Source organism: Chanodichthys erythropterus, chromosome 19, assembly GCF_024489055.1.
Source record: "Chanodichthys erythropterus isolate Z2021 chromosome 19, ASM2448905v1, whole genome shotgun sequence".
In the NCBI taxonomy this organism is placed as follows: domain Eukaryota; kingdom Metazoa; phylum Chordata; class Actinopteri; order Cypriniformes; family Xenocyprididae; genus Chanodichthys; species Chanodichthys erythropterus.
The window spans coordinates 27,978,272-28,266,629 of record NC_090239.1 but is presented as its reverse complement, the minus strand read 5'-3'; the positions used below and the strand labels follow the sequence as shown (position 1 = coordinate 28,266,629).

At 37.8% G+C, this 288,358-nt stretch overlaps 5 protein-coding genes across 14 annotated transcripts in view; 2 read left to right on the top strand and 3 right to left on the bottom strand.

The window, feature by feature from the left end:
* Nucleotides 1–46,547: 46,547 nt before the first annotated feature.
* dkk1b (dickkopf WNT signaling pathway inhibitor 1b) lies at nt 46,548–51,967 on the bottom strand. Of its 3 annotated transcripts, XM_067368837.1 has the most exons (7): nt 51,832–51,960; nt 51,382–51,431; nt 50,822–50,960; nt 48,226–48,556; nt 47,997–48,141; nt 47,748–47,888; nt 46,552–47,396 (listed from the first exon to the last, which is right to left on the bottom strand). In XM_067368837.1, exons 4-7 carry the CDS (start codon nt 48,427–48,429, stop codon nt 47,146–47,148), a joined length of 741 nt encoding a protein of 246 aa, XP_067224938.1. In that variant the 5' UTR covers nt 48,430–48,556; nt 50,822–50,960; nt 51,382–51,431; nt 51,832–51,960; the 3' UTR covers nt 46,552–47,145. The 3 variants fall into 3 exon arrangements, with proteins under 3 accessions (XP_067224940.1, XP_067224938.1, XP_067224937.1); XM_067368839.1 differs by having other exon boundaries at nt 46,548–47,396; nt 47,997–48,138; nt 48,226–50,960; nt 51,832–51,967; XM_067368836.1 differs by having other exon boundaries at nt 48,226–50,960.
* A 222-nt stretch (nt 51,968–52,189) lies between these two features.
* Nucleotides 52,190–246,207, bottom strand: prkg1b (protein kinase cGMP-dependent 1b). Of its 4 annotated transcripts, none has more exons than XM_067368833.1 (18): nt 245,819–246,207; nt 222,170–222,336; nt 182,931–183,044; nt 109,582–109,687; nt 104,931–104,994; nt 90,694–90,771; nt 88,608–88,702; nt 79,160–79,225; nt 72,452–72,526; nt 58,061–58,157; nt 56,793–56,932; nt 56,598–56,687; nt 56,365–56,506; nt 56,032–56,195; nt 55,775–55,897; nt 55,456–55,518; nt 55,157–55,223; nt 52,190–54,619 (listed from the first exon to the last, which is right to left on the bottom strand). In XM_067368833.1, exons 1-18 carry the CDS (start codon nt 246,058–246,060, stop codon nt 54,521–54,523), a joined length of 1,992 nt encoding a protein of 663 aa, XP_067224934.1. In that variant the 5' UTR covers nt 246,061–246,207; the 3' UTR covers nt 52,190–54,520. The 4 variants fall into 4 exon arrangements, with proteins under 4 accessions (XP_067224934.1, XP_067224933.1, XP_067224936.1 ...); XM_067368832.1 differs by lacking the exon at nt 245,819–246,207 and adding an exon at nt 239,059–239,704; XM_067368835.1 differs by lacking the exons at nt 72,452–72,526; nt 79,160–79,225; nt 88,608–88,702; ... (4 more) ...; nt 222,170–222,336; nt 245,819–246,207 and adding an exon at nt 58,286–58,937.
* Nucleotides 246,208–262,348: 16,141 nt separating this feature from the next.
* On the top strand, nt 262,349–273,594 carry a1cf (apobec1 complementation factor). Of its 3 annotated transcripts, none has more exons than XM_067369593.1 (12): nt 262,349–262,463; nt 265,833–265,976; nt 266,396–266,530; nt 266,860–266,990; nt 267,093–267,331; nt 267,619–267,783; nt 268,474–268,571; nt 268,652–268,931; nt 269,855–270,072; nt 270,171–270,307; nt 271,691–271,833; nt 272,073–273,594. In XM_067369593.1, the coding sequence occupies exons 2-12, from the start codon at nt 265,878–265,880 to the stop codon at nt 272,210–272,212; spliced, it is 1,785 nt and encodes a 594-aa protein (XP_067225694.1). In that variant the 5' UTR covers nt 262,349–262,463; nt 265,833–265,877; the 3' UTR covers nt 272,213–273,594. The 3 variants fall into 3 exon arrangements, with proteins under 3 accessions (XP_067225694.1, XP_067225695.1, XP_067225696.1); XM_067369594.1 differs by having other exon boundaries at nt 269,879–270,072; nt 272,073–273,592; XM_067369595.1 differs by having other exon boundaries at nt 271,691–271,842; nt 272,073–272,198.
* On the top strand, nt 273,089–273,480 carry rltgr (RAMP-like triterpene glycoside receptor). Its single transcript, XM_067369596.1, is given in 2 exon segments — nt 273,089–273,252; nt 273,333–273,480. Coding segments are annotated over 2 exon segments (312 nt in total).
* A 2,158-nt stretch (nt 273,595–275,752) lies between the features above and the next one.
* The window catches only part of asah2 (N-acylsphingosine amidohydrolase 2), a 17,851-nt gene continuing 5,245 nt past the window's right edge, over nt 275,753–288,358 (bottom strand). For 2 of the 3 annotated variants that reach the window (XM_067369240.1, XM_067369241.1), the window contains exons 6-21: nt 288,270–288,358; nt 285,704–285,781; nt 285,432–285,552; nt 285,005–285,130; nt 284,660–284,746; nt 284,470–284,574; nt 282,650–282,731; nt 282,417–282,532; nt 282,138–282,232; nt 281,994–282,033; nt 281,270–281,368; nt 281,032–281,127; nt 280,783–280,935; nt 278,782–278,838; nt 278,596–278,684; nt 275,753–278,081 (exon numbers count right to left, since the gene is read on the bottom strand). The exon at nt 288,270–288,358 is cut by the window's right edge and continues 39 nt beyond it. In XM_067369240.1, the coding sequence (XP_067225341.1) occupies nt 277,883–278,081; nt 278,596–278,684; nt 278,782–278,838; nt 280,783–280,935; nt 281,032–281,127; nt 281,270–281,368; nt 281,994–282,033; nt 282,138–282,232; nt 282,417–282,532; nt 282,650–282,731; nt 284,470–284,574; nt 284,660–284,746; nt 285,005–285,130; nt 285,432–285,552; nt 285,704–285,781; nt 288,270–288,358 (1,632 nt within the window). In that variant the 3' untranslated portion in view covers nt 275,753–277,882. The remainder of the gene's footprint in view (nt 278,082–278,595; nt 278,685–278,781; nt 278,839–280,782; nt 280,936–281,031; nt 281,128–281,269; nt 281,369–281,993; nt 282,034–282,137; nt 282,233–282,416; nt 282,533–282,649; nt 282,732–284,469; nt 284,575–284,659; nt 284,747–285,004; nt 285,131–285,431; nt 285,553–285,703; nt 285,782–288,269) is intronic. The other variant, XM_067369242.1, reaches the window with a different exon arrangement.

Here is a 288,358-nt window from a genome sequence, read left to right as displayed (position 1 = left end):
GGTTTACTTAAAAAAAAAAAAAAAAAATTTATATATATATATATATATATATATATATATATATATATATATATATATATATATATATATATATATATATATACAATAACGAACCCAGCATTTTTTAGAGTGCAGTATGGACAAAAACACTATGGAAGCATAGCCTTTACCTTTAAGCAGCAAAAAAAACTCCTCATGTTTCAGAGCACGTGCTGTTCTCATTTTCGCCACTAGTTGGCATAAGTGTCCATTTGTTGCAAATCAAACGAGTATTTAATGGCCTCTGTTGCAGGCATAGGCTTCTCCACTAGGTGTCACGAGACTCTTATATTTGTGCTACTAAATCTTCTGACATTGATAGGCTATATACATCTATGTGTGTTAGTAATTTTAAACTATTGTCTTTGACTCAAGAAACACGTTCAAACCTGTCTGAACTAACTCACTAACACCCTTATGTAACATCATAGGCCTGAAAACTCATCAAACCAAAAGTCATGAATAGAGATATGGACCTCTTTTCTCTTCCAATAAACAGCCCTTAGGGAACACACTAACCTAACATATGAATCATACTATTGAAAATGCCAAAAGCAAGGGGGAAAAACACGATTATCCTGGGCGTGGTGAAGTAATTACACTTTAAATGATTATCCTTGCCTGATGAGCGCATGTTAATAACGTCCTCAGCACTTTGATCTAAAGATCACGATACCAGCAGTGCATTATTTCAAACAAACATCCGAAAAGTAAATAAAGTCAATAATTACAAGCTGGCATATATGTTATTACGGGTACCTGCCCACGCGTCATGGATATTTAAAATTCTATAATTAACCATCAGATGAGAGACAGAGAGAGCGTTTCAAAGTATCAAACTGCACATCCTGGAGCCAATGTAAAGTGTCAGGGTGTGTGAGCGTGTCTTTAAAAAGGACTAAATACATAAACACACTTTTTTTTTTTCTTTTTTTTTTTACCTTCACTCCACTGGCTGCCATCCAAAAGCTCCCAGCCGCCAGTTTGGCCTCAGTGGTTAATGGGTTTGTGGTCATGTTTTAAATGCACTGCATATTAAGAACACACCTTACACAATCAGTGTCAAGATGAAGATTCCTTTGGTTGTGGTAATTAAGTTTTGCTGTCTTTGTTGTCAGGAAGACATGAGCAACAAATGTATTACCTCATCATTTGAATGTATTTTAATGATGAGGCAAATTTCCACAAAGTTATTACATTAATATAACTGTATATCTAATCATGTTGGATGTAACCAAACTGGCTCTATCGGAACTATCACAATCATTGCAGCAATGTGATTTTCCTCAGACCTAATCTTGACTAGGTCTAAATAACACTGCCCTTATAATCAAACTTAGCTATATTATATTAAACCAATTTATTTTCCCTGAAAGTCAAACTTAGTTGTGTTACATTGACTTTTTGCAATGACATTAACATATCTTCACAAATATGGAGTTACATTATGTACAGTATGCCGTCCTATACGTACTGTATATGACTCTTTCTTCAGATGAACACAAACAAAGATTTGTACTGGCCTAAAGGCCTAGTGTAGCAGGCTAATTCATGAGACCTGCAATGTGAAACCAGACATAGCAACTATTTTTGTGAGCTGTGTATATTTGGAGCAATTTTTTGGCTAGATTTTGGTTTCCTAAACTATATGCTAAGTGTTCCTTTTCCTGTGTAATTTATATCCATACAGAGAAAGTTAGTATTTGAAAGATGTTTGTGATCATCCTGGCTAAAAAAAAAAAAAAAAAAAAAAAAATCACACACACACACTGCTGCACTTGCGAATACGGCGCATACTCTAGGAGAGGGAAAAAAAATTTGATGGCATCCCACCCAAGCATTTTATTATTTCTGAAAGGCAGGGCATATAGAAAAATATAAGTTTGGCAGTCTGGCTCGCGTAATGAAGGGGTTGATCAGGCACGGCTCCAGTGCAGACATTTGAAGATATGCCTTGGCCATCATGCCACCGTAACCAGTAATATAGCATGTCACAGGAATATAGAAATGGTCCTTCATTTGCCGTCATGCGTGCTGTTTGTACCTGCACGCTTGTCAGAACTCCCGTTTTGTCTCGCATTTGAGTGGAGCTGACATGCCGTAAACAAACCCACACTTGTATTTCATGCACTTTTTCTTCTTAAAATGGTACAAATACATATATATATATATATATATATATATATATATATATATATATATATATATATATATATATATATATATATATATATATATATATATATATATATATATATATATATATATATATATATATATATATATATATATATATATATATATATATATATATATATATATATATATATATATATATATTATATATATAGGTTATGTACATGTAACCCAGTTCCCCAAGAGGGGAACGTGACGCTGTGTCATGATGTTGAAGGTATGGAAACACCTCTGCGTGAGCCGTGTCTGAAGCACGAGTCTAAACGCAGCAATTTGATTGGCTGTAGTGGCACCAAGTCCATAAATAGTCACCAGAAATGCATATTGAAAGATTCAGTTGTATGAAAAAGACGCTCAGACATAGCAGGTGCGTGGTCCTTGTTCTGGACCCAAGAATTCACAGAGCTAGCTCACAGAACGGGGTCCTCTAAGTCGGTGAATGTGATTTCACCAAGTACGACGTGTTCCTGGATCAACATTCTGGATCAACCAGGGTTAGGTTTTTCTAAATCAGTGTTATTCACATATCTTTCCCCTCTGATTTTAGGGATAAGTTATGGGTAGGATTAGGTTTAGGGATAGGAATAGGGTTAAGACTAAATTTTCAGACAGAAATGTTGTTCCAGGATCAACAAAATATGTTGATCCAGGAACATGTCTTACTTTGCAAAATCACGATAGGAAATTATCCATCCCAAAATCTCTATCTACTAACTCAACCTGCGAGCCGCATGACCATAGTCGCCCCCCGAACCACGAGGTGCAGGCGCTTGAATTTCATCCTTCGAGAAGAGAGCCAAGTGGGATCAGAGCTCATGCAAACGCTAAATTTTTCGCAGTGCTGACAGTCAGCCCCCTCAAGGACTGACCTAGCATGCTCCTCTCCCATACACATCACACACATCTGGTGAGAGTCATCAGATGTGATATAAAGAGAACAGGGAGTCACACACATTGTAAATCTCGTCACTGACATGATGGCAGCTAAGCTCCTGACTTAGATACACAAACACAAAAGACAAGCGCTCAACAAACATACGGCTTCTGAAGATGCAGGCTGCATCCCAATTCAGAGGCTGCATTCTTCCAAGGCCGCATTTGAAGGCTGATTGTGTCACCACAACCGACGAAGACTGTCCCAGTTCGAAGGCTCTTCCAAATGTGTGCTTCGTTTCCCATGTACTGAAGAATACAACAGATGGATCCTTCACGGTCTTGCCTACCCCAGAATTCATTGCACAACGGTGACGACAGAATTTGTTTTTGTTTTTTTTTTGAGAGAGAGAAATTGGCGAATTACACTTTTAAAGGCAAGTATTGGGTTTCAACCAGTGTTGGGTGTAACACGTTACTAATTTACAATTTAATTCTAAAATACAATTTATTAATTTGAGATTATTGCCTTTATTATGATAGGATAGTATAGAGTGGACAGGAAGCGAGAGAGGGGGGCGGGAAGAGGAAAGGTCCGAGACTTGATCTCGGGTCACCCGAAGCGCAATGGCATTATATGCCAGCGCGCTGCCCACGAGGCTATCACCGCCGACATATGATGGATTTATATGACAATCTTTAACTATTTTTTGTATTGCATTTATATTAGTTAATATTGAAAAATGGGCTGGATGTCGCATTTTGTTGCAGGAGACTACATTTGGCCAACAGTGTATAGAGCAAGGTTTAAGCATGTTTGACATGTAAACCAAAAATGTGATAAAACAATATTTATTTCACTCTCTGAAATAAAAAACAGGGTATCAAGCATTAAACATGCTTATTACACAGTACATAAAACTTTGTAGATGCACTTCAAATGCATCAATTCATCATGCAGCCCGTTCCTGTTTTATTTAGATTCATTTTGGCTGAGTACAGCTGACAGGGCCAAATATCACAGAAATGACATGAGTGTATGCCTTTTTTCTGTTACTTATGGTTTTGTCATAGTACAAAAGCTGCAGATCTAATTTCTGGAGTGACGCCCCATCTCTCCAGTGTGCTTTAGCTACTGGGTGTTCTCTGCAATGAATCAGCCATGGAGCTCGACACAGCGGTGCTTGGCCAGCGGCCTGCGAGTATTAATGTGCACTGTGGCATCAGCGGGGCCTCTAGTTAAAGAGAAATGAGATGAGAGGAGTTAGGAGCTCTGCGGTACAAGCGCCTGCTGGACTGAGGTTAAACGCAGATCTTGAAATGAGAATTTGACTATCTGCTCTCATAAAAGCCTCAGTGAGGGCCGAGTGCGAGAGAGAAACCGCGGCGTCTCTTTCGCTGCTTGCTCGCTGAAAGCAAACAGAAGTGCTGTGTGTTCGCCAGGCCTCTGTGGGTGTTGATTTGCCTCTCTGTGTTTTTTCTTGCTTACCCGAACAGAATTTAGTTGTATGTCATCAAGTAGTTACCCCATTTGTCCTTCACCACTACCACCTCAATTTTCAGAGTGGCAATGAGACAAATAAGGCATTAAACCTATATTCCCTGCAAGTTTACTTTAATTTACACTGTAAAAAAAAAAGAGGTAACCTGCAATTTTAAACTTAAACAGCTGTTTCTACCTGATTTAATCCATAAAAATAGTTTTGTTGGCTTGAATATACCCAATTAATTTAGATGTTACCATTTTTTTCAATGCTAGTTATTCAAGCCAATGCACAAAAGTAAAATAAAAAAACTAAAAATCTCATTTCTTTTCATTATAGAGAAATATGGTGAATGTGTAGAAACTAAGACAGACATACCATGATTGAAGGTTAGTATATGATAGTATATGCTTCTGTAGAAAAACAATTTTTTATATTTGTCAAAGTCTAAAAAATGTTGGGTTAAAAACAAGCCAAGTTGGGTTGAAAGACATACCCAGCGATTGGGTTGTTTTAATCCAGCGGTTGGGTTAAATGTTTGCCTAATGTGCTGGGCAGTTTTAATTAACCCAACTATTGTTTAAACATCACTATATGGCTGACTTAAAATAAACCCAAAATAATATTAAAATAATAAAAATCAGACACATAATTATTAGAGGCAACAATAATAATCTAAAGGTGAACATTTATTAATAAGCAATTTAATAAATGTTTATTGTTTAATTCTTATTCATGAAACTTATTAATAAGTGTTCATTTATTAAACATTTTCATAAATATTAATTTCCAACACATTTTAGGCTCATTTTAAGTGAGCAATACAGTAATTATTAAACAATAGTTGAGTTAAATAAAACTACCCAGCAGGCTGGGCAAACATTTAACCCAACCACTGGGTTAAGACCATTTCCATTTTCAACCCAATTTGAGTTGTTTTAACCCAACATTTTTTAGAGTGTTGGTTAAATGCCCACAATCCTGAAGTGAAATCTACCAATCAGAGAAAAAGGACAGCAGAATCATGTCAATCTGAATCAATAAAGCACTGCCAAGATATTTAGAAAAAATATTTCTAATGTTGCCAATGTTGTTTTGTTTTGAACCTCAAAATATACAAAAATAAGCTTATTTTAATTTCAGCGAATTGCCAAGGTGACATTTCTCATTTTGTTTAGTTTAACTTGAAGTACTAAAATAACTCAAATTAAATAAACAAAAACTTATAACAATAATAAAAAGACAAGAATAAAAATAACAAAAACCCACAATGTTACTAAAATTTGAAAATTAATGTGATAACAGTGAAAAATAAAATCGAATTTAAAATATATATATTAAAAAAAAACTATAATAGTATATTCATCATACTAAAATAACACTGATATGGACAAACAATTTATCAGTTCTTCAAAAGATCTTTTGTGTTCCACAGAATAACATTTTGGAAAAACATGAAGGTGAGTAAATGATAACAGAATTTTCATTTTGAATTGAACTATCTCTTTAAAGGGTTACTTCACCCAAAAATGTCATTAATTACTCACCCTCATGTTGTTCTACACCCGTAAGGCCTTCGTTCATCTTCCGAACACAAATTAAGATATTTTGATTAAATCCGATGGCTCAGTGAGGCCTCACAGCAATGACACTTCCTCTCTTAAGATCCATAGAGGTATTAAAAACACATTTAAAAGAGTTCATGTGACTAAAGTGGTTCTACCTTAATATTATAAAGCGACAAGAATAATTTTTGTGCACCAAAAACCCCCAAAATAACGACTTTTCAACAATATAGTGATGGCCGATTTCAAAACACCGCTTCGGAGCTTTGCGAATCGAATCAGTGATTCGGAGCGCCAAAGTCATGTGATTTCAGCAGTTTAGCAGTTTGATAGGAGATCCGAATCACTGATTCGATTCTTAAAGCTCCAAAGCAGTGTTTTGAAATTGGCCCATCACTAGATATTGTTGAATAAAGTCGTTATTTTGTTTTTTTGGCGCACAAAAAATATTCTCGCCGCTTTATAATATTAAGGTAGAACCACTGAACTCGGATGAACTGATTTAAATATGTTTTTAGTACAATTATGGATCTCGAGAGAGGAAGTGTCAATGCTGTGAATGCAGGCCTCACTGAGCCATCGGATTTAATCAAAATATATTAATTTGTGTTCCGAAGATGAACAAAGGTCTTACGGGTGTAGAACGACATGAGGGGGAGTAATAAATGGCATTATTTTCATTTTTGGGTGAACTAACCCTTTACTTTTTTTTTTTTTTTGTCTGGTTTTCATATTTAATTTTTTTTTTTATTATTATTATTATTATTTGCTTAAAATATTTTTTTTAATGAGATGACAATTTATTTTCCAGTCTTTTTTGAAACATTTTTGAAAAGCCTTTGGAGAAAATGAAAGGAAAGATAAAAGGCAGTTTAAAAAGTTGACTGGTTTCTGGTCAGTTAAATTGGCATTTAATGAGCAATAATGTTTTGCAATTCTAGATTATGTAACCTGATGAACCATGAATCATAAACGGCTCACACCGAGACCCTGACCTTTAACCCTCCGTCAGCTGACGTTGCCACTTGCCTCATGAACCCCACTCGACAGTTTTACTAGAGCTGAGCTTCAGTTAATCGCTAGAGTTTGAGTTTGTTGTTTTATGGAGTCATTTTATCTGATGCCACAGGAAAACAGTCTTTGGACAGTGAAGGGCAGCGCTTGCCAGCTCAGTGCGGTGATCCTGAACTATGCAACACCAGTTAAACACTGAGTGCTCAGAGCTGCGGTCGACTGCGGCGGGTTTCAGAGCATGTGTCCCGCTGCAGCTCTACGCTTTATTCTCCGTTTATCATGGCAATGCGGAGCCTGGCGCCGCTGCCGCCTTTTAAAATGACATTGGTTGAATGACGTTAACATCCCGGTTCTGAGGTTTGAACTCTAGTTTTGGGCGGCTGACTTGTTTGTGTCTGTAACATACGATCAAAGCAAAAAGATTTGTACTGAGATTTCTTACCATGAGAAACGTCACACGTCCAATTGATTCGTCCTATGATGTGTTAGCCTCTGTCTTTATAGGGGTGTTTGGAAAGCGTTGTGCTTGTTATGGGTTCTTTATACTGGAAATGAGAAGGCTTGATACGAGTGGTTTATTGAATTATCTCAAGAGTACTTAAGACCCACTTAATGTCTAAATGTCATCAGACCCTCTGTATGGCATTAGAAGGGAGTGACCACGTCATTTTTTGCAGTGACATTCATACAGTTTTAAAGGCACAGTTGAAAATTCTGTCAAAATTTAACCCTCATGCTGTTCCAAACAAGTCTTTCTTCTGCAGAACACGGTGGAAGAACGTTGTAAAAACAGATTGTTTATGTAGCTATTGTACAAATTAAAAAGACATTTCTCAAAATATCTTCTTTTATGTTCCACAGAAGAAAGTCATACAAGTTTGAAAGACTTGAGGGTGGGTAAATGACAACTTAATTACAAGAATTTTCATTTTAGGTGAACTTTCCTTTTAAGTGTGGTTTAAATGCCTAAATATCTTTTGTTCTCTTTTTTTTTTTTTTTGCTTGCAGTCAAAAGGCAATGTGCTTCTGACACACAAAAAGTGTCTAACACTTTACCGCATGCTGGCCTACAATCAGCAGAAAGTGTTTCACATCCTCAGGCAGCACTGCTCCCATCCATCAGTGCAGTGATAGGAAAACAATAGTGGGTTGTTCTGTCCGTCATTGGGTCTGTTTTGATCTCTCTGTAATGCTAATGAGGCTATCAGTCAGTACGGCCAAACCCACTCTCCCCAGTACATATTTAAGCACCTCGAACATCATTCCCTAGTCTCAAATGACTCAACAGATGGGCTCCTGGTGAGCATCTGTCATCTTTAAATGTTGGGTACTGATTGTTGTTCTGTAGCTTACTGTACACTTGCAAAGTAGCCGGGTAACATTATTAGACTTGCCAATACAACATACAAACATTCAAGCACAAGATATATGATTTATTAGCAACAATTCTGTCAATCAAACTTCCTCAGGTTTAGCCTTTTCAATTGACCGCAACAATGCGAATGAAATTTCGTAATGAAGCAAGTTTGTTGCGCCTACAAGACATAACTGTTGAAAATTAAAGGTATAGTTCACCCAAAAACAAAAATTCTGTCATCACTCAACCTAGTGTCGCTCCAAACCCACAAGACTTCCATCTTTGAAACACAAATTAAATATTTTTAATTAAACCTGGGAGATTTCTGTCCCTCCTTTAAAAGTTAATTCTTTCATGTGTCAAAATTTTGGTGGAATGGACTTTCAGTGGAGGGACAGAAAATTCTCAGGTTTCATTAAAACATCTTAATTGGTGTTTCAAGGATAAATAAAAGTTTTACTGGTTTGAAACTAAGGGTACGTTTACACGACAATGATGTACTAAAAACTAAAAGATTTTCCTTTAGATTTTTCGTGTACAAATGACAACTTTGTCAAAACAATCCCTAATCACAGGGATCAGTGAAAACTATTAAAAACACCGTATTATGCACAGCTGGCCAGTAGTTGGCGATATCACTTTTTAAAGAAACACTACGTGCCTATAGACTGAACAAGTAATACACATGCACAACATCACCGTTTTCACATATTTGCATTTTTGTAGTTTACATGGAGACAATAACAGTATTGTTTTGAAACCATTTTCAAAAGTTTGCATTTTCAGGCCCCCAAAACGCTGTTGTTGTGTAAATTTATTTATTTACGCCATGTCGGTAACAAGGCTATTTTCATGGCGAAAACGGAATAAAATTCATACAATTAACAAAAAAAAAACCTATATAAGATATTTCATATGAATACAAGATAGAAATTGTAAAATACATTCAGGTGATACTTTCTTAAATCAGTTGAACACATCTCGGAATAAAACCTTTGTCTATTTACATTAAAAAAAACAGTAAAATATGTTTAATAGTCATTGTAGTTTGACACGGAAGGCTTGATGGTGGTTCTTCTAAATAACCATGTGTAAGTCTTGTATGACTCAAACTGCATCTAGTAAAAACAACTTAATCATACCTAGATTTGAAATTTGTAAAAAAAAAAAAAACATTCTTCTTATACTAGGACTTACTTTGTGTAACTTATTTCCTTTGCATTTATCCCATTCCATCTGCCAAATACTATTAATATAGGAGTTTATTACGAGTCTGAGATCAGAGTTTGGAATTTGACATTCTGAAATATTCAAGTTGAGAGCCTCCTTTGCAGCAATGTCTGCTTTCTCATTAACAGATAAACCAAAATGACCTGGAATCAAGCAAAAAAAAAAATAAATAAAAAAAAATAAAAGATTTACTTTAGCTAATATATTTATAATTATGGAATGATCAGTCTTTACAGATTCCAGATTTTGAGTCTGTGAAGATTAAGAAATTTCATTCTAGTCCATTTTCTATATTTTCCAAAGCCAGTAGTAAAGCACGAGCTTCAGTTGTAAAGATAGATCTTTGTTGTGTAAATGAATGGCCAAACACATAAAAAGTTGAAAACTAAATGATGCTGACTGAGTAAATGATCGCAAAATTTTAATTTTAGGGGGGAAACCAACCCTTTAACTCAAGTATTGTGACCATTTGTGGTTGTCAAACATTAGGCCCTGTCCACACGAACACAGGTATTTTCAAAACCGCAGCTTTTTTAATAAAATGCTTATGACAATGCTGTTAGCCTACCAGACCAGGTAATAAAGCGTTTTAGCGTTTTCATGTGGACTGAGATTTTTTTCAATCGTGCTTGTGTGGACGCAATTTTTAATTTTTTTTAAAAATGAAGGAGGAAAAACTCTAGTCTGTGTACTAGGCTTTAGTGGGTCATGTTGATAGTTAATGTGATAAACTACACCTGTATGAACTTGAGTAGAACTGACTTTATAAATGAGGGGAAAGCTCTAACATCTTTTAAGAGAAGATGACTTTGATATTTTATTTTTATTGCAGTGACATTGATATATTTACAAATGTGGCTTAAATGCTTTATGGGTCAATTGTACAAGGAATTTCAATCGATTAGGCAATTATATAGACACCTATTAGAAGTAATGTTAATTATGTTTATTATGAATGTTAGGATAATAATACCATTTAGCATTATGAATGATAAAATAGAGGCTAAGCATTGTTGACTCTTACTCTCTCTGGAGTCATTAGTGGTCAAAGAGAAGAGTTTGTGGCGCCAGTGCTGTACGAGACTCTTTGATTTGTGACCTTTCCCAGGTTAATTATAAAGAAGCAGCCCATTAGAGTTAAGGGTGCTGGTTTTCGTCTCAGTCTTACATTTACCGTAGTGCTTTATCTCTGAGGCCTCTATTAATAGCTAAAATGTTTAATTATATATTTTGCTCATTTTGAATGACACAATAGCAGACTGCAGTGCTTGTGAGGTTTTCTAATGCTGAAGGATGCACTCTCTTAATAAAGGTTGAACAGTCATTACCTGGCAATTTTCTGCTTACTTTTACCTTTTGGTGGTCAGTCTTCATTTGTGACAGGTTAACTGATCCAGTACTTTCATCTTGTGAGAAGAACGACCTGTGAAAGGGTTGACTTTATGTTAGCAGCATATCTCATAACATTTATGCCTAACACGGACTTACAAAGTAATACAAACTCAATACAATGGAAACTATTTTTTTATTATTATAAAGGCTAAAAAACTTCATGTTAGTTAAGAATTCATGCACATGTTGTTGATGATGGCATACAATACAAACCTAGTTTGCTTCCAATATCCATAGAAAAGAAAAGCACAAATATCTCCTTTATATCTCAGTTGTTTCTGTTTTTCAGATTGTGCTCATAGTTTGCTCAGAATAAGCTCTATTTTTCTTATTACAGTATGTCAACAATTATAACATTTCTTCTTAGAATTTTATCTGAAATATAGTTGATACTTTCATAAAACAAATGAGAAAACCATTGTGTATTTTCTTTTGGGCATATGAAATATAAACACTTCTTATATGGTCTGTGATTCAGAGTAACCCCAAGATAAAAGTAACCCCAGACAAACCCCCAAACAACAGCTTCTGTGTGGTAATTGAAATACTGGTTCAAATGTGTAGCATTGATTTATTTTCTGTTTTTTTTTTTTTTATGAATTACCCATGGCATTTGTCAAAGTTTTGTTATCCTCCTTTACATCATGCTTTGGGTTTGAATTAGTCTGTAGCTTCAAAAGCCTCTCTAATGATATGTTTGGTCTGTTATTGTATCAACTTCACCACATTTTCTGCCGTAAAGCCTCGCTTCAATAACACAATCATGATATTGTCATCTCAGCCCTCCAAGTAAACACTCCTCATTTCCGTCATGAGCTTTTGACAGACAGTGTGTGTGGATGGAGACTGCAGCAATAGGATGTTTGTGGCATTTCCTCCTGCATAAGCACAGCTGTGTTTGGTATGCTGGTCGTTCGAGCTCCAGTCACTTACGCTGACGCCTGCTCGCTCTTGCAAAACACGCAGGCGGCACTACCGGGAGACATGACTCGGCTGTAGAAAGATAACAACGGTTTGTGTAAACTATTCAAATGATGACTGTGCTTGAAACGCCATCATTTATTCAGATAATTGGCCAACCCACATTTCTTTATGGGCCTTGAAAGCTCAAGTGAATGCCAGACATTTTAAACATAGTTTTGGGAGCATGCTGTTATGCTTGTGGTTTGAGACACCAGAAATGTGTAAATTGAAGTGTACCTCACAACTACGCGCCCCTCATTCTTTTCCTTTTGACACGCATGAAAACACAAGGTATGGATTGCTTTTAATGCCAGTGTAATTTTTAGATTTAGTGGTAGGACTTGAGGACCGATGGCCGGACGCCAGTGGGAGAGCGTTTCTGGAAAGTTGCGTTATTCCTTTCTAACATGGGTGATGTTTTGTCAGAATTGTGAGAATAACTTTTAGACAGTATCAAACAAATCTGTAAAATCTGCATTGTATGCAATCATTTAACAACAAAACTTTGTTCATGGATTCATAGGTTTCAGGAAGATATAGTTGTATAATTTGCAGATATTTTTAGTAAAATTAAAACTAATAAATGTGTGTGCTGTGGTATCTGGCACCAAGATGTTAGCAGCAGATCCTTTAAGTCCTTTAAGTTGCGAGGTGGGGCCTCCATGGATCTGACTTGTTTGTTCAACACGTCCCACAGATGCTCGATTGGATTGACATCTGGGGAATTTGGAGGAAAAAGTCAACATCTCAAACTTACTGTTCTGCTCCTCAAACCATTCCTGAACCATTTTTGCTTTGTGGCAGGGCGCATTATCCTGCTGAAAGAGGCCACAGGGGATACTATTTCCATGAAAGACCGTACATTTTCTGCAACAATGCTTAGGTAGGCGATACATGTCAAAGTAACATCCACATGGATGGCAGGACCCAAGGTTTCTTAGAAGAACATTGCCCAAAGCATCACACTGCCTCCACCGACTTCCCTTTTTCCCATAGTGCATCGTGGTGCCATTTGTTCCCCAGGTAAGTGATGCACACGCACCCGGCCATCCATGTGATATAAAAGAAACCATGATTCATCAGACCATGCCACCTTCTTCCATTGCTCCGTGGTCCAGTTCTGATGCTCATGTGCCCACTGTTGGTGCTTTTGGCGGTGGACAGAGGCACCCTGACTGGTCTGCGGCTATGCAGCCCCATGCACAACAAACTGTGATGCACTGTGTATTCTGACACCTTTCTATCAGGACCAGCATTACCTTCTAGAGCAGTTTGTGTAGTTTACAGTAGCTCGTCTGTTGGATCGAACCACATGGGCCAGCCTTCGGTCCCCTCATGCATCAATGAGCCTTGGTCGCCCATGACCCTGTCGCCGGTTCAACACTGTTCCTTCCTTGGACCACTTTTGATAGATACTGACCACTGCAGACCGAGAACACCCCACAAGAGCTGCAGTTTTGGAGATGCTCTGACCCAGTCGTCTAGCCATCACAATTTGGCCCTTCTCAAACTTGCTCAAATCCTTATGCTTGCTACATCAACACATCAACTTTGAGGACAAAATGTTAACTTCCTGCCTACTATATCCCACCCAGGTGCTGTGATGAAGAGATAATCAGTGTTAATCACTATATATATACAGGGAAAATGGAAACAAAATTAACTAATCAGTAAGTACACTGTAAAAAAAAAATGTTTGTTTACCTTAAAAAAGTAAGCTACCTGGTTGCCTTAAAATGTTGAGTTCATTGAAATAACAAATTAGTTAGTTAATACAATGAAGGTGATAGGTTTAATCAACAAAAACTCAAAATATTATGTTATCTGAACTGCATTATTTAAGTTGAAATACTTTTTCACAGTGAACAAATTTAGGACTGAGACTGTTCCTTATTAGGTAATCAATAATTACTGAATGAGAATGGCCACATTAAGAACTAATGACTATGACAAATTATAAAGAATTACCAATTAATTGCTAATCACAACATTAACGTGTGTCTGACATGCGAGCAATTGTCTTTTTTTACCATTTCAACATGAGTAAATAGTGATACATTTTATAACCAAATGTTACCTACCTAGTCATTCTTCAAGAGCTACTAGTGATCTGGACTGTTATTTTAATGTGAAATAAATGTTGTTGTTTTTTGTTTTTTTTCAATATTTTAATATAAAATAAAATGTATTTTATTTTATTTCACTATTTTCCCAAAAACTAGATGTTCCCAAGATCATCTTAGAAGCAAGAACATCTGATGTTCTGTGCAAAGAGTTTACATGATCAATCCCACAAATGTAATGAATTTATTAAGAAAATATCCCAAATCCAGTATTGTAAATCAATTTCATTGGGGTCTCAGATGTGTTGACCAACTGTATATCATATTCTATTTAAAATAAATAAAAAAATAAACTATATGTACAAATTAAAAAACTTAAAAGCTTTAACACTTCCAACTTTAGCTTTAAACTTTTGAGTCATTTTCAAGATCATGAAGGAGTTAATCTCATACAAGAGTTGAACAGTGTTTTGGTCCAGTGAGATATACAGTAAAGAAGAGACAGGGTTTAGTCAAGGGTTCTGGCTCTGAAAGGGACTCTACAGCAAATAAATGATATGTCTGAGAGTAAGGAGTGGTGCGGAAAGAGGGATGACTGCTTTCCTATTACTGTCAAAATGTGATAAACAAGCTACTAAAGTCCTGCCGGAGATGCCTTGGTCCTGCCCCGCTCTGGTTCTCATCAAGTCAGACCGGTACAGATCACTGTTCTGAGATGCTCTGGGCCAGGTTGGGAAACAAATTGGGTTTTTATGCAAACGTTATGTGTCTTATATGGGTGCAGTCACGTTTATCATTGCTCTACGAAATTTCACAGACAAAATCCAGTCATTCCAAAAGGAATTTGAGTGATCGGGAGTTTTTTCGCGAGTTCACTTCGCAGATTTCACTTATTTTCAAATTGGCACGTGAATTCGCTGACCAAAAGAAAGCTGCTTGGTTTGAAAGTGACTTCTGAATGAAGATTGTTTTGAGTTCTGGAGTTTGAAACAGCTTGCCAAAGCGAACTTTCTGGAAAATTTTGCTCCAACTGGTGAACACCTTCGAGCTACCATTGGTCCATGGTGATTACTTAACAGGTAGGTGTTGTCAGGGGCTTCACCTTCTTTGACATGAAATCTTCTCTGGTTAATTTCTTCTGTTTATTCCGCTGAGGTCAGTCACGAGCAAAAATATTAACACACTGGAGAGCTAATTTATAGTAGAAATCAGTTTTTTTCATGTTTAACACTGTAAAGCAGCTTGCTTTAAAGGAATCTATTGTATGAAGTGCAGTATAAAAAAGCGTGGCTTGACATTACTGGAGTGCAAAATTGTTGAGCTTCTGCAAACATATCCAACATTGCAATGATCAGATGCTTTCTTTACTGTCATCATTCACTTTCTTTACTGCCGTCATATTTTTGTATGTTAAATTTGTTATTGAGAGGAAAGCACACAGCGCATATTTACATATTCATTTAGACGCTACTCTTAGCAGCGCAGGAAGTGTCAGGAATTATTTTATGGTATTTTAAGCTTTGGTATTATTTTATTTTTACCCCTGAGAGGAGAATAAAAAAAGTTGAGTATATCAGGGCCTTTACGTTGCATTTAAAGGGTTAGTTCACCCAAAAATGAAAATAAGGTAATTAATTACTCACCCTCATGTTGTCCCACACCCGTAAGACCTTTGTTCATCTTCAGAACACAAATTAAGAAATTTTTGTAAAATCAGTTAAACCAATGAAATTTCGAAACACTTCTGACGTAACGAAGCCTCGTTTACTGAAATCACATGACTTTGGCAGTTTGATACACATTCCAAACCACCGATTCGAAACAAAAGATTCGTAAAGCTTCAGAGCTTCATGAAGCAGTGTTTTGAAATCGCCCATCCCTAGATATTGTTGAATAAAGTCGTTATTTTGATTCTTTGGCGCATAAAAAGTATTCTCGTCGCAACATTAAGGTTGAACCACTGTAGTCACATGGACTGTTTTAAATATGTCTTTAGTTTAGTTTTCTGGGCGTTTGAAAGTGTAAATTAACTTGCTGTCAATGCAGGCCTCACTGAGCCATCAGATTTGATCAAAAATATCTTAATTTGTGTTCCGAAGATGAACAAAGGTCTTATGGGTGTGGAACAACATGAGGGTGAGTAATTAATTAGAATTTTCATTTTTGGGTGAACTAACCCTTTAAAGGTATACATTCTACCAGCACATGCATTCACTGGGAATCAAACCCATGACCTTGCCTTTGCTAGCATCATGAACTACCGGTTGAGTAGCTCTGCTGATTCTCATCTACAGTTAGAAAGCAAAATTGACAATTTTCCAACTGTCTATGTTGTATTAATGTGTGTGCATATTGTTGGGCCAACCCTGATGAAAACAGATCAGCTTAAATCAGGCTAAGCTTGTTTGTTGGTTTTAGCAGGTTTAAGATGTTTTCCCAGCCTGGGCAAGCTGATGCTTAACTGGTTTAGCTGAGTGTTCAGCTAGTCTCCCATCTGAAAGCTGCCCAAAACCTTTTTAAAAGCATGCTGAGAGAGCAGCTAAGACTAGCTTTATTTACCGGTGAAGACTGCAGTCAGGCTGTTCCCAGACCTGATGGTCAGGCTAAACCAAACAGCGCAACTCAGATCACCCAGAAATTGGCCTCCCACTGCAGCAGCAGCACCAGCTCCCGACTGCCTATCGCCACAGACAGACGGGCAGGCCTGGCGACAGGGGTGCAGCGGCAGACCGCGGCTGTTTGTCTTTCATGTTCTCAGAGCGCGCCTCTGCACCCGCTCCCCCCTTCAGGCAGCGACAGTTTGCCGTGTCGCTGCGGCTTTTCCCAGGCTACAGACAGCTGAGAAAGAGAGAGAGAGAAGGAGGGAGGGTGTCTCCCAGATCAAACAGGAACTCCCTGACAGTGATGAGAAGCTTGGGAAATTAGGAGCAAGCCAGGCAAACGTATTATGCAGAGTGGCAGAGACAGCATGCTAAGAGTCAGCAGCAATAACAACAACAGAAGAAGAGGACTGTGGTTTTCAACTGTGCCAACTAGTGGAGAACAGTTCTCTTCTAGGGATAAAACTGAGTTGAGCATTTATCCGTGCTCCACTATAAAAGAAATGAGCCGAATTATCTTGAATGATGGCGTTTCAAGCTTTGATCTCCTTAATACAGGAGTCAACAATAAGGATGGCCCACAGTCTGAGAGACTTTGAAGAACTGCCATGTATGTATGTATAAAGTATTACACCATTACACCAACAGGGGGACTGTGATGACATTGCACTCTAAATACATAGACAGTGATATGGAGTTGGTGTCCCCCTCTGCAGCCGTAACAGATTCCACTCTTCTGGGAAGGCTTTCAGAGCGTTTCTGTGGGAGTTTTTGCCCATTCATCAAGTAGAGTATTTGTGAGGTCAGACACTGTTGTTGGATGCGAAGGCCTGGCTCAAAATCTCCATTCTAGTTTACCCCAAAGGTGTTCAGTGGGGTTGAGGTCAGGGCTCTGAGTGGGCCAAGTTCCTCACACCAAACTCATAGTCTTTATACTTTGTGCACTGGGGCAGTGTCATGCTGGAATAGAAAAGGGCCTTCCCCAAACTGCTCCCACAAATTTGGAAGCATAGTATTGTCCAAAATGTCTTGGTATGCTGAAGCATTAAGAATTAAGAAGGGGGCTATCCCAACCCCTAAAAAATAGCAAGATTTTTGGCAAGATACCCGCTCTGTGATCTTATCAGAGTTTTCCCTGCACTGAAAATATTTTGGTGGCCGCCAAAATGAATTTTTGTCCCACCAAAGCTGTATTTGTTAATCAAATGTGATATCTGCGATAACTGCTATATGTGATGGCGGCATGGCAAGCTTTATTAAGGTGATTAAAACAGTGTGAATAAAAATGCTTTGCATTAGTATCAAATGCCCTTCTAAAGAAGAAACATTCCAGTGATCTTAGGTGATTTATCGCTGCTGGTACATACGGGCTAGCTAGCATCTTAGCATAGCGTCAAAAGACAACAATTTATAACAATATTATCTTGTTTTTATTCCAAACCCACTATATAACATCAGTCAAATGTTTAAAATAACTACCTTCTGTGATCTGATGTGGCATCTTACAGAATGATGAAAAAATATATTAATTTATAACATTCTATACAATAATAAAGTCTATGCCGATTATACACAGTTTATTCTTATGAAAATATCTTAGATAGCTTGAAGAATACAAAATTTACCATATACTGTCGCAACTGTGGGTTAATTGTCACGCTTATTCAGTCAAAACGTTTCTATCAGCATGTTTTTCAGCTTCACTGCACACACCCAGAGCAGTGGGCAGCCATTTTTGCTGTGGTGCCTGGGGAGTGATTGGGGCTTAGGTCCCTTGCTCAAAAGCACCTGAGTTGTGGGTAATGAGAGTGGAAGAGAGTGCTGTTTATTCACTCTCCTCACCAACATTTCCTGCCGGTACTTTTATGACCTTCGGGTTACAAGTCCGACCCTCTAACCATTAGTCCACAACTGCCCAACTAGCCACTTCATGCTCTATAATGGGTATAATGGGTATTTTTTTATATTTGGGTAAAAATATAAAATAATAATAATACTGAAACAAATTTAAAATGAGCACAGTTATGGACTAAAAACCCTGGTGTACAGAGTTTAGTAAGGAACTCTGATGAGAAGTGTACAGGAGTTTTTCCCCCAGTGGATGCATTAGAGGCTCATATTTAATGTGCATGGACATGGAGTTTTTGATTTTGCATAGCTCGTGACAAAATTTTTGAATTTACTGTCACTATAAGATATTTAATATAAGATAAAATGGAATCTTTGACCTTTTTAATGATGTGTAGTCTGTCAAGATTAAATAAAGACTTATAAAACCCTGTGGTCTTCCACTTTGTGGCCGAGTTGCTGCTGTTCCAAAAAGCTTCCGCTTTCCAATAATACCACTTAAATTTGACCACGGAATATCTAACAGGAATGAAATTTCACAAACTGACTTATTGCAAAGGTGGCATCCTATTACAGTACCACACTTCAGCATGACCCTTTTTTTCTTCTTTTTTTCTCTGCTAAAACATTGTCTACTACAGTCTACTAATACTCTAAAGAGAGTTAGTTGACAAGTAGTTGCAAAGTTACTTATAGTTAGTAGAATGTCTAAAGTGGAGCGAAACTGGGTGATGCTAACTTCTGGGTTGACCTACAAAAATATGTGATCATGGCTCTATACAAAATTCATGTTCTATTTAATTTTTAGTGTTTTTAGTATCTAATATGAAATTGTCATCTCGTTAGATTGTTGTTCTGCTTTTTTCACAAGAGACTAATAAAACCATGCATGAAATCATACCATCCTCCCCAAACCTAAAAAAAAAAAAAAAAAAAAAAAAATTAATTGAAAAGGCCTTTTCTTACACTGCAGGAAATGCAGGAAGTGTTTTGGCTAATAATCCACAGACATACAGCAGCCATTTTGGTTTATTAAAAGTGATTTTAGATCAGAACTTGCAACCGCTCACACTCGGTGAAACTAACTTTGACTAACATCAAAAAGGATAGTTCCCTAAAGTTGCTCTAGGGCCCTGTTTACACATGGTATTAAAGGGGTAGTTCACCCAAAAATGAAAATTTGATGTTTATCTGCTTACGGAAGTGATGTCTCGCACTCGTTGCAGCAAAGCGCGAGCGATCATCATCAGAATGCATTGTCAGACCTCACCAACAGGATGCGCAAGGCAGTTGGACATAGTGGTGTTTTGGATGTTAAAAATGATTTAAATACTGTTCCGTTTCTCACACAAACCAATCGTTTCGTGTCTTAGGACATCAGTGTGTCGTCACGAACCGCAGGGTTTAATTTGGATTTGTCTGTGCATGTTTTTTTTTTACTTTTATAGATGGAGTTCCTATTGACATGCATTATACGGCTGACAGACTGCAACGGTTGGAGTTAAAAATCATCATTTGTGTTCTACTGAAGTCACCTACATCTTGGATGCCCTGGGGGTAAGCAGATAAACATCAAATTTTCTTTTTTGGGTTGACTATCCCTTTAAGATGCATTTTGGTCGATCGGATCGCAAGTGGACGATGCTAAATACATGTGTATACACATTACTTTCGTAATGTGTTCAAACAGCCGCAAAAGACCGCCTACTGACCAAACGCATAAACATTATGGGAAGCACGCTAGCCATTTAAACTTTGTTGCCTGGAGACCCAAGTCTGGGTTGAAGACGGAAAACATACCAAGCACAATGTTCGCTCACCATTCCTGATTTCTAGCATGTGCACACACACACACACACACACACACACACACACACACCATTCGGCGTAGTCCTGTGGCTGTCAGAGCCTGTGGCTCCATATTTTTATGTCATCTCCAGGTGTGTTCATATGTAAATTGCGCAAGCTTATTTTGTCCATTAGATCACAAGATCTGAAAAAACCCATACATTTACCCACCCATAGACCCTCCCCTTGAAGAAATCAGGACAGAAGTGGCTGAAAGTGGACAAAAAAAGACTATTAAAATATTAAAATACCAGGTGTAAACAGGTATTTGTCTCCAATGTCTGCTTGTGACCCGATCAACCAAAGCGCATCTTAAAGCAGAACTCAGTAAGATTTGCGAAGCTCCCCCTACAGGTTCCTTCAGTGAATCACACTTTCGTAAATACTCCAAGCGCAGTTCTGGACTACAACGACTACAACACTCACCAGTGCAGTAGTTTTGCAAATACAGTACAAGAAATCTCGATGGAGGTGGATAATTTTCGAAATTGTCTCTCGCGTGAACATGCACTCAAAAAAATGATTCTCGCTGCTTGCTCAATTTATTTAAATAAAATAAGCTGAACCAACACAAATCTTTAGTTTTTTACTTAATTGGCATTTGCACTCAATTGTATTATGTTAAATGAAATTAAATTTGCAAAATGTTAGGTTAACCTAAACCATTTGTGTTGGGACTACACAAATTATTTAAGTTGCATTGATTGAAACTGGGCAGTGGATTTCTATTTCCCAGCATGCTTTGCGTAGGGATAGCTTGGGACAGTAAATGTTGAAATTAAGTGCTGTTTAATGTTTTTTTTTTTTTTAGGAAAGGGAAATACCTTTTAAAGTTTGATGTTCAGTTATATTTGACATTTAAAAGAGTTTAAGAGGTTACCATTATGCTGAAGTGTAGACCTTGTGGTTAGGCTATGGGTGGCTACATGAAATAAATCTATGTTGTTCTCAACAAGCTTTAACTGTGCTAAAGCCAGTGATGAGAAGTTCTTAACCTGATCATTACTTGCATGCTACAAATGTTTTCCCAGAAAACTTAAGCAACTCTGCACAGTCTGAATTGAAATAGCACTGGTTGGATCAACAAGAGTGAATTATGTTCAGGAAACATTCACAGAATATGTCAAATGAAACTAGTGTAATCTCATTCAATTAGGATGAATTTTACTCATCTGTACAATTAACCTAGCTTAAGTGTGGAAATAGGTGTCATAATTGAATTAAGTTAGACCAACAAGTTATTTTTTTGAGTGTGAACATGAGGCGAGATTGTGCAGCTCAACTTGCAAGTGCTGTTTTCTGCCGTAGAGGTGCCAGAGGGGGTTAGTGCACGCCTCAAACACACCACTACAAGTCAATTAACCAGCGTAAGGACTTAGAAAACTATTTATGAAGGTAAAAAAGTTACTTAGTTCTGCTTTAATACCAGGTGTAAACAGGGCCAAGGATCATTCACTTTCCTGTCCTGTCTCTGTCTGTCTCTTTCACTCCGTCTCCCTCTTTCCACTCCCCTTTATCTTACTCATCTCTGCTCTCTCTGCTTTGAAGAAATCATGCAACTAATGAAAGAGTCATTTAGCTTTGGACTTTGATGTATCATTCATCATACTCTCTTCGGTCGCCTCACGTTTCCTTTTATTTGCTAGCGCTGTGTCCGAGACGTCTTTTGGTTGTTGTTGTCTAATTAAATGTAATTGCTTATTTTTGTGGTTGTTGTGCCCTGTCTAGCCTTGTAATAAGAGAAATTGCACGGATGGTCCACAGAGGAGCGACGCCACTGACAAGACGCTCCTGCTGTCACTCCTGGGCACGGCCTGTACATCTGCCGCAGGAAACCTTATCATTACCCTCCTCTGACACAAACACACACATTCACACCCGCAGAGACCTGCTGAAGTCACTCGCCTTACGGGAAAGAACTCTGACTCTACGCTGTCACTCAAAAAGGTTGCATAATTGTTTTTGTTTTGCATGTTAGAGACTTTGCTATGCCATTTATACTCTGGTAGACTGCTTGACTTTCCCCCCCAGAGTATTATTTTTAAGTTTCTAGAACGTGCCAGCATTTTTGATCATTTTCATTCATTTTTCATGGCCCTCAAAATGTTTTGTTGTATTAATATGTTAACAGTGAATATATGAATATATATCTTTTTTTCTTCTTTTTTCTTCTTTCGTTTTTATTCTAGCTTCAAGTTTCTGAAGCAACAATGCAAATAAATGCATTTAAAAAAAAAGAAGTCAACTGGTGCAAGTCTGATGTTCAAGCTATTTTATATGATTGTTCAAATATCAGCTATTGTGTATTTTTACTGATATCATTAAGATTTTTGTTAACTATTATTTTATTAGTTAACTAATGTTTCATAATATAATTTATTAATAATATTACAATATTTATTTTGCATTCTAAATATTGTATTTGAACACGCTTTATATGACTAGAATTTAGAAATTGTAACTGAACTATAATTTGTATGTTTTGTGGATTTGGGGGAGTTTTAAAATTAGATAGATAGATAGATAGATAGATAGATAGATAGATAGATAGATAGATAGATAGATAGATAGATAGATAGATAGATAGATAGATAGATAGATAGATAGATAGATAGATAGATAGATAGATAGATAGATAGATAGATAGATAGATAGACCACCCCAATTAATCTTTTTTTTTTTTTTTTTACTCCAATGAAGTCAATATTTTAAAGTATGACAAACACACAGCAGGACAGACCCATAAATCTCCGCTAGCGTCCTTCTAAAGGTATCCCAAAAATTCTGTCCGAATACCATTCATGGCAGAGACACCTACAGGTTTGTCTGGAGGTTCTCTGACGGCATTTGACGGAGAAGACAGTAAATTACAAGCCAAGCAGCGATATAATGAGGACCAGGGAGATTGTCGACCCTAACAGGCACTCGACTGAAGGTGTGTCTCTCCCGAGCTGGATAATTAATCACGGCACTGATCTGGAGTCAGCTCCTCTAATGACAGGCCTTCCCTGCAGCACTGTGCATTCGGGCCCTCTCTGCTCTGGTGCCAGGAGGTCTGCCACCGAGTGCACGCTGGCTCCGGATCAGGTTTCAACCCCGTATGAGAAAGTCTGGCCTGGGTAACATGAGTCTGGACCATCTACAATGATCAATATGAATCTCATTTCCTGCAGTGTAAGAAAAGGCCTTTTCAATTAATTTTTTTTTTTTTTTTTTTTTAGGTTTGGGGAGGATGGTATGATTTCATGCATGGTTTTATTAGTCTCTTGTGAAAAAAGCAGAACAACAAGCTAACGAGATGACAATTTCATATTAGATACTAAAAACACTAAAATTTCAATAGACTACTATTTAATAATACTATATGTTACTGTATTTGTATGATACTTCATTACTATTTTATTAACATTTTTGCTGTAATAACTATTATTTTTATTGTTTTTGCAATAATTTCTTCTAGATACTAAAAACATCAGATACTAAAAACACTAAAAACCTAAATAGACTACTATTTAATAGTACTATATGTTACTGTACTTATGTTACTCCATTACTTCTACTTATATCAGTAAGATTTTAACTTTTTTGCTGTAATAAATATTTTTATTATTTTTGCAATAATTTCTTCTCATTTCATATTATTATTTGTTAATAATATTATATTTTTTTTATTCTAAATTGTGTTGTATTTGAACATGCTATATATTATTATAATTATGAAATTGTAACAACTATAAATTTTATGTTTTGTTGACTTTACGGAGTTTAAAATTAATAATATCATATATATATATTTATATATTTTTATTTTTATTTTTTTTTTTTTTTCATGGTATTATATATGAATATATTTATATATAGATCATTTAAAGTAGAATCTTTAATATTTCTCTTGATTGTGTTTTAATATAAAAATGTTTTGATATTTGAAAAATTTAATTAAAATTGTTTTACTTTTATTATTGTTATTAATATAATATTATAATAATTGTTATCATTTTGCAATGCCTTCAAAAATGTGTTTTCCCCCTCTATGTTGATGCATTTTGGACAGGCTCTAATTCTCTTGACTTGGACCATGTCATTATTTATCCATGAATCTCAATCTTGTCTCCTTCAACACTTTATAATGTCTCCCTGGCTCCGCACTGCCTTGTTCCCCACTGAGCATGTTCAGAGTGAGTTATAGATCAACAAATGACTCAACAGAGGACATCTAAGTGCACGGCCAGTCTTTTGATGTTGAAGAACTCTTTTCCGGAAGCCCTTTTCCGCATGCATTGTCTTCGAGCCCCCTCTCAGACATCGACAGTCACCTTTTGGCATGCTGACAAGATCTGTCAAACTCTGTTATTACTACATTAGAGAAACTCAGGTTTACTTCGTTCCAGTGCTACAGCGGTGAGTCAGGCTGATTAGGAATCATATGAGGGTGTGGACTGGAGCCAGGCATGAGACACTGAGAGGATTAAAGGAGGACCACGCCTTGCATTTCTCCAATTAATTCACTCACACTCCTCTTGACCCCTCAATGGGCTCCTCTAAGGAGATCCAGGGCTCCATGAGCCCTCCCAACCCCAATGGTTTATGTCACCACTAATCCTCCTGAAACTTCATTAATGCCCAGTCCATTCACCATAATCCCCCATTTATCACAATGCTTTCATGATTCAACCTACAAATTAGATGAAGGCACCAAGGCGGAAGGAAAGTGGGAGACTTGAGGACAGGACACAGATATCTGGCTTTCCTCTTTAAGCTTCTGTCTCTGGGAAGAGCATGGAGAACATGTGACATCAATTATCATTAGCATTGCGGTCTGTGTGTCGGGAACTTCACTGCAGAGCTGCCCATTATCATCCTGCTTCAATGTCTTTTAAGTAAGGCAGATTGTCCAGGCTATCGGGCATTCTCTGTGTTATCTTTCAAACAAGGTTTTTTATATACAATTAGTGAATCCAGTTGTCTCTCGCCAGCAGAATCCAGGAAGAACATCAGACATTCCAAATCATCAAAGAATGTCCAGTTGAAAGGGAATTAAATGTATTCTGAGAAGAGTGCTCTTCAGATCAACTCATGCTATATTTAGCTAATAATATGTTGCATCATCTCAAAATAGCTTGCCTTGTTTTCTTTGATGCTTATTTATACTGAATGATCATTTTCAAATGGCTCTTGGCTGACAAACACCAGGTAGTTATTCTAAAATAATTGCCCTCCTCAAATTCTGTGTTTGTCCTCTGCTCCTTTCCTTACATGGCTTTGCTGTCAAATTAAATGGCTGTCAAAGTTTTAAGTGTGAAATTGGGGATTTGACTCTAGTGGCAGTGCTTCTTAGTCAGCAAAGCCTGAAAAGAAAGCTACGTATGTCTTTCAGGGCTTCATGTTCATGTTAAAAACGTCCTATTATGCTTTTTTTAAATTTTCAAGTTTCTTTAGTGCGTAATATTGCTTTTAGATAATGAAAAAGGTCTGTAAAGTTACAAAGCATAAAGTCACTCCAAATGGAGTTATTCTCTATACCGGAGTCATGAGTTTTCTCCCGGGAATGTACATGTCACAATATTTCTCATTTAATTAATTCCCGCCAACAGCATAGGCAAAATAAGGGATGTAAGGTCTGTATAAGGCGAGTTAGTGTGTTGTTGCTTTGTCCAAGAGACAGTTTTTTTTTTTTTTTTTTTTTTTCCCCTCCGTGGATCTAACACGGTTATGGTAAGGGGCATGACATTTCCGAAACACGCTTGAAGCGGTTGACCAATCAAAACGCACTGTTCCAACCAACCAATCAGAACACATTGCGCTTTCGTAAGGAGGGGCTTCATAAAGATAGGAACTAAACGGAGCAGAATAGGAAGAGAGGTGCTGCAACAAGTATAATATGTTAAAAATATAAGGTGGTTTTTGAACATTCAAGCATGAAAACTTGGATATATGTAACCCACCCAATTAATTGAGGTTGTTCCTATGTATTTTTTTTATGTATTTTTTTTCTCTTTCCTAATGCATAAAATGTTCAGACATTTTTTTTTATTTTACTTTTTAAAATTATTTTTATAATTATTAATTTGTTTTCGTGACGGACGAAAATAATTAAAAGAAACGCGTCGATGGGTGCTGACGTCACATGCGCGCCAGCTCGTTGAAGAGAGAGATGTGAGCCACATGTGCGGCTATTATTAATCTTGCCCATCTTCATCATTATTTTTCTAAATTGATGTCTGAACTGTTTTATTGCATTAGCGATTGGATGTTGCACCACAAAGTTTGAGGAGATTGGACTGTCTCAAGGTTTGGTGGTCGTGTTGGAGTCGCGCAGTGAGGGAGATCCGCGCTGGATTTGCACTACAGAATAATTGCGTCATCGGAGGACTCCGCTTGTTTTCTTCATCGTTTCTTCATCGTTTCTTCATCGTATCTTCATCGTATCTTCATCGTTTCTTCCTGCAAAGACTGTAGGCATTTACACACACACACAAACTGAACTGAGACATATTCACATAAATGGAACTGAGTCATTTATATTCCTCTTGGACTTAAGTATACACTCAAGTACACATACTGATTTTTTCTTTATTTTTTTTATTTTCTTTGTTGTTGATGAACAATATACTTTGTATTCAATTGGTGATTTGTGAAGGGCAAAGAATGTTTTCATGAGATGTGTGCAGTGTTTAAGTGCATACTGAAAAAGAATCGAAAAAAAAAAGAGAATTCAGAGAATACAGTTACAGTTCATTGAAGCTAATTAATGTGTTTCATTCAATTATAATTCATTTTACTATTATTATTTTTTTTATTCATTCTGTTAGTATTGTACATGACTTAAGTTATACAAGTGCAGACACACATATTTAAAACAAAGTTGTAATCATCATTTTGATTCAGTGCATGGTGTGAGACCCCGAACCCAGGACTCCAAATACTAGCATAAATAGGAATTAATTGTATTTGGTGAGCTCAGACCCAAGTAGATATTTTTCTTCCTTTTCTTTGATCTGGATTTTATAAACGGGTTACATATACAAGTATGTCCAACTTTATCCGCATACATACAGTATACTTCAGTAGGGTGTTTATATGCTATATGCAAATCTCAAAAGCTTATCATTGCAAAATGTAGACTAGACCTTACTAGACACCATTATGAATTTAACACAGATGAAAACAAGGCTGTGAGGAATAGATGTACAGACTTTACAATGACATGCACTGTATAAAGGTTCTAGATCATGTAGTTTTCACAACTCATAACTTTTAAAATTGTTTTTTGGCGTTTTTGTCTTCTGATTTTTTTTTTTTTTTTTTTTTTTTTTTTTTTGGAAAGGCGTTTCATCAGCTGAATAATCAGATTGTTTTTTAACAACAGACCACAATTCATTGAATGCACTGTATTCACAGCCTCATTTTCATTACTGTCCAAAATTAAACATGCTATGACTAGAGTGCTCAGCGTAAATGAGTACACCCCCTTTGAAAAGTAACATTTTAAACAATATCTCAATGAACACAAAAACTATTTCCAAAAAGCTAACAAGACTAAGTTTTATATAACATCTGTTTCACTTATAACATGAAAGTAAGGTTAATAATATAACTTGGAGAACAAAATTTTCAGTTTTACTCAAATTAGGGTGATGCAAAAATGAGTACACCCCACTGAAAGTCTTTGGAGCAAAGCAAAATTTTAGACTACAATGTCTAATTTAACAAGAATTCAACCACTTATTTATTACACAGGTGTCCAGCAGACAGTTGACTATAAAAGGGTGTTAAAACCCCTTCCCATTTCATGCTGTCAGCAATGGCACCACATGGAAGAGAAATGTCACAAGACCTGAGAAAGAAAATATTTTTTTACAACAGAAAGGTGAAGCTACAAGAAGATCAGCAAAGCTTTACTTATCAGTCAAAATACTGTGGCAAAAGTGGTACAAAATTTTAAAAAAGATGGAATTGCAACCATCTCACCGAGGCATCCAGGTCATCCATGGAAGTTAACACCTCGACAGGAGCGTCTTCTGATGAAAAGGGTTGAAGAAAATCGGCATGCAAGTTCACTGCAGTTAACTAAGGAAGTAGAAAGTCAAACTGGCGTGACTATTTCCCGTGACACAATACGGCGTACACTGCAGAGGAATGGCATGCATGGGTGCCGTCCACGAAAGAAGCCTTTCCTAAAGCCCAGGCACAAAAAAGCCCACCTATAGTTTGCCAGGGCCCATGCTGACAAAGATGAAGACTACTGGGCTCTATACTCTGGAGTGATGAGACCAAGATAAATGTTTTTGGAACTGATGGCTTCAAAACTGTATGGCGTCGCAAAGGTGAGGAATACAAAGAAAAAGCATGGTGCCTACAGTGAAACCTGGTGGTGTCAGTGTCCTTATGTCTGATGAATTCATGAATATGCATCATGAATTCACAGATGTACTGCTCTATACTGAAAGAGATGATGCTACCATCACTCCGTGCCCTTGATCGTCATGCACTTTTCCAACATGACAATGATCCTAAACACACGTCTTAGGCCACTGTTGGATTTCTGAAGAAGAACAGGGTGAAAGTGATCCAGTGGCTCCTGATCTGAACCCAATCGAACACCTATGGGGAATTCTGAAGAGACAAGTTGAGCATCACTCTCCATTCAGCATCCAGTCTCTAAAAGAGGTCATTCTTGAAGAATTGAAAAAGATAAATGTTGCAAAATTTTGCCAACTTGTTCATTCCATGCCTAAAAGACTTGGTGCTGTCATTAAAAATCATGGAGGCCATACAAAGTACTAGATGTAGTAGTTTTTGATGTGGGGTGTACTCATTTTTGCATCACCCTAATTTGAGTAAAACTGAAAAGTGTTACTCTAAGTTATATTATTAACCGTACTTTCATGTTATACGTTAAACAGATCTTATATTAAACTTAGTCTTGTCAACATTTTGCAAATTGTTTTTTGTGTTCATTAAGATATTTTTTAAAATGTTTCTTTTTGAGCACTGTAAAAGACATAAAGGTATTACGAATTTACAGACATTAACATCTTGATTTTCTGTAAAACTGCTTTAAAACAATGAGTACTGTGAAAAGAGCTATATTCATACATTTGACCTGACTGACTTGGTGCATGCCGACCTTGATGAAAGGAATTTTTAGGTTAAAATTTCAAAATGAAGATTCAAAAGAACAAAAATAGAAACACTGCCATGCTTATGGTTTAACTGGTGTGCGATGACATGGTTATGGTTTATGATGGCTCTTGTGTCCTCTCTTATTACAGATGATTGTATTTATATTGCACTTCACATCTTTAATTTAGAAGATTAGGCTTCTTGTCTTCATCTAAACAGCACAGTTACTAACTGCTTCAAACGGTAACCCCAAGTGTAGGTCTGAAATATCTCCACACAGGAGTATACGTAACAGGTCAGGACCACAGCTGCTTATTATGCTACAATGTTATTTTGGCCCTGAGAGCCCCATTAAAGCCTGTCGGTGTCCAACAGGCCTCTGGAAAGAAAGAAAACACTGCTTGAGAAATATACTTAGTCACCACCACCTGTACATAAGAATTTGACAACATACTCAAATTTGATTATTGATTACATGTAGCCAATAAGCAAATTTGATTATGTTGTCATGTGTTAAGTATGAAAGGCTGCAGACAGACTTTCATGTAAAAACGTCAGCAAATTCCACCTGAAATTATGCAACTATAGAGAAATTATCATCAACGAATTTTATATACACCAATCAGGCATAACATTATTACCATCTTCCTAATACTGTGCTGGTCCCCCTTTTGCTGCTAAAACAGCCCTGACCCGTCGAGGCATGGACTCCAATAGACCCCTGAAGGTGTGCTGTGGTATCTGGCACCAAGATGTTAGCAGCAGATCCTTTAAGTCCTGTGAGTTGCCAGGTGGAGCCTCCATGGATCGGACCTGTTTGTTCAGCACATCCCACAGATGATCAATTGGATTGACATCTGGGGAATTTGGAGGCCAAGTCAACACCTCAAACTCATTGTTGTGCTCCTCAAACTATCCCTGAACCATTTTTGCTTTGTGGTCGTGCGCATTATCCTGCTGAAAGAGGCCAAAGCCACCAGGGAATACCATTTCCATGAAAGGGCGTACATGATCTGCAACAATGCTTAGGTAGGTGGTGCATGTCAAAGTAACATCCACATGGATGGCAGGACCCAAGGTTTCCTAGCAGAACATTGCCCAAAGCATCACGCAGCCTCCGCCGGCTTGCCTTCTTCCCATAGTGCATCCTGGTGTCATGTGTTCCCCAGGTAAGCAACGCACACGCATCCGACTATTCACGTGATGTAAAAGAAAACGTGATTCATCAGACCAGGCCACCCTCTTCCAATGCTCCATGGTCCAGTTCTGACACTCAGGTTTCTGCGGTGGACAGGGGTCAGCATGGGCACCCTGACTGGTCTGCGGCTATGCAGCCCCATACACAACAAACAGCAATGCACTGTGTATTCTGACACCTTTCTATCAGGACCAGTAGCTTGTCTGTTGGAATGGACCACACAGCCTTCACTCCCAACATGCATCAATGAGCCTTGACCACCTATGACCCTGTCACCGGTTCACCACTGTTCCTTCCTTGGAGCACTTTTCTAGATACTGACCACTGCAGACCGAGAACACCCCACAAGAGCTGCAGTTTTGGAGTTGCTCTGACGCAGTCGTCTAGCTATCACAATCTAGCCATCACTTGCTCAAATCCGTACACTTGGCCATTTTTCCTGCTTCTAACACATCAACTTTAAGAGCAAAACGTTCTCTTGCTGCCTAATATATCCCAACCACTAACAGGTGCTGTGATAAAAAGATAATCAGTGTTATTCACTTCACCTGTCAGTGGTCATTATGTTATGCCTGATCAATAGAGAGACGTTCTACACTACGCCATGACGTACAATGCGTAGTTAACGCTTTTTGGAAGTACATCGCGCCGGAAACTCTTCATTTTACTTTATAAAGTTTTAAATAAGGATACTAGTCTTAAATAAATGCATTGATTCACTTCAGAAGACCTTTATTAACCACCTGGAGTCATATGGATTCATTTTTTTTTTATGGATGGATTCTTTTTTTTTTTGTCTTCAGAATTTGGGCAGCCATTCACAACCATTATAAACCTTGGAGGACTAAGATTATTTTAAAATATATCTCCGATTGTGTTCGTCTGAAAGAAGATAGTCATATACAGTAAATCATGGGATAATTTTTGAGTGAACTATTCTAGATGAGAAACACCAGTAGAGACTACATTGAACTGCAGCCAGGTCTTGATTTAACTACTTTGGGGACTGGAGCGACTATGTGGCATGTTGACGGTCTCTGCACTGTGGTCTTGGCAATTATCCCTTGCCACCCTCTCGAAATGCTCAAACATCTTGATTACCCTCTAATTGGCTCTTAAGTAGTTTGTCATTCTAGTCTAGTGGCCTGTCCAGTCTACAGCCTATGAGGTGACGATGAGGCGGTGTGGTTGCGGCTGAGACTTTGGAGAATGTACAATGTGTGATCAGCTGATGGAAACTTTAAGTAGCTAAACCTCATCATAAATCAAATTCATAATGACCCATTACCAGTCTGTGGCATGCAAGCTGTTAAAGACATGCTTTCAGGTGGCACTAGTGCCACATTCAGAGCCTACAACACATAGTCTCTCACAAAATATGGAAAAAAAACTGTCTGAATTCATGCTTTACTATGGCTCACTGCTTTAGTCACAGTGTTGACAAAAGAGCAGGGTTTCAAAATGTGTTTTTTAGCAGATTATAGGATAAAACTCTGAAAGTGATCAAATAAGTTCGGTGTCATTATAAATAAGGATTATTAAGTATAACGCTGCATTCTGGTGCAAACAAATTTCAAGTGTTTTACACTATGAAGAAGTCATTTATAATGTTGTTCAACATCAGACTGCCTATGATCCTGCCTGGGAAATAAACTTGCTGATGAAAATATTAATGGCAACCTCAACACCAAGATGTCTCTAAATGGTTAGCAGGGTGTTTAGAGAAGTTTTTAGCACATTGCTCTGCGATTGCTAAAGCTAACTGGGAACATTCTCAGAACTTGGCTTCTGGCAAGGTTCTCTCCAATTTTTCCCAGTATCATTTATAGAATGTTCGGAATTATATATATTTAAAGATGTTCTCAAAACGTTAGCACAAAAATAATCAATAATGAAATGACCTAATGATTTACAATGACCCATGTTAGAGAACTACATATGGCAATGTATCGGTTCAATAAAATAACTTTCTCACCTGTTAAGAAATAATGCCATCATCTCCGCGTCGCTTTTACAGAATTTTTAAATCCCTCAGTTCTTGCTATCTCCGAAAAGGCAAGCCCAAGTTGATTCTCGTTTTATTACGAGCTCTGTCGCGTTCTTTTGCCAGCACGGTCCGTTTTTTTGAACAGGTGATTATAGGCGCTTTTGAAACAGGCTTTGTGAAGCTTCAAAAGCTTTGCGAAACATTTTTTTTTTTTAAAAAAAACAGTGGATAGGAGCACATGTCAAACTGCCAAAGTCACCTTATATCAGTAAACACGGCTTTTTTATGTCATAACTGTTTCAAAATGTCTCGAAATTTTAAGAGTTTGCCGCTAGGGGGCGATGATCTCTGTGAACCCATGAACCGGTGTCTGTATTTCTTTGTATTTTTTTTTTTTTTTTTTTTTTTAATTAAGAACTTATAAACAATGCAAAAAACAGGCAACAAAGACAATGCTCCAAAGATAAATGAAAGAAAAAAGAGAAAAAAAGGGGGAGGGGGTGGGAAGGGTTTAAGACTTGTATAGTAACAGTAGAATTACCTTTTACATTTTTCACAAGTTTAAGAGACTTAATTAAAAGAAAACCTTGTATAAAGGAGGAGATTAGGATAATCGATATTTATGAATAAAGAATTTGCCATTCAAGATAATGAAGTTTGCAAGATTGACAATATTTTTATCTTCATGCTCATAATAACAAATAATTGCTTTAACATTCAAAGTTATCATTAATCTAACTTTGGCAGTGAAAGTGTAAAAACAATCTTCCCAAAATATCTGTACATTTTGACAATCATAAAACAAATGGCATAGAGACTCCTCAGTACAAATACAAAAAGAACATTCTTTCCCAACATCCATAAACTTAGAGAGTAAAATATTAGTTGGATATATTTTATGTAAAATCTTTTTTGAAATGCAAAATGTACCATGCCTTTCTCCAATTAGCTTCTTTTAGAAAGGAATTCCAATACAGTTTTTCTCTTTGAATAACTTTCTTTTTTTTCCTAAAAGACTTTCTTTGTTAGTGCATTCTGCCATTTACAAAGAACTCACAGTCTTTATTATCTACATTATGATAAGACAAATGGCTGCTCAGCAAATTATCAGATCTGGGATCAAATATATACATTTGTAGACATTTGACGTCACATTTGTATAATAAAAAGGAAGAGTTGTGGCTAAAAGTCTCTTTTTGGTCTGATTCACCAAGCTCTCCATAAAACAAATCAAACAATCCCTACAATTTGATAAAATAAAACATATTATAAAGGCACTAAATATTTAATGTTATTAGATGATTTGTTAACTGCAATTAATAGATTACACCTTGAACTGAGTTTTCGTTGTTATTTTAAAGGAATTAAATAAGTAAAGAATTACATGGATTTAAGGGAATATGGAAAAAGAAATAAAAATGGTAACATAAGTTAAAAAAAAAAAAAAACAATGTGTGAAATTTAATACTAGCAGTTTTGCTCAAATATAAATAGTGATGCTGCCATTATTTCTCAATTTTGGGTCCAATATATGTTTATTTATTGTTTAATTATTTACTGCTGAGTGCAGATTAGACTGTGCACATTGTACATAATATCATTGTATATCAATTTACATTAGCTTGTCAAGTTTGTTAAATCTGTGCTAAGTTATTTTTACCACCTCAGTCTATGTTTAGAATGGATTTACGTTCAGCTTTAAGGCAATTGTTGTTTTTAAGTCTCCACTTACTCTAAACACATTTGTTTGGATGGGAAACACCTGTTCTTCTAGATGAGATTAGGAGCATCTCTCAGCATGGAGTACTCTGTTTGACTGATAATAAGATTCTCTGAAGTCTGTTTCAAAGACAGTCTCAAGCAATGACAGTGTAGTTGGAATAGTTCACCCCAAAAAGTTCTGTCATCATTCACCTTCATGTTGTTCCAAATCTGTATTATTTTCCATCTTCAGTGAAACAGAAATTATAGTGTTTCTTACTGCTCTTTTCCATACACTAAAATAAATGGGTGCTGTTGAGTTGGTTTGAAAAAAAAATGTAATAGGTCTAATAGGACACCTGTGGGAATTTGAGGAGAACTGACTTCATCTAAGGGGCCATTTACCCAACGCGGCTTTTAACTAAAAGCTAAAAACGTTTTATATGTTTTGGCTGTTCATTTACATGACAAACAGCATTTTGGAGGCCTGAAAATTATCGTTATCGTCTCCATGTAAACTACAAAAATGCGAATTTGTGAAAACCGTGACGTCATGTGCATGTGTATTATATGCTCAATATAGGAATGTAGTGTTTAATCAGTATAAGGTAGTGTAAAATCCATAATTATTAAATCATATTTTCAAGTATGGCTTCATATATGCTTGAATTCCAATTTTATGTCTTTACATCTTACTGGGACTTAAAGGAAAAAAAAAAGAGAAAGAAACAATCCATTTGGGATTGAGCCAAACCCATTTCCTGTGAAAACAGAGGCAGTCTTGCAGATGCCATAATCAATACAGGATCAGAGATTAGAATAACAACAGGAGAAACAACTGTGAATTGAACTGTAAAACTCTTTTCCCTACAGATGATAATCTTTTCTGTTCCATTAATGCAGTCAGTGAATGAAACCTTTGATGCCTATAAGAAGAGAGGATGCAGTTATAAAGAAAATCTGAAGTAAATGCATATCTGAACTGTGCATGACAAAAATTACTTGTAAAGGATATTTTACTTTAGTTAACTCTTACAGATGTGCCTGTGGGGGTAAAGATAAAATAAAACATTTGGAAGCTCTAATCAAACATACGACTGAAAATATATAATGCAAGAAAATAGTCTCAGCCTCAGACGTCACGGACAATTGGCAGAACGTCTGATGCATATGGCACACTTATTTTGAAACACTTCGTTTCAAAGTTGTCATCTGGTTGGTTGAATACTACAGGAATTACAGAAGACGTGTGTGTCGCATTCTTTAACGTTCCTGGAAACAAATGCTGTGACGCCAAAGTCCCTTGTGGAAGAAGAATGCCGTCGTGTTTACAACTATGACAACGAGCGCTTATCAGGATCAAATAAACGATGGAATTTCAAAAGTATGTGATGTCCGCAGCTCCATTGTTGCAGTAAACTTGCACAAAATTCTTTAATTAATATTTTATTAGATGCACGCCGGTCTGTTATCATAGAGACATTGACTTTACATTTTCACGCCCCTAAACATGATGCGGAACAAAACGAACTGTGACTGGTTGTGTTACATGTCAGTCAAACTTCCTCTTGGCCAATAAAAGCTGCGATAGAGTCCAGACCTTCTGCCATCAGTCTGAAGGTCTGGCTACGCGAGACTAAAGAAAATGTGACGTCAGCGACAACCAAGTTATGTTACTGCAGTGAATTGCACTCATGCTCTTAAAGGATTAGTTCACTTCAGAATTTAAATTTCTTGATAATTTACCAATGTCATCCAAGACGTTTATGTCTTTCTTTCTTCAGTCGAAAAGAAATGAAGGTTTTTGAGGAAAACATTCCAGGATTGTTCCCCATATAATGGAGTTCAACAGTTACCAATGTGTTGAAGGTCCAAATATCAGTTTTTAAGTGCAGCTTCAAAAGACTCTACATCATCCCAGCCGAGGAATAAGGGTCTTATCTAACGAAACGATCGGCCATTTTCTAAAAAAAACACAAATGCTCGTCTTGCACTAGCTCTGCGAGGTGCCACGCATTATGTAATCACGTTAGGAAGGTAATGCGAGATGTAGGCCGAAGTAACGAGCAAGTGTTTACAAAGGGAACGTGCAAAGACTACGTTTTTTATCCTACCGCAGTACTTCTGCCTAACATCACACGTGACCTTTCCAACTTGATTACGTAATGCGTGGCGCATCGCAGAGCAGTGCAAGATGAGCATTTGTGGTTAAAAAGTATATAAATGGCTGAATGTTTCACTAATTAAGACCCTTATTCCTCGGCTGGGATCATGTAGAACCCTTTGAAGCTACACTGAAACTGCAATTTGGACCTTAAATCCATTGGTACCTGTTGAAGTCTACTATACGGAGAAATCATGGAATGTTTTCCTTTTTTTTTGACTGAAGAAAGAAAGACATAAACATCTTGGATGACATGGGGGTGAATAAATTATCAGGAAATTGCGATTCTGAAGTGAACAAATCCTTTAAGTTTCTAATGTGTGTCTCGCCATAAATGTCACCGTCTGTCATCTTGAAATGACGTGAGATAAAAAGTCTTTACGAGTCAAATAAAGTAATATCGGTTAGCTTATTTTCCTTTTATGTGAGGTCACTCTGTTGTTTTTATGATATAATTGATGATACTTAGCCTTTGTGCCGGTGTGTATTTTCTCACGAGGCAGCCAACTGTAAAATGGGAGGTTAATTGACACAGCCCACGGGGGTGACGCGAGGTCACCGCCGTCGTCTCGGAAATATCCTCTCCGTCAGTTTCAAGTTCTCCGGGATCTGTTTGGACCCCCTCCCTTTTTTTTATTTTGGAGGAAACTGTTAAGTGTCCCTCGGGTAATGCTGAGTGATGTAGCCCCAAGTCTGCACACATGAATAAGCACCTTGAAAATAAGCACACTGCCTGGGCTCTATGGGGGAAGAGAGCGAGCCTTTGAAGTCATGTAATGTACACCTACCCCTCCCTCCTTCTCTTTGACTTATTTATGGTATTTGTTTCAAGTGTAGTTGAGAAGAAAAACTTTTCCCCCATCCTTGCATTCATATTTAGAGTGAGGGCTGGTGAATGGGCCTGGGTAGCACGGTTGCTCCTCTGAGGAGATGGATGGTGTGCTCTTTTGTGTGTGGAGGAAGTGTATTTGAAAAGGTCATTGATGGAGACCCAAGGATGCCCCTCTTTCATGTGGATCCGAGCAGCTTGTTTGTCATTAGCACTAGGCGCTGAGGTGCTAAATGTTGTTTGCCTTTCGACAGCAGCCAAAGCTGCTCTTTTTGAAGTGGCCCCTCCAAATTAAGCCTGCCCGCTGGTCCTCTCGGATGACACAGATAAACTTGACGGACTCACTGCATCTGTCCACCCATCGACACATATTCTTTTCTCCTAAACCCTTGTGCAAATGAGCAAACACGCAGACAGTAATGTGCGGGTAATAGCTCGAATTAGGGGCTGCATTGTTTCGGTCAGCGCCTCACGCTGCCACACAACGGCCTGCGGTCCGAGCAAAGCCAACACATTTGCACCTCACTGAGATCAAAGATTCGAGCCTTTATTGTGGATGCAATCACTTAGGCAAATGAGATTCTGTGTAACCACCTCTTTGTGTAGTTTAAGTTGGGCTTTTGTGTAGAACAAATGGGGGCATTATGGGTTTGGCGGAGGAAGAGGTAATATCAAAGGGAAGCGGCCTGCCCTATTAAGCCCCAGTAAACTGTATGCAGTACAAAGGAGACAATTGAGGAACATTAAATTGGCTTTGGCTACTTCCCTTCAGAGCAGGGAGAGGAGAAGTGAATGTGACATAATTGTCTTTAATGATGAAGATCAGCGGTCTGAGCGCTCCTGTGGAATGACATTGTCTCTTTTCAGAGGGAGACAGGAGATATGCCTTTCTTTTCCAAAGCGATTGTGTAAATCTCTGTTGAGGTTTGCAGTGTTATCTGTCTTTAACTCTGGGTGAACTGCAAACCTCAAAGAGGAAGACGCCTCCAGCGTTTGCGCTTCGGGGAATCGCAGATCCAGCCTTACGAGGAAGGGCATCACATGCGGAGCACCTTAAAATGTTTAGTCGGCTATATTTAGCTGCTGTCTTAAAGGGATGGTTTACACTAAACTGAGAAGTCTGTCATTGTTTGCACATGCTCATGCCATTCCAAATCTGTGTGCTGTTTTTTGTTTTTTGTAAGAAGAGAAATTCTGAAGAATCAAAACATCTGTCAAGCTTCATAAATTACAAAAACAGATACAAAATTATTAACAAAACATATTTTCAATAATAACAACAATAAAATTCTGAATCTGAAGGCTTGAAATGCAGGGTGCAAGTTCTGTATTACTTTATGGTGTTGAATTTTTATTTCTGGGTGAACTATTTCTTTTAGAACACAGTGGAGTCCTTTGCCCCTCTGCTAATGCATTGATACTCAATAGAGACTTTTTATGAGTGTGTGTGGAAACTTTGGACTAATTAGACACTTAAACGATGATGACACCCAGCACCATGGTGACAGCAAAGAAGCTGCCTCTGTCCTCCACATGACACAACCATATGCAGCCACATCATCAGCTCAGTACAGCAATAGGATACTTAACAGTACATTACAGTACATCTAATTCAGTGTCACACTTTTGCAAGCTTCTCTGCAAATTTATTCTCATTTAATGGTTGACATAATACGTGTTTCTACACCAGTTCTCTACAGTGCAAAAAGTCAAGTGTATAAATCTTCTTTTGGTTCTATGTATAGGCTATATGTTCCTTGTGTGTAACTATATCTCCAATAGTGATTGATTTTAATAATTGTAAAAAACAGCTGATATTCTATTGGGTACTGATATATCATGCATCTATGATTTATTCCAGAGAAAAAAAACACCCTAGTGATCTCATGTCATTTGGTTACATTGTCAGTATTTGCAACACATGTATTGTCAAACTGATGAAGATGCTTTTTTTTAATTTGCTGGTGTTTTCTTCAGTTGCAGAACATTGAGCTTTGTGAGTATTTGCAGCACATTTCTGTATTTGGCTGCACTGTGAGTATTTGCAGTGTGTTTCTGTGAGACTGTCCTCCAAAAAAAAAAAAAAAACGACCCTGTAGGTAATTTTTTAAAGCACCTTATTACGACCTATATTTATGTTTTAAAGTCATGCGCCCTCTAGCTGTCATAAAAATAATGACAGTGTCCTGTTACATCTGTCATCATGAAATGACGTATGACTGTCATTACCAATCAAAATGCATGTTCATTTAAATGCAATGTGTGGACTTTTTACACTATTTCTCCTATTTCCATTTACCAAAACTAATTTGTATTAACGGCTACACCCACCCTACCCCTTAACCTAACCTTAATGATTTATAGTGCATTTACACTTTATGAGCACATGCGTTCTCTGGGATCGAACCCACGATCACATGATCACATATTGTTATTGCAATGCTCTGCCAATTGAGCTACGCGAAACCCAAAATATGACGCAGATAAAAGGGAAGAATGCATTAAAATGAAAGTGTCCTGTTGTCAATAGGGGCGCAACTTTATAAAATGCTTCTATGGGTCATATTTCATGAATTAAAATGAAAGTGTCCTGTTGTCGATAGGGGTGCCACTTTAGTAAACGCTCCAATGGGAGCGTATTTCAGGGAAGTGACAAACAACCTGTATGGTCATATTGGTTGGAGAACATGTTGGTTTCTGTATTTGGTTGTGTTGTGAGTATTTGCAGCGTGTTTCTGTATTTGGTTGTGTTGTAAGCATTTGCAGCATGTTTCTGTATTTGGTTGCATTGTGAGTATTTGCAGCGTGTTTCTGTATTTGGTGGCATTGTAAGTATTTGCAGCATGTTTCTGTGTTTGGTTGTGTTGTAAGTATTTGCAGCATGTTTCTGTATTTGGTTGCATTGTGAGTATTTGCAGCGTGTTTCTGTATTTGGTTGCATTGTGAGTATTTGCAGGGTGTTTCTGTATTTGGTTGCATTGTAAGTATTTGCAGCGTATTTCTGTATTTGGTGGCATTGTAAGTATTTGCAGCATGTTTCTGTATTTGGTTGTGTTGTAAGTATTTGCAGCATGTTTCTGTATTTGGTTGTGTTGTGAGTATTTGCAGTGTGTTTCTGTATTTGGTTGCATTGTGAGGATTTGCAGTGTGTTTCTGTATTTGGTGGCATTGTAAGTATTTGCAGCGTGTTTCTGTATTTGGTTGTGTTGTGAGTATTTGCAGCGTGTTTCTGTATTTGGTGGCATTGTAAGTATTTGCAGCGTGTTTCTGTATTTGGTTGTGTTGTAAGTATTTGCAGCATGTTTCTGTATTTGGTTGTGTTGTGAGTATTTGCAGCGTGTTTCTGTATTTGGTTGCATTGTGAGTATTTGCAGCATGTTTCTGTATTTGGTTGTGTTGTGAGTATTTGCAGCGTGTCTCTGTATTTGGCTGTGTTGTGAGTATTTGCAGCGTGTTTCTGTATTTGGTTGCATTGTGAGTATTTGCAGCATGTTTCTGTATTTGGTTGTGTTGTGAGTATTTGCAGCGTGTTTCTGTATTTGGTTGCATTGTGAGTATTTGCAGCATGTTTCTGTATTTGGTTGTGTTGTGAGTATTTGCAGCGTGTTTCTGTATTTGGTTGTGTTGTGAGTATTTGCAGCGTGTTTCTGTATTTGGTTGTGTTGTAAGTATTTGCAGCATGTTTCTGTATTTGGTTGTGTTGTGAGTATTTGCAGCATGTTTCTGTATTTGGTTGTGTTGTGAGTATTTGCAGCGTGTTTCTGTATTTGGTTGTGTTGTAAGTATTTGCAGCATGTTTCTGTATTTGGTTGTGTTGTGAGTATTTGCAGCGTGTTTCTGTATTTGGTTGTGTTGTAAGTATTTGCAGCATGTTTCTGTATTTGGTTGTGTTGTGAGTATTTGCAGCATGTTTCTGTATTTGGTTGCATTGTGAGTATTTGCAGCATGTTTCTGTATTTGGTTGTGTTGTGAGTATTTGCAGTGTGTTTCTGTATTTGGTTGTGTTGTGAGTATTTGCAGCGTGTTTCTGTATTTGGTTGTGTTGTGAGTATTTGCAGCGTGTTTCTGTATTTGGTTGCATTGTGAGTATTTGCAGCATGTTTCTGTATTTGGTTGCATTGTGAGTATTTGCAGCATGTTTCTGTATTTGGTTGTGTTGTGAGTATTTGCAGCGTGTTTCTGTATTTGGTTGTGTTGTGAGTATTTGCACCGTGTTTCTGTATTTGGTTGTGTTGTAAGTATTTGCAGCATGTTTCTGTATTTGGTTGTGTTGTGAGTATTTGCAGCATGTTTCTGTATTTGGTTGTGTTGTAAGTATTTGCAGCATGTTTCTGTATTTGGTTGCATTGTGGGTATTTGCAGCATGTTTCTGTATTTGGTTGCATTGTGAGTATTTGCAGCATGTTTCTGTATTTGGTTGTGTTGTGAGTATTTGCAGCGTGTTTCTGTATTTGGTTGCATTGTGAGTATTTGCAGAGCGTTTGTGTATTTGGTTGTGTTGTGAGTATTTGCAGCGTGTTTCTGTATTTGGTTGCATTGTGAGTATTTGCAGCATGTTTCTGTATTTGGTTGTGTTGTGAGTATTTGCAGCGTGTTTCTGTATTTGGTTGTGTTGTGAGTATTTGCAGCGTGTTTCTGTATTTGGTTGCATTGTGGGTATTTGCAGCATGTTTCTGTATTTGGTTGCATTGTGAGTATTTGCAGAGCGTTTGTGTATTTGGTTGTGTTGTGAGTATTTGCAGCGTGTTTCTGTATTTGGTTGCATTGTGAGTATTTGCAGCGTGTTTCTGTATTTGGTTGCATTGTGGGTATTTGCAGCGTGTTTCTGTATTTGGTTGTGTTGTGAGTATTTGCAGCGTGTTTCTGTATTTGGTTGTGTTGTGAGTATTTGCAGCGTGTTTCTGTATTTGGTTGCATTGTGAGTATTTGCAGCGTGTTTCTGTATTTGGTTGTGTTGTGAGTATTTGCAGCGTGTTTCTGTATTTGGTTGCATTGTGAGTATTTGCAGCGTGTTTCTGTATTTGGTTGCATTGTGAGTATTTGCAGCGTGTTTCTGTATTTGGTTGCATTGTGAGTATTTGCAGCATGTTTCTGTATTTGGTTGTGTTGTGAGTATTTGCAGCGTGTTTCTGTATTTGGTTGTGTTGTGAGTATTTGCAGCGTGTTTCTGTATTTGGTTGCATTGTGAGTATTTGCAGCGTGTTTCTGTATTTGGTTGCATTGTGAGTATTTGCAGAGCGTTTGTGTATTTGGTTGTGTTGTGAGTATTTGCAGCGTGTTTCTGTATTTGGTTGCATTGTGAGTATTTGCAGCATGTTTCTGTATTTGGTTGTGTTGTGAGTATTTGCAGCGTGTTTCTGTATTTGGTTGTGTTGTGAGTATTTGCAGCGTGTTTCTGTATTTGGTTGCATTGTGGGTATTTGCAGCGTGTTTCTGTATTTGGTTGCATTGTGAGTATTTGCAGTGTGTTTCTGTATTTGGTTGCATTGTGGGTATTTGCAGCGTGTTTCTGTATTTGGTTGCATTGTGAGTATTTGCAGAGCGTTTGTGATTTTGGTTGTGTTGTGAGTATTTACAGAGCATTTCTGTATTTGGTTGCATTGTGAGTATTTGCAGAACGTTTGTGTATTTGGTTGTGTTGTGAGTATTTACAGAGCGTTTGTGTATTTGGTTGTGTTGTGAGTATTTGCAGCATGTTTCTGTATTTGGTTGCATTGTGAGTATTTGCAGCACATATTGTGCCACAGTTAGTAACAAAACATTGTTGCAAACTATGAGAAGTATTCTGAAGGTTATTGTGTTACTGAAGATGCAATGTCTGAAAAACATGACAGGTGCACAAGTGATGTTTGCCATAAAACTTCATATAGCCATTCCAGAATGTTACTTGAGTGAAGGATGAGAGGCTGTTTGTCCTTTTCTCACATCATATTCTCCACCAGTGTTTTGCAACCAGTCATAATACTGAACCAGGCATTTGTCATCACAAACGAAAATCACTTTTCCACAAGACATCAAAACATGCAAAATATTTATCATGTAATTTTGGTAATTATGCCGACAGGCCTTAGCGACCAAGATGTCCATAAATCACATCGTAAAGCTGCGTGGAACAAGAGCGAGCATTCAGACCATTCTCAGATGTTCCATGACATAGCATGCCCTTTTTAGTTTAATGATGATATAAACAGTCAGATAATGTGTCAAAATTATGTCTTAGAAAACCAACACATTGAACACCATTTAACTAAACCAAGTGTTGCATTAATTTCATGCCAAGAATCCAAACCAAAGCATCGCTTTTACACATGTGGCTGTGGTTTATTTAAAACACTTAAAACATCTCATCTAGAGTTTCAAAAGAGATCTCAACAATGATTTAAACTGATTGGATTTGATTATCCAAGATCTCATTATGAATTTCAACAGTTCTCATCAAAGTTATCTGAGCTATACAACCATTAGTCATTTTAGAGTTCTATACTCTTACTGTATGTCAACAATGATGGATTTTAGAAGAAACATCTAAGACAAGGTTGATTCAGGCCCAAAAATTTCAAAAGCATTAAAAAAGAAGGCCATTTTAAGTTGTTTGTTTGTGAATTGTGTCCGTTTGTCATCTTGAGATACCTCATGATGGTACCTCAGTTATGAAAGCCAACAATTCAGAATAATGCTATATTATAAAATTCACCTATAGCTGTTGACATTGATAACTTTTTTGCCCCCTTGACTTGAGATAAACAGAGCCATTCTGTTCTCTAACTCTGTGTTTGGACTCTGTCAGGCTGCTGTCTGCTGCTGCAAACCATGCATCTTAAAGAGCTCATATCTGTGACGCCTGCCATCATTACAGTCGGATCTCGCTGTCTGTAATTTGCAAGCATGGCAGTCAGTCAGCTAGTAAAACAGCACAGGGTCATTCCAAGCCATTCTACAGCCAACACTGACCCACAAACCTCTACTCTGTGTGACACAGACGAGACATCTCTGTATTTATGCACAATGCTTAAACTTGGGTATATAATTCCTCAAACGCTAACTGTGCGAGTCAATTGAATAAAATACTGTAAAACAGTTCAAAATGCAAATTATCCTTCCACAAATTGAAAAGGTAATGCTGCTTAATTATTTTCATAATATTCCATGATCTGCTGATTTAATCACCACATCAGTATTTTCACCCCTTTGATGAAAACATCTAACCATGACTCTAAGGCAAGGTCATACTAGTAATTACGCACAACCTTTAAATTAAAGACAACCACGCAAATGTCATTCATTTATGCAGTGCATCTGCCATTATAATACAGAGGTGTGAAAAACATCTTTTACCACACGAAATGTTCAAAATGTTTACTTAATTGTATCTTCTCATCTCACTTCCACCTGCTTAAGGCTAATTAACATTAAGAGATCTAAGCTTTAACCACAATGAAAGCTTAACCTCTTTTGGAAGCTTTATTTTAATATGGCAGTGTCAAATATAAACAGTATGTATCTATCACTTTATTTCTTGTTTGCTTCTTTAATTTCTCAACTTAAATGAACTTAAACTGTCAAAGAGATTGATAAGCAAAAATGAAATTGGATAAAATATTATGACACATGCAGCCATGTGTCTCATTCATCTTGCCAAATGTCATTGAAACAGCCAGACTACCTTCACCGGCACATACTTTCGAGCGTAAATGCTCAATTCACGCTAATGTGTTTGGGTTCTTTTTAAGTAACTCTGCGTGTGAGTCCCAGTTACTTAACTATTTGTTGAAAAATAGTATGTGCCGTGAAGTGTTGACTGATCTCAACTTCAAAGTGAACCAAGCTTTAGGGGCAGTTCGCAAACATTCACACTGCTATGTTCAGAAGCCCCAGTATTGCTTCTTTATTGTACCTAGTTTGAAAAAAGAAGGAAATCCACCTTTTCACACTCATGTTTGCAGATTATTTCTGCCCGAACACTAGAAACATCCTTTATGGACTCTTGATTCCTCTTAGTGAAGCAGATCAAATGGCCTTGACCTGTTGCAGAACTCTTTTGCCATCAAAGACTTAACTGCTTTACTGTATGCAGACTGCGGAGGTTTGGGTTTCTTTGCACCATTGTGCAGCTCAGGATTCCATCCACAGATGTTTGTGGTCTTCAAGCTGTTGACGGTATTGACAAAAGCTGGGAGAAAGCCTCTCCAATGCCAGCTGAAGCACATGGATGGGAAAGGGACTATTGCAAACTGTATATCCTGTGCTTTGAAATGCTTACCCCACTGCTTTGTCTCTCTTGACAGCTCCAGGTAAAAGACTTAAAGTTTCCAATTACAGCTGGGAGAAATGCAAGAGGAAGCAATACCCGCAAAAGAACTTTCTGAATGAGGGCGTGTTTTGAGAAGAAACTCTTTTGCAGCATTATGTTCTGTTTGAATATGCTATTGTGTTAAAACGACCAATATTAAAACATAAAAGAGGTTAATAATAATCATTTAACTGTGTATAAAACCAATAAATTAATTTAAGTCTGATATATGTGCTGTAATGATTTACTGGAAGGTTTGAAATGTAGCTCCCAAGCTCTGGCTATGAGCAGACAGGGCCATTAAACGCTGCCACTATCAGTGAGCATCCTTGAACTTTAAAGAGAAGGTGACTATAGTCAGTCTCCACGTGCTAGACCATATTAAAGCCTCTCACCTTCAAAGAGAGAGACAGACAGAATTCACAAGCAGACCTCAAACAGATGCTTGTTTGTAATGTGTGACCTGTCTATATAAATGCTTTTGAAAGCATCGGATCAATCAGACATGGTGGCTTTTAATCTCCGTTTCAAGATGGGTTAGTTTACATTACTGCTATTTTGTTTACTTTATTGTTGTTACATTGGTCTTTCATGTTGTGCTTGTAGCTTTTCATATCATATGCTTCAAAAAAGTGCTTTTTAGATCATTTTCTGATCATTTTGATCTCCTTGTTATCTTTCGTATATTTGTTTCAACATGTATAACACAAAATGACTTCAAAGTAATGAAAACTAAAAATAGCCTTCCTGATGCAATTAAATACAGACTATGAATTAATTTTTTTCCCCCCCAGTGGTGGAAAGATCTCTTATGGCTTATTAAATATAGACACACCTTATTAAATGCCTTAATTAAAGTTCTAGAGGGGAATACATAAAACCTGCTCAGCTCTGACCGCACCTAACTTAACATTCGGTGAATCCTTTGCATGCAGCATGAGAAACTCTCTCTTAATTCTCTTAATGCAAACATGATTTAAAACACTGTATGCTGAATATCATCTTTACACTCTTTATTTAGAATAAAATAGACATTTAAATCAGCTCTATATGACTGTAAAAACCAGAAGTATACACATTTAAGATAGACTAGCAAAAGACTGAAGCACCTTCTTTCAAAACATTGTTGACAAAAATATCTGAATTAAGTGCCAACTGCCTCATATTATTTACAGTATAATACAGTAATTTACTGCAATATTTAAGTTCCGTTGAGAAACAATTATATCTACTCTGCAATGTTGACACAAGAAAATGGAGGAAACCAGTTGAAAAACAGAGTATCCCATTCCAAGTCCTGCTTCCCTCAACCGCTCGTCGCTCAAGTCTGTTTTTCGCTTCTCTCAGAGCTTGTGAAAGAAATTCCATGAATGTTCATTCAGTGTCTCTGGCAGGTGTGCAGACTCCGTGATGACTTGCTGCCTTCTCCTCTTTGCGTTCTGCAGGACAGACCTTCCCCGCAATCGCAACGCTGGAATATCTCTAAGCCATGGGTGCCTTTCCTCTTGTGCTTGGTGCAGACCTGGCCTTCTTTTAGGACGGGCTTGCAGATTTTGGACCAAAAGTGACGAGCGCAGCAGAGTCCCTCAGCACAATCTGATGATCTCAGACAGTTTTCTCCCTCCAGTCCTATATTAACAAAATAACATCCATGAATATCACGCACAACTGACATGTTCTTTTTGGGGTATCAAAAAAATGTCACATTGATGATTAGGTTGATACTTCATGATGTGTTACTTTATAAGAATGTCTTAGTCTTAAAACTGGATTATAAAGCATCTCAACATGCTCCAAAAGGACTACATGTCTTTTGCTTTTACATCTTAATACCACTCACATTCCTGAAAAGTTCATGCCTACTTTGTGATACACCAGAGGGTTAAAATATCTGCATACTGAGTTATTCTACACATAGACACACAACCAATAAAGTCAACATAACATAGTGGTTAATTAGTTATTTGAATCATTATTTACCTTTCAGCATTTGGTTTTGTGGTAAACCTTGTGTTGCAACTTTTGGTGGCACCACAACAGTAGAGTTCTCCTGGGAGATGGAAACAAACTCTTCCATTCCAATTTGATGAATCATGTCAGGATCATTTGGAAGACAAACTCCTAATAGGAAGAGGTTCATTGTTAGCCAACATTTCTTGTTAATCATTTAGGTTATATAACGATTAAACATTTCTACGCCTCGTTTTTCTTTTATAAGTCTGATCTTACCATTGCTGCAATGGTTGCCAGGGCAGCACATCGCATCCCGGATGCAGCGCTTCCTGCGCTTCTTGCACTGGAGACAGACTCCGCGAGACAGGAAGCAGAACTCCTCGCCACCGCATTCCTCATCACTCTCGCAGATTAAAGGCTGCTGGAGTTTAGAAATACACAATTAGTCAAACGACCACGAAGTAAAAGCAGCTTTCTGAAATAACGTGCTCATTTATATTCTTACCTGCGGTGTATCAATGGCGAAGTTCAGACTGCCGCTGTCCGCAGGTGACTCATCCGGACTCGGGCTGACCGGGAGACCGGGACTCGACACACCTAAACCGACCTTAATAGAATTCGAGTTGAGCACCACAGAACCAGCGGATGCCACTTTGATGTAGCCCACAAGAATGAGGCATGCGGTAGAGAACATTGCAATGTGCAGCATTGTCAGGTCTGCTATTCCTTGGATGGAGGATGTATTCCCGAGGTGAGCAGAGCTCTTCTGTGGTTCCTCAAGAGCGCAAGACGCTTCATTTATACGCGCGCGGGGTTGTTTGCGCTCCCGCCCCTCCCTGAGAGTAACAAAGAGCTGGATGAAATTTCAAAGCGCTGTGTCGTGACTCATGAGCTGTCTGTCTATCAGTGTGTTTGTATGCACGTCTTCATGAGCTCCCATCAAACAGCCACCTCAATAATACTGCTTATTTAATTCACATTAATGGGGAAAGCAGTCATTAGCTCAGAGAAATAATTAAGTTTAATGAAAAATTACTGTATTATATGGCCCTACTGTGTAATATTGTAGACACATTTACCAATTTACAAAACTTTAACTGCTTATGTAAAATCAAAGTGATGCAAAGTTCAAACACTTTGAATTTAACTGCTATTAAAGAAAACCGAGAAACATTTTTACAGTAGACGATCGGTTTGAATCAGTATTTTTACTAATGTATTTAGGCCTGTCATTTTAGAACTGGAATATTATTTCAATAATAATAAAATAAAATTTTATCATTTGCAAATTTTATTACAATTTCTTATTGTATGCAGTCTGGTTATTTCACTATTCAAAAAGCAGAAATGGATGTCTGGATGTCAGTCATTGGACATTGCACAGCTATACGCCTGAATATCCAGATTTTATTTTCCTATAGTTTCACAGTTTTTCACAGTGAGTTTGTAGGCTATATTTCATGTTAGAAATGCAGTAGTTTGACAGATTTAGCAGAAATTGAGTTATATACCGTGATGGGGGCTCTTTGAAATGCGTTTGATTAAACAAGTGCAAAAGATCAAAGTTAATATGCAAATAAGAAGAAGTGAGAAGTTTACCGAATTAATTATCATTCAGTCTGTGCTTTTAAACAAATAGTGCGTGATTAGCAATCTGAGATAAGAATGTGACGCACTTAGGTGCCGTGGTTCATCCATTGATCTCTCTGATTATAAAGATTTGAGCTCTAAATTTTAGAACAGAATAAAGCAATTAATCTCGCTTGTGAATCAATTAATAAAACAATTAATCACCCATGTGAATCTTTATCAAAATATTGTATTTCTAAATATAGGTTACAGTCGCTGTCTAAAATGAGATCTGTTGCAGCATGAATAGATTGCTCTTAAATTATAGTAGGCTAACCATTAATAATAATTACATCTTTGCAATATGACACTTTGGTGGGTATAAACTGCGCAAATGATTTAACAATATCAAAGTGTCTGGCTGCCCAATACTCCGGGATAACTCCCAAATCAATGTCTTTGATGTCGTTGACAGGGCCGGGTCACTTCTAATAGACGACTACAGGACAAACGCTCAATACACTTCATTAAACTTGAATTGGCAGGGTTCATCCCCATCCCTTTGTCTATTGGCTTTGTTTTAATTGTACATCCAAAGCCTACAGTGGTGTAAAATGAAGCTTGTGTAAAGGACCCTTTGATGAGCTCAGATCAAAAAGGACTGAAGCCCGTGTCTTAATCAGACTTCAACAGCGACGGCATTTTCGCAAACAGTCCATTTGCTCGGCTTTTAGCGGCTTTTTGTAGACATTGTACTTAGCAAATTCATTTAGTGGGATGCCAGGTAATCCTGTTTTAAAATTCCTGATGACAGCTCATTGAGGCCAGGGCTCCCGATTGACCCTGATTATTATTCAGCGATAAAAAAAAAGCAATTAAAAAATATTGTAACGCGCAGTAAACGTTGTAACACTTTTTGCTTTAGCATCTGTGAATTCACTGGATTTTTGAGCTAAAGTGCAACTTAATTTGGCACGAATATTATGCGTGCTTTTTCAATGTATTGCAATGTCTTTGAATAGTTTCGATTCTTTTAAATAGGTTCAAATCAGCGAATTCGTTTACGATGTAACGATGAGGCATGTTCTAACATGTTCGAATACTAAGACGCGTGTTGTTTAAGTTTTTTTTTTATTTTTAATTAGCCTATGTTTTATTAGGCTAATACGATTTCTACTGTGCCCCAGTTGAGTTCATTTAGTTGCAGCCATGATTTAGGTTATGAAAACATTACCATGCTGTGCATTTATATCATTTAGCTACCAAGTCCATTTACAACTCTTGAAGTTTTTGTTTAAATAAAATTCTATTAAAACCAAATCTATAAGCTCAGATTTGAGAGTCGAAACTTGTATTACCGACTCTCGGATAAAATATTACAACCGCCCGTCACCAAGATTAAAGGCGCTGTTCCATTGACATCTGGAAGTGTTAATTAGATTTTCAAATTTTCAAATGATCGTGCGGGAGTCAGACATTCCCTCTTGTGGTAATGGTGTGTTATTCATTCTACAGATGGAATGCAAAGGTACGTCGTTTATTTGTGTAAGTTGCTGTCCTGTCCTCCTTTGGTGTGCCAGTATCTAAGCGGGGGGTGATGCGTGTCCTCTGATGACTCTCCAAAACAAACTTGTTTCTTTGTTGATGCTTTGTTGGACTTCATGTTTGAAGCTGGGTAAAGAATTTACTGTAAGTAAATGCCCCAGAACTGTAGTAATATGTTTAGAAACATAAAAAAAATAGTAAAAATAGATGTCTTCACACTAAGAAAAAAATCTCTCCCGCTTATTCTTATAGTCCCATTTAGATCTAAATGTCCATAACCCAATGTTATAGGCATATTCATTTAATGTTTTCATGACTTTTGTAAGATTGTTGTGTCTCTTTATATAGTTTGTGACAAATATATAAATATTAAAAGCTTTATAGGGTAAAATTATTAGTAGATGGGTCATTCAGATGTGTCATTCCTATAACAATACTGAATATTTTACATAAAATGTTAATCAACTTTAATGCCACGTAGTTTTCCAAGATATACTAACAAATTTAGTAGTACCTAAGAATAAATAAATAAATAAATAAATCTTACCATCTTACACCCCTCAAACTTCAGTCCACGTTACATTGGTGCGATTTGCCCTTTAAAAAATAAACTTTTTCCTTATTTTCCTCATTTTAGGTCACTTATAGTGTAAAACACATCCACCCTGTTGTGTCAGTTTGTACTGGGCATGATTTATTTTTTTATTTTTTTTAATTCTACCTAAACTTTAGTCTTCTGCTATAGCATGTTGTTCTTTCATAGCTAGTAATGGGCTTTATTGGTGTAAAACGTCCACCCTGTTACATATTGTATTGTAAATATGTCATGTAACAGAGTGGACAAATGCAAAGAATGTGAATGTGAATTTTAAAATAGTTGTTCAGAATTATTTGGTTATACTAGCCTGAGCTTGAACAGGGTGCGTATTATGATAGACGTCTTCTCCCTCTGACAACACTGAAAACATAATTGAATTTAAAGATGTTTTCAACAAACCTGCTCTGTCCAAAATCCACCAAACTGTAGAAATGACCCAGATATGCCATTGACTGATGGCTTTAGCTGTGAACTGCAGGTCAAAGATGTATTTTCTACCCCCTGGGTTTATATCTTTTGATGTCTATGGGCCACAGTGCTGGCAATGAAAAGTTACCATGCTCATGTGTTATCTGTTGGGAAGAGGGGAGGGCAGATGTTTACAGAGCATTATCACCAGCTGATATGAGTCAGACCCTTCATAATACTAACACCTCAGGCTAAATCTTGTTTGTAGGACAAGATAGCAAATCTTGTTTGTAGGACATTCTGAACTTCTGAACATAACATGCAAATGAAAACAGCAGCTTTATGTGGAAGTATTACTTTGAAAGATGCTTTTATTGTAAGAAAAAGGGATATAAATCTCTGTACCTTTAAAAAAAAAAGCCACAACTGATTAAGAAGAACATTTGAGGTGTCTGACCTAGCCGTGCAGCATCAAAACAAGCAGGGTGAATTCTGAATGCCATTGTTTTAAGGCACTTTCAATAATGCCAAAAGCTATATGGTGAGCACAGAATATCCATCCTGAAAATTGAAGATAACAGAGGACAACTAAAACAGCTAAAAACATCCTAAGCAATAGGACTGGTTTTACTCTGACAATAAATCTCTACAAATATCACAAAAATATTACCACTGTATATATGTATATATACATAAATATTTACCCCTGGTCCTACAATAAATAAGATTACGTAATTGGTTTTCCAGCACAGCACTTTGTGTTCAAGCTATTATAGATCACAGGCAGTCTTCTCATCATTGTTTAAATGAGTCAGGTAGAGTCATGAATATGATTGGTGAAAATGATGGAAGAAATGTATGTCTGGTATCAACAATAGAGCTGATTATGTAACTTCATAAAAAATCTCGATCTTACCCACATTTTATCTGGGAAGCTGTGACTTGACAGCCCTTCCACTAAAGAAGTACAGTGTGTATTTTAGTAAAAAGCCTGCCCTCTAGTGGTACACAAACTGTATTGAGTCTGATTCAATATTTGAGTAGATTTAAACAACATTAGAATACTGTTCCATCGTTAATCAATATCTACACAGAAACAAATGAGTAGCACAATAATAGCATTCTTGTAACTAACAAAAAACTCTAAGTAACGAATTAGTAACAGTGCTCGGTTGAATGAGGTAGTTCACTATTAGCTAATCAGTAACTAATATTTTTCATACCTCCAAGAGGACTACTAAGAACTTCAGATTCATAATTAATGTGAATAATGCATAATGTATAATTAATTCTAAAGTGAAGATCATGGTAACCCACTAGTAATGACTCAAGTGTTACTACATCCTTATAAAGATATTACTAATTATTTGGAACAGTATTCTAAATTGAAGAGCATGATAACTCTCTTGTAATGACTGAAGTCATTTGAGCTTTTGAGGTTTTTGTAAGGTTTTGGATAGTAATTCCTTCTGATTGATTTGTCAACATCAATAGTGGGTCATCAATAGTGGGTTACCATGATCTTTACCTTAGAATAGGCTACTGATCCGAATGGCCAGTAATTCCTTTAGAAGGATATAGAAACACTTGAGTTATTACCATCCAAAACCTTATAAAAACCTAGAGAGTTACTAGAAAGTTAGCATGCTTTTCACTTTATATACTGTTCCAAATTAGTAATTCCTTTAGAGTGATGTAGTAACACTTCTGTTACTCATTGTTTCTGTGTTTTTATTCATTAATGATGAAAGTGTTACCCAAAATAACATTCAGAACCTTCAAAAACATTCATCTACAAATAAAAAATAACCAGTCAAGAAACCCTTTAGAAGAAGATTCTGAATAAATTTTAAATAGATAGTCCACCCAAAAATAAAAATTCTGTCATTATTTATTGACTTTCTTTATGACTTAGTATGACTTTCTTTTTTTCTGTGAAAGTCAAAAGAAGATATTTCGAAGGATGTTGGTTTTCATTCCCTTTGATTTCCAGTGTATTTTTTTTTTCCATATAATGGAAGCCAATGGGAACTGAAACTGTTTTGTTACCAACATTCTTCAAAATATCTTCTTCTGTGTTCTGCAGAAAACAGGTTTGGAATTATATAAGTCTGACAGAGGTTTTATTTTTGGGTGGATTATCCCTTTAAAAGGAGTATACATAAAAAAAGTATGTGACATTGATGTGCTTCTGTTCCAAATGTATTTTACACACAAATATGTCACAATAAAAAATAGTAACCTCAAACTAAAATCCTTCTTAATATGCATCTTAGAAACATTATCAATACTCAGCCAAGATCACAGTCATGTCTCAACTGATTCTATTTTAAGAACCCAGACACATAACCTGCAAATGCTGCTTGTGCAATCAGTCAAACATAAAACAGCACAGAAAAAAATATGAAGGGCTCATTTATGAAACACTTGTGCCAGAACGGGTCCATATCTGAGGCCAAATATGAACTCCAGTCTTTATTATCAGGACAGTTATGGGAGTCATGGGTGCGGCGGGGGTGCTGGGACGCCCTTAGTGGTACCGCAGGACAGAAGCATGGGCGAAGGCAACTTGGTGTCAAAGAGCTGGGCTAGACGTCTTCCATTCTCCTCTTCAATCGCACCCTCAGGCTGACAAACCATACAGGACACTCCAGGGCGGGGCATGTAACAAGTTTCAGTTTTAGAAATCAGTGTCCCAGCCGGAATTGTCATCTGGGGGAGGGTCCTCGTTGTCCTCAGGAAAGCTATCAAAGTTACTGGTGTCAGTCGGGCTTGCAACCTAATAGGTGCGTGAGCAGAGGAAATGGGATGTTAGACACACAAATATTGAGCAGTAATGTGAATGTCATAAACACAACTGTAAAAGAGCTCAATATTAATGTGTACCTACATTGTTTATGCATTATTCAGTGTCTAAAGTATCAAGCGATATACATTAGTATTTAATTCATATATATTAATTAATCAATTATTATAGTAATTTTACAGCTTTACAGTACAATACAATTATTATTATTATTATTATATGTTTCTTAAATACTTAAAAAAGTGAAATTATAATAGTAATATTATTCTTATATTTTTTTTATAATAATAATAATAATAATAATAATTGATGGTTGTATAAATTCTGACAGTATTTAACAAAATTAACAACATTTTTGTCGCAAAAGTTTTGGGTGACTGTTGAATCTATTTGAATTGCAATTCTCTTAATTCCTCTTCCTGACAATTAAATTCAAATTTACACTTATGAATTAAAAAGGAACTTTTAATTCTGATTTTGCCCAACCCTCTGGAGATGTGGAATACTCACATCAGGAATAATTGGAGGTGTGAGAGTTCCTTTGCGCAGACCTTCCCAGTTAAAGCCTTCAAACCATCTATGATGGGGAAATAGAATTAAGATCAGAATAAAGATCCTGCGTAGGGTGGTATTTCCAGAAGTAAAGATTCAAATTTAATAGAATAGATTTAGATTTAAATGTCAAAATATGTTGACCTCATGCATATATATATATATAGAGTTCCTTGACTTTAATGTTAATGTTTCCAAACCTTCCAAAAAAACACAATTTTAAAATTGCCAAATAATAGGGGTATTATAGTACTCACTTGTGCTTTTGGATATCTTTGACTCCATTTTTCAAGTTTCCTAACCTCTCAGATGGATTGTCCCTGGGGGAAACAATACATTTGGGAAAAAAGAGATTCATTTATGGATCTGATTTTGTCGAACATCACCTTTGCCAAACCCAGATCCACTATATTTCCCACTAAGGATTTGTTTTAACCTTGAGGTATAATGTGTGCTAAAGGTTAACAGCTTTGGAACAGCAGAACATTTTAAGTTAATTGAAAACTTAACTGAAAGAGAGTGTCAAAAATTGTTGATAAATCAGACTGAACCTCAGGGGTTTTCAAATGTACCCACCTGCATAGTTTTTTAATTAGATTGCCTGCATTTTTGGTGATCTTCTTTGGAAATTCTATCATGTCGATGCCTCTTAAAATGATATTATATGTCTTCATTGGATCTGGTCCTGAGAATGGTGGGCTGAACAAGAAACAAACATCAGACTTTATAAAACTAGAAGGCGTAACCTTAACAAATCCAGAAGCTGAAAACATTTTAGCTTAGCTTGTAAAGACAAATAAGTTTTAAAACACAATGACAGGAAACATGATTACCTTCCAGTCAAGAGTTCATACATTAGAATTCCCAATGACCAGTAGTCTGCTGAGATGTCATGGCCTTTATTAAGAATGATCTCTGGGGCTACATACTCTGGCGTTCCACAGAAAGTCCATGTTTTTTTCCCAAATCCAATCTTTTTAGCAAAGCCAAAGTCCACCTACAAGAGACAAACAGACTCTTCATATTAAAAGTAGACCTAAACCAAAATTTGTTGTCCAATCAGTCCCTCCCCTCTGATACCACTTGACACTAACAGCAGTCTTTAAATTCACCAGCCTCAGAATGTGTCATCTCATATTAAAAAGCCTCTTGAGATGTATACTCACAAGCTTAGCATATCCTCTGTGATCCAGAATGAGATTTTCTGGCTTTAAATCACGGTAGATTATTCCCTTGGAATGCAGGTAAGCGAATGCTTCGACCACACAGGCTGTATAAAACCGTGTAGTGGAGTCTTCAAATGATCCTCTATGAATATAGATATAAAAAAAACCTCATGATTTACTGTTTTTTTTTTTTTATTATTTAGATTGATTAGCTTCCACCACCATTTGGCTACCTGTCTCTAAGAATGGTCCAAAGCTCTCCTCCTAGACAGGCTTCCATCAACATGTACAGATATTTGCTGTCTTTGAAAGTCCTGTACAACCTGATGGAACACAACCACACATTTTTTGTCCATCAATTTTTATTTTTGCCTTGATGTTGTAGGATATGACCTCCAATGATGCTCTAAGGAGGATTTAGCACCTACCTTACAATGAAATCAGAATGAGCCTCCTGCATGATATGTTTCTCAGAGCGGATGTGCTCCTGTTGCCGTGTATCCACGATGTGACGCTTTTTCAGAATCTTCATTGCAAATGTTTTGGTCTCTTCACTCTTGAGCTGTACCTGTGGACACCAAAGGCACACACACACACAAAAACAAATTAGCACAGAACATTTTCTAATAAGCTAATTTCCTATGGAAACTAACTATAAAAACAAGTGCTAGGGCTCCTTAATATAGCACTTGAGTCATGGTCTATTAATGTGTTAAGGGTCCTCGAAATAGATTGACTGAGGGAAGGAATTCTTAACATTGCGTCTCTATGAAGGCATTTGCATGTTCATTTGATCCTGTAGCTATCTAGCAAACGGATAGCACTACCAGCATATATCACTGTCCGGCGAAAGGCCACTTGTTTTTATTATGTTGCCGCATTGCCAGAAATAGGCAAGTGGAAAGGGGAATCCTCTTCCAGGACCTCTGGGCTTTCCTTTACAACAGAATCTGATCCGCAATGCGGATTTCTTCCCTCCTCTTTATGTCAAAGTTACCGTCATTCTCCTCCCCCAACATAAATGGTCATGCAGAAAACACATCAATGATTTTAAGAGGAACATTTATCTATATCTATCTATTGTTTGATCAATCCTACCTCCATTCATCCATCTATAATTAATGTGGTTCAGATAACATAATATTTTGAGTTTCTGTTGATTAAACTAATCGCCTTCATTGTATTAACTCAATTTTTTTAATTCCAATGAACTCAAAATTTTAAGGCAACCAGGTAACGTACTTTAAGTTAAACTAAGTTAAACATTAATTCTTTTTTTGTTGTTTTTACAGTGTAACTACCTACTAGTACTACCTACTACCTAACTAGTCTTCTTGAACTTTGTGTGGCAGTAAATCAAATGTCTGCCCTATTAGCTCTGTTGTGGAAAGTTACCCTGAATAGAGTTAGAGCATTCCCAGACCTGATCTGTCCTTTAGCACCGTAAAGCATATGAAAGCTGCTCATATTCCCTGATAAGTACATTAGTAAAATGCATTTTTATTATTGGTTAAGCTTTTGATTTTGGGGGTGTTGCATAACACAAGCTGAATAATATAAGGCAACTACATATGCATTCACTGCTCTCTTGCTGCAGTCACCTTGTAGTGCTTTATTATAGGAACTGATGATTTTTTTTTTTACTTTTTTATTTACATTAAAACAAGAAATGCACACATACAGAAGGCGGACCTACCAGTTCAACTCTTCCAAATCCTCCAACTCCCAAGGTGTCGATGATGTTGAAGTCCACCAGCTTCAGGTTGGAGAAGAAGGCATTCTCCGCCTCGTATCTGCATTTTTTGAAGTGGAAAAAGGGAAACTTCTTAGAGGTTTGGATAGAGTATGTAATAGGGAATGTTGGAGCAGGAATTGGGGCAGGAATGCTGTTTATTCGCTCCCTCTCCTTCCTCTCCTTTACCGGGATAGGAAGTAGCTCACGCATTCTGGCCTTCTTGTGGTTTGACCAAATCAAATACTGTGAAAGAGTTAAATGTACAATTCTCAAAATGACCAGCAATATTGCAAAGATGATCTTGCAGTATCTGGCTTGCAAAATGAAGTACAGTCCTCGCCTCAAGAGCACGTATTGCAGAATAATAACAACAGTCTTTGTTCAAAAGTGGAGTTAAGGCGCCATTTCCAGGTTACATTTCGAGCTTTGGGATGCAGTGCAGATCGAGTGTGGCAAAGGATAAAGCAATCCAGATTGGTGGAGTCTCTCCACATCAATATCGGTCTGTGAAAGCTCTTCTGGACACAAAGTTTCGATGCAGAAATACCCAAAGTTGTAACTGTCACCAGCAGAGACAGTACTAAAAGTTGAGCAGCAATTCGCTGATTTGCTGAAAATCTCACAAAGCAAGAGAATCTGTCCTTGCAGGAGGAGGAGTGCTTGCCCAGGGACAGTACACTTGACTGGAGAGACTAGTGCTGTCCTTGTGACTAAGTCTCAGTCCCTGTGCCAAAACTGAGCTTGACTGTGTTCTCTCAGTGCCAGTCTCAACTAATGCTGCCTTGCCTGATCCAGCTTTATTTTTAGCATGTGAACTTGGCTTATGGTTCACCTAGTCAGAAAAGGTTTCCCCACTCTGCCCTCACACCACCACATCTCTATTTAAAGTTTTAAATTTAAAGTTCAAATTTAACTTGAGAAGGACATTGGTTCTGCATAATTAGAGCCCATTTGCATGCTTTAGCACTGACAGAATGTGAACCTTTCAATTAACACATATAATAACAAAATTAGCTCATCTTGGAAATAAGGGATAGCTAGGTCCTGTGACGGGAAGAATCTGGAAGACTGGATGAAAAGTAACTTTCCATGTTGATGTTGCCAATTGTGGAGATTCATATGAGATCAAAATCAGGAATCGTTTGTAACTGTACTTCACTACCAGTGTCTAGTACTACTAGATTTTTGGTATTGTGACATCCCTATTTGTTACAAAAAAAAATATTATTTTTTAAAGTATTATAAAGTAAATAAAAGTATTATAGTGTATGTTTTAATGAAGTTAAAATGTTTTAAAAAGCTATAAAAGGCTAAACTATTCCATGTTTGACTCATATTTCAATTATTAAAAGAGTTTCCTTTCTATTGTCTATCCAGTCAAGGTCTATAGGGATTTCAAGAAGTTATTAGAAATAAGATATTTATTGAGTAATTAAATTACTTTCATTTTTACTTAGTAATTAGAAAAGCATCTTAAATACAACATTGATGATGTAATTAGTAATTAATTACTTTTTTGAAGTAACTTATACCCAACACTGTTCACCACTTAAGTATTGTTTTGAGAAATTTACCTGAGTAAATTTTTTTAAGCTGAATACTAGTAATCCTACTCAATTCCAAGGGAAAAATCTTTTCTTTTTTTACCCCTTAAAATCGTAAAACAGTTACATATTTTACAACATAACAATTCATGCTTGGGTTACAGTCCCTGACCTAAAGAAATATGTTTTTTTACCAAGTTTGACATGGAACCCATACTTTAAATGAAAATTGTTTTACTCATGACGCTCCAAACCTGTATGACTTTCTTTCTTTTTTCTATGGAACACAAAAGTATTTGAAGAATGTTTTGGTCCATAGTATCTAGCTAAAACCTGATAGTTCACACAAAAATTAATTTTGGGTTACACTTTATTTTAAGGTGATATAGTTACATTGTACTTATGCAAATAAGTACATTATTAATAATATTAATTAATTACTATAGAGTTACGGTTATGGTTAGGGTTACTTCTAATTATGCATAATTTACTGGTATTACTATAGTAAGTACATGAAGTAACGTGTAACTATGTCACCTTAAAATAAAGTATTACCGAATTTTGGTCCAAATAGTTAAAACCAATGGGATCCCCATGGGATTAACTTTCATTAGAACAAAACATTTTTCAAAAAAAATCTTCTTTTGTGTTCCAAAAAAGAAAGTCATACAGGTTTGGATTGACACGAGGGTGAGTAAAATAATATAATTTCGCTATACTTTTCACAAATCTAGATGATAAAATGATAAAAGTCTCAAGTTCAAAGTCTCAGTACAAGCACAGAATCCCTCATGTCACTTTAGAAGCTGGAAAACACCCTTGAGGACCACCACTGTTATTTGACACGGCAAGGACACAGTATCTGCAGTAAGTTTCCACATTTAACTAAGACTCCATGGCCAGTGGGACAGCTGCCCTCTACAACCTCTCCAGGCAACAAGAGAACTCAGACCACGGCAGTTGTCTGCATAAGACGAACATGCCACATAGCGACTTGGCTGTTTCTGCCAAAATCGAGAGTCATCCTTCTGGAAAGTTTTGGTACATTGTCCCATCCACATCAACAAAGAATGCACGTAAATCATCCAGTTCCAGCATTTGGGGAAAAATAATGATAATTTAAAATAGAAAATTCCCAGCCCTACATAAACTGCAATTCAAGTCTGGGACAATGAGTTCTTTGATAAATGAAACCATATCGTTCATGGCTGTTTACGAGGGCACAAGCTACTACAGGTAATTGATATAATCAGCAGCTCTGATGTTAATAGGATAGTTCACCCATAAAAGAAAATTGAGTTACACTTTATTTGAAGGGTTCTTTGTTACAGTGTAATTATATATTTAAGTACTGAGTAATATTAAGTAACTACATGTACATACTATAGGGTTAGGTTTAGGGTTTGGTTTAGTTTAAGGTTAGTTGCATGTAATTAAGCATCATTTATAGTTATTACTATCATAACTACATGTAATATATGTAACAATGACACTGTAAAATAAAGTGTTACCAACAATACTCATAAGACTTTTGTTCACATCTCTGGAACACAAATGATACATGGAAACAACCTCATTGATTCTCGCAATTCACACACATACATTGGTTATATGTGAATGAAAGCCTAAATCTAAATTTGTTGGAAGACATGGATTAAACTTCTCGCTTCATATGGATTCATTTTAAAATGTCTTTATGTACTTTTTGAATATATAGGCTGTCAATGGATGGACAAAAATTATGAAAGAAATGCTTCAATAAAAAAAAAAAAAAAAAAAATTTAAAAAAATGTATTTCGAAGATGAACCAAAAGTCTTGAGAGTGATGACAGAAATATAATTATATGTTACATGTATGAGAACACACTGGTTCAACAGAATCACTAGGCAACAAAAGAGGACACAGTGGTGTGTGGTGGGCGTTCTGGTGCGACATGGCTGCCGTCGCATCATCCAGGGGGATGCTGCACATTGGTGGTTGTTGAGGAGATTCTCCCCTTCAATATGTAAAGCGCTTTGAATGCCCAGAAAAGCGCTATATAAATGTAAGGAATTATTATTATTATTATTATTATTATTCAAATAAATTAAACTAATTAGTGAAATCAGTCAAGTGACTATTAATTGTAATTAGCCTTTTTACATACATCATCTAATTTTACTCTTCAAATCAAACATGTGTCTCCAACCTAAGGTTGTTTTCCATTGTTATGGTTACAAGTGTAACCCCTCAAGTGTTTGAGCTCCATAAGTGGGCAGAGGGGAGTGGGCTGGATTTCACATAAGCTGTTGACAGGTGATATGTTAGGTGTGAGCTCTGAGAAGAGCTATTGATGATGACTGACGTCATACAGTCAACTAGAGTGATTTTCCACTGCCCTAGCTTAGAGCATGGGTTACAGCTTGTTATGAAAACCCATATGTACTCGTACTCATATACCCATATGTATAACCTGTTTATGGGACAGTAAACAAGTCCAGGGTACTGACTGAGAGGCTTTGATAAGAACTATCCAGAGCTGGTTTACAGTACTTGTGTTCTAAACCTCCACTTGAAGAAAACATTTTATATAAGCACCGTTTCAAACTTAGTGTGCTGCTTTATGGTCTACTGCTAAGGGCATCATCATAACTGAAACAGATTTGACTGATTTTGAATGCACTACATTGGCAACCTTGTGTGTCGAGCTACTGATTTCAATTAAGTTAATAACACAATAGTTTAAAGGATTAGTTCATTTCAGAATTAAAATTTCCTGATAATTTACTCATCTCCATGTCATCTAAGATGTTCATGTCTTTCTTTCTTCAGTCGAAAAGAAATTAAGGAATTTGAGGAAAATATTCCAGGATTTTTCTCCATATAGTGGACTTCAGTGGGTTCAACTGGTTGAAGGTCCAAATTGCAGTTTCAATGCAGTTTAAAAGGGATCTGCATGATCCCAGCTGAGGAAAAAGGGTCTTATCTAGTGAAACAATCAGTCATTTTCTAAAAAATATATATATACTTTTTTAACCACAAATGCTCGCTTTGCACTAGCATCCATGACTTCACGCATTACGTAAGCACACTGGAAAGGTCATGCGTGATAGGTGGTACCGACCTAGTGTTTACAAAGCAAACGTGTAAAGACTAAGTCTTTATAAAAAAAAAAAAAAAAAAGGCAAAACAATGATGTTGGATGATTTTGAAGTTGGAGGAGAAAATAAGTTTTTTTTTTTTGTACTTACCTTTCCACCTACCTTTCCAATGTGATTATGTAATGCGTGAAGTCTAGTGCAAGATGAGCATTTGTGGTTAAAAAGTAAATACATTCTTTTTTTTTAAAAAAATGACCAATTGTTTCACTAGATAAGACCCTTACTCCTCAGCTGGGATCATGTAGAGCCCTTTGAAGCTGCACTGAAACTGCAATTTGGACCTTTAATCCGTTGTACCCCGCTGAAGTCCACTGTATGGAGAAAATCCTGGAATGTTTTCCTCAAAAACCTTAATTTCGTTTCGACTGAAGAAAGAAAGACATGAACATCTTGGATGGCATGGGGGTGAGTAAATTATCAGGAAAATTTAATTCTGAAGTGAACTAATCCTATAAGCCAACCAACCAACCAACCAATAAATACATAGAAAGAAAGAAAGAAAGAAAGAAAGAAAAAGAAAGAGAAAGAAAGAAAGAAAGAAAGAAAGAAAGAAAGAAAGAAAGAAAGAAAGAAAGAAAGAAAGAAAGAAAGAAAGAAAGAAAGAAAGAAAGAAAGAAAGAAAGAAAGAAAGAAAGAAAGAAAGAAAGAAAGAAAGAAAGAAAGAGTTTGCTTTGAGGCAGGACCTATAGAAAAAGAAGATATTTCTACCTAAAAGACGATATTTTGCATATCAGTGGAGAACAAACAACATTAGACCTCACTGACTTTCAGTGTACAAAGAACACATTTTTCAAACTATCTTCTTTTGTTTTTCACAGAGGAAACAAAATGATGGTGAGTAAACGTAGACAGAATTGCATCATTTTAAAATGCTGCCTATCTAGCACGAACCCCAGAGTTTTTTGGAAGAATGTTCTTAGACCTTGACTGGCCTCCATTCTCTCGTAAAAAGCTGAAGACCAGTCACATTCCTCCATGCAGAAACGGCAGCCTTTCAATATATCCACTTCTGCTGTTACAGCTGTGAAAATAAGCCCTAAGTCCGAACTCTAGTCGGACCGCGGGCAGTTTCCTCAGGGGTCAGTGGTTAGCTAAGAATGGCTGGGTGCTGGGGTTTGACCTCATACCCAACAAAGAAAAGATGGATGAAATGACAGAAAACAGCGTGCTGCGGGCGGCCTGCCCAGGTGTTCTCCACAATGCAGCATTTGACTGCATTACATCCCCTTGACTTAAGATGACCTTTTTAAGTCTAGGTCAGCCCCTGTTGACTTGGTTCTTGTCACATTATATTTTACTCATTTAAGTTTGCACGTGTCTTACATGTCCTATTTGACCACATTGGGACTTTGAATAACGTTAAAATCATTCTTCAATACACAGGCCATGTAAAATGGACAGATCTCTCTAGAGCAACTAACAAAAAATTATTTAATGACAGAAGCAAGCTAAATCCAGTACATGCATGTGACCATTCCACATACATGTGAAATCTGATGCACAGTACAGCCACCAATGTAACAACACTCAACTTTTTCCCATGCTATACCTTTTTTGGTCTTTTGGTGCTTTTCCACTGCATGGTACAGTTCGGTACGCATCGGAACGGATCACTTTTTGGTGCTTTTCCACTGCCTGAGACGGCTTGGTACGGAACGGTATGGCTCGCTTAAATAGTACCACCTCGGTTGAGGTTCCAAGCGAGCCGAACCGATATTAAATGTGACGTGTATACATTGCAGATCACTGATTGGTCAGAGAGAACCATCACTAGAGGGTCATTGGATTTGAAACACGAGACACCAAACATGCTAGATTTAAATAGTCAGTTACAGCCACCGCAGTATCATTTGTTCGCGCAAATTTTTTTCGTTACACGACCTCCGCATGAACTTGAAAAAAGAAATGGCTGTAACTGTGGTCAGTAGATGAGGTGCAGACTCGTTGGTAGCTGAGCAGCGGATCCACGGCAGTAATGGCGGCGCAACTATAACAATCGGTCGATAATCCCACCCACTTTGAAGCGGTACTAAACTGCAGTGCAAAAGCAACCCGAAAGTAAAGCGAACCGAGCCGTGCCGTGCCAGAAACCCAGTGGTTGGGTTAAATGTTTGGGTTAAAACATTTAACCCAACCGCTGGGTTAAAACAATCTAATTGCTGGATTTGTCCACTTTCAAACCAACTTAGGTTGTTTTTAACCCACCATTTTTTAGAGTGTACAATGTAAAATTTGACTCCAGAAGTAAAACGCAAACATCAGGGTGCAAAGCTTGTCAGCTTATGCAACAACCATTCCCGTCGGCTCAAGTATCATTCGTATAATGGCCTGTTTTTTCTTCAGCTGTTTTTAGATCTACGTGCGAGGTCTCAGTCACATGAATCCTAACAGCAGTACTGACCTCACACCAATCTCAGCTTTGTTCCTTCAACACCCTCTTCTGATGCCACAGATAACATCTGTCATTATGATGTACGGGTGGCCTTTCTCCAAACTAGAGCAGGACAGTAATAGCACATGACAGAAGAATGGCTTGGCACTTCAACCGATTGTATAATTATTTCTCAGAGTTAATTAAAAATAATTATTATTATGTAATACAGCTGTTTATAATCACTAGGAACCATTACTCAATGCTTATATCACTTATTCAAAACTCTTCACACAGTGAGCACAACAGCAGTCTATGGGGGCCAAACAGTGGCTCTTTTTTCTATTGCTTTGGCACAAAATGCATTCACTAGCTGTTTCCATTTACCTATTTTTATGCGCATTTTAGGATATCGCATTAAAAAATACTAGATAGAAATGCCAAGATGTACATAAATTCTAAAAATGTGCATAAAAAACACATGCGCTCAATTGAGTTGGACAAAATTTGGTTTGATCATTTTGAAATGCCTGAGCTAAAGTCTGTCATAAAGAGATTTGGTTTTATTCCCTCCCAGAAGTGTCTCACATTTTTATTACAGATATTTTGCCCCAATTTCCCAGGAAGTGACGATTTTGCTCTTTTGAATGGAAACGCTGCTTTATTCGCAAATATTTTATGCGAAATTCATATTTTGGTTTATTTTTCTTTCTGTGATATAAACGAAATGCCATTGGCTATTTAAAAAAGTGGAGGAGCTGTTCAATATGTCCCGCTCTATCTTCCTGTTTCAGTGGAAATTGCGTCAACACATTGAATAACGCTAGTTGTTTCAAGGCACTTCAGTGAGACTATAAAGGGCTAATCACATTTAATATATTTTTAGCAGTTAAAAATGTGAGACACAGGACAGAGGAAAGAAAGAAAAGAAATCACAGAAACGAAGAAGAAGAAGAAGAAGAAGAAGAAGAAGAAGAAGAAGAAGAAGAAGAAGAAGAAGAAGAAGAAGAAGAAGAAGAAGAAGAAGAAGAAGAAGAAGAAGAAGAAGAAGAAGAAGAAGAAGAAGAAAGAGAGCTTTTGCTGGTTAAAGATTTTGGTAACATCTGAATAAAGATTGAAATATAGGCACTTTTCTTGAATTAATCTTTTCTTGGTCTTGAAAAAATCTGATAAAAACACTTGTTACATGTCATTATATTGGTCTGTAGCCAATCACTATTCAGCAATATGTGTCTCATAATCAGCTGTGATACATTTTGCAGGTCTCCTCTGCTTCTCTATATAGAGGCTGTTTATGTTAGGCAATTCCCGAGAAAAACAACATGCTAGCATGAGGGACAAGAGACAGCTGCCCGCTGCATGTCCAGCCCTAACACAGTCAGCACAGTCAACACACATGATATGTACTTATGGAGTATAGCTAAGAAAGAGAAATAAAGGAAATCCCTAAAGGCCCCAATATACTTTAAGCAACTGTTGTGCCATCATTTTTTAACAAAATTAGGCCAAAATGGAGTTCTTGCCAAAAGCTTGCCAAAGCAAAATTTCTGGAAAATAAGTTTGTTCCGGCTGGTAAACACCTTTGAACTAATTATAAATCTGCTTGTGTTAAAGGGGTCCTTGATTATGATTTCACTTTTCTTAACTTTAGTTAATGTATAATATTGCTCTTTGGGCATAAACAACATCTGCAAGTTACGACGCCCAAAGTTCAATGCAAAGGGAGATATTTTCTTTTGCAGAAATTGCTTTTTAAGGACTACAACAAACAGCTGGTGGGGACTACAATGAGCTTCTTCCTGGGTTGGTGACATCACAAACCCCAACATTTACATAAACGAGAACACCGATACTGACAATCCACATTTTGGCCGCGTGAGATTCTTCAGCTTTGCTGTTGTTGATATAACCGAAGAGCGAGCTGTTAAAGCGCTGCCCTCTTCTGGAAAGGGGGCCGCGAACAGCAGCTCATTTGCATTTAAAGGGACACACACAAAAACGCCGTGTTTTTGCTCATACCCAAATAGGGGGAAATTTGACAAGCTATAATAAATGATCTGTGGGGTATTTTGAGCTGAAACTTCACAGACACATTCTGGGGACAATAGAGACTTATATTACATCTTGTGAAAAGTGGCATAATAGATCCCCTTTAAAACAATCCATTGTATAACGTTATATTAATAAACATGTCATGATGTGACTGGAGTGCTAAATTGCAGAGCTCATGCAATCATATACACGTCACTATGATCAGATGCTTTCTTAACAGCTGTTTTCTCACCGCTGTCATTTTTGTTGTGTTTATTTTGTTATTGAAAGGAAAATGTTAAGCAGATATTTACATATTCATCTAAACGCCACTTCCAGCAGTATGAACGAAAAAAAAAAAAAAAAAAAAAAAAAAAACCTTTGTTGTGAGTATATCAGGGCCTTAAGTATTTGTTGACTGATGGCAAAAGGTCGATGTGTCTGCCCTATTGCAGAGGACAGAACATAGTGTACTCATTTTTCTGTTCCAACATAGTGTGAAATGTCATCTGCCTTATCAGTGTGCTCAGCATGGCAGCCAAACCAACATGGAGCAACTTTTGGGGTAACCTCAGATCCAACCGTCAAATTATTTGCCAGACATTCTGCCAAGTTTTTGAGTCCAAGTCTGAAGTCTGCTGTCACCAGTCCAAGTCAGTAACAATTTTACATGCTGCAGATTAGTCAGGGGTCTGAATGCCTGGGGTCTGAATGATTTTTATTTATTTATTTATTTTATTATTATTATTATCATGTTTTTTATGTTTTAGAAAATAGTATGTTATGTTCACCAAGGTTGCATTTATTTGATCAGAGATAGAATAAAACAGTAATGTGAAATAGTATTACAATTTACAACTATTGTCTATTTGAATATATTTTAAAATGTAATTTATTCTTGTGATGCAAAGCTGAATTTTCAGCATCATTACTCCAGTCTTCAGAGTCACATGATCCATCAGAAATCATTCTAATATGATTTATTGCTAATACACACACACAAACCCGATTCCAAAAAAGTTGGGACACTGTACAAATTGTGAATAAAAAAGGAATGCAATAATTTACAAATCTCATAAACTTATATTTTATTCACAATAGAATATGGATAGCATATCAAATGTTGAAAGCGTGACATTTTGAAATGTCATGCCAAATATTGGCTAAGTTTCTCAGAGAAAAATTGCAAAGAGTTTGAAGTTATCATTATCTACAGTGCATAATATCATCCAAAGATTCAGAGAATCTGGAACAATCTCTGTGCATAAGGGTCAAGGGCGGAAAACCATACTGGATGCCCGTGATCTTCGGGCCCTTAGACGGCACTGCATCACATACAGGAATGCTACTGTAATGGAAATCACAACATTGGCTCACGAATATATTGTCGGTGAACACAATCCACCGTGCCATTTGCTGTTGCTGGCTAAAACTCTATAGGTCAAAAAAGAAGCCATATCTAAACATGATCCAGAAGCGCAGGCGTTTTCTCTGGGCCAAGGCTCATTTAAAATGGACTGTGGCAAAGTGGAAAACTGTTCTGTGGTCAGAAAATTTGAAGTTCTTTTTGGAAAACTGTGACGTCATGTCATCCAGACTAAAGAGGACAAGGACAACCCAAGTTGTTATCAGCGCTCAGTTCAGAAGCCTGCATCTCTGATGGTATGGGGTTGCATGAGTGCGTATGGCATGGGCAGCTTACACATCTGGAAAGGCACCATCAATGCTGAAAGGTATATCCAAGTTCTAGAACAACATATGCTCCCACCCAGACGTCGTCTCTTTCAGGGAAGACCTTGCATTTTCCAACATGACAATGCCAGACCACATACTGCATCAATTACAATATCATGGCTGTGTAGAAGAAGGATCCGGGTACTGAAATGGCCAGCCTGCAGTCCAGATCTTTCACTCATAGAAAACATTTGGCAAATCATAAAGAGGAAGATGCGACAAAGAAGACCTAAGACAGTTGAGCAACTAGAAGCCTGTATTAGACAAGAATGGGACAACATTCCTATTCCTAAACTTGAGCAACTTGTCTCCTCAGTCCCCAAACGTTTGCAGACTGTTATAAAAAGAAGAGAGGATGCCACACAGTGGTAAACATGGCCTTGTCCCAACTTTTTTGAGATGTGTTGATGCCATGAAATTTAAAATCAACTTATTTAAAATGATACATTTTCTCAGTTTAAACATTTGATATGTCATCTATGTTGTATTCTGAATAAAATATTGAAATTTGAAACTTCTACATCATTGCATTCTGTTTTTATTCACAGGTCCCAACTTTTTTGGAATTGGGTTTGTATATGCACAACAATGTAAAAGTCTTTACTGTCACCTTTGATCAATTTAATGCATCATTGCTCAGTAAAAGTATTGATTAACTTTTGAACAGGATTTTTTTGTTTTAATGTGAAGTATTACAATAATTACTATTATATGACATGACTACTTAGAAAAAAAAATCAGTATGACAGTGTATTATGAGCTTGTGCTTGATTATTTTACATAGCTAACAAATTTGGCTCTGAAATATCAATACAATGTTGAGATAAATATTAGCGATACAACAAGTAATAAAGATTCTGCACTGCACTACTAAGCCCTATCAAATGCAAGACAAAAAATCACTATTTCTGAAATATCCAAATGTACAAATTGCAAAAGAGAACAGTCTATATGTATAAAGCACACTTGCACATATGCATATCAAGCCAAAGACCAGTATCCTAGTAACTAATGAATGTAACATAATTCTCTCAGGTGATAGAGGTTGTTTAGACACTTGCTATTGTGTGGACAGTGCATTTCATTAACACAACTTCATAATACTCTGTGTATTCACCACTTGAGACTCCTGATGCTCTAATGAGAACAGAGGTGCTGAATACACATGCCGCCATGGCAACAAGACCACCATACAGTGCATGCTCATCAACGCATGTGACCATAGAAGAAGTTTATGACAGTTGCAGTTATGACAGTTAGAGATGTTGGTGTCACTGCAGGTGCCATTCTTCCTTTAAGCTGACTGCTTGTTCACTGACCTAAATAACCTTGGATTTCAACATCAGACCACTGTCTAATGTCAGTGTTTGGACTGTGCAGTTTGGAGAACTATAATATGAGTCCCATTTTTAACACTATAGGCCTTGTGCAAGGGCAAATCCTCTTTAATAAAGAAAATTAGGGATAAAAAGACGTGGACTGTTATTTTTGCAGCTGACCTTATTTCGTATGCATTTGTAGGAGTAATTTCAGACGTAAAATTTATGGGAAGAGAGTTTTTAAATAAAACATGATTTACTAAGATTTGCAGTAGTTAATTGACTGGTATCTGCATCATTAATTAATGCCCCCAAAATGCATGTCTTAACCCATTTTGGATTCCGTTGCTCATAATGGAAATGAGCTGCGTCTGTGTTCTTTAATTTGCGTATAGTCAGTAAATCACCTGCAGAACTTTCCACTACCATCTGTGTTTTTATGGGATTGTGGTCTCACGCTAATTTGCCCTGTTTAGTAAATCTAAAAAGCTCCAATCTCCTCCCGAAAATCATGAAAAAAAGTCAGCTGGTGCCTCAGTGACACTCAGAGAAGCTGTCAATCACAGCTGTCAATCATGACGTCATGCCCCCATTTTTATAGCATCAAATAACTAACTAAAACAAACTTATTTAAAAAAAAACAAAACAAAACAAAAAAAAAACACTTGAACTTAAATCAGTGTAAAAAAAAACTACAAAAAATGACTGAAACCATTTTTGGAAAAAAAATATTTGAAGTGAAATTTAATTGCTAAGTTTGTCTGATGTCCCATTAAATTACATAGAGAGGGTGGGGTTTAAGACCTATACAGGGACCAACCACCTGGGGGTGATCAAGGTGCTTTGATTTCACTTTTCAGGACTTGTGCGTCACCATTTTTTTTTTTTTTTTTTTTTTTTTTTCAGATATTACATTTTGCACATTTAATTGATGCAGAAATGAGTATGCATAGTTTATAAAACAATGCAACTGCTTTTTATCACTTAATTAGAAGCACCACAATTAAATTGTTACATATATGGACTACCAAACAGATGAAGTTTATTTTAAAGTGCAAAATATTGACAATTAACATTGGGTAATCAAAACTTCTTTTTCGACTTCTTTTTGATTACCACACTTGCGGTCTTCATGTCCACTTGAACACTTGGGTCAAATCCAGGAAATACGTCATGTAAGTAGACAAGACGGTCAAGTGCATAGACTTCAAGTGTGGGTATTTGGACAGGCCCAATAGTGAGGAACACTACAACATAATCAAATCTGACTCAACCTGTTTTAATGTAACATGTCTTAATTTCACTTTCTGTGTATCATGGAAGAAAGTCATACAGGTTTGGAACAAGATTAGGGGATTAAAGGATGACAGATTTTTAGTCTCAATCTCAACTCGTCCACATGTCATGCACTCTCTTCATTTAACACACATCTAATACAGCATCTATTTACAGCTAGAGCTCATCAACAATATGCAGCTATATAATTTTATGCATATTGAAACCACCCCTTCATATTTTGCACAAGTTACCTGCATGTAATATAGTTTAATATACTATAGAGTTTTGCACAGGCAAAAGGCACCTTATAAAAATGTTACACTAATTAATTATGATCAGATATAACACATTGCATGCATTGTTGAACTGTTTTTAGACTGCACAGTAACTTAAAAACAACGAGTATATAATCAAAATCAAATGGTATTTTACAACTGACAAGATTCTAATTGGCCTACAATTTGTTTACCACTGGATATAGTATGTCTAGGTATGTCCACATGAGGGCGCTCTTAGATCACTTAGTTAGTGTAGACCACATGAACTATAATGTATTTGGTCATATTGGGTTACTCATTCCTGAAAACCTGTCCAGCTCAGATAATTATAGCCACAAGGAGGTCAGGGCCGCAGCCAGACATGCAAATCAAATGAAAGACACAAACCAATTAGTTTCTGCCTTGTATGGACCTGCATCATACACCACATGGTCGAACTCATTATAGATGAGATTTAATTATCACAGACAAAGGTGTTTTATAAAGGGAGTGTGTTGTCTTATCTTTTGCCATTATGGAGCATTTCAAGACATTTAGAGCACTTTAGCATAAGGCTGACTTTCTGAATGCAATATCCTTGACTGAATCACAATTTAGTGTACAGAACTTCTTATAGTCTAATTACATTATCAGAAGATGTTGAGTGTCAGACTTACTTTGCTTTGGTACCAGCATCATCATAGCCTTTGTTTGAGACATCGTCCAGGCCTCCAATCAAGTGTTTGAAGGAGCTGCAAACATGAACACAATATCAAATGATTACTTTCATATATACATTATATATATATATATATATATATATATATATATATATATATATATATATATATATATATATATATATATATATATATATATATATATATATATATATATATATATATATATATATATATATAGGAAATAACACACACAGGTTTGTTTTGCTATCAAAGTGAGGACATTCCATAGGCGTAATGGTTTTTATACTGTAAAAACTGTACATTCTATCCCTCTACCCCTATTCCTAAACCTACCCATCACAGAAAACATTCTGCAGTTTTACACTTTTAATAAAACATTGTTTAATATGTTTTTAAAGCTATTTTAAATATGAGGACTCATGAAATGCCCTCATATTTCATGTTTACATCGTAATACCAGTGTAATACCCATGTCATTATACAAATATCCTCATAAAACACAAAAACGCGCGCGCACACACACAGACAGTCAAGTCACCTTGACTTTTATAGTGCATTATAATGCAGATCTTTTCAAAACAGCTTTAAAGTGATCAGCAGGAAAATAATGATTCAGTGGTGGTGCTAACAGAATTCAATATGGCTGTAAAGCAACTCTAAAGAGAAAAAAAGTGTCATTGATCTGTCAGTTCAGTGTTGATTCAGTTCCATTGTAAACAGTGCTTGACATTAACTTTTTTGTTCACCAGTCACTACGGATAGTGGTTTTCCAAAGTTACTAGCCACTCAAAATTTTCACTGGCCACAATTTTGACATTGATATCATGGGGGAAAACTGCCATATAGATATTTTTATTATCTCATAATTTCTGTATTTGGTTGTTTTAGCTGCATGTTGAGTATTTGCTGCATGTTTCTGTTGTCACTTTAAGACCTGACACACCTTTCTACTGTTTACGTTAACTTAAAGGGTTAGTTCACCCAAAAATAAACATAATGTCATTTATTACTCACCCTCATGCCGTTCCACACCTGTAAGACCTTCGTTAATCTTCGTAATGCAAATTAAGATATTTTTGTTGAAATCTGATGGCTCAGTGAGGCCTGCATAGCCAGCAATTACATTTCCTCTCTCAAGAAGAAGCTTTGGAGCGTTATGAATCTTTTGTGTCGAATCATGATTCATGATCATGATCGCGTGTCAAACTGCCAAACTGCTGAAATCACGTGACTTTGGCACTCCGAACCACTGATTCGACAGCAGTGTTTTGAAATCGGCCATCACTATATAAGTCGTTATTTTGTTTTTTGGCGCACCAAAAATATTCTTGTCACTTTATAACATTAATATTGAACCAATGTACTCACATGAACTGATTTAGATGTGTTTTTAGAACATCAATGGATCTTGAGAGAGGAAATGTTAATGCTCCCTATGCAGGCCTCACGGAGCCATCAGATCAACAAAAATATGTTAATTTGCATTACGAAGATTAACGAAGGTCTTACAGGTGTGGAACGGTGAGTAATAAATTACATTATTTTCATTTTTGGGTGAACTAACCCTTTAAAACAACTAACTCACCAAGACCGGCATTTTGACATTATTTTGTGTTTATTTGACTGTTTAAGTGCAAATAAGCAATGAAAAATAACTCAATTTAGTACTGAGAGGTGCGCACTCTTTGTGTGTGAGAACAAAATCTGCAGGAATGAGTAAAACTATGCACAATATAGGCAATCCCAAGCCGAAATTCATATGCAGTATATTTTTGACAACACTACATCGATATTTTTGACAACACTACTTTGCACTTGTTTATTATTTCAGATTTCAGATAGGACTGACTGCGTTCCACGCCACTGCTGAAATCTACCCACATTTGGTGGGTTGCTGGATATCAATGTCAAGCCCTGGTTTTAAAGATCATCAGTTATTAAATTAGTTCAATTCAGCTATAAAGCAGCTCTGCAGAAAAGGGTGCTGTAAGTTCATCTCACATCAAAATAGTCAGTGCAGTCAGACCTTGTTGAATATTAAGTGTACTCAACTAAGAAAGCCAGAGGCGACAGTGGCAAGGAACCCAAACAATAAATCAGGTGACAGAATGGAGAAAGTCCATTCTGGGGGACCAGTCGAGAATGAATGAATGACAATTTGTATAATTGGCAACACTGACAAAAAAACTACTGAAAGAAAAAAATGTTGTTGGAAAGCTGATTGTATCTGATAAAAAAAAGAGGCTGATTTATGTCATTTGCAATGCTTTAAACATATGTTGGGGGTCTGCGAATGATAAGGTTTATAAGGCATCTATGGTTTCCAAAAAGGTTTGAGAAACTCTGCAATGGTGAATTTTTAGGGAAATGTTAGATTAAACACCTTAGTGAAATAAAATGTGTCATGTTAGAACCTATGGTACTGGATAAACAAACAATTATCATTTAGGAACAAACACAGTACATCCCAAATGCGTTTCATCCCATTAACCTTCCAGTCATCCATCATCATTTGAAGGAAAGCATCTGTGGCTTGGTGTGTAAGGCAGAATGTGTCTGAGTTCACACACACAGAGCAGCTGGTTTTGCTTCTAAGGTCTGGGTCTGGGACAAGGAAGGATATATTAAAATATCTACACAAAAGGCATTTCAATAGTAGTAGGGGTATACAAAGGTTACCAAGACAGTATAATGTGATTTTCATACAACAATGAGGAGAAATGTTGAAATGTGTTGATTTTAATAAAAATCAACCCCTTTATGCCATGAGGCTGGGAGACGTTACAGCAGGGAGTTCCTTGAAAAAACAAAGTTACAGTGCTCAGTGTAAATGAGTACACCCCCTTTGAAAAGTAACATTTTAAACAATATCTCAATGAACACAAAACCTATTTCCAAAATGTTGGCAAGACTAAGTTTAATATAACATCTGTTTAACTTATAACATGAAAGTAAGGTTAATAATATAACTTAGATTACACATTTTTCAAATTTACTCAAATTAGGGTGATGCAAAAATGAGTACACCCCACAACAAAAACTGCTACATCTAGTACTTTTTTTTGGCCTCCATGATCTTTAATGACAGCACCAAGTCTTCTAGGCATGGAATGAACAAGTTGGCAACATCTATCTTTTTCCATTCTTCAAGAATGAGATCTTTTAGAGACTGGATGCTGGATGGAGAGTGATGCTCAACTTCAGAATTCCCCATAGGTGTTCGATTGGGTTCAGATCAGGAGCCACTGAATCACTTTCACCCTGTTCTTCTTCAGAAATCCAACAGTGGCCTTAGATGTTGAAAATGTGCATGACAATCAAGGGCACGGAGTGAAGGTAGCATCTTCCCTTTCAGTATAGAGCAGTAGATCTGTGAATTCATGATGCCATCAATGAAATGCAGCTCCCCGACACCAGCAGCACTCGTGCAGCTACACAGAAGGACACTGACACCACCAGGTTTCACTGTATAGGCACCATGCATTCTTCTTTGTTTTCCCCTGCGACGCCATACAGTTTTGAAGCCATCAGTTCCAGAGTATAGAGCCCAGTAGTCTTCATCTTTGTCAGCATGGGCCCTGGCAAACTATAGGTGGGCTTTTTTGTGCCTGGGCTTTAGGAAAGGCTTCTTTCGTGGACGGCACCCATGCATGCCATTCCTCTGCAGTGTACGCCGTATTGTGTCACGGGAAATAGTCAGCCCAGTTTGGCTTTCTACTTCTTTAGATAACTGCAGTGAACCTGCATGCCGATTTTCTTCAACTCTTCTCTTCAGAAGACTCTCCTATTGAGGTGTTAACTTCCGTGGACGACCTGGACTTCTCTGTGAGATGGTTGCAGTTCCATCTTTTTAAACTTTTTGTACCATTTTTGCTACAGTATTCTGACTGATAAGTAAAGCTTTGCTGATCTTCTTGTAGCTTCACCTTTCTGGTGTAAAGAAATTATTTTCTTTCTCATAGTCAGCTGTCTGCTGGACACCTGTGTAATGAATAATTAGACTCACGTGTGGTTGAATTCTTGTTAAATTAGACATTTGTAGTCTAAAATTTAGCTTTGCTCCAAAGACTTTCATTAGGGTGAACTCATTTTTGCATCACCCTAATTTGAGTAAAACTGAAAACTTTGTTCTCTAAGTTATATTATTAGCCTTTCTTTCATGTTAAAAGTTAGACATATGTTATATAAAACTTAGTCTTGTCAGCTTTTTGGAAATAGTTTTTGTGTTCATTGAGATATTGTTTAAAATGTTACTTTTCAAAGGGGGTGTACTCCTTTACGCTAAGCACTGTATATGATTTCAAACACATGGAAATTTCATTATGAACAATTATGTTGTCTATATTCTGAAAAAAAGAAAAGCTTTCAAATAAATATTTTCTAAAACAATAATTATAAAAGCAAACTTTTGCCAAGGATGTTAAGCCTATAATCTCTGCCAAACAGACATGCTGGTTTATTTGGTCCACCAAGTCATACTCAGTGGAAAAACAAAGTATATAAGTATTTACTTGAATCAAACTATATTTTCTTTTTTTATAATGTCTTTTACTTTTAATAGTTTATTCATCACACTATAAAATCGAACAGTGGAATTAATGAAATGAAATGAGTTTGTTTCACTCAAATAATAATGAAAGTTCACTATACTTAATAGAAAAATGTTGCGTGAACTTGAAATTTCATTGTAGTAAGCTGAACTTAATATGACTGAGTTGAGTTGCAGCAGATTTCTAATTACCAGCATTCTTTGTGTCAGACTGAATAAATAAATGTTGAAATTATGTATTATTTTGTGTTTTTTACAGATTAATATAGGGAGACATAAGTTAGTGTTTAATGTTGTGTTATGTTGGGTTCTGTTATGTTAGTTTTCTAGGGTAGGGTTTTGTAATGACGGTCTCTTTGATAGTTATAATAGCATGTGTTATGTGCTATCTAACATTTAACCAAGATCTGAATGTGATGTTTATGTAAATGAACTATGTAATTAACATTAAGATTGGGGGCGAAGCTGAGAACTGTGGGAGCGAAGGGATGCCGATGATGTGATTGTTAATGAGAGACATCTGTGCACCACACTGGCCTTGATCCGCTTCTACTGCTCTCAGCCCCACCCCACTTGTCACAAAAAAGTTTGACTAACTTAAAAAAAAAAATTAGTTAGTTTACTTAAATGTTTTGAGGTAATATGTTTCTTCAAATGTTTTGAGTATTCTGAACTTATTGAGTTTTACAGTGCATACGGACATCTAATGTCATAGCTCGCCAGTGGTTAAAATATGTCACCCCTTAGCACCATGCAAAAAAAGTACTTTTTTTCCCCTGTCCTCTTATTAAATTAGAGATTGCCTAGGTTGCTACAGGATAAGAGATTTAGACATGAGAGGGAACCAGTAATAGTGTTCATTACTATAGCTGCTGGGCTTCAGGATGTGACTCATCCACCAGAGAATTCTCACATTATCTCATATTTTTGTTAGAACTCTGATGAAACATTGAAACTAAAAGGGGAAAAATTATTTTATGATTCAGAGCTGAAATATAGGATTAATCACAAGCTTTAAATCCTAATGGCATTGTTTCGTTTGATGTTACCATGATTTATGCAGTCTTTTAAGTCTTGGCAGCTGAGGTCAGGCAGGACACCAGTAACCTGAGCCATAATAATGTTTTGATGGACATTTAAAGTGTGAATGACTTTATATCACCGAACTGCTGACCTATTTCATGATGCAGGCTATTCTTAGCACAGTCCCCAGTGAAGTCCCAGAATTATAGCAGAAATGTTCTGGGGGTGTGAACCCATGAATGTCACTCACATATACTTATATTTCTGCCATTAAAACACTATTTCACTGAGATGTACTCTATTTAAAGTCGATCATTTTTGTTTCAGTCAGAGAACCAAATGACACAATGACATGATGTACTATGTGTTATAGAGTAGGACATAGCGTAGTACATCATGGCATAGTGTAGAACCGCATGGCATTGTGCACTACGTTGCGGAACTTAACGCTTTTTGGACGTACGTTGAATGCATATGGCTGTCATGCTGGAAGCTCGTTATTTTACTTTATAAAGTTTTGCAGGAAATGCATGATTCGCTTCAGAAAGCATCACTGTTTCACTATAATCCTACAGAGAATCAGCTGCATGAAACTGTGGTTAAAATCCCCCACTGATCACAGGTCAGCTAGCACACAATATAAAGAGTCTCTAAATGAGCATTACCATAAACCCTCTGATTGATGATAGGACTGAGATAATGGGTGATTTCCTGCAGTGAGAGTGAAAGTCATTCTGCATGAGGGGTTGCTTATTTTATCGCTTCCTCAGACTGAAGGAAAATCAAAGTCTCTGGAGTATGATGTCTATAGGGACGAGAGGAGGTTTTGCGAGCCCTGCTGTGCAGCAAGGCATTGTGTCCCCACTGTTCTATCACATGCTGTGCTACTCAAATGAGGACATAGTTTGTTTCCTGACAGTCTGCTGTCTAAGGATGGCAAACGAGAAGATTTCTTTCCCCGAAGTTAACTGGCGTAAACTACCCCGACTTGCCGCAGTGAAAGTCGTGAGAGGTCATTAGAAATTAGCAGCAGTAATTTAGTGAGCACACAGTGGAACAGATGAAAGACTAATCAAATTTCACAGCATCAGTACACACACAAAACTCACTCTCTGTCGATGACGAGGCAGGTGACAGCTTCAGCCGCGATGACATTAGCTGTTCTGATGTCTTCTCTGTGGGGACACAAAGAATTTATTTCAATCATACACAGCCAAAATTACTGAACAGCATGATATCATTTACAATTTTTCTCCATCGCTGTGGCACATTCTTTGAAACAGTCATAACATTCTCTAAACTGTAAGTTAAATTGTGACAACTGTTTGCTGGAACTTCAGAACTCTATTGCATGTTGGCAAAAGGTATTAACTCACCCAAAACATTTAATTCATGCTTCAGAACCTAGTTATTGCGTCAGTAAATTGGCCAATGCTATGGTGGTCGAAAGAGAGCTCAAAGCGTTGCAACTGAAGAAAACTTAAAAATTAAGAAAGCATCTTCATTAGTTTGACATCACATGTGCTACAAATGCTCACAATGCAACCAAAAACAGAAAAGTACTGCAAATACTCACAACGCAACTAAATACAGAAATGCTCTGCATATACTCACAATGCAACCAAATACAGAAACGCTCTGCAAATTCTCACAATGCAACCAGATACAGAAACGCTCTGAAAATACTCACAATGCAAATACAGAAACACCCTGCAAATACTCACAATGCAACCAAATACACAAACGCTCTGCAAATACTCACAATGCAAACAAATACACAAACGCTCTGCAAATACTCACAATGCAAACAAATACACAAACGCTCTGCAAATACTCACAATGCAAACAAATACACAAACGCTCTGCAAATACTCACAATGCAAACAAATACACAAACGCTCTGCAAATACTCACAATGCAAACAAATACACAAACACCCTGCAAATACTCACAATGCAAACAAATACACAAATGCTCTGTAAATACTCACAATGCAACCAAATACACAAACGCTCTGCAAATACTCACAATGCAACTAAATACAGAAATGCTCTGTAAATACTCACAATGCAACCAAATACACAAATGCTCTGCAAATTCTCACAATGCAACCAGATACAGAAATGCTCTGAAAATACTCACAATGCAAATACAGAAACACCCTGCAAATACTCACAATGCAACCAAATACACAAACGCTCTGCAAATACTCACAATGCAACCAGATACAGAAAATTACTGCAAATGCTCACAGTGCAACTAAATACAGAATTGCTCTGTAAATACTCACAATGCAACCAAATACAGAAACGCCCTGCAAATTGCACAGACCACAACAGGAATGTTTCAAGGGGACCCCAACAAACAACAAACCTTGCTGTGACCACTTATTGTTCAGTGTTCAGCTTTTTAGATACAGATTTAAACAGTAGGTAAAAATGTTCTGGAAAAATCAATACTGTAGTATATAAAAAAACATTTTAATTATACAGTACATTTATGTTTGTAGAAATGTTACATGTAAACTAAAAATTCACAGGTGCTTGTTCATTTTTACAAACTCTATTATATCTTCCTCTAATACCACCACACATTCTTACATATCATCCTATTGCTCTTCCATGACAAGCAAGCTATGCATTTTCAGTTTACATGTAACACATTTCTACAAAAATAAATTTACTGTATAAAAATGTATTTATACAGTACTGCTATAGCTGCTGCACTTTATGTTTGTGACATTCCTCCATGCTCAAAATGGTATTATTGTGCCGTGGGCAAACTCCATATACATGCTTCCAAACTTAATTGGTTGATTGGTAAGATTGTGATTACTATTTCATTACAATGAAATGCACTGTTTATAACTGATCATGTAAATGCACCTAATAAAAGAGAAACAATCAAGATCTATTATACTGTTTCAGAAAAATTAGCATCCACAGAACACCGATTCTTCCTAATCAGTGTCAAATGAAACAATGTTAATCATCAGCAATTATTATTACACATTTTTCACCGCATGGCACAGCATAACCCAAACATTTGTCGCTGTAAGGTTTCTCAGAACGCAAGCACACATGGCACACAACAGTTTCTGAGGCACTACTCAGCAGGATTGCCCTCTGTGTCACTAGAGTCTTCTTCCCTGCAGTCTGACAAACATTCACAGGAAGTCAAGTTTATAGCCCCTTTCACATATACTGGTAAGAGATAATGTGTGAACAGGACCTTTTCAAAAATACCGGTAAATTGGTTCTGGCAATTTACCAGTAAGGGAAGTTATAAAGATAGATAGATATGGGTAAATTACCAGTATGACGCTGTGCGTGAACGCAGAATGAAGATTACCGGTATGAGCATGTAACACGCAGACGTAAGAAGACTACTTTGGGCTAATCAAAAAGTTCTCATGGAGATGATGTGATTACTCCACCCTGATTACAGTAATCTCCGCTGCTTTTTAATAAATTTTCTATGTAAATATTCGCTAGACTGACATCTTGACTGTGGCGCCATGTCTTGCAGCTTTTTCAGTGTGTAGAGCTCAAGACCCAGCCTTCAGCGCTGTGGATCTGCAGTTGGAAACTATTATGTGTGTCTCATGTTTTTAAGAATAAAAACCCGTTCTGTTTAATCATCCCCTTATGGCTGTCACTCAGACATCAAAAATATTTGTTAAATTGTACCGATAGTGAAACTCATGTGCGCAAATGTACAAAACGGCTAAACTTTAAAGATCTGGTCTCTTACCGGTAAAAAGCCAGAAGGCCTTGCTTGTGTGAACAGCATATTTGAGTATTTACAAAATCATTCTGGTAATTTACCGGAAATGCTGGGTGAAAGGTGCTCATGTCTACAAGAGGGATGATGGCATAGATTCTCCTCTTAGTGACCCTCTGTGTGTGTGTGTGTGTGTGTGTGTTCTTGTTTATATTACATCGTGGGGACCACAATGTAATAAAAACCTGAGATCACCTACGTTGTGGGGTCCAGCCAGCGGTCCCCACGAGGGAAATGGATTAATAAACATACTAAAAGATGTTTTTTTGAAAATGTAAAAATGCAGAATGTTTCCTGTGATGGTTAGGTTTAGGGATATGGGTAGGGTAGGGGGATAGGAAGTATGGTTTGTAGAATAAAACCATTACGCCTATGGAGAGACCCCACTAAGATAGGTGCGCCTGTTTGTGTGTGTGTGTGCCTGTGTGCGCATGCGTGTGTGTGTTATGAATGGTGTAAACCAGAATTCTGGATGACAGCTCCAGGCAGCTGCACAAAGCCAATTCACAATGACCAGGTGGGAATGCTGATTGCCCACACAAACAGGAAGTGCCTCTTAACTCTCAATCCAAGCTCACTGGAAAAACATTCCTGTGGTGACATTTCTGCAAAATGATATTTACCTCTTGCATGTTTCGTGCCACTTTCAAAGTGAAATGTCCAGTGAGTGGCACTAAAAGCAGGTTCAGTTTTATCCGAAACGTAAATGGGGGAGTGATTTGTTACATTGGTTGTTGTACGTATCACGATAATTCAGAAATGAAAAGTCTGGTGAGTGAAGCTAAAAGGTTAATACTGTGTTTGAAAATGACAAACCACCTACACAAAACCCTACCCTAAAAAAACACATTACTGAAACTACCATGCCATTTTAGCTTGCATCTACAAAATTTTGACATATTTTATTGTTATTCATACCTGAGTGCTCCACATCACAAGTACAGGGCTGTAACAGGTAAGCTACCAAGCAAGTTTACTATGTTAAAAAATACATACATATGGAGCTGATTATGTGCAAATGTCAAAATGAATTAGTTTGTAAATCATGCACTATGGTAAAAGTGTTTTAAGCCCAAAACATAGTATTGTTCAAGGAACCTTGCAAAAAAAGTCTTTATTAAACGATAATTTGCTCCTGTAATCACAATTAATGTAAAAAGGAATTAATGTTGTTAGTGTTTTACTGCCACTAGTGTTCATTTCAGCAGGAAACTGAAGTAAAATTTTTGTACACTTGTGGCGTTCTGCAAAAATGTAGGCAGAAGCACATTTTTTTGTCCATCGAGCCTAGGTTGCTTAATATTATCATAAATCAAACAAGTCTCTGAAAACCTTCCCTGTAGTGCAATATCATATTCATTAACTTATGTTTTTTTATATTTTTATGACTTATGACTGATTAAATATAATACAAGATACAGTTGTCAAAAGTACCGACTTCGGTACCAATCGGTACTGAGATTTTAAAAATGTGATGCTTTGAGTGATGTTGAGTGGATTCGTAAACACCTCTGATTGGTTGTTGTGTTGACGCGCTATTCGGATATGTCTGTGATTGGCTACAATGATCAACGCACGGGAGGATTTGAAAGCACGCGGAAGTGTTTGAATTTGAAAGCGTTTTGAAAGTGGGAGCAAGAGCATTTGAAAGCAGGCATCTGTCAGCGGACTGATCCGTGATAGACGGCTGCTTTCAAACACGTGTGTGTCTAAGCGCTCGGTGAAGAGCATAATTGATGACTATTTACCAGCCCAGGCTCATTAGAAAAACATCCCTGTGTCAAGAGTTTTGCAAAATGCAAAATACGTTGTCTCGTGAACGTTTCGCGACAGTTTCAAAGTGAAATGTCCAGTGAGTGGCGCTAAAAGCGTGTTTCGTTTTTTTTCCGGAACAGATTAATGTGAATATGGCAACGTTTTATTACGTTGGAGTTTGAACGTATCACAGCAGTTCTGAATTTAAATAAAGGCATGTGCGATAATGACAAAAGCATTTTCGAAGCGTTGATCATTGAAGCCAATCACAGACATATCTGATGAGCCGTGAACACAATGGCCAATCAGAGGTGTTTACAAATCCTCTCAACAATGCTCAAAGCATCACATTTTTAAAATTTCAGTTAAATGTTATGATGCAGCTCACCCTATTTGTGCTAAGGACATAAATAATACCTCAAATTGTGTGGCTTTTAAACTCCATAGCAACTGCAACACATAAAAAACCACTCAGAGCACCTGTGACTGCATAACAATTCCTTGACAGCCCCTTACATTGTGGCAGTGAGTTTTAAACAGGCAAGCACCACTAAAACAAACTACAAAAATCTTGTTGCATCTTTACAATTACATTGATTGTTCTTTAAATAACTGATTTGTTTAGCAACATTACAAGGATATCAACAAAACCAGCTGCAGACAGTACACCACTTATGCACAATTACCATAAATAGCCTGTAAATTGCCTGCCACATCCACACAGTCATGGCGTGTTACAAAAGTACACACTTTTAAATATATAATTAACATTTGTGTGATTTTTTTTATATTTTAAGACTAAAACTCTTGGTATGGGACAAGGCTTTTAAGCATTTGAAAAGTAGAATAAATAAATTATAAAAAGGTAAAATGTTTCCAGTTTTAATGTGACCTTTATATAACAAAAACTTGGGCAACAAAATCAATCCCTGTGACATGCCACCCTCATCCTCAACTTTGACATATGGGTCTCCAATTAGCACCATGCTGTTGTGAATATTCACTTTCCAGTGGACAAGTCTATGTTTAGGGTGTCATTAGTGTCTGCTGTCTAGAGACCCATCTGCATAAAATTCAAATGCCTCAAACTCGTTCTCATTAGATACGATATTTCCCAGTACAACTGGGAAAAAGATAACTCCCATTGAGACAGAACATATTGGAGGTGCCGCAGCTTGCGAATGAGGTCCAATGATATCACCTAAAGTGATTATTACACCAGTCTTATGCTATTCACATCACAGCTACTCTTATCACATCAATCGCACATGAGGATTAAAACTGCCACTGAGAAAGTCCAGCACAGGGAAACATCCTTCAATTACCACGACACACTTCAGAGGCAGAGGGATGTCTTTGAATGCTGTGACAGCATTAGGTGAGGTTCGAGTCAAACAAAGACAGAGGGAGGTTAAGACCAGCCAGTGCAAACATGTTTCACCTGTCAGTCAAAGTCTGGATGTAGTGAGCACACATCACAGCAAGTATGGAGTAAGGTTTATGAGGGAAAGGTCAGAGCCGTCAATCAAAGTGGGAGAATAACAGGACAAAGACAAGGTATCACAAGGAGGTTCTCCAAGAAACTGAAACCAAGTTTAACGTGCCGGTTGTGAAGCATGACCGGTCTTCAATGTAACATTGTAATAATAGTGTAAGCTCAACCAAAAATACATTTATGGTAGTCCTTTCAAATATGGAAAAGAGGTTTAACAATACAATGGCAAGTATATAGCAATGCTTTTAAATTTCTGTGAGATTTATATTTTCATATATGTCTTTTCACATGCATTCTTGCTGTACCAAATGAACTTTCAATAAAGTCACTTTGTATTGTGTAAATGAAAATTATTCACCTATACAAGTAGCTAATGATACAAGACATGGAACAAGATAACTAATACAATCACAAACAGATTTTTTTTGGATTGTGACATGTTTTTATGGAATTCAGTTAAACCCTCCATCCCCAATTTTCATTAACAATGCAAAAGAGAAAAAATATTTAAAATGTCAAGTATTTATACGTCATGGTTGTATACAATTTTAGACCATTTTCAAGAAATGTACACTAATGATAATCGATAACATTACAATAAGGTCTCATTTGTTAACATTAGTTAATGCATTAACTAACAGTGATGAAACAGAATTACAACTTAGCAGCATTTTACAGCATTTATTAATCTTTTTTTGGTCACACTTTAAATTTAGGTCCAGTTCTCACTATTAACTAACTATTAACTGCAACTTAATGAGATCTGCTTGGTTGCAAACATTCCTCCAAATATCAACATTCTACCAAATATCTTCCAAATATCTTCCTTGGTGTACAGCAGAACAAAGAAATTAATAGAATTTTCATTTACTATCCCTTTAACAAATCAAACCTTAATGTAAAGTGTTACAGAGAATCTCACTTTTGAGAATAATAGCAGAAAATTAAAAAGTAATGCTATGATGAAATGGGGAAATGTGTTTAATTGTCATGAAAACAATGTCACATTACAAAAAAGCTTAATGGTCTTAAAATAGGCCTAAATTTAATTGATAATTGTGTTTTCATTAGATTCACCCATAAAGTGCTCCTTGATCTGAATGTGTTCTGTATACTTTCCTTCCAGTGTGTAAATTTCAGATGAAGACAATTATCCTAAGCTCTGATCAACATCTCCTTAACTGGAAGCAAATTAATTATTTTGCCTCAACAAGGTGTTTTGCTTAAGCGGGACATGAAAGTTTACTTAGCATACAAGCTGTTGCACATCAAAGCAGTGGGCAGCCTTTAATCCACAAGACCACAGCTATTGTTATGGCTGTTACTTAGTCAAATCCCCGGCAGCTCCCATATCACACAAACATGACTCATAACGTGTAAAAAAAAATATTGTTTAAGATGAAAGACTGACTTGATCCACTTCAGTAGAGTGCTGATTGATTTGCTAAACATACTACCACTTAAAAAAAGAAACTAAACAAACAACGACCAAAACAAAAATGCAAAACTCTGTTCTAATTGAAGCTGAGAGTGAGAGGTGACATCAAAGACATGAAGATCAAGAACACACATTTGTAGGAGTAAAACCTCTTCAGGCAAAAACTAATACACTACACATCATATTACAAGTCCTCATCAACTTGGTCGTCCTTGGGCACAGATCAAAGCAAGAGCCATCTAACTAGGTGGCTTTGTGAATAGAAGAAAAGTAACAATTGATCAATAGATCACACAGTGTATAACTATAAACATCTGTGTATAAATAGCTGATATCATTTGTAACAAACAATTACCATAATAATCACCATATGTGCAGCAAAAACAAAGTGCTTGCTTGGTGTTTGAGATATTGAACATTATTACTGATTGATTGATTGATTGATTGATTGATTGATTGATTGATTGATTGATTGATTGATTGATTGATTGATTGATTGATTGATTGATTGATTGATTGATGTAAATTACTGGCTGCAGAGAGAATGAAACCATTGAAATTCAAGAGACATTTAGAAAACAAACACTCAATCTAAAAATTAAACTACACAACAACAAAGTCTAGATTATTTTCTCAGCTCTAGGTAGCTAAGGTTTCATTCACTCATTCACAATTTTGGGGTTCAAAATAAAATATAACAATTAAAAAAAAAAAAAAAAAAAATCAAGTCGAGTCCTGTGGCCACAATATATCCTACTATTTCTCATTCAAGTTAATTCTATCAAATATAAATTTTCCCAGCACGGACCTTATATTTCATGTGCAATCTGCAGGCTCTTTATTCCGGTCCATTAGCAGCTTGCCCCTTTTTCAGGGTCAATATCGCAACACAACTGTGCAAAACCAGTCAAGTGCACTGATGCAAGCATGTCAAATAGAAAAAGAAAAAAATACAAACCTAGAAAATAGAAACCCTTTACTACGTATACCACTAATAACTAGGGCAATTGTCCAACAACAACAATAAAATGGATTGTTATTTGTCACAACCACACTTCCTCTGATCTCCACTAGGGGTCCTCGCTGTATATGTTCTGTCTGCATTCTTTGCAACAGCAAAAGTTTAAAATCTAAAACCATCATGTGAAAATAAATGTGTAAATTACACCTGAAAAGCATCTCCTTGCTTAGCAGGAATAACTTTCACTTGAAACACAACTCGATAGCCGTAATGGAAGCTGAGTGAAGCTGCCTGCAGTTGGCCTCTATTGAATCTGCAGCTGTGGAAATAGTGCAGGAATATGGAAATAAGGCAGAGAATGATGTTCATAACCGACCGACCCTGTGAGAAATATGAGATGGGGAGGATCTGATGTGCATCTGACTGTTCAGACACAACCAGTCTCATCTTCTCCTCAAATTAGCTCTACTCCCTAAGCGCTGTATACTCCCGGGTCCACCTTGCAAATAAAAAAGTCTCAAATAAGACAGGCATTTTCATATAAGCCCACTTCAAATCAGGTTAAAAGTCAAATGAAATGCCATTTGCGGCTCACTTTACTTCACTAATATGAAATATTTTTGAGTTAAACAGGAGAAAGAAAATATAGAGAAAGACTTTCTTTGGTGAAAAATCCCTCTTACTAAAAGAAAGTTGTTTCAGAGGCAGAGAAAGTTATTGCATTTATATATATATATATATATATATATATATACATATATACATATATATATATATATATATATATATATATATATATATATATATATATATATATATTTTTTTTTTTTTTTTTTTTTTTTTTTTGAAAAAAACAGGAATAAGGAATGTGCATTAAATTTAAGTTGACTTTAAATGCTTTCTACTTCCATTCAAAAAGTATTCATGAAGCAAGTTGAACAACTCGAAACAGATGCTTTGTTTGGATGTGCATTTGATTTTTCTCAGTTAACAGCCCATTAGGCATGTCCCTGTAGCAAGCGATCCATCGAGCACATAATTGATGTCAGCGCTTGCCTTCGTAAACATGGACAGCGGCCAGCTGTGATTTCAGCACTGTATAAGTAGCTTCAAGGAAGTTCTTACCCTTGAAGGGCTTTTTCTCCAAACCAGTCTCCTTTCCCTAATGCTCGCAGATAGACAGGGGTCCCATTGGGTTGATCTTCTCGAGTCACGTTCACCTGCAATTACAGATTATTGATCATTAAAAGACTGAAGTATCCTCTGATTTGTTCCTAAAATATAAATTATTTACCTTTCACATGTGTTATAAGTCAGCATTCATCACACTAATGATATGACTCAATAATAGAGCAACAATAGAGAGAGTATTAGGATGAAGGTTTCTTTGAAATGTATTCAGATTTATAGTTCACCAGAAATGGCAAAAATTAAGTTGTTCTAAACCTGTATGAATTTCTTCTGCTGAAAACAATAGAAGATACATTGACTTCCATAGTATTTTTTTGTCCATACTAAGGAAATCAATGGGGTCCATCAACTGTTTGGTTGCCCATATTCTCCAAAATATATATTTTTGGTGTTCAGCAGAAGAAAAAAAATTAAACAGGTTTGGGTGAGTGAATGATGACGAGGGAAAGTTCATGCAAAAATGAAAATTTTGAAAGAACAAAAAGCTCTTTCCATACAATATTTCATAGTGACCACATCTGTCAAGCTAAACATCGAACAATAAAACTCCATGACACTATCATAAAAAGTCTATATGACTTGTATTCCAAGTCGTCTGAACTAAGTCAATAGCTTTGTGTAAGGAACAGACTGGAAATTATGTAGTTATTATTCACTGAACATCTTCACTTTCACTGTAGCTCTCAAATCCAAAAGGCTCATGGGAAAAAAACGTGTCTCTACCTATATTTTTGGAAATAATAAAAACACTTACTTCTTTAGTCAAAAGCAGTGAGTAATTTCCTCTGTTACTTTTGTTCTTTGATTATCTTCAATGACAGACACCATCAGCTGCTGTCTTAAGATCTCACACACGTCCCACTTTCTCTCAGCTCTTTACTTTCGTTTATGGCTTTATTTAACTCATTCAAGAATGCTCTTGTGAGGATATGGCGTAAAAATATTTAACGCATTAAACTGAAAAAAAAAAAATAATAATAATAATCGCATGTGTTAATGTGTTAAAGGTACAATTTGTGATATTTTTTTTCCGCTAGAGGTCGCTAGAAGCCTATTCAAAACAAAGGCGTAGTTTGATGACGCCAAGTTTTAGAGCGGAAACTTGGGACATGTGGTCTCCATCTCAACGGACGGTGCAAAAGAATAGGGATTGGAGTCTGGAAGAACTCATGTTCGTGGATGCGATTATTACCGTTACTGTAGAATGAAGCAGAGCAGGACCGAGTGTTGCGGGAGCTGAACGAGGAGCTGGAGCGATTGATCAACACACGCCTCACGAGCAGCGGGACTTTTATTATGACACAGCCGCCGGCGCCACTTCCGCTTTTCCGGTCATGAGTTTACGGGAGCTGTCCTTGTCGACAGAACCAGCGGCAGATGGTAAACAGTAATTATGTTCCATAAATAAGTAACACAATCCACCATAAAACGTGCAAGAAGTAAATAAGGAACTGCTTGAAGCAAGCTAGTGGTTTGCTGGACGCTAGACACTACTTCCGCATTTGTCCACGGCACTGTTGTCATGTGGTTTCTACGTCAGTAAAGGCGGTAACAAAGGTAACTGACGTCATTGACAGGCAAATACACTGCCCCGTGTCACTGTTTAGAATGGGAATAGTTGAAAACATTAGAGATATTGTTAGTAATCAGCTGGACAAAATATATAACACTAGCCTAGTGGTTTTTGGATATTTTACTGCAAAAATTTTACATATTGTACCTTTAACGTTGACAGCACTAATTATAACTCATATGGACTACTTTTTTGATACTTTTTATACTGCGTTCTGTCCTTTTAGGAGCTTGACAGATATTGTATGGAAAAGAGCTGCATGAAGACCCTCCAAAACTTTTGAAAATCCTTCAAATCCTTCCTTCCTTTTGACTTCCAAGTAAAAAAGCTGCATAACGGTTTGGAACGACATGAGGGTGAGTAAATGATGACAGGATTTTCATTCTGGGGTGAATTCGTGCATGCAACCTCTGTGGTGTTCTGTCTTCGTGGCAGAAAAGATCTTACCTTTCCTTTGCTAATGATAAAGAACGTGTCCCCTCTGGCACCTTGTCTAATAATGTACTCTCCATCACTGTAGTGAGTCTGAGAAACAAGATAAAAAGGGAGAGGCAAAGAGAGAATTACTAAGGTGTCATTTATTTCCTTCTGGTCCAATTTTCACAGTGTTGTTCCATCACAATCATCCTCAAGTCATCTAAAAAAAAGTGCCTCAATCATGCAACAGCCCACTTCAGGCTTACAATACAAAAACAAGAACAAAAGTCCTCTTAGCAGTAATCCATGCTACTGGCAACCCACAGCAGCCCCCACTGCAAAAGTAAGTTTACAGAACTCTGAGAAACTTTGGCTGAAATCTCAGTGTTTAGACTACTGATACTTAGGGATCTATACAAAAGCATTGACCTTGTCCAGTTTCTTCTACGATTATGAAAGATACTTCAAACTGTGTGGCTTGATGAGTAGAGGTGTGTTGATACTTTTCTAAGCACTTGGACTTCAGATTATAGAGAGCACCATATCACAGATGTTTGAGGATGTAATCTATTGACTTTAGCCAATAAATAACCACCTAGAATCACCTAGAAGACCCTAGGAGCTGCATAGCAATGTGATGAAATCTCTTGGAACACCATAGCAACCGCATAAGCAATGCCCTGGAAACCACCCAGAACATCCATGGCAACTTTTCAAGCACCACTTGCATTTCCTTCAGCAAAATATTTTTGTTCCAAAATGTGTTTTATGCAATTCATAACAACACAAGTAGACTATCTTAGACTAGCCAGTTTTCTCTATCACATCAAGAACTTTCATCTTGTACCAAAAGTGTGAAAATAATCTTGAATATACAAAAATTTCTGATTCTTACAATTAATGACCTGGTGCAATGCGTCGCACCTGGCGACGCATTGCACCTGGCGACGCATTGCACCAGGTGTATGATAGGGCCCACTATGTCAGCAAAAAGTGTTTTTTGCTAGTTTCTCGCCCCAACGCAGTTATTTTCACGTCCAGCGCCCACGTTGTTTAAATAGCAAATGCATTTGTACCCATTTGTGCGCCCATGGGCATGCTCTTCTGAAAACGAGCTGTGTTCAGGTGCATTGTTGGCACGTTGCTATTTTGAGGCAACTGAAACAGACTGCGCCATTGACCAACTGAAACCTGATCTAAAGTCAGTGCCGCAGTATTTGTTTTGTTATATAAAGAGCGCGTTAGTAATAGTAGCACCTATAAGCGTGCATACACTTTGCTTATTACACACACACAGGGATGCAAAGCAGCACACAAACATGCCAAATTTTAAAAGAATCACATTGTAAAAGATTATTATTGTGTGCATAAAGATAAAAATGCTTGTCCTGTAGACGGTCTGCTCACACACTTTAACCTCGCACACCAGCAGATCCGTCTCCTGGCAAGAGAAGCATTTTTTCCTCTTGCAGATCCTGCCATTTAAATAGTGAATTCACCATGCTGCCAGCGCAACTGGCTTTTAAAGGTAATGGGGGATGAGACTCTGATTGGTTTATTGTACGTTACGCCCCAAAAAACACCCATGACTCATTAAGAGAATAGGAATAACCCTTTTAGACCATGCACCAGGCAAGCCGACCATTTTTCCCGTCGTTAAACTAGCAAAAGTGGATTCAGACACGCCCTAAGTGCACCTGTGGTGTGCGCTTCACCGCCCATAGTGTTATGTTTAATGACTATAGTGTTAATAATTGACTACAGTGTTGTGTTTTAATGTTTAATATTTGAAACAACCCAATCATTTCATTAAACATCTTAACTTTGGGGATTTAAGACAGGTTGGAGGTTATCCTAACTTATTTACAATGATATTTAAGAACATTCTTTCAAGCATATGAATACTTGTTTTTTGTTTGTTTGTTTTGAGAACAATCTTAAGAAAAAAGATAAGAACATTTTTTTTGGGAATACAAAGTATTGTCTTTAAGTTAGAAAATAAGAAGAAAACAGCAGTTGAGAAGAATTTTATTCTTAAGAATGTTCTATGAATCCTGCCCCTTGGACATCAAGACCAAACAGATTTATCATTTCAGAGATCAAGTCCAGTCCCTGAAGTCCTGAAACCATGAGAAAACCCGAAAGATCTGATTTGAGATCTGAAGAAGCTAACGTTCCTCAGTTTATAGCCAAAGACTGAACTGTCTGCTCCTACAGCAATGTAGAGTTATATGATTATCGCTGAGCTCACCTTGAGGAAGTAATATTGTTGAGGTTCAGGATTCAATTTGACTCTTTTGTACTGTTAGGATGTAGCCTACTGTTAAATACCACCTCTACATCTCTCTATGACATTTGTGCTTTGAAAATAATTCTGACTCATCCAGCAGTTTTTTTGAAGCACAAATAAAAAACACATTTATAGTACCGTGCATACAATGGATGTTAACATGGCAAGACATTCCAGATGGTTTAAAAGCAGAAATGTGAAATTCTTACATAAAGAAGAATTTATTCATTTTTCTAAAATGTGAATATAATTATCTCTGTAACATTTATTTGCAGAATTTTAATTTAAAATGTCCTTGTCCATAAATTGTCCTACTTTTCTTAGTAAAAGAATTCTGAATATAAAATTCCTGTCTGTGGAGTTTTCCTAAAATATGCCAATGCCAGAACAGCATACTACCACACTACTTTTACTTTTGCTCCAGTATACACTGTGCACAGTATAATGCATTAAATAAAAGGATGACCTAAAATTTGCCAAAATAAGTAGTATATAGCAGAGGTGACTGTGTGGAATACATTATCCCACATGTTCAATGCACTCAACGTGACATGAAACGCACATTGGAAGTAAAATCAGCTGTGATTTTTAACATTGTGTTCTTGACATTATCCATTTGGACTGCCAAACATTCAGACATGTTAAAACAAACTTGGATTAAAAATGTGAAATAACTATTTTGTCAATAACTAGATACCTCTTCAACACAAAAACATGTACTGTGGTTGACAATAATGTTGTAATAATACAATTTATTGTCTCATAATTCCTACTGATTTACTACTTTAACTTTGATTCTTTTCCAGAAATCCCCCCTTTTTCCACTCTTTGCCCTACATTCTTTTATTCTTACCATAAGACCTTACACATCTGATGGAAAAATCTGACTTTCTGACCCATGTTACTCCAAGTAGAACAGTGCAGTGTGGGAATGTCTGCCAATTCCAGCACTTCACAAGTATGTCTGGGATAAAGCCCAGGCATAGCTAGTTGTCGTAGACAAAGGGCAATAAAGTGTAATAAGGACCGCCAACTTTTTGAACAGCCTTGGTTTCAGAAGTGCTTTTTCCTTTTCATTTTCTTAATAAGCATTTAAAAAATAAAGAGTTCTAAACCATGAACCAAAGATTTGAAATGAAAAAAGGGTGTGAAAATCAGACTAAAAGCAGAAGGTGATGTAATTAATGTTTTTGATGTGAAAATTAGCTACTCATCCCATGAAATTGCATAACCAAATCAGAATCAATGCTATATAAACAGTTTCTTATAAGTCCTTATTTATAAGTACATACCATATGTTTGATGTTTATAGTAAATATATTCAAATATATGTTGTTTAAGAGTGTAGGGAGTCTTAAAGGTGCAGTACGTAATATTGACAGCTAGTGGTTGAAATGGGTACTGCAGTCCAAATTCAAAATATTGGTTGTTTCTCCTACCCCCTCCTGCTCAAGCTAGGTCGGCACGAGCTTGAAGGTGCGCAAAATAAAAATGAATAATAATCAAATAATCAATAATCAAATCAGAAAATTTGCTTCCGCTCTGGAATGGCATTCCTTTTCTGATGACATCAGTTTGACGGTCTGGGTCGAATATACTTAACCACTCCCCTCCAACCATCAGACTGCTATGAGCAAGGGATGGGGAGGAGGTTTGCTAAAATAAAACCCCGCCCTCTATTCAATATTCCGCTTCTCTTGAAAATACTTTTACACCGGAAAACTTCACTGTGAATATTTTGTGTCTAGTTTTTCAACTTCCCCATCATCTCTGAAACACTGTGCTTTATTTGTTGAAAAGATCATTAATTGGAGTTCTGAATGCCTCTTTTCTGGCATTTTTAGTCTGTGCAGGTATTTCCGAGCAACTACAGATAAAGACGTGGTTTGGTTAAAAGATATTAGATGCTATAGGAAAAACTAATGACTATTTGCACTAAGCACTAAAGTTCACATTCAAGTCTTTAAAAACTTTAGAATAAATAGCCTCTCTGAAGGTGATCAAGCTGAGACAGACATTGTTAGTGATACTAAAATGTCTTTGAAAAACTATTTATCTGAAATATCTTCATCCTCACAAAGACATATTTTCTAAACAATATTTTGATGTTTTAGGGCCTTGATTGTTTTCTTAATGATTATCGCGTGGAACGAGAGCCTTTTCGATAACCATTTTGAGAAAAAAGTTACACTGAAAAGTGGATCTCTTATTTTAATTTCACCTCGTCTTTGTCCTTGTGTTCCCCTGGAGGACATTATCATCAAGCATCCATTTGGTTTCATTTTTTAAAAAAATGAAAAGCTATTTGCTGTAATTTCCGTCCTCAAATTGGTTTCAGGAGAGTAATCAATTAAAGAGCCATAGATCTTTAAACTGGAACATCATGCGGAGCGATTCTCTGTGATGACCATCTCCACACTGAACTGCAAAATATGATACCACAAGTTTGTTTCATCATCAGGCTTGCAGAGTATGAAAAGATATTCAACGTGCCAAGAAATCTGGCAGTGCAGCACATCCCACATATTCACTTGCTTGGTTCAGAAGGTCTTGGCGAGGAGACAGTAACTAATACTGTGGCTATATTACTGTACTAACTACACACATCTTTGCATACATAAGTTGAGACATCTGCGTCTAAACATAGTTCAATCATGACAACTCTATAGTTTAAGCATGTTATTGAATATGGCAATGTTAAAGTATTTGGTCTTGGCAGACTAAATCTGCTATGCTACTGCTGCAGAGCAAGTACGGACTTGCTACTGCTGATAGATGCACAGAAATGCTGTTGTGAGCATGTAAGGTATGCTGCTGCTGCATAAATAGACACACATAAGTCCCGTAGCAGATCTTGGCAGGTGGAGCTGGGGAGGTGGAGGGTTTCAGAGGAACTCTGATAGGGCACTGCAGGACTAGCTTACAGCAAATAATGAACCAAACTATTTAAATGTTGAGCAAACAATCTCATTGGATGCAGGATCAGCAGAGGCCAATCAGCTTGTGCCATGCAGTAATGATGCTTGCAGATTGCATGTACAAGGCTAATCAGCCTCACGCCCTCCAGAGTTTCATGACTGAACTAGATATTTGTTTAGGGCTGATCTCGACTAAAGGTTTTTCTAATCGACTAGTAGTCATTCATTTAAGCGATTAGTTGGCTAACTGCGAGTTAATATTAATAAGAACAGCATTACTTTAATGTATAATAATGAGTCTTTAATCGCCTATATATAATAAATAGCCTAATCAGCATAAAGCTTTCAGCAGTGCACCAGCAAACGTAATGATTATCAATGTGACTTGAAAAAACAGAAGGAGACTGTCTGAACATTTTAATAATTTATTGATAAACTAGTGTTTTGTGTGTTTTCGGCTGCAGAGATGAAGTCGACGATGCTGACTTGTCATCTCTGCAGTAGTCGACGCGCCAATATGCACGGTTCATATGGATTACATAATCTAAGAATATTTGTTTTATATTTGAATCAATTCATTTAAAAGTAGACATTTCAAGGTTTCCATAGATATATTTCTAACGTCTGAGGCAAGTATATGCTGAGTTTCGGTTCGGGTTTTTTTGATGCGTTCAAATTCACTTGAGACCGAGACGGCAGAAAGCACATCCTGTTTGTTTCCATTATTATTTTTCAATGATTTGTGGTTAATGTGAGTTTACAGAAATAAAAGCAAACCATTTACAGTTTCAAATGTTGGAATATTCTCATCAATATGACCAGAAATTAGTATTTTTAGTTAAATTCAAGTGATCGCGCCGGCACCTCCATGTCCTGCAGAAAGCGCGATCTTCACACAAACACTTGGATATGCATCAAATAATAGCACACAATTATCTAGGATAACATTAGAGTGAACAGACTTGTAAAATTGCTACTACTTACTTGTTTCTAGTGATAAGCCATATTTGAGTTCGATGAACGATAGGCGAATGTTTGGATTGCCTGCCATTAACAATCTGTTCCTCACGGACTGCGTGATTTCGCCAATTCCCGTGGAGGTTTTTTTTTCTGCGACTAACTGAATAATACCCATTTTGGTCGACTAAGCCTATTCTCTTTGACTAATGACTATTAGGGGGCAGCCCTATATTTGTTATTATAAAAAGTTGTTGCTCTTAGTCTATGAACATCAGGTCTGTAGTTTTCAGGGGATGCAAAGGAATCAGATGAAAAGTTGAGAGAAAATTTTTAAAAATATATATATATATAATAATAATAATGTACAATTTACAGAATGGATTTATTTACTTTTGTAAAATTAATAGAATGTCACTATTTTCAGATAATATTTTACATGCTTTTAGTTGTGATAGTATAACAGGGTCTTTATGCATTTAACTCTCTGGAGTCGGGTAACGCGCCGGCACGTTTTGCAGGATATTTTTCACATTGCAGCACTTAGACTTAAAATACTCCGTCATTTCTTTTTGTCATAGAGACATAAGTCATATATCAATTGAAACTATAGAATATATTCTTTTATTTGTGTACACTCAGAGTAAAAACAAAATGTTGTGCTTTTTGCAAAATAAAGAAAACTAACAAGATGCGTGATCTCTCGTCTCCCTCTGAACGAAGTCCAATCTGATAGTTCTTAGAAAATGAACTGTAACTTAGTGAATACTAATGACACACAAAAAAATTGAAATGTCAGGTTTTAAATTGTGTAAGTCAAATCAAAAACAAATATTCTCTGTTTATGTAATCTGTACGAAAAGAGACACATGTCAGACCTCCGTGATTCAGCTCATTATCCGCTAATGCGGCCATGCCCACGGAGCCAGCATTATTCAGACGCAAATTCTGAGGCAATACATTTATGTATCGTCTTAATCGTGTATTTATTGTCTTCAAAAGTGTTGTGAATAGCCTTAATTAGCGATCTCTGGAAGCCTGTTAGTTCCTGGATAGTCACATGGCCTATTCTTCTTTAGATTAATTTGTGGACTAAAGGTGTACAGATCGCCCTCCAGCTGCAAGTATGAATTGAAAACACAGTATCCAGCGCTCACAGTGATGACAATAAATATTGAATAAATATTACTCTGCATAGAAAATTGACATAAACATGAGAATCCATCAATATTTTTCCAAATGTGCATGCTTTTAAGCTAAAAGCTAATATGAAATGCCAGAGAGGTAACATAATTATTCAGACACTTTGCATCACAGAAATACATTATATTTCAAAGTATATAATAGAATACCATTATTTGAAATTGTAATAATATTTCACAGTATTGCTGTTTTTTCTGTTTGTTTGATATACACCATGATGAGCTTGAGACATGATCACAGAGGGTTTTTTTCACAGCCTACTTGACTGGCCTATGTTTAAAGGCCTTATTAATATGCAGCTCATTAGAGGTTCTTTATGCGATTCTTTTGTCTCCTCAGGTGTAAATCACCCATTATTCATGAGGATTCACACCTCAATCAATATATTGTTATAAATTAACAAGTAGGCAGGATAATTTTTTTACATAATTTTGAAGCAAAAACTCTAGTCTACAATCTCCAATACCCAGAAGTCTTGTGAACACATATATAATATTATTTTTGGCCTTATTTCAGTGACTTAAAGGGATAGTTCACCCAAAAATGAAAATTTGATGTTTATCTGCTTACCCCCAGGGCATCCAAGATGTAGATGACTTTTTTTCTTCAGTCGAACGCAAATTATGATTTTTAACTGCAACCGCTGCCGTCTGTCAGTCAAATAATAGCAGTGATTGGGAACTTGAACAATAAGAGTCGAAAAAACTTCCATAGACAAATCAAAATTAAAACCTGCGGCTCGTGACGACACATTGATGTCCTAAGACACGAAACGATCGGTTTGTGCGAGAAACCGAACAGTATTTATATAATTTTTACCTCTAATACAGTGGTTCTCAAACCTGTCCTGGGGACCCCCCACCACTGCACAGTTTGCATGTCACCCTCATCTAACACACCTGATTCAAGTCATCAGCTAATTAGTAGAGACTGCAAGAGTTGAATTGGGTGTGTTAGATGAGGGAGACATGCAAAATGTGAAGTGGTGGGGGGTCCCCAGGACAGGTTTGAGAACCACTGCTCTAATACACCACTATGTCCAACTTCGTTCAGCTTCCGGCTAGTGAGGTCGGATCGCGCTCTGACAACGGAAGTGATGTCTCGCGCTCATTGAAGTATATGGGCGAGACATCACTTCCGTCTTCAGAACGCGTTTTTTGACCTCACTAACAGGAAGCTGAAAGAAGTTGGACATAGTGGTGTATTAGAGGTAAAAATTATATAAATAATGTTCGGTTTCTCGCACAAACCGATCGTTTCGTCTCTTAGGACATTAATGTGTCGTCACGAGCCGAAGGTTTTAATTTTGATTTGTCTAAGCAAGTTTTATTTACTGTTATAGTTGAAGTTCCCATCTACTGCTATTATTTGACTGACAGACGGCAGCGGTTGCAGTTAAAAATCATAATTTGCGTTCGACTGAAGAAAAAAAGTCACCTACATCTTGGATGCACTGGGGGTAAGCATCAAATAAACATCAAGGGCCCTATAATACACCCGGCGCAATGCGACGCAAGGCGCAGCGCAAGTGTGTTTGCTAGTTTGCGTCCGGCGCCGTTCGCGTTTTCCCGTTCAGCGCCACGTCCTTAAATTAGTAAATGCATTTGCGCCAGTTAGTGCGCCCATGGGCGTGCTGGTCTAAAAAAGAGGTGTGTTCAGGCGCATTGCCGGCGCATTGCTATTTTAAGGAGCTGAAAATAGACTGCGCCATAGACCAACTCAAACCTGGTCTAAAGTCTAAAGTCAATGGCGCAATATTTTTTTGTTAGAGCGTGTTGGTAGAAACTGCACCTCTGGGCGCGTCCACAGTGCGCGTTGACTTTGCTTATTACACACAGGGATACGCATCACACAAATATGCCAAATATTAAAAAAAAAAGGATTACAGTGTAAAAGAATATTATTGTGTAGGCTACATAAATATAAAAATGTAATGATGAATAGTCATTGTGTGTATTAGAATTAGGATACCTATTTTCAATTCAGCCTATTACTACTTATAATGATGAACGAAACTGGCTAATTAATTGAACAATCTTGCCAATACACACACATATTAACTGACTGATCGCGCGGAGCTATTTGAAAGCCTGCATCCAACGTAGACGACTGAAAGATTGACTGGCCAATTAACAGGTAATTTCAGCAAAACATCACTCATTGAACTCCTCAGTTGAATCGGTGTGTTTAATAAGTCAGTGTATTTTATAATGTTATATGTTATATAATATATGATTATATAATATATATAATGTTATATCCTGCTTGTCCCGTAGATGATCTGCTCGCGCGCTTTAACTTCGCGCACGAGCAGATCAGTTTCTTCGCTTGAAAAGCGTTCAGCTTTTCCGCCAACAAATTCCGGCATGTAAATAGCAATCCGCCATGGCGCGAGTGCATCTCGCTCTTAAAGGGAATGGGAGATGACACTCTGATTGGTTTATTGAACGTTACGCCCATTACTCATTAAGAGAATAGGGACAACCCATTTCAAAAATGCGCCCCGGCGCACAGACCGTTTTTCCGTCGTTAAAATAGCAAAAGTGGATTTGGACACGCCCTGATTGCACCTGCGCCGTGCGCTTCACACTTTACGTTTAGATCGTTAAAATAGGGCCCCAAATTTTCATTTTTGGGTGAACTATCCCTTTAAGTTTTTTTGTTTTTTCAATAACCACACATAAACGTTATTCCTTCAAAAACACAAAGATGTACGTACATGTTGCTCACATATTATGGTAGCCTAGTTTGTGCTGAATATAGTGTAATGACACTTTTTCCATTAATATGTTTATGAACAACTGAAAAAAGCACAAATCTGCCCTATAGGAGATTCTAAAAGAGACTTTACAAATACTGTAGTGCACATTTAGTCTGCCATTAGTCTAATGTACTATTGGGTCAATTGAATTTAGTTGAATAATACTGAATGTTCACCTCTGGTCTAAAATGAGCAGTTATTGAAAATGAGCTATGAAAATCACTCGTTCTAAACTGCCATGGCTTTGTGAGGTCAGTAGCAAAAAAAAAAAAAGGGCCCATTTAAACCAAATTGCCAGAGAGAAGTTGGAAAATGGTCAGGTTTTGGGCACAAAAATGTCCAGGGTTTTTTTTTTTTTTTTGAATGCAACAATGCATCCTTTGTGAACAATTCCTCACTCATTTTGTGCTGTCGGAGTGGATTGGTGAGGCGGGATGACTGTCATTCATATCTCACAATTCACAATTCTTTCCTCACCATGCCAAGTTTATTACTCACAATAGTCAGAATTGTGAGATATAAAGTCACAATTAAATTTTTTTATTTATTTATTTTTTATTCCGGGGTGGAAACAAGCTTATTAAAATGCACATATGGGTTGGGACACTATTAAACATTATTTTATTGTGTTTTAATAATTATTTAGCTAATGATATGAATGGACAAAAAATAAATCAGTGGTTACGTTTACTACTAAACTTAGCATAAGATGATAGTAATCATCCATAGGGTATGTTACATCATGAAGCATGGCTGGGGAAGGGTTAAGAAGCTGTTTTGTCAAGCAGATTCAAGCATGTGGTCAGAGATATCCTCTTTTCTATCCTCGCCTACAGCGAATGACCAGTGAAGAGAGCAGTGAACCCGCAGAGACAGAGCATAAGCAAAGTGAGAGAGAGATAGATAGTAGGATGAGAAAGACAGAGAAATGAGGGACTAAGAGAATGTAGAGAGAACAGAGTGATGGATCAAAGCAGAGAACACAGCTCTGTTGTCATCATGTTTAGTCAGGGCAGTAGAACGCAGCAGGTGAACAGTAGGGACCCAGCAGGAAGACAGCTTATTAATCACTCTACCCACAGTTTTAGGCCATGATCATGTCCATCAGCTCTGCATTTAAAATATGATAGTGAGTTTCATGAAAGAATTAATCTACTCATTCTTTGTTCCATATATATATTAGGGGTGTAACAGTACACATATTTGTACCAAACCATTTCAGTACAGTGCTTTCAGTTCGGTGCACGTGTGTACTGAAGCATTACATTGCAAAATTGTAGCCTGTTGTGAAAATAACAGCCAGTGTATAGAAATGATTATATTTCAACAACGAATTGGACTAAAAACATTTAGAAGTTAATGCAAAAACTGCCTTAGCTGCAGTTTACATGTTTGCATAAGATTATAGTAGCACAATGTTCAAGTAAGGGCTCCATACATAGTTTCTAGCATTAGCAGAGATACATTTTTTACCCTTAAGAAACATTTATTTATAATTTAAATAAATATTTATTTATATATATATATATATATATATATATATATATATATATGTGTATATATATGTGTGTGTGTGTGTGTGTGTGTATATATATATATATATCTATATATATATATATATATATATATATATATATATATATATATATTTTTTTTTTTTTTTCAGTAATTACTGATTAATAAAAGCAATTTTATGTTTAGTTTTCTCCCCACCTGCTGTACTGAATATATATATATATATATATATATATATATATATATATATATATATATATATATATATATATATATATAGTTTCTACTATTGTTTCTATAAATTTGAAATCACATGATTCTTCAGAAATCATTTTAATATGCTGTTTTGGAGCTTAAGAAACACATTATTATTATTATTATTATTATTTTTATTTTTATTTTTTTTTTATCAAAGTTGTAAACAGTTTACCATTTTAACAGTTTAACAGTGTACCATTCAAAAGTTTATGGTAAGTAAGCTTAAAAAAAACAAAAGAAAAAAGAAAGAAAGAAATACTTTTATTCAGTAAGTACACATTAAGTTGATCAAAAGTTACAGTTATTACACATTTATTACAAAAGATTTTTAAAATTTTTAAATAAATGCTGTTCATCAAACTTTCTATTCATCAAAGAATCCTGAAAAAATGTATAATGGTTTTCACAAAAATATTAAGCAGCAAAAACTGTTTTCAACAATGGTAATAAGAAGAACTATTATTATTATTAATAATAATTGAGCTCCAATAATAATTAATAATACATTAAATATTAGAATGTTTCATGTGACAATCAAAACGGAAGTAATAATACTGAAAATTCAGCTTTGCATCACAGGAATAAATTACATTTATATTCAAATACTAAAGCTATTTTAAAGCTTCTTTTAGCCTTGATGAGAAAAGAGATGTCTTTCACAATCATTCAAATATTTTAATTATTCTTAATTTTTATATACACACAATAATTAAATGTTAGTCAAATGGAGATTTTCACACTTAAATCTTACATCTTTTTTTTTTTTATTTTAATTGTGTAATTATGCACAATTTATAGTACATGTAACGCACAAAGACTGTATAATAAAGTGTTACCAATGTTTCATTCTGAATTAATTACAAAAGACAGTGGCGAAAGAAAAAAAAAGGGCTTCCCTGAAAGCACTGTAATAACTCATTTTGATACACTGGGAAACAATGAGAAAAGCTACATAATGGTTGTGATATGATGCATTATGTTAGGACACCAACAGACGCATTGTAAACACAAGCCTAAGAAGTTATGAATGGCCTCTAGGCAGATAACATTAAAAAACAAATCGGTTTTGAATTCAGTGATGCAATCTTAATTAACAAGGACGTCCCAGGGCTACTCTGTTAATTTCATTAATTTCCTAACATTATGAAAATGAACAATAAAATAAAAGAGGTTATTTATTTTTTTATTTTTTTTTTTATGCATTTGGTTTCTAAATAGGTAGCACATCTATTCCTAGAAGAAATCCAAACACAATATTTGGCTATCAAATTAGTTTAACGGGGTCAGTTATACTCTCACATATGGATTTGCATAATTAATCAAGTTGTGCCCCTCCAGTGGATTTGGACGGCATCTTTACTCATGTCTGAGAGAAGAACCACATGCAAATGAGAGATTTAGTTCATATGCAATGTTTCTGAAGAGAGTCTAAAAAGTCAAAGCTGTCCTTTACTTAACACTTCAGGGCTTATTACTTTAAAGAGTCTACCTTTGGCAACAGCCTGTCGACAGCAATTTGGTGTTCTTTGTTAGTTTAACAAAATAAATGTCATTCCGTATGGGAAAATCCTTTGAGTAAATGTCTCCAAATGCTCTCTGACTCAATAAGCCCAATGTGCGCTTTTGTCAAGATGACAAATTAAGCTCATCTAGGAAACAATAAACAAAAAAGCAAATGTTTTTTTTTTTTTTTTTTTTTAAGCAAATCTCAAATTTATCAAAAGAACATATTAAAGAACAATAGCCTTAAAGTTGAATGCAGGCAGGTAGGGTCTCATATTTCATAAGTTAAACTGTAATGCCAACATATATGATGGTGTGGTTTATTGCTTAGGGCAATGGGCATACTTGTTTGCCTATTTGAAATGGTGTGGATATTCAAAATTGGACAGTAAATAATGCCACCATGGATATTATTGTCAACTATATTGGTTGACAATAATATTATTGATTTCCCCTTAATTCTTGTAAATGTAAATCACATTTAATTGCCAAATATCCCATAATCCTCGAGATCCACCAAAGTTGCTGTCACCCTTAAAATGAAAGCACTGGACCACTCCTATGAAGCACAATCACATTATCTCCCAATTTTTATGAAACAAACAAACAAACAAACAAACAAACAAACAAACAAACAAAAAAACAAACAAGATAAAGTACAATAAGTCAGACAGAAATAATATACTAAAAATTTTAATACCTTTCCCGGTGAGACCCTTTTAAGAAATAACCTTTCTGAATAAAACCTTGATATTTAATGAAAGCCCAATCAAACATGTTTAATAGACAATGGAGTCTTACAGCTAACTGGCTCTTCTGAGAAAATACGCAATGTTTTATACAACACAGTTCAGTGGCTTACCTCCTCCAGCACATCTGCTAGCTTGCTAAGTATTTCTTCTGGAAGGCCTTGGAATGTCGGAACGCTGTAAAAAATGATGAAGAACAAGTTTGAGGTTTTGTGAGCCAACAAAGCTGTTTCCATCAGGTCACAAAGGATCATATCCGACCAGCAGAAAAACAACTGAAAAGAAAAGGTGTTAGTTTTAAAAGAATGGGCTACAAAGAAAGGGTTCCATCAGTAGTATGACATTATTTTAGTAATATCAGAAATATCAGAAAACTCTATGAATTTTGAATTGAATTCTATGAAAGCTGGTAAATGAACAGAGTAAATGCACACAAGAAACTGACAAGCACACTTTTGCAATCTCAGAAATAATGCCTCAGGTTGAGGTTGTGGGTGGACTTCTTCATAAAAAAATAAAAAACTGCCAATCATCTTAAATAGCTGGGAAAAACAGTCAACCTTTACTAGAAGAGCTTAAAATGTGACATTTTTTGCAGATTTAAAACAGCTAGAGGCTTGAAGTCAACATAAATATCAAAATTGAATATTTACTTTTTTTTACACTTTTTTTTCCCAAGTTATTTTGCCACTGAAACTTGAAATGTTCATCAGCTGATGCTGATCCAGTTCATGATGAAACTGATAGCGTTAGAATATAAAGGGTAAATATGAGTAAAAAATGGATTTGCATTTTTTATTCACCAGTAAAGCACACAAAATGCAATTCTATATTTCACTGATGAGCGAATATGGACTTTGTCTTCTTCGTTTACCATCTGAAGCTCCTGAGAGAATACAGCACAAATTAAGACAGTTCTCACTGAGCACTTAAAGGCATTTTAAGCTTCCTTTAAAAGTCAAATCCATTTCTGTTCCTTGACATCATCAGCCATAAAGCTGGTTTGGGGCCTCTAGGAAAATGTAATTTTGAATGTAAAAATGTAACTTTGGAGTCTATAATTCAATGATTGTTTAAAAAAAATAAAACAAAAACGTGACCTCTTACACATGAAACCATAACATTGTTTTCTTTCTATTTTCAGATCACAGTTTATTAGGTGTTTGCTAATGCTATACTGAAAACAATTTAAAACACAGATTGTCTGATCATATTATTTGTGATCTCAACAACAACATTGTGATTCTCTTCTAAACTTAATTTATTTGCTTTTGATTAATCTTATTCTATAAAATGTGTAGTCTACTAGATTAAAGGTAGGGTAGCAATGTTTTTCATAAACACTTTTTGTTATACTAATTGAAACTCTCTTCACATCCTGAAAGCAATCAATAATAGAAGTAGTCTAAATATTAAATAAATGTACTGTGCAGAGATCTTCTGTGGAAGTCTGAAAGAGGGAATCCCACTGAAAGAGGGCTATCTTTGTCGTTTGACAACGAATGGTCCAGTAAGCATCCAATCCACTCAGAACACCCTAGCAACCATTCAGAACATCTTAGCAACTGCATTGCAACACCCTGGTTAACACAATGCCCACAAGCAAGACCCACATTACCCTAGCACAGTGGTTCTAAACTAGGAGCCAGAATTAACACAATTTAAATAATAATTCAGAGACTGTCCTCCCCAAAAAAAAAAAAAAAAGAAAAAAGAAAAAAAACCGACCCTATAGGTTGTTTTTCAACCACCTTATTACGACCTATATTTATTAATTTATTCATGCTGCCGTAGAAATAATGACAGTGTCGTGTTACGTCTGTCGTCAAGAAATGACATATGACTGTCATTACCAATCAAAATGTGTGTTCATTTAAATGCAATGTGTGGACTTTTTACACCATTTGTCCGATTTCCATTTAGCAAAAATATTTTTTTTTTTTTATTAACGATTACACCCACCCCACCCCTAAACCTACCCTTAGTGATTTATAGTGCATATACACTTTATGAGCACATGCGTTCTCTGGGATTGAACCACATGATCACATGATTGCATATTGTTTTAAACAATGCTCTACCAGTTCAGCTACGTGAAACCCGAAATATGACACAGATAAAAGGAAACAATGCACATGAAAGTGTCCTGTTGTTGATAGGGGCGCAACTCCAGTAAACACTGCTTTGGGTTGTATTTCAGGGAAGTGACAAACAACCTATATAGGTGTATTGGTTGGAGAACATGTTGATAATTCAATACATCTTCAATTCTTTTTCCAATTCTTTCCATTATTTTTGTTTGTTTGTTTTTTCTTACCCTGATTCACTAAGCATTTATATTTCAGAACGGGTGGGATGGTTTTTGCGTGAAATTGCATACATACGTCACTTGTCTGTGCATGTCTCGTCATATCTGTAAATAGAGAAAAGTTGCTCCAACTTTGACTCGTGTATTGTGAGGGAGTGGCATAGCTCGTGATAAAACAAGAATCAACATTGGCTTGGTTTCTCGGAGATGGCGTCTTTATTACTCAACAGTAATGTGTTATATGACATTTTTTGCAGATTTAAAACAGCTAGAGGCTTGAAGTCAACATAAATATCAAAATTGAATATTTACTTTTTTTTACACTTTTTTTTCCCAAGTTATTTTGCCACTGAAACTTGAAATGTTCATCAGCTGATGCTGATCCAGTTCATGATGAAACTGATAGCGTTAGAATATAAAGGGTAAATATGAGTAAAAAATGGATTTGCATTTTTTATTCACCAGTAAAGCACACAAAATGCAATTCTATATTTCACTGATGAGCGAATATGGACTTTGTCTTCTTCGTTTACCATCTGAAGCTCCTGAGAGAATACAGCACAAATTAAGACAGTTCTCACTGAGCACTTAAAGGCATTTTAAGCTTCCTTTAAAAGTCAAATCCATTTCTGTTCCTTGACATCATCAGCCATAAAGCTGGTTTGGGGCCTCTAGGAAAATGTAATTTTGAATGTAAAAATGTAATGTGTTATATGTAGCTCTCTAACAGAGTTCATTGTAAAGCATTATCTATTGTAAAAGGCTCATTACATTATGGTTGTTGTAGCGCTGTGCTGGAATCTATTTTCAAGGAAGTACCGTGCCTCTTAATGGGTATAGCTACAGTAACGTCTTCATTTAGTCAGCTTGAGATCCATCTAAACTAATTATATCTCTTAAGCCTAGTACTGTACGTTTTAAGAGTGGTAGGATAAGTTCTTTCTCTTTGGCCAGAAAAAAAAAAAAAAAATTGCAACGTTTGACCATATTAGACTGGCAATCGTCAAGATAACTTTTGTAATGTTATTACACTAATAAAAAGATATCAGTGTTTCCAATTAGTCAAAACAACAGCATAAAATATGCACTTACATGCTCAGAATTATATCATTTTTGGATTTCCATGTGTTTACAGGTGCCATGAACCATATACATCCGCACAGTCACACAGAGCCAAAGCACAACCAAAACAATGTTCTTCTGCTAAATGAATGCAGTTTTGTTTTTCAACTGTTAGAGGAGCAAAAGTTGCACAGTGTACCTTTAAACTAAAAATCAAGATTTAATTTACCTCCTCAACCTTTTTTTTGTTTTGTTTTCTTTTTTTTTTTTTTCTTAAAAACCAGGATTCCAAAGGTTAAAAACCAGGATTCCAAAACCTGGATATATGTGGAAGACTAATTTTAAAAGTGTGGTTTCTAGACCTGAAAAAGTCATGCAAAATCTTATAATGGCCATTTTATAATGAATTTACAATTTTATAGTTGTGCCAAGCTCTAAAATGGTAACACTTTAATTTAGGGAACACGTATAAATGATTAACTATGACTTTTTCCCTGAATGAACACCGAATTTACTGCTTATTAATAGTTAGTAAGTTAGTTGTTAAGTTTAGGTATTGGGTAGGATTAAGAATGTAGAATAAGGTCATGCAGAATAAGGCAATAATATGCGCTTAATAAGCTCTAATAAATAACCAATATTCTATTAATATGCATGCTAATAAGCAACCAGTTAAAAAACCCTAAAAGAAAGTGTTACCTCTAAAATATTTTATCAAGTAGAAATTGTGAGTTTAAAAAAATATCTTATATTCAATATTTGTCCAGTAAATCAGGACAAAGAGGACCTTGGAATGAAAAAGGTTGAGCCACAGAAACTATTCTTTCTACTTACAATGCACACTAAAATATGAATGCAAAATCCATTATTACATAATTCAGTGTGAATGCATTTTTATGACACATTGGACTAATCAATCTTAAATAATAAAAATAATAATGTCCTAATAAAGCAAAGCTATTCATAAACAGCTCATGTCTAAAAATCTATATTTTCTGACTTAGTGAGTGGAAGGAGAAGAATTAGACTCAAACGAGCGGAGTGAATGTACAGAAACCAACAGCACTCTAATCATTATCTGCCTCCGTCTATCAAAACACATTTCACATTCCGTAGAAAAACTGCTGAAATATATCAACAGTTGATTAGAAACATTTGAGAGTAATATGGCATTCCAAAATATTACAATCAAAACTCATCACCCCGGAGATTAACGATACACAGCAAAGGACACAGAGTGTAAAGCCTAAGTTACTGGTGATTGTGTAACCATTCACTCTTGTGTTATTCTTTCACAATGAAAATCTATTTCTTTACTGCATATTGCTGAAGGATAGATCTCTTCCATCAGGGTTAGGCGAGGATAAATAGAAAAGAAAGGAGAAGCAGCCCACCTCTTCAGGAACTCCATGTACTCTGCATGCTTGATGAGTCCGGTCCTCATCATGATGGTCTGGAAACACTGGCGGTCGATGGCCCATAACTTTACATTTGTGAGGGCTGGGAACAAAATATGAAAAGAAGTAAGTAAATAATAGCCACACTCACACATATGTGGTCATATTTATATAGTCATGTAGCTGCACAATGTCCCCTCAATGCGACAGATAAGAGCTTCATAAAAAGACTACTTGATTACAAAATATTAATCATGATAGATCCATATTTTGATACACACACACACACAAACACCCACACACATGATTAATATAACACATTTAAGTTACAATTAGATCAGGTTAATAGCATTAAATATATATCAAAGATCTAACAATAATACTGTCCTTATAATGCCATCTTAGCATTTGTACTATTGATGGTGTATTGCTGACATAAGTCATGGTTCACAATGTTGAGCTTCACTGACAATAAATTTCTCAATACAAACAAACTTTATGTTTATTAAAGGTCCCATGTGAATTAAATTTATGGTCACACTTTAGATTTAAAAATGTCTTTCTACATCTCTGAATGCTTCAACAGAACAGAATTTTTAATGGCAAATTAGGGAAAAGACATTAACTTGCAGCTCTAACTACTGCACAATTAAAAAGTGCCAAAAGTGATTACATTTAATTAAAAATAGTCCTATTAAACAACAAGCATGATGAGTGTACATTTTATAAAAAGCCAGGTTTATTTTAGGGTCCGATTCTCACTTTTAACGAGTTGCTTATTAGCTTGCATATTACTAGATGCTGGTTGTTTACTAGCAATTTTGAAAGCACATATTAATGCATTATTCTGCATGACTTTATTCTACATCCCTTTATCCTACCCAATACCTAAACTTAAATGCTACAAAAATTGCCTTATTAACTATTAATAACCAGTAAATTAGGAGTTAATTGAGGAAAACGTTGTAGTTAATAATGCATACGTGTTCCCTATACTGAAGTGTTACCAAAAGCTATTCTATAAAGCCTCTCAATACATACATGACCACCAACCTAATATTGTGTTAGTCCCCATTTTGCTGCCAAAACAGCCCTGTCCCCATGAGGCATGGACTCCAATAGACCCCAGAAGGTGTGCTGTGGTATCTGGCACTAAGATGTTAGCAGCAGATCCTTGGTGGGGCCTTTAACTTCAGCATTAACTTCTTGAGCAGTTTGAGCTACAGTAGCTTGTCTGTTGGATCAGACCAAACTGGCCAGCCTTCGCTCACCACTGTTCCTTCCTTGGACCACTTTGATAGATACCGACCACTGCAGACCGAGAACACCCCACAAGAGCTGCAGTTTTGGAGATGCTCTGACCCAGTCGTCTAGCCATCACAATTTGGCCCTTGTCAGACTCGCTCAAATCCTTACGCTTGCCCATTTTTCCTGCTTCTAACACATCAACTTTGAGGACAAAATGTTCACTTGCTGCCTAATAGCAAGTGCCCACTAACAGGTGTCGTGATGAAGACATAATCAGTGTTATTCACTTCACCTGTCAGTGGTCATAATGTTATGCCTGATCGGTGTATATCAAAAATCATTTTAAAAATAATTTAAAAAATATTACTTAAATTAACCCTGATCTTATATTTTCTAAATTATTCATAGAAGTTGGGTGAATAACACAAAGATCATGTAAAAAATTCAAAGGTAAATCGCTTCAGTCTGAAAACAAAAGAAACCTCAGTCCATGATTGATTTGCAGAAACCTTCTTCTTGTCTACCTCAACAAAACCCCAAACCTCTATCATCATATTTTAGGGACATTATATCTCACTCAGTTTCAGCCTAATTGATTTTGTAGCCTGGGAATGCTGTCAGAGATTGAGAGAAAAGACACATGTCTGTGGTGACAGAGGCATAAAATGGTTGTCACTCGATGACATTACCAATATAACTTGCCTTCAGGAAAGGGCAATTGCCAAATTTTTTGATGCAAAGGCCCTTTGGGCCATCAAAATGTGACAGGTCTTTGCCAGAAATTAGCATAAACTTCAAAACAGCTATATTGTTGACAGCTCACTCATGGGGCCACATTATATGGTTTATACGCAACACATTCCTCTACAGAATACGGTGTTTTCTGAATAATAATTGTGCAAGTGTGGAATAGAATATGCAGTAATGCAGAAATATTAAGAATAGCATGGTGTTAAACTATTCCAAATGGCCAAAGACTATATTCTTACCCTAACACTGTAAAGATCTGCAGGCTATCGGAGGAACAATATCGCTTTAGTGCTTGTAGAGGCTGAAATGATGGCACATCTATGGATGCATGTCAGATGAAAACCCATGCAATCACATGAAATAGCAGTAGAAGTGTTTCCCACATAATAAGCCCTCATTTAACAGGAATGTGATTTTAAGCACGCATAATTTGCACCCTCATGCAGTGAGCGCACATAATGCTTGCACAAGAAATACTTCACAAAGGACCATTTTCAAAACAAAAATACAAACTCTCTGTCATATGCAGAGCAACAGTAATGATGTCAACGTTGTGGGTCGAGTGGCCCATGGTGGCGGTGGGGTTATGGTATGGGCAGGCGTATGTTATGGACAACGAACACAGGTGCATTTTATTGATGGCATTTTGAATGCACAGAGATACCGTGATGAGATCCTTCCCATTGTTGTGTCATTCCTCCACAACCATCACCTCATGTTACAGCATGATAATGCACGGCCCCATGTTGCAAGGATCTGTACACAATTCCTGGAAGCTGAAAACATCCCAGTTCTTGCATGGCCAGCATAGTCACCGGACATGTCACCCACTGAGTATGTGTGGGATGCTATGGATCGGCATTTACGACAGCGTGTTCCAGTTCCTGCCAATATCCAGCAACTTCGCACAGCCATTGAAGAGGAGTGGACCAACATTGCACAGGCAACAATCAACAACCTGATCAACTCTATGCGAAGGAGATGTGTTGCACTGCGTGAGGCAAATGGTGGTCATACCAGATGCTGACTGGTTTTCAGACTAGCGTTTATAATTTTGTTCAGTGTATATGGTACCCTACTGTATTTATTGACCAATTATGACTTCCTGTGAGAGTACGCCGTGTGTGCAATCGAATACACAAAACCAATTACAAGCTTAAAATTGTCTGGGTTTTGTAGGAACCTTTAAAATCAGCACACAATTATTTACAGATGTTAAATAAACATTAGGCTGGGTGATTTATCAAATATTTAAGATATGTTAGATATCATTCTGTTGATTATATAAATGATGATTTTGTTTAATAAAAAGATGGCCATTACGCATCCAAAAGACCTCACTACCCAGACTCATTTCCATAAATCAGTTTTATCAAACTGTCAATGAATTAGTGAATCAAAACACATACTCAGTGACTCACTTGTACATTTTACATACTTTAATTCAACATTGCTGTTTATTGGGATGTAATATATAAAGTTTCACAGCAAATACATAAATACTGAGATGTATCACACATCATCAAAAGGGTGAAAAACACTGATTTGCCTAATTGCCGTTACCATCTTTTTAAGAGATGGTAAAGAAAATTATAAAGTTTGAGAAGATGAATAAGGATTGCTTCATCGTAGTATATAACTATGACAGCAATGCAAGCAAATATAATTGGCAACCACACTTGTGACAAGTGGCCTAATATATCATCCCAATTAAGATGCTGCTTTTAAAACAAAATGTGAATGGCATGTGAACGCAAAACTCAGATGAAGCCAATAAAAGAATCAAGATTGGAATAAAAAATAACTCACTGAACAATTGTAGACAGGCTAATTTGGCTCATTTCGATACAAAATAAACAGAACGTTGCCGCTTGGCTGCTCTTGGACCGGGACGACTTGTTTAATCTAAATGTGCTGCATAGCTTTGGGCTTCCAATTATAAATGAATCCAAATCAAAACCACTTCCCAACACCTTATTAAATACTGGCTGAGTGCTTCCTTACTCTCTGCTTTTCACTGGGGAGCAAAATGCAAGACAGAAAATTAAACGTCTTTTTGATTGTCTGTCTCTCAGAGTGGTTTGATCATGAGCCATGCTGTTGTTCCTGTCATTCGTATCCAGCAAACCCTCTATTGGCCAGGGGAAAGTCTATTTCAGTGGAACCTTTACACTCTGATTATGTAACACAAGCTTCTTTTTGATCCCTTGTCATGACATTGATTAGCGGGATGTTGATTATGCAGTCATAAACCTAACTCGGATGCTAAGAATGAAGAGTACTGATCAAATGCTCTTTGATGCTCTTTCATGAGAGGGTTTGTCCTGCCAGTGTGCTTTTACACAGGTGTGCAATTACGCTATATAAATGTATCATTAGCAGTACAGATAGGCCTCTCTAACATTTATCTTCAGCGTATAATACAGTCAATGTAAAGTTTAGAAATCTTCAGTGCCTCATGGACCAGTTGTCTAAATGTTTTATAAGATGACATCAATAAGATTCCATTTAAATATACTGAACCCTCGTAACATTGTGTCCTACTGGGTGTGACATGTTAAAGCGACAAGTGTTAAAAGTTAGTCAATACTAATACCACTGGAATGCAATGATTCTCAATACCAATTTCAACACACAGCCAAAACTATGTTACTGAACAGACTGCTTTAGGCTTGTGAAATAGTTACATGCATTTCACAATTGACAAAATATTTTGATGGTCACTTGGTATCATTGTGCTGGGTAGCTCCGCCCACATTGACATCTCATTGGACTCATGCTGTTTTCAATTACTACTTGGTACTTGGTACTCTTCTTGGAACTTGGTACTATCAAGTTCAAAAGACATAATTACAATGTGAAGTGCATTCAAGTCATTATGGTAAAAAAAAACAGAGAAAAAAGAAAAAATTAGGCATTTTGGGCATTTTATGTGTTTACCTTCAAGTGTGCTATTAGTATACTTCTTTTAAACTAAAAATAAGAGTGTGCTTTCAGTCTACTTTTTATATACTTCTCAGAAATATACTTTATGTTATGTACTTCTGAGAAATATACTCAAAATTGCACTTGAGTATACTTGACTTATACCGACAGAAAAGTTTATTTATTTATATTTGGCCTATACTTGGACTCAGTCTTTTGATCGAGATATACTTAAAAGTATATTTATAAAAGTATAGTATATAAGTACATTGTTTGAAAATATTGATTTATAAAGAAAATAGATATATTCCTAATTCTGAGTATCTGAATTGTTGTGTAGGCTAGTCCACTGGTAGTGTACATAGGAATTTACTTCAAATCTACTTCACTCTTTCCTCGCCATTGACCGAATTTTCAGGCTATACGTTAGGGGGCGCTGTTACGCATCTTCTAAAAGAGTACAGAATCTCTGGATCAAAATGCTGGTTACTCACGGAAATGTAAAATAAAGCGATGATCAAACATTAAACAGCATATAAAAATCAAAACTGCCTAAATTTACTCAATGAGGACTATGAACTTTCTCAGCTTTTTGTTTAAAATGTTTCCTTTTTTTAAAAAAAAAAAAAAGATATTTAGGTGTTGATAAAAAGGATTCATGAAGTTAGAATAAAATGTTGTTAAAATGGAAAGAGTTAAAGTAGTAGTTAAAAATAATACCTAAATAGGAACATAGAAGTATACTTGAAGTGCAAAAGTAATATAAAAAGTAAACAAGTGTGATGTCATGTTCACAAGAAAACTTGCACTAAACTAGTAGTTTACTGAGAGTATATTTCTAGTGTACTTTCAAATACTAAAAATGTAGCTACTACTAGTATTAAAATAGTAAACTACTATTATACTAGTATAAGTTCACTTGTAGTACAGATGCAGTACAAACGAGAAACGTAGCTGTGAACTAGTGAACTAGTGTACTTAAAGTTTACTACTGTTACACTTATGGTTCACTTAAACGTATACTTCAACTGGGCCAATTTAGTCCTAAGCAGTATTAAAATAGTACACTTACAAGCTTACTACTAGTACATTGATACTAGTATACTTACTACATAAAGTATACTTAAAAATATATTTGAACATTACTTTAGTATACTTGATCAAATGAACTTGAAGTATACTAGTTTTTCGTAAGGGTATTTTCTCTTGTTTTTACTTACAGACCACAGATAAATTTTATCAACCAGCCAATGTGAAGTGCACAGTGATATTTTACACAGTACATATTTTATAAGGATTTCTGTGTCAGCACAGACAATATAGTCTGGTTACACAAGAATGATACCTTAGCAACCAAAAAATAAATTATGGTATTTTCGGGCAAGCTTGATTGCTAGTCATCAACAATGCAAACAAAATAAATGGTAGAGTCAACATTCACAACAGAAGCCTATTATGACCAATACTAATTTGTCTCTGAAAACTGACATTCTGCCAAATTTATGGCTTACAGCAAATCTTGAGTTTCCCTCTAAAAATATGATATTCCATAGCTCAAACCATAGAGCATGGCACTACTACTTTGGATAAAAGCATCTGCCAAAAGCATAAATGTAAATGCTACTGTGGTAGTATTCAAGCATCCTTGTCTGTGATCAGTCTCACTCTACATAACAGTATATTAAAGTTTCAACATAAAACAAAAGTTGCAATAGTCTTTTTTCTTCCTTATTTTGACATATGTCTAAATGTAACGGCTTCTAGAACAAGAAAGAAATGTAGGGTGGGACTTGATTTTGTCCACTGGGAATTGATTGGATGGTTGTGGTTTGCTATTGGTCGATCTCATGTGAGTGACAGGTTGTCCCGCCCTTGCACCAGTAAACACGTCATCAGAGAAAAGAAGAGATGTTGCTGCAAGTGGGGGAGGATATTACACATGAATTAAAATAAATAGTGCAATATTCCATAAATTAAAGGTGCCCTAGAATTAAAAACTGAATTTATCTTGGCATAGTTAAATAACAAGAGTTCAGTACATGGAAATGACATACAGTGAGTCTCGAACTCCATTGTTTCCTCCTTCTTATGTAAATCTCATTTGTTTAAAAGACCTCCGAAGAACAGGAGAATCTCAACATAACACTGACTGTTACGGAACAGTCGGGGTGTACGCCCCCAATATTTGCATATGCCAGCCCATGTTCCCAACATTAGACAAGGCATTAGACAAGGGCAGGCAGTAACGTCTGGATGTGCACAGCCGAATCATCAGACTAGGTAAGCAAGCAAGGACAATAGCGAAAAATGGCAGATGGAGTGATAATAACTGACATGATCTATGATTACATGATATTTTTAGTGATATTTGTAAATTGTCTTTCTAAATGTTTCATTAGCATGTTGCTAATACTGTTAAATGTGGTTAAAGTTACCATCGTTTCTTACTGTATTCACGGAGACAAGAGAGCCGTCGCTATTTTCATTTTTAAACACTTGCAGTCTGTATAATTCACAAACACAACTTCATTCTTTATAAATCTCTCCAACAGTGTAGCATTAGCCGTTAGCCATGGAGCATAGCCTCAAACTCATTCAGAATCAAATGTAAACATCCAAATAAATACAATACTCACATAATCCGACGCATGCATGCAGCATGCATGACGAACACTTTGTAAAGATCCATTTTGAGGGTTAAATTAGCTGTGTACACTTTGTTTATGCACTGTTCAAGGCAAGCGCGAGCTCCGTGGGCGGAGAGCACGAGAATTAAAGGGGCCGCAGCATAAATCGGCTCATATTTAATGATGACCCAAAATAGGCAGTTAAAAAAATTAATTAAAAAAAAAATCTATGGGGTATTTTGAGCTGAAACTTCACAGACACATTCAGGGGACACCTTAAACTTATATTACATCTTCGAAACGTTCGATGGCACCTTTAAAGAATTGTCCATTTTGATTTCTTGGTGACATTAAAAATGAAAATGTTCTGATTTTGCCCTTTTTTGTCTTATAACACTTCATTTTCATGTTTAGCTTAAACACAGTCACTAACATTTCTTCAGTTGCAACTAGTAAATACATTGTTTAATTTGTAGCATCTGATGTCATGGAGTTCATCTGAACAGTGTTTTTTTTTTCTAACTGTCTCTTTAACAATGAAATGCAGGTCACATTTGGGGTCAATTACTACTGTAGACCATCAGCATCTCAACTATGAGCCAAGTAATTACAGCACTGCCAGTGCCCATAGAGACTATCGACAGGAGCGCCTCCACCCAAGCGACATGTATTGATTCTTTTGTGAGGGTTTTTATCACTCTCTCCATCACTAATGTCAGCAGCAGTGATACAAGATAACTAACTGAATCTTCTTTCTCTACAGGAAATGGGCAACATAGAGAGAAAGGAGAGACAACAGATTGTCCCCTACTATACTGAGAGGGAAGGAAGAAGGAAAACTGGTGAGAGAGTCAATGGAGGGTTTGATTGCTCTTTTGTGTCTGGGAATAGTTAGCGCTGTCTAGTCAGACTTTCGACTTGAGGTTGCTATTCTGGCCATGAGCTGCACTGTTAGACAGGAAGAGACATCTGACATGTGAAGAGACTGACCACAGTGAAATCTCTTGTAAAACTGGTAGAAACCTGTGCACACTGACTTAATTCAAGCCATCTGGTCCATTGAGAGTGTTTTGCTAGGTTTGGTGGTTTTCCGGCCAATTGGGCAGTTTTGAATTTGATTATGCGGGTCAGAGTTGGCTTGTGCGGGTGGACAAAATTTAGGCTGGTTTGGGGTCAGTTTGGAAGTTTTCAAACATTTAAATTTTATAGGCTAATTAGTAATAATTTTATATATTAATAACTGCTCATTTTCAGAAAAACTTATATAGAATTCATGCGAAATATATAGAACATAATATGTTCTGTATTACATATTTTTACCAATTTATGCTGTCCTACTACAACTATTTTTGGCCTGGGACATTGCCATCAGACGAGTGTTTGCTGGGATTACTCCAGTCTTCAGTGTCACATGTCTTTCTAATATACTGATTTGGTGCTCAATTATTATTAGTGCTCACTTATTACTAATGGTTCTTATTACTATCAATGCAAAAAAAAAAAAAAAACGGTTTTTGCTGCTTTTTGTGGAAATGTTACTTTTTTCTGTATTCTTTAGAAAATGTAAAAGAACAGCATTTATTTGAAACAGAAATCTTTTGTAACATTATAAATGTCTTTACTGTTACGTTTGATGAATTGAATGCATGAATAAAGGTATTCATTTATTTTCTTTTTTCTTTTTTTTTAAAAAAAAACCTTTTGAATTGTACTGTATCACAATTTCTACACAAAAAAAAAAGCATTTGATGTCAATATTTATTTTCTTAAAGTGAAGTTGGATGAAAACAAAATGGTGGGCATTCAGGCAAAATGAAAGTCTGTCTTGACATCTGTGTTGTTTTGGCAGTACTGAGCTAAGTTTAGAGAAATATTTCTACAAATGTTGTCACCACCACATCAAGGAATAAACAGGCATAATTGGTCTACTTAATTATGTTCAGCAGGTGTGTTTGTGGCATTACTTGGTCTGTATAATTCATTTAGTGTATTGGGCACTAAAACAACCCAGCCAGCATAAAAAACAACACTATCAGTAGGTGCAATTCATTCCTGATTCTCCACTAAAACCCCTGTTTTATCAAACATTTCAGACAGAAAACCTATATTAAACTTCAAATATAAAGAATTGCCCTGAGAAGCGAATGCTTTCAGTCCAGACTTTCATTCCACAGACTCAGCAAATATTAATTATAGCCAATTTTGTTCGCTGTCAGCATGGATTTTGAAATGGAAGTCACCATTCAAATATGTTAACACAGGAAGATTTTAAGTGCTGAGGTTATGCAAGACTTCTACTTTATTAATTCCCAAAAGCCTCTGTCTCACAAGCATGTGCTTGAGACAGGCTTCTCGGTATCAGCGGACGAATTAAACTTGTCAGACTCACTTTTTGCTAAGCCTGCAGACTATATTCCCTTGACTATTTTCAGGTCCCAGTAATGTCTGGAAAGACCAAAACGAGCCTGACCAAGAAACAACGAATCATTTTGCAAATCGCATTAGAGATGGAAGCACCTGCCTCGCTTAAGTATGCAACAAGCACAATGTGTTTTGCAGATGCTTCATTCTGATAAACATTTTGGCCATGATGATCTAAACATTCCTGTCAACAGTATATGGAACATGTAGATATGTCTTATATGTATGACATTGCACAAGATAACAATCGAATCACCCCAAATTATAATAGTTGGTCTGGTAACTCAAAGTTTCAAAACAAACTGCTCAGACATTGCTCTTTCATAACTGATACGTGACATTGGTAGTTTGATACGTGCTCCAAACCACTGATTCAAAACAAAAGATTCGTAAAGCTTCAAAGCTTCATCGCCCATCACTAGATACTAGATAATTGTCTTGCTGGCAATGCAGGCCTCACTGAGCCATCGGATTTGATGAAAGATATCTTGTGTTCCGAAGATGAGCAAAGGTCTTACGGGTTTGGAATGACATGAGGGTGAGTAATTAATGATAGAATTTTCATTTTACGGTGAACTAAACCTTTAAAGGGGTACTTAAAGGGTTAGTTCACCCACAAATTAAAATTATGTCATTGATGACTCACCCTCGTGTCGTTCCAAACCCGTAAGACCTCTGTTCATCTTTGGAACACAGTTTAAGATATTTTAGATTTAGTCAGAGAGCTTTCTGTCCCTCCATTGAAAATGTATGTACGGTATACTGTCCATGTCCAGAAAGGCAATAAAAACATCATCAAAGTAATCCATGTGACATCAGTGGGTTAGTTAATATTTGTTGAAGCATCGGAAATACATTTTGGTCCAAAAATAACAAAAACTACGACTTTATTCAGCATTGTATTCTCTTCCGGAATCCTTTCCACTGAATTGATTCAATTGAATTGATTCCATTGAATCCTTTCATCTGTCGGCGTTGGTAATGCACTTTTACGTCGCCGTGGTTGTTCAATTATTTCATTTAAAAGTAGTCCAAGTTGGCATCCAAGTTATTTGACTGGTAATTAGTTACTTTTATAATGATGTAACTCAGTTACTAACTTAGTTACTATTTATGAGAAGTAACTAGTAACTATAACTAATTACTTTTTTAAAGTAACGTGCACAACACTGGTCATAATGGTGTCGACTTTTACTTTATGCATGGTCCAAGAATTCAAAAAGTAAAATGAAAGGAAATGTTTTAATTAAGTCATTTAATGAACATTTTTGTTGAATTGCTTTTCAAAAACATATGAATCCAAAGTGTATACAATGAATTCTAAAAAGCTGAATGCATTTTAATACAGATTTTTCATTTTCATCATTTCAGACATCCTTGTCATTGACCCAGTTATAAAATGAATGTGAAGTATATAATTTGGTCTTGAAAGGATTAGATCTATTTTTTCCCTACCAAAATACCTAGAAAATACAGTCACATACAGAAGAGTTGGGTTCCTAAATGACTGATGTGCCCTTGAGCAGAACACTTGAAGCACTGAATGAATGTTTGAAGAATATGGCTGGCCTTTGCAATATAATGAAAGTGAAAGACTGTCAAGCTACAAAATGACAAATTCTGTATATATGACACATCAGTATTTTTATCATAAGACACAAAATGTATGTTGATATACACTGAAAATCTTGACATCTCTTCTTTGCACCTATTGAGAGTTAGTTTGTTCTTCTAAGTCAGATATTTTCAATGAATCAGCTGATCAAGTTCACAAAACTGGTCTGAATGATTCATTCACAAATTGGACTCATTCTGCTCTCAAATTCACCAACTTGCTCATTGATCCAGTGTGTAATGACTTAAATTCTAGTCTATTTATCACAAAAAACTATTATATGACTTAAAAGATATAGAATATAATGAATTAGTCATATGGATCACTTTTATGTTCTTTAATGGTGCTTTAACATAATTTCTAAAGCTTGGCAGCTCCAGTTCTCATTCACTGACAGAATTAGCATTTTTGTGTGAAATACATAGTTCCAGGGGTTGACATAAACACCTACCTGCCTACCCGCCAAATGCAGGTGGATTTCAGCAGAGGAGTGTAACGCAGTCACTACTAGCCACTTTGGCTGGATGAATTTTATATATAATATATAAATTTTTAATTGTAGTCTTTTAAAAAGGCATCCAAAATTAACTAAGTGCAACATAGAGTTGTGAAAAATATCGATTTTTCGATACATAACGATACTGAAATATCTGATACGCTTCCAATACTGAATAGATACATGATACCAGCTGTGCTTTCTCCCTCTCTTCTCTCCAACAGCATGCTGATACACAAACACACCTCACCTCACTTATTTAATTTTCTCCGGATGAATATTTTTGGTAATACAGGGCTTGAATTTTGGCGTGGGATTGTGCGTATTGCACAAAATTTTACTCATTCCTGTAGATTTTGTGCTAACACTCAGGGCCTTATAATACACCCGGCGCAATGCGACGCAAGGCGCAGCGCAAGTGTGTTTGCTAGTTTGTGTCCGGCGCCGTTCGCGTTTTCCCGTTCAGCGCCACGTCCTTAAATTAGTAAATGCATTTGCGCCAGTTAGTGCGCCCATGGGCGTGCTGGTCTAAAAAAGAGGTGTGTTCAGGCGCATTGCTATTTTAAGGAGCTGAAAATAGACTGCGCCATAGACCAACTCAAACCTGGTCTAAAGTCTAAAGTCAATGGCGCAATATTTTTTTGTTAGAGCGCGTTGGTAGAAACTGCACCTCTGGGCAGTGCACATTGACTTTGCTTATTACACACAGGGATACGCATCACACAAATATGCCAAATATTAAAAACAAAAGGATTACAGTGTAAAAGAATATTATTGTGTAGGCTACATAAATATAAAAATGTAATGATGAATAGTCATTGTGTGTATTAGAATTAGGATACCTATTTTCAATTCAGCCTATTACTACTTATAATGATGAACGAAACTGGCTAATTAATTGAACAATCTTGCCAATACACACACATATTAACTGACTGATCGCGCGGAGCTATTTGAAAGCCTGCATCCAACGTAGACGACTGAAAGATAGACTGGCCACTTAACAGGTAATTTCAGCAAAAGATCACTCGTTGAACTCCTCAGTTGAATCGGTGTGTTTAATAAGTCAGTGTATTTTATAATGTTATATGTTATATAATATATAATTATATAATATATATAATGTTATATCCTGCTTGTCCCGTAGATGATCTGCTCGCGCGCTTTAACTTCGCGCACGAGCAGATCAGTTTCTTCGCTTGAAAAGCGTTCAGCTTTTCCGCCAACAAATTCCGGCATGTAAATAGCAATCCGCCATGGCGCGAGCGCATCTCGCTATTAAAGGGAAGGGGAGATGACACTCTGATTGGTTTATTGAACGTTACGCCCATTACTCATTAAGAGAATAGGGACAACCCATTTCAAAAATGCGCCCTGGCGCACGGACCGTTTTTCCGTCGTTAAAATAGCAAAAGTGGATTTGGACACGCCCTGAGTGCACCTGCGCCGTGCGCTTCACACTTTGCGTTTAGATCGTTAAAATAGGGCCCTCAATGTAACACACTCAATTTATGTGCATGCACATAAAGCCGCCTCCGAGTCATAAATTGAGTTCTTTTCACTGCTTATTGTGCTTTAAGGTGCCCTAGATTCAAAAATTGAATTTACCTCAGCATGGTTAAATAACAAGAGTTCAGTACATGGAAAAGACATACAGTGAGTCTCAAACTCCATTGTTTCCTCCTTCTTATATAAATCTCATTTGTTTAAAAGACCTCCGAACAACAGGCAAATCTCAACATAACACTGACTGTTACGTAACAGTCGGGATCATTAATATGTACGTCCCCAATATTTGCATATGCCAGCCCATGATCAAGGCATTACACAATCAATCAATCAATCAATCAAACTTTTATTTATATAGCACAATAATTACAACAGCAATTGACCATTGTGCTGTACAAGAGAATAAATAAATAAATATAATAATGCAATAATAAAGGGAGTTTTCATCAGAAACACTCATTTGAAATCTTTAAAAATCAATGTTAAAAATCAAATACAGTCATAAGCCTGAGAGAAAAGTAGACAAGGGCAGCCAGTATTAACGTCTGGATGTGCAGTGCTGAATCAACAGACTAGGTAAGCAAGCAAGAACAATAGCAAAAAATGGCAGATGGAGCAATAATAACTGACATGATCCATGATATCATGATATTTTTAGTGATATTTGTAAATTGTCTTTCTAAATGTTTCGTTAGCATGTTGCTAATGTACTGTTAAATGTGGTTAAAGTTACCATTGTTTCTTACTGTATTCACGGAGATGAGAGCCGTCGCTGTTTTCATTATTAAACACTTGCAGTCTGTAAAATTCATAAACACAACTTCATTCTTTATAAATCTCTCCAACAGTGTAGCATTAGCCGTTAGCCACGCAGCACTATCAAACTCATTCAGAATCAATGTAAACATCAAAATAAACACTGTACTTATGCGATTAGACATGCTGCATGACGAACACTTTGTGAAAATCCATTTTGAGGGTTATATTAGCTGTTTGAACTTTTTTTTTTATGTTGTTTAAGGCAAGCGCAAGCTCTTGGGGCATGGAGCACGAGAATTAAAGGGCCACACACCCTGAATCGCCTCATTTCTAATTATGCCCCAAAATAGGCAGTTAAAAAAAATGAATTAAAAAAAATCTATGGGGTATTTTGAGCCGAAACTTCACAGACACATTCAGGGGACATTATATTATAGACTTATAAAAAATATTAAAAAAAAAAAGTTCTAGGGCACCTTTAATGCTTTTTCACTGCTTATTGTGCAATAATGTATTCACGTAAACAAAGTCAGTTATTTTTTTAAGTGAATGTAAACAGTTGAGAAAGAAAACGCATGTGTAACAGTATAATGGATCCGTGCGTCAGGTCTTAAAGTGACAGTAGCATAATATACCTCCTGCATAAAATGATGAGATAATATTACAAATATCTATAAGGCAGTTTTTTCCCATGGTATCGATGCAAAAATTGTGGCCATTGGAAATGCTGAGTGTCTAGTAACTTTGGAAAACCACTAGCCACAGTGGCTGGTGAGCAAAAAAAGTTAATGTCAATCCCTGCATAGTTCAGTCATGAAACTCTAACCATGTGCTGAATGGTTCCTCAAACACAGAGGCATTAGCCAACCAGACATACTTCCTTTTAAATGTAACCATATATTTTGTACACTAGCCTGCGATTGCACTGCTGTGCGATTGTGAAAACTTCTGTTTACCCCTCCTCCTCCCCAGCTCCACCTGTAAAGATCTGCTACGGAGGTTTTTAGTATATTCTTGCAGCAGCATGTCCTTTATGTGTGTCATTTTAAATAAGCTGAACTTGTACTTGCTCAGCATCAGCAGCGTAGCAGATCTTCTACGCCAAAACCGAGCACATGTACTTTCACGCCCCATGTCAATAAATGCTGGTTAAATAAATAACTCTGAGACTTGTCATGATTGAACTAACTATTCTTTGAAGAACAAACCCACAGGTCATAACTCTAATCAACAAGCCCGGCTACAATACTACACGTGAGATGACACAATGCAAGGGTCTTCCTACTCCTGCTATGGAACGGTTCGATTTGAAGGTAATTACAAAACTCCTGCCAATAACATAATGATAAACTCCTGAATGATAAACATGATTGCAAAGACAATAATGCAGCTGGCTCAGAGCCAGAGCTGAGCAGATGTTATCTGCTGTTATTCTGATGCAAGATGATGAATATTCAATATAATAAAAGCAGAGGCAATCTTTAATCTGTCATCAAGCTGTTAGCAACCTTTCACCATTTTACAGCGAGCGAGACGGCCAACCTCACTTCAATCAAACCCATTTAATGTGTGTTAGGAGACACTGGGGAGAAGAATCAACTCAGAAAACAAGCAGCAAGTGACAGCGGCACATAACAGAGAGGGTGATCGGTCAACTTAAATCAAGTCTAATCTTCTTATTGATTAGCCGTCTTAATGTTATTCATGGCAACGTACAACAAATGACTGCAGCACTCTTCAGCAGTGAGATTGCCCTTCTGTCACTCTGATTGAACGAGGCTTCAATTAAACAGGGAAATTTTGGTGATCCAAAGCACCTTCTGCTTTTAGACTAGACAAAGCCTGAGTGTTTTATGTCAGTTGGTTGTCAAATTAGATGTCAAATGTTTTTTGTAGTAGATGATGGTGTGATTATAAGTCTTTGAGAGGAATGAACTGAATGAGTGTTTTAAAACATTTTTAGACCATGTAGGAGCTCAAAGCACTTTAAATGTACGGCCCCAATGCTAAGTGAGGGCCACTCACAGCGTTTTGAGCTAATTATATAATTAATATGTTTGTCTATTCATTGTATGATCTAATGAATAATTGTATCCATACTTATATTACATTATAATACCTTTGTTAAGCCTTTAGAAAGTATAATGCATTAAAACACACAACAAACAACTATTTTCACATATAATCTCCAAATATTATAATGCATTTAACTTTGGTTACAATTATTTTTAAAAAGATTTAATGCATTATAATGTACATTATGAATACCTTTATAATGCATTATATGTAAAGGCTTTAAGGAAATTGTTACCAAAAATCTTAATTATTCCAAATTTTGAACGGTAGTGTATAGTACAAAATTAATGGGGATCATATTTAGATTTACAGTACAAAACAGACAAATTTACACTAAATACTGTACAATTATTAAATATATATTATAATTATTTAAAAAAAACAACCATAACTTATTTAACGGAGTTGAAAACATATGGATAAATAGTGGTGGTGCAATGGACCACAAAACCCACGGTTCGAAACATATTATGGTTTTTCAGTCATGGATTGGATCATTTTTCAGGTCAGAAATAAATACATAAATAGTGTGGGGGATGGGTGATAATGTAACTTTGCTTTCCATTTATTACTTGAACCAGTTCAAGGAACAAAAACAAAAAACAGAAACCAACTAAATTTTAACAGGAACAAAAACATAAACAAAAGCAAAAACGAAATCAAGTTTAATCATTATGAACAAAAATGTTTATTTGAAATAACCATTAACCATTAATTGAAATGACCCTCAAGCAATTAATCTCATGAACACTTGACAAACACGGAACACACAACACTATTACACATTATTTACTTAAAACACTTATTTATATCTCAATTTGCACACATAACTGTACATACAATTGTCTATAATATATATTGTTTTTTGCTTTTTTTGCACTTTATCTATCTTGTAAATTTGTATATTATTATTTTATTCTTTTTATTATGTGTCTTGTCTTGTCGCGGTCACTCTGTTGCACTGTGGAGCTTCTGTCACTAAAACAAATTCCTAGTATGTGTAAACAACATACTTGGCAATAAAGCTCTTTCTGATTCTGATTCTATCTGATTAATAATGTTATTTTATAGTTCTGTTTAATATTTTAAATTGGCAGTCAAACAATCATATATTCAAATAGCATGGACTATGCAAATATGACATGAGTGAAATGCCCGTGCTCAGTTGTCAAGTCATCATAGGCTAATTGCAATGGCAATGTGCTGGCATTAGCTTTTGGATCTCAGGAGTTTTTCTGAGGATATGTCACCAACTGTTACTGTACATTTAAGTGAAAATGAATGGCAGGTATTATCCAGCATGATGTGTGTTCGAAAAATTGCAGAACCGCAACACTTAAAGAAAATAATACCACAGCAAAACGTATAGTTCAAACATTATTACAGGTGAATGAACATTCAGTATTAAAATAAGAACAAATACACTAATTACAAGTATAGATTAAAAAAAAAAAAGTATAACAAAGTTACAAATAAAGTAAGGTCTAACAGTAGTATTCAGGTATGTAATAATTAAATGTAAAATAACACTACAGTGTTCACTGCGTACATTAAATATAAATTAATATTTGGTAAAGCTGTTTTTTTGTTTGTTTATTGTTTGATAAACATTAATGTCATAGACAGCAACAGGTATTTATAGGCTGCTGTCCTAAGTTCTAATGCACAAATTCACGTATAATGATACACATCCGATTTCATACTGAACTTTTTTAATTCACTTACTGACGAGAATACTTGCTGAAATGGGTATTTTGACATAATTTTGTGTGTATGTGTCCATTCAAGCGCAATCAATTCGGAGTTTGCAAGCTGTCTGAAACGCACCTCTCTCTATGTGTGCGGCTGTGTGCACAGATGACAGTGTGCGAGTACCGAATTGAGTTCTCTTAGCCTCCTCTTGCGCTGGAAAGGTTTAAAATCACTTGAATGTGTAAATTGGCAAAAAATAAAAAAAATAAATAAATAAAAATAAAAAACACATGCAAATGATTAACTCTATTAGGATTAAACTTAAATTAATCCAATAATCACATGTGTGCCGAACTGTGGGTCCTGATCTGTACAGATCACGGATCAATTACGATCCATTGCACCCCTAAAAAATAGTGGCTCTGTGAAAAAGTACAGTAACTCAACTGTACACTGCTGTGAGCAAGTAAGACATGCTGCTGTTGTACAATATAGAGTACATAAATAAGCAGATCTACACAGGTGGAGCTAGGGAAGGTGGAGGGTTCCTGAAACTGCATTGCTAAGGTAAATGCTACCCGGGTATTTGTAGGTTGAGCATGCAAGCTCATTGTTTAGTTCAGTTCAGTTCATTTTATTTATAAAGCACAATAGAACAACCATGTATGACTACTGCTGAACAATATCATTTAAAAGAAATCAAACTGCATAAAACAATATGACAAGACAAACAAATAAATGTTTGAATAAGTCCCTTTTGGCTCATATACTGTAAGCCTACGAGATTAATTTTGCTTTAAAAAGTGAGCTTGATACAGCAGGAATCAATCAGCTGTGCCCTATAGAGATGATTTTATTGCTTGCAGGCTGAGTTAAGGACATAGCCTGTGCCATCTAGAGTTTCAGGACAGAACTTTGTATTTAGTAGCGTCACAACTTTTAGTTAATTACTCTTAGCTAAGCTACTGTCACTCTATTGAAAAATGAAAGTTCCTGTTGCTCAAACAGTAGAGCATAGTGCTAGAAATTGCCAAAATGGTGGGTTTGCATGAATTTATAATAATGTATTCCTTGAATGTACTGTAAGTCAATTTAAATAAAAACATCTGCCAAATACAAAGGGAAAACATAATTTTCAATGACAGCTGACAGGAGTAATTGTGACACATACTTTCTTTAAAGGCTGTTTCCAACATATCAGAGGCAATTATTAATGGACATATATAGTTGTTTGTGTAGTGTGATTACAGGGAGATGGGGAGCTCACTCCATAGATATCTTTTAGAAGAATGTAGCTCAGGCTTCAAATGACAAATAAATACAAAAGTGTACTCAAAAGCTGCAAAGGAACATTTAAGAGGCCTTTGAAAGGATGTCACTGCAATGAACGGAGCACGCATTGTATACAGTAAGCAGAGACCTGTTATCAGACTAAGGGAAGGAAATTTAGTCAAAATGATATCTGAATGCTCTCCAAAAGCAATTATTTTGCCAATTTCTGTGAATGTCTATCTCTGTTATTTCATCCACTCCAACAGATTTATACACTTACTCAATTAAAAGAATGAATAGGAGGATAGCATGCTCATAACAAATTAAAGCTATCCCTTGGGAGCAGCCGCAGTTGAGATGGGAAAGTGATATTTTGAATTCAAGTGCACTATAACTATAATATAAGATGTATTACTTGAACCGTAAACCATATTAAATAGTACACTAATTTACTCTGCCCTGCTGCAAAATATAGATTACACTAAACAATGAGGGGCCTTTGTGACCAAACGATTAAAACCTCTTAAGAATTCCAGAGCCTATTCACTGTCTGATGTGCCATTAAAACAATGATGAGGGTTGAGGCACAACAGTGGTTACCTTCTAAGATAAAACCTCTTAAGAATCAAAAAGTCTACTGCGGGATGCAGATTGTGCATGGATTAAAGGTGCGAGGGTATGAGAACAAAATAATATTTTACAATTGTATAGTGCAAATTAAAGAATGGAGGGCTCCTCAGGAAGATTTCACCCAGTAATTAAATATAACAAATTTTGAATTAAATCTTTATCAGTTAAGAAAAAACAAACTGTTGTTTGTCAAAAGCACTAAAATTACTTAAATAATTACTGTTTTAAAATATATCAGCAATTTTGAAAAAAGTTTTTACTGAGAAGAAATGTTTTTAATGTTCTCATTATATATATGTACTTATAATACTTAACCATTAAATGCATGACTGTTTCGCCAATCATTCTTACATATCCGGGTCTTTATCGACCCAGATCTATAGCTAACACGGAAGGATCTCAACCTGTCGTGATAATATAAAACTCCTCTGATATTAGAGTAACAATTACAGAAGAATAAAATAAATCGTATTTTGTTACCTTTTGGAGCTTGAAAGGGCTCCATTTGAGCAGATGTTTTATGCCATCATCACTGTCCTCGTCAGAGCTCATTTCTGTTACGACAGAGACACCGGAAGCAGAGATAAAAGCAGTTGGGTTGTTTATTGAGACAATCAGCAGAGCAAACAGGTAAGTGAATGATGATAATGAAGATCTTGGAGGTGAATGAGAGGTAATACTGTCCTTATTCTTTGTATAGCAGGTGATGGAGGAAGGAGACGCTGGAGATGGTTGACTGGAACACTCACACACACAAGCAGGTAGGAACACGAGGAGTACTGGAGACAATGGAGACGAAGGAGATGGTGTAGACAGGTACGTATCGTTTTGAGAGTCCTTGAGGTAAGTGAACAACGAGGTGTATCACGAACGAGACCGGACAATGTGTGTGTGTGAGTGTGGGGTTCTTATAGTGAGGCTGATGACTGTGGTGATGAGCTGCAGGTGGCGGTGATTAGAATTCCGGTGATTGAGTGCGCGGGTAAGGGAGTGAGGTGGAACCTGACGTGTCTGTGACAGTACCCCCCCTCCCACGGCCCGCTCCTGAGGGCCGAGGACCCCGACGTCGTGGTGGTCGTCCTCGAGGTCGTGGGGCAGGTCTGTCCGGGTGGTTGGTGTGGAAAGTCTGTAACAGAGTAGGATCAAGGATATCATTCTTAGGGACCCATGAGCGTTCTTCGGGACCGTAGCCTTCCCAATCCACCAGATATTCTAACAGACCACCACGGCGCCGGGAGTCCAGGATCTCTCGAACCTCGTAGGCAGTCCCATCGTCCAGGATGAGTGGAAGGGGGGGCTCGACGGCTGCCACGTCAGGTTCTGTGGAAGGAAGAACAGAAGGGTGGTGAGGTTTTAGGAGTGACACATGGAAGGTTGGATGAATTCTTTTATATTGTGCAGGAAGTTGTAACCGGTAGGTGACGGGGTTGATCTGTCGGAGGATGGTGAATGGGCCAATGAAGCGGGGACTCAGCTTCTTGCAGGGCAGGCGCATCCTGATGTCTCTGGTGGACAGCCAGACCTTCTGCCCCGGTTGATAGTTAGGAGCGTGGGAGCGCCGAAGGTCGGCTGTCATCCTGCGCCTGTGCAGGGCTCTCTGCAGCTGGTGATGAGCTGAGTCCCATACCCTCTCGCTCTCCCGGAACCAGTAGTCGACCGCTGGCACGTTGGAGGGTTCCCCGTCCCAGGGGAATAGTGGGGGCTGGAAGCCGAGCACGCATTGAAAAGGTGTTAATCCTGTTGTAGCTTGACGGAGGGAGTTCTGGGCGTACTCGGCCCAGCCCAGGTACTGGTTCCAGGAGTCCTGGTGGCCATGACAGAAGGTACGCAGGAAGCGCCCAATCTCCTGGATCTTCCGTTCCGTCTGCCCGTTCGACTGAGGATGGAATCCAGACGATAGGCTGACGGTCACACCCAGGAGGGAGAAGAACGCCTTCCAGACTCGAGAGATGAATTGGGGTCCTCTATCAGAGACTATGTCTTCGGGGATTCCATAATGACGGAAGACATGGTTGAACATTAATTCTGCTGTGGCCATGGCAGTGGGTAGACCTTCCAGGGGGATCAGACGGCAGGCTTTGGAAAAACGGTCTACGACTACTAGAATACAGGTGTGACCATCAGATTCTGGGAGGTCGGTAACGAAGTCTACTCCCAGGTGTGACCAGGGTCTCTCAGGAACGGGCAGAGGATTGAGCTTGCCGGTTGGAAGATGGCGTGGGCTCTTGGAGATGGCGCACTCCCTGCAGCCCTGCACGTACCTTCTGACGTCGCTGGCCATGTTTGGCCACCAGAAGCGCTGTTTGAGCAGCGAGAGGGTCTCATTGACCCCCGGGTGACCAGTGCCAAGTGAAGAGTGTACGGAGTGCAGGAGTGGAGTGCGTCGTGTCCTGGTGATGTAACGCAAGCCTGGGGGACAACCCGGCGGAGTGCGTGAGGAGGCATTGGTGGAGGGTAAGGTCTCTTCCGACCATTCGATGGGGCTCATGAAGAGAGACTCGGGCAGGATAGTTTCAGGGTCATCGTTCTTCTCCTCGGGAGCGTGGAGACGTGAGAGAGCATCGGCCTTGAGGTTCTTTGATCCAGGGCGGTATGAGATGGTGAAATTAAATCTTGAGAAGAACATTGCCCATCTGGCTTGACGTGGGTTGAGTCGTTTGGCAGCTTTCAGATACTCAAGGTTTTTATGGTCAGTAAGAACTTGGAAAGGGTGGTTAGCTCCCTCCAACCAATGCCTCCACTCCTCAAGGGCGAGCTTGACAGCCAGGAGTTCACGGTCCCCAATGTCGTAGTTTACCTCCGCCGGGTTGAGCTTGCGGGAGAAGAAGGCGCATGGATGGAGCCTACTTGGATTCCCCTGCTGCTGTGAGAGGACCGCTCCCACTCCGGTGGTGGAGGCGTCCACCTCCACGACGAATGGTAATTCTGGATTGGGGTGGACGAGGAGGGGAGCGGTGGTGAAGGCTTTCTTGAGGATCTCAAAAGCTTCTGTGGCAGGTTGGGACCAGGACAGAGACTTGGGCTGTTTACGGAGCAGGTTGGTGAGTGGGCTGACGATGGTGCTGTAGTTTTTTATGAAGCGACGGTAGAAATTGGAGAAGCCGAGGAAACGTTGGAGTTCTTTAATGGTAGTGGGAGTTGGCCAGTTCTGGATGGCGGACACCTTCCCCTCGTCCATCCTGATGCCACTGTGGTCAATCACATATCCCAGGAAGTGGACAGAGGACTGATGGAAGGAACACTTCTCTGCTTTTAGAAAGAGTTGGAACTGCCGTAAGCGCTTGAGGACCTCCGCAACGTGGTGGCGATGTTCGGCCAAGCTCCGGGAGTTGATGAGGATGTCATCAATATACACCAGAACGAACTTGTGGAGGAACTCCCGGAGCACCTCATGGATGAAATCCTGGAATACGGAGGGGGCGTTGACCAGGCCATACGGCATCACAAGATATTCATAGTGGCCGGTGGGTGTGACGAAGGCGGTCTTCCACTCGTCCCCCTCGCGTATCCGGATGAGGTTATACGCGCTGCGGAGGTCCAGCTTGGTGAACACAGTGGCACCGCGGAGATGTTCCAGGGCCGCTGGGACGAGGGGAAGTGGATACCTGAACTTCACGGTAATCTTGTTTAATGAGCGATAATCGATACAGGGCCGCAAGCCTCCGTCCTTCTTGGCCACGAAGAAGAAGCTTGAAGCAGCAGGGGAAGTAGACGGGCGGATGTATCCTTGGTTAAGGGCCTCTTTAATATATTCCTCCATGGCCTTCTCCTCCGGTACTGATAGGGGGTAAATGCGTCCCCTAGGCACTGGCTCACCCGGTAACAGATCGATGGCGCAGTCCCATGGCCGGTGTGGAGGAAGCTTGGAGGCGCGTTGCGGGCAGAAGACGTCACTGAAGGGGGCGTAGTCGGGTGGAAAATTGACGGAGCGTTTTTCCACAGGACTTTCGATGGAGGTAGCGTTCACGGAGATATTCTTGGAGAGAGGAGATCTTGGAACAGGAAGTTCTGGGAAACAGCTGGAGAAGCAGTGGTCGCCCCACTTCAGGACTTCGGCCGTGCGCCAGGAGATGGTGGGATTGTGGAGTTCCAACCACGGGCGCCCTAGAACCACGTCAGCGGTGGATTCCTCCAGAACCAGCAGATGGATGGTCTCAGAGTGGAAGATACCCACGTGCAGTAGAATAGGACCAGTGACGCGACGAACCATCTTTCGGCTTAGGGGTTTGCCCGTGATGGAGTGGACCTGGTAGTTAACCGGAGAAGGCGAGGTCTTGAGCCCGAGGTGTCGACAGAGGGCGCCGGAGATGAAGTTTCCTGCTGACCCTGAATCGAGGAGCGCCACCACTGGAACGGAAGCATTAGCAGCAGTAAGGTTTACGATAGTAGTGAGTGGTTTCATCTTTTGGATTGAAGGAATGATAGCACTCACCACAGGTCGAGGAGGACGGGTTGGGCATGTGGAGATGACATGCCCAGGGGATCCACAGTACAAGCAAAGATTCAGGGTCAGCCTTCTCCGCCTTTCTGCTGGAGACAAACGTGAGTTATCCACTTGCATGGGTTCGGTGGCTGGTTCTGGAGAGCTGACGGGTTCGGACCGACGGAGGAGGGTGGTGGTCAGTGGTTGGCCCTGGTACTCAAGGAGACACGACTGCATACGAGAACCCACACGGATGGCGAGTTGGATGAATTGTTCGAGTCCCATGGAGTCCTCGTATGCAGCGAGATGCAGCCGCACATTAGGCTCCAAACCTTGTCGAAAGGTGGTGATGAGGGCTTGTTCATTCCAGCCGCTGGTTGCGGCGAGCGTTCTGAACTGCAAGGCATAATCGTTAACAGTCTGGTTTCCTTGTTTTAAATTGTACAGTTTCTCACCAGTAGAAGAGTCAACCAAAGGTCTTCCGAAGACTTCTCTAAAGTGGGAGACGAACGCCGGATAGGATTTAACGACTGAGCCCTTTTGAGTCCAGAGGGAATCCGCCCATTGAAGGGCCTTACCTTGCAGTTGGGAGATTATGAACGCTATCTTCGCCGTTTCGGTGGGGTAGAGGTGCGGCTGCATCTCCAGGACCAACTCGCACTGAAGAAGGAATCCGCTGCAATCCTCCGCCGATCCTGAGTAGGGCGCTGGTTTGGCCATGGGACTGGCGGTGTAAACAGGTGAAGCAGCGGTGACAGTGGATGCGGAAGTGGCAGCGGTGAGGGGTCCTGGTGACGGTGACTGTGGTTGAGGGGTGAGTGCTCGTCGCAAAGCGTCCACGAGCTCTTGGAATGGGTCATGGTGGCTCATGCTGATGTATGGCTGTTATGGTCCGGTCTTCTGTTACGACAGAGACACCGGAAGCAGAGATAAAAGCAGTTGGGTTGTTTATTGAGACAATCAGCAGAGCAAACAGGTAAGTGAATGATGATAATGAAGATCTTGGAGGTGAATGAGAGGTAATACTGTCCTTATTCTTTGTATAGCAGGTGATGGAGGAAGGAGACGCTGGAGATGGTTGACTGGAACACTCACACACACAAGCAGGTAGGAACACGAGGAGTACTGGAGACAATGGAGACGAAGGAGATGGTGTAGACAGGTACGTATCGTTTTGAGAGTCCTTGAGGTAAGTGAACAACGAGGTGTATCACGAACGAGACCGGACAATGTGTGTGTGTGAGTGTGGGGTTCTTATAGTGAGGCTGATGACTGTGGTGATGAGCTGCAGGTGGCGGTGATTAGAATTCCGGTGATTGAGTGCGCGGGTAAGGGAGTGAGGTGGAACCTGACGTGTCTGTGACAATTTCCCAGTAAATTCAGCAAATAATAGGCTAGTTTTATGTTTGAGTTCACGAATATGAGCCCATTTGCGATCTCAAACTTATTCTCAAAACTATATAATTTTCAACATCTTCAAAATCAATATTTCGATCACTAACAGCTTCACCAGATCCATCCAGTAACAGTTACAGTCATATTTGATTGCGTTCAGTACTTGTTCTGCAGTAAATCGCTGAGCCATTTCATGTTTTTCTTATTATTTCGTTTTCATTACTAGGCACTCCGGTAAGAAGTGTTTTTAAGTCGTGACATGATATTGCGTGAGGAGACGTCAAAACGAGGCTTTACGAATCGAGAAACCGAGCCAAAACGCTCACTGACGTTTTACCGGCCTCTAGCATTCGTTTCTGTCGGAAACTGCACGGTACGCAATTTTGTGTCTCACGAAAATGTGCCCACGGGTATGTCTCTCCCGTTGGTTTTCTGTCTGAATGAGTCGTCACTCCGGCATTGTGTATCAGACATTGCCACCTTGTGGAATAAAGGTGAATTGTATTTATTCCGTCATCTAAGATTCAATTATTGTTGTGCAGAAAAAATATATGTACACTCATACACACCTCGGGTGACCCTATACAATGTTTACAAAAAATGACAATAAAACAATACAATAAAAGGCATTGTTTTAAAATTGTATTATTTTTTTCTTGTTATATTCTTTATAATGAATTGATTGAGGAATACCGAGAAGGTTGATGTCTAACTTTAAAAAATGAATGAGGAGGAGGGTAGTGAATGACGTCCCGGGTCACTAAAGTCCCGAGGTATGCATTTAAGGGTTATATGTATTTTAAATCTATATATTAAATATAAATCTAATGTGTATATATATATATATATATATATATATATATATATATATATATATATATATATATATAAGGGGTGTAACGGTACACAAAACTCACGGTTTGGTACGTACCTCGGTTTTGAAGTCACGGTTCGGTACAGTTTTCGGTACAGCAGGTGGAGAGAAAACGTCTCGGGTTACGTCTGTAACCCTGGTTCCCTGAATAAGGGAACGAGACGCTGCGTAGTCGCTTTGGGAACGCCTCTGCGCGTTTGTCTTGAAGCACTCGTGAAATCGAACCAATAGTGTGACGGGACGTCAGTGCGGGTGACGTCACGGACCAGGAAACTATAAAGCACTCCTGAGAACAAAGAACGCCAGCTTCTGATATGGATGAAGCAGACGCTCACAGGCGTGCAGGGAGTATGGCTAAGCTACGCAGCGTCTCGTTCCCTTATTCAGGGAACCAGGGTTACAGACGTAACCCGAGACGTTCCCTTTCATGGGAACATCGACGCTGCGTAGTCGCTTTGGGAACGCTATCCCAACTAGGCCATAAGACCAAGTGCCTGTCTGTTATCTTACGACGAGAGCACCGAGGACCCTGGAGTGGAGCCCAAATCAAGGTTATACAACCTAATGAAGGTATGCTGAGATGACCACCCAGCCGCATCACATATCTCGTTAATGGGAACCCCCGAGATCAAAGCCTTTGAGGCAGCCATACCCCTAGTAGAGTGTGCCCGGACAGCCAAAGGTGAAGGCTGCCCGTATGACTCATAGGCAAGAGAGATGCCTCAACCACCCACTCAACCACCCACTTGCTCATTCTTCCTGATCCGGATTAATCAAAGGAGGAGGACAAAAGGCCTGCAGTACAATCGGTCCTGGGACGTTGGTGGGGGACCTTGGATTTATAACCAGGTCTAGGATGAAGGAAAGCCCTGAACATACCAGGCGCAAATTCCAAACATGAGGGAGCAACCGAAAGTGCTTGAAGATCTCCAATTCTTTTGAGAGATGAAATTGCCAACAGGTGGACAGCTTTGAGAGGAATCTTCCAGACACCTCCTCTAATGGTTCAAAGGGAGCCTCAGCTAACCCTTCCAACACAATAGCCCAGTCCCAGGCTGGAGTTTTGTACGCACAGAAGGCCTCAGCCTCTGGGTACCACAGAGAAAGTGTATAAATAGGGGGTCTCTTCCACAGAAGAGTCCCCAAACAGAGCTTGATAAGTGGAAATAGCCACTATATAAACCTTCAAGATAGAAGGAGATAAACCATCCAAGTTTTATACTTGGAGAAATTGCAGCACAAGACTGATAGAAGAGTGGAACAGGTCCAGCTGACGTTGTCTACAGCAAGTAGAAACCAACTTCCATTTATTTGTCTGTATAGCTTTCTCGTGGAAGGAGCTCTGGAGTGGAGTATGGTCTCGACAACCTCAGTTGGGAGACCGGATTCTATGAGCCTAGCCCCCTCAGAGGCCAAGCTCAGAGTTTCCACAACTCCAGGCGGGGGTAAATTATCATGCCGCCCGCTTGAGACAGAAAGTCCTGTCTGATGGGGATCTCCACGGGGGAGCTGTCTAGAAGAGACACTAGGTCTGCAAATCAAACTCGGGTTGGCCGGAATGGGGCTATCAGTATGAGATAGACCCTCTCTAGGCAAACCCTCTCCAGAACTCCTGGGAACAGAGCGATCGGGGAAAAGTGTGTACAGACGTAACCTCGGCCACGTCTGCACCATGGCATCCAACCCCAGAGGGGTGGATTAGTCAGAGAGCACCACAGTGGGCAAAGAGATGTTCTTTCGAAGCAAATAGGTCAACTTCTGGACGACCGAAGTTCTCAAATGAGCTCCACCACCTCAGGGTGGAGACTCCATTCCCCGGGCCTCGGCCCCTGCCTCAACAGGATGTCTGCCCCCACATTTTGATGGCCCCTCGGGTCTGGGAGGAAGTATTTGAGTACTCGAAATACTGCCATCATTTCCAGATGATTTATGTGCCAGGAAAGTAGATGGTCCTCCCAAAGACCCTGAGCCGAGCGACCACTCATGATCGCCCCCCCAGCCTGTGAGGGAAGCATCCGTCGTTAGCATTACACGACGACAATGAGCCCCCAACACAGGTCCCTGGGACAGGAACCAAGGCTTCTTCCACATGACTAAGGCACGAAGGCATCGCCGCGTGACTTTAATCATGCGAAAAGGATTTCTTCTCGGAGAAAACCCCTTGGTCCTGAGCCACCACTGTAAGGGTCTCATGTGCAGCAGGCCAAAAAGTATCACGTTGGACGCAGCTGCTGTAAGACCCAACAGTCTCTGAAACTGTTTTGCAGTGTGTGACTGGCCTAATTTCATCCCATTCACGGCCGAGAGAATGGAACGCACCAGAGCAGGAGACAGATGTGCCTGCATCGTGATGGAATCCCAGACTACCCCTAGATAGTTGGTAGTTTAAGCTGGAAGAAGCACACTCTTCTTGGCATTAATTCTCAGCCCTAGCCTTCTGATGTGAGACAGAACAACATCTCAATGTTGGACTGCCATATGCTCAAACTGAGCTAAATTCAACCAATTGTTGATATAATTCAACACGCGAATGCCCTGGAGTCTCAGAGGAGCCAGGGCTGCATCCACGCATTTTGTGAAGGTGTGGGGTGAAAGCTAGGCAGAAAGGAAGAACCCTGTATTGGTAAGCTTTGCCCCCGAAAGCAAATCTGAGGAACCTCCTGTGCTGAGGATGGATGGATACATGAAAGTACCCTCCAACCCTCTTTGGAACAAAGTACAGACTGTAAAACCCTGACAGCTTGCTGGGAGGAGAAACCCTTCTATAGCTCCTTTTTGCAAGAGCGTCAGAACTATGTGTTCCAATACCAGAGACTGCAAGGGGTCCACCACTATAGGGAAGACCCTGTTAAATTGGGGCGGGCGAGACCCGAATTCTGTAACCCTTTCTTTGTGAGCAGTACCCATTGAGAAATACTTGGAAGAAGTTTCCATTCTACCAGAAATCTACTAAGGGAACCAGTCTCTCAAGACTGGCCTCTGGTGTTTTTTTTTTTTTTTTTTAACATTTGACTCGGCGCCCTGAAGCGGCGAACCGGCAGGGAACAACCGAATCAAATGTCGACCGGCCCTCCTCAGAGGTTAGTGGAGACCGCTGCACCCTGAAGCACACGAGGTGGCAGGGTTGGCAGAACGGCCCCCTGAGGGCACCGAGGAGGGGCGGATACCATATAGTGTGGTATAGAACCCTCTTCGGAAGGGGGCTACCCTCGAATGTCCTATGCCACTGGCGTCAGGACCTTTTCGAAGTCTTCTTGGTGATAACAGTCCGCAGATCTGTCTTACCCCACAAAAACTTCAGCTGTGTTGCCTGTCCCGGTCCCCAAGCTTTCTGCGGGGGAGCACGGGTGACGACACTTTTTTTTTTTTTTTTTTTTCAGTGCCCTGAAACGGCGAACCGGCAAGGAACAACTGAATTGACCACTCTATGACCCTCCTCTTCTTAGAGGATCACTGGAAGCCGCTGCACCCTGAAGCACACGAGGTGGCAGGGTTGGCAGACCGGCCTCTCTTCTTTAAATTCCTCAGAATTTAATGTATTCAATATTTCATTTAATCCTTAAATTAAATGCAGCCAAAAACAATCAGTCAAAAAAGACAGGCTGAATATATTGGAATACAAAAAGAATTATAGCTCGTAATAGTTTGCAAGATATTATAGGGAAAAAGAGAAAGGGAACTCCCGTCTACTCAGTTCCCTCCAAATATATATAACAATTTATATATCATCGGCTATATATTACGGGCACGATATCTATGCGCAGCCTCGGCAAACGCGAGATCCGAGCCGTATATTCTTTATTGCAGACTTAATCTGCGCGCTGCCTCGGCAAACGCGAGATCCGAGCTATATATTCTTTATTGCAGACTTAATCTGCGCGCTGCCACGGCAAACGCGAGATTCGAGCCTTGCGTTGGATTTTTATTCCCTCGAGAATAAAGCCAACAGGAGTGGAGCTAAAAACTCCCGCTAGTGCATACTTCTCTTTACAATTCGGGACATTTTTATGAATGAACACTGTCAACTGTGAACTGACGTGCATGCTCCACTCTCAGCGTGTGCATCCCTACTCGCTTTGTAGTATAGCACTCAAACTGCTGTTCACTTTCTTTATATATATAAATATATCTTCAATATTTGTAAGTTGACAAATTCAGAAAGATATTTAACTTCTCAGTTAAATCGAGAAAATAATCAGACAAGTCTATCACGGTCTGAATATTTCAGATTAACAAAATAATCATGGCTTTCAAACACAACTGATTTGCTTCTGATGTTAGAATAATAAACGTGTGATTTTGAAACACGATATGTGTGTGAGGTGGCGAGTCCTCAAATCAATATCACAATATCCACCTCCTCAGAGCTGGACATGTGTACCGGTGCCTCAGCCCGGAGGAAGAAACCGCGGAGCGTGCTTCCACCTGGGAGAGGCACTGAACCTGGCAGGTAAGGGCAGAGAAAGGGCAGCGCCCGTCTCTAACCCCTCTGCCAAATTCATCTGCGAACCCCATGATCTCAACAGCCTGTCTGCCTCGGCAGATGCGGGACCCGACCACGAAGAACGCCAGCCGCGGCGCCCTCCTCAAAGAGCGCCCGGCGGGAGTGGAGAGGTTTTATGTTACAATGCTCGCAAACAACCCCTCGAGGGCCGCCTGGGCATGCTCCGCTCCCGGACAAACAACACAGAGCTCGTGTGTATCCCCACCCGTGAAGTAATGAAGGTAGGGAGAAGCACACGGTCTGATGCCGTTTGCTCGCCATTATAGTGTCTTTTATATATGTGGTGTAATACTGATACTCTTGTTCTCAAACAAAAGAGATCGTCTCTGTATATGTAATTGACAGACAACACCAAATAAGACACACGATAACACAGAGCGCTGCTGAAGACACAGAAGCTGGCGTTCTTTGTTCTCAGGAGTGCTTTATAGTTTCCTGGTCCGTGACGTCACCCGCACTGACGTCCCGTCACACTATTGGTTCGATTTCACGAGTGCTTCAAGACAAACGCGCAGAGGCGTTCCCAAAGCGACTACGCAGCGTCGATGTTCCCATGAAAGGGAACTAAACATAAAATTGATTTTTTTAAATTATTAAACAGAGGTTTACTGAACAAATTGTGTTTTTGTCTTTAAATATATTAAAACAAATTAAAACTAAAAGTTTCTTAAGGATAAAAAAAATGATCTCTGCTAATGCTGTAAACTATGTAGGGAGCCCTAACTTGAAAGAAGCCCAAACTATTAGCCTAAATTCAATTGCTTTTTATTTTTAGATAAAATAATCAACACTCAAATAACAAATTGTATGCAAACCTGTAAGATGCACCTAAGGCAGTTTTTGCATTAACTTCTAAATGTTTTTACTCCAATTCGTTGTTGAAATATAATCATTTCTACACAGTGGCTGTTATTTTAACATCAGATTTATTTAAACATACATTAAATAGCCTAATCAGGATATCACTAAAAGATTAAGTAAAATAATGAATATATTGGCTAATACAGTGCATATATTAAGCGAAAGAGTTCATTTCTCTAGCGAACTAACAAGCTGTGAACACTGAATGGCTTTTCTGAGGTAAATGCATCATGACATATTGTTGAATACGGACGCTTTCATTGATGTCTTTCCACCATTGAAACATTGAATGAGCGATTACATGAGATATGACCGTTTCAGTAAGTTGTACTGAATCTCGCAACATACCTTCAGATGTTCTTTCATGTTTATTCTGTAACTAGTATTAAGGAGGAAGAGATGAACACATTCACTTGCGCTCCGCGCTCGCGCTGCCGGTTGAACTGAGGCGCCTGTACAGTGATCTGTCAGCCCACATCAAAGCACGTCAAAATGGCATTTTCTGTTTAAACTTCATGATTTCGTGGACAGAATTTGAAGGATGACACTTTGTTTCTTATCGAAAGTAACAAAACGCAGAGCTTATTGCGGTTATTTGTGGTGAATATTGGTTGCAATGTAATGCTTCGGTACACACGTGCACCGTACCAAAAGCCCTGTACCGAAACGGTTCGGTACAAATACGTGTACCGTTACACCCCTAATAAATATATATATATATATATATATATATATATATATATATATATATATATATATATATTTTTTTTTTTTAGCGTCTGTCAGTGGCTACCAGATTTTAAAAGATTCATTTATTTAATTATTTATTTTATTTTTATTTTATTTGCCAGTAGCATCTAATGAGCCGTATTGGCTCGAACTCCTAAATTTTCCCTGCAAATGCCAGAAAAACCACCATATTTATCTTTCCTTTGTATAATATTTTTGTTTTGCCCAGAAAAAAACAATGACTTTCTCCATGAAAGGAGATCAAATTTGCATACTGTTCCATTTCAGATGAGAGAAAGACTTTTGTGATATAGAGGCAGAAAGCCAATAATACATCTGATATGGCTTAGTGACATTGTCGTGTCTTGCATATTAAACAGTCTTTCCTGTATTTCCTCTCTCTTGTTGCCTCTTCAAACATCCGATTATTTTAATATGTTTTTTTTTTGCCTCTTAAAACATCTGAATATAATGCTCTTATCTAATTTAATGTATGGAAATACAGCAGATTACAAGCATTCCATTATGTATTAAATGCCAATTGAACCATTATGCATCACAGTGTCATCTCATTTGCAATTGTGTTCATATTATTTGTCATTGGAACTGCTGTGTATAAGATTTTCTAAGATGTGACACTTTGTGCATGAACAGCAGCATGAAATAAAATATATTTACAACTCTCTGCAATTCTATAAATAAATCATAACACATGTCAGCTTTTGTTGAGACAAGGGTGAGAATGAAGGAAATGTTATTGATTTTGACAAACATCCTGAGTCTGTTTATTGCTCCTGACATTCAATGATCTCTCCTGAGCAGAGAGGCAGTTGTTTGATTTTCAAACTTTTTAGGCCAAGTACCTTTGATCAAATCAGAACACCCAAAACCACCTACTCACTCTAGTTCCTCTATCTGATAGTGCATTTTTTTTTTCAATGCTGATGCATTTGAACAGCTATTGCTAGTCAGAGACAGGTGTTTTTAAGGGGAGGGGCATTTTCATTCTAGAGAGCATCTGATTGGACAAAAATCTACGTGGTGCAAGATGAGTCATCAATATTTTTGGTCTGTTTTCCAGGAAGAGAAACACTGTAAATGTATATCTGCTAAATTAAAATTTTTGTCAGTGTTCAGGAGTACACCAGCAAATAGCATATACAAAAATACAGTTTTAAATTTTTATGTCATCACCACTGTGTGAGTAAGAGATCAAAGAGATTTCTTGGATCAATGGAAGAATCCTGCATCTAAAAAAAATACACACATACTGCAATATTAGCATCTATAAAGGATTACAGTGCAGGTTGGCCAATTCAAACAATTCATTACTAAATGTATATTTTGGGATATGATCTCTTAGTCTGCTAACAGTAATTGTAAATTAAATTGCCTAAAATATTACATTGTTAGCTAACTGCATGATTATATTTACATTTCTGAAATTACATACATCGGACAGTCACCTCCGATAAGAGATTACTCTAAACTCTAAACATGGTCGTTAGAGTTTACTCTTACTTTTAATGTTGACACACATTCTCTGTAAAGCTGCTTTGAAACAATATGTATTGTGAACATTACTGATATCATGGTCAGACTTCTGAGTCCTGTCAGTCAAAAGGCCACTTTTAAAAGTTGCTTTCATGAAATGAAGCATCTATATGCCACTCTATATTTGACTTTGAGGGCAAACTGAATAATATTTCACCTTTAGAGTTTAATGCTTCCACACAAAATAAGATGTGGACCAGTGTGGATCTATTGCCATTCAGCTCTGCAGGAAAACGCAGGCCTTGAATTAAGCTAATTTAAAATTGCATATAGATCAGAAATTATTAATAAAACATGATCTAATGCAATAATGCTAAAACTGTTTTCACAGAAACTGCTCAACTGATTACTTGCATATTACAAAGATGAACTAATATAGTGGGTTCATAGTCAGTTTTTATATATATATATTTTGTCAAGATAAAATTTTTGACCAGTAGTGTATTGTAATGTAATTTAATTTAATTAAACATTTATAACAAAGCAAGCATTAAATAAATATTTTGGGTTAAATAACAATAGATCTTAAACACTTTAATAATTAAAAAAAAAAAAAAAAAAAAAATGGATTGTCAGTAATGTAGTTACAATGGAAATCTATAAGCATCAAACAACATTTTTCTTTTGTTTGTTTTTACAAGCTGAAAGACGAGTCAACGTTATTTTCTGTGGTAAATCAATATCACCCCAGAGATGATGGTCAATAGAACCTAACATGTATTGAACCTGGAATATTCCTTTAAGCGCATGATTACGATACGTTCCTACTGACAACAATACAAGTTTTATATATACATTTTAATATAGGAAATTGTTCGGCTCTGCTCCTCCATGAGAAAGAATCCTGCAGAATTAAAAATAAAACAAAAGGAATGCATTGAAAGTAAAGCAGTCTCGCTGCCCCATTGTGCATAGACCAGTCCACAAGCATATAAACAGCATGACTGCCACCGAAATGTACTGCCATAGCTGTGCGATTGTGCATAAGAGCATTCAGTTACCAGGTAACCTTGCTGAATGGCTGGAGGATATGACCAACATGAGCCACCTTTGCTCTGAGATGCATCAGTGAGTTGCATTCAAAGTAACTCTCCAGAAAACCCTTTGGCTTCCCACATTCCTCCATAACAACTATCACCACCAAGAAATGATTGGCAGGGCTCCTCTCTAGAGATCTGAGGTTTAATACTCATGCAGGTCACAGAAGAGCAGCCCTCAAACTCCTTCTCAGGAAAAAAAAAGACTTGCATTCCATCATGATTTAAACATTCAGCTGTATGGTGATGCTTCCTCGCCAAACACCTGTGAATGGAAAGAGACTCCATCCATATATGAAACAATCACTCTCGCACTCGTACATAGGGTTGGGAATCAAAAAACGATTCCAATTCTGGAATCAAATGCTTAAGGTCAGGAATCGGATAGGGGCAAATTTGACAAGCTATAATAAATTATCTGTGCTGTATTTTGAGCTGAAACTTCACAGACACATTCTGGGGACACCACAGACTTTTACTACACCTTGTAAAAGTGGCATTATAGGTTCCCTTTGTCTAAGTGCAAAAAGACATGGAAGAGAACTCAGTTCAGTATGAGAGAACTCATATACAGTATGAGAGGTGGCTTTCTGTGCGCACTTTTTGGATGTGTGCAGCACAGAAAGCCGCCTCTCATACTGTATAGTGTGCGATAGTTCTCTTCCATGTCTTTTTGTACTTAGACAAATACACACAAAAATATGCCAAAATATCCCTGTAAACACAGTCAGTTACGTCTTAAGTGAACGTAAACTGTTGACGTGCAACAGTATATTGGATCCGTGCAGCTCTGAAAGTGACAGCAGCCTAATATTCTTGCTACCATCTCTATAATAATGTAAATCAAACAATAAAAGACAAAGAGTAATTTCACTTCCTGTTTTTGACTGAATAACTTTTGTAACTATATTTGTAATGCATATATTATTTATAAAGTGCTGTGTTGTTTTACATTTGATAACAGTTTCTGTATAATCATCGTAAATAAACACTGTTTATTTCAATCATATCTTTGTTCAGTTGTATTTATTTGTGCGATTGCAAATTTGACTATTTGTTCCATTATGTGTTTACATGTCTTTAATAATGCTTGAAATTTATATTGGTTAGGCTAGTTATTTTTGCTATGGTATTTTAAACCATAGGCAAAAGTTCCCTGTGTAAATGTTCTTTAGCTTGTTGATTTTTGTTCATGGTATTCAGCTACAATGAAATGTTATGCAAAAAGAAAGACTTAGAATAAATGTGAATGATATCTAAGGGTTTTTTTTTTTTTTTTTACCCTATTGGAATAAAAATTAGGAATCGATACGAATTGGAATCGATAAGCAGAATCAGAATGGTTAAAATTAAAATGATACCCAACCCTAATTATACATCTAGTCTCTTAAGACAAACAGATGATCGTGATAACAGGATAATGTCCGACACATCATGACTTCAGGTTCATTCATAGTAGCAAAGCACAAACTGCAGTTTATAATGTTCTGTTTCTAAACTGGGATGATGAGCAGTGTTCAAAGCTTTTGTAAAATAGCCAATATGTGCACACCTGTGACCGTGAATCAGATTTCCCGCACCTTTTAACTAATGCATTCCCATGACTCATTCAGTATTTCATGAATACAGGATAAAGATTTGAAAAATCATTTTACAGAGTTTGCACTCACAAAGAGCAGGGGATGAAATATTTAAAAAAAAAAAAAGTATGTTTATAGAAATATAGAAATTTCTGTGACTTTGTAAGATTTATAAATTTTCATGACTTTTCCAGGCCTGGAAATCTCAATTTTAAATTTTGCTGGAAACTCTTTGAACTTTCTTTGATCTTAATGTTGCTTGGCAACAACCCACAGTTAGGCTAATGGACTGTATTAGACACATAACTTTTTGTTATCATTATTAGTAATACATACAATTTATTGAACATTAATGCATTTTATCATATTACTATATATTGTACATCACACAACATTTGAAATTGTTAAATAAAGTTGTTAATTTTTTTTTTTTTTTTTTTTTTTTTTTTTGCACAAAATGTATTCTCGTCATTTTTGGGTGAACTAACCCTTTAAGACAAAACAATGACACTGACATATTTTAAGATATGTCAGTGCAATTTGCTTTCAGTTGAAACAGCATTGCATGCATTTTAGTCTATGACTAGGGTTAAGCCTTGTCTGTAAAACTGGGGGCAAGACTTATAAGTTAGCAGCCCTACATATGTCAACACAGTATAATTATACAAGCTGTTTGCTTAATAACTATAACAGAGTTAGCAAAATGCTGTTCTGTATACTATGGCATGTCACATATTTCAGGACACAAGCATATTTCTTGTCAGCTGCCCATTTATCAAACAATGGAGTCAAATATTTGCTTGATTTTGGTGATTAAGTGAAGAACATGCCTTAACCCTGGTCAAATCATTGTAGTGTTGAGTGGCTTATTGCGTGAAGTTGGCATGAAACGGATGTTCCCTTTCAGTCGGTCACGTTCGACGTACGTCAGTAGTGACCGACGAATTGGGATATCGCTAGAGAGCCCTATCAGCTTCGAGTGAACTAAAACAAGCCGATGGAATTGGCGTGCGATATTTGCATAATGCGCACCGCCTCCGACAGGTGTATATAAATAGGAAGCAGATGCAATCGCACTCTGTCTTTCGCTTCGGAGCCAACAGTTGGTGTCCAGCTTCAGACTTCACAAGAGTGAAACTAAACAGCCTTGAAGATTCAGCGTCTGTTTGTGTTGGTGTTAAGGCACAACAGCGAGGTCGCGAGCTTCCCGGGGAGCCTGAGCTTAAGCTCTCAACTGCTGTTTTAACAGCAACTGAATTCCCATATAAAACGCAGTTGTCTGTTGCGATTTGGGCCGGTTCCTCCCGGTGTGTTCGGAGAGTGGTGTACCTGAACACATTGCGTCACTCCCTGTGTGCTTCAGCACGAGAGAGCTGACTCTTCCCCTTCTAAAAGAGCTTCACAGACAGACACTGCGTCTTTTTCAAGACGTCATTCTGTCCGTGCGTTTCTGGAGGCGGTCGTTTCCTATCCTCACTGACGGCCACAATCACTTTCTCTCATGTCTGCTTAGCGTGCTGAGACTGTGTTTGTGGGTGGTTCATATTCTCTTATGAGAATATGCCCACGTCGGCGCGTTGTTTGTCTCGCCTTTCTCATAAGGGCTTGAGCGTTCAGCGTGCCGTGTGCCGTCGAGCTGCCGGCTGACAGCGCGCGTTGCCATGGAAACCCTGCGCGTCGTCTGGCGCTCTAGATGCATGGTCGAGACTCGAGTGCCTTTAATGAGGTGGAGTCCCCTCACTTATTCCCCGATCTAGTTTATTTTTCTGTATAAGAAAAATACTACTTTGGTTAATAAGCCTGGGTGACCAGAGGATCACAGTGGGGCTATACCCACCGAGCCATTCTCCGTGGGCCCCCCACTCTTCTAGTGCATCGCAAACATGTTGTGACTATGTCCGTGGGTGGTTCATGTTTAGTAAAACATGGCCACGTCGGCGCCCAGTGCGCCGTGTGTCGCCCAGCTGGACGGCCACGTTCACTGTCCAACATGGCTGGTAGCTTCTACTTGGATTGCTGGTCCTTCTCATGAGGGACCTAGCGTCTTAGTCGGAGCTCCAGCAGAGGATCAGATGTCGACTGCTACATTGGAGAGAGTATTGTTGGGCTCTGAAAGTGAAGATGATGCTGAGCATCCCACAGTCGTGATGTGCTCATGCTGAATCAGATTCAGACTTGACAACCATGCTTTCCCGGGCCCCTGGGGGCGTTGTGTGACGCGCACTCGCCTTGCCCCACCCCCTGTGCCCGGACGTGCATGGAAAAACTTGGCAGTTTTGTGGCCTCTTTGGCGCCAAGGTGGCCATAATCTGCATTACAAGTTTTTTCTCTCTCGCTACCCTTTAGGGGGGTAGTTCTGAGTCAGGGTTGAGCTACGCATGATGCAGGTCATAGCGCAGGCCTCTGGCCAGACAATGTCCACCATGGTGGTCCGGAAACACCCCTGGCTAGTCTTGCTGGGATGGGTCATCGTCAAGTACACTTTCTCGATGTGCTCATCTCACAAGCTGGCCTAGGAGGCGGTCCTGGGGATATGGTGACCTGCAGCTGAAGGAAACAGTTCTTTCCCCGGAGGAGGGCCGGGTGGAGAATTCTGGTCTGTTCCGCCGCTGGCTCTCCGGAGTCCAGCGGTACCCACGAATAGAACTGTTGTCTGATCCTCCAGGTCCCAAGAGGGTGTGGCTGGTAGTGAGCAAGGCCCCGCCTTGCCACTCTCAGCCCTCTCTCACTTCACCAGCAGGTTCCAGTGTGGTGGTTCAGGCCGCACCCCATGTGCCATCTCCCATTCACACTGCTACCTCGCAGAGTCTGACCACACTCCGGGCCGCTCCCATGCCGTCCGAGTCGGGTCCCCGTACTCTGCTTGCGGCTGTCAGCGTGCGAGGCCCTGCCTTGTCACGCGCAGCCCCGCCTCACATCGCCAGCAGGTGGCAGTGTGATGGTGCAGGCCGCGCCCCGTGCGCTGTCTCCCATACGCACTGCTGCCTCGCAGAGTCTGACCACACTCCGGGCCTCTCCCATGCCGTCCGAGTCAGGTCCCCGTACTCTGCTTCGCTGCCCCACCCCCGGTGCGTCTGTGGTGCCTTTGGTCCCGCTGGCTCAGTGTCTGGAAGCGTGGATAGCGCTCCCCAACCTGTCCAGCTGGCTCATTCGTGCCATCAGACTCGGCTATGCGATTCAGTTCGCCCAGCGTCCCCCGGTTTTCAGGGGTGTCCACTACACTCAGGTGTCACTGGACAACGCACCTGTTCTCCGGGCGGAGATTGCTGTCCTCCTGCCGAAGGATGCAATCGAGCCGGTCCCTCCAGCCGATATGAAGTTGGGGTTTTACAGACCCCTACTTCATTGTACCAAAAAGGGCGGTGGGCTATGGCCAATCCTGGATCTGTGCGTCTTGAACCGGTACCTTCACAAGTTGCCGTTCAAGATGCGCAGAAGCGCATTTTCGAATGCGTCCGTCCCCGGGATTGGTTTGCAGCGATCGACCTGAAGGATGCGTACTTTCATGTCTCGATTCTGCCTCGCCACAGACCCTTCCTACAGTTTGCATTCGAGGGTCGGACATGTCAGTACAAAGTCCTACCCTTCGGGCTGGCCCTGTCACCCCGCGTCTTTACGAAGATTGCGGAGGCGGCCATTGTTACCCTCAGGGAACAAGGCGTTCGTATTCTCAGCTACCTCGACGACTGGTTGATCCTGGCCAGCTCGCGAGCGCAGTTGTGCGAACACAGGGATATGGTTTTAGCTCACCTCAGCCGGTTGGGGCTGTGACACCGTGCTGCCAACGCACTCTCATCCGGTGGTCGGACCCCTTGTTCCTGCGGGCCGGAGTGCCCCTGGAACAGGTGTCCAGGCACGCTGTGGTCTCCACACATGCCTCCGCCACCGGATGGGGGGCCACGTACAACGGGCATGCAGCGTCAGGTCTATGGACGGGGCCTCAACTGCATGGGCAATTGCCTGGAGTTGCGCAGTACGTCTTGCACTGGGCCGCTTCAAGGAGCTGCTGTCAGACAAGCACGTACTGGTCCGCTCGGACAGCACTGCAGCCGTTGCGTACATCAACCATCAAGGTGGTCTACGCTCCTGTCGCATGTCGCAACTCGCCCGCCATCTCTTGTTGTGGAGTCAGAAGCATCTGAGGTCCCTTCGGGCCACTCATGTCCCAGGTGTGCTCAACCGTGCAGCCGACGAGCTGTCACGGCAGCCTCCACTTGCGGGCGAGTGGCGGCTCCACCCCCAGGCGGTTCAGCTGATTTGGCAGCATTTCGGCGAGGCCCAGGTAGACCTGTTTGCCTCCCCAGAAACTGCCCACTGCCAGTGGTTTTATTCCCTGACCGGCGGCACGCTCGGCACGGATGCCCTGGCACACAGCTGGCCCCCGGGTCTGCGCAAATATGCGTTTCCCCCAGTGAGCCTTCTCGCACAACTCCTGTGCAAGGTCAGGGAGGACGGGGAGCAGGTTCTGTTAGTGGCTCCGTACTGGCCCACTCAGACCTGGTTCTCAGACCTCATCCTCCTCGCGACAGCCCCTCCCTGGCCGATTTCTCTGAGGAAGGACCTCCTGACTCAGAGACGGGGCACCCTGTGGCACCCGTGTCCCGATCTATGGAACCTCCATGTGTGGTCCCTGGACAGGATGCGGAGGTTCTGAGTGATCTCCCGCAAGCGGTCGTAGACACCATCACTTCCGCTAGAGCTCCTTCCACTAGGAGTCTCTACGCGTTGAAGTGGAACCTGTTCGTCGAATGGTGCGCCTCTTGCCGAGAGGACCCCCGATTATGTTCGGTCGGATCCATGCTTTCCTTCCTGCAAGAAGGGTTGGAGCGAAGGCTGTCTCCCTCCACCTTGAAGGTGTATGTTGCCGCTATCGCCGCACATCACCACGCAGTTGAGGGTAAGTCCCTGGGGAAACACGATCTGATCGTCAGGTTCCTGAGGGGGGCCAGGAGACTGAATCCTCCTCGCCCTTCCTCCGTACCCTCTTGGGATCTGACCCTGGTTCTCACAGCTCTCCGGGGTCATCCCTTTGAGCCTTTGCAATCAGTCGACCTGAAACTAATGTCCCTTAAGACGGTTCTTCTGGTTGCATTGGCTTCCCTGAAGAGGGTAGGGGATCTGCATGCTTTTTCGGTTGACGAAACGTGCCTAGAATTCAGGCCCGGTGATTCTCACGTCATCCTGAGACCCCGGCCTGGATACGTGCCCAAGGTTACTACCACTCCCTTCAGAGATCAGGTAGTGAACCTGCAAGCGCTGCCCTCGGAGGAGGCAGACCTAGCCCTAGCTTTGCTCTGTCCCGTCCGCGCTCTGCGCGTTTACGTGGACAGAACGCAAAGCTTCAGGACCTCAGATCAGCTCTTCGTCTGTTACGGAGGCCAGCAGAAGGGAAAGGCTGTCTCCAAGCAGAGGATGGCCCACTGCCTTGCCCGCTCGGGTTGAGAGCCCACTCCACCAGACGGGTGGCCTCCTCCTGGGCGCTGGCTCATGGCGCCTCGCTGACAGATATCTGTAGAGCTGCGGGCTGGGCGACACCTAACACGTTCGCTAGGTTTTATAGCCTACGTGTAGAGCCGGTATCTTCACGTGTACTCGCATCCACTAGTCGGTAGACGTGTTGTACCCGCTCTAAGTGTCGGCTTGCAATGCCATTCCCGCCCCCTGGCCGGATACGTGCATACTTGTCACTCCAGTCGTGTTCCCCGCTTGGCGAACCCTGTCGAGTTCCTCCGCCTCCCCCTTCGGCTCGGACATTGCGGAGTGTCTGATGCCAGGCCTACATCCGTCGCTGACGCTGTCTGTTGGCTGGGGCCCATATGTCGTGACCCCTCTACGTGAGCGGTCCCATATGTGTAATTATCCACGGTTTAAAACTCCCTACGGGCTGAGTCCATGTCTTTCCCTTAGCAGAGCCAGCTCTGCTGTCACCTGTCAGATGAGTCTCCCCCTACCCAGGTGGAGCCATCCCAGGGACTCCATATGCGTACTGCCCCTCGGGCCAGTCCATATGTGTATTCTCCACGTAAACTCCTCCCCCCATTGGGTAGGTAGTGGCCTCCGCAGCGTCCCCTCCGGGTTCGCTTCCCCAGTGTAGTCTAGTCTACTTAGTGGGTATGTCAGAACAGCAGTAGACTCTCTCGGTGTAAGCTCGCCCCCTTCACCGTCCAGCCGGTGCTATGGGCGGCTGAGCTTGCGCTGGGCACTGGAAGGGGTTTCGTAACTGTGGCGCTTTAGTTGGGATCCCAATTCGTCGGTCACTACTGACGTACGTCGAACGTGACCGACTGAAAGGGAACGTCTCGGTTACATGTGTAACCCTCGTTCCCTGAATGAGGGAACGGAGACGTACGTCCCGTCGCCACAGTTTCTGTACCCTCGCTGTAGTGCGGACACCAGTTGTCTCCTCAGCGAAAAACAGAGTGCGATTGCATCTGCTTCCTATTTATATACACCTGTCGGAGGCGGTGCGCATTATGCAAATATCGCACGCCAATTCCATTGGCTTGTTTTAGTTCACTCGAAGCTGATAGGGCTCTCTAGCGATATCCCAATTCGTCGGTCACTACTGACGTACACATGTAACCGAGACGTTATTATATAGTTTTTTCATTCCTATTGTGATGTATATCTGATTGAAATGGCTTCTCTAACAAGAAAAATGTAGGATGGGACTTGATTTTTTCCATCGGGAATTGATTGGATGGTTGTGGTTTACTGTTGCTGTGATGTCATGCGAGTGACAGGTTGCCCCACCCTCTTGCCCGAAAACACATCATCAGAGAAGAGATGTCGCTGCAAGTGGGAGGGGAAGTTATTTTGATTATTGAATATGAGGGCACATGAATTAAAAAAAAAAAAAAAATGATGTACACAGTTAAATCATGTATAATAAACACGGCAATATTCCATAAAAAAAAAAAAAAAAAAAAGAATATTCATTTTGATTTCATGGTGACTTTATTTTTAATGTTCCATGCACTCAGGGAGCACCATGCTAATTGTTAATTGTTAATCTCATTAAAAAGTAAAGTCTTTTGAGGTGCCAAGCTCTTCTAGCCTGATACTAACAGCAGAAATGAATTTAACACATTAACACATAAGTGCCCATATTAAGCCTTTTTTAAGGTTCCTAATATTGTTTTGTGAGTCTCCTACAACAGGTTTACATGCATGCAAGGTCAAAAAGCACATTTGTTTTCTCATAATATACATTTAATTTCACCTCAGTTCTCAATGATTCGTAAACGATTTGTTATAAGCAGTTAGAAGAATCCGCCTCTCTAAATCCCTCCTTTCCTTGAGCCCACACTGAATAAATGATAATGCATTACACTTTATAAACAAAAGTCATGCTCCATCCTTGATCATTACTCCAAGTAATAAAACAGACAAGCTGCATTAATCGACACATTTTTAGACAATACTGGACCCACATCTGAATAGCAGATATACAATGTGAATACACAATATAACATACAACACTATGTATTTCGAACGATTGCTAGAAAATATAAACATCAATTAATCATGCTTAAAGGTTGAGATTCAGAGGAGCAAGCTGGTCCAAATAAACTGGGCATTGGTCAATATTTTAAGACCAAGCGTTTTGTGTGTTGAACTCCCCGAGGTTTGAGAAGCAGTTACTCGGAAGTGAAAATAAAAGACATTTACTTTCAAAGTGTAGGACACAGCGTCATCTCGACATAATGTTAGCCACATGGAAATGCTATAGAGTTTGTGGGTGGGTCAAGTTGCTCGTCGACAGATAACGTAGAACATAGGTATTATAGGCATTATGGTAATGTGTCATGGAAGTGAGACTGTTTAGGCTGTTCAGAGTTGATTCTATTTTTAAGAGAGAGAGACAATAACTTTATTTATCATGCACTTTCGACTTCACAACTTTGCAGATCGTTTACATTCACAGACAGCTACATTACACACTGCATGAAAGGTAATATTCGAAAATGCATAATAGGGCACTTTAACAGTCAGTCAGAACCTGTCATGATCATATGTTGGAGTGCCCCGTTTAGCCACCAGAGGGCACACCAACATGGACTATTGTTCACGCTCCAGCCCATCAGTCTACTCTAATCTGTGGTTCCGCTCCAGCCCGTGAGTTCGCTCCCCAATCCACAGAGGAGGTGGGCACGGAGTCACCGCCTCACTCACGTAAAGGGAGGAAGAGGAGGAGGAAGGCTTCAGTCATCTCTCAAGGCCTGGAGGCCTTCCCGCTCCAGCCAGTGAGTCCGCTCCAGAGCCTGCTCCAGCTAGTGAGTCTGCTCCAGTCAGTGAGTCCACTCCAGAGCCTGCTCCAGCCAGTGAGGCCACTCCAGCCAGTGAGTCCATTCCAGAGCCCGCTCCAGTCAGTGAGTCCGCTCCAGCCAGTGAGTCCGCTCCAGCCAGGAAGTCCACTCCAGAGCAGCTTGCTGTCCAGGTCAGTCCTGTCTTGGCCCAGAGGGCTGTGCTCACTTTTTATGTTTTGGCTGTTCTGCGTGCATGGAGGATGAACTCGAGCTCTATGGACTTTGGAGCAGTCTGCCAGCCCGAGGCCGCTGTTGTCCCAGAGCAGCCCGAGCAGCCTGTTGTCGTCCCAGAGCAACCCAAGCAGCCTGCTGTCATCCCAGAGCAGCCAGAGCAGCCTGCTGTCGTCCCAGAGCAACCCAAGCAGCCTGCTGTCATCCCAGAGCAGCCCGAGCAGCCTGCTGTCGTCCCAGAGCAACCCAAGCAGCCTGCTGTCATCCCAGAGCAACCCAAGCAGCCTGCTGTCATCCCAGAGCAGCCCAAGCAGCCTGCTGTCGTCCCAGAGCAGCCCGAGCTCCATGTCAGTTCGGTCAAGGCCTGGAGGACGGTCTTAGCCTTCTACTTCTTGGCGTTCTTGCGTGCCTGGAGGAAGCACTCAAGTTGTTATGACTCTGGACCAGTCTACCAGCCCAGGCCTGCTGCCGTCACAGAGCGGCTCGCTGCCATCCCAGAGCAGCCTGTGGCAATCCCAGAGCTGCCCGATCTCCCTGATACGGCCACAGAGGCAGTCATCGAGCTGCCCGCTCTCCCTGATATGGCCATGGAGCGCCCTTGGTCAGCCCTGCCGTCGCCGCCGCCTAGGCCATCTGCCCTGTCGCCGCCATCCAAGCCTTCTGCCCTAACGCCACCATCCAAGCCTTCTGCCCTGCCGCCACTGCCCAGGCCATCTGAACCATTGAAACCCGCTTGGTCTGTTCCTCCAGCACAGCCCTGGCACTCAGCCAGGAATCCAGATCTGCTGGAACCCGCCGGGTCAGTTCCTCCAGCACCGCCCTGGCACTCAGCCAGGAATCCAGACCTGCTGGAACCCGCCGGGTCTGTTCCTCCAGCACCGCCCTGGCACTCAGCCAGGAATCCAGATCTGCTGGAACCCCACGGGTCTGTTCCTCCAGCACCGCCCTGGCACTCAGCCAGGAATCCAGATCTGCTGGAACCCGCTGGGTCTGTTCCTCCAGCACCGCCCTGGCACTCAGCCAGGAATCCAGATCTGCTGGAACTCACCTGGTCAGTTCCTCCAGCGCCGCCCTGGCATTCAGCCAGGACCCCGACCTTCTTAGAGCCCCCGTGGTCTGTTCCTCCAGCTCCTCCCTGGCCTTCAGTCAAGGGCTCTGGTCCTGGCCCACCATCCCTCCCCCCGGTCCTCTTCCAGTCCACCTCCCTCCTGAGAGTTTTGTTTTTGTTTCATGGAGCGTCTGGTAGCCGCTCCGTAAGGAGGGGGTACTCTCATGATCATGAGTCCAACATGGACTATTGTTCACCTTAAACTACATTACCCATAACTCACCTCCTTGACTCATTATCCTATGTCATTGCACCCAGCTGTTTTGTGTTTCCTTATTAGTGTCTGTCTATTTATACTTGGTTGTTTCTGTCCTTGGTTGTGGTTTGTTATATTTTGTTATGTGCACTTTATATCTCTGGCTTTCTGTTTTATGGACTGTTTCTGTGGAGTTTGACCTTTGCCTGTGTCCTGGATTACGTTTTTGGATTACCCTACAATAAATGCTGCGCTTGGATCCTAACATCTTGTCTTCGTGCATCCGTGACAGAACCATCCATGTGCTACTGCAACCGGAGAAAGAGCATAAACATGCCAGAGCAGGGACAAAAAACAGATGAAACACTCTGAAATTTAGAAGGTGAAAAGTATATATTTTCCTGTAAGTAAAGGTAAAAATTTTAACTCTGAGCATGACTAATACACATTTACACCAACGTGTTTCTGTGTAAAATTTGGTGCAAGTTCTGCAGTGTTCAGATAAGTAAAACAAGCGGACTCTGACCTGTGGCATGGCCTGTTCCTTGCTGCCTGAAGAAATACACACATAGGTATGAATGACATTTTGATTTACACGCTTCACAGAACTCATTCCCTCCTGGGGACAAGCTCAGGGAGACGCAAGCACATGTCCCAGCAGTCTCCCAGATCCTGGAATAACATCTTAGCGGTCAGCTGGTCGTGAGGCTGCAGGACTGTGTTGGAGATGGTGGGGAGTAACATTGGGGCACTTCAAGGATACTTCCCATATAATATCAGCTTCTCTTTCCTAAAATATAAATACAGCTATATATTTTCATGTTCTGTATAGAGACCCATTATGTGAAAGCACTGTATAGTATAGTAGTAGGTCACCAGATTCTGTGTATTATGCTAGACAGATGAACTTTAACTTTAGTACAGTGAGAATAACATTTTACTTAAGTCAAACTGACAGCCTTTCCTACACACTATTATAAAGAAATGTTAAATATCCAACATTTATTCTCAATTTTTATAGCATAAGCTTTTCACTCAGATGGTTTAAACATTTCTTCTTATTATAATCTGTGTTATCAGTTTTGTGCTGCTTCATATTTTTGTGGAAACTGATGAACTATCAATCAAAAGTTTGGGGATTAAAAGTAAGATCTAAAACTTTAAATCTCTTAAACTTTTTATTCAGCATGGACACATTACTGATAACGGTATACTGTTAACTGATAAAAAATTGAGCAGCAAATCAGCATATTATGATTTCTGAAGGGTCATGTGATACTGAAGACTGGAGTAATGCTTTGCCATCAGATGAATAAATTAATAGAAAACAGTTCTTTTAGATTGCAATAAAAATTCACAATATTACTGTTTTTATTCTATTGGTATTTTATTCTATTGGGAAGCTTAAGAGACTTCTTTTAAAAACATTTTAAAAAATTTGGTAACACTTTATTTTACAGTGTCGTAGTTACACGTTACTACAGTACATGTACTTACTATAGTAATAACAGTAAATTGTGCATAATTACTAACCCTAAACCAAACCCTAACCCTAAATGTAACTCTATAGTAAGTACATGAAGTTAATTAATAGTACTCAGTACTGATTTGAGAAATTATATTGTAACTACGGCACTGTAAAATAAAGTGTAACCAAAAATTTTTATAAATCCAGACTCTAAAGTTCAGTTGCTCATAACTGAAAGTAACCATTTACTGCGATCAAGCTGTAAATTAAGCAGTGAGGCAGCAGCATTGATAAATGGCAGTGCAATGAAGCCTGATACATGAAGCGCTACACAGGAATCTGATGACCTGTGGTCTAGCTGGTTGGGAATTTCCAATGAACACCAGAGACTAATTACCATCCAGGGAGATAATGTAGTGGTGGTGCATTCTCATATGCACATGCACCTGGGAATCCATCTGAATGGCAAACAGGACAGATGGTACGATTCATCTGTGTAGGAAAGGCCAGGGCTGGAGATTCAGGACTTCACACGTTCTAGCCGAGGCAATTTTAAACGGCTGAATAAACTGATCAAGATCAGATTACACTCCTGGTCTCACTCTGATCTCACCTGAGAGACATATGAACAGATCATCTTTAATCTGGCTCCAGAGATATATAATCAATATCTGAAGCATAGCTCAAACGATAGACATGTTTATCAAACTGTGGCTTTAAGAGATCAATTTGCCAGATGTTGCCAGAATGTTAATAAGCCCTGAAGGGAAAGACAAATAAAAACGGCCATGTTTAAGACTGGAATGATCAACCATTTTGGGTGATCATGGACCAAAATGCTTTAAAAGTGCAGTATGTAATATTGACAGCAAGTGGTTGAAATAAGTACTGCAGTACAAATTCTCAAACTCAATGCATCGTAGAAACTATTAATTTCAATACCCCTAGCTTACGCGGGGTGCCATATTGAGGCCGCAACAGGAGCGAGCACAATTGGCAATGGAAGGCGAGGAAACTTACACACTGTAAGTTGATAAGTTGATTTATCCATGTTTTAATATGCTGCCATTGATGAAGATTTGTAGTTGAATGCCAAGGCTTTTTATGTTGGGTGGAATCTGTGATCTCTGACCCAGTTTGTTTCCTGGCATACATGGCTGCAATACGCTGTTTTCTGCCAACTCGGGGTGTTGAAATACTATTGGGTAAATTGGTAGTGGGCAGGATCGCACAGACCAAAACAAAAACAGACATTCCGACACGGAACACACATTTCAAAGTAGAATAACTGGCTGTAGCATTGTTTTTCAGAGAAACGTACTATGTGAACTAGCATGTTTTCTAAATATCTATATAGCTACATGTTATGGCAACCCAATCTCACGGCAATTCGTACATATTTTATGAGGTGGCTAATTCGCACAAATTCGTACAGCCTCACTCGTACAAATTCGTAGTTTTTTTGCTAAATCGTACATATTCTACGAGTTGCCAAATTCGTACAAATGACCTACCCCTAACCCTGCCCCTAAACCTACCCGTCACTGGGGTTTAGACAAATCGTATGAATTTGTATGAATGAGGTCGTACAAATTTGTACGAATTAACCACCTCGTAAACAATGTATAAATTGGTCGTGAGGTACTATTGGATATGGTACATGTTACCTACATATTATGGTATTTTTATGCTTTAGTACAGTCAAAAAATTATATACAGCAATTATATACAGTGTAACCAGTCAGTCAACTACTGTGTTAAAACAATTTTCTCAAAACGGTGAAGCATTCTAAATGGTTTGCCATTTCATAGGCTAAAAATAGAAATAAGAAGCAAATAGAACAAAAAAATAGGAACTGTACATTTGATATTTTAGCAATATGCAGAAACACTGATGTAGCAAGTGATGTATGTGGTTATGCAATTGAAGATCATCCAGATGAAATCCGATTACAAATCTGTTATGCATGTGAACACAACTATCTCTGTTCAACACCTGATGTTAATACCAGGTGTAAACATAGAAAAACACTTTCTCTGAGCTTGTGTTTTGGCTTCTATGACTGATTATTATTATTCTTTCTCTGTGAACAGCTAAAACTTTTGATCCCTATGGTGAAAACAAAACTTTGCATGCATGAAGTGTCTGTAGCTAATTGTGTTTTGGGATGAATGGGACATATGGTTGCCTAGAAACTAGTAGTTAAATTTGCAATATTCAAAACATCAACCTCACCACCCTGTTTCACACAAGAGTCTCTCTCCTCATGGGGAGTACATGTTCCTCAAAGGCATTTCAGTTTTACAGTTTTTAACAGTTTAGGCATAATATTTAAAAACCTTTCTTTCATGAACTGTTTAACCAGTTCAATTTGTAAAGTTCTTGTGATCTAGAAATTAAATGCAATGGAAAACACCATGTATTACACTGTCCCATGTAGAAAATGAATTAGCTTTTTGCAGTTTTTGAAAGAGATATATGTGGATTTTGACTCTCATGGATGCAACAAACATTGTATCTGTTAGAGCCATGGTTGTGGTTTATCATTCACATTTGATACACATGCTCATGACTCCAAGAAAACTTGCTCCATTTAGCAAGAATATGAGCTCACCCCCTATTGAGCCACATTATAACAGATTAACATCGACCACACTATCACAAGTCCCATCAGTTCTACAAGAGTCTACTGATAATTGGTCTTGTAGAGAGATTTCAGTGAAAACAAAGCAAAATCTGGACCCCTGGATTGATTTTTCAATTACAAACACAGTACTCAAATTCAAATTCAAGTCAGTTGCATCCATTTCTTCCATTTCTTCACACTAGCTGCTGAATTCTGATAACCGCTGCTTTGCAGCTTTATTCTGAGCTTTAGCTTTTCACCAGTGGTGGAGAGTAACAACGTATTGTAACTTTGTTACTGTATTTAAGTACAATTTTCAAGTATATGTACTTCCAAGTATTTTGATTTTGGAAAACTTTTACTTTACATTTCAAAGCATAATGAAGTAATCATCACTTGGTAGTGTGATAGTGGTGTCCGATTTGTGAACAACCTAATTCTTTTCAATCAACCTGTTAAATTGGTTTGTCAATGATTCAAATGATCCAGTCAGAGTGAGTTTCCAGTAAAATAAGCCAAGACCTTCGAAACATGACTGTGCACATTTTTGTATTTTTGTAAATGAAAATTTAGGTCACGACTGTCAGTTGTTTGTGAAGGAAGTCTGCTGCTGTTTAAGCCCATTGTATGAAATGTTTGAATGTGGACCATATTGTGTCCATATTTGTGTATTGCAATCTGAATGGGTCTGGTTTTAGGAAAAAACTAAACATAACATTAAAATAATGCAAATTACTGCCCATGCATCTTCCCTACTGCTGTAACAGAGTTAAATGATGTAAAACTAGTATATTTGCATAGCATTAGTCTTAAAATGTTAAAACATTTTGTCCTATGTGATGTCGGTTTTCTTACTTGCATATCATATATGTCTGCATAATCTTCCTTATTGACTAGGGCTGGCTACTTGACAATTATTCATAATGATGGAACTATGTGTGTCTAGTACATTATATGCTATTTTAAGCAGTAGGATGGAGTATATAAAACTGCAAAATAAATAAAAATTCATTAGTCAGTACTTTTTACCTTTGATACTTAAGTACTTACATTCTTTTGTACTTTTACTCAAGTAAATGTACTTTGTGTACTTTGTCCACCACTGCTTTTACTAGTGGTGGAAAGAGTACTGAAAATGTGTACTTAAGTACAAGTACTGTTACTGTTACGAATGGAGACTCAGGCAGGAGATCCAAGTGCAGCATTTATTTACAAGTGAGAGTGGTCGTACAGGCAGGGTCAATCAGGAGCGAACAGGAACAGCAAGGAACAGGCAGAATCGTGGTCAAGGAACAGGCAATGATCAGGACAGGCAGATATCACTCACAGGTCGGTATACAAGCAAGAGGTCGAGGCAGGCGGCAGACAGGGATAAACAGGGTAACAGTCCAAACGGTAACAGGCAGAACAGACAGGGAATAAACGCTCAGAAATGACACACAAGGAAATCAAGACTTCGCGGTGAGGTGGTGTGAGTGAAAGTCCTTTATAGTCCTGATAATGAGCTGCAGCTGGGTGTGGTGATTAGTGTGGAGTGATTGTGAAGTGAGTGCAGGTGATGAGCAATGGAGGATCATGGGAAATGTAGTCCGGGATGTGACAGGAACATGACAGGAACAGATGGTGATCGTGACAGTTACACTGCTGAAATAATACTCAATTACAAGTAAGGGTACTGGTGTCAAAAAAGTACTCAAGTAAAAGTACAAATTACTCTTCTCAAAAACTACACAAAGTACTAAAATTTGAAAGTTATTTTTTAGCCAGCGATAATTAATAAATTATCAAAATATATTCAATCAAATCATAGATCTAAGTAGAATATAGCTACTTTAAAAATAAAGCACTTTAACCTTATTGACAAACTGCACAAATTAGTGGTCACAGTACTGGAATTTCTAACTTCAATACAATACCTTGCAAATGATCAATATTCAGTATCATTTTAAATACCATACTGTATACTGTAGAAATTTTAATATCTAACTTTTTCGTGTAAGGGTTAAAGGGTTAGTTCACCGAAAAATGAAAATTCTGTCATTAATTACTCATCCTCATGTCGTTCCCAACCCGTAAGACCTTTGTTCATCTTCAGAACACAAATTAAGATATTTTTGATGAAATCCGAGAGCTTTCTGACCCTCCATAGACAGCAACATTATTACCACATTCAAGGTCTGAGACTGCAGTGGTTCAACCTTAACGTTATGGAGTGACAAGAATACTTTTTGTGTGCAAATAAATGAAATAAATAACAACTTTATTCAACAATTTCTTCTCTTCCATGTCAGTCTCTGACACCGTTGACATAGTAAACACAGTGCAGCACTTCCAGGTTCTACCTCGGCTCATTATTGGCCGGATTCTGCGTCAGCATCACACACGTGTGTCGTGGTGCTCACATGAAAAGCACCAGACAGTGACATGGAGAGAGAAAATTGTTGAATGAAGTTGTTATTTTTGTTTTTTGCACAGAAAAAGTATTCCTGTCACTTCACAACATTAAGGTTGAACCACTGGTAGTCGCATGGGCTATTTTAACGGTGTCTTTACTATCTTTCTGGGCCTTGAAAGTTGCAATTTCGTTGCAGCTGGGGTCAGAAAGCTCTCGGATTTCATCAAAAAATCTTAATTTATGTTCTGAAGATGAACGAAGGTCTTACAGGTGTGGAATGACAAGAGGGTGAGTAATTAATGACAGAAATTTCATTTTTGGGTGAACTAACCCTTTAAGAGCCATATATGTTGTTTATTTAGATAAAAAGATCATCAGAGCGGTTTGACCTGTAATGTCTGTACAATATAGTGATGCAGTTAGACAGACTAGGTTATTTTATATGCACATATCATACAAATGCACCATTCTGAATCATATATTTACATTGTAAAGAAATTAAAGATCCACCTTTGATTGTTGAGAGACTTTATAGTAGTGCATTTCACTTATAACCAATAAGATTTCCTGTAGCATTTTCAATGGTCATGCATGGAGGTCTATTCTGATTGATAACTTTTGACAACGTTTAATTTAAGAACACGGAGAGATTCACGATTGCACACTACACAGTCTGACAGCGCGCACTCAATATCTGAGGAGAGGCAGTTCACTTGTATATTTGAGAGCTCGTGTCATTTTCTGTGCGTTACAATAATGCGCTCTCGACATTTGTAATTAAAATACGCCATTGAAATCTGTGGATATGATTAAAATTATGCACAATACCTGCAATCTCACGCTGATATTCAGGCTCTGTAACTGAAATGTGTTAGTGACAGGAGAAGGCGGGTGTGTGTCAAACTCGCTGTCGGGGAGAACACGGCGCTGGTAAATATCAGGGTTTTCATTGGTCCATTTATGATCTGATTTCTTTATTGGCTAACAATATGCCGGTTAAAAGTTTGAATGTTCAAATTGTTGGCATACTCAGTAAGAATGTGATTTACAAATAGCGAAGTAGATTACTTGCTTAATTTGTACTTAAGTACAAGTAAAATTATAGATTTAAAATTGTACTCAAAAAAGTACAAAACCCCGAAAAAGCTACTTAATTACAGTAATGTGAGTAGTTGTAATTCATTACTTCCACCTATGATTATATACCAGACCAACATCATGACATGAATATTACTAATATTACTATAGTTGTAGTAAGGACAGAGTTCTGCTTTTGCTTCAGGACAGATTTTACATTTGACATCAAGTTGTGACCCAACACAATACCACTTTATGCTGCATGTTTTTGTTGGTTCCTACCCATTTTATCTGCCAATTTTCAACAAAATACTGTAAAGTTTTATTAAATGTATTTCCTTTAACCCTTGAGGGACAGATTGGGCGGTACCGCCCAAAATGGCATACTTTTACAAATGTGTAGTTATCTCAAAAACTATTAATGCTAGAGAGATGCGGTCTTTTTTGCCGTCTTCCTCAGATTCCACTGAAAACGGTATTAATATTGTATATTAAACGCGCTTCCGTTATTGCGCAATACCACTGCGTAAACAGGCCAATGAAAACGAGTATGTTAGGCAGATTCAACACGCAACAACCAATGTAAAAATTGCCGCTGGGAGGAATATTTTTCTAACCCAATCAGAGGAAGGTTACCATGATGTATTCTAGCCATTCAGAGGACTCTGTAGCTCTGCTGTAGCCTTGTAAAAGCTCGCTGGCCTATAGTAAAAGACCGGCAGCCAGGTGTAATCAATAAGCGATCGGAGAATCAGCATCAGGTGGAGAAAGCAGAAAGCAGAAAGCGATCGGAGTGTTACAGAGACGATCTGAGTATTAGCGAGCACAAAGAGATAAATTCGAGAGAGATATAGCATTATTACAGATTTGTTTTTTTAAAATGGCAAGCAGTAAAAGATTTACGGCAGAACAAGCTCTGGAACAATTACTGGAAAGAGAAATCTGGAGCAGAGAGCTTTTACACCGATGGAGAGGCCTTGCTTTGCTCACTTGCATGCCTAGGCTGTTTGTAAAAAAAAGTTAATTATTTAATTGTTCTTTACACATTTGATTAAACAATAACACATTTCTGTCAAGCAAAGAGTTTGAAAAAAAAAATATTTTTTGTTCTATATTCTGTGATGTGTGATTTTCAGTAATAAATGACAAAAGTCTAATTTTCGTTTTTGAAATTCTCTAGTTTACTGTACATTTTCTTTCACTCATACTTCCTTTCTAAACACATTACTTGCATGCTTATGGTAGCTTAGGGTCTTCTGAATCCATAGATACCAAACACAGGGTGTTCCATCTCCTTTACATATGATTTATAAGCCCAAATATAAAAATAGAGAAAACAGACCAAAAAGGGCTTAGTCACAAAAATAAAACGCCTAGGACTGTTTGTAAATAAAGTTAATTATTTAACTGTTCTTTACACATTTGATTGAACATTAACCCATTTCTGTCAAGAAAAGGGTTAGAAAAATATATTTTTGGGTCAAAAACTTTTCACTATTGTTGTGTGAGGTAGGATTTTCAGTAATAAATGAGAAAAATCTCATTTTCGTTTTTGAAATTCTCTAGTTTATTGTACAATTTTTCACTCATACTGCCTTTATAAACATATTGCATGCATGCTTATTGTAGCTTAGGGTCTTCTGAATTCATTGATACCAAATACATGGTGGTCCATCATCATTACATATGGTTTATAAGCCGAAATGTAAAAATAGAGAAAACGGACCAAAAAGGGCTTAGTCCCCTAAGGGTTAATATTCTGAGATATACTGTACAAACTCACACAGTTCCAGTGGTTTTGTTCACACTGTGTCTCTAAAACATTCTGCTCTGATGTCGTTTGATGGTCATGACTCATGACTAATTTTTTTTTATTTTTTTTTAAGAACAGTGGATATCTCTCTTTCACACTCCTCCTATGCTCTCCCTCTCAGTGAAAAGACTGATTCTTTTCTCTCATTCCCGCTTTGAACGATTTCCATACATAACAGTGTTTCCAGGCAATGTCTTAAATTTGTCTGGACTCAGAAAGAGATTAACATTTATATTACAAAATATTGAGACAACAGCACCTCTAACTTTCTGTCTGAACACTAGTGAGACTTCATAAACAGACAGTGTACTGCCGCTTTGAAAAGTTGGCCTGTTACAGAGAAACAAACGCAGGACAATGGAAAACATTAATGACTTTGAGTAAATCATGAATGATATAACAGACTATTACTTGGAATAATAAATACAAGATGTTAAATGTCCTCATACAAACAAATTACCCAATGAACATATACATTTACAATACCTTTTGTAAAAAAAAAGTCCAAATATTACAAATTCTGTGATGCATAGCCATGATAAACACGCTTGTACTGTATGAATACTGTCCAATCCATCTGCCATCTGCCAGAAATAAAACAGTAAAAGTTTCTGGGTCACATCATTCAACGGAAATATAAATTGCTTTTATGTGTTTGTCATTTTGGAACAATATTCCAGTAAGTAGACTGGACCACCCTCAGAAAAGTAAGCATAACCAGACAAATTGCTGTCATCATTTTAGTCAGTATATTCAATGCTATTTCATTAGTTGTACATAAACTGCAGTTCTCAAAAACATTTTTTTATATAATTTTAGACACTGAAACATCAACATATAACCAGAATAAAATTATAAAATTATATGTATAAGGAAAAAGTCATGCAAATGTTTACAAATATATATATATATATATATATATATATATATATATATATATATATATATATATATATATATATATATATTTTGATCACATACTATGTATAATATATATATATATATATATACACCCACACACAGTATGTGGTCAATTAAAACAATATTATTGTTTAAAATAACGGTTTTCTATTCATTTTTCCAGTCTTCAGTGTCACATGATCCTTCAGAAATCATATGGTGCCCAAGAAACATTTAATATAATCACTGTTGATAACGGTCATGCTGAAAACTTGGAAACAGTGATTTTTTTTAGTCACAGGTAAACGCAGCTGTAATTAACAGTTAAATAAATAAATAATTAAATAAATACTTATATAATTGCATTTGTGTCTTTATATATATGCACATACAAACATATATGAATACCCAATGCCTAAAACAAAATAAACTAATAAAATTCATAGATGTGATGACAGTGTGGTACACCCTGATGAGTTGGGAATTAATGTGCTGGAACACACTTGTCTTACATATTGAGGGAAGGTCTTGATTTTACACATTCACATCACACACACACACACACACACACACACACACACACACACACACACTGTGACCACGGCTTTAGCAGAGCAATCAAGTTAAAGTTTGTTCAGTCAGACTCAGTTTACTCTGATAGGGTGTAGCTGTGTTGCCCATGGCAACTAAAGACATTATCATCACCACACATCATGAAAACCAGTCATCCAAGCAGTTTACCTACCAAAGAATCTGAGGAATGAAGCCTCTTTTTTTATTTTAAACCAAAGATCTTGATACATAACAGATGTACTTAGCTTAAATCTCTTTTACAGAAGGATATTCACTGCCATGAACAAAGTTAGGAATTGCAGAGACCTCATAATTCCACCAAGATCACTGATACTGTAGTGGCCAAAAGTGATGTCCAGCTAAAGAAAACCTTTATTCAAATATTATTAAAAAAAAAAAAAAAAGTATGAAGAGAAAAAAAAGTTAATTTTGACTTTTTATATCTTTTTTTTTTTGATTGACCGCAATTGTGAGTTATAAAGTCAGAATTATGAGATATAAACTCAATTGCAAGAAAAAAAAAGTCTGAATTGTGAGACAAAAAGTCTCAATTAACTTTTTTATTTTTTATTCAGTGGCGGAAACAAGCTTTTATACAAATGAGTATAGTCTTCATTTTAAAGTTGCGTAAAGTCAACCAATCTGATTAGAGCTGGGGCCTCATTTATAAACCTTTCCGTAGATTTCATCCTAAAAGTGTGTTTTTGCACAAAAGTTAGATTTTGCATACAAAAGTTTTCCGATTTATAAAACCATGTAGAATCTGCACAAAATTCCCTTTATAAAACCCAGTAAGCGGAAGATTTTGAACATGCATCTCCACCTTGTCTCCTCCCCAAAATAACCATATATGGAGCTTACAATGCCTAGTTTTACTATGCATAACGTCATCTGCATATAATTTCAATGCATATTCCCATCCACTTGATACCATGTTTAACGGTACAAGACATTAGGAAAATGAAATACGGACTATGTGCCATCACATTACATTGTTAAAAAAATTCAGTATCCTTGACTTGTTTTAGAATAAATAAATCAAAATTGTACAAAATACTTTTCAGAGAAAGTTTTCAGAGAAACGTTATTCTCAATCTTTTCCACTGGCCAAATTGCTTTAAACTAATCAAATTTATGCAGTTTTGCATATAAGGTGAACATATAATTTTGGATGTTTATTTATTTTTAATAGAAACAGATAGGCCTTATATTTTGCAGTGTAAATAACTGTCTGACTCAGACGGAGTCAAATGCGCATCATTGATCATTATTCACGTGAAAATATTTTCTCAGAACATGAGTTCTGCTATTTAGAACACATTTTAAAAGTGGCATTATCATGCTCTAAGCAATCCTCGTTGTTGTCAAAACAATATAACACAGCATGCCATAGGAAAAGTGTTCAAAAGCAGTGCATCCACTAATATTTCTATTTAAATTAATATAAAAAAATGCTGTAACTTCTGGATAATGATTTCATGAAATTTCATTGCTTAACTCCATTAATGAGAGTGGCATATTTATTCTAAATGAGCAATATCACACGTGTAGTCATGCGGTATGGCTGTATATCAGTAAGGCTGTGATTTGGCCATAGGGAATCACAGTGTGCTGATATACAGTCATATTGCATGGCTACGAGTGTGATATTGCATTTATACAACAGTTAGAAGGAGTGTCTTTAAAACCCTCTTTTGTGGGTTTAAAACCACCACGGAGTCAAATCTCAAGTTGACAGTTTGACCAAGGCTCCGTTACTAATTCTAAAATGTCACTTTAGAACTAGTAATGAAGGAATGTTGAGAGAAAGAAAGAGAGAGAGAGAGAGAGCCTGAGCGAGCATTACCTGTGTCTTATATAACATTCATTCCTCATGTCCATAATATTATATCCATTATGAAAACTGTTTACACTGAGGAAAGCAATCTTTGCATTTGTCCTTTTTACAGTTAAGGGAATTTTCCATAACAGCACTAAAACAGCGTCCTCTGTTTACAATTTAAAAGTCTCTTACAACTGACTCGTTGATTTGTAAAGTTTGCCAAACTAATGGACCCTCTCTCAATACCAAATACAACATATTTGTCATGATCACCGTCTGCTCCTGTCAGTTCCCGGACTACACTTCCCACAATCCTCCGTCAATCACATGTTCACATCACACCAATCACCTGTTGCCACATCCACCCTAGCACACCACACTGATCACCACACCCAGCTGCTGCTCATTAACAGGACTATAAAGAACTTCCACTCACACCACCTCACCGCGAAGTATTGCTAACTCCTGTTACAATTCCAAGCGTTTATATCCGGTCTGTTTATTGCTATTGTTCCTGCCTGTTACCCGCTGTTGATCCATTGCTGCCTGTCCTGACCTGTGTTTTGTATACCGTTCTGTGAGTGATATCTGCCTGCCTTTTGATCTACCGCCTGTACCCTGACTACGACCCTGCCTGTCCTTTGCTGCTCCTGTTTGTTCCTGATTGACTCTGCCTGTACGACCATTCTCACTGTAAATAAAACGCTGCACTTGGATCTCCTGCCTGAGCCTCCCATTCGTAACAATAGTATTTATATAAAATAATATTTATTGCACAATAATATTTAAATAAAATATAGCCATTATAAATGGCAATAGGAAATAAACACAATTGTACAGTTCAGTCAAAGGTACAAGCAGTGCTCTACAGGATGTAAGTTAAATATAGCATTAATATTAAATTATTAAATTTAACATTGCTCAATTCCATTTGCTCAGGAACAAATAATAGATTAATAAGACCAAAGATTGCCCATTTTATGTACCCAAAATGAATTATATCTCATGTTAAACAACTATAAGAGCCAGTGGCAAATCCCCTCAGCACTGGCAGAGATGAAGCTGTCCTCGGCGGGTACACGAACACTGAACAGCTGCTGACGGCCTGGAGCTCAGATCTAAACCAGTCTAAAACAGGCCTTATGATTAAATATGAGTCACATATTTCAGGTCTAAACAACTACATTTAAAATAAAAAAAAAAACAGTTCGTAGTAGGAGAAGTGTAGTATTTGTAAAAAATACGGTGGATTTGGTGCACACATATTTACACCTAGTTTACTTTATATAAACTCCAACATGTGAGTGGAAAAGTGCATATTTTGTGCCCATTTTGTGCATCCGCAGCGTTTATACATCAGGCCCCAGGTGAATTTAGCCAGCTATTGCAATTATTGTGTGCATTATGCACTAGATGGCAAGCGAACGTGTGCTGGGCGGTCCACAAGCGCGCCGTCAGACACTGAGACAATCAAAGAACTCAGTGCTTTAGATTCCATCTGACTCAGTGTTGAGTATCTTTGTTAGTTCCTCTCGGTCAGGCTCCTGGCATGTTTACATAGCACAGCCTAGTGGGGGACGCACTCTGCCTGCCTCCCCCTGTTTTACAAGGAGCAAACTGACATAACACAGGCCACACAACATGAGCTACAAGCCCTGTGAGCAGTTAAGTGGTTGGCAGGATGTTAGAGAGGTGTTCTTCACAAACCGTTGAGGGAGAGAAAGCAGATCGTGGACAACATCCCCTTTCAACAGCTCACTTCCTGATCAAAGAGCTGACTTGATTAGCTGCATGTGAATGTGGTGTGTTTTAATGAACGCATTGGTTTAATGTCATAAGGACGCATCCCTCCAGAAATAGCATATGATGATGTGCACACATGCATAATTTTCAAGCATATGTAATAAATAGAGCTGATAATTAAACAACTGTAAGGACTTACTTTGTCAATGTAACATGTTAACCATTATAACTTCAACAAAACTAAGGAAACGTCATTAAAAACTCATTTTACAATGAGGTCTCATTTGTTAACATTAATGCATTCACTAACATGAACTAACAATGAGTAATATATATATATATATATATATATATATATATATATATATATATATGAATGCAAAGTGGATTTGCTTTCACAGCACAGAAAACATTGTCTTCTCGACATGTCGAAAACATGAACAAAACTCTTCCAGGCCTCAGCTAAAACTACAGTGTTTGAGGGTGGGTCAAAGTAGATGTTGTTGGAGGGCAGCCAATGGGAGACCATAGGCTGGCATTATGCAAATTTGTTACAAACCTATGTAGGTTCGTGGAGGAGTTCCAGGCAGTTCAGAATCAGTTCTTTCTTTTGGTTGATTTGTTGCATACTTTAATTTTGCTGTATGCTTTATGTCCTACGCCTTCCCTATTCTACTTATGGAACGAATGCAGCGCCAGTTCCATTTTTTTTCTGTAAGTAGAATAGGGAAGGCGTAGGACATACAGCATAAGCTTTAAGAAAAGTGCGGTTTTGGCGAAAGTATGTGCAAGGCGATCATTTGTGTTTATAAAGCATATACAGTTGTATTTTTTTTCGAAAATGACCGATCATTTCGCTAGATAAGACTCCTATTCCTCGTCTGGTATCGTTTAAAACCCTTTGAAGCTGCACTGAAACTGTAATTTTGACCTTCAACCATCTGGAGGCCATTGAAGTCCACTATAAGGAGAATAATCCTGGAATGTTTTCATCAAAAACCTTCATTTCTTTTCGACTGAAGAAAGAAAGACATCTTGGATGACATGGGGGTGAGTAAATTATCAGGAAAATTTTATTTGAAAGTGGACTAATCCTTTAACAAATAAAACCTTATTCTAATGTGTCACCAAAAACTCAAATATTAATTGTCAAATTATCAGAGATTTCCAGAAGTAACAATAATTGTGGTGATTATGGTACTGTGATTGAAACTATGGTTACCACTGTACATTTTTGCAAGGAATAAGCCTTGATTTCGAAAAGATGATCTATGGGACTGCTAAAATTCAATATAGCACAACAGTGACCACTTAGCCGCCTCGGTTCTGGGAGTGTTTTTCCCATCCATTCTCTTCATAATGATATGATTCAATGAAGAATTAAGCCATTTATCAAACCAACCAGCTCCGAAATGAATTCCAAGGCTGTACTTAAAGAGAAAGTTCAAATTTTGTCATTATTTGAGGTAGTACTATGTAAAAGAAAAAGAAAAAAATTGTAAAAAGAAAAAATAGCCATCAAGGTTAAGGATAAGGGCCAAAGCAGATATCTGAGAATTTTTCTACAAATATTAAAAATTTTAAAATACCAGTAACACTTTACGATAAAGTTTTGGTTTGTTAACATGTACTAAGAATGAACAATACTTTTAAAACATTTATTAACTAATATTAACAAATGAGACCTTTTTGTAAAGTGTTACCAAATCATGTAATCTGTTCAGCCAAACTAGATATGAATATTAAAAGTTAAGATCAGCAGTTTAATCATATTATTAGGATACTGTTTTTACAGTCAGATACATAGAGCACATAAGGCTTAGTGATTTATATATTTTCTTAAAAATAAGAATCTACTAACAAAAAACAACTATCTAATAATCAAAATGATCTCACCATGAGCAGAAAACAAAGTTACTAGGCTAACTAGTCATTTCAAATGGTCTTAATTTTAAATTTATGCCGGAAAATTATGATATCTCGAATATCTGATCTCTAATATTTAGCAAATTAGAACATTGTTTATAATGAAATGCTATTAACATTCTGAAATAATAATTCTAAAGTTATTGTGTAAAGGTGCCAAATCATTAATCTGTCACAAACTCGGTTTAGTTTAGTTGCCCAGAAACCCCAGCAGCGCCCTTGGTCTTCGGTAAAGACATTTAAGAAATATTCACCAATGGGAAAAAAAGTAGTAGAGATTTTGCCAACTTTAGCCGCCTGTGAGCATAAATGGATTAAAGTACTTCTTCTAACACTGCTTATCTCATAGATGATATCATTAGCACAATGAAGAGTTGAAGGCATGACAAAGGCTTAATCCATTGAACAGTACAGCACTGTACAGCAACCAAAATAAAGACATCTAAAGATTTTGAATGACTGTCATTCTTCGTTTGATACAGCCCAGACAAGCTAAGTGCTGTGAAACCAAGAAGTTTTACAAGATATTTTAAATAACACTTATATTCTGTTCTAAGAAAACTCTCTCACTTCTTCCAATCACACAAATCATGTCAGCCGGAGGGTTATGATCAGGGCACATAACCCTAATCAGACTCAATAAAGTCTTCCTCCAAGATGTTTGGAGAGAGAAGGAGAGCAAAGCGAGAACAAGACATGGGGTCTAGTTCAGTATCTCTATGTCATTTTCACACTGTGAAGCAGCCACTCTAGACTGTGACCACTCATCATGTTCATTAGGAAACGTGTGGTTGTAATCAAGAGCTCTGTCACAGTAATGCATATCAGCCAACGAGAAATCATCCCAGTTGAGAGCTACTTTCCATCTTGCAAGTTGTTTCCGCAACGGTGGACATGAGTTAAAGGTGCCATCGAACTGAAAATTGAATTTACCTCGGCATAGTTGAATAACAATAGTTCAGTACATGGAAATGACATACAGTGAATCTCAAACTCCAGTCTTTCCTTTTTATATAAATCTCATTTGTTTAAAAGACCTTCGAAGAACAGGCGAATCAGTTACGTAACAGTTGGGGTGTATGCCCCCAATATTTGCATATGCCAGTCCATGATCGAGGCATTACACAAGGGCAGCCAGTATTAACGTCTGGATGTGCAGTGCTGAATCAACAGACTAGGTAAGCAAACAAGGACAACAGCGAAAAATGGCAGATGGAGCGAAAATAACTGACATGATCCATGATAACATGATATTTTTAGTGATATTTGTAAATTGTCTTTCTAAATGTTTCGTTAGCATGTTGCTAATGTACTGTTAAATGTGGTTAAAGTTACCATCGTTTCTTACTGTATTCACGGAGACAAGAGCCGTTGCTATTTTCATTATTAAACACTTGCAGTCTGTATAATTCATAAACACAACTTCATTCTTTATAAATCTCTCCAACAGTGTAGAATTAGCTGTTAGCCACGGAGCATAGCCTCAAACTCATTCAGAATCAAATGTAAACATCCAAATAAATACCATACTTACGCGATTAGACATGCTGCATGATGAACACTTTGTAAAGATCCATTTTGAGGGTTATATTAGCTGTGTGAACTTTGTTTATGCAATGATAGAGTCAGAGCTCGGGAGGGGGCGGAGAGCACAAGCAATTAAAGGGGCCGCAGCCTGAATCGGCGCATTTCTAATTATGTTTTAAAATAGGCGGTTAAAAAAAAATTATTAAAAAAAAATTATATGGGGTATTTTAAGCTGAAACTTCACAGACACATTCAGGGGACACCTTAGACTTATATTACATCTTGTAAAAAACGTTCGATGGCACCTTTAAAAGAGGATCAATGATTTGATAATGAAGAACGTACCAGAAATTGTGTTGTTAACATCAGCCAAGATGATTAAAAATGATCAAACCGTATTTTATATATAAAAATGCATCTCAAGGCTCCTGCATTCTGTGGAGCATTTAAGTGTTTTTTTACTACATTATATTGATGCCTCTACTTAAAATACAAGGATTAATGGAGATGGGTGATAATATAGTTTACATTTGGTGAACTACATTTCAAGCAGTTGAGATCTGCTATATAATAAATCACTCCTATGTGAGTATGCTGTATGTATGTGGATAAAGTTAGACATATATATATATATATATATATATATATATATATATATATATATATATATATATATATATATATATATTATTTTATTATTTTTTTATTATATGAAAAAAAGAAGAAGCAGACTCTCAGTATCTGGTATTATCATTGTAAGATAGTCTCGCCTGCGGATTACCAATAATGTGAAACTAAATATTCATTTATACAGATCTTTCTAATAAGATAAACAGCACCATGGCAAAAGTCAAATATCCTAGCTTCACCCCAGAGCTGTGATGCCTCATTGTTTGGTTCAATAATATGTGTCCAATTTAGTTCCTCTTTCAGAGTGTAAAAAGACTTGGGTGTGGAGCCAGTTAAAGTCCAACAAGTACGTATGGCTATATTCCAACCCATTCTCACACCCAAGGCATGAAAAGCTGAAGCACGGTCAAGTGCCTTTAGCATCACAATTAAGATGCTATATGTGCCCCTATATCGACAAACTATGTATCGACTTTCAATTTCTTGCCTTATGCATCAGCTAAAGACTCATTAAATTCTTTGCATGCAAAGCAGAAATGATTTTCATACATATAGCCTACATCCAATCAAAGCTTTTGGAAGGCTTCTTTAGGCAGCAATTTCCAAATGTGTTTGTAATTTGAGCGTTATGATGGTGATCGATTTTGGGTCTGTTCCTCACACAAAGCAATCTTTTGGTACCAGATGGCTTGGAATGTTTGTAATTTTTGAATAAACATGGACTGTAGTTGGATCTGCCAATTATATCCTGTGTTTTATATTGACAACTGGTTAGGGTCAGGGTTAGGTTACACTGTCATGAGAAAAACAGATCTGAGTCACATATGAGCAAAAAATCAGATTTAGGCCACATTTGCCTGCAGTCTGAACATAGCCCACTAAATATAGTTCTGTTCTCACACAGTTCAGTTATAAACAAGAGTGACAACCGTATTCAACAACCAAACCACCTGGACTGTCACCATCTTTAATAATCACTGTGGTAACAGATGTTATTCACAGCTATCACATAGAAAAGGGGCACATTTTTGTCATTGATACTGAAAGTGGTTTAGGCTGGTTTAGAAGGAAATGAACCTGCACAGTCACTCCTGAATTGCAGAGTAGGGTTACAGATGGCTTTCACTTTTTTCCAAAATCACTCTTTCTTCCAGATAACAGGCCTCTTACTTACTGCATGGCACACTTGTAGCTGTTCAGACATTCCAAAACTGACAAGCACCAAGGTGAGAATTGAAGGTCGCAAGATGTTGCAAGATTCACAATTCAGAAGAATGTAGTATTTTTGCCCACATTCTGATTTGTGCTACATTCTGACGAATTTTGGAATGTCCTCACCACTTTTTATTAGGAACTGCATCATAATACGGTTTAAATCCTTTCAATTAAATCACAGTATGTATTAAAAGGAAAGTAAAGGTATTTACAGTGTAATGTTCTAAAAATTCTATTTCAAATAAATGTTGTTCTTGTGAACTTTCTATTCATCAAATGCAAAAAAAAAAAATCTAATTTGATAACAATAAGAAATGTATGCAGAAAATAAGGAACATTTGTGACGCTTAAATCTGCAGTCCGTAACTTTTTTTGGTTCATAACTAGCCAATGTTCAAAACGATCTCTTTACTTTAGCCCGATCCACAACCGTAAGCTTGTAATAATGTTTTATAATAAAATCGGTACTGGTGGGTTTCTGCGGGAAATTCAAACATGCTAACACACACTAAATACGGTCACACTATGCTGATGTTGTTAACATTAACAATTTGAGAACAACAGATAACAAAAATAATAATTTGCATAGTTTGACGTGATCCGAGCTAAGCGATCGTTAGATTTAATCACCATTGGCAGCGCAATTTATTGTAATGTTTTTTTTTCTCAGTTGGTCAAAACAAATTGGCAGACATGTTACTTGTTCAAATGACATTTTCCAGTGAAAATTCTTATTTTGGTCATACTTCCAAGATGTAGAATCTGTGATTCCAAAGTACAATATCCACCAGTGCGGTGACTGACAGCAAATTTTAGATTCATCCGCGCTGAGGAGCCATGCCGATGCACAAAACCACGTAAAGATGATAATTTTGCAAATAACTGCAAAGAGGAAAAACTTACTTACTGCAGCTTTAAGACTGCTAAATAAATAAGCTTTCCCATCACAGGATATATTTATACACAAGCAAATTACTATTCAAAAGTTTCAAATATATGATGATATTATTAATTTAAACATTAATTTAATTTTGAAAGAAAAAAAGGCCAGTAAGAAATGGCAAGTACATTTTCTCAGCTCATTTCGGGTTTTGGATCTATTAGAGTGGTGCAACAAATAGTAGTGATACAAACATTTCCTTTGTAGAAAGAGGGAAAAAAAGGAACTAGCTGTTAAAACTTGATAATTGTGATGCTTATTAGTTCAACTTTAAAAGGTTAGTCATGTCATCCTTGTTTAGGTCATTAGAGATGTGTCTGGCACAGAGCAAACTGTTAGCAGTGCGACATTTAATCATAGCCAGAGATTCAGACAATCCTACGGCTCGTGATCATTATAAGCAATGGGCAGTCCTGAAAGATCATCTTTTGAAAAGGCTTCGACTTTTTAATGAGGAAGTAAATCATCGCAAAACAATGTACCATCATCACCGCTGAGTAAATGATGACTGTGGAAACCATAAATGGTCATTTTTCACAAAAGACTGAAATAAACAGCACTTTCAAAAAGAATAACCTAAACATCCTACTTGGATACAGTGATTCTCAAAAGGCTGGATAAGAAAGCACACACCTATTTTGAGATAAATTTCCCATTCTGCAACACCGCTTTACATCTAAGAGAAAACCTCTGGCTTTATCTCGCTTAAACAGCCTTGAACTCTGAACACATATTTCCATCAGAAAAGCTGGTATTAATGAAGTCACAATCTGTGCCATACCAACCATGAGCAAAGGGACACTGCCAAAAACCAAAGGGTGAAACGATCTCCCCTGGGGATTTCACCACTAAAATTCAATGCGCACGGGTTTCTATGGCAACAAGCGACTCACTGCACTTAATGCAACAATGAACTGGAGTGACAGATAATGCGTTGCTCTCTAAATTTTAGCTGCTAATGCCCTTAATGAGTCTGGATGCCGAAATCAAAGAGGGAGCTTTGTGTGGCTGGCTGTCTTTGAATGGGACCTTTCTCCATCCACACAGAGCTAATGAGGTTTCAAATCAGAGGTCTACAGCAAAGTACACACACTGTCAAACTCTGTGTGTGTTTTCTCTCTGTCCCTTCCTTCAAAATCATACAGATGTGGTAAAACCTCTGTGCTACGATATTAGTAGCCTGACCCACATCCATTTTGCACTCTACAAAGTGTTTGGAATTTTGTTATCTAACAAGAATGACTTTCATTTTACCCCATATCACTGTCATTTTACTCTTTATATATATATATATATATATATATATATATATATATATATATATATATATATATATATATATATTAGAGATGCACCAGTACTAAATTTCTCTGTCAATACCGATACAGATAGTTGGAAAATAAATAAATAAATCTCTGGTACATCTCTAATATAGATAGATAGAGTGGATGGATGGATGGATGGATGGATGGATGGATGGATGGATGGATAGATAGATAGATAGATAGATAGATAGATAGATAGATAGATAGATAGATAGATAGATAGATAGATAGATAGATAGATAGATAGATAGATAGATAGATAGATAGATAGATAGATAGATAGATAGATAGATAGATAGATAGATAGATAAACAGACAGACAGACGGATAGATAGATGATAGATAGATAGATAGATAGATAGATAGATAGATAGATAGATAGATAGATAGATAGATAGATAGATAGATAGATAGATAGATAGATAGATAGATAGATAGATAGATAGATAGATAGATAGATAGATAGATAGATAGATAGATAGATAGATAGATAGATAGATAGATAGATAGATTGATTCTGACCCTACCATCCTACCACCAATTTCTAATATTGTCCAATTTTGTTGAGCCCATGTGAATTGTAGCCTCAGTTTCCTGTTCTCAGCTGACAGGAGTGGCACCGGTTTGTCTTTTTCCGCTGGAGCTCATCTGCTTCAAGGTTTGATGTATTGTGAGTTCAGAGATGCTCTTCTGCAGACCTCAGTTGTAACGAGTGGTTATTTGAGTTACTGTTGCCTTTCTATCAGCTGAACCATTCTGACTATTCTCCTCTGACCTCTGGCATCAACAAGGCATTTTCACCCACAGAACTGCCACACTCTGGATATTTTCACTTTTTCAGACCATTCTCTGTAAACCGTAGATGGTTGTGCGTTAAAAATCCCAGTAGGTCAGCAGTTTCTAAAATACTGAGACCAGCCCGCCACGTTCAAAGTCACTTAAACCACCTTTCTTCCCTATTCTGATGCTCAGTTTGAACTTCAGCAGATCGTCTCGACCATGTCTTCATGCCTAAATGCATTGACTTGCTCAAATGTGATTGGCTGATTAGGTATTTGTGTTAATAAGCTGTTGATCAGCACCTAATAAAGTGACCAGTGAGTGTATTGATATAGATATAGATATAGATATAGATAGCATCTGACAAATGCATAAAAATAAAAAATACAAAGGGAGAAATATCTAATTTTCCATGTTGTATTGATGTTGTGTTTACTGAATCACCACCATCAGAGTAGGTGTAGTAGATGTAGATTAATAAAAAAATAAACAAACTAATTGCCATTTATATAATGTTTTTGTAATGGTAAGTTATCATCATCTGTGTATAGCTTAAGCTCCATATAAGCCACTCGCCTGTCATTACATTCTATTTCTTGTGTTATACGTGTGTTTCTCATATGGCAGTGACTCATAGCACACCTCTCTGAGTAGCTTGCTCCTTGTAGTTTATGACAAGACACTGTGTAGAGATCAGTAAGCTCAGAGATCACTGGGGAATGTCTCAGCAATGCTAAATCATTTTGCTTGGTCTCACCTTGATGTATTTATGCGTCATTATTTTTCACCTATCGCCTTCTCTCCTGATTTCTCTCCTTGCTCTTCTCTGCATTTAGGATGTGCTGGTATATTATTTTAGCCTATTCTTGGTTCCTATATATTACTCATCATAGATCTTGCAAAACTACAAAAGAAAGGGAAAAATCTCAGCAATACAATCAGTTAAAAAAAAAAAAAAAAAACTGAAACAGAACCAGCAGCAAAAAATGTTTAATCAGATTTCATAAAGCAACAGCTGCTTCACAGAAAACATGAGAGAGAGAGAGACGGGTGTGTGTGTGTGTGTGTGGGGGGGGGGGGGGGCTGCAGACAAACAGAACGAAAGATGGGGAGCACTTGTATTTGCATTGCCTCAGAGGCAAAAAGCTAAAAAAAAAAATAAGATGCTGAAGATTGTACTTCATCATGACAAAATAATGGCTTTGTGGCTGTGTTTCTCATCTTGGTGGCTCTCTTCAAATCTGAGGAAATGGCCTGGCATTTGTCGCACTTAAGAGACGCAGATAAGACACAGAGATTCTGACTCACCTCTTTTCGTTGCTGGTATATATCTCACTATTTCACGCTACCAGTTTCTACCAGTGTCAATAACAAGGGTGCAAACACACAAACGAACAGTGATTTATCAAAGATTGAAGTACTATCACACAAAATGATAAACAATACGTAATTTTCTAATAAAACACAGTGTTGCATCTGGTTTAACAGGGGAAGAACCGGAGCCATTGTGCATTTTGATAATTAAATTAAGTGAGGCTTGCAAATTATTTTGCCAGGCTGACATGCATACAAATTAGCTTGTCATATTGTTTTAGAAATACAAGACCATGCCAAATACCTTGTCAAACTCAAATAGGGAACAATATTTGAATTATTAATTGTGCAGACAAAACCATCAAAATCACAAGAATAGCTGCTGGTTTTGTGGGAAAGCGCGTCTTAAAGCTTTGCATTAAATATTTAAATGAACAGAAAAAAAAAAAAAACCTATGCAAGGACTTTAAGCTACTTGATATGTAGATATTAGTATATATCCCTAACAGAGTTATGTTAGGGACCCTTAGCATTGTGTGTGTGTGTGTGTGTGTGTGTGTGTGTGTGTGTGTGTGTGTGTGTGTGTGTGTGTGTGTGTGTGTGTGTGTGTTTCCATGGTTACTCCCTCCTGAGAGTAGTTGTTCTTGCTAAGTTAAGGATGACACAACACAGTGTATGTGTTTCCATGGTTACTCACTCCAGATTGTGGTTTGTCTTTGCAGAGTTATGAAGAGAAAGGGTCTTTCTATGTGCACATTCATGCATGTGCATGTGTGTCTGCATATTTGCGTATGAAATCTCATGTGCTATGTGTTAGTTCACCCAAAAATGAAAATTCTGTCATGTCATTCCACACTCGTAAGGCCTTCATTCAACTTCAAAACACAAATTAACCCTTTGTATACGATCACACTGGTAAAATTGTGTTCTGGGGGGAGTAAAATCATTTTTGGCAGGGTTCCCTGCACTCCAGAGGCTAAATATCATGTTATTTGGGGTCATTTCAACCCGCAGACATGAAAAACAACCCGTGGCAACAGTAGCCGAGAAAAAATGCAGACTTGGCAACACTGATCCAACAGCCAACAGATGCGATTCTTTGAACCGCGGCACCCATTGGACGAATAGCTCAACTAACGTGATCGTTATAAAGGTGTTTAAACAGCAAAACGCATCCACTTGCACATATCTGACAATCGGAATATCACATATTTTATGTTATAGTTAACAAGTTTGTGAATATTTTAAATAAAAATGAAAAATTAAATAAAAGCAAAACATCAGTCATACAGCCCTATTGTGGCTGCGGTGTGTCACATGACAAGCAATGACGCGTCACCATGGAAACAACAAAGTGATGCGTTCTAAATAAAGGTTGCCTAGAAAAAAGTCACGCTGGGGGATCAACCCGGATATTTAAAACTTACGCGTGAAAAGATTAAGATATTTTTGATGAAATGCAAGATCTGTCTGACTCCTCCATAGACACCATCACTTTCAAAAATGAAATACAACTTTTTATGCACAAAAACAAAACAAAAATAACTTTTTTTCAACAATATTGTCTCTTCTGTATGATTCTCCTACGTTGCTTATGTTCAGCGCCTCCAGGTCTACGTCAGAACGCCGGCTCATTATTGGCCGCCTCCTGCATCAGCCTCACAAGAATCCGTTGTTCTGCTCACATGTTCAGCTTCGGCCAATACTGAGCCGCCGTTCTGACGTAGAACCTGGAAGCACTGAGCGTAAACTGCGTACGAGAAGACACAGAAGAGATATTGTTGAATAAGGTTGTTATTTTTCTTTTGTTTTTGCGCACAAAAGAATTCTCTTCACTTCATAACATTAAGGTTGAACCACTGCAGTCACATGGACTATTTTAACAATGTCTTTAGTATCTTAAAGGTGATGTCACGCGTTTTTAGGCCAAAACATTTTTTGTCACATACAGCAAACATCTACTCACTATCCGCTAGCTGCCTGTCCCCTGAACACACTGTAAAAAAACGCGGTCTTGTAGTCACCACAAGCTCCGAAAACGGCAATAAAAACAAACTGGTGCAGCCTGGACCACAAATCATAATAAACACGCTCCAGCCAATAACCAACAAGAATTATTTTAAATGCGTGTTCATGACTGTTTTAGGAAGCACAGAGGGGAGGGGGAGGAGGAGGAGGAGGGTCTAGCTAGCCTCTGTTTTGTTTGACAACACTTTGAACGTCAACAGGAAGTTACTCCGCCCAGGATCGCTTAGAGAACCTTTAATGGACCTTGAAAGTGGTGGTTAAATGGAGGAGTCAGACAGCTCTCAGATTCCATCAAAAATATCTTAATTTGTGGTCCGAAGATGAATGAGTGTGGAATGACATGAGGCGAGTAATTAATGACAGAATTTTCATTTTTGGGTGAACTCACCCTTTAACTGACATTTTGCACAAAAAGTAGACTCAATTTTAATGAATTAACATTTGAACTGTAAATGTGCAGGTGCATTGTTCTCCTCACTCACTCTGTACCGTAGCAGTCCTGGTGCAGTTGTAGAGGATGGCGAGCTCTCCGAACACTTTCCCCGGTCCCATGGTGCACAGTTTCATGCCCTCCTTGGTCACCTCCACCCTGCCATCTGAAAGCAATCAGAGGTAAATCCTTAAGTCCATTGATGATGCTCTGTTCATGAAAGTAAGCATGACAGTTTAGAAATGCATCCGTGCTGCCTGCCTGGATTGGACCGAGCCAGGCCTAATACATTCCAATAACAGTCTCATTTCATTAGGCCAGCAGACATGAGCAGAAGCTTCGAGGGGTGTGGGGGATGTGAAATGACTGGGAAAGGTAGGAGTTCTCTAATGTAATGGGCACAGGGAGAAGGAAGTAGGCCAGTGAAAAGAGGGGGGAGAAAGAAGAAAGGAGTGGAGGATTAGCAAAGTATTAGGCCTAAACTATTAGATTAGATGCAGTGAAACCATACTGAGAGGACCTGGGACTGTTATTTCAGGATTAATGCGTAAGACACACGTAACTCCTCTGCGTTAGCTCATGGGAAATTCATCAACAGGCTTGGTTGAAGAGCTCATCTGTCACCTCATGCAGTTTTTGAATTATACCAAAGCTTCCAGGGGGCAATACTTGGAATAAAGTAGGTCTGAGAAAACCCTTCCTGCTAAATGCTGGAAACAGCAAGGTAGCAAGTAAAAGCAAAGATGCTTATGCGGATATTTACAATCTGATGTTATTCACATAAAGGCCCTGTTTCCACCTGGTATTAAGATGCGTTTTGGTCGATCAGATCACAAATGGACGACTCTAAATACAGGTGCAAAAGGGGTGTAGAACGTTTTGAGCTTGTCCACATTCCACCACTTCCAGATGTAGCCGAAAACACATTTGACCTGATTGCTTTCGTAGTGGAAACACTCATGTAGTCGAATGTGTTCGAACAGCCACTAATAACCGCCTATTCTCCGTAAACACGAAAACAGTATGGGAAGCGTGCTAGCCAGCCAGCCAGGATTTAAACTTTGAAGACCCAAGTTTGTTTAAAAGATGAAAAACATACCAATCTCATTCCTGATTTCAAACAGGCACAGATAGCGCTCGGCGTGGTCTTGCGGCTGTCAGATCAGAAATGACAGCTGCTGCTGCTAACTGTATGTTTTTCTGTTGTCTCCGGTCATTTTCATTTGCGCAATCTTATTTTGTCCAATAGATCGAAGGATTTGAAAAAACCCATACATTTACCCGCCCATAGACCATCCCCTCGAAGAAATCAGGATAGAAGACAGTTGAAAGGGGACCAAAAAAGACACAAAAAAGATTTAAAAAACAGATTAAAATGCCATGTGGAAACGGGTATGTGTCTCCCTCATCCATCCGATCAACAAAAACACATCTTAATACCAGGTGGAAACATAGCCAAAAAGCATGCTGCTTCATGTTTTGTATAACATGGTGTGGCTGTCAGAAGTTTGGAATTAGAGGTGCACCCGTCGACCAGCCATAAATCAGGTCGGATTTTGCTCCAAACCGATCTCTATTCCGGGCTTGCACACAAACTGCATTGCAATCATTTCCGAAAATGTAATTTGGTTGGAAATATTACGAAGTCTATAAACAGGACATTAACACAGGACAGAGACGGGACACGCTTACCTCCATTCTGTATAAAATAAGTACCCAAAGACACCGCTGCTGTTCCATAAGCACCACCTACTGTCAGAGAGTGAATTTGTAATTTTTTATTCAGTCCGTCTGATAATTTCACCAATCTAAAGTCAGAGCATTCTGCTTTAAATTTTGAAATGATTCTAATTCAAATCAAAAACAACTGCTAATGCTACTTGTGTGTAGCATCTTTGTTTGGATCATGATTAAAATGCTGTGGTTGCCTCTAATTTCAAATGGTTACAGATATTTTTTGATGTTGTTGTTGTTGTTTAAGGCCAGTTTGCCTATTATAGAGCAAATGAACAACAAATAAATTTGCTTAAAAATAAATAAATAAATAAATAAATAAATAAATAAATAAATAAATAAATAAAAAACGGCAACCGTTATCGGTTAAGAGTCAGCCATGAAAAATCATGATTGGTGCACCACTATTTGGAATAATTTTTGGAATAATTTTATGACGTTTTTGTGAGTCTCTTAGCCTAAAATACATAAAAAAAAAAAAAAAGAAAGAAAAAGAAAGAAAAAAATATATATTATTACAATTTAAAAGAACAGTTTTCCATTTTAATGTATTTTATAATATAATTTATTCTTTATTCTTGTAATGGCAAAGTTGATTTTTCAGCATCATTACTCCAGTCTTCAGTGTCCAGTGTCACATGATGGTTCAGAAATCATTTTAATATGCTGATTTACAAAATGTGGGAACCATGATCAAAACATTATTTAAAAGTCTGGAGCAAGTAAGGATAAAAAGGGTAATAATTGTATTCAGCATGGACACATTCAATTTATCAAAAGTGATATTATTATAAGACATTTATAATGTTATGAATATTTCTATTTCAAATAAATGCTATTCACTGAACTTTCTATTCATCAAAGAATCCAATAAATAAATAAAGATAAGCAGAAAAAAAAGAAGAAGAAGGTCCAGAATGATTTGTGAAGGATCATGTGACACTGAAGACTGGAAAAAATGGCTGATGAAAATTCAGCTCTGCATCACTAGAATAAATCACATTTTAAAATATAGCTAGTCAAATCGACCAAAGTTATTTTAAGCTGTAATAATATTTCACAATATTACTGTTTTTGCTGAAGTTTTTGATCAAATAAATGTAGCCTTGTTGAGCAAAAGAGACTAGTTGTATTTAATCAGCTGAAAACTAATAGTAATTGTCCTCTCCACAGGGGGAAAAAAAACATATCTTCTTCATCAGACTTCTTGGTAGGCTAGTCTCCAGCTCTGATGCTATCAGCAAGGCTAATCCAAACAGGCCTCAAATACACTGACCCAGAATCAGTTTGCTGTGGCTCTATTCTCCTGCCACCTGGGGTCTGTCTAATGATGGATCTGAATCACCACTGGTCATCCCGAGCTCTAACAGCACGAAACAAACACATCCACTTTAAGCCCACCATGAACACCAGCCCACTGACTCAGTGTGTAAATACAATGAAAAGCTCAGTTTAAAATTTACAGTTTAGATTAAAACTGAACATCTTGAAGACGTCCTAAGTCCTATCAGTCGATTCTCACATCCTAGATTTTGACTATCAGGACTGAGTTAGAGGCTGCCGGACTGAATCAAGCCAAGTTGTTAGCTTTGGTCTGTAAGTCTATTATAAATAAAGGAATCATGTGGATTTCCTGAACACTGTTGTGGCTAGAAATACAGCACATGAAGTCATTTTATCAAAATGCAACAACTTGTGGATGGATAAAATCAAGTCACACACTCACTAAAAAAGTAATCACAAAATACTTCACAATCTGACACCGATTCAGCTGATTTAGATATAAAAATACAGTATACTAAAGTGACAGCAGCCTAATATTCCTGCTGCTTTCAGTGTTTTTAATGTTAATCACACAAAAAGGACAAAGAAAAAAATCACTAACTGTTCTTGAGTAACTTTTGAAACTTTAACAAGGATTAATCCCTGTTTAATTTATACAGTGAGGACTATCCAGTATTATTACATACGAACGCACAGAGTAATGTTTTAACATAACTTTCAACACTCTCGAATGTATCTAATATAATAAACAGAGCTGCGTTACCTCATACTCATGACCAGAAAAGCGGAAGCAGCCCCGGCAACTGTGGCATAATAAAAGTTCCGCTGCTCATGAGGCGTGTTTTGCGCAATCGCTCCAGCGGCCTCATTCAGCTCCCACGACACTCGGTCCTGCTCTGCTTCATAGTACAGTAACGTTAATAATCGCATCCATGAACATTATTTCTTCCCGAGTCCTATCCCTATTCTTTTGCACCATCCATTGAGGTGAAGACCACATGTCCCAAGATTCCGCGCTCAAGTTTTAGGCCATGTATGCACCTATCACTTTTTAAATATTGCTGAACAAGAACAGGGACAGTATGATCCAGGAGTTAAAGTCCCCCTGTAGTCAATAATTTTAGCCCTTAAAACTCATACTTGATCAACAAAATTACATATTTAATCATTCTTTCCTGTGAAAACATTTCTTCATGCCTTAAAATAGCTTTAATGTAACTCTACACCCTTACTTCATTTAGTATACACGGATTGATGAATATGCTAATTAGCCCCACCTCCACTCACTTGCAGAAGCTCAGTCGACTTACTGAGGTAAATGCTGCACAATGGTATCGCTCTTTACAAAGTCAGACACATAACAGTAATTAATATGATTAGACTTTTGCTTGACTACGTTATCAGTCAGCTACTTATAATGTGTTGCTAATGTTACACGACTCCCTTGCTTCAGATAGGTCATGGTTAATGATATGCTAAATCCCGCCAGCACGTTGACATGATTGGTTACAAAGTTGTTTGTTACGTAAGCAACACCAGTGATTTCAAACCGTGTTTCTGAAACTGTCTTTCGATCACTGCAGATAAAAAAATAAAATACTCAGCAATGATGTTGACTTATGAATTTGCACAAGGTTTGTCTTAAAGGTGCCATTGAATTGAAAATTGAATTTACCTCGGCATAGCTGAATAACAAGAGTTCAGTACATGGAAATGACATACAGTGAGTCTCAAACTCCATTGTTTCCTCCTTCTTATATAAATCTCATTTGTTTAAAAGACCTCAGAAAAACAGGCGAATCTCAACACAACACCGACTGTTACGTAACAGTGGGGTGTACGCCCCCAGTATTTGCATAATGCCAGCCCATGATCGAGGCATTAGACAAGGGCAGCCAGTGTTTGTGTTTTATGCAATAAACAAGCAGGAGCTGAATCAATGTGCGTCTTTTATTCACATGGCATAGCGCCAACAGCGCGCGTGCCGGAATTCACGTCACAACAGGATACTAACCATATATGGTATTTCACCATAACATCTCCCTTTCTTTAATTAACAAGCCATTCACGTTAACAAACATTGCTAGCCGCTGAGCACTGGCTGCTCTCCTTTCTCGCTGCCTCTTGATGATTAAACTGGGCAGAGCACTCAGCTTTCCGCAAATCCACACGGTTGCGCCTGTATAATGTGCCATCCACATCCACCACATAAGACTGCGAATTCACCTTTCCCAGACACTGGCCTCTCCGCCACTGGCCCATGTGGTCTCCAGGCAGTGGTTTCATTCGGATGTGTTCGCCGACAATAAGCTTTGGGAGGACTTTGGCTCTCGCATCGTAATGGAATTTCGCCATGCGCCGTTTCCACCGCAGTTACTCTGAAACTCCTTCGACCACCTTGGGGAAAAGCAAACTGTTTGCCGTGGGAAGTCCCGTCCTAAGTCTGCGGGACATAAGTCGCTGCGCATGACTGCTGTCCAATCCATCTGTGGGCGTGTTTCGCCAGTGTAAAATTACCTGCCATGGATCTGTTCCGTCTAGTTTTGCCCTCTTACAGAGTGATTTCGCAATCTTCACTGCAGATTCAGCCTTTCCGTTCGATTTTGGGTGCTGGGGTGAAGATGTGACATGTATAAACCCCCACTCTGCCGCAAATTTTCTGAACTATTCGCAAGCGAATTGCGGCCCGTTGTCAGTGATCACCTGATCTGGCTGTCCATAACGTGCAAACTGCACTTTACAGCGCGTAATGACTGTGTCCACTGTCAGATCTGGCAACTGATCAATTTCCCAGTAATCTGAGTAGTGGTCCACTATAATAAGAAATTCTCTGCCACCGTACGCATACAGATCCATGCTAACAATTTGCCAGGGGCGTGCAGGGATTTCATGGGTTTCATGCAGCAGACAGCTGCCCAAGCCGTTCTTGCTGGCGTCGCTTTGTATTGTCACTGGCTTGTCAATGTCATAATACTTTAAAATGGGCGTGTCCGTGATCATACGTTTTATTTCTTGAACCGCCTCATCGTGCTTGGAGAGCCAATGCCACGCAACGTCTTTGTTCAAAAGTCTGCGAAGCGGCTCACATACCTCTGAAAGCCGCGGGAGGAACTTGGCCAGGTACGTCACAAATCCGATGAAACGCTGAACTGCTTTTACATCCTGTGGTGTCTGCATTGCCAAGACTGCTTTAGTTTTTTCCGGGTCAATACGTAACCCTTCTGCTGATAATATGTGTCCATGAAAGTGCACCGCTTTCAGTTTGAATTGCAACTTTTTTTCGCTCAGTCGGAGTTTCACAGCTCTGCATCGCTCCATCAGGGCATGGAGATTTGAATCACCGCAGCCAACAACCAATATGTCATCCGCAATGGGCTCTATGCCGCGGAGTCCCATCAACAGCTCATGTTGCTTGCGCTGATAGATTTCTGGTGCCACCGAAACGCCAAAGGGCAGTTTACACCATCTCATTTGCCCCCATGGTGTCCAGAAAGTTGTCATTAGACTGCTTTCATTGTCCAGTTTGCAGTGTAGAAAGGCATCGTGAACGTCTACCAGTGTGAACAGACGTGCTTTGGGTAGTTTATACAGAACGTCTTCCAGTGTTGGCATGTGGTAGTGAGATCTTTGAAGTGCTTGATTCAGGTGCTTTGGGTCTATACATATTCTTACTTTGTCTGGCTTGGCTATGACTACCATATTGCTTATCCATGGTGTAGGTTCAGTGACGTTTGTGATGTGTCCATCTCTCATGTACTTGTCCAGCTGTTCTTTCATTTTGGCTTTCAAGGCCACTGGCACGTTCCGTGGCGCGCATTGCACAGGGGACACGCTACTGTCAAGCACAAACCAGACCTCTCCTGGGACTGACTCAACTGGGTCGTTAAACACGTCATTGAAGTTGTGAGTTAACTGTTGCTTTGTGAGTGGCGTGTCAGAGCATACAACTAATCTCCTCTGGAATGGTAAATTTCATCAGACCTAGCCGCTCACACGTGTCACCCGAGAGTAATGGCTCTTGATCGGCTTCGACCACTTCAAAAATGAGTTTATGCTTGGCGCCCTTTATGACGCATTCTGTGTGAAATTGCCCCAGAGAAATCATTGTGGCGGCAGAATACAATTTCAGTCTTGTTGTGCTCGGGTGCAGGGGGCTTTCTGGATCCAGTTTCTGTTTGATTGTACGACTCATAACATTACAAGTCGCTCCCATGTCTAGTTGACAGGCCTGCTTTCTTTTATTGAACGTCAGGTTAACGAACCATCTTGGACCTGGGGACTTTACTGTGTCAATGCATTCCTCAGCAGCGAAAAGTCGACCTTCACCGTAGGGTCCTTGCTCATCCTGACTATCGTCCATCATAACATTCACTCTGCCGGACCTGTCGGCTCTGTGGCGGGCTTTACAAACTTTAGCGAAATGATTCGATACACCGCATGATCGACAAGTCTTTCCATATGCGGGGCAATGCTCTCTGCCTTTCTTGTGACCACCCCCACAATCTTTGCACCCGACAGTTCTGAGCGTTTGCTCATTATTCACTCCACCATCCTGGCGTTTCAGCCTTTGCGTTTGTGCAATATTTACAGTGTCAGTGAATGTGTTGTCGATTGCTTTTACGCGTTGTTCAGTGGCTTCTGCCAGTCGGCATATTTCCACAGACTGTGACAAGGTCAGTTCGCGTTCACGCAACAGGCGTCGCCTGGTGTTCTCATTGGCAATGCCCAGGACAAGTCTATCGCAAATCATTTCATCTTTGAGCTCCCTGTATTCGCAGGTCGATGCTTACTCCCGCAACTTCGTGAGAAAGCTGTCTATAGGCTCGTCCACTTCCTGCTTGCAACACCCGAACATATACCTTTCGTAGATCACATTTTTCGCAGGCTTGAAGTAGTCTCCCAGTGCATCAAGTATGGCTTTTGGGTCCTTCGTTTGTTCTTCGCTCAACACAATGTTATGACTGTAAATGTGACGACATTCATTGCCCATTAATCGTTGCAGTGCTGCTGCTCTCACCTCTTTGGGCTTCTCGATTAGCCTGGTAGCTAGTTCATAGTCTTCGAATTCCGCTCTCAAATTATCCCAGTTTTTTGATATGTCTCCCGACATCCGCATGCCCTCAGGGGCAGGAATGCTGTTTGAGGCCATGTTCAGGAGCTAGTACTCACTTCTGACACCATGTTTGTGTTTTATGCAATAAACAAGCAGGAGCTGAATCAATGTGCCTCTTTTATTCACATGGCATTGCGCCAACAGCGCACGTGCCGGAATTCACATCACAACAGGATACTAACCATATACCGTATTTCACCATAACAGCCAGTATTAACATCTGGATGTGCACAGCCGAATCATCAGACTAGGTAAGCAAGCAAGGACAACAGCGAAAAATGGCAGATGGAGCAATAATAACTGACATGATCCATGATAACATGATATTTTTAGTGATATTTGTAAATTGTCTTTCTAAATGTTTCGTTAGCATGTTGCTAATGTACTGTTAAATGTGGTTAAAGTTACCATAGTTTATTACTGTATTCACAGAGACAAGAGAGCCGTCGCTATTTTCATTTTTAAACACTTGCAGTCTGTATAATTCATAAACACAACTTCATTCTTTATAAATCTCTCCAACAGTGTAGCATTAGCCGTTAGCCACGGAGCACAGCCTCAAACTCATTCAGAATCAAATATAAACATCCAAATAAACACTGTACTTACGCGATTAGACATGCTGCATGATGAACACTTTGTAAAGATCCATTTTGAGGGTTATATTAGCTGTGTGAACTTTGTTTATTCAGTGATAGAGTCGGGAGCTCGGGAGGGGGCGGAGAGCGCGCGATTTAAAGGGGCCGCAGCATGAATCGGCGCATTTCTAATTATGCCTCAAAATAGGCAGTTAAAAAAATGAATTAAAAAAAATCTATGGGGTATTTTGAGCTGCAACTTCACAGACACATTCAGGGGACACCTTAGACTTATATTACATCTTGTAAAAAAACGTTCAATGGCACCTTTAAAGTATATTAAAAACACCATATAGACATATAAACAACATTAAAAACTTGATTTTCACCACAGGGGCACTTAAAAGATATTTCACATAAATATCACACAAAGGAGATGTGTGTCAATGAACAAGCCAGCCCTGTTCTTCATCACTTTATACTGTACATCTGAGATAGTATGACAAATTCTAAATCGGGTAATTGTCATGATGATGACGATGAGATGTAAGGAATCTTAAAATGCAGCGTGAACTTTATTAAACAACGACAAAAGTGTATATTTCCACATAACGATAATCCAAAACAAGAGAAAGGCAACGTAACAGTGTGTATGAACACAAACAACAGACAATTCTAAAGTTATTGTAATGACACTGAAATATTATTGCCTCTGATTCAATATTGTTCTCTCAAAAGAATGAAACTGTGTCTGGGACAGACTCGAGTATCACCTCGCAAGCCATCTAATCCTGTTTACGTTACATATACCTGCTCTTGAGCGGTTTTGAGCTTAAGGACCTGTTGCTATGACAACAACTCAGATGAGCTTTGAAGAACAGAATAATCCAGGATTGTGTCAAATCATCAACAATTAAATCCAGCTAAATCCATTATCGACACAGAAAAATGGTATCCTGTTTTATATGACATCATAGGCTGATATTATTAGTTTTTGACAGGCAAGTTTGAGTCAAGTCGGAAGTAACAGCAACTCGAATGTCAAAGTCAAGTCTGAAGCATTCAAATTCAAAGTCACACATTTTGAGTCACGTGCACCACAGTAATACATCAAACCAAAGGTAGTCCCGTCACTGTCTCCTCTTAAGCGTAAAGTTTTATTAGATTTTCATCATGTTCTGATGGCTTTATCTTGGCAGGGCAATATGAGGAATGAGACGGGGCACAAAAGCAGAATGATATTATCAGGGAGCTGTGACTATCAGCCTGTTTTCGGGCAGGTCATGCTGACTTGTGCTCTATTATCACTGCCTGCATCCGCAACCAAAGGAAATAACCTACTGTAACTAGGACGGAAAATGTGGTATGCTTTAGGGCTTGGAAACAACAAGATGTTATAATATCTGCACCTGTTTTATGCTTCGATTAACTTTTTTTAAATTTTCACATATCATACACTATTTTTATTTGCAGCTGTGGTTCCAGTGAAGAACCTTTAGCATCAACAGAACCTTTCCATTGCACAAAACAATTCTTTGTAACACTTTAGTTTAAGATATAATTCTCACTATTAACTAGTTGCTTATTAGCATGCATATTACTAGGATAGTGGCTGTTTATTAGTACAAACCCGATTCCAAAAAAGTTGTGACACTGTACAAATTGTGAATAAAAACAGAATGCAATGATGTGGAAGTTTCAAATTTCAATATTTTTTTTTTTTTTTTTTCAGAATACAACATAGATGACATATCAAATTTTTAAACTGAAAAAATTTATCATTTTAAGGGAAAAATAAGTTGATTTTAAATTTCATGGTATCAACACATCTCAAAAAAGTTGTTTACCACTGTGTGGCATCCCCTCTTCTTTTTATAACAGTCTGCAAACGTCTGGGGACTGAGGAGACAAGTTTCTCAAGTTTAGGAATAGGAATATTGTCCCATTCTTGTCTAATACAGGCTTCTAGTTGTTCAACTGTCTTAGGTCTTCTTTGTCGCATCTTCCTCTTTATGATGCGCCAAATGTTTTCTATGAGTGAAAGATCTGGACTGCAGGCTGGCCATTTCAGTACCCGGATCCTTCTTCTACGCAGCCATGATGTTGTAATTGATGCAGTATGTGGTCTGGCATTGTCATGTTGGAAAATGCAAGGTCTTCCCTGAAAAAGACGACGTCTGGGTGGGAGCATATGTTGTTCTAGAACTTGGATATACCTTTCAGCATTGACGGTGCCTTTCCAGATGTGTAAGGTGCCCATGCCACACGCACTCATGCAACCCCATACCATCAGAGATGCAGGCTTCTGAAGTGCTGATAACAACTTGGGTTGTCCTTGTCCTCTTTAGTCCGGATGACATGGCGTCCAAGTTTTCCAAAAAGAACTTCAAATTTTGATTCATCTGACCACAGAACAGTTTTCCACTTTGCCACAGTCCATTTTAAATTCGCCTTGGCCCAGAGAAAACGCCTGCGCTTCTGGATCATGTTTAGATATGGCTTCTTTTTTGACCTACAGAGTTTTAGCTGGCACGGTGGATTGTGTTCACTGACAATGTTTTCTGGAAGTATTCCTGAGCCCATGTTGTGATTTCCATTACAGTAGCATTCCTGTATGTGATGCAGTGCCGTCTAAGGGCCCGAAGATCACGGGCATCCAGTATGTTTTTCCGGCCTTGACCCTTACGCACAGAGATTGTTCCAGATTCTCTGAATCTTTGGATGATATTATGCACTGTAGATGATGATAACTTCAAACTCTTTGCAATTTTTGTCTAAGAAACTCCTTTCTGATATTGCTCCACTATTTTTCGCCGCAGCATTGGGGGAATTGGTGATCCTCTGCCCATCTTGACTTCTGAGAGACACTGCCACTCTGAGAGGCTCTTTTTATACCCAATCATGTTGCCAATTGACATAATAAGTTGCAAATTGGTCCTCCAGCTGTTCCTTATATGTACATTTAACTTTTCCAGCCTCTAATTGCTACCTGTCCCAACTTTTTTGGAATGTGTAGCTCTCATGAAATCCAAAATGAGCCAATATTTGGCACGACATTTTAAAATGTCTCACTTTCAACATTTGATATGTTATCTATATTCTATTGTGAATAAAATATAAGTTTATGATATTTGTAAATTATTGCATTCCTTTTTTATTCACAATTTATACAGTGTCCCAACTTTTTTGGAATCGGGTTTGTACTTATAAAGCACATATTAATTCCTTATTCTGCATGACCTTATTCTACATTCTTAATCCTACACCGTACCTAAATGTAACAACACCTTACTAATTATTAATAAGCAGTTTATTGAGGCAAAAGTCGTAGTAAATACAGTAGTTAGTTAATAGTGAGAATTGGGCCCTAATCTAAAGTGTGGCCAGATTCTTTATTGTGGAAAAAAGGTTCTTTAAATTATTAAAATGTTCTTTACACTAATAGGTTTTGGGCTATTTTGCTTCCATAACATGCATTATTTCATTATTAACTAATGCACAATTCTGACTCTTACAATGTAATGTTAATCTTTAATTACTAGCGTGTTCATTCTTAACTAATACTTAATTGTAAACAAGTTCATCATTAATTAATGCTTAACTAATGCATTATTCTAGACCCTTAAAATAAAGTGTTACCAAAACAGAAATTTAAGTTCTGTAAATGCTTGCAAATTCATGCATATTTAATGCATCATTTGCATATTTAAACATAACATTTCAGAAAATTTGTACTACAAAAAAAAAATATATATATCATAATGTACTGTGATTACACACTCACACCACCAAAGACTGTTTGATTTCATTCACCATTTCTCCTTGCCTTGTTTGTCGTCATGGTTCGTCATGGAGCAAATACTTCGGACCCACTTTATATTAAGTGGCTTTAACTACTATGTACTTACATTTAAATTAATGATTTGATATAATGCACTTATTGTGTACATACACGTTTTTACATTGTACTTATATTTTAAAAACACCTGCATATAATTACATCTGTAAGTAATTTCTGTAATTACATTTATAATTACTCTGTTGACCCATCCCTTACACCTTACCCCTACCCTTAAACCTACCCATACCACCAAAGCTTTCCCTAACCTTACCCGTATCCCACCTCAATAGCAGCAAAAGTGTTTTGCAATTCAATATGAAGCCAATAAGTACATTGTACTTATTTTTTGATGCAAGTACATAGTAGTTAAGGCCACTTAATATAAAGTAGGACCAATACTTCTTTATACATCTAACCAGGTGCATGAGCCAGCTATAGCGCTCGTGAGGGAGTTTACAGTGGAGAGTGAGGGCAGAGAGGAAAGCCCTGCCCATTGTACCACCACTGAGGGTGAGAAGATGCTGTGCTCTGAGGAATTGGACTCTATTCTGAGATACCCTCATATGAATCATTTGAATTATCTGTCTGTCCTAAACTGTCTGTCTGTCCCATCACGACCACAGAGGTCGTCCCCCTGTCCATGGCACTCCCGGTGCTGGGAGTTGTACTCCCAGCCAGTCCCAAACTCCCACTCAGCCTCCCTCTCCCACCTTCTGTCTCTGCTGCTTCCTGTCAGACCCTCAGCTCACCCTCAGTCCACCATTGGTGATGTGGGCTCGCTGTGGGTCTGCCAGTCTCCAGCTCCATCATGGTCCGCCTCCAGCCTCCACGACCAGGACTCCACCTCAGCCCATCATTATCTCCCCTGTTTAAGTTCAGCTCAGTTTGTGTCTTTGTCGGATCTTGTCAGTGTTTATGATGTGTTGAAATGCCTATTTGGTGTTGGACCTTACCTTGTGGATTAAATAAGCCTGTTATATCTCATCTTCCTCATTTTGTATTTGTATCTTACAACACAACGTGTGACATTAATAAACTGGGGAAGTATGATAGTTATTTAACAGTTTAAAAGTTTTATTAGACAGTTTTAAATCTTCTCCAACACTAAAAATGAAAAGAAATATATTAAAAATTACATAAATCAAATTTCTTGCTTAGATAGCTTTAATGTAGTACACTATGTTTCATAGTAACTTACAAGCTATAATTTTAAAGCTTTCCCAACACTGGTGCTTCTCTAAAGTAACTGGGTATGCAATCCCCTGTAAATAATGTGAGTTATCATCCTCAAAAAATGATGAGAAAAAGTGGTTTTGAAGAAAAGAGCATTTGAGGTGAGCTCTGAAAATTGAGGATGACACTTGAACTAACATTCGCCTTGAGGTCTATATATTAAAGCTGGTGTGTTATATTAAACATAGGATTATTCATTACAGAAAGGTTAAAGATCTACTGAGAATAGGTATCTTCATGCTTCTATATCATAAGATGTGATCTGTAATTCTCAGAAGTAGAGACAGCACTAAATAAAACGGTATGAAAATATCATATCACAATTATAGTGATGTTATCACGGTATTATTAAAATGTGCTGGAAATGTTTAAAAAATACAGATACACAAATATTTATAGGTATTTTATCTACTCTTTATCTGTAAATAATTATAGAAAGCTTATTATACAAATTTAGATTTTTAGAATGCACATTAGATTATTTTCCATTAAAATGGTTAAAATGTAAAACTTTGCACAAGAATTCAGCCAGATTTTCACACTGATCTAAAAATGTTAGAAAGGCTGAATAAAACATGTAAATCCACGCTCTGACAGTAGGTGGTGCTTATGGAACATCACAAATAGAGCTTTCTCTGGTAACCTCTGTACACAAAGAAGCGCTACAAGGGATGTTCGGTTCCAGGTTTTTCAGAGTCGACTCGCTGTAATCAAATACTGTTTTAAAGATAATTAAAATATGAAACAGTAATATAACCATCTGAAATGTTATAGTGGTTTATCGTCAAACAGGTAACCATTTCACCTCTACTTGTAGGATTCTCCTCACAGCAGGCAGCACATTTCTGCTACTTCAAATGAGTCCACAGAATGTGTTAATGAACCCTCCGGTTGGAGGCCAATTACTCTGACTCACCCTAAACCAGCATGACTGAGACTATCAATCACCTTTACTTCTTTTATTCAAGGACAAAGGTAAGAGGATGCTTAAGGAAATAGTCCACCCAAAAATAAACATTCTGTCATTAATTTATCACCCTAATATCATGTTACCTGTATGATGTTAATTATAAAGCTCATGAGAGTTTCCTATATCTCTTCTTTTCTATATATCATTTTGGCCAATACTGATGGTGAAAATATCATTCTCATGAGTCTTTTCAATGAGCCAGTTAATCTGATTCACAAATGAGACTGAACTTTTATTTCACAAAGTGGACAGAACGATTCGTTCTCAAATTGGACTGATCTAGTTCTCAGTGATCTGTTCAAAGAAGCTGTAATGACTTAAATCGTGTCTCTTTAGAAAATTTGGACTAAACCGCTTAATCCATATGGATTAGTTTTACGATCTCTTTATGAACTTTTTGAAAAGGCAAAGGGGTAATTGCATAGACTGTCAATAGAGGGACAGAAAGCTCTCAGATTTTATTAAAAATATCTTCTTTTGTGTTGCGAAGATTAACGAAAGTCTTATAGGTTTGGAATGACATGAGAGTAGTAATGACAGAATTTTCATTTTTGGGTGAACTAACCCTTTAATATTGCATACTGTTTTATAATAAGCTATACTACAATACACTGAGGTGAAAATAATATCTGCCACTATAGCATCTAACTGCTATTTACACTTATTGCAAAGAAAATGTAGCTATTTTCACTTAGTGTAAATAGCATATATCGCTATTTGCACTTATGCAGACCATGCATCTCACCGGGAAAGCATGATAATTTCAGACATTCCGTGTGACCTGTGGCACCTCTGATGGTTTTGTGTAGGAGTCCCATTGCAGCGCTCTCAGGTTAAAGTGCCTATGTGTTGGAGAAATTCAAGGAAGAGTGGTGTTGATCGATGGAACGGCCACTCGTACTTTCAGTGTGTACTCAAACCTGTTTGTTTCATCTCACCCTGAACACATTCCCCTCTCTAGAGCATAACACATGCGAGAACAAGAGGGCAGCATCTCTTTTCTGATCACTATTCTTTTTTTAATATACACCATATGTAGCCTTGCACATACATCTTTCCAGTGTATTCCAGTACATGTCATACAGTGGAACAGAAAAGGTATGAACTTGTGAATGAGTTGTCTATCTGAAAGCCATGTTGATAAAAAAAAAAAAAAAAGGTTTTGCATCTAGGGCAGGACTTGGGTCCTTCAGCATGATAAGGGAATTATCACTAGAAAAGATAAAGCTCAGCTGGAGTAATACTCCTATTCAAATATACCTCTACTGTGACAGAAAAAAAAAAAGGTTATTTAATGCAGGTTTTCTTAAGGTACTGACCATCTTTATAGGCTATCAGTTTTTAAAGGTCCCGTTTTTCGTGTTTTTTTGAAGCTTTGATTGTATTTATAGTGTGCAATATAACATGTGTTCATGTTTCGCGTGTAAAAAACACAGTATTTTTCACATAATTTACTTATCTGTATACCGCTGTTTCCACTGTCATAAAAACGGGCTGATGACTTCCTTGTTCTATGAAGTCCCTCCTTCAGAAATACGTAACGAGTTCTGATTGTGCCAGCGGTTCCTGTGTTGTGATTCGACAGCAGCTTAGCGCTCCTTGCCCGGAAAGGTCACACCTCTTACCATAACGTGTGCTGCACATAGTTTTACATGTGGATTATTGTGGTGTTGTGCCGAATGAACACAAAAGACAATAATTCCCGAGAGACTGAACTCTTTAATCTCCACAAGCAGTGAAAGAAAATGTACAACGTTAGCACTCACTCAGAAGAGTACCTCATACGGAAAACAGCCATATACATAAACATAGTTCCCTCTTGTGGCCATTATGTGCACTGCAGTCCAACATTAACTATTGCAGTAAGGATACCACAATTATAATTTTTGGGAACCGAGTTAAACATAAATTGTAACCATTGATCTCTAAGTACAGCGTCCCTGGGAAGGCCAAACAAAGGTGATTGGACTGCGGGATGAAAATAACACAGTTTCGACGACATGGTGACAAACACACTCTACAAACGCAACTCTTGCTCTTCTCTGTGGGAGTGCAACAAGACCACGCCCCCTTTTTGTGTATTCCTGTGGGTGGAGGTTAGTCAAAAAACTGTTTTAGTGACGTCATTAAAGGAACACTCCACTTTTTCTGAAAATAGGCTCATTTTCCAACTCCCCTAGAGTTAAACAGTTGAGTTTTACCGTTTTCGAATCCATTCAGCCGATCTCCGGTTCTGGCGGTACCACTTTTAGCATAGCTTAGCATAGTTCATTGAATCTGATTAGACCGTTAGCATCGCGTTTAAAAATGACCAAAGAGTTTTGATATTTTTCCTATTTAAAACTTGACTCTTCTGTAGTTAAATCGTGTACCAAGACCGACGGAAAACAAAATGTTGTGATTTTCTAGGCTGATATGGCTAGGAACTATATTCTCATTCAGGCGTAATAATCAAGGAACTTTGCTGCCGTTCCATGGCTACAGCAGTGCAATGATATTACGCAGCGCCCGTGAGCCCCTGCTTGCACAGGGAAGCGTGCCCTGCAACCATGGAGACGTATGTGAGAGACGCTGCGTAATATCATTGCACTGCTGCAGCCATGATACGGCAGCAAAGTTCCTTGATTATTACGCCTGAATGAGAGTATAGTTCCTAGCCATATCAGCCTAGAAAATCACAACTTTTCATTTTCCGCCGGTCTTAGTACACGATGTAACTACAGAACAGTCAAGTTTTAAATAGGAAAAATATCAAAACTCTTTGGTCATTTTTAAGCGCAATGCTAATGGTCTAATCAGATTCAATGAACTATGCTAAGCTATGCTAAAAGTGGTACCGCCAGAACCGGAAGTCGGCTGAATGGATTCGAAAACGGTAAAACTCAACTGTTTAACTCTAGGGGAGTTGGAAAATGAGCCTATTTTCAAAAAAAGTGGAGTGTTCCTTTAAAGAAGGAAGTAGAGGGATGTAGTCCAAACGGGCCGTTCGATGTAGGCGACTTCTGTTAAATAAAATATCTCGCTTGGCATTGAACTTTGAGCTTTAAAATTTTACAGATTTTATTTATACTCTAACAACAACATTACACACTAACTAAAGTTTGAAACATGGGATCACGAAGAACGGGACCTTTTAAAAGAAGACGATATATTCTCTGTTCATGTCTGATTTGATACTAAGATGATTTAAAACTGATAAAAAAAAAGTAGATGTAAGAGATGTGACGGTATGGAAAAAAAATTGTGCAAAATCAAAAGGAAACATTTAGGGATGTGACTCTTGAATTTGTGAACTCAGTACACTCTATCCATAAAATTCAAATAAAGCCATTTGGATACAAATTTTACAGGAACATTTTAATTTATAGTATCTATAAACTAAATTTATATGTTCAGATTTCAATTTATATTTGAAAACAATGCACAAAATTAATCTGACAACAAAATTACTGTAAATTATTTTTTTTTTCATCAATTTTCATCAATTTGCACATTATCGTGATATGGACTAAAAATCATGAATATGAAAAAGAAATACTGACTAAATTTAAAGGACATTGTTATCAAACTATTATAATTACAGTTATTTATTGCTGACATCCTCTTCTGACTTCTTAAAAGTTTAATGTTTTTGAAATAAGAGTCTTATAGTTTACAAAGGCTGGATCAAAATACACTCAAAACTAGTAATAAAGTGAAATATTACAATTTAAAAATGTTATATAAAACTATATATTTTTATATATTTTATTTATTTTTTTGTTATAGCAAAGCACTTATCTGAAATGTAACATAACGTCCTCCCTGAATCTGTGCTTTTCTTAATTGCATTCTGCATGTATGCACTTCCTCATGAAAGAAGCACCCCAGGGTTCTGTCCTCGGACCAAAAAAATTTTTATTTTTTTTTTGCTATCTACTAGATCACATCTGCTAGATTCCTTAATTAAAACACATGCCTTTCTTATCAATGCTATACCCAATTCCACATCTCATATCCTCTTCTCTATCTCATATCTCGGCCCATATTAAATTAGATTAGAATATGGACGTGAACTAATGGGTACATTTTTGCAAGACTGAGCTCATCCTACATGACGTCCCTCACACAGTCTTTCTCCATCTCTTTTGAATGTCACACAGGCATCAATACCCAGTCTGTTTTTTTTTTTTTCTTGATGACCAATTGACATTCAATGACCACAGTGCAGTCATTGCCTCTTTAAAGATTTCTCCTCCATTTGAAGACCATCTAAAATTGGTTCTTGCAATTGTTGTCATCAAGTAATGCAATATTGTGGAAGAGAAAACAACAGCTCGAACACTGTCTAAAAAGCTTAAACCAAAGCTAGATCTATGACCTGTAGATCTATCTGAAATATTGGCTCATTATCTCAGGCAGGGAACACACAAATGAGCCTGTCAGCAGAGGCTCCAGCTGGACTCAGTGGTTTGGTTCTGGTCCAGCGATGACCTGTAGCTGTGGTTGATGCCAGGTGTAGATCTGACATCCACCAAAGGGGTTTATGCACCTCCTGGCTGCTCTACAGCTGATCCCAGCCCTTCAGACAGCCTGCAGCCCTAAATCACATGTGTCATCTGCAGACTAGCAAACATGGCAGTGAATTAAACCAGCTCAGCCTCTGGAAAAAAGCTTCTCCAGTGTCATGCTGCTTACGGTTAGCGCCATGGTCTCTTGGCTGTCCAATTACACTGGGTTTCAAATCTGGCAGGGCTGAACAATTAATCAATTAAATAACTGAGATTACAGCTGCCACAATTAACTAATCATTAAACGCGACGATTACAGATTCCATTCCATTTGGTCCCGTTGTGTCAAAAATGTTTTTTTTTCACAGAAGTTGAGCATTGTAACCGATCACAGACATATCCAATGAGCACAATGTATTGGAGACTCAGAGATCTTTAAATGTGTTTAAAGGCCAGTATCATCAGTAATGATAACTGCATTCAGTCGTTCTTTAGCTAGTGTTAGAATCACTATTATTCTTGCTCTTAAAGTATTGATATCTCAATGGTGTATGCACTGCCAGCTATTGACATGGATCAGCACGATCCTCTCTGTTTTGTGAATAACCCTAATACTAATAAGGTTTTAGGAGCTGTCTACCGTCTTTATCTGTCTTTCTGTCTTCTAGCTTCAGACCTTTTCTGCTTCTTTGGCCGTACAGGTACTGATTCTCCCATTGTCTCGGCTGATAAAGCATGACAATAACTGTTTCATTTTTCAATTTTTGCTCTTCACATCACCAAACAACATTATGTGATTAAGGCAGAGGTGGCCAATGAGCAAAATTTAGTGATACATCGTGATTCACGTCTTTTCAACATGGCGAAATACATTAAGGGGGGCGCAACATTCCGAACCCGCAACATTAATAATTAAAACACAGTACAGTGTAAATATCATGTGAGTGTCCACCATTTAGAGGACTCTTCACAAAAACACAATGTATTTCCTAATGTGAAAAATTAGCACCAAACTAATGAAAGTGAACACCATGATTGCAAAATGTCAATCATTTAGCCCTAAAATCTGGTTCTCTACAATTAAATTATTTTTTATAAAAATACACGATTGCATCTTCCAAAAAAAAAAGTTTTATGGTGTATTAGTCCTTTCCAAAACTGCTTTTATTATATCTGATATGTTACACAGGGATCAAATGAATAAGCAATGCTTTCAGAACCACTGAACCAAGCAAAGCAGATGTACTGTGCTTTACTACAATGACTGACTCCTACACTCGCTGCCATTACTTACAATGCCAAAGCAGAAAATTGCACTTACAAATCATAATCATGCCAGGTTTCCTTTCGCTAAGTTGAGTTCAGGCTAACATGTAAGGCACAAACACAATTAGCACACAAAGTAAACATAATCACAAAGAGGACAATTTGCTTTAAAGTCAACACTGCTCCACGTCAACATAACACAAATTATGAGCATAATTATGTTACAGAAAAGAGGTTTCCACATGGGCTTAAAAGCATATTCATAAATGTTTCAAAATCCAGGATTAAATACAATTATCTCTAGATGCAGGATGCTTTGTAATTTTATTTATGTGTGTGTGTGATCCAGGTAACCCTATGTTGGTTTTCCCGGCATAGGGTTTATCTATGCTTAAAGTTTTCATAGTTCGTATAAGTATTGGCGAAAGTACCCGCTTTTTGCTGTGTTCATACCACAGGAACTGAGAATGATTTTACTTATAGGAACATCTTTTTGGGGGACTTAATTAGCTTCTACTTTGGGTCTAACCCAGCAAAAAAAAGGAACTACTAGTGATTTAAATTTACATTGATTGGCTGAACGCATGCGAAACACCAGCATCCGCCATTTGTAAAAAGCCATGCAAACACACAGTTTATAGCCTATATATTTACTCCACAAACAACGATAGATGGACTGACACCGAAGTCCAGGCAATATTAAAAATTTACACTTAGGAGGAAATCCAATGCGACTTTGAAGGGACTATTCAAAACATGATCATGTATTTCAGCTCAGCTAGTGAAACATGGCAAACGCTGTAATACTTTTTTGGAAACCATTTACTTTCGTTGTTTAACAGTTCTATTTAATATATTATTAGACAGGACTGTTAAATAGATTGTAAACTGATGAAGACAGAGAATGGAAGCTCTGCGTGCTCAGGCTCTGGCGTTCTCAGCGCCATCAAAATAAAAGTCCTGCACAACCACCAGAGTGGCAAGAGGTAAGTAATGGCTTAGTTTCTACTGGCGGTGCGAATGCGACCAGTGGCCTTAAGGGAAAATGTAGTTTTCTGTAATAGGTAGGTTTATGGGTAGGGTTAGGGGATAGAATATACAGTTTGCATGGTATAAATAATCATTGTGTCATCTGATTATGAAAACTCAACAGCTAAAACAGTCATCTCTGCAGTCAGATAAACCAAAAAGATAATGGTAAATTGACGTACATAATTTTATTGTAAAATACTGCAAAAATAAAGTTATTTGGAATTAAAAAGCTGGAATCTTGGAACATGAAGGGTAAACTACATACATGTAGCCACCGAAATACTGTCCACCAGTAATGAATGAACGCAAAATATGCATAACCTATATAAAAATAATGCACTTTTCAGAACTGCTTTTTAGAAGCACATTTTAGAACTGCTCACAAGTTTATCTTACACTGTAATGTTGCTCTTTATCCACAGGACTATGACATCCTGTATCTGAAACTACAGTGAGACGCCCTCACTTCCTCCTTAACTGTGGGAGCTGAAGTACAGCCAATGCAAATACCAATGGGTCCATTTGCACATTATCTGATCCGCGAAGAGAGAGGAGTCGACACTGGCTCACTGATGCTTGTCATGCACAAGTAAACAAAACGTCTGGAAATAATTCAGAAGTCTACCCCTGTTTTAGCATGACATTTCAAAGGAAGCCACTTATTTTTCATCCAGATGTTCATGTCAAACACTCTCAATCACATATTCTTGTCTAGGATGATGATAAACATATCCAATATGCAGTTCATAAACACATGGCTGGCTACAGTGCTATAGACAAATGGGTGTTTCTTTAACTATGGACATTTTTGGACCTCTAGACTCTGTTAAAAATCATTAGTTTATTTAACTTGTCAACTAACAGTGTAGAATTATGTCATTTTTTATCTTAAACTATAATGAACATTTCCACCACCATCTCAAATCACCTTTTATTTGGTGATGGAATTAGCTGATTTATAATAAAATGGCTTATACTGTATTCCTATGGTTAACTATTAACTTTATCAGAAATATACAATCATTATTGTTTTTATGTTCTATTCATAATATAATATTGATTATAAATAATGTAAAATAAAACATGTTCATAAGTGATACTTCCATTGATCTTATCAAAGGCAAAATTGTTGGTTATGGTGGAAATAACGCCATTACTCAGAAACATAATGTATGTAAATTATAAAAGGGATTCGAAAAGTTGCAAAAAAAAATTATGAAGACAGAGTAACATGCTTACAAGCCAGTTTTGATGTGACCTTAATAATAAAAAAAAATAATAATAATAATAAAAAAAGTAAAATTATCAGTAGTTCTGCTAAAAAGTGCCAAAAGCATGTAACATCCATATATAGCAAGTTTATTTTCACTGTTAAAGGTACAATTTGTGATATTTGTGAGAGGTCGCTAGAAGTCTATTCAAAACAAAGGCGTAGTTTGATGACGCCAAGTTTTAGGGCGGAAACTTGGGACATGTGGTCTCCATCTCAACGGACGGTGCAAAAGAACAGGGATTGGAGTCTGGAAGAACTCATGTTCGTGGATGCGGATTATTAACGTTACTGTAGTATGAAGCAGAGCAGGAGCGAGTGTTGTGGGAGCTGAACGAGGAGCTGGAGCGATTGATCAACACACGCCTCACGAGCAGCGGGACTTTTATTATGACACAGTCGCTGCTTCTGCTTTTCCGGTCATGAGTTTACAGGAGCTGTCCTTGTCGACAGAACTAGCGGCAGATGGTAAACAGTAATTATGTTCCATAAATAAGTAACACAATCCACCATAAAACGTGCAAGAAGTAAATAAGGAACTGCTTGAAGCAAGCTAGTGGTTTGTGGACGCTAGACATTACTTCCGCATTTGTCCACGGCACTGTTGTCATGTGGTTTCTACGTCAGTAAAGGCGGTAACAAAGGTAACTGACGTCATTGACAGGCGACTGCACTGCCCCGTGTCACTGTTTAGAATGGGAATTTTCTCATGATTTACAAGTAGTTGAAAACATTAGAGATATTGTTAGTAATCAGCTGGACAAAATATATAACACTAGCCTAGTGGTTTTTGGATATTTTACTGCAAAAATTTTACATATTGTACCTTTAAAAGCAAGCGCGTGCAACCACAGGGTCACCACTGAGATCATAGAAAGTTGTGAATGACAAATTTATGGAATCCATTTTTACAAATATATTAAAGTCAAATATTATGATTATTGTGATTATAGCTACATTAATTATTAAAAGGAAAAATAAAACCCATTAACTGCACATCCCCTGAGCATCTCCTTTGCAATGCAAATAACATTAATATAACAATAATAACATTAATATTCATGCAGTAAATTTTACAAAAGCTCAGGACACTGAGATGCAAATCATTAATTTTATGATGCATTTGCTCTTTGCCCTTGTCTCATAAGGAAGAAAACTGCTGTGACTCCGGTTCTGGATGGCCAGGGATGGAATACAAGAAACAAACACTTGCTCTAAACATTTGCTGCTTGCCCTTTAGCAAAGTACTTCATGTCTTCTTTTTTTGTTTTGTTTTGTGTTTTTGTTTTTTTGTTTTTCTTAAGGTATTGCAACATAGAGCTTCTGGCTGTTCATGGATTTTTAAATTAATAAGTAATTTAGTGAAAAATGAAAATGATGTCCGCATGTCTCATGTCATTCTGACCCTGTGTTTTGCATGTTTTGTTTTGTTTTTTTATCTTTGTTGAAACACAAAACTGCAGAATGTCTCAGAAATGCAAGATAATAATATTTATATTTTACATAATCATGTAATTATGCCGATTTTTGATAATCTAGTGAATTTAATACTTTGCAAATGACTGTTTTGACATTTCACTGTTGTTTTTTTCTGTTTAGTTGGAACTTGCAAAACAAAAGATAAGATAATTCATAATTTAAACAAGTCTGAAATCAGAGCAAAAATAAAAATAGCAAATATAGCAAATACAATATGTAATATATTACAAATCTGATTGATGAGCTGCATTTGAAGTCATTTTAATATAAAAATAACATTACAACATAACATTTCCATTATGCCATTAACAATGTATTTAATAAGAGTTTATTCTTATGCTCTGCACTTTGACTGATAAAAAGCAATAAATAAATCAATAACATAAGGTCCCATTATTCATTTATCTATCTTTATACTTTAGCCTTGCTGTACTAAATTAAATTAAATTAAAAGCCGGCCTGTGATCATTGTGACATTTGTATGAATAATACAACTATAATTAGCTGCATTTAAAGGTTAATATAAAATGTGGCAGTAAAATCTTGTTCTTCCAGCACTGAAAAAATGTCTTCCTTCAAAAAAATATTCACTGGTGCTTTACAATCTCATAGTTGGACAAGGTCAGACATTATCTGAATAAATTCTTGCATAACAGTTTGCGCCAAATAACGTAGTTCATAATTGCACAGAGGTCACTGAAGTTAAATGTTTTAGTCTGGTTTCAAAGAAACTGGCATCATCTCTGTCTACAAGCACAATGAAGAACATAATTCATAAAAAATGGGGATCTCTGTGAATACTAAAACAAGCAATATTCCTTCGGTTCCAGTCCGCCTGCCCTCACTGACACCTCCAGAGCATTACCTGTAGCAGAGCTTAAGGCTAGATTTACCCTTCATTTGGCTGCAAAATGTTCATGCCTTTGGATTTAACCTTCACATTAGTAGTGCCTGCTGTTGACAAAGTCTCTTTAATTGACACTTGATCCTCGAGTGGGAGGTCTCACACATTGGCCCGAACAATTATGAGTCAAAGCGAGCATGAAAAGCTGAGGTCGGATCTAGTACTGCAATAAAGTCCAGTCTGCAATATTCAACTCCCACATACCAACTCGCACCAAATGCCAAACACCGCCCACTTCGCTCTGAAATATTCCAAAATGATATCACATACTTTAAACACATTATAAAAGCAATCAATATCAACATCAGTATATATTTTTCCCATGAGAGTCTCTCAAAACTAATTCCTCTATTTTTGATTCCTCTTTTTTGTATTAATTGTTTTGCTGCTGCACCCTAGGATCTGTTTCCTGCTCATCAACAACTTGTTAAAGGCTGAATGATTAAATTATTCAATATTACAGTATGAAAGCAGCATACACTGATTGAGCCTCGTTCATGAAATTTTAACACACTGTAAAAAAAAAATGTTGCTCGTGTTCGTGGTGCCTTAAATGCCTTAACTAACGTTTAATCTCTCAGATTTCATCAAAAATATCTTAATTTATGTTCCGAAGATGAACAAAAGTCTTACAGGTTTAGAACGACATGAGGATGATTATTTAATGACAGATTTTTTGGGGTGAACTAACCCTTTAACACATTAACAATAAGACCAGGCTGGTAAATGAACAATGTTTACTCGTTTTCTGTTACATGGACTAAGAAATTCAAGTTTATTTGTCAGCAAAAGTCAACCGGATGATGAAAAACACAGTAAAGCTCCAGGGCTTTCGTGAAAACTACAGATTATACTTCAGCATTTTTGTATCCTTGCCAATGGACAGTCAGATCAACAGAGGGTTATTAACAGATCTGTTATAGTAAAGGTAGGTTTATCACTACTCACTGGATCAGCCGAGTGTGAAGCGGCTGGGATGAGGATTAGCACTTCTAAATCTGAGGCCATGGTTCTCAGCAGGAAACCAAAGAGTGCCTGCTCTGGTTAGGGAATGAATCCTTGCCCCAAGTAAAGGAGTTCAAGTACCTCAGGTTCTTGTTCACGAGTGAAGGGATAATGGAGCGGGAGATTGGCTGGAGAATCGGAGCAGTGGGGGCGGTACTGCAGTCGCTTTACCGCATCGCTGTGACAGAAAGAGAGCTGAGCTGGAAGGCAACACTCTCAATCTACCGGTCAGTTTTCATTATTACTCTCACCTATGGTCATGAAGGCTGGGTTATGACCAAAAGAACTAGATTGCAGGTATAAGTGGCTGAAATGGGTTTCCTCAGTAGGGTGGCTGGCCTCTCCCTTAGAGACAGGGTAAGAAGTTCGGAACTTGGAGTAGAGCCGCTGCAACTTTGAATTGAAAGCAGCCAATTGAGGTGGTTTGGGCATCTGGTAAGGATGACCCCGGGCACTTCCCTAGGGAGGTGTTCCAGGCACGTCCAGCTGGAAGGAGGCCTCGGGGAAGACCCAGGACTAGATGGAGAGATTATATCTCCACACTGGACTGGGAACGCCTTGGGATCGCCCATTCTGAGCTAGTTAATGTGGCTTGGGATGTGGTCCTTGCTGGAGCTGCTTTATTCTTTGAATTCTTGCAGCCGGGAACAACACAAGTCAACACCATTATGACTAAAAGTTTGCTAAGAAGTATTTCCTACTAAAGCAAGGCAGTATTTTACTCTGGTAAGCGTATTCATAGCAGACTGGTGGGAGTGGCCTTGGATGGCAACATGCCCATTAAAATGCCCATTATGGGTGTTGAAATTTTCTTATTTGACAAAGGGGAAGACAACAGCCTTTTTGCCTTTCTTCTGTATAGGCAGCCAAGTTTTATTGAAAGCCCATTTAACTTGTTGGGTTTGGGGTTCTTTTTGGGTTGGATTTTACCCTAACAGTGATGTGGGGAACAGACTGAAATTGAAGTCAGTTATCATTATTTACTAAAACCCTTTTTTACCATTCCATGGAGAAAAGAACAGCAGGAGTAGTTTGGAACAACATGAGTGTGAATAAATAATGACAGAATTTCCATGATGGGGGTGAGCTATGACAGCTATGCAACAATCTTTATGAAAATGTATGTACAAACCAATTAGAGGAAGAAAAAAAAAAAAATGAGTGAGATTCTTTATGTGTTTTCACATAACTTATTACCTGTAATTGGATCTGTCACTTAAACAGTGAGATTCCCAGACAGACAGCTAACATGTTTTCTCACCCTAGTTCATACATATTCTGCTCCACATAATTGAAACTTCAGACAATCTTACGCAGTACCCCATGCTGGGTTTGTGGGGCACAGTATATTAATGTAGATGTGAATAAACTACCCCGGGTGAGCATTTGTGGGGTTGCTACGCAACCATCGGCATGCAGGGACAGTTTGTGGCAGTTTGGCCTAAGACTGGTGAAACTGTTACTGGCTGTTTTCTAGAGCATAGATCCGCTGCATCTGTGTCTTTCCAAAAGCAAATGTGGCAAGTCATGCTCTCAGTGTTCACGTCTCACATGGCTAAGTATAGCTCAGTTTCATCATCGCTTCTGTCAAGGGGGGGCTTTTCCTGTTCGGATCACACTTACTTGCGTGCTGGAAATGTAGTGGGTCTCTTGCCAACTCTTCACCCTACGTAAGCAGGAAAGGAGGTCTTGCGCAAAATGTTGTCATTATTTTACGTCACTGATGGTCATCTTGAAACATGTTTTATTATCCAGCACTACTCATCATTGGTTAAACTTGGCAGAACATCAGTGAATTCTAATAAAGCTTTCGTGTGTGACGCATGAAACCACAGATGACGGCTCAGAGATCAGCCTGATAACTAAAGACTGGTCCTCTTCTTAAACAGCATGGTGTGATTTTGTTGTCACTTTACTTAAATTGTTATCTTAAATTGTTATTTGCCAACTGTTAAACACTTTGACTTTATTTTGGAATATTTGCAACAATATGAGGTCTGTGTCAAAGCCACTTTTAGAAGTGGATCAAACACAGCCACATTCATTATACTTATTACTCAGATGTTTCCTAACTGATGTCAAGCCTTTCATATTAAATAACTTATGGACTGAACAAACATGGGACACGATTACTTGACTGTGAATTCTGAAAACTCTGGAATGTGTTTTGAATCACGATTATGTGGCTTGTTTTTTGTTTTGTTTTTTAATGCCTGGTGACTGTAACTGTAAGTGTTAAAACTCAATAAAGAGAATATTGCGGGCCCAAATTTTTACACAAATAAATTCATTTTATTAAGTCTGAGGCTTAAAGTCACTTGGTACAAAACATTAAGAAATTATATGGATGCCTACCAGGCTCAATATCAATATGGGGATTTTAAGAAGCATCATGCAGGAAAAAAAAAAAAGACTTCAGGGAAAAGCTTTGATGAATCTGTATGTCACCAAAACCCATAGTGTTTCTGTCAAACTTGGAGGCTCATGGTTATTAATCTGATCTGCTTGCACAAAGGTTACATGTAGAGATGACCCATAGTCTGGAGATTTATTGAGATCATAACCTTTCCTACAACCTTTGAGCACAACTCACTTAACCCCAGCAATCTGCTTGATTGGTTCTTCCATTTCCAATTGTGTACATTGTCGGAAAGGGGGCCAGCTAAAAAGATTAAAAGCTAAAGCTGCCATGCTCAAATGTAGACCACCATTATACACACATATCACCAATACACACATGTATACCCAAAGCAAAGAAACATCAGCAAGACATGCCGTTTGATGCAATTGTGCAATTTTCCTCAGCAACAGTAAGTATAACTGGAAGTACAACAGGAAGTACACTGTCTACCAGTACTGGACTACCAGAAGGCAGTTTGCTGTCTCCACTTATTTTCTCTTTTCTACATCAATGACTGCACTTCGAAGGAATCATCTGTTAAGATCCTCAAATTTGCAGATAACTCGACGCTGACTGGCCTAATATGCAACAACAATGGATCTGTTTATAGGAAGGAAGTGAAACACCTGGTGTCCTAGTACAATCAGAATTTACAACTGAATGCTCTGAAGACAGAAGAGATTTTTCTCTTCACTACACCAAAGTTCACGCACACAAATTATATATACACACACACACACACACACTCCTAGTTAGGTATACGGTCACACTTTTTATTATTAGGTGTCCTTATCTGCTATGTACTTACATCAAAAAATAAGTACTTATTGTGATCATACTGTATTGCAGAACACCTGTGCTGCTATTGAGGTGGGATACGGGTAAGGTTAGGAACAAGGTTTGGTGGTACAGGTAGGTTTAAAGGCCCCGATATACTTCAAATGAAATCGAAGAATGAACTGACGTGACGTCATTTTGAGCAAAATCAGGCCAAAACGAGTTCTAAATGGCCTGCCAAAGCAAACTCTCAGGAAAATTTTGCTCCAGCTGCAGAACACCTTCGTACTACCATTGGGCCGTGACGATAACGTAATAGGAGGTTTGCGCTGAGGCTCCACCTTCTTTTACGTGGAACTCTCTGACTCATTTCATCTGTTGAGTATGTTCAAAGTAAGATCTCCGTGGGTGAAAACATAAACACACTAACACACTGCTTAGTGTGATGAACCAAGGTCTTACGGGTGTGGAACGGTATGAGGGTGAGTAACAAATGACATTATTTTCATTTTTGGGTGAATCTACCCTTTAAGCAATCGTTTTGCCATTTGACGTGACTTTACTGGAGTGCTAATTTGCAGAGCTTGTGCTAACATATATGTTGTTATAATCAGATGCTTTTCTTAAGCTTTCTATAAAAAAAAATGCTTGCTGTTTACTAAATCTAGTTGTGTGTTTATTTTGTTATTGAGAGGAAAGTGCGCAGCACATATTTACATATTCATCTAAATGTCACTCTCAGCAGTGTGGGCAGTCAGATGTTCGATAACAGAACATAGCTGCTCACGTATTTCGAACTTTCTTTTAAGAAGAAAGAAAAATAACTTTGCAGTGAGAATATTGGAGCCTTAAAGGTGGGTTAAAAGGTAAGGGAAGTGTCAACAGTGTAATTATGGATGTAATTACAGAAATTAATTACAGCTGTAATTACATACAGGTATTTATATAAGTACAGTGTAAAAACATCATGTATGTAGTGCATTGTATCAAATGAATAATTTAAATATTAGTACATACAGTAGTAGCTAAAGAAACCTAATATAAAGTGGGACCGAGTAAACTTCTATATAGTGAACGGAAACTACAACAAATGTAATTTTTGTATTCCCGTTTGCTCCTATAGCAAAAGAAAAAATCCACGATAGCATTTCTAAGACTTTACAAAAGAGGAAAAATATGAAGAAATTGATTGCGTTGGTTAGAAAAGAGGAAGATATCAAATTTGCTATCACTGAATTCAAAGTAGCATGTGCACATCCAAAAAAAACTCAGGCAGGTGCTTGATCAAAAAGAAACCTAAAATACAGAAGAACCAGCACACTGGTATTCATGCTCCCAGAGACATTTATTGCAACGTTTCAACCACAAAGTCTTTAACAAAGACCTTGTGGTCGAAACGTTGCAAGTTTAATGTCTTTGAGAGCATGAATAGCACTGTGCCAGTTCTTTTGTATTTTAGCTAAATTTGCTATCACTCCCTCAGCTGCTGTCTTAACTATTTTTTGTGTAACTTGATGCCAATGCAACATAACACAAAGTAGCAAAAATATAAAAACAACAACAACAACAAAAAAACGTATGCTATTAATAACTGTGGGAATATTTCATCACAGTCTAGTGAAATAATACTAGTCAGGCAACCTACCAACTAGTCAATATGCACATCGCTACTAAAGAGGAAGTAAGCCCTGAGAAAGTTCAAGAACTTCAACCTGCCACTGGCAGTGATGGTCCAGTTCTACAGCGGCATCATTGAATCTATCCTCAACTCATCCGTAATCATCTGATATGGATCTGTCATGGCATTGGATCCAAGCAGGCTGAAAATCATCAGTTGGAATCCGCCCTCCCTCCAGGACATTTATGAGTCAACATCTAGGAAGGGGGCAGTCAGAGAGCCCTCATGCCCCGCTCACCACATCTTTCAGCTGATACCTTGCATGAAGCACCACAGAAATGTAAAATCAAATGTCCAGACACAAAAACAGCTCTTTCCCACAGGCAGTGGCCTTCATTAGTACTGCCTATTGCTTCACCATAGAAATAGAACACTACAAAAGAGATAATAGACTTCAAGCACACACTATGTAGAATATTACATAATTGATAACTTCCAGAAATAAACAAAGATTAGCTGAATACCTCAATAATACCAATATAAAACCCAAATGAATGAGTAAACAACACATTAGATTAAAAAATGCTTTAAAATCAGTTACTTATTTCAATATAATTGAATATCACTGGCCTATAATCAACAACAATACATTTTTACAATCAATCAATTCAATCTGTCAGAGGTTAATTGAACAATATAGTTAAATTTCTAAATCTTTTTAGTGGTGTCTGATATGTGAAGTTAAGCACAAAGAATCTCTAAAGGTTTATCATTAACAGCTGTCAGATTAATATGTTCCTAACCTTGAATTCTTTCACTTGCTTCCCAGAAAATCTGGTGACCTGTTGCTTCAAACACGTAATTACTTCAAATTCAGACAGCTGTTTTAACAAAGACATCTGTTTGAAGTTAATTCAGAATATTAATAAAAAATGAATAGATGGCAGGAATTAGGTGGTGTATATTGAATATCCACTGTATTTTCTAGTCATTTAGTAGAAGTTTGGTTGAGTTATTGGAGCTAACTGTATAGGCCAGTTAAGGTGAACTGTGTTACATTTCTGTTTTTAAACAGGTTTCACAGACACTCTCCCCACCTGCCATTGGACAGAGAATCCCACCTAAACTCAAGTCATTGGTTAAGCCACTGTTGCTGGGCTGGTCAAGATGCTCAAACAAACAGAGATTTGTTTTGAAAGGAGAAGGGACTGTCTGCATCCTGCAGTAATATAAACCACATCCTCACAAGTTATGTCAACTAATAATTACTATAAAGCAAAGAAACAATCGTGGATGTCATTGACTGAAACAATCTTTTCAAGTACATTTTGTTTTATGTATGAAATGTTTGTAAGGCTAACATTGTCTTATGAAGTATGAAATAACAGCTATTATTAAAACAAAAAATAAATTATACAATCAAATACAGACCAATCTGGTAATTATACCCACAAGCTTAAACATACCCTAACCCTACCCCTTTAATAAAATTCAAATTTACCATAGAATATCCATATTTAACAAGTTATGTAGTAAAATATCTAGCTTCCGCCAGACCGTCTTCCGTATTCAACTTATGAAGAAAGTGTAAACTGGCATCGCGTCAGGCCCGTCGCCAAGGGGGGGCATTAGGGGGCAGTGCCCCCCCAGATGACACAACGTGCCCCCCTAATAGTCATCCAGCAAACTTCCGATTGAGAGCAAAAACCTCATTTGTGGATCTGGCTATTTACATATTCCAGAACGAAATGTCTTCAGCAGCATTTAGCTCATAGGAAAACTCTCTCTACAACTTTAAATGACTTTAAATAACACATTGTCTTCAGAAATATGAAATAGAAATTAGGCGGAGTGTGTGTGGTTCGGCGATGGACTTGAGACTATTTTCTCACTCAAACCACTGCCTACCTGCTGCTGCTTCTGATTGCTTGTAGAGGGAAAAACTGCACATAACTACTGGTCTAGGATCAGTTAATATTAGCATATTGGCGAAACATATTTGGCAAATGATCCAGTGCGCCTCTGTGTTTGCGCTCTGAAGAACGACAATACTTTAGAACGTTGGAGTGTTGAGCACTGTAGCTAATCACGAACAAATCTGTTGATTTCTAGAACGAATTATAATGAGGGAATATTTGCCAGCGTCTACAACTCAAAATCCACTCGCCGCTTGTTCAGTGCTAACTTAAACACCTCTGACTTGTCATTGCGTTCCAGAAATCAACAGATTTTGGTAAACAAAAAAATTATGTAAATTGTTATGTAATTATGCAGTCAGTTTAATTCATTGTTACAGAACTTCTTGAGATCGCAATGAACTAAGATGAGCGAGATTTTTTACTGATTATAAAGAGAGCGCCTTTTGCACACTCTCTGCCAAATTCCATGTGCGTAATCTGTTAAAATTAACAGTGGTTTGTGAACGTAAACACTTTATTAACAAATAATAATTTATCAGCAGTGTTTATGTTGGGATATGTAGGTTGTGCTGTGACAAGTAAGTTAAAGCTATTTCGAGGAAATCTGTTTAAATATGTTTTTAAATGGAAATCGCATCTCCTTACCCTGGAGTTGGTTCACCCTCCGCCTGAGCATAAAATTCATATTTAACGCATTATTACACAAAACGGAACTCGAAACATAATTAGGCCGTATTTATTAATGACTATCACTCGGAGACCTGCCGCCTTCAACTATTTTAATGGTGAGTGCACTCAAAAGTCTTAGTTACACTTAAATATGCTATAGATGTAGGCTAGCCTATTTATTGCTGTTTTGGTATGTATCATTTTTATTATTGTGCTGTTCGAGGAATTGAAAAGCTTTTGTGTGTCGTGTTTGCAAATTATATTGCCATAATGCAAAGGGGTTTCGTTTTTGGTGTAGTTTAATTAGGATCGAGTATCTTGTGTTTTTGTGGTAATATAGAACTTTATTTCATTATAGAAGTCTATTTCATTAATAATAAATGTGTTTAATCCGTGATCCATACGGATAAGGTCCAACGGTTCGGCATGCATGTGATTCACGGAATAACTGCTATATTTAACCATCATAGAGTGAAAGTTTGTAATTTGGACGTGTTTTGTCTCGCCAATTAACACATTCAAACGACTTTAAAAGCGGAAGAAGAGGCGAAAATCGGGACTTGCGAACTGTAATCTGTGCGCACAGCCCCCCGAAACGCGCGCATGATGAGAGTCAGACAGCGCTCGAACACCGAATTAATTCTGCTTTCGCGTTTACTTGCGCTTGAAAGGAAACATACACACAAAATTATGTCAAAATACCTGTCTCGGCAAGTATTCTCTCGGTTACGTCATAAGTTAAGTGTTGAGAAAGAAACCGGATGTGTGTCAGTTATTCGGTCCGTGCTTTCCTTCTTAAAATGACAGCAGCCTTTGCTGTCATTAATGTTAGTAAAAAAAAAAAAAAAAAAAATCATTATCATCATCTACCATGTTCGAGAGAAAAGAAGATAGTGAGGAGAGCAGTCAGGAGGAAAGTGATTAGGACAGCTTTTAGGATGTGTCGTGTAAAGTGTGAGTAGCAAGCAAAATCTCCAGGTACTCCCTTGAGAACCAGACCAAAAAAGTTATGTGCACCCCTGTATATAAGTTTAAATAAACGATTGTCATTTGTTGGTATGGATTATGGTTTGGTTCCGTGTGTAAAGTTTTTCATGCATGCCCACCTAATCAGAAATTGGGGAACAAGTTAAGTAATTTTCACGTAACGCTAACTTTTTTATCGCATAAGTTAGCTAACTTTTTTAGTAGTACAACTAAAGATTTATACGCCCTCAGTTTCTCTTAACTATACACGTTTGGTTTCTCTATCAGGTAGTCAGGAGGTAACGTTAATCCTGTCAGATCGTCCATTCATTGAATGAGTGTGTACGGGTCAGCCAATCTGGTTGCGTCCTTTTAGGTTAACTTTTTCAAATAACAATCGCCGTTCCAGACAGTGAGTGACCTTACATATTCAGATAAAATCAGATTTTCTCCAGTCATTTCTAAAAAAAAAAATATGCTAACAACACTTGCTAGCTAGCATTAATGAAGTGGTCAGGGGAATTGTTCTGCCTCCACCTAATTAAACTTGTTTCATGATGAACTTTACACAGATATTGAACTGAACTGAATCAACATTGAACTGATTTGAGCTGAATAATAACACTATTGTATTTTTAGCTCTGCTTTACTGCACAATTTAATTTGTCTCATACTTGATGAAGTTTTCATCATTGATTCTGTTATTTTCCTGTTTATTTCTCTGAAACTGCATTTAAACAATATATTGTATAAAGCGCTATGAAAATAAAGGTGACTTGAGTAACGCCAAAAACGCTAAATTCATTAGTGATATGGACCACAACCAGTCTTAGGGGGTTTGGAATCAAATGAGAGGGCCGACACAAGGGCAAGGCAATAAATTAGAGGAAATTAGCATCTCTGTCGCCAGAGGCGACTAGTGAGACATATTCTACAGGGACAACAATACACCAGGAGGAGGTGAGCCGCCTGCAGAGTGTACATTACTGGAAGCAGAATGAAAGGTTTGGAGGTAAAGAGCATGCCTCCTGTGGCGACTAGCAGGGGTTAGTTTGGAGAGGAAAAAGTGGTTCATGGGCGCAGTACTGAGAAAAAGCTGCACAGTAAGTGGCTCTACTTAACAGAATGGTACATCTGCCTCACTTGAATACCTATTCATAGTCCTTCGCAGAATATTTCCACTCTATTTTTTGTAAATAACAAAATCCTACAGTGCTTAATGATGAATTTAAAACTTGACTTAAACATTTTGGAAGCAATCTTTTCCCTGCTATACCTCCAATGACCCTTGAAAATGTTAAAGCAAATTCTGTGTTCCCACCTAGTTGGCAACACTGCTAAAATTAGTTTGATTTGTTTTACGTCTATGCAATCAGTGGCCAAGCAGACGCAAATCAGCTCAAGGGACATCTTTAAAGTTAGAACCCATCTTAATAATGCTTAATATTTGCAAAGTGCAACCTGGAGACTAATTCGGCACCATAAAGTCTCTTTTAACTAGGTTCATTTCACAATCAACGTCAGACTATTTTTCAGACAGGCCACAAGTGAACTTTTAAATGCTTCCAGAGACCGCTATAGCACAGAGGGTGGGGCCCTGTCTTCAGAAAACCCCTGTGGCGTCTGAAACCAGCCATGTGGACGACTGATCACTTAAATAAGATTTGAATACATCTAGGACTTTTGTTTATGTTTGTTTACGGCATGCAGCCACGTACAGCGCTGCAGCAGGACCTGCGACAGACCATACAAAAATATAAAGTGATAAAAGAGGAAAGAAATCTACATTATGTCTTTGAAAAGATCCAAGGTGACCATAAAACTCGCCATTCAAACCGTCCGTCTGGAGTTGAAAAGCTAAATTGGAAGTGCATTAAATCAGGTTACTGTTATTACTCTTCAGGTTCAGTTCTAAACCAACATTCAAACCACATCAGCCCTATTTCAGAGAGCTAAACATGGTTCTGTTCACATGTTGTGTGTAAACTAAGGAAACAAGCAAACTAACCAAACCAACTTGTTTCCTCTACTGTGGCTCTCTACAGATAATAAAGTGATTTGTGAGCCACTACATGGAGTATTTCCTTTAATAATAGTCATTAATTAAAAAAAAAGTGGGCCTGTGAGAACCATTACAAACTTTATCATCATAAAATCTAATTTGCAAGAGGTAATTAATCCACACAGAGCAAAACCAAACCCCAAACTGTAGCTATAAACTGCTTAATCATCTAGAAATTTTAGGATTGGAAGGTATTTTTCTCCAGAACTCCACTTGGTGACACACGTGAAATATTCCTAGCATTATTCCACTTAAAAAAGAAACAGGAATGAGAAACAAATTCACAGTGTCTCTTGAATTTTTGATGACAGGTTTTATCAACAGTCAGATATTGACAGTAAGACTTTACAATAAGGTCTCATTTGTTATCATTACAGTAGATTACTACATTAGTTAAAGGATTTGTTCACTTCAGAATTAAAATTTCCTGATAATTTATTTACCCCCATGTCATCCAAGATGTTCATGTCTTTCTTTCTTCAGTCGAGGAAATTAAGAAAAATTAAGAAATTAAGGTTTATAGTCCATATAGTGTACTTCAACGGTTACCAATGGTTTGAAGGTCCAAATTGCGGCTTCAAAGGGCTCTTTGAAGAGCATTTGTGGTTAAAAAGTATTTTTTGCTAGATAAGACCCTTATTCCTCGGCTGGGATCGTGTAGAGCCCTTTGAAGCTGCACTGAAACTGACATTTGGACCTTCAAACTGTTGGTAGCTGTTGAAAATCCATTGTATCGAGAAAAATCCTAGAATGTTTTCCTCAAAAAAACTTCATTTCTTTTTGACTGAAAAAAGAAAGACATGAACATCTTGGATGGGGGTGAGTAAATTATCAGTAAATTTGAATTCTGAAGTGAACCAATCCTTTAACATGAACTACAAATGAAAAATACTTCTACAGCATTTATTAACCTTAATGTTAATTTCAGCATTTACAGCCATGGCAAAAAGTATTGGAAGTGACATAAATTAAAAATTTATCTACAAATACTGAAGCACCAAAATTTGCAAAACACAATATTTGTCACTGCCAATACTTTTGGCCACATCTATACTAATACATTTCAAATACATACTGTAATCAAGCTGTTTACATTAGTTAACACTGAGAAAGATGAATAAATGCTGCAAAAAATGTAAAAAAAAAAAATGTTAACTAATGTTAACAAATGAGTTGTAATAATGAGTATTGCAAAATGTTACTGGCTGTCTCATCTCATGAGGTGAAATGAGGTAAACTGGGCCACTTTTTGACAGTCATTGCAATGTCAAAACGTAGTTCCATTTTACATGAATGCACCCTAAATAATTCTTGTAAATAATGCTAAACATTTTGTTTAAATAATCAAAAAAGCATGTCTTTTTCAAATTATGTATGGAAAGTACATTTTCAGGATTCAAAATAAAGCAAAGCACTACAGTGTATTAGCCTGACGTGGTCATACTCAATTCTAGTCAGAATATGAGTCTGATACTGCTCCATTGGGCTTTGATTATGGGGGCGTATTTCAACCGATCAAGGAAATACCTCAATTGGATAGACCTACAACCAATCAGAGCTACAGAGTAAGTGACGTATGTTGAGCGATGCATAGTTGTCAACAGAACTCTTCTTAGCGACCATCGGGGCCAGCTGATAAATCAAACTTTTGCCGAATCCCGTAGGAAGGACGGCAAAGACATCTTTCCCATCGACAAATGTCCTCTGTTCCTCTTTTAAAATTAATGCGCTGTCGATATCTTCTATAACGGACGCGATGGCGGAATCTACACATCTCAGTTCTTCAACAGCCATCATTGTTGTAAACTAATTGACCTTTTGCAAAGACTCGCCCCCCTTAGTTACTGTTGCTTTGTCCGACAAGCCGTGGCGCTGTCACGCCACACAGAGTGGAAAATACATCGCGGAGCAAAGAAGAAACGGACAACACATCGACAGACGAGACAGAGCAGGTTACTTATGATATTAAACAAAGTCCCAGCTTTCATACTGTGTAGTTATTAAAAAAATTCAAACAATAAAAACCGTTTTGTGGCTCTTTAATGTGTTGTGACCATGATCGTGACAGATTGCTGTAGCGCCTCAGCTCAAGAGGCTCGTGAACCGATCATCTCTTCCTACTAGTCCATTTATAGCATCAAATACACATGAATGAACATGAGAATGAATGTTGTTTCAAACGCAGAAAGACGTCAATATGCACAATTTTTCAAGTTTAACTCCACCGATGTTAATCTTTTAACTCCTGACTGCTTTGTTGGACAAAATGGCGGATGCGGCATCTGATTGGTTAGATCGCTTGTCAATCAAACTCCCCAAGCGCTCTTTGATGACGTGGGTGGTTACGTAACCGCAGATAGCCTGTCCATCATCGATTAAAGCCCGCCCTGGCAATTTGATTGGCTCGGCCTTCTGGGAGCCGAGCATAATTACTCCACAATGGATCGAGTCCAGACCGAACTTCCCGTCCAAAAAATGTTGTGGGCTGGGTTTGGGCTGGCACCCAGGCTAACAGTGTATTGTATGATTACAAAGTTGTGCCAAAGAACACATGGTAAAGTCAGAGTAATACATAGCCTCTTGTGGCTTACTGCCCTGTCTGTAAATCATCTGGTGCAGTAGTAAAACACAGTAAAATAAACATATAAGGATAAAGCAAAGATACTTGTACATGACCTACCTTCCATGACATAGACCAGAGAGCCCACATCGCCTTCTTTGATGATACAACTTTCTTTATCATACTCCACGGGGTACATGCAGTCCACAATCTCCTGAATCTGAGACAGCTCCAGGTTCTTCATGAAGTCATTGTCAAGAATGGCCTCTTTGATTAGTTCTTTAGACCTGTGGATGACAAGGATCAAAAACAGATAAAGTCATTTTTTAAAGGCATGAGCAGAATCAAACTGAAATATTGAGTTCCTCTGACAGAACTGGAAATGAAGTCACAAAGCTCAGACTACCCCACCAGCGTTTAGCTCACTGACTCCTGAGAGATGAGACAAAACAAGCAATGATCACTAGAATATTAACATGTTTTTTGTTTTTTTTCTCATTTTTTTAAATGATCACTCACTCAGCTGAAAATCCAAAGATAACCAAGACTGCTCTCTAAGCAATTTGTAGGTCTATTCCATTAAATAGTGTAAAAACTGTGGTACTAATGTAAAAATACACCTCTTTTATAAAGCTTTTTATATGTATCCTTACTTTTTGTTGATACCCAGCTAATCAAAATATGTACCATTGTCATTAAGTTATGAAAGTTTCTGAATGTCCTCTGAAAGTTCAAAACATCCAGTTTATTAAAACATTTTGTGTTAATGTTTTGAGAACATTATTAAAGACCAGGGCTGCATTTCTAAAAAGCATTGTGAGCAAAGTTGATTGTAGACACCATGGTTTGGGCTTATGATGCTTCAGGGAAACGCACCCAGATAACTTTAAAAGAACATTTATTTAATGTTACTGGAAGAATTTTGTTCATAACTTTGAGAAAGGTAGTCAAAGTTCTGAGGACTGTTATGGTTCGCAGAGAAGTGGAGAGCTGAGGATCTTTTCGCAAGCAGTTTATTAAGATAATCCAAACAAGAAACCATCCAAACAGGAAGATGAATATACTCCAAAATGGAAACATAACAGCTTTACAACTGACAAACAAAGACTGAAACCAAAGAAAAGTATGTGCAAAATCAAACTGAAATATTGGTTCCACCAACAGAACTGAAAACTGAGTCATAAATCTCTCTTTTTTTTCTTGAGATTCCAGACACCTCCATTCAACACCACAGCATGTGAGATTATTCACAGAAAAGTGTCAACTTATGAAATAATCAGAGAAAATCCCCCATAGCCGGGTTTGTGAATGCAATCAATACCTCACCACATCAATGGATAAATGCCTTCGTATAGAGTGCATCTTGGCTCTACGTGATGAGTCATTTTCATTGACAACACCACAGTTCATTTGACAGTGCTTGTCAGATGGCCTTGCTAGTGCAACTGCATTCCAAGTTCTCTTTCACAAATCTATTTTTAATCATGCAACGGGTAAATTTGATTATTCAATTATTGCACAAGCAGGTCTGTTTGTGGAAATATTGAATCGCTTTTCTCCTTTGATTAGAAATGGCAGTGTGGCAGAGATGATGGCAAGAAATGGACCATCTGTGCGAGAGTGCATGAGAACTGGAGTTCGAGGAGGACATGGGGTGGACAGATGACTGCTCAGATACACTGTGTTACTACCACTCACACACTCCTGCTGGGTACTAATGTCCCATGGGCGGATGATAAGACCTCAAGATCTGTGGATCTGCCTGGACTAATGACATTAACAATCAGCACAGTTTCTGATTCGTCATCCATGTGGGCACCAGCACTACAAACAATGGCGTTTTGTATATGACACTGACCTCCCACTAAACATAACTCACAGATTCTTGAGATATGAGACAAAACATGTGATTTTACCCACCGTTTGGGAAGCAACAACATTTCTGCAATGACATTTATTAGAGATGATATTTTTTTTTCTTTTTTTTTTTTTTTACATCAAATTATGATATTACACTATCACTTACTCAGGCTACTCTGTAAGCAATTTGTAGGTTGATTCCACCCCTGCTTACTGGGGTGACGAGATACATAGGCTGGATGTCTAAGTGGTGTTCACAGAATAACATTGACAATTGGACCCCAAGTTTTTGGGGCAGACCTTACACATAGTCTTAGAGTTGAAACTTGACTAACTGGGGCCCAGGTCAGGAAGCAGACAGATTGGTTAAACCAACCATCTGCTAGCTGCCTCACGTCACAGAAGTCCAATTAATCTCAGTACATAGAGATTCCTTTAACCTAGATATTTTAATATAGAGACTGTGTCTGTTCCCTAAACTGGTAAATACAAAAAACTGCCAAACCAATTTGAGGGTGATAAAACAGATATAATAAACAAATGATAAAGCTTCCCTGCTGAAAAATCCAGAATAAACAATCATGGATTCCGTATTGGTGCAGGCTGGTTTATGCTGGTCTAGCTGGTGGACCAGCATACACTGCATTCCAAATTATTATGCAAGTGACATATTAGTAATATTTCAATACAAAAAAAAACATTCAGATTTTAGTTTTAGTAATCAACTGCCAGCAAGCATGGAGAGCTTCTTGAGACTCCAGAGACACCAGCAGCTTCAAATACCTGTTTGCTGCTCAACACTGGCTTTTTTTTCATAGCTGCCCTTTTAATACAATACATTTTTTCGACAGGAATTTTCTTTAATAAGCCTTTATCTGGCCGAGTTCTGCTGTGCTCTAAATCACTCACAAATCTTATGATAATTCGATAATCTTCATTCAGTTTTCACACAATATTAGTTGTTTTCATGCCTTTTGCACAACATTGCACCATTTCATGCTTTTCATCTTCAGAAAGATCTTTCTTCCTCCCCATATTGCATGAGAACTGTGACTTGCTTAATAATGTGGAACAACCTCTAAGTAGGGTTTCTATAGACCTGGCAAATTATTTTGTCTGAGATTGATACCAGTTATCTAAAAAGACATGGATAAATAAGCAAACAAACATTTTCTTAGAAAAACTAAAATCTGAATGTTTATTCTACTGAAATCTTACTGATATGCCACTTTCATAATAATTTGGAACGCAGTGTATTCATGTTGTTCTCAAGCAAAATGGAGCTGGTAAAGCTGGTTGATTCTAAGTAGGCCAGCTGTCTGTAAGCAAGCAGTGGTTTGGGGACAAGCATTGTTTTTGCTTGTATTTTTCTATGTTTAACACATTTCTTTTGAAAGTTGAACACTCATGCTGGGAACCAGCAACCAGCATCCCATGCTGGGGACTAGCAAACCAGCAACCTGCATCCCATGCTGGCTAAATATGATCATAGATCATAACCTAGATGTGCTGTTTGATGGAAACCTGGCTAAAACCAGCCTCGTCTGAAGGGCAAAGGGGGAGGTGTTGCTGCATTCATAGTAATATTTTCAGTATTACTTAGAGGTCTGGTTTCAAAATTATTTTGAAGTGATAGTGCTTTTTATAACATTATCTAGTATAAACAATAAATCCTGATTAACTTTTGTACTGATTTTTTGTCAGAGTTAGTACTGGCTGCAGACAAAGACTTAATGGTTGGTGATTTTAATATCTATGTAGATAATGGAAAGATGCAATGGTATTGGCATTTATAGACACTCTAAACTCTATTGGAGTTAGACAATGTGTCAGGACCCACTCATTGTTGTAATCATACTTTAGACTTAATATTGACACATGAAATCAATGTTGATGATGTTGAAATTCTGCAGCAAAGCAATGACATATCAGATCATTAGTCTTGTGTATACTCCATTTAGCCAAGGCTGCAAAACCAACTCATTGATACAAATATGGTAGAACTATCACTTTTACCATTAAAGATTGCTTTATAAATAATCTTCCTGATTCGTTTCAACTTCTCAACATACAAAATATCTTAGAAGAACTCAATGTTGGAATAGAAACTATCAGCTCTCTCTTTGTCCAGCACTTTAGATATGGTTGCTCCTTTGAGTTTAAAGAAGTTAAAGGAAAACAAACACAACCCTAGGTATGTATTTGATACAGTGGCTAAATTAACAAGAAATAAAGCTTCAACAAGTTCGGATGTTTTCAAACAGCAGAGCAGTAATGAGTTCATGAATCTCTTTACTTGCAGAGATTGATACTATGAGAGAGAAAGTTATAACCATGCAACTGTCTACAGTATCACAGCAGACAGTGCACTGTAGACTCCCTGGGGAAGAATTCCATTCATTCTTTGCTACAGAAGCGGAAGAATTGTCTAAACTTGCTTAATCATCATAATAAACAACATGCATGTTAGACCCTATACCAACTAAGCTACTGAAAGAGATGCTTCCAGAAGTCATAGATCCTCTTCTTAATGTTATCAGTTCATCATTAGGATATGTCCCAAAACTTTTAAGCAAGCTGTTAAACCTTTCATTAAAAAACACAAACTGATCCTAGAGAATTAGTTCATTACAGACCACTTCTCAAATGTCCCTTTGCAGTCAAAAATACATGTAATTATGTTCCTTCTTAGAAGGAAATGGTATATGCAAGGATTTTCAGTCAGGATTTAGACCATATCATAGTACTGAGACTGCTCTCATTAGAGTTAAAAGTAAAATTTTAATTTTTAATTAGAGTAAACATTATTTGCTCATCATGGTTGTATATCTCTATTAGTGTTACAGTGTTACTATCGACCACAACATTACTTTGAATAGACTCTAAAATTATGTTGGCATTAGTAGAATTGCATTGGCATTCAAATGATACTTATCCGAACAATACCAGTTTGTAGCAGTAAATGAAGAGGTATCATATCGATCACAAGTTCAGTATGGAGTACCACAAGGCTCAGTACTAGGACCATTGCTTTTCACCCTTGGGAGCATGGTGTTAGTTTTCACTGTAACACTGATGATACTCTAAAAGCTTTATATTTATTCACGGCCTGACAAAATATATCATATACCAAATATACTACATTTAATATGAAAATATGTCTGCCTTCAACACCTATAATTTAAATTAATTTACTAAAGTGACTTTAACTTTAAGTGACTTTTTTACTTTAAGTAATTTTTTTTTTTTTTTGCAGATTGTTTTTGTATTTGACAGTCTTGGCATTGAGTTGCCCCATTTTGTGAAAAATTGGTAAATCCAAAATAATGCATTGATATATAATTTCTGGTTAAAGTTTATTTTAATAGTACACTTAAGACATTTGCAACTACATGTCAACTGACTCTCATTAGAGTATTAGTAGACTGTTAGGGTTAGGATTAGGATTAGTGGAATAAGTTGACATAATTGCAAAGTTACTTATAGTCAGTAGAATGTCTGTTGTCGTACCATCAAAATAAAGTGTTAGCAGATATTAAGCAGACAGTCTACTAATACTTTAGTAAGAATTAGTTGACATGTAGTTGAAAAGTTGCTTACAGTTAGTAGAATGTCTAAAGTGGACTATCGAAATAAAGTGTACTTAAGAATCAGTGAACTGCAGAGCAAATACACCTCATGTAAATCGTGTTTGTCATGTGAATCGTGCTTTTCTGTTAGTCTTACAGTTCAAACCAGCTGATAAGGCGTTTGAGTGATCACTACTAATAACGGTTCAAATCAAACTCATAAAGACAGCAGAGGATATGCACGATCATTTGTATGCATATAAATTCCAAGGGGAACATGAGACTGAAACTAATGGAACACTTATAGGATTATAAACTCATTTCATGTGTTGTTTTCTTATCCCCCGATTGTGCAATTGTCTAGAGAAATATGGCCTCAATTGTTCCTTCTGTCTGACGCTGAATAGGGGATTAATGACAAATCATTCCACGTTTCATACTTGATAAAGACCTTGCAGTGAGATAATCTATTATTCACACACAGACATGGGCAGCCATTGACCAACAATAATGAGAGGTGTAAAACAAAAAAGACAAGGGGACAGGGGAACAGAAGCCAGATAAGGATTGATCACTCAAAATGGTACAGGTGCAGGTACAATATGTAAATATAAGGAACAATGTACTGTGTTAATATGAAGTATTGACCTGTATTTTGAATTACGCATTGCATTGTGTCTGTAAAATTAACAGGATAATGTCCTGGCAGAAAGTTATCAGTTCTTTTTCTGTTTGGATTTTTTTCTTACAGTGTGATGCTGTACCATTAGCTCACATTCCCAAATCAAATATGATATTAAATGCCATTAACAAAACAAAGGTATTACAATGATTGCTAAAGTATATCATGGTTTCAAAAAATATTAAGCAGAAAAACTGTTTTTAAAGGTGCCCTAGGTTACCTGAATTTACACCATTGTTTCCTCCTTCTTATATAAATCTCATTTGTTTAAATGACCTCAGATGAACAGGCGAATCTCAACATAACACCGACTGTTACGGAACAGTCGGGATCATTAATATGTACGCCCCCAATATTTGCATATGCCAGCCCAAGTTCAAGGCATTACACAAGGGCAGGATGTGCACAGCTGAATCATCAGACTAGGTAATCAAGCAAGAACAATAGCGGATGGAGCAATAATAAATGACATGAGCCATGATAACATGATATTTTTAGTGATATTTGTAAATTGTCTTTCTAAATGTTTCGTTAGCATGTTACTAATGTACTGTTAAATGTGGTTAAAGTTACCATCGTTTCTTACTGTATAATTCATAAACACAATTTCATTCTTTATAAATCTCTCCAACAGTGTGTAATGTTAGCTTTAGCCACGGAGCATACTATCAAACTCATTCAGAATCAAATGTAAACATCCAAATAAATACCATACTTACGCGATTAGACATGCTGCATGACGAACACTTTGTAAAGATCCATTTTGAGGGTTATATTAGCTGTGTGAACTTTGTTTATGCTGTTTAAGGCAAGCACGAGCTCGGTGGGCGGGGAGCACTAGAATTTAAAGGGGACGCATGCTGAATCAGCGCATATTTAATGATGCCCCAAAATAGGCAGTTAAAAAAATTAAATCTATGGGGTATTTTGAGCTGAAACTTCATAGACACATTCAGGGGACACCTTAGACTTATATTACATCTTTTAAAAAGATGTTTTATGGCACCTTTAACATTGATAATAAGAAGAAATGTTAAACAAAAATAGGATTTTATAATGATTTCTGAATTTAAAATATATTCAAATAGAAAAGACTTTTATAGTTATAGTAATATCATTTATATTTTTTATATTTAATATTTTAAAAAGTCACACAGGCATCTGGTAGGGCTGCCCCCTAATAGTCGACTAAAGGTTAGTTGACTAGAAGAGCTAGGAAGGGGCACAGGAAGAGGAGGAGCCACAGGAAGTGGCGACGTCACGCAGTCCGTGAGGGACAGATGGTTAACGGCAGGTCCTTGTGGTAATTACAGTATGTAGGACAGAAAATCCAAACTTTTGCCTATCCATCGACCTCAAATATGGCTTACTTCACTTGGCTGCAACTTGAATGTTAACCTAGATCTATTATTAGGCGCATATCCAAGTGATTGTGTAAATTCACAATGACAACAAAACGTAATATAAATGTGCAATTAGTCGACTAATGGCTTGAATGAATGCCTGCTAGTCAACTAGAAAAATCGGGGACAGCTCTGATTCACAGAAATGAATGCAAATCATTGATGCAAACTTGATGAAAACTTAATCAAATATGAGATTATTTCAAATTCATTATTCAGCTCAATTCAGTTCAGTTCAATAAATGTATAAACTTCATAATTTTTGATGAAACAAGATCAATTCAGCTATTTAAGCAGCTCTACTGATTAGTGTCACTATTCAGCTGAAAGGGATAGTTCACCCAAAAATGAAAATTCTGCCATCATTTACTCACCCTCAAGTTGTTCCAAACCTGTATGAATTTGCTATTTCTGTTGAACACAAAAGAAGATATCTTCAAGAATACGGGTAATCAAACAGTTAATGGGCCCCACTGACTTCCATAGTATTTTTGAAAATTAAACTATCCGTTAAAGTCAGTTCAGTGTTGATTTAATAACATTGCCAATGTTGCAAAATTAGTTTGATTCAGCTATAAAGCAGCTCTACCAAAGACAATAGTGTCATTATTCAGTTCAATTTTGATTCGTCAAATTTGATTTCATGTTGACAAAGTTTTCACTCAAAATTTGCCTACCCTGCTCTAAGCGTCCAATGCGATACCATATCAGACCGTTGGTATCATGACCTATTTTGAATGGCAAATCACTAATCCATAAATCATTTTCAAGTATTCCGCTTAGCAGATCACTATCAGAGCCCAGGCCATATTCAAAAACACACTGTCATGAATGAAGGCGGTCAATAATGTATCGTATGCTGTAACAGTTCTCATGCTAGAGTGCAATTCCTTCTTGTTTGCCTAATTTTAGCTCCTCAATTCCCAAAGGCTCCTTTACCAGAAACAGTCCATGTTGACCAAAACCTACACACGGTTCCAAAGGAAATTACCAGTGCTGACTGAAATCAAAATGATGCTTTTGAAAATAAAAAAAGGAGAGAGTAACCGATGACATATTGTCAGATCGTTAGCCAGTGATCAATGTCAACCCCTGTTTCCTCATGTTCATTAATGCAAACTAAAAAGCCATCACAACCAACTTTCTTCTTGAGCTCAGAGATGCAGGTGGTGGACAGATTTCAAAATCTTCAGAGATGGGCAACAGTACCGCTCCAAAGGGGTTACCATAGCAAAAAGCACAGAAAATGCCACTTCGCAATTTTATCAGTCTTTGATATTTGAGGCATCATTATAGTGCGGCCTGGCAGGCCGCTCGGAGGAATGCCAGAGTGATTGTTAGGCCAGATGGAGCATGGCTTTGTTGAGCCACGCTGAATAACTTCAGATAGGCTGGCAGATAGTGTAGATTGGCACACTTGCAGTATGTGCTGCCATCTCCTACCTAACAGTCCTTCCCTCTCAGCATGCTTTTTACAGCTCTTAACCCACTCTCCACTCTTTTGTTTAACAAAGATTCATGTCTGCCCAGACACGGAGAACAACACTGAGCGATTTCCTTAAAAGGAGAAAATATGCTCTTTTGGTGGGAAGTAAGATGGATACATTCCACAAAACTTAACAGGGGCCCCAGAGTGGGAGAGGACAATAAAAAGACACTCATGGTTGTTCACCGTGTCACAAACATTAAAACAAATGTCAGGTGTCCCAGCATTTGATTTGAAAGGTCAGTGTTGTGCATCAGTGCAATAAAGGACAAAAGAAGTATAATTGTAGCCTTTGTATAATGTTTGTGCTTTAAAATATTCCATGGGGAGAATTATTGTTGCAGTAGATGTATGTTTGCTTCCACTATTTCTGTTCCCGACAAAAGCCAAACATCAATATTGCTACCAACCCGTTTCAAATATTTGAATTTAAAAATTAATTTAAAAAAAGTTTAATAATGTTTATGAAAACAATTAAAAATAATCCGTGCTTGATGTTTTGAGCAAGCAATTATGGTCAGCTTTTGAAACAAAGAATTATTCTCTTTCTTTTAAAGGGTTAGTTCACGCAAAAATGAAATTTCTATCATCAAGTACTCACCCCCACGTCGTTCCACACCAGTAATACCTTTGTTCATCTTCGATTAAAACACAAATTAAAATATTTTTGATGAAATTACAACGGTCACAAGTTCCATTGAATTATATTGGTAACGACAGAACTTGCGATGATGGTTGGCTTTGGGAAACTCACCCCTGGACATCAAAAGGTGCAATGACATTGCTGCCTATGTGTGGATCAGATACCCTCAGATTTCATCAAAAAATATCTTAATTTGTGTTCCGAAGATGAACGAAGGTCTTATGAATCTGGAACGACATGAGGGTGAGTAATAAATTACAGAAATTTCATTTTTGGGTGAACTAACCCTTTAAATAGACAATATTAGGAAAATATTATTCCCATTGTAAATAGAATTATTTAACAAAAATGTGGAAATGCCCTAGAGTGCAAAATGAGTCATCAGTATCAATGGATTGTTGTATAAAAAAGGTAAATGACAATTAACAACAACCATGATAAACAAGATGTGCCAAATTCAAAGAAGTGTGGTCTTGGTAGTCATGAACGCTTATACAATGTTCAGGATAATGAAAGCGTTTCTGCAAAGAAAAGGGATTCATTTAAATTATAGTCTCACATACCCAGTTCTCTATAGTCTCAAATATACTTTATAATAAAACTATCATAACTGCAATTTTAATTACCTCATCTGTCAACATGACGGCAAAGAATTGCAGAGCTGGTGCAAACATACTCACATCACATTGATCAAATGCTTTCTTAAAGGGTTAGTTCACCCAAAAATGAAAATGATGTCATTAATGACTCACCCTCATGTCGTTCCAAACCCGTAAGACCTCCGTTCATCTTCGGAACACAGTTTAAGACATTTTAGATTTAGTCCGAGAGCTTTCTGTCCCTCCATTGAAAATGTATGTACGGTATACTGTCCATGTCCAGAAAGGTAATAAAAACATCATCAAAGTAGTCAATGTGACATCAGTGGGTTAGTTAAAGGTTTTTGAAGCATCGAAAATACATTTTGGTCCAAAAATAACAAAAACTACGACTTTATTCAGCATTGTCTTCTATTCCGGGTCTGTTGTCAATCCACGTTCACGACTCTGCAGTGTTATCTGGTGCGCCCAAGCTTCGTTTACAGTCTGAGGGAGACGCACGCTGTAAACAAAAAAACTTTCGCAAACATGTCTAAGGATTTCGACACAGAGGAAGACTTGCATTTTTTTGGTCAACCATATTTATTTAAATCCGAATACACGGACAAAGAACTAAGAGCGATGGAAGAAGCTCTTACACAAGCAGCGTCACTGCGGAGTCGTGAACGCGGATTGACAACAGACCCGGAATAGAAGACAATGCTGAATAAAGTCGTAGTTTTTGTTATTTTTGGACCAAAATGTATTTTCAATGCTTCAGAAACTTCTAACTAACCCACTGATGTCACATGGACTACACTGATGATGTTTTTATTACCTTTCTGGACATGGACAGTCTACCGTACATACATTTTCAATGGAGGGACAGAAAGCTCTCGGACTAAATCTAAAATATCTTAAACCGTGTTCCGAAGATGAACGGATGTCTTACGGGTTTGGAACGACATGAGGGTGAGTCTCTAGTCCATTTTTGGGTGAACTAACCCTTTAACTGCTGTTTTCTCACTTCTGTCATTATTGTTGTGTGTTTATTTTGTTATTGAGAGGAAAGCATGAGGCACATATTTACATATTCATCTAAAGTCGTTCTAGGTAGTGTGGACGGAGTCTGGATGTTTGTTACCAGTATATCTCTTCAAGGGTATTTCCAATTTCTTTTTTACATCTAAACAAAGATTGAAAAAGAATTTTGCCATGAGTATATCAGAACCTTGCATCACATTCAGTGTCTTGTACTTTATGTTTGCACGAGTGCAAGCATGAGCAATTTGCAACTTGCTGGCTGCAGTTCACTTAATGGCCACCAGTGTCGCTAATAACAAGGGTTATTTCTGAATTCTACATATAGCCCCTTTAATTCAACCATCAAGTAAAAATTAATGACACATTTTACTTACACCTTGAATAAATGTGAGTGTACACATTTTAATACATTTTTTAAAAAATAATAATATTATATAAAATATATCTTTTAATATTATGAATTATTTATAAATATCTTTCTATATTTTGAGTCACACCTCATGCCATTTTACATCAACTAACCTTGCCTTGTCATAAAAAGTTTTTTTTTTTTTTTGCAAATGTAAAGGGGTCATGACATGAGAAATCTTTTAATCAATTTACCTTGATTTTCCTTTTAACATTAAAACAAGTTTCAGAGCTTAAAATATCCTCCTAATTATAAACAAAGCATTTATTTAAAGGTGCCATTGAATGTTTTTTTACAAGATGTAATGTAAGTCTAAGGTGTCCCCTGAATGTGTCTGTGAAGTTTCAGCTCAAAATACCCCATAGATTTTTTTTAATAGATTTTTTTAACTGCCTATTTTGCGGCATCATTAACTATGCGCCGATTCAGGGGCTGCTGGCCCTTTAAATCTCATGTTCCCTGCCCCCCGAGCTCTCGACTCTATAATACAGGGCATTTACAAAGTTCACACAGATTATATAACCCCTCAAATGGATCTTTACAAGATGTTTGTCATGTATGCTGCATGCATGCTTCGGGTCATCTGAGTCGTATTTATTTGGGTGTTTATATTTGATTCTGAACCAGTTTGATAGTACTCCGTGGTTAAAGCTAATATTACACACTTTTGGAGAGATTTATAAAGAATGAAGTTGTGTTTATGCATTATACAGACTGCAAGTGTTTAAAAATGAAAATAGCGAAGGCTCTCTTGTCTCCGTGAATACAGTAATAATCGATGGTAACTTTAACCAACAGTAGCCTACATTAGCAACATGCTAACAAAACATTTAGAAAGACAATTTACGGATATCACTAAAAATATCATGATATCATGGATCATGTCAGTTATTATTGCTCTATCTGCAATTTTTCACTATCGTTCTTGCTTGCTTACCTAGTCTGAAGATTCAGCTGTGTACAGATCCAGATGTTAATACTGGCTGCCCTTGTCTAATGCCTTTCATAATGTTGGGAACATGGGCTGGCATATGCAAATATTGGGGCGTACACCCCGACTGTTACGCAACAGTCGGTATTATGTTGAGATTCGCCTGTTCTTCGGAGGTCTTTTAAACAAATGAGATTTATATAAGAAGGAGGAAACAATGGAGTTTGAAACTCAGTGTATGTCTTTTCCATGTACTGAACTCTTGTTATTCAACTATGCTAATATAAATTCAATTTTTAATTCTAGGGCACCTTTAATGGGTCGTTTTGATATTTAGTGACCTGTGATGTCACACTGGCAAATATATTTGCATATGACTGCAAGACATCGGCGAATAGTTTTTCATAATCGCACCATAGGCCCCGCCCACTGGTATTCAGTTGCTTAACGGTTGACATTTGCCTACACTGGAAGAAAAGCAAATATAACCCATTATAATCACTGATGCTGTCTACACTGAATTCAGTATACAGATGTGCATTCAGGGCCCTATTTTAACAATCTAAGCGCATGGTCTAATCTCTAATCTCCTGGTCTAATAGTCTCATCTACCATTCCCTTTAAAAGCCAGTTGGATTCCCTATTTACATGGCGGAATTTGCAAGCGGAAATACTGAACGCTTCTCTAGTGAGGAAATGGATCTGCTCGTGCATGAGGTTAAAATGTGTGAGCAGACCATCTACGGGACAAGCTGGATTCCACCAAAGCATTTTGATCTTTATGCACATAATAATAATCTTTTACATAGTAATCCTTTTATTTTTAATACTTTAATACAAGGCATGTTTGTGTGTGTAATAAGCAGAGTGTATGCACGTTGTGCACCGACTATAGGCGCATATTATTAACACGCTCTTTAAATAACAAAACAAATATTGCACCGTTGACTTTAGACCAGGTTTCAGTTGGTCAATGGCGCAGTCTTTTTCAGTTGCCTCAAAATAGGAACGCGCCAACGATGCGCCTGAACATTGTTTTGTCGGGCTGAAACTAGCAAAAACTTGCATCGCTCCTGCCGCCGCATTGCACCAGCTGTATGATAGGGCCCTCAGTTTCTGACATATTCCACACACTTGAGTCTGTTGACAGGACAAATGGAAGAGGAGTGAAAGAATGTTTGCTTTGACGTGTTCAGTTTAAACAGCTTGTTTGCATCTCTTACAGACTTCAGAAGGATCCCAGCATCAGAAACAACTGGATGCTTTATTTTAATTAAGTGAAAAAACAAAAGGGAAGTCCGCACACTGAAAATAACTGCTCCAATAAATAATGCTTATTTAGGCATTATTTAATAAATTATTTATTGGAGCAGTTATTTTCAGTGTGCAAACTTCCTTTTTTTTTTTTCTTGTTTTTTTTTTTTTTTTTTTTCCAGCACCTGAGCCCATTTTGGTTTTTTTTGTTGTTTTTTTGGGATGTGCACATCTACTCGATAATTTTGATTATTTTAATTAAGTCCCGGATCACGTTGAAGGATTATGTTTGTTCGGAGCATTTTGTTTTGTCAGCGAGGCACAATGGTAATGGAGAGTTTGCAAAGAAACTTGTTGAAAGATGAAGCAGCCAACTGCATTGAATCTTACAGCAGCTACATCACAAACCATAATTAAATAATTTTATAATGCTTTTTCTGTAAATGATGGTTTGGATACTGTTTTCAAAACACTTACTCATGTGCAATAGCGAGTGGCCGTTGATACTGTTTCCTATGCAATGATGTTTGCCAATCATAATAGTGGCCATTTACTGACAAGCCTTAAAGGTGCCGCTAGACATGTGCCGATATTCGGTAATGCGATATATCACGATAATGAATATGCACAATATTGTTATTGTGGGCACTTCAAAATACTGTAAATAATAATTTATTACCAGTTATTTAAATTTTATAATGCATTTAAGAATACTTTCCCCATCAACTGTATAAAATGCACAACACCACTGTATTCTGCGTCAAAAGGACACGCGCTCAGATGTAAACAAGCCCAATATGCATGACAAGCACATGGCGGAACGAGTGAAGGAGACGCACTGAATGAATGTGCACATTCACTCTCTGACAGCAGAGGGTGCTGATGGAACAGCAGAATGCAGCGGTTACCCCGGAAAACCAGCAAACAAAGCAACTGCTAATGAAGTTTTTAAAATGCTTCAAACAGCCATTCATTTTTTTTTATAATCTCAATGTTGTTCATCACAGCACCAAATACTTAATACTCACAGACTTAATAGGCTATTTAGTTTCAAACTTAAACATTTTTATATTTTAATCTGGACTACAACATGCCCTAATGATTAGAAATGTTCTGATTATTTGTTATTGTTCAGTAAAACTTTGAGACATATGGCTTCATTAGTTAACATGTTAAGAAAACGTGAGAAACGTGAGAAAAAACTAACAATGATCAGTTGTATTTATTAACTAACATTAACAAAAAAAATAATACTTTCTGTAACAAATGTAGCTATTGCTCGATGTTAGTTAATGCATTAAATAATGAGACCTTATTGTAGTGTTACCTGTTGTTCTTTATAGCCAAATTCTTTTGCACTTTCATCTGTTTGAAAATTTTACTTTATATATTTTTTGTGTATTGTATTATGGTATTTAAACATTCAGAGTTATTTTTGTTATTACAAAAGAGTTCTTAAACCTGTTATACTACGACACTTTTTTGCAACTTATTTCAATATCGTGATAATACCATATACCGTGATAAAAGCTTCAGCAATTAATCGCAACATGCAAATTTGATACCGTCACATGACTAGGTGCTGCCCCTTAAAAACGGTTAATTTCAGACAGAGGGGCAGAAAATAATTGTTTTAAGCATATATATTTGTTTATTTTATTTTTTAGGGGGGCATGGACATAAAAAAATCCATGTCATGACCCCTTTAAACACCTTCAATTGGTAATTTTTACCATACTCAATGCTGCGAAAAACATGTTGTAAATAGAAACATTAAAGTATATCTTGGTACAGTGTTTCATGTATATCCAGCCTTCCATTAATAAAGTAATAAATGTGAAATAAATAAATAAAAATAAATTAATTAATTAATTAATGTGTAAGGACATGAATCATCAAATGGTTTCATGCACAGTTATTGTTTTAGTGAAATTAATCTTGCATGTACCAGCAGTATTCATGAATAACAGCACAAAGAATGTGATGTCTTCACAAAGATGGTAGGCATTTGGTTGTTGGCCAAAATCCAGTCAGCAACAAGAGTAAATATTCACCAGACATATTGAAATGCTCACAATCTGTGAAAAAAGACAGAGTGTAGGGGAAGATAAGTTGCAGAAGAAATGATGGCACTGCTGTTGGATAAGGGAGGCTTTGGATAATAGAGATCCAGCTGAGGAGAAGATGAAAAGATTCTCAATGGTGCCACGAATCTACTCTGCTTTCCAGTTGTGTGCATTTCATCGCAGTTCATATGTTTCACTGAACATGTACACCTGTGTGTATTTAACAGCATATGATTTTACATGAACAGATGGAAAATTAACATGAATTTCAGAATTTCTTCAAACTTCTGTTGTCCCTTTGCTTCAACGACAGCACCAGTATGATTTGAGATGTTCCGCTTCAATGGAAGCAATCAAATCTGATCGTCTGAACAGTTTTCACAAGATCAATGTCACAAATATGCTCATTATATAGAGTTGCAAAGATGCAGAATATTAAATATTTATTCTTCATTTTATTTTATTTTTTTACCGTAAACTTTTCAAAATCCTAAAACTTCCTGTTTTTTTCCAGGTTTTGGTTCCCAAATATTTAACATGTTCTCAAACTTTGCGTTTTTGCACATTATACTATTCTAAACAAAATGATGTACCATATACCATGTCTTCTGCACTGCTAAATGACGCTCATTTGCCATTTTGCACTTTACCATAATTTATTTATAGGCTATGCTATGCACAAGCACAATAAAGTTGAATCTAATCTAATAAAAAATGTATAGTATATTTTGAAAACACTGTGCATGAACTATATAATCTGCATTTGAATATGTACTTTTTTTCTCCCTTTCAAAGTTGATAAACAGAATCAACAGGTGGACACCAGACTGGCTGTCTGCCTATATTCACAATACATCACATTAGGAAAGTAATGAAGGCATGGCCGCAGACAGGTTTGATGGATGGTTATGATTATGCTCACAGAACTCAAGGTGTCCTAGTGACCAAGATCACTTGCATAAAATGAGAACAGCTCAATTGCATATGCATAATGGCATCAGTAATGCAAATCATCAGCACTTTATTCCGGTTAATTTTATGGACACCTTCAAAACAACATTGATCAGATATAAGTGGCACCTACTGTGGGCTCTTTGGGTAGAAAGGCAGGGTGACATGATTGAGGTCGTGAATATCAAAGGCTGTAGGTTCGGCTGAGATCGCCTGTCTCTTGGTCCTCTGCTGCTCTTGAAGGACACTCTGCTTGTGGACTTGTTGCGTTGCCGGTCTTATAACTGATCGGTATTTGTCTAACTCATTCTGAAGCTTCTGGATCAGTTCATCTTTCTGGTCCAGCTCCAACTCCAGTTCATCAATAAGCGCGTCTCTCTGTCTCAATTCTTCAATCTTCTCCTGTAACGCGTACTGGAGATCGCGTAAAGTGCCCATTTCTCCACACAGTTTGTGATCCGCAGCCGTTACCAACTTGGCGAACGGTCAGTTTTCGGTCATGAAATTAAGACAAACCGCTTTTGCTCGTATGTTCCGTGCCAATGTCGCCAAAATTCGCCGCGCCAATCCACCGGCGTGCTTTCAGATTACTTATACCGGAGGAATGAACGGGGAAACACCCACGGCGTCAGCAGACATCACATTCGGGAGACGAAGTTTCACAGGGCATTATTTTTTTTTATTTTTTTTTGTCCAAATACGTCAGTCGCAGCTGTGGAGCGCGTCGAGCGCGAGTGGAACGCCATGAGCGCGCAGCGAGAGCAGCATGCTCGTGGATCCCTGACGAGCCAATGGGGAAAGACTCGAGCGCGCACCTGTAATAGCCGCTGAGAGCTTTCAAGTGCGCTCCCTTACACCAGCACTTGAGCACATTTAAACAGTAGTTTCAATAACAGTTCCTTTACAGTAATCAAAGCGAAAATTTTCCCAACTGAAATTTAACGTCTTTGTTGTTGTTGTTTACCGATTTACACCTAAAATGTGCAAATCAGGCGTCAAATTAAATACACACATGGACACAGAAAATAGGCAGAAAATGTGCCACCTTTGTATTTTGTTGTTTTCTCATATTTCAGTGGTTAGTAGTTTTTGTGCAAGGCTTATTTCATAAAACACTTCCTGAACTAAAAGTGCTTTTTACATTTTTAAGAAATATCACTGTAAAAAATGGTTTTCATTGTCTTTAACTTCAGATAAAAACTGTTGTGATAACAAATCTTTTTTTTTTTTTTTTTTTTTTTTTTTACATTGTCTACAGATAGAAGGAATCCATAAACATTTAACACAGCTGGGATTCCGCTTGGGACCTTTTTAAGTTCGTATCTCACTGATATGCATTTACTGCAGCCTCTCACTGTACAGTAACACTTACAACACTAATGATGTCCATGTGCACAAAGCTTCTGTGGCATTTGTTTACACAACCTGTGCAGCTACTTCTTTACTTCATCAGTGCAGAACAAGCTGTATGTCCAGATGATGCTCTGGAGTTCTACCGCATGATTCATCTTTACAACCCCTGACATCATCTGGATCCAGCTGGTGCTCCATGTCACCTCATTAACTGCCCCACCGTCTGGTTGAGGGGGAAAAAAGCTAAAAATGTTACTTTGAGAATGAAATTGCTACACTTGTCTGCTCTCTGTACACTTGCTGTGTATTAGGCTATCAGAAAGCCTGTTAGAAACCCCTGGAATCCTAGAATATTATAATTACAAATTATCATTAAATAAAACTAAATTATATTATAAATTAAATTATTTTTAAAAAAATCATTACTTGAAACAAAATAAATGTTAACTGAAATAAAAAAAAAATATATATATATATATATATATATATATATATATATATATATATATATATATATATAGAATGCCTGAAGTTTGTAGGCAGAGTATGAAATGGTTTATATTTCACACATTTCCTAAGCATTCTATACAATGCCAAAGGGCCAGCCAGCTTGTCATTCTGTATGATATGGTAATGTATAGAATGCTTAGGAAAAGCATGCAACATAATCACAAAAACCAGGCATTTCATTTTTTGCCTACAAACTTCACACATTCTATATATTCCCTATGCATTCTATATACTACCTGCTTTTCACACATATATAATTCATTTTATTTCAGCTATAAAAATTACAAAAAACACTACAAAATGACTAAATTTGAACTAAAATAAAAAAGAAAGTCTAGAAAAATCAAATTTAAAACATGAACTATGATAGTAATGATAGTAAAATAGCAAAGTCATATACATCGTGCTCTTTCATGTCTTGTATTGTCTTATTTTGTGTGAATCTTTTTAATTAGGAATTCAGTTGTGATTCACACTGGTGTTTTCCTCCATGTGTCAAATAAAATAACAAAAGGTTTTGAATTATGAGTGTGAATCACAACTGAATTCCTGAGTAAAATAGCAATATATATATAATATTTATATATATAAAGATGATATATGGCAAGAACACAGAATCTTTAAAAATAGGATCAAAAGCGCCCTCTAGTGGAGAAAATCTGCAACATACCCAGACAAAGGTAAATAAAGATTTAACACGAACTGCTGAAAATAACACAATTCTACAATAACATCAGTAGCTGAAATATATATATGTATGTATATATATATATATATATATATATATGTATGTATATATATATATATATATATATATATATATATTAAATATGAAGATTAAGCTGTAGAAATCAAACTGTTATATTTGTTATATATTTTTCACTACACTGTACAACATTTTCTTGTTTTATATTCTGTTAGTTTGGTAGAAAGCCTTTTAATAAAGTGGTTAATAAATGTCCTGAATCTTGAAACCCACAATGTAGCACACAACTCTCACTAGGGACATTATTCAGTATCTAGTCCATGCCTTCCTTTTAAATGATTTCCATGTGCACTGCCCTAAAATGAATGTGAATCTCATTTATCATGCATAGCAGAAAAGACCAATTAAGCACTATTGATGAGGCTCTGTCGTTCTCACAAACCATTTACAAGAACTGGAGACCAGACGCAGATCAAAGTGTCTGAGCCAATGTGGACGTGAGAGATGTGATGCTAATGTAGAAGGCCTGAGCCCGTATCTGCAGGACAAGCACAGGAAAGATAACACACTTTCCATTCTCGAGTGTTTTTCAAGCAGCTTGTTGATTATATAAGGAGTTCTACATTAGAACACACAGGATCAGAGGTGAGGCAGGCAGTATTTGTCAAAGAGATTGCTTTTTATCACTCACAAAACCTGACTACTGAACGTACAGTGTATATGACTGACGCTATATTAAAATAAGAACAAATGCATAATTGTTTAAAATGCTAATAATTTTGTGGAATATTATTACAATATAATAGAAAAAGAAATATCCAAAGAAATATCATTAAAAATATATAAAATATAATTTATGCTCAAGAAACATTTCTTATTATTATCAGTGTTGAAAACCGTTTTGTTTTTTTAATTGTTATAATATTTCATATATATATATATATATATATATATATATATATATATATATACATATATATTACATGAAAGACTAATATTATACAAGGTGATCTTAAAACTCAAATATGCTGAAATATTAACAGGAAAAATTGTATACTTAATTAAGATTTAATGTTAGCATACCTTACATTTTATACATAACTTGGTTATATATTTTAGAGGAGCTTAATTTAAAGGTGCCCTAGATTCAAAAATTGAATTTACCTCGACATAGTTGAATAACAAGAGTTCAGTACATGGAAATGACATACAGTGAGTCTCAAACACCATTGATTCCTCCTTCTTATATAAATCTCATTTGTTTAAAAGACCTCAGAAGAACAGGCGAATCTCAACATAACACTGACTGTTACGTAACAGTCGGGATCATTGATATGTACACCCCCAATATTTGCATATGCCCGCCCATGATCTAGGCATTAGACAAGGGCAGCCAGTATTAACGTCTGGATCTGTGCACAGCTGAATCATCAGACTAGATAGGCAAGCAAGGACAATAGCAAAAAATTGCAGATGGAGCAATAATAACTGACATGATCCATGATAGCATGATATTTTTAGTGATATTTGTAAATTGTCTTTCTAAATGTTTCGTTAGCATGTTGCAAATGTACTGTTAAATGTGGTTAAAGTTACCATCGTTTATTACTTTATTCACGGAGACAAGAGTCGTCACTATTTTCATTATTAAACACTTGCAGTCTGTATAATTTATAAACACAACTTCATTCTTTATAAATCTCTCCAACAGTGTAGCATTAGCCGTTAGCCATGGAGCATAGCCTCAAACTCATTCAGAATCAATGTAAACATCAAAATAAACACTGTACTTACGCGATTAGACATGCTGCATGACGAACACTTTGTAAAGATCCATTTTAAGGGTTATATTAGCTGTTTGAACTTCTTTATGTTGTTTAAGGCAAGCGTGAGCTCTTGGGGCGTGGAGCACCAGATTTAAAGGGCCGCACACCCTGAATCGGCTCATTTAATTATGCCCCAAAATAGGCAGTTCAAAAAATGAATTAAAAAAAAATATATGGGGTATTTTGAGCTGAAACTTCACAAACACATTCAGGGGACACCTTAGACCAGTGGTTCTCAACTCCAGTCCTCGGGACCCACTGCTCTGCACATTTTGTATGTCTCTCTTATCTGACACACTCAATTCAGTTCATGCAGATTCTCCTAATGAGCTGATGATCTAAATCAGGTGTGTTAAATAAGGGATACATACAAAATGTGCAGAGCAGTGGGTCCCGAGGACTGGAGTTGAGAAACTGCCTTAGACTTATATTACATCTTTTTAAAAAAAAGTTTTAGGGCACCTTTAAACCTCAATACAACACAGTATTTTTTTTAACCCTAAATAGGCTACTTCTGGAAAAAAAAGAAAAAAGCTTAAACTGAATAATATAATGAACACTTCAGTGAAAGCTTTTTATCCTACATGGGGAGGGGTTCACCGTCATGATGGCCGCCATGTTGAGATCACATGACACAACTAAATACTTATAGTACTTAATAGTACTTGGTTAGCACTAAAAAAATAAATGTTCTATATAGTATGATGAATGTGTGTAGTATGAATGCAATCAAGATGTACTATATTTGTGATGTTGTCATTATCACGTGACCTACCAGCATCGGTTATGTCACTTCAATGCCATTCGCAAATCCTCTCCCATGGCCTTATGGGATAGTAAATTGTCTATCTATCATATGCATGCTTCAGAATCTCGCCAGAAGTACTTTAAGCCATATGAATACTGTGAATTCAGACATACTTATTTTATCACATGCTATTTTACTATATAGTAGAGAAGTATGTGATTTCAGTGTGCAGAGTGCAGCTTTCAGTGCCTGTTTCCTCACTGCTTTAAGATATCAACCCTTCATGAGGTGATGACATTTTACTGACATCTAGTGGCTACTAACAGGAAGTTATTTTTCTTTTTAGTTATTTTAAATGGCAGCCAGTAGTTAAAAGAATTACCAAGACTGCTTATTACAACCCCAAACTGTTTATTATTTTCCAAAGCAAAATAAAAATGTAGCAAAAAACTCAGTCATATTCAGCAATCCACAGCTCCCACTGCCCTCTGCAGAAGTTAATAAAGATATTCATTTACAGAAATGGGGTTTACTTATTCTCACTAAATGTGGGACATTTCACGTGTTTCCAGGAAAAGTTGAAAATTATAATATATGATTCCTAAATATAGCAGAGAATATCTATGACATTAAATATTTAACAGCCAGCATTAAATATTCAACAAGGTTAGAGTTGTACAGAAGGCCTATTGGACATTGAGCAAGTGTGAAAGAGTGCTTAAGAGCATTAGACCAGATGTGAACTTTTATGTAAATGCATTATATTAGGCATTACAGACCAAGATTATGTTAATGTCAGCTAATTGCAGCTTGATGCCATGCTATAAACTCTTTAATAAAACAAAAAACTTGTAACCTACATTGAACCTGCATCTCATTTTATCCATTACAAGTTAGATGCAAAACTGCTGAAAGTAAAATAAAACATTTTAACCCTGAACCACAACCCACACTTCCAAAAATGGAACTTAATGACAATTAAGAAAGCATGTGCTACACTCATATAATTCCCAGAAAGAACAAGTTGTATTTTAAAAAGTACTGAACCTTGGGAGAAATATATAGCAGGTCAGTTACAATACACTACTAAGTACTCAAAAGTACTCATGACTCATGACTTGCTTCTAAGAACTGATTTTTCCAATGAATAGGCTACTATGGTGATGCACATCTGCAATACAACCAAGCTCAGAAAAAGAAAAGTTCAGCAACCACTCTGCACCAGTCTACAATATGCTGCAATCTTACTTGTCTAACAATCAATTCATTCTTAAACAGTAAAACATAGAGTTCACGTTCAGAGCGAGAAAACTGTTTTAGTTTGTTTGATACTAATAATCAAAAGTTTAACGTCATTTTTCTCAGTTCCAGATAACATACTTGCCAGTTTTAGTATAGTATAGTACCCTATAGTCATACAATGTAACAAAATCTAATATAGTTTGTATAGTCACGTATAAATTGTATTCAGTATCCCTGCTGACAGGGAACATTCTCAGAACTTCCCTAACGTTCTGGCAAGGTTGACTCAAAGTTAATGGGAACGCTAGCAAACGTTCTTAGAACATATTTTTGTTAGCTGGGATAGTGTAGTCACGTGTGCAAATCTAATTTTGATCTAAGTGTAGTAGTTTTAGTCACAATGCGGGGTAACAGAGACTCGACTCGGACGGAAACCATTCACACACAGTCTGGTGGTGACACCGATGCAAAAAAACACGTCTATAGATAGTAAATGAAGGGTTCTTACCTCTCCGACTTGGGGTGTTTGCGTAAAGCTTCGCTTGTCAAGGTCTGCGGTTCCGCTGAGATGCCCTGCGCGCGCCTGGTTCTGGGTCCAATAGCGCTCGGCAGCACTGACTGACATTTGTGCAGCTTTCTCTTCAGTTCATTCACCTCCCGCTCCTTTGCCGACAGCAGCCTCTCCATTTCTTTTATCCTCTCCTCTTTTATGAGCAGCATCTTGGCAAATTCTTCGTCTAATTCACTCATGTTTGAAGTTTGAACAGAAGAACTCCCGCGGAATGATGTCTTAACTCTATCAGTCAAGATTCACTTTACCACAGAGCAGCTGCGCTCCGTGTGCACCCTTCCTGCAGACTGGGACGATTGTTTCATTCAGAAACCAATTAGATGTTCCTCTCCCTCCTTCCCCTGAGAGACCTGCTTATGGTCACTCCGCGAACGCGTTCTTAACACACAATCGAATCGAGCCTCAAATAGAGTCAATCATAAATGACTGGTGACGTGCCTTAGTGTGTATATCCACTCAGACACTTAAAAGTATATATAGTTTATAATAATTAAAACAAACTATAGATAAATACATAACCACACAAACTAATAAATTTCCATTTGTTCATTCATTCAGTCAGTCAGTCATTCATTTAATATTATATTTATTATATAGAATGTATTATTTCGTGTGATTGTTTTTGTTACTGAAATATACATTTTATTAAGTATATATATATATATATATATATATATATATATATATATATATATATATATATATATATATATATATATATATATATATATATATATATATATATATATATATATATATATATATATACTTAATAAAGTAAAATATTAAGAAATATTAAGAATTGTTGACAAAAATGTCAACAATTCTGTTTTTCTGTCAGCAAACGGCTGCAATATAACAAAGAGTGAAAAATTTAATGTGGTCAGAATACTTTCAGTACCAACTCCATATATATATATATATATATATATATATATATATATATATATATATATATATATATATATATATATATATTTATATACTGATTTGTAAATCATTTTTATGTATTTATTTATAGTTTACACTGCAAAAAAAATGCTGTTCTTACTTAGAATTTTTGTCTTATATCCAGTCCAAATATATCCGAATAAAAATTCTTAGATCAAGAAGCAGTTTTTTGACAAGTAAAAATTATTTTCTTCTTTTCAGAAAAAAAAAAGTCAAAATTAAGTGAGTTTTTCCTTAAAACAAGCTAAATAATCTGTCAAGCAAAATAACCTTAATCCAAGCTGAAAACAAGATTATATATCTTATTTTTGGTTTGAAATAAGATTATTTTGCTTACCCCACTGGCAGATTATTTAGCTTGTTTTAAGGACAAACTCATTTAATTTTGACTTATTTTTCCTGAAAACAAGAAAATATTTTTTACTTGTCAAGAAAATGCTTCTTGATTTAAGAACTTTAAGATATTTTGACTAGAAACAAGACAAAAACTCTAAGTAAGAACAAAATTTTTTGCAGTGTATTTGTTTGTTTGTTTGTGTTTTTATTGATGGTTGGTTAGTTTTAGCATCTGAGTTCTGGAAATTTAATATATATATTTCTTCTGGCTTCTTATACCCATGTAGTTATGTAACCATCTAACCAGAGTCACTGATGCAATTTGTGATATTCTAAGTACAGAATATCACAAATTACTTTATCCGGAGGCTTATAATACAGTCAATCTTTCTGCATTCAGTGAAATCTGTTATTTCCAGCCTCTGAATGGAAACACCTCAAATGCATATTGCAGCCGTGGCTCAATACCTAGTCATCCAAGAAAAGCAAAAGTTAATCTTTACAAAGCCACTGGTCTATTATATGGAAAAAGATTTCACTGTTCAACCATACATGGTTAAGACTAAGACCTTAATGCACAACAACTATGTCAGTTTTCAATTTTGACTTTATTAATTCGCAAAAACAATATAGCCCTTTTTGTTTGTTTGGTTATTTTTCTTCTCCGTCTGACTGATCAGGTCACCTTGACTTCTGTTCTCTCTGCTTTGTTTATGACACACAAGGGAAAACCTGCTGTGATTCACAAAATTTGAGCATGCTTGGTTATCTCATCCCAATGAGGCAATGCCATCCGCAGCTCTCCAGGGGAAGGAGTATCAGCTTTCAGACAGACATTCAACGGTCTGACAGTCAATGGTCTTCCTGTAATGCATACGATTTCTCCATTCGAAACTGTAGAGCGTCCCTAAGTGAAGACAGGATGTTGCAAAATCAATGATGTTTATGTCATCGTGCGCCTCTACTGCAGGATTTATCTAAATGGAAGGAGGAGGAGACGCTGCCTGAGCTGATGTTGCTGAGAGACTGTGATAGAAAGGAGGGGGCTGGGAGTCTTAAGTACAGATTTACTCAATACGAATGCAGAAGAGCACTTAAAGGGATAGTTCACCCAAAAATATAATCTACTCACCCTCATGTCCATTCAAGTATAGTCCATACAACTTGTGTACTACATTTCAAGCATTTTGAAGTCCTAATATAACTTAATGCACCAGAGAAACAAGTGCAAGGCTATCTTTAGAGGTTTGCTTTTGAACTGTTTCTGCAGTAGCTCTTTATATTTCTATGCCACTGCTGTCAAGAGTATTTAGCTGGTGAAGTGGATTTACTTATGTAAAGTTATCATAAGCACTGTCATGTTGGAAACGGATGTCATAACAAATGGAAGCTTTAAAATGAGCGGTTCATACATAAATCTGTAAGATCTTACCTTCATGCTGTGGAAACACAAACTGGAAGACAGAACACGAGTGCAGTGCTGAAAAAGGGCGGGGCTTAATAAGGTATATAGCTTTATGTGAGAATCAGAGCAAAATTTCTCTTTCATATTTTATGTAAATAACTGCAGCATATTTAGAACACTGCAGTCATGACATTTTAGGCCAACCTGGAAGTTAGCATCACTCTTGTTCCCTCGACAAAAACCCTACATTACTTTTCATTTGGCTTTTGGTTTATTGAATAAAATAAACTCTGTGACCAAATACAAGTTTGTTCATCATGATAATCGTCACAAATAAACACATCTTATTACTTGTGAAGCTTAAATATGATCACCGGAAATAAAACTAAAAAAAAAAAAATAAAACTAAAAACTAAACTTAGGCTATAAACTAACTACACTACGGTCTCTTTACTTCAAAATCACAACCATTAAAGGGGTCATATTATGCTTGTTTACATTTTAGTGTGTAATGTTGCTGTTTGAGCATTAAAAAGTTCTGCAAAGTTACAAAGTACAAAGTCACTGAGTAAGCCCTGTTTCAGAACTCCCTGAAACGCCTCGATTGTAGTCTTGAGTTTTCTTCCAGAAATTATGTCTCATTTAAAAGGGGACCTATTATGCCCCTTTTATAAGATGTATAAGTCTGGTGTCATCAGAATGTGTCTGTGAAGTTTCAGCTCAAAATACCCCACAGATCATTTATTAGCTTATCCTATTTGCCCCCATTTGGGTGTGAGCTTTCACAGCTCGCGCTTCGGTTGCTCAACAATAACAGAGCTGGAGATTCTCACGCAGCCAAAATGTGGATTGTCAGTAACAGTGTTCAGCCTTACATTGTTCAAACCGGAGTCGGACAATGATGGAGAGACTCAGGAAGAAGTTACAACTTTTAGAATGCATTTGGACATTTCTGAATGGTTAGTGGATAAATTTATAACTGTTGTGGAGTTGATTCAACTCATCGACTAGCATGTGCCGTCATGTTCATCTTTTGTGCAAATCCAGTGTTGACTTGACCCTCGTTTGTGAAGCAGTCCAGTGTAAAATGATGGCATGGCAACAACACACTACTACAACAGCTCTTCATGTTGCGTGTTCCTGAGGACAGGGTTTATGTAAATTTTAGGGTTAGTGATGTCACTACCCGGGAAGAAGCATGTTGTAGTCCCTACCAACCATTTGTTGTAGTCCTTAAACAGAGATTTTTTAAAAAAGAAAATATCTCCTTTTGCACTGAACTTTGAGTGTTGTAACTTTGCAACTTAACTTGATTTATGCTATAACAGCAACATTACACACTAACTAAAGTTAAAAAAAGTGAAATCATAATCAACCACGCCTTTAAATAATTCCTACCCAAGGCATAGGCTACACAAAAAAAGGGGTAAGGCTTGGTTGAGTTGTGTTTAGTAGTGTGTTGAAACTCGCAGTTATAGTAAGGGGCGTGATATTTCCAAAACATGCTCGAAGCGCTTGACCAATCACAACACACTGATCCAACCGACCAATCAGAACACATTGCACTTTTCAGAAGGAGGGGCTTCATAGACAGGAACTAAACAGAGTGTTACTGACAGACTGGGAATAGAGGAACTGCAATAATGTAAAATATATGAAAAATAATGAGTTTTTTTAACATTCAGGTGTAAAAATCTTAATCTATTAGATCCCAAAAACAAATTCAAGACTTTGAAAAGGGTCATAATAGCCTTTAAGCTTCCAACAGCTTTTTTTGGTCTTTATTAAAAAAAAAAAACCTTTTCCTTGAAAGTTTGAAAGAGCGTGATAATAAACATAATGAAGATGTGAAAGCAGACTAGTGCGTTGATGAGTTTTCCTATTCAGTCCATGACAACATTTGTAGTCCCATTTAGCCAAAACACGTCAAGGCTTTAAAAAATCACAAGGGATTATTACTGATCTATTTTATATCGTAGAATAAAATGTAAAAATATTTTCAGCTTGTGTTAACCACAGACCTTATTTCAGACATTTAAACAAAAACACATTAACAAAAAAAAACATTGACTTTGGGAAGATGGAACCGGAACCAAACTCTTTGCAGCTTGACAGGTATGTATGAAATGTTGTTGAATACAAGAAAGCTGCATGAAGAGTCTTCAAATATTCTCTGCAGGATATTAAAGTGAGTGAATAATGACAGTTTTTGAACTACTCCTTTGTACCCCAGAAGAGAGCTGAAGAAAGAAATGTTGCTTCAAGTCACCATGATGTGGGCATTGTTTGTTATTTTGCAGTTTTTCAATGGGACTTCAATGACAGATTTATTTTTAGGATACCATCTTCACTCTGATCTCCAGTGTTGGAACAGATTACTTCCCTGGCTGTTCTAATTGGCAGGGGATGAAACTCGTCTTTTCAACACCTCTCTCATCCGCTGAAGCTGCAGCGCTCAGATCTTACTCCTGCCAGGATGTGATTCTCAAGTGCCCTCATACAAATTCCCGGAGACTGGACCCAGCTGACAGAACACTCAGAAGATGATGCAGATGATGAAGATGATGATGAAGAATAACTAAGATTAGCATTTTTCTGATTAAATATTATTACAATTTGAAAGAACATTTTCTATTTTATTATATTAAAACACATAATTTATATGTTATATTAATATTAAACACATTAATTTATGTGATTTTCAGCATCATTACTCCAGTCTTCAGTGTCACATGATCCTTCAGAAATCATTCTAATATGATAGTGTACTTTCTAAGGTGTCATGTCTTGGTGCTGTGCCAATATTGTATGCAAAACAATCACGCCAATAACTCTGAAATTCAAATGTAATTTTTCGCCTCACAGAGCTAAGAAAGAACAAATGGGAGGGCAACAGATGGTCATTCTAATCCTAAAGCAGCAACTCTAAAACATTACTCAGCCCTCAGGCTGTAGAGATATTCAAATTCAACAGAGGTCCTTGAGTGCCTGTCTCACCCCACCACCGTGTCTATATCCATGGAGCGAGTGTACGGATGAAAAGGTCAGGGCACTTGTATCAGACTGGTTTCGACAAAACAATAAGAAGCTATCAGGATAGGTAAGCTCCAGTGTGTAGCACCAGGAAAATGGGAAGAACCTCTTTATATGACATATCATGATACATCAAATGGTATATCTTATAAAATATTATGCATCAGAGCTGTTACAATTTTGGAAGATGATGTTAGGTCAGCTTCATGATTTAATGATTATCAGACATAATCATTAATTCATGAGGGTGACTGGTGAATTTTTAGCTAGTCTTAAAGGGACACTCTTGTGAAAAAGACGTGCTTAACTATATTGAATGTGCACTTAAAAAAGTATATATTTAAAAAGCTGTACTTGCAGATAATATAATGTTAGGGACACGAAGGTGTACTTAAAGGGTTAGTTCACCCAAAAATGAAAATTCTATCATTTATTACTCACCCTCATGCCGTTCCACACCCGTAAGAGCTTCGTTAATCTTCAGAACACAAATTAAGATATTTTAGTTGAAATCCGATAGCTCCGTGAGGCCTCCATAGGGAGCAATGGACATTTCCTCTCTCAAGATCCATAAAGGTACTAAAAACATATTTAAATCGGTTCATGTGAGTACAGTGGTTCAATAATAATATTATAAAGTGACAAGAATATTTTTGGAGCGCCAAAAAAACAAAATAACAACTTATTTAATGATGGCCGATTTCAAAACACTGCTTCATGAAGCATCGGAGCAAAAATGAATCAGTGTATCGAATCATGATTCAGATCACGTGTCAAACTGCCAACGGCTGAAATCACGTGTTTTTGTCGCTCCGAACAGCAGATTCGACGCACTGATTCAACTGTGCTTCGATGCTTCCTGAAGCAGTGTTTTGAAATCGGCCATCACTAAATAAGTTGTTATTTAGTTTTTTTTGGCGCTCCAAAAATATTTTCGTCGCTTTATAATATTAATATTATAAAGCGACTGTACTCACATGAATATGTTTTTAGTAACTTTATGGATCTTGAGAGAGGAAGTGACACGAAGCTATCAGATTTCAACTAAAATATCTTAATTTGTGTTCCGAAGATTAACGAAGGTCTTACGGGTGTGGAACGGCATGAGGGTGAGTAATAAATGACAGAATTTTCATTTTTGGGTGTACTAACCCTTTAAAGACAGTCATGACTATGTTTCTTAACACACTAAAGTACACTTCTTAAACGTTAACTTTGTACAGTACATTTTAATCATCGTTTCTTTTGTCATGCTTTAAGTACACATATTTTGATGTGTTGACTAACATGCTAATGCACATGTTAAGTACATGATTACAATTTTAAGTGTAATGTCTTATTTGATATTACATTTAATGTATTTTAGATGCACTAAATTGCAACTTTATCATTATATTAAAACATATTTTAGATTATCATAGATGCCTGTCAGTACATTCAACAGTACACTTTAACCATATTTCAAAGGCAGTAGAAGTAAGTGAGTCAAAATCTGCTAAGGAAGCAATAAGCCCCAAGAAGCTTCACAGGGCTTATTGCTTTTATAAAACGGTTACCACACAATACAAATATTAAAGCCAAAACAAGGTATCAATGGAACTTTCATGAAGAAAATCATTAAAAGACTTCCAGAAGTTACATTTATTACGCCATTAGAGGTGCTAAAGAGGATGTTTTGTTTTATACATTTTTGCAATATTACTTGAAACTGTCTTTACTAAATGATAAAAGACTATTTATTAGGTGCACTGAAAGGAATAATATTAATATACATCATCTGTGCACGAGGTAGGGCCTTAAAAACATCAGCCAATCGTTTACATGATCATCGCGTAAACGATTGGCCCTCTGACTTGTCGATCACTGCCATGATGTTCCTTGTGAGAGACGTGCGCGGCTGTGCGCTCCAGTAACTTTCCACACTCCACAGGCGCAGCATGCGATGTTTTTGTCAGGAGACAGGAGTGACAACTGCAGATTATGAGTTACCTGCGGTGAGTCCGACATAATAAATCCACTAACACGACACAGTGAATGGCGGTGGTAAACACTCGTGTTCCAATACTCGTGCACGAGTTTTGGGAGGCGTTCCCTTGAAATGAGCTGTGAAGGAGGGGGGGGGGTGTTCTTACGCATGTGCTCATTTCAAAAACTCAGTAACAGTATTTGGTTTCTCAGTCGACGAAAAGATCCTCTTTATCACCTTTAGATGGCGGCAAAGATTGTCTTTATGAGCGAATCACTCAGTTGCAAAGACTTTTATATTGAAACTTGTTGTGAACTCGGAACAAGACGCAAATGACAAATGCTTTGACTAGTGCTGTCAGTGTCAGCAGGGCACAGGAAAACCCATTAACGTTAAATGTTAAAAGGACAAGATTGACTGTCAGGATGGTTAGGATGCTCTAACAAACAGAGTAATTGTTCATAGTGACACAAAATCACTACTTTTTGAAGAAATCTACCAGTTAAATATGTAGGCCCATACAGTATCACTAGTTTGTTCAAGTTGGGTCGTTGCTTTAACTGCATTCAAAGTCAAAGGTGAGCAGACATAGGTGGAAACAGCAAAAGTGAATATAGGAGAAGGTAAGAAGGTACAAGGGTTATTCAACCACTAAACTAAAAAAAAAACAAACAAACAAAAAAAAACTATATTTATACATAAATATAATTGTGATTTCATGATAAAACTTGTGAAAAGATGTTTTTCAGTATAGTGTAGCTCGGCATATATATAATATAATGGTGGAGCTCGGCAACTGCATTTACCAAAAGATGGGCAAAAAGCTTACACTAAAACATGTCAAATTAACCATGTTATTCCCATGAATAAAAGTTAGAAATGTGGGTCTTTCATAAAGTGAATTTTACCTCAAAAGTGTTTTTTGTATAAATTAAATTAAATTTTAATTTATTTATATAAATTTAAAAATATATCATAAATCCTCCAAAAACTGCACAAATGTGGAGTAAAAACATTAATAAACTGAGTAAAATTACATTTGTTTAATTTTTTTATTTTTATTTTGGAGACTGGAGAATCCAAACAGCACGAGCGTACATCACAAACGAACAGCGCATAAGGGTTAAAGAAGCCACCTTTTGAAACACAATTCTATAAGCGTGCTGAGTTAATAATTCACATACATATAATGCACTAATGCAGTAGTGAAGAAAATTTCAAAAACCTATAGAACCCTTTCCACTATAAAGAACCTTTTGTGGAATAGATGTTCCTCATGGAACCATGTCAATATTAAGCCTTTATTTTTAAGAGTGTACTATATATAATGCTGATATCACTGCTATCAAATAGATTTAAAATCACTTGTTATCTTACATTATGGCTTTCTTCTTATCATCTTGCCTATCAGCACACATGCTATCATTGTCACAGATCCCTTGTCTTCCTGGACTCCATATCCCATGATCCTCCTGTTTCATCACCTGCACTCACTTCCCTCGTCAGCTCCTCATCATCACAGATCACCTGCACCTGGACTCTATCATCTGCACTCCCTTTATAATGCACTCACTCCCTGCACTCCTTGTCCGTTCTCTGTTGTGTTTAATGTATGTTTGGTGTTCCTGCCCTGTGTTAATTAAAGTCTCTTACTATTGTGGAAATCCGTATCTGCCTCGTCTCTCTACACCAGCATCCTTAACAGAAGAACGGACCAATTGTGCTGGATTTCCACAGAATAATGGAGACTTCCACCGGCTCCCTGGCTCCTGCTCCTCCTACGCCTCTCTCTCATCTGTCAGCCGGCGATCGCCTCATCGGGCTTCTTCAGGTTGGTCGTTCACTGGAGAGGTATGTGGAGGAGTTCGTTGAGCTGGCTTATCTGTCTGACTGGTCCGAAGCTAATTTAATCGCCCTGTTTTTGGACGGTCTGGATGACAACACTCTCCGTTTCCATGAACCTGATTATCGTCTCTCCTTAAGCGAAACTATCAATTTTATTTTGTTTTTGAATAATTCCCAATTCTATGTGGATGAGTGTTGGTCTTCAGTCCGTCCAGAAACACGGTCAGCCGGGCCAGTTAGTCAGTCTCCGTATTCCTCCGCTTACCCCTCCAGTGAACGTCCTTCCTGTCCCACACGGAACCCACACTCCTCAACTGGGTCCCGAAAGCAGAGGAGGAGGAAACAGCCCGCTCCTGTATCTCCAGAGCCCGCTCCTGTATCTCCAGAGCCCGCTCCTGTATCTCCAGAGCCCGCTCCTGTATCTCCAGAGCCCGCTCCTGTATCTCCAGAGCCCGCTCCTGTATCTCCAGAGCCCGCTCCTGTATCTCCAGAGCCCGCTCCAACCCTGTGCGAGCCGCCAGATCTGGACTGGCTTATTGACTTTTTTAACGAGCCCTCAGCTCCAGCCGCCGCCTACGAGCCCTCAGCTCCAGCCGCCGCCTACGAGCCCTCAGCTCCAGCCGCCGCCTACGAGCCCTCAGCTCCAGCCGCCGCAGCCGAGCCCTCAGCTCCAGCCGCCGCCTCCGAGCCCTCAGCTCCAGCCGCCGCCTACGAGCCCTCAGCTCCAGCCGCCGCCTACGAGCCCCCAGCTCCAGCCGCCGCAGCCGAGCCCTCAGCTCCAGCCGCCGCCGCCGAGCCTGCCGAGCCTGCCGAGCCTGCCGAGCCTGCCGCTCCAGCCGCCGCCGCCGAGCCTGCCGCTCCAGCCGCCGCCGCCGAGCCTGCCGCTCCAGCCGCCGCCGCCGAGCCTGCCGCTCCAGCCGCCGCCGCCGAGCCAAGTTCTCCAGTCTCCGCCGCCGAGCCAAGTTCTCCAGTCTCCGCCGCCGAGCAAAGTTCTCCAGTCTCCGCCGCCGAGCAAAGTTCTCCAGTCTCCGCCGCCGAGCAAAGTTCTCCAGTCTCCGCCGCCGAGCAAAGTTCTCCAGTCTCCGCCGCCGAGCAAAGTTCTCCAGTCTCCGCCGCCGAGCAAAGTTCTCCAGTCTCCGCCGCCGAGCAAAGTTCTCCAGTCTCCGCCGCCGAGCAAAGTTCTCCAGTCTCCGCCGCCGAGCAAAGTTCTCCAGTCTCCGCCGCCGAGCAAAGTTCTCCAGTCTCCGCCGCCGAGCAAAGTTCTCCAGTCTCCGCCGCCGAGCAAAGTTCTCCAGTCTCCGCCGCCGAGCAAAGTTCTCCAGTCTCCGCCGCCGAGCAAAGTTCTCCAGTCTCCGCCGCCGAGCAAAGTTCTCCAGTCTCCGCCGCCGAGCAAAGTTCTCCAGTCTCCGCCGCCGAGCAAAGTTCTCCAGTCTCCGCCGCCGAGCAAAGTTCTCCAGTCTCCGCCGCCGAGCAAAGTTCTCCAGTCTCCGCCGCCGAGCAAAGTTCTCCAGTCTCCGCCGCCGAGCAAAGTTCTCCAGTCTCCGCCGCCGAGCAAAGTTCTCCAGTCTCCGCCGCCGAGCAAAGTTCTCCAGTCTCCGCCGCCGAGCAAAGTTCTCCAGTCTCCGCCGCCGAGCAAAGTTCTCCAGTCTCCGCCGCCGAGCAAAGTTCTCCAGTCTCCGCCGCCGAGCAAAGTTCTCCAGTCTCCGCCGCCAAACCAGCTCCAGTATCCGCCGCCAAACCAGCTCCATGCTCCTCCACCCACACATTGACTTTATTCCTCGGACTCCGCAATATGATCCTAAACCTCTCCAAGTTTGGGGGGGGGCCAAGTACCCGTGGGTGGGGGACATGTGGGCGCCACACATGTGGGTGGGCCTCTGACATGGCCTGCCAAGGCTCCTGACCCGCCGTGGCCTGCCAAGGCTCCTGACCCGCCGTGGCCTGCCAAGGCTCCTGACCCGCCGTGGCCTGCCAAGGCTCCTGACCCGCCGTGGCCTGCCAAGGCTCCTGACCCGCCGTGGCCTGCCAAGGCTCCTGACCCGCCGTGGCCTGCCAAGGCTCCTGACCCGCCATGGCTCATGGATCCGCCCTGGAGACCTCCACTCCAGTCCACTCATCCCCCGGCACCTGCATGAGGTCTCCAGGGCGCCCGCCCCCCCTCCCGGTTATTCTATTTACGGCGCGAGGACGCGCCTACCGGGAGGGGGAGGTACTGTCACAGATCCCTTGTCTTCCTGGACTCCATATCCCATGATCCTCCTGTTTCATCACCTGCACTCACTTCCCTCGTCAGCTCCTCATCATCACAGATCACCTGCACCTGGACTCTATCATCTGCACTCCCTTTATAATGCACTCACTCCCTGCACTCCTTGTCCGTTCTCTGTTGTGTTTAATGTATGTTTGGTGTTCCTGCCCTGTGTTAATTAAAGTCTCTTACTATTGTGGAAATCCGTATCTGCCTCGTCTCTCTACACCAGCATCCTTAACAATCATACACAAAAGGTATAGTTAACCTGCATTTAAATCAGATAAAGGTGAGGTATTTCCTTGCTGATTTGATTTGAGAGAACTGAAGTTCACTCCCAGCTGATCTCCCAACAATCATGTCTGTAATTGAGTCTTCTTATGCTTATGAAGAGGGAGCTAAATGTATTAGTTAGCATTCCAGTGGGAAATGCTTCTATTAGCTACAGTACACTATGTCTGGGCACAACATCAGCTAGGCAGAGTGGACAGTCGTTATCTTCCGCTTATTCAACTGCATGGTGAATTTCACCATGGCTAAATGAATGAATAATGCATGTAAGAATACACAGTATACACAAAACAAATGACAGCCAAATATGTTCAGAAGAAGTAATGTTTGTTTTCTAGGGCTAATCAATGTAGATAGTTATTGAACAATTATAATATAATTATTTTGGACATAATTATTCATAACCACACATTTTACAGAAGTAATGTTAAAAGATTTAAATTTTAGCACAAACATTTTGGTAATTCACATCTTGCGCTTATAGTGATTACATTATAGATAAAATCAGTTCTGGTGGTCGCAAATGGTCTAGCCAAAAAAGTTTAAATATTTCAATGCTCCCGAAGCTCAAATTGGATCTAAAAAAAATGTAGGGACTGATTTATTTACCACTTTATTGTGCCTTTTTGGAATAACAAAAGAACTAGATATATGTACTTAAAGACGTGCATTTTACAAACCTGAATGCTTTTGTTTATAAGAAAAACAGGTTACATTTTATTTTGATTGTCCACTTCAGATGTTCTACTAACTATAAGTTCAGTGCTCAGCGTAAAGGAGTACACCCCCTTTGAAAAGTAATATTTTAAACAATATCTCAATGAACACAAAAACAATTTAAAAAATGTTGACAAGACTAAGTTTTATATAACATCTGTTTAACTTATAACATGAAAGTAAGGTTAATAATATAACTTGGAGAACAAAGTTTTCAGTTTTACTCAAATTAGGGTGATGCAAAAATGAGTACACCCCACTGAAAGTCTTTGGAGCAAAGCAAAATTTTAGACTATGAATGTCTAATTTAACAAGAATTTAACCACAGGTGAGTCTAATTATTCATTACACAGGTGTCCAGCAGACAGCTGACTATAAAAGGGTGTTAAAACCCCTTCCCATTTCATGCTGTCAGCAATGGCACCACATGGAAGAGAAATCACAAGACCTGAGAAAGAAAATAATTTCTTTACACCAGAAAGGTGAAGCTACAAGAAGATCAGTAAAGCTTTACTTATCAGTCAGAATACTGTAGCAAAATTGGTACAAACATTTTAAAAAGATGGAACTGCAACCATCTCACCGAGGCATCCAGGTCATCCACGGAAGTTAACACCTCAACAGGACCATATTCTGAGGAGAGGAGTTGAACAAAATCGGCATGCAAGTTCACTGCAGTTATCTAAAGAAGTAGAAAGCCAAACTGGGCTGACTATTTCCCGTGACACAATACGGCGTACAATGCAGAGGAATGGCATGCATGGGTGCCGTCCACGTCCCTAAAGCCCAGGCACAAAAAAAGCCCGCCTAGAGTTTGCCAGGGCCCATGCTGACAAAGATGAAGACTACTGGGATTCTATACTCTGGAGTGATGAGACCAAGATAAACTGATAAACAAGTTGAGCATCACTCACCATCCAGCATCCAGTCTCTAAAAGATCTCATTCTTGAAGAATTGAAAAAGATAGATGTTGCAAAACTTGTTCATTCCATGCCTAGAAGACTTGGTGCTGTCATTAAAAATCATGGAGGCCATACAAAGTACTAGATGTAGTTTTTGTTGTGGGGTGTACTCATTTTTGCATCACCCTAATTTGAGTAAAACTGAAAAATGTTTAATCTAAGTTACGTTATCAACCTTACTTTCATGTTATAAGTTAAACAGATAGTGTTTAAAATGTTACTTTTCAAAGGGCGTGTACTCACGCTGAGCACTGTAACTTTGCAACTATATCAACTAACTCTCATTAGAGTATTAGTAGATACACTAATAATAGACTAATATTAGACTAATATGTAATAGACTGTTAGATTTGGGTTAGTAGAATTAGTTGACATGTACTTGCAAAGTTACTTATAGTCAGTAGAATGTCTGTTGGGAGAGCATCAAAATAAAGTGTTAGCAGATATTAAGCCCAGTCTACTCATGCTTTCATGAGTTGACATGTAGTTGTAAAGTTACTCATAATTAGTAGAATGTCTACAGTGGACCATCAAAATAAGTGTTACCAAAAAAACATCTTTTTATACAGACAAGGGTTAAAGTGTCAAAGGTTGTCACGCAGAGGCGCCGAGTCAGAGATGTCAGCGAATGACGCAAAACACACTGGACACTCTTACTGGAATCCATGAGCACTGCCCGTTTCATTTAGAAAATAGTATATAAAAAATACACTTGAATGAAATGGAGTTGTGTAGAGCTTTATGGTGTGTGTGTTTGTGTGTCAATGATTGTGGGTGGCTGCTGACAGAGCTTGAGTAAAGAAAGCCCAATATGCATATGGACCAAAGAGGAATCAATACCACTCAGTAAAAGAAGCTTTTTAAGACTCAGTAGCTCTCATGCTTTTTGCTGTGTTACATACATCCTCTTTGTTACTATCTGTGGAACTGTTTTAAATATGTCTTAGACTGTCTTTCCACAGCCACATTTGCATTTAAAGAGGCTGAGTTTCTGTATAAAATGAATAGACAGAATCACAGAATAAATCACCATTCGCACCTCTGACTGGCTCAATCTGACATAATCAAAAAAAATGCCCCACCCCCCTCCCATCCACCCCATTTTTGCTCAAGGGGGCGCCATTATTTATGAAATATAAAAGCTAGCAGTTAGTCTTTACTATAGACAATATGAAAGGACACCTCCTTAGTTAATACACACTTGGTGAACTTCACTGTTGGATGTTAGTTATGGCTATATTATATATGGCTATATACAGGTCAGTAGATGCTACATAGTACAGAGCAGAGTTTGTCCTGAGAGCACAGGGACCATGAGACCACTTGCCCATATCAAAGTCAAACAAACAAGTCGGTAGACGGCAAACAGTGGGCCATGACAACAAGACATCAGCAGTAGTATGTTTACTTTATCAATACCTGGGGTTGACTGGAAAGAACGAACAATCTAGGAGTTAAAAATTTGGTATTTGGTCAGTGTTTTCAAACACATGTGAATGAATTTTCAGACTCTGAAAAGATCAAAAAATGATGATAACTTGTAATGGTTCTGTTCCTAAAATATAAAGGTATATTTTTTTCATTTATTTTTAATTATTCTGTGAGAAAAAATGTGATATTATTATTAGATTATGTATATGGGTATATGCATGAGCATTCAAAGGTTTGAGGTCAGTAAGATTTTTTTTAATGTTTTTGAAAGTCTCTTATGTTCACCAAGACTGCTGTTAACAAAAATACATTAAACATTATATTGTGAAATATTATTACAGTTTAATAATAATTTTACTCTTATTTAGGTTTAGTTTTTATTCCGGTGATGCAAAGCTGAATTTTCAGCATTATAACTCTAGTTTTCATTGTCACATGATCCTTCAGAAATCATTCTAATTTTTGAGCTCAAGAAACATCTCTTATTATTTTCACTGTTGAAAATATTTTTGTGGAAACTGTGATGCAGTTTTTTTTTTTTTTTTTTTTTTTTTTTGTTTGCTTGTTTTTAAGTTCAAAAGAACACCATTTATTTTAAATTGAATTTTAGTTTTGCTGTCACTTTTGATCAATTTAATACACTGTTGCTGAATAAAATAAAACTTTTGAACAGTAGTACACTGACTTTGACAACTCTAGTATGTATACATTTTCGAAAAGTTTTCATTTCTCTCGCTCTCAAATGTTCCATGGACTCTCCAGCAACCTCTTGTGGCCTCCTTATACAAAACCCTTTTGTGTAAAATCTGTTTAAGATACAATGGTGACTTATGGTGCATTAAATGTCACCCTATGAATAGAATATATCAGGAGAGTCAGCGGTAAGGGCAACTTTAAACATTGTCCCGGGCCATGTGGCATGGGGTCCCAGAAAAACAAGTCTATATACTGCTGAATTGCTGGGGCCCACCTTAAAAATTTAATCTCAGGCCCCTTGAATTCATGCGAATATGTACATTTTCGATATATTTGTCTTTTCATTCGGTCGTATGATCTGCAGAAGGTTGAAAACAAGAAATTTAAAAGACATCAAAACCTATTAATATTTGGGTCAACAAAAGAGCAATTCCTTTTGCAGCATGATCTCTGGTTCAGGAGGCTCCCTGCTGCAGGTGAACCGTGATCGTGCTGTTCCTGGTCAAAGGGCTGGCCTACAGCGAGAGGCAGAGATAGAGCTGGTTAATGTTTAACCACGCCGGCTTGTAAAACAGCTCCAGGACAGTGAACCTTTGGAGTTTGATATGATGTGATTACAGAATCACCCCAGTGACACGTTGCCAAATTCGGCAGAATGAGGGTCTGAGTCTTCCGGGAGGTGATCTCTGAAATTGCTCAGGTAAGATGCATCTTTAATACCAAATAGTGAGACATAAGGAGTCTTTTCAGGTAGCGGCATTAGAAAACATTGTGCTTGTCCACATGGCTCTGTTAATGCTTTTAATTGCGCAATGCAATTAATCATTTTGTATTTTGCAACTGTCCAATATGATTGTAAGGATACTGACTAGGCAAAATACTATAATATAAATTACACACATTAATTTGACTAATTGTGTAAATATCACAGTTTACTTATAAGAACGATGATTAAATTGTAAGATTAAACAGTGCAAACTCTATTGCGATAGGCTTCATCCGTGTTTATAATGCAGAAACGGGCCACTCATCACCTTTAACCTTTCTTCAACTGTTACATTTCAACATATGTACATGCAAATGTTAATTTCAGTATTGTTTTAAGGAGGTGACCTGTGACATAAGCCCAAAGCTTATCATTGCTGTTACTAAAATGCTTCAGCATATGGTACTTTGCCATCATACGGTTTCATTAAACACTGCCATGCTGACTAATTACAACCTCACAGATGGTTTTAAACAGTAGCAACAGTGTGGTTGGGGTGGGAGATACAGTGCATATGACATTGTTCTTGATTTATGGTCTTAAAAGTTTAAATACAGAGGCAGGCAGCTAATGTTAGGGTTAGCATTAGTTGCAATTGAAACACAATAACAAATATTATATTGCCTGTTCCTGTATTGCAGTTTCTGTCCAGCACAATGGCCTTCAGAACAAGTGTATTTAGCCTCAGTCAACATGGGCTGAAAAGCAGCCAGAGATCCAGGCATGATAAGCGCACGTCTAGTTATCTTGTTTATGCAAACGGTAACCAGGTTGTCCAGGAGAGAGCAGTGGATGGACTGCAGACTAATGGAGTCCTTTCCCAACTGTCTTAAAACGCTCTCTTTAATGGATTCCTAATGCTCAGCCATCCCTCTTATATCCCTGATGTTTGAGCTTCAAGAAAACTGTCATTTGTGATTTTTGGTCTCATGCACTGTATGGATTGAATAAAAGGCAACATTCACAAACTGCAAAAGCGTGCAGTAATAGCATTTCACTCAGTGAGTCATCTGTTACGAGTCTTTTCAGTTTGGATAAACCCTCTGTGCTTTGTGCAATCTATTGAATTTGTAGAGGCAAACACATTAGCGCTGTCACTGCTGGTTAGATTTGTTGCATTGTAGAATTAATGAAAAGAAGAAACAGACAAAAATTCAAAAGTGTACACAGGGGCATCATGCACCTATTTTTAAAAGGGCACCAATGGCAATCTTCGCTCACTTGAATATCCTAGGCAAAATAAGACTTAAATATATTGCAACAACTAAGTGCTTCTTTTTATGCGTGTAGGCCTAAATGTATTAGAGTACTGGTATAATTTTTGTTTGCATATATAGTAGTGGCCAAAAGTGATGACCAGAGGGGATATTTATTTTTAATGACTCTACAAGTTTAAATAAACCATCAAAATATGAGGAAAATATTTTAAATATGAGGGAGGAACAAAACTCTAAGCTTGGTTAAGGTATTTATCTGACAAAATTATTTGGCAAAAAAGGCAAACTACAGCTACAGGAAAAAATGTATGCATTGACTACAACATAATCAGTTATTAATATTTTGTTGGCTCTCTTTTGTTTTTGCATGTGTTCATAATTTCTAGCCAAAAATGATGTTCGCACAATTTGACGTTTCATTGCGTTATTACAAATAAAACTTGACTCTAAGCACAGCTATGCAATATTCATACAGAATATTTAACACATTTTTAATACTATTTGAACATGTCCATTTTCCTATAGGCCGGACATCACTTTTGGCCACTACTGTACATGCATCCATTTATATATGGTTATAAAACCAAATGAAGGCCAGCTAACAGCTTTTCTTTGTCTTGTCTGAGCCACTTACAGAGAGACAGAGATCATGGTATCATCATTGCTGCCATGATTACATCCAGATGCTGAAGAGCTTTTGAAAATGACTAGCAGTCTTGTCACATTTGACCCCTATTCTGTACTCACCATCTTTTGTTGTCTTCAGCATCTCCCTTTGATCAAGTGAAGCTGAAAAAGACAAAGACAAATAGACACTCCACTGATGATTTTAAAGACCTGTGGCCGTGTGATTCAATCACGCTTGATAGCACTCTGATCTCAAAATAAAGAATAATCACAAAGGAGATGTTGTTAGCTCAAGATAAATGGAGACTTGTGCTTACATTTTGCTTAAGTCTCCTGCTTGCCCTATTCTCTTCAGAAACAGAGCTTAGTAATCTTGTCTCCATCAGGTGTCTGAAGAGATCTCAACCATGTCTTAAACTGTGCTCAGATTTGCTGTCTGTAATCAAAAGTCATAGATTTAACGTATCGTCAAATTAAATAAAATGGTCAGAGCTGCTATTTAGATACATATTCTCATAATTTGATTTCTCCTAAGGAGAAACATTTATGACATCCTGTAAGTTACTGAGAAATTAAAGTGATCATTTGAAAAAGAAGGACTCTTTTAGAAGACAAAAGAATGTCATGTTTTTGTCCATACAGTGAAAGTCAGTGGGTTCCAATGTTGTTTTGGACCCCCACTGACTTTCATTGTATGGACAAAAACAGTTTTTATGTTCCACAGATGAAAGAAAGTCATACAGGTTTGGAACGACATGATGATGAGCGAATGATGACAGAATCTTTATTTATGGCTATCCCTTTAAAGTCCTCTGAGCACTGAGTTATATATATAGTCTAAGCAAGCTTTTGATGTATTAATAGAATTATGTTTTTTTTTTTTTTTTATGTTCTAAGTTCTCATTGAGGGAAGACATTTTTATTAGATGAAAAAAGGTGTGAAATGAGGGCAGGGCACAGATGTCTCCTCTTGAAACATATGTGACTCAATGATCGTCTGCTGTTTTGATTTGCTCTCTTCAGTTAATAATTACACCTCGGTCCTTGACCTGGAGGTGAGGAAAATGTTTCTTTCCCCACTTTTTTTGCCAACACTGTCCAGCAGATAAAAAGCCAATATATACCCAAAGCTTTCTTCATACAGTTCAAACAGACTATGATCCGAGACAATGATTAAATGAAGATGTTACATGCCTATATTAAGACCAAAAACACACGTTTCCCCTCCACCTGGATCAGATATTTTGTACACTTCATACACTTATACATGAATGAGTGGCTATTAAAAATGGCTATTTAGTAATGCATCAGACTTGTTCAAAAGGGCATGGTTAGGACAACTTACCTTTGAACCTGTCCGTGAGCAACATGTCTTGGCTTCTTATCATGTTCAGATTTAAAGCAAGAGTATGCTATCTTTCCCTGTCATTTATGTGTTTGAACTTTGATTTAATTTCAGTGAGCACCCCTAATTTTGCTGATTTATTGCTGATAATCACTCACAATGGAAACCAATCAAAAATGTGGGGATGGACTGACTGGCACGCAGAAAGAGGCTGCGCTGCGCACTCTGATCCAGCGCACAGGATATCATATACACCAGGTAGGAGTTACCACAGCCTCAGGTAACAGGACAGGTGCCACTGTAGGATTATGGGATAGAAACACTTGATTAAGTTGACTCTTACTTGAGAAATTTGAGACTGAAATTCTGTGTCGCTGGTCCATAATATCCGTATCCATAATATCCATCCAGAATATCCAGATATTCTGACAGTATATCTTGTCTGGTTGTCTTTATCAGTTTTTTGTATGTAGTATAGTGGCACCATCATGTGGTGGAAATGGAAAAACTCCTTCCTTTTCATCTGTAAAAAAGCAGCATACGTCTGTGGATCAGTACAATGCTTTGTCCATCCTTGAGGTCACCATAATCATTTATGTTTTTTCTTAGCCCTTGTGGTGATCTCAGTGTGCACATTAACTTGTGTGTAAGATTTATCACAGTTGTTTTCTCCCCAGGAAAATGGCCAGAGGAGATATGGTGGTCCACCTCCTGGCTGGGAAGGCCCACCTCCAGAGAGAGGCAGTGAGATTTTTGTGGGAAAGCTTCCTCGAGACCTCTTTGAGGATGAACTGGTACCACTCTGTGAAAAAGTAAGAGGAAAAGTGGTCAACAAAAATAATTTTTAATAAATCATTTAAAATAAATCTAAAAACCATTTAAAATTAATAATGGCTTGCAACAAATAGAAGGATATTGCAAGCCTGTTCCTGCCTCAGAATATAAATAAATCAATAAAAATGTAATAACAACTTTATATCTTGCAATTGGAAATGTATCAAATTTTATATTTCATAAGGTGACCATTTCTTATTTTAAGAATTTTACATATATTTTTTTTTTTTTCACTCTGAGGTGGAAAAAGGCTTTAATATCACATTTAGTGTAGCTTTAAAAATGTTAAGCTCACCTGTCTCTGCAGTTTGGCAAAATTTACGAAGTACGGATGATGATGGACTTCAATGGCAACAATCGAGGCTATGCATTTGTTACCTTCTCCACAAAACAAGAGGCTAAGAATGCCATGAAACAGCTCAACAACTATGAAATCCGGTGAGTCGGTGTTCAAAGTGGACATCTAGTGGATGAAGCATTTTGTAACCAAAAAAAAAAAAAAAAACAACTGATGAACAATTCTCATACATCTTCACAAAGGAATGGAAGACTTCTGGGTGTGTGTGCAAGTGTAGACAACTGTCGTCTATTTGTGGGTGGCATTCCAAAGACCAAAAAGAGAGAAGAGATCCTGGCAGAGATGAAGAAGGTGACAGATGGCGTCATGGATGTCATCGTTTATCCAAGTGCTGCTGACAAAACCAAAAACCGAGGTTTTGCATTTGTGGAGTATGAAAGTCATAGAGCTGCCGCCATGGCCAGGAGGAAACTGCTGCCAGGTAAAACTCAATACAACAAATAATTTAAGTTATATACATCACATATACTATAGTAGTATATTACTTTACTATTATAGTATAATATTATAATGTCTTGTCCAAAAAACACACATACTTGTACAGACATTTTTCAAAGCAATCATCAGCTTCCAAAGCTAGACAAGATTTTATTGATTTCCCTCAGGCTGAACTCATGTTCAGTGCAAAGATACTTAGTTCATTGCCCAAAGGAGGTGAGTGAGAGATAAAAGAATAGCCAATGACACAGATTCACTATCTCTTTCCAGGCAGAATTCAACTGTGGGGTCATCCCATTGCAGTCGACTGGGCTGAACCTGAAGTAGAGGTAGACGAGGACACCATGGCCACAGTGAAGATCCTCTATGTTCGCAATCTTATGTTACCCACAACAGAGGAGACCATCGAGAAAGAATTTAACAGCATCAAACCTGGTGAGCTGTTGAAACAATAAAAAGTCAGTTTAACATTCTGGTCCCAGGATAGAGCTCAGGTTGCTCCTTCTATGCAAGACTTTGGGATTTTTTGTTTCACCCGTTATATCATCTGCCAGGCGAAAATCGGAAGTGCAATCACTTAGAAAAGTAATAGCATTCCCCAGCTCAACCAGCTGCATGAACTGAGGTTTCATTCATGTTTATAGCAACATCAACAAAAACTATTCCTGAGTATTAAACTTTAGTTAAATACTCATAGGAATAGTTCACACAAAAGTGAATATGTCATCATTTATCTGTCATCACCCTCATGTCGCTCCAAAGCTGATTGTTTATTTTATTTTTTTTTATTATTTTTTTTTAATGAGGAACACGAGAAGATATTTTGAAGAATGTCAAAACAACATTAAACAGCATTGTTTCAAGCAACATTGGACCCCACTGACTGTACGGCCCAAAAATTACTCATTTTGTGTTTTAAATTAGAAAAACTGGTTTGGAACGACATGTTGGGGAGACAATTTGAGGGAGAACCATCCATTTAAGGTTGGGTTCAAATATTTTTTGAACAATTTTATTTATTATGCTTACCTTGGCAAGCACCAAAAAGAACCTGTTTCTGAGTCTAAAGAAATTCATTTGTTTTGTGATTTCATTTAAATATTTAGAGTGTTTGCAAATCTACAGGTGCTGTTGAAAGGGTGAAGAAGATCAGAGATTATGCCTTTGTTCATTTCACTCAAAGAGAAGATGCCATCAGCGCCATGAACGCACTGAATGGAAAGGTGAACCTAACTGAAATCTACTTTACAGGAAAATCTAATCATTACAAAATAATGCTGTATTAAAACTGACTTCCCTCCAGGTCATTGATGGTTCTCCCATTGAGGTCACTTTAGCCAAGCCTGTGGATAAGGACAGCTATGTACGGTACACCCGAGGCACAGGGGGTCGCGGCGGTACTCTGCTCCAAGGAGACTATGCTTACACTGTGGGCCAAATGTACGACCCCTCAGCTGCCTACCTAGGAGCACCAATATTCTACGCCCCCCATGCATACACAACCATCCCAAATCAATTCCGCTTCCCCAGTACCAAAGGGCACATAAGTACCAGGGGGCTGGTGCGCTCACCCTCTGTGAGAGGTGGGTAATTGATTCATTTGTTGAAATCTGTTCTAGATGCAATTTAAGGTGTGACAATCATCTCCAAACAATTCTCATTCTGTAACTGTTAATCAAGCTTGTGAATTATCTGCTAAAAATTCAGTAGTTCTTAAAGAATATATAAAACTGTTCTGATTAAAGACAAAAGATCCAATTTATATCTTAAAAAAAAAAAAAAATCAAATAAGAAACAAAATGAATACAGGCATATTAAAGTCAACATGAAAAACATTATATTCTACATTCATAATGTGAAAATTCTGAGTAAAAAGGCATATTAAATGAGAGAAGAAAAAAACAACAGGAACCTTACTGATTTTCTGAATGGAGCCAGGTGGTTGGAGGGAATAAAAAATAAAAGTTTTTATTGTATTTTAATAAAAGAATACAAAGTATTTATTTTATTTATTTTATTTGGAATAACATGCACTGATGAGTTGTGCACAATAAGATCAGGAAGCAAATTGAGTATATTTTAATTTCATGTTGACTTTAAAGAGGCCAAATTACTTGGTAATGAAAGATCTTTACATAATGTTTCATTACGGCAGTTCAAACGTATGATATTTGCATCTTCTTTGCATGTGACCATACAGTAAACACAATATATTCTGTTATACTGTTCTTGATAGTTTGCTTGTCCCATCTAGCATTTGAATTTGTTATCCATGCCTGCATATTACAGTCCAGTGAAAATAATATATTATTCTGAATGGATGGGGTACAAAAATCAAGTCTGTCGAATCTATCAAAGTTATAATCAGACAAAAGAATCAAAGATGCAGCTTCTGTAATGTGCTGGCTTGGAATATATCTTTATGATGATCAATTTCTGAGTCTTGATTGAAACCTGGGTGATTTCTGGTGATTTGATTCGACTTAATGCCTTCTTGCATTCCTAGAAATTTACATGAATGTACCTGTAGGGGCTGCGGGCGTACGTGGCTTGGGTGGGCGAGGATACCTTGCCTATGCAGGCGTGGGTCGGGGCTGTGCCACATACCAACTCAAGACAGACAAACGCCCTGAAGACAAACTGTATGATCTTCTTCCTGGCATGGAGCTTACACCCATGAACCCAGTCACTCTGAAGCCCCAAGGCATCAAACACGCCCCACAGGTACACTCATAACCTCACTGAAAAGACCACTTGTGGATTTTAAAGGAGGACGTTCTCAAGAAACATTTCTCCAAGGACCATTTTGCCTGTTTTTCCAGATCTTGGAGGATATTTGCCAAAAGAATAACTGGGGGCAACCTGTTTACCAACTTCACTCTGCTATTGGACCAGATCAGAGGCAACTGTTCCTTTACAAAGTCACCATCCCTGCTCTGGCTACTCAATATCCAAATATGTACGTCATAGTTTCTGCTTCAACCATACATTAACTGTGCCTACCAAAAATCTAGTGAGCTGCCTACCTAGATAGATTTTTATGCTTTACAGTCACATGAAGAACATGAAGGCTGCTTCAAAGTTAAAAGTTATGCTACCCTCCAAGATATCTCATTACCTCAGATATTCACCTTTGATACATTCACATTATGTCGGAATTACCATCATTTTGTTTCTGAGTAAAAAAAAAAAAAAAATATGTCTGAGCTTTAAAACTTAATTTTGAATTCACCACAGACATGCCCCTCCTGATCGCCATTTTTAATGTATTTTTATTATAGTGAAGGTAATAGAATATGGTGATTAGTGAAATTAATGTATGGTATAAAGTATTTTCATCAGTAACAATTATGAACTCAGAGATATGAAAAGTATCCAAATGAACTGAAGTGTAGCCATAAATTAACACTCTTAAGTCATACAGGACATGTAGCAATGCAACACTTCCCAGTTTCTGTGAATATAAACTTAAAGGGTTAGTTCACCCAAAAATGAAATTTATGTCATTAATTACTCACCATCATGTCGTCCCAAACCCGTAAGACTTTTGTTCATCTTCAGAACACAAATTAAGATATTTTTTGATGAAATCCGAGAGGTTTCTGAACCACCAATAGGCATCAACGTCATTGCAATTTTTAAGGCTTAGAAAGATAGTAAAGACATCATTAAAATAGTCCATTTGACTACAGTGGTTCAACCCTAATGTTATGAAGCGACGAGAATAAAAATTCTTCTTTTCCCTACCATTCTTCTATGCCGTTAATGTTGTAAACACAGTGCAGCACTTCTGGGTTCTACTTCAGAACGCCAGCTCAGTATTGGCCGACGCTGTACATGTGAGCATCACGATGGTGTTCAAGCTGGTGTTCTGACGTAGAACCTGGAAGCCTGCACTGTGTTTACAATGTCAACAGCTTAGGAGAATGACAGGGAATAGAAGAAATTGTTGAATAAAGTTGGTATTTTTATTTTGTTTTTGCACACAACATTTGCACACAATTCTTGTTGCTTCATAACATTAAGGTTGAACCACTTTAGTCACGTGGACTGTTTTAACAATGTCTTTAATACCTTTCTGGGCCTTGAAAGTTGCAATGACATTGATGCCTATGGGTGGTTCAGAAACCTCTCGGATTTAATAAAAAATTTCTTAATTTGTGTTCCGAAGATTACGAAGTCTTACGAGTTTGGAATGACATGAGGGTGAGTAATTAATGACAGAAATCCATTGGGTGAACTAACCCTTTAAATTATCTCTTAATCTATACAGTGTTTTTTAACAACATATACAATATATTTAACAATTTTACCACTGTTGCTCTCTTGTGTGTCCAATCAGACACCCGTTCACCCCCGCCAAGCTCTGTGCGTCAATGGATGAGGCAAAGCTGCACGCGGCAGAACACACTCTGCAGATCCTTGGTGTTCAGACAGAGGGCGCTGACGCTTCCGCTGCTGCGGCCGTCGCTGCTGCATTCCCAGGTATGTGAGGTCTGTAAGACTGATATTTACTTTACTGCGATCCTATTTCTGTTTTAATGTAGTATATTAACTGTAACCACTCTCTTTTTCATCATTTATTACTATGTTTTATTAATAAAGTGGGCATCTGCATATGCATTGTAGGGTTAAGAAAACAATTAAATATATATATATATATATATATATTTTGTTGTTTTTCAAGTTATTTTACTCTGAGTCTTTTCCTTTTGGTTTCACAGGTTATACAATTGCCAGCACCACTGCTACCCAGCTGAAACAGGCTGTTTCTTTGGGTCAGGACCTGACTGCCTATGCAACCTATGAGGGTTACCCGGCCTTTGCTGTGGCAGCCCGTGGGGATGGATATGGAGTGTTTTAATACCACTAACTAACAGTCTCAGTCATTTTTGTGTTAATCTGTTCTATGTATCGTGTTTATATGTTTAGTAGTGATTGTTCAGAGTTATGATAACTTTATTTCTTCCCAAGTGTTTTATGAGCATTTTTTGTGATATTGAAGAATATGAGTCAACTTTTGACTTAGCTCAGGAAGAGGGCAACCTGGGGCTGGTTGCATAAACCACTAAGACTAGTCTTACAAGTTAGACATAACATTTTTGTCTTTAAGGCTGTTCATAACTTTTTTTAAATCAGTTACATAAAAATATAGATTGGCCTAATTTGATACCAAAAAATAAGACTGACTGCCTCTAGACTAACTGCTAATGGTTCATATTAGATCTTAAGACACTGTCTTGACATAATGGCTATGTTTATGCATCTGGCCCCTGAAGGCTGTCCACAACTCAATCCCAAATGTTTTTTTTTTTTTTTTTTTTAAAGTCAATTTTTATGTCTTATGATTTATTGCTGTTTGTCAAGGCATAAATAGCCTTGATTGAAACATTACTTGTGTCATAATTTGTGGTCATCCAGAATGGTGACCCAATCAAATCTATGATTTTACTAGCTTTTAAATTATCTTAATTACTGAAATTTAGGCTGGACCCTTATTCAATGCTGCCTTTGAACGATTGCCTTTAACACTGAATAATTACAGTTGAATATAGGTAATTTTGAAACACACAGTAAAACCCTCTTGTGCTATGGACTTTTATCCAGACATTTACTTAAGTAATCTTTGGTATTAAGTTGTATTTAAAGTAGTTTGTTTTTGTGTTGGTTTTCTTTCAGTATTTACATTAACATCGAAGTACAGAGTTTTAACAGATCACATGCTTTCATAAGCTTTTGTATGTATCTGCATGTTTTAGGATTATTTTCGATATGGGTGACACTTTGTATCTGGTTCTTTATTAGTAGTTTTGCTATATTTTATAAGATATTTACAGGCTTGCTACTAAAATTTCCCACTTCATTCTTTTTGTAAGTGGGGAATATGAGAGCATTGTTTAATTAGTGTGAATTCAGAATGACTGGGACACTTTTTGCCATTAAGATGACTTGGAAAAAATTGTCCCAATCAACTGAATTCCCCCTACACATGGACACATTTTTGTTAAATATAAAGATGCCTTAACGGTGACAGTATTAAAGTTTGTGTAGCACTTAGAACTTATTTTTATACCTGAATTCCATCTCTGTTTATATGAACTTTGTTTTTCGATCATAGACTGTTTGAAATAATTTATTGTCTCGGCGAACTGAAGGGAGAATTGGACGGGTATCGTCAGGAAAAAAAAATAAGCTGAGAGCTTCATAGTGCTACAGAGTAAGAGAGATGTGAAATTATAATTCCAGTAAATCAACTAACCATCAATATTTCACTTCTAAACGTCTACTGTTGTTTTTGTGTGTGCGCGTTTTGTGACACGTTTTGAAGTGTCAGGAAACCATACAACACATTTTTAATATGTTATCAGGTTGCATATTTAACATAAAAGGGGTATTAAGTAGGCTAATGTTTGTTTAAAGCTAGCGTTAGCATCGCTATATCACACAATGGTGTTAGACGCTGTACTGATATCAACGCTTCAGGAACGTCTCCAGAGTTTTACATAAATTACACTGATGAAGCTGGCGAGTTTTAGAGAGAAGTAAACAATAATGAATCCCCTTACCTATCGAACAAAAAGCTGTTTTGCCTTAGTCGCTCTTTGTGATTCTTTCGTTTTCTCCGCTGATGAAGCACGATTAACTGCGTCCCATAGGCCTACCCTAATTTTTAATCTTCACATCACTAATTGAGCATGAGGACCCTCTCCAACGTTTAACTTTATAACCCCGCAGGTCAGGTTATTTCAACATGGTTATGTGGCCAAAATATTGAGCTGGGTGACCAGCACCATAATTAAAACACTTTTTAAAATAATAATAATAAAAAACCTACTAGCATAGATGTGACTCCTCACAAAAACAAATGATTTCTTAAAGGGATAGTTCACAAACAAATTAGAATTCTTCATCATTTACTCACCCCATGTCATTCCAAACCCATTAGACTTATTATATTAATACTGGTTATTCTTCAAAACCTTTTTTGTTATATAGGTTGTTTGCACATGACGTCATTGCTGCACATGAAATGCATCTGGAGGGCAAGGAGTGATTTTTCTATATAGGAATCCTATCACAAACTCAAAATTCATGTTTTGCTTCGTTTATGGTTGCTCAAATCTATCAAACTGAGAAACCTAAATTAGCTTTTATCATTTATGTAATTTACATCGTTTTTTAACTGTAAAAGTTGTCACCTTTTAGCGTTTTGCGTCTGCTGATACTGAAATGGATATGGATAGGCCTACCTGCTGACTTGGTTAAATATTCACATTCTTCATGGCATCGTTTGCAGGAAAAATAAGATATTTTATCCCATTGGATGATCATTTGGTGTTTTCAATTTATATTTGTAGAATTCCGTTCACAATGTTGATGTGGTTACCATGAAGACAGTGTCACACGCTGCTGCTTCAGCCATCATGTGGTAGAAAATGTCCAAATAAAAAATGTGTTTAAAGGGATAGTTCACCCAAAAATGAAAATTTGATGTTTATCTGCTTACCCCCAGTGCATCCAAGATGTAGGTGACTTTTTTTCTTCAGTCGAACGCAAATTATGATTTCTAACTGCAACCGCTGCCGTCTGTCAGTCAAATAATAGCAGTAGATGGGAACTTCAACTATAACAGTAAATAAAACTTGCTTAGACAAATCAAAATTAAAACCTGCGGCTCGTGACGACACATTAATGTCCTAAGACACGAAACGATCGGTTTGTGTGAGAAACCGAACATTATTTATATAATTTTACCTCTAATACACCACTATGTCCAACTTCGTTCATCTTCCTGTTAGTGAGGTCAAAAAACGCGTTCTGAAGACGGAAGTGATGTCTCGCCCATATACTTCAATGAGACATCACTTCCGTTGTCAGAGCGCGATCAGACCTCACTAGCCGGAAGCTGAACGAAGTTGGACATAGTGGTGTATTAGAGGTAAAAAAAATATATAAATACTGTTCGGTTTCTCGCACAAACCGATCGTTTCGTGTCTTAGGACATCAATCTGCCGTCACGAGCCGCAGGGTTTAATTTGGATTTGTCTATGGAAGTTTTTTCGACTCTTATTGTTCAAGTTCCCAATCACTGCTATTATTTGACTGACAGATGGCAGCGGTTGCAGTTAAAAATCATAATTTGCGTTCGACTGAAGAAAAAAAGTAATCTACATCTTGGATGCCCTGGGGGTAAGCAGATAAACATCAAATTTTCATTTTTGGGTGAACTATCCCTTTAACAAGCTGACAGAAGTCGATCAATTTCTTTGTTGGAAGGGTGGAAATGTAACTGTAGTTCTAATGTTTTCTTTGTAAATATTCACTTTCCAATATGACCACGGAGGAGAATCGGAGGGGCATTCAGCGGACAGACACCAACACACTGTATTATTTTTTTTTTGTATTTATTTCAACAAATGACAACCAAAATCAAACCCACAGAAGCTTGTGAACAGTTTTGAAGTGGCTGCGTGCAAGTTATACTCATTCACAGGCTGAATGAGAGTCAATGTTAATTATTAAACCAAAACAAAATACAACACTTTCAAAAACACTCCACTATGTGATTATTTTAATGAGTGATAGGCAGCGGGTTCAGTCAGTGACATTATTAGATTTGCTATACGGCGTCTACCCGTCTCCTCTTCAACCTGCTTCCCTTAGTGTGTTTTTACACAGAAAAGGCAAAAATTGTATTACAGCGTCCAGTTTTTCCCCTGAACGATGATGTGAGCTCCTGTTGCAATTCTTGATTCAGCATTAAATTACCTACAATGTTTATATAGTTTTTTACAATCATGACAGAAAATCAAAATACTGCCCTTAACGTCACTAGCAGAAAGGCAGCGCGATATAAACAAACCAGACTAGAACTGAATGCGGCGTGACGGCAGCTTCACATTCTCTATATCTACCTCCTCGATGGCAGTCAAGTCTTTCAATTCAGTAGAAAAATCGCTCCTCTTCATAATTTAAGGTTCACGTCCAAAATATGTTGTGATTTTCTGTTTATACCTTTCTAAACTAGCACAGTACAGACTTTTCCCCATCTCCTCCATTTTAATTTTCACTGCTTGCCCTCCACATTAATTTCGCACGTCATCAGTTCCACGTGACTGCAAACAACCTATTGAGCCATTTTGTTCTCCGCTTGCAAGGTCCTGGCTACTTTACAATACTGCATAATTAAAGGTGCCCTAGAATTAAAAATTGAATTTATATTGGCATAGTTAAATAACAAGAGTTCAGTACATGGAAAAGACATACAGTGAGTCTCAAACTCCATTGTTTCCTCCTTATATAAATCTCATATGTTTAAAAGACCTCAGAAGAACAGGCAAATCTCAACATAACACCGACTGTTACGTAACAGTTGGGATGTACGCCCACAATATTTGCATATGCCAGCCCATGATCAAGGCATTAGACAAGGGCAGCCAGTATTAACGTCTGGATCTGTGCACAGCTGAATCATCAGACTAGGTAAGCAAACAAGGACAACAGCGAAAAATGGCAGATGGAGCAATAATAACTGACATGATCCAGGATAACATGATATTTTTAGTGATATTTGTAAATTGTCTTTCTAAATGTTTCGTTAGCATGTTGCTAATGTACTGTTAAATGTGGTTAAAGTTACCATTGTTTCTTACTATATTTATGGAGACAAGAGCGGTCGCTATTTTCATTTTTAAACACTTGCAGTCTGTATAATGCACAAACATAACTTCATTCTTTATCAATCTCTCTCCAACAGTGTGTAATGTTAGCTTTAGCCACGGAGCAAATATGAACTCATTCAGAATCAAATGTAAACATCCAAATAAATATAATACTCACATAATCCGACGCATGCATGCAGTATGCATGACGAACACTTTGTAAAGATCCATTTTGAGGGTTATATTAGCTGTGTAAACTTTGTTTATGCACTGTTTAAGGCAAGCGCGAGCTCCGTGGGCGGAGAGCGCGAGCATTTAAAGGGGCCGCAGCATGAATCGGCGCATTTCTAATTATGCCCCAAAATAGGCAGTTAAAAAAATTAATAAAAAAAACATCTATGGGGTATTATGAGCTGAAACTTCACAGACACATCCAGGGGACACCTTAGACTTATATTACATCTTGTAAAAAAACGTGCGATGGCACGTTTAAAATAATAGAGCACATATTCAAATTTATAGGCCTACATGATTTTATTAAACACATCCAGAAGACATACCTATCTAACTTTACTAGTTTACCTCTATGTGTGCTCTACAGTATTGTGAATACTGTATATTGTGTATTTTAGCCAATTTTGAGGCCAATCAGAAGCTAGGACTGGAACAGACAGACTTAGGCTACTTTACCAAACAACTATTTCACCTTAGAAATAAAAAGGCAGAAATGTCAATGTTTGTGCATCTGACATATACTCTTGTTGCATATGAAAGTTTACCTTAGCCAACAACATTAGTTTACAGATTGATACTGTTAACTGAGCAGCTAATATTTCTACAGCATCTAATTTTCTTCTTCAGTGATACACTGATCAAAAGTAGTAAAAACTTCTTGTGACTTTGAAGTCATCAGAAGTGCCCACATATGGTTTGATGATGGTGCTGTTATCCATGGATTGTTTGTAGTGTCCAAAGTGTTGAATCCGGTAGGTTCCTGTCTGTGCTGTGAGCGGGATGTGCCACTCCACTTTTGACCGACTCCGGCCGGCAAGTCCTTTTTCCCAGTGAAACCTGGTTACACACACATACACAAAATAAATCTTTGCTTTTATATTATAGTAGACCATGTATGTATGTAATTTTTGCTATTTAAGCAAAGGTTAGGCTCTAAGCTTAGATTCAGCGAAACTGATATAAAATAAATCAACATTGAATCTATAAACTTTGAAGCCATTTTCTCAGTTCCAGTGTTACTGACATACTTGCGTTTTGCTTTTGCAAGGTATGTCAGTTTACATGGACAGACTGTTGAATCTACAATTCCTACAGGATCATACATGGATTTCGGCCTGAGGATTGAATTGGCTATATAATAAGTGATAAGACCTTGACTCAGCGTTTGCCTTATCGGGGGACAGACCTTGAGAGATAATGTCAGCTTTACGACGGCTTCATGAACACAAGCTCAAAGTAAAAGTATAGAATGATACAAATTAATATGATCTAAACATTAGCGCAGAGAGTATTAAAAAAAAAAAAAAAAACTTCAGCATGTACTGTTTATAGTATGTAGAAACAACAATACCTTGTTTCCCATGATGCATCCGTGTGAACTATTTCCCATGTGTTGGTGTTGTTGTGAAACAGCTCCACTGTGACAAATGTCGTATCTCTCTGATATCATAATCACCAGAGATTAGTTATATCTCATGCATAAAAGAGCATGTTTTGCAAAAGATTACTGTATGGTTACTGCTACTAAAGAACTCACAATATCTCCAGAGTGTCTTGGGTTTCCAGCAACAAATGTAACGGATGCGACTTCTCCCTAAAATAAATGTTGTCAATTTATAACAGCAAGCTTAAAGGGATAGTTCACCCAAAAATGAAAATTCTGTCATTAATTACTCACCCTCACGTCATTCTAAAAGCAAAAGACTAGGGCTGTCAATCGATTAAAAATTTTAATCTAATTAATTACATACTCTGTGATTAATTAATCTAAATTAATCACATACATAATTTTTGCTGTGAAAGTATTAAATATTTCAATTCAAATGAATCAATGCATTGTTTTTCCTGGGTCAAAAATGGTCTTCGGTGGTGACAGTCATGGTCATCCACACAAATAGTAAAAAGTGCCCTACCCACGTGATCTGCGAGCCCGATACTGACAATAAAGTACGCGTCACTCTCACTCTCATTCTTTCTTGCCCTCTTTGCAAAAAAAAAAAAATTGATTTTATAGCTTTGTAAGAGAAGTACTTTGTACTTTTCGGCTAAACCTGAAAAGTATTAAAAAGTAGCATTTAGAAGTTATATTAACTAATAATATAATTTTCTACCATATACAATTGAATGCACCTAGCTAACAACAACTTGCTTTGTTCTGGTTTCACCTCACTCCAGTCTAAACTAACTGATTTTATAGGTAGGCCTAATTTACTACACATTGACATTTAAATAACCTGAAAATATTGTGGATTATTAAGGCTAATTTTACTAACCACTCTTGCTAAATGGGGTAAGCACACTTATGTTCTCATTTCAGAGTTGTTCGAATAAATGATTCATTATAGACCGTGTGGACAGATCAGCTGTTGTCATGATTCATTAAAATGAATCTGTTCAAATGAGTCTTTAGGTCGCGAATTGGACATTAGCGGACGTTGACGCGTTGCGTGCGAATCGCGACTGTTATTAGGACATCGCAAAAGATTTGTCAACACAGAAAACACTTCACCACTGGATAGGATTATCTTTTTGTTTACTGAAAGTGTGGTTTATGTCAGCTGCACGTGCAGGGCGCCTGTCAGAGAAGATGAGGTGACGTTCTTTTGAGCACTATTCACACCCAACGGTTATTCAAGAAAAACATTCTCCGAATGCGCCTCGTGAAACATGGATTCGGTCTTAGGAACTTTTAGCATCGTGTCAGTTGATTTAGATTATTATGTGTGAGGTAGAGAGAGTGCAAAGACGGTGCTTACTTTTGTAGACAGAGAGAGCTAGCGCACGAGAACGGCTCCAGGTTCAAAGGTCAATACGGAATGGATTAATCTGCGTTATTTTTTAATTCATCAAAATTAACGCATTATTTTAACAGCCCTACAAAAGACTTTCGTTCGTCTTCAGAACAGAAATGAAGATCTTTTTGACCAAATCTGTGAGATTTCCGTCCCTCCATTGACAGTATACGCAACTACCACTTTAAAAAAAAAAAAAGAAATTTGGAAAATTTAGACTAAACCACTCAAATGATATGTATTACTTTTATGTTCTCTTTGTGAACTTTTTGAAGCATCAAAGTGTTAGTTGTGTAGCTGTTTATGGAGGGACAGAAAGCTCTCAGATTTCATCAAAAATATCTTCATTTGTGTTCCGAAGATGAACGAAAGTCTTACGGGTTTGACATGACATGAGGATGAGTAATTAATGACAGAACTTTCATTTTTGGGTGAATTAACCCTTTAAGTATGTTGCAAGCTTAGCTTTCATTAGTTCACTCATTTCAGTAAGATGTTAGTCACATTAGTGATATTTCAGTGAAATTTGCAGGCAAGGTCCATTGTCAATAGTGTAGTGATGTTTGATACACTGCTGACACAGAAGTTACTTTCTGCGTAAGGGAACGTTTTTGCCCTCTTGCGAAACTTATGAACGCATGGATTGATTCCTATTAAAATGACTGGATTTCGCCCACAAAATTCCGTCAAACAGCAGTAAATGTGACCATACCTTTACTGCATGTACATCACAATAATTGACCTACCACTTTATAGACAGGGTTAACTTGCTCTAAGACATCACCAAAGGTGGTGTTAACTGGTGCTACATCTGCCACGGGGTCCTTCACTTGATTAAAAAGTTTGTCTTCATCAAAGAAAGGGGGTTCAGGACCCTTGGGCAACTCTCCTACTGTTCCCTGCGGAAGATTGGTTCTTTCGTGAGATTAGCCAGATCATTTCAGTTCATCACAAAGTTACAAATGACTGCAAGGCAATGGAAGATGGAGAGTTACATGAGCAATAGCTTTGGCCAGTCCTCTGTAGCGCTGGATATAAGCAGAGAGAGTGTGAGGGCCATAAATGGTGGATGCGCCTTCATATCGCTGGATCTGTAAGAGCAGAAGAAAACCATTTGAAAAGACAGTCTGTCATCTCGTTTTGACATGTTTTTGTACCTCGGAGCACTGTGTTAAGACTGTATTACGATGGTCAATGGTGGTCAATGGTCAACTAAGTCTGAAACGTATATACCTGATACTCTTCGTATGTAGTGATGTAGTGGGTGTAGATGTTGCAAAGACCAGCTACGACCACCTCTGCATTACTGAAAGACTCTTGCACCTCCAACTCCTATGAAAGTCATGTGCTGCATTTGTTAAATACATGTATTTAGCATAACTGAAAAAGTTTAAAAAAAAGAATCTAATTCATATTCAGATTCAAAAATGGTGTCAACTTGTTGTGGCAGGTTTGATTCCATTAGATATTTAATATATAGAATATATTAAATATATACGAAAAGGAGATTAATGAGATTGTAGTTTTATTTAAGTTTTCACTGCTTAACTTTTTGTGGAAATTATGCTATGGAAATTAAACTCAAATATTTTGGGGTAAGTAAGATTTAAAAACAAGAAAGAAAGATAGTAAAGACATTTATAATGTTACAAAAAATGTATCACAGTTTCCACAAAAATATTATGCAGCAAAAACTGTTTTCAGCATTGATAATAATAACCATTATTAATAATTGGGCAGCAAATCAGCATATTAGAATGATATTAAATGAATATTAGATCAATTCCATTCAAATTGAGTAGAAAACTGTTATTTTAAATTGTAATATTTCACAATATTACTGTTTTTGATCAAACAAATGCAGCCTTGTTGAGTGTAAGAGACTTCTTTCAAAAAACATTTAAAAAATCATAATTAATTCCAAACTTTTGACTGGGTGTGTATGTGCAGTTCTCACCTTTTTGACTGCCTCCCGTATCCTTCTCCCTGACATGGTTCTAGAACATTGAAAACAACTTGAGTTGAACAATATTGGCTGTTTATGAAGCCACTTTTTCCTATATTAACACAGCTCCTGCTTTTGCGAATCAACAGAACTCACGTAAATTCTCCAGGGACTGCAACTATGGCTAAAGAGCCAATAGTGATGATCTGAACGTCTACAATGGCTGGATGCCATGGGAGGGGGGAATCCATCTGCATGAAAACACCAATTACTGTTAGTATTTCAAAACAAATAATACAATCAAGAGTGTCTTATGAGTTCTTTCCATTGCCCATTGTCATGCATGTGTGTAAAAAGTGCCTGGAGTGCTTGGCACATTGTTATATGCTAATAATAACAAAAGATTTTACTTATCAGCACTACTTGTCCTCGTACCTCCCCTGTGCTGAAGAGGATTGGCTTAGGCCGATGACAATCTGTGGTCTCATTGGACGGTGGTCCCACAAGCGCATCTCTTATGCCATCCCAGAAGGGGTCTCCATCTGTATCCCCTGGTCACAAGAAAAAACAACCATAATTATAAAATATGTAACCAACGATAAAAACTGACAAAGTACTTGCCAAGCTTGTGACATAGCTGTATTTGTCTATGAGACTCATCTCCTTACCTTGTATGAAGTTGAATTCGCCTCCTCCATCGGTTGTACCTGCGGCAAAACTGTGTCCAAGAGCAGGTTTACACGTCCGTCCCTGGTGACAGAAACTGTGTCAGCATGAAGTTTGAACAGTTTTCTGGTTCTACAGTGTGCTTCTGGTTCAAAGGGTGCTTCATGTAAGTATAAGATCAGGGGTGTGCACACTTATGCACATAGTTATTTTTCTCTCTGAAATGTGTCACTTTGGTTTTCAGTGGCATTGCATATGTTATTTTTTACATTAAAGGTGCAAACATATAATTTTTTACATCACAAAAACCAACTGTTTTACCAGAGGTAGCACTTTATTTTACAGGTACACTGAATACAGGTCTACAGACAGCACCAGTGACAATCAGCTAACCATAGAAGATCATTTTCACTCTTTAGTTTGGAAAAACAAAAGAAAATTATGTTTTCAGTGATGCACTTACAATTTCAGTCTATGAGGCAAGACATTTTGGAGGGTTAAAAGCAGAATTACAAGGCTTTTATTTAATGTTAAAAGTACTTAAAGGAATTATGCAGTTTGTGAGATTTTTTTTATTTTGAAGTTGTATAAAATTGTCCTTTTGAGGTAGCAATACTTGTTTAGGTAGATTAATTTATGTAATTCTTGTGTGAAGTTTGATCAATGCAAACAACTCTTTATGTCACATCCCTTCCTAGTATCCTTGCATGGAATTTATGGTAACAGTACCAAGTTCACAGGAGTTGGTAAGTGTCTCACTAGTCACACTAGTCTTGTGCTTAAACATATAATTGTCTAATTGTATAAAGTCAACAAGATTGCAAATTGACTGGATTTACTTTAAAAGATCACCTATAATGCCGCTTTTACAAGATGTAATATAAGTCTCTGGTGTCCCCAGAATGTGTCTGTGAAGTTTCAGCTCAAAATATCACACAGATCATTTATTATAACTTGTCAAATTTGCCCCTATTTGGGTGTGAGCAAAAACACACCGTTTTTGTGTGTCCCTTTAAATGCAAATGAGCTGCTGCTCCCGGCCCCCTTTCCAGAAAAGGGTGGAGCTTTAACAGCTCACACTTCAGTTGCTCAACAACAACAAAGCTGGAGAATCTCACGCAGTCAAAATGAGGATTGTCAGTAACGGTGTTCAACTTTACATTGTTCAAACCGGAGGAAGAAGTTACAACTTTTAGAATGAAACAGGACATTTCTGAATGGTTAGTGGATAAATTTATGTAGTTGCTGTGGAGTTGATTCAACTCATCCACTAGCATGCACCGTCATGTTAATCTTTTGTGCAAATCTATCTTTAAATTGACCCTCATTTGTAAAGCAGTCCGGTGTAAAATGGCGGCATGGCAACAACACTCTGCTACAACAACTCTTCCTCTTCTCTAAAGCAGCTCAACATGGCCTCACCCCCTTTGTTGCGTGTTGTCGGGGGAAGGGTTTATGTAAATTTTGGGGTTTTGAGATCACCAACCCGGGAAAAAGCTTGTTGTCATCCCTATCAGCCGTTCGTTGTAGTCTTTAAAAAGCTAAAGAAAATATCTCCCTTTGCATTGAACTTAGGGCGTCGTAACTTTGCAGATGTTGTTTATGTTCAAACAGCAACATTACACACTAACCAAGTTAAAGAAAATGAAATCATAATCAAGAACCCCTTTAATGAAATTGTGATTAAAAATGTCCATCAAGCCTCTTTAAAACAATGTGTATTGTGAAAAGTGGTATACAAATAAAATTGACTTGACTACTTTCTTAGTGCATGTTCCTGGTCTAATTACCCGTATTTTGTGCACAGGAACCCCGTACTCACTGTATGAGTGGAGTTTAACGGGACAGTCTCATCGGTCATGTTGACCCACTGATGTGCGCCGTAAACCGGCCCGTGCAACTCCTGCTTTGCATTGCTGTACAGCTCCTGCAGAACAAATTCACCAGGTGAAGAAACACTCATTCCACACTGATACTCATCAGGATTAAGAAATATGACAAGTGACACACACCTTTGCTTTTTTATACATATTCTCTCCTATGATCCTGGTGCTTTCATACATGTCCTCACCCGGTCCAAAAGCTATGCAAGCTTTTTTCTGTTGGAAGGCACATGTGAATTAGAACTGGTGAATGAATATTTGAATATAAGTGTCAACAATAATTTTGAAATACAAGGTTGAACTTAAAAATATAAAAAGATTATAATAAATTATAATAAAAATAGTGATCGGTGACACTGAAATATTGTTTCTGGAAATACCACACATGTTGTGTGTAAAAATGAAAGCAATCCTCAGTTCAGTTTGACAGTCAATGGTGCACAACCCAGTACAGCATGTATAATAATAACTCACCCCACCAACGGGACAGGAGCTGTTGAGGTAGTCACACTTCTCGCCTGTGTTCACACAGACAGGGCCGCGGATGTTGGGAGACGAATCTCCAAGATTACTAGAGGAAAAGCCGGCAACAAAAGGACCCTGGAAGTAAACAGACCGTGAGACGTTAGCGCTGCGCTTTTACTCTGTCCACAACTCAAAAAGCCTAATAAAGATAACTGCCAACATAAGCAAAAGAACTGTTTAATTTGCATGGCAAACAGATTTTTAGTGTCATAATAACAGCATTAATTAACCATCTTCATTAAACTTCCTCCAGGTTTACAAGCATTCTCATGAACTATTGACTTGTGGAATCTTTGAGCAGATTACAACTAATAAAGACAATCAATTAACCTTGAGCTCAGAGGGAGAAGGACTAATGAAAAGGTTGACCTTTTACCTCACCGGGTAGAAAGCCAATGTTTTTCTCCTGCTCGAAGGCATAGGAGGCGTAGCCAAGGTTGTCCGAGCTCACCATTCGATTGGTATTATTCATACTGACGGGATGGACAGCAAACCAGCTGAGGGCAGATGCAAAAGCAATACATTGATTACCAATGCAGCAATTGTCAGTGCATTTTGTATATTTGGTAGAAGTCAATTAACTTGAAGACCCTAGGATCTTGTTTGCAATGAAACTTTTATTTTTCTGATGTAAAAGATATATCATACCTGAGCAACCCCATGCCATCCCCATCCAGATCTGTGAATTTCATGATCACAATCTGCTTGTCTGTGTTGAATTCATATCTGAGTTGGAAATCATAAAGTCATAAATCAACTTGTAGTGACTTTCAGCTGTCAGACATCTGTACTGTCTCAGAGGCGAGTGTTGTTTTGTGTAGCAAATATGTAGTGGTTTTGGAAAAGTTAAAGGTACAATTTGTGATATTTTTTTCCGCTAGAGGTCGCTAGAAGCCTATTGAAAACAAAGGCGTAGTTTGATGACGCCAAGTTTTAGAGCGGAAACTTGGGGCATGTGGTCTCCATCTCAACGGACGGTGCAAAAGAATAGGGATTGGAGTCTGGAAGAACTCATGTTCGTGGATGCGATTATTAACGTTACTGTAGTATGAAGCAGAGCAGGACTGAGTGTTGTGGGAGCTGAACGAGGAGCTGGAGCGATTGATCAACACACGCCTCACGAGCAGCGGGACTTTTATTATGACACAGTCGTCGGCGCTTACGCTTTTCTGGTCATGAGTTTACGGGAGCTGTCCTTGTCGACAGAACCAGCGGCAGATGGTAAACAGTAATTATGTTCCAAGTAACACAATCCACCATAAAACATGCAAGAAGTAAATAAGGAACTGCTTGAAGCAAGCTAGTGGTTTGCTGGACGCTAGACACTACTTCCGCATTTGTCCACGGCACTGTTGTCGTGTGGTTTCTACGTCAGTAAAGGCGGTAACAAAGGCGGTAACTGACGTCATTGACAGGCGACTGCACTGCCCCGTGTCACTGTTTAGAATGGGAATTTTCTCATGATTTACAATTAGTTGAAAACATTAAAGATATTGTTAGTAATCAGCTGGAAAAAATATATAACACTAGCCTGGTGGTTTTTGGATATTTTACTGCAAAAATCTTACATATTGTACCTTTAATGGCTTGTTGTCACACATTTTATTGTAAAACAATTTTGATTCAAAACAATTCATGAAACCACAAAAATGCTAATGTGACAATAATATTACAACAATAATGGACCGTTTTCCGGGGTTCTCAAAAGCGGACGTCACTGTAGTTGGGTTTAACTTCTGTATGGTGAATGGAAACTACAGAAATATAGTTTTTGCATTATCGTTTGGTCATAGCATTTTCATGACTTTCCAGAAGATGGATAAAATGAGAGATTGATTATATTGATCAGAACAGCGAAAGATGTCAAATTGCTGTCAATTCCTCAGCCGTTGTATTAGAAACACTCACGCAGCAATGTTAAGTAGATTTCTGAAATTTAATGCCAAAGAGAGAAAACACAAAGTATAGTATTATAAATGTACATCTTTTTAAAAAAATTTTTTTAATAAAAATATAAAAAACTTTGCTAGATTTATGATGTTAATATCTGGAAATGTCATCAAAGTCTGAAAAAGGTCCATAAAAAGCATGTTTTTGTAAAAACAACAACAACAATAAATTGTATAAAATTATAACATGTCACAAATGTCCAGCATGTTCACTTTTTGTTTTATCCTAGAGCTATTACAAAAAATCGAAATATACTAGAATTTTAATTTGAAAGACAGATTTATACTTGTTTAGAAAACAAGTCTAAACTTTATTAAAGTCACCGGAATGTGTGACAACTAACCCCGTCTATGTCTTGTGCATTATTATTATTATTATTTTAAAGTTATATTTATGGGTGTTTTGTGCCTTTATTCAGAGAGGACAGTAGAAAGCAGACAGGAAAGCATTGGGCGGAGAGAGGGGGACGGGATCGGCAAAGGACCTCAAGACGGGAATTAAACTCAGGTTGCTGTGAACGCATTTGCGCCATATGTCAGCACACTAACCACTAGGCTATCATGACCAACTGTCTTGTGCAGTATTTACAATTAATTTCCATATTAAGATTTTTTCAAATGATTAAAATGTCAGAATTTGACATAAAATGACAGTAAAAATTCAAATATTGTTATATTTATATAATATTAATTTTAATAATATTACTATATTATAGGTAACGCTTTACAATAAGGTTTCATTTGTTAACATTAGTTAACTGCATTAATAAACTAACAATGAACAATACCTCTACAGCATTTATTAACCTTAGTTAAAGGTAAAGGATGGTTGTAACCAAACAGACGCAGTGGGGCATCATTGACTTCCACAGCACAGTAGGTCAGTGGTGCCCCACAAGTGTTTAATATCTTCTTTTGTGTTTAGTAGAACATAGACATTTATACAAGTTTGAAACAACTTGAGGGTGAGTACATTTTTTTAAGTGAACTATCCCAGTTATAAGTTGTATTAGTTAACAGTAATTAATGCACCATGAACTAACAAGAACATTTTTATTAACTAGCATTAACACTTGTTACTAAATACTGTAAGAATATATTGCTCATTGTTAGTTCATGTTAACAAATAAGGCCTTAAAGTGTTACCATAAAATAATCATAACAATAATATTAATAGTAAAAGTCAGTTTCTGACACTGCTGGGATTTCAGTTCCTTTAAACTGCAGCTGGATCAATATGAGCACTTATCAGTAAACAAACAAACCTGTTTCTCTCCTCCTCAGGGTTGTTCAAGTATGAATGTGGGCTTCTGTTCAAGTTGCTGTCGACTAGTTGTCCTTTATTTATGAAAAT

Bases quoted from the DNA above. Each gene is read 5' to 3' on its own strand.
- dkk1b (XM_067368836.1), bottom strand. From the start codon at position 48,429: ATGCTGCACATTGCAATGTTCTCTACCGCATGCCTCATTCTTGTGGGC. The intron at 48,142-48,225 runs GTAAGAATATAA...TCTAAACTCCAG, and splicing joins TCGCCATTGATACACCGCAG to CAGCCTTTAATCTGCGAGAG. The intron at 47,397-47,747 runs GTAAATAATGAT...TTGTTAATATAG, and splicing joins ACAAAACCAAATGCTGAAAG to GACTGGAGGGAGAAAACTGT.
- prkg1b (XM_067368832.1), bottom strand. From the start codon at position 239,363: ATGGGCACTTTACGCGATCTCCAGTACGCGTTACAGGAGAAGATTGAA. The intron at 183,045-222,169 runs GTAGGTCATGTA...GATTGCTTTCAG, and splicing joins TCTGGTCTATGTCATGGAAG to ATGGCAGGGTGGAGGTGACC. The intron at 109,688-182,930 runs GTGAGTGAGGAG...TTTTGTTCCCAG, and splicing joins CAGGACTGCTACGGTACAGA to CCCTCACAAATGTAAAGTTA.
- a1cf (XM_067369593.1), top strand. From the start codon at position 265,878: ATGGAAACCAATCAAAAATGTGGGGATGGACTGACTGGCACGCAGAAA. The intron at 267,332-267,618 runs GTAAAACTCAAT...ATCTCTTTCCAG, and splicing joins CAGGAGGAAACTGCTGCCAG to GCAGAATTCAACTGTGGGGT. The intron at 271,834-272,072 runs GTATGTGAGGTC...TTGGTTTCACAG, and splicing joins CGTCGCTGCTGCATTCCCAG to GTTATACAATTGCCAGCACC.